Source organism: Epinephelus fuscoguttatus, linkage group LG8 (assembly GCF_011397635.1).
Source record: "Epinephelus fuscoguttatus linkage group LG8, E.fuscoguttatus.final_Chr_v1".
Classification (NCBI taxonomy): domain Eukaryota; kingdom Metazoa; phylum Chordata; class Actinopteri; order Perciformes; family Serranidae; genus Epinephelus; species Epinephelus fuscoguttatus.
In genome coordinates, this window is record NC_064759.1 from 21,436,188 (window position 1) to 21,715,917 (window position 279,730).

General features: G+C 40.3%; 9 protein-coding genes, 2 long non-coding RNA genes and 1 pseudogene across 27 annotated transcripts; 6 read left to right on the forward strand and 6 right to left on the reverse strand.

The window, feature by feature from the left end:
* The first annotated feature begins 2,200 nt into the window (after window positions 1-2,200).
* Window positions 2,201-8,396, forward strand: vsig10l (V-set and immunoglobulin domain containing 10 like). Of its 4 annotated transcripts, none has more exons than XM_049583834.1 (10): window positions 2,201-2,212; window positions 3,216-3,545; window positions 4,928-5,176; window positions 5,291-5,569; window positions 6,451-6,543; window positions 7,148-7,372; window positions 7,572-7,691; window positions 7,795-7,835; window positions 8,020-8,103; window positions 8,182-8,396. In XM_049583834.1, the coding sequence occupies exons 2-10, from the start codon at window positions 3,338-3,340 to the stop codon at window positions 8,254-8,256; spliced, it is 1,374 nt and encodes a 457-aa protein (XP_049439791.1). In that variant the 5' UTR covers window positions 2,201-2,212; window positions 3,216-3,337; the 3' UTR covers window positions 8,257-8,396. The 4 variants fall into 4 exon arrangements, with proteins under 4 accessions (XP_049439791.1, XP_049439790.1, XP_049439788.1 ...); XM_049583833.1 differs by lacking the exon at window positions 2,201-2,212 and adding an exon at window positions 2,664-2,711; XM_049583831.1 differs by lacking the exon at window positions 2,201-2,212 and adding an exon at window positions 2,730-2,968.
* An 8,362-nt stretch (window positions 8,397-16,758) lies between these two features.
* Window positions 16,759-21,511, forward strand: lim2.5 (lens intrinsic membrane protein 2.5). The gene is made up of 5 exons (XM_049583977.1): window positions 16,759-16,963; window positions 18,808-19,020; window positions 20,388-20,537; window positions 20,765-20,899; window positions 21,339-21,511. The coding sequence occupies exons 2-5, from the start codon at window positions 18,843-18,845 to the stop codon at window positions 21,398-21,400; spliced, it is 525 nt and encodes a 174-aa protein (XP_049439934.1). The 5' UTR covers window positions 16,759-16,963; window positions 18,808-18,842; the 3' UTR covers window positions 21,401-21,511.
* si:ch211-231m23.4 (free fatty acid receptor 2) lies at window positions 21,470-34,483 on the reverse strand. Of its 6 annotated transcripts, XM_049583954.1 has the most exons (12): window positions 34,381-34,483; window positions 33,889-34,000; window positions 32,810-33,166; window positions 32,176-32,475; window positions 31,807-32,070; window positions 26,780-27,055; window positions 26,570-26,669; window positions 26,442-26,483; window positions 26,294-26,350; window positions 25,830-25,998; window positions 25,501-25,569; window positions 22,945-23,021 (listed from the first exon to the last, which is right to left on the reverse strand). In XM_049583954.1, exons 2-11 carry the CDS (start codon window positions 33,929-33,931, stop codon window positions 25,531-25,533), a joined length of 1,647 nt encoding a protein of 548 aa, XP_049439911.1. In that variant the 5' UTR covers window positions 33,932-34,000; window positions 34,381-34,483; the 3' UTR covers window positions 22,945-23,021; window positions 25,501-25,530. The 6 variants fall into 6 exon arrangements, with proteins under 6 accessions (XP_049439917.1, XP_049439915.1, XP_049439916.1 ...); XM_049583955.1 differs by lacking the exon at window positions 25,501-25,569 and having other exon boundaries at window positions 22,864-23,021; XM_049583956.1 differs by lacking the exon at window positions 26,442-26,483.
* A 2,836-nt stretch (window positions 34,484-37,319) lies between these two features.
* Window positions 37,320-85,502, reverse strand: LOC125893341 (myelin-associated glycoprotein-like; annotated as a pseudogene).
* LOC125893364 (uncharacterized) lies at window positions 78,574-79,072 on the reverse strand. The gene is made up of 3 exons (XR_007449881.1): window positions 79,035-79,072; window positions 78,762-78,834; window positions 78,574-78,638 (listed from the first exon to the last, which is right to left on the reverse strand). It is a non-coding gene; the product is annotated as an uncharacterized LOC125893364 (long non-coding RNA).
* LOC125893347 (uncharacterized) lies at window positions 82,579-119,804 on the forward strand. The gene is made up of 10 exons (XM_049583947.1): window positions 82,579-82,895; window positions 96,486-96,743; window positions 97,465-97,499; window positions 97,584-97,722; window positions 115,518-115,868; window positions 116,023-116,334; window positions 116,726-117,040; window positions 117,667-117,757; window positions 118,587-118,689; window positions 118,772-119,804. The coding sequence occupies exons 1-10, from the start codon at window positions 82,664-82,666 to the stop codon at window positions 119,087-119,089; spliced, it is 2,154 nt and encodes a 717-aa protein (XP_049439904.1). The 5' UTR covers window positions 82,579-82,663; the 3' UTR covers window positions 119,090-119,804.
* LOC125893359 (myelin-associated glycoprotein-like) lies at window positions 100,486-156,107 on the reverse strand. 8 transcript variants are annotated; one of them, XM_049583969.1, is made up of 8 exons: window positions 156,033-156,107; window positions 155,044-155,121; window positions 154,559-154,906; window positions 154,093-154,404; window positions 142,073-142,388; window positions 126,925-127,015; window positions 125,996-126,098; window positions 100,486-102,328 (listed from the first exon to the last, which is right to left on the reverse strand). In XM_049583969.1, exons 2-5 carry the CDS (start codon window positions 155,087-155,089, stop codon window positions 142,144-142,146), a joined length of 951 nt encoding a protein of 316 aa, XP_049439926.1. In that variant the 5' UTR covers window positions 155,090-155,121; window positions 156,033-156,107; the 3' UTR covers window positions 100,486-102,328; window positions 125,996-126,098; window positions 126,925-127,015; window positions 142,073-142,143. The 8 variants fall into 8 exon arrangements, with proteins under 8 accessions (XP_049439926.1, XP_049439931.1, XP_049439928.1 ...); XM_049583968.1 differs by lacking the exon at window positions 100,486-102,328 and adding an exon at window positions 124,551-125,915; XM_049583971.1 differs by lacking the exons at window positions 100,486-102,328; window positions 125,996-126,098; window positions 126,925-127,015 and adding an exon at window positions 103,340-103,423.
* LOC125893363 (uncharacterized) lies at window positions 105,516-106,652 on the reverse strand. Its single transcript, XR_007449880.1, has 3 exons — window positions 106,628-106,652; window positions 105,650-105,732; window positions 105,516-105,557 (listed from the first exon to the last, which is right to left on the reverse strand). It is a non-coding gene; the product is annotated as an uncharacterized LOC125893363 (long non-coding RNA).
* Window positions 156,108-158,364: 2,257 nt separating the features above from the next.
* On the reverse strand, window positions 158,365-164,007 carry LOC125893340 (NLR family CARD domain-containing protein 3-like). The gene is made up of 8 exons (XM_049583937.1): window positions 163,968-164,007; window positions 163,489-163,830; window positions 162,401-162,478; window positions 162,247-162,297; window positions 160,325-162,131; window positions 159,906-159,992; window positions 159,382-159,549; window positions 158,365-158,897 (listed from the first exon to the last, which is right to left on the reverse strand). Exons 2-8 carry the CDS (start codon window positions 163,814-163,816, stop codon window positions 158,564-158,566), a joined length of 2,853 nt encoding a protein of 950 aa, XP_049439894.1. The 5' UTR covers window positions 163,817-163,830; window positions 163,968-164,007; the 3' UTR covers window positions 158,365-158,563.
* A 940-nt stretch (window positions 164,008-164,947) lies between these two features.
* On the forward strand, window positions 164,948-174,025 carry LOC125893351 (B-cell receptor CD22). 2 transcript variants are annotated; one of them, XM_049583952.1, is made up of 8 exons: window positions 164,948-165,053; window positions 165,871-166,275; window positions 166,982-167,293; window positions 167,373-167,636; window positions 167,843-168,115; window positions 168,554-168,656; window positions 168,749-168,914; window positions 172,263-174,025. In XM_049583952.1, exons 1-8 carry the CDS (start codon window positions 165,011-165,013, stop codon window positions 172,416-172,418), a joined length of 1,722 nt encoding a protein of 573 aa, XP_049439909.1. In that variant the 5' UTR covers window positions 164,948-165,010; the 3' UTR covers window positions 172,419-174,025. The 2 variants fall into 2 exon arrangements, with proteins under 2 accessions (XP_049439909.1, XP_049439910.1); XM_049583953.1 differs by having other exon boundaries at window positions 165,004-165,053; window positions 165,874-166,275.
* A 125-nt stretch (window positions 174,026-174,150) lies between these two features.
* Window positions 174,151-207,877, forward strand: xrcc1 (X-ray repair complementing defective repair in Chinese hamster cells 1). The gene is made up of 17 exons (XM_049583950.1): window positions 174,151-174,618; window positions 174,757-174,849; window positions 176,224-176,331; window positions 176,440-176,598; window positions 176,902-176,979; window positions 179,259-179,382; window positions 179,617-179,726; window positions 183,234-183,396; window positions 183,485-183,719; window positions 186,456-186,572; window positions 194,485-194,566; window positions 194,651-194,750; window positions 198,822-198,870; window positions 202,959-203,098; window positions 203,264-203,354; window positions 203,438-203,513; window positions 206,764-207,877. Exons 1-17 carry the CDS (start codon window positions 174,568-174,570, stop codon window positions 206,869-206,871), a joined length of 1,884 nt encoding a protein of 627 aa, XP_049439907.1. The 5' UTR covers window positions 174,151-174,567; the 3' UTR covers window positions 206,872-207,877.
* Window positions 207,878-212,304: 4,427 nt separating this feature from the next.
* On the forward strand, window positions 212,305-259,763 carry drd2l (dopamine receptor D2 like). Its single transcript, XM_049583961.1, has 9 exons — window positions 212,305-212,372; window positions 213,391-213,647; window positions 235,879-236,277; window positions 242,346-242,455; window positions 245,189-245,325; window positions 251,202-251,419; window positions 253,394-253,477; window positions 253,719-254,073; window positions 258,752-259,763. The coding sequence occupies exons 3-9, from the start codon at window positions 235,906-235,908 to the stop codon at window positions 258,946-258,948; spliced, it is 1,473 nt and encodes a 490-aa protein (XP_049439918.1). The 5' UTR covers window positions 212,305-212,372; window positions 213,391-213,647; window positions 235,879-235,905; the 3' UTR covers window positions 258,949-259,763.
* The last annotated feature ends 19,967 nt before the right edge of the window (window positions 259,764-279,730 follow it).

Genomic DNA, 279,730 nt, shown 5'->3' on the forward strand with positions numbered 1-279,730 from the left:
AACCAAAGCAACAGTCCCTTTTCAGTTTGTTTTATTTGTTAAATCAAACCGTCATTTATAAGAAAATGATGAGAAGTAAAATCATTCTGGGAAATTATGGAAATTTTGAAATAAAAACAGCTGGAATTAATTACAGTCTTATTTCAAAAAGAAATGGCATAAAATGACATTTCATTATAATGAGCTGAGTTTTAAACATTTCCTGGAATATTTCTCAATGTCATGGGTATATTACATACCATATGTGTATTTATCCATGTGGTTATCAATTTCAAAATGTATTATTAAACACTGTGGGTCCCCCACACATTAAGAGAGGATGTTTTGCAGGCAAGGCTTTTCTTTTTATTATACTGCATTAATCCCTGGTAGTTGTAGCCCACAAAGAGAGAATGGATGGTTTATGGATAATAAACACCTGAGTGTAAAAGAGAACATGTGCAGCTCACGGCACAGAATCAGGACTTGTTTACTTTCTCACATTACTGTGTGTCACATGGACTGCTGTGGTGAGGGTACCAGCAAGATGGAGCCTGCATTGCAGATGAGTGAGTCTTCAACTGTTGTGATTTTTGTGGCCCTGTCAGCAAAGAAAAAGAAAAAATGTTGTCCTTAATTATTGTCACACTTGCTTAACACCAAAAGAATAATAAAAATGAATAAAGAACAGATCAGTCATTACTTAAATCCTCCTGAGACCCTGTGTCCTCATATGAGGACATCGCATTTAGGGTTTACTGAGTCTGAGTAAGTAAGTACTAACTTTTGCAGTGTTTGATCTTGCGGGGATGGAGCCATTTTTCTGCCATGGTTCGCGTCCTGTAGGCGATATTTTTGTGGGCGTGTTACACCAAAACCTGTTTCCTCCTGGCAATATTTTTGCAAGCGCACAGTTGCTGTGGCACCGCCCAGAACGATTGTGATTGGTTGAAAGAAATACAAGCAGCCGGGGTGTTTTTTTCTCCAATCTTAAAGTGAGAGTCGGCCCAGCCAGTCTGGTGAGCGAGACTAGGGTTTACTTGACCTTATACTTCATTCTACTTAACTTAGACCTGTTGTCCTCATTCGTGGACACCTTTTTGTGCCATCTAGTGGTAGTAAGAGCACAATACACTAATCCATGAAAAAACAAGATGGCAGCCATCTCTGCCAAGTCAGTCTGCAGCCAATCCCAGCACAAAAGTGAACAAGGTCCAAAACCTGATCAACTTTTTATGGTTGAAACTTGTTTATTTATGATTGATAATGTTTGTAGTGTGATATGGCAAAAAGTTTGGCCTATTCTAGCAGCTGTAACAAGCTAAGACACTGTTTATTAGGAAGTGCTTGTTTGAAGACATTAGGACTTTATTATCATCTCGTTTGAGGATATTGGGACTTTATTATCATTCACAACTTTTAGTTTTTATACTTACATGGTCCTACTGCCATAGCTTGGAGAAAAAAGCATGCCAAACAAAAGTTCAGGTCTCAGGAGGTTATGATGTAAAGTGGCCTTTATTGTGTGGTGTTCGCTATATCTTCTTTGGACATTCAACCCTGCTTAATTTTGAATTTCATATTGATCTAATATTATTTTCAAATACTATTATGACACATAAATATCAATTTTAATGACATGACACACACACACACACACACACACAGACATAATTTTAATGACATGACACACACACACCAAAAAACACCTGTCCCTTTGGGTTATTGTTATTTCCACCACACTGTTCAAAATGTGGCGGCACAGTGGTGTGGTGGTTAGCACTGTCGTCTCACAGGAGGGTTCCTGGTTCAATCCCCGGTGGGGAGTCCTTCCGTGCAGAGTTTGCATGTTCTCCCCATGTCAGCGTGGGTTTTCTCCGGGTACAGTCCAAAGATTGGGGATAGGTTAATTGGTGACTCTAAATTGTCCGTAGGTGTGAATGGTTTTCTGTCTCTACATGTCAGCAATGCAATATTCTGGCGACCTGTCCAGGGTGTACCCCGCCTCTCGCCCAGTGTCAGCTGGGATAGGCTCCAGCCCCCCCCTGCAGCGCTCAAGAGGATAAGCAGCTAGAAAATGGATGGATGTTCAAAATGTAAAAGTTTCAGGAAGTTGTGGGGATTTGTTGAGAGTTTGTATGGGCCTACTTGGTGACCACAGCAATAGTCATGTGACAGGAGGCCCCATGGCTGGAGGACAGTTAGCATAGTGGCAACTGTAATAAGTAGAGAGGTACATTTTTGTTAAATCAAGAATATGTTTCCAAACAGCTTAGATTCATTTTCAGTGTACAAATTGTAAGAAAAACATTTGATATTGTGTATTTTATGTATATTTAATGCTAATGCTAATGCTAAAAAGAACATTAGCAAGCTGACGCATCACCAGGCTAAATGTAATTTCCACAACAGTCATATTTGTCACTTTGTTCATCGTGATGGAAAACTGAAATGACAATGCCAGTGTTATTTTAATGAAATTGTATTGATACATTGTATTAATACATTTCTTTAAATATGTTAGACTTTCTAAAAGTTTCTAAAATCTGATATTTACATTTAGAAAAATAAATCCCCATACAGTTTTCATAATGTGCTATAACGTTAACGGAGACACGTTAAATTGAAATATATTGGCTTGTTAACGGAACAGAAATAAGACAGGCACTGTAATGTGAAACCAGGTGGGGGCGTGGCTTCACGTGCACAATCAAGGTTTTGACTCAGCACAGGTGAGACACTCGCGCGCCCTGCTGACACACACAGAGGATTCAGTCACTGCTGTCCAAGACACCGAGGACATTTCTTCGCCTCTGTTTTATGTTCTGGGCTTTTGACTCAAAAAAACAACATTAAAAAGATTTTCATGTCCTCTTAAATCCGTCACCTACTCCACTGTCGCCCTGTTTTTATAAAATGACGTGGCCGGATGGATTTAGTAGATTAAATGCAGTTTTTCTCGTTATTTTACTGAGCTTTACTTTTCAAGGTAAGATTAAAACTGAATTCCAGGTGTTAGTTTTGTGTTGTGCTTCTTCCTTAAGAGCAGAAAAGGGGCTTTTAATTAATTCTGTTTTGTTTCTGTAATATTAGTGCTTATTTTAGCAGGAACAGACACACAGTGTAAGCATAGGATATTCACTTGCCATCAACATTTACTGCATCATTGTAACAAGGATTTTGAGTATCAATAGATTAATATGTCCTCTGTAAACGGATTACTTCTTCACTGACAGGTGCCTACTTTGAGCTGGTGGTGTCCCCTGTTGGCCCGACTGTTGTGAATGCACCACTTGGCAGCAATGTGACTCTGGCTGTGTCCTTCAGTGGTGCCTCTGACCCAGTGGTTGCCTGGTTTATGGGAAGGTTACCTGTCGCCACATGGGTTATTAACTCCAGTGTTCCTCCAGTCATAGCCGAAAACAATATGGGGGTGCTGGATATTGAGCCAGATGGATCCCTTACCTTTGTGAATGTGACACTTGACTATACCAGTGAGTACACCGTTGAAATGACAAAGTCTGGACTGCCAACATCCTCGACTTCTTTCAGTCTAACAGTATTTGGTGAGTACTTGACTGAGCTCTGATTTCAGAGATGTGCTTGAACCTGTTAATGATATTACTTTCTACATTGCTGATGCTTTCACACATCTTTTGTCTCTGCTTGTTCCTCATTTGATATTGTTGCATGCACTTTTACAAAACTGGGAAACTTCAGATGGATTTGACAACACTGTGATCCTCAATAGATTTATCAAGCAATGTTTGCATTGCACAGACCAGAGGTGTCTCTGGGTTGGATGAAGTTAGTGGTTGGTAGGCCTGTCACAGTAATTACATTATCTGCTTATCAAAGCCAGTAAAAATGATCACGTCCATGTCCATATATCGCGTGATATTATTGCCTCTAGTTCTTTGTTTGCATAAGAATGTCACCAAGACTTTGACTAACAGGATAGCAGAGTAAACACACATACATACACATTCTATGTAGACTTTCATGGTCTTTATACACTGGTAGTTGCCCAGAGGGTCCACAAAGGCAGCTGCCTGCTGTGTCTTATACCGCTGTTTAAAGATACCTCTGTATCTGTGTCTGATGCTGACAGGCCACTAACCAAGTGTTGGTATTTGATGAGTTCGAAGTGAGACTGGGTTGCCCATTTACCACCCTTACCTGCCTCCTAACATGGACTTTTGCTCTTTTTACCACCTCCCTCTGTATCCCAGTCAGCACATTGGTCATGTAATCACAGCCTTCGCAATTACATGTGTTGTGCACAAATTACAGGCTCATGATTACGTGGGTTATATGCGAATTGTGGTACATTACTTTCGTAGGGATATGTACGAACAGTGTGTGAGAACAGCCTGACCTGTTACCACAATTACGGATGACTTTATCAGCTTTGAAAAATATAATCTGTGCAACCACACACACACACACACACACACACACACGTCTGAATGTTTTGAAGAATTGAAAGTTGACTGTTCTTTTCAAGGGTGTGCATGAATCATTATTATGCTGTGAAATTATCTTTGTCAGTGGCACACACTGATAGTAATAATAAAGATAATATTCTTTATCATAGTTATTTGTAGGATGATATATCGTCCACCAAGAAAAGTTATCATGACAGGCCTAGTGGTTTTGGCAAGTTGGGAGGAAATGATTTCCAAAGCTACGGGCTGTGTTCACAAAAACTCCTCTATTTCCTCAAGTGAAAATAAAACTATGCAAATTATGAGCTGCCGTTTTTGTAACTATAAAGATGTGTTGTATAAACATACTGAATAAAAGTAAATTGGGACAGCTTTGACTAGCCCTTGTTTCTCATCTGACATGTCTGTCTAAATTACATATGCACTGTAAATATAGATCCAAACATGAATGAATGCTTGGTTCACTTTAATAATGTCGGATCAATTTTCTCTGTGGACAGAGAGGCCAAAAGGCAGTCCGATGTGCTCTGTGCAGTCAGTGAATAACGTCAACCTGCAGTACCACTGTCGGTGGCTGGGGGGAACCCCACAGGCCCAGTTGTCTTTCCCAGCACTGAGTAACACGAGCAGCGGAGCAGGAAACTTCAACCTGACCGTCACCCCCTTTGATAATCTTGACGGGAAAACTGTCACATGCATTGCATACCACCTATCTGAACAGAATAAACAATACTGCAATATTACTGCAAGTAAGTGTTAGACTTTTAATGGATTATCAAGACAACAATCTGTTGTTCCAAAAATAACACTTTGTGTGTGTGACTTAAGAAGCCAACCCTAAACCAGAACCTTATCTTCCTCAGGTAGTCCAGTGAGGTTCCTGCCATCCATGAGAACCACGGTTGACTCCAGTGGCAAAATAGTGGTCACTATCCAGTGTGTCAGCGAGGCCTCGCCTAAGGCCGTGGTGTCATGGCTTAAAGGAAACGAGACTGTCACCGAAGGGACAACGTACCAGATCAGCAGAGACACCACACAGCTCCAGATTCAGGATAAAAACGTCAACAACTTTGTCCCCCAGAACTACACTTGTACCTGCCACAACCCGCTGGGCAGCCAGAGGAGGGTGACTCAGTTAATAGGTAAAGTGTTGCTGTTCTTGGTTTGTTGGTCGACTGTCAACATTAAGCAGGGGTGTAAAGTAAGTAAGCGAAGCACCCCAGACGTCCCTCTCCTCAGCAACACTTTCCAGCTCCTGGGGGACCCCAAGGCATTCCCAGGCCAGATGAGATATGTAATCCCTCCTCTCCAGCATGTTCTGGGTCTGCCCTGGGGCCCAGGAGACATCCTGATCAGATACCCGAACAATGCAAAGGAGCAGCGGCTCTACTCTGAGCTCCCTCTGGATGTCGGAGCTCCTTACCCTATCTCTAAGTCTGAGTCCAGCCACCCCACGGAGGAAACTCATTTTGGCCACTTGTAGTTAGTAGATAAGCACATTTAGCAAGTAAAATATCAACATTTCTAAAGTGACACAGTAGATAGATAGATAGATAGATAGATAGATAGATAGATAGATAGATAGATTTTCAAACCCTGAACATGGGTGTTTTTTAGTGACCTGCACCAACATTGAGGTATTTTAAGCCACAGCATGATCTTTTCCTAACCTCGGACCATGGTTTTTGTGCCTCAACCTTACCACGTAAACCACAGGATTACTGACACATTAAGTTACAACATATCTGCCACATAATAATGTGCAAATGTAACATATCCGTGGTTTGCAAAAACATACAATGCCAACATTTTTCCGGCACTTGGGTTTTGTCCTTTGCCTCCAATTTCAAGCACTAGCATTACCGGAGGCAAAGGGAACAATGAGCCCTCAGACAGAGAGCTAAGTAATACCTGAGATTGCTCTTTCCCTTGAAACAAAGCTCTCCAGTCTTGGTATCCCCTCACCCCCTCCTCTCCTGCCCTCTCTTGATCTCCCCCTCACTCACAATCCCTCTCTTTCCAGGACCGTCGATCTCAGATTCCAGTTTGTTCCCTAATCCCAATGGAACCATCATCACATTGACCTGGGAGGTCCCGCCCACCTCTGTTGTTACAGGTAAAGCAGTGATTAACTCTAGAAAGGCAGCTCTGCAAAAGCCCCAGCTTAATTTATTTCTCACAAGGCTATCTTTAAACACCACACGCACAAACACGACCGTCTTGTTGGGAATTTGTACATCTCAGCAGAACTCCACGGTGTTGAAAACAGAAACTCAACACAGAAGATAGGGGTGTAAATATTGTGAAATATGTGAGGCTCTAACTGAGCAGTGCTGTGTTTTTGGATATAACATTTTAAAGACAAAAGTATTGAAAAAGCAAATGTCAGTTTTTGTTGTGTCTTCTCTGTTGGTTTGTGTGTACATAGTGACAGCCAGATTTTCCTACTGAAACAGGCCTGTGACAAGGATCTGTGAAATCTTGACATGTGATACCGCTATGTAAGTCATGGCTTAATGGTAACCCTAGATTTGCGAAACTTGTACGACAATGCTGTGGTTACGGACTGGTTAGGTTTGGGTACAGAAAGTTTAGGGAAAGATAGCGGTTTGGGATTATATGATCACTTGAGATGAATCGCGAATCTGAAGTTACCATCTAGACACGATCCACTATGTGCTTTGATTGATTGACACTAGTATATATGTGCTTTTGTAAAGGGTTTGACGTCCAAAAGAAAGGACCAGACCTCCTGAGCAAACATGGTAATGGCATCAACACTAAAGGCAGCTCAAACAAATTTAAAACCATCCAGCAGAAGCCTGGCTCTGCTAGGAGCGCAGACATCTTTGTCCTCGATCCCGACTTGACATACTGGTTTCGGATCATCCCCAGAGCTCTGATGACTGAAGGAGCGCCATCTGAGGTCCACAGAATTGGCCCAGGTACGGCAAATTGTCAGATGGTGTGTGTGTGTGTGTGTGTGTATGTGTATGTGTATGTGTATGTGTATGTGTGTGTGTGTGTGTGTGTGTGTGTGTGTGTGTGTGTGTGTGTGTTAAAGGAGTGTATTTCTTATCACAGGGTCAGTGATGGTGCTGCAGTGGTAATATTGTTGCTTACTGTTTGTCCTGGTGATAATAGGTGTCGGGCTGAGTGGACCTGCCATTGCTGGCATTGCAGCTGGAATCCCCTGCAGTCTTCTCGTTCTAATCCTGCTAATCGTCTTCATCTGCTTCTGTGTCTACTGGAACAAGAACAAAAGTAGGTGTTTGATAAGCAAAGAGTCTGAATCAAGTCCTTTAACACGATGAGTCTTTTTTTAACACTCTGTGGTGAATGTTTTTGACTTTTCTGTGTTTCATAGATCAGCAGGCAAGATATCCAATGTCCAGAGCAGTTGAGAAGGTAAGAAACACTTCACTGGCCATCAGATTAGTTGATATTTACAGTTGATGAGGAGCTTGTAAGTATACAATACATACCATACTCCCCATATCACACATCAGATTCATTCATTAATGTGTTTCACAATGAATTCTGCATCTGTAGTTTTGGCTGGTTGTTATAACGTCTTTCTTTTGACTCACAGGCAATATCAACCCAAACAGAAATAGTGCCTCATAACCTGCTGAAGGCAGGGCGGAAGGCTCCCCCTGATTACAACAAATTTAAGGTGGTAGTCTGTTTGTTAAACACATCTAAGGTTGCTTCTTTTGTTGGTTTAGATATTAACTGTCTTGTTTTCTTTCAGACTCCCTCTGAAAAGTCGGTGCCTCTCCCCACATTTGTCCCTCCACCACCTGTCAGAGTTGCTACAACTGTCTAAACTCCTGTATTTGCTTTATATATTAATTTTGTATAGCATGCCTTATTTTTATGTTTTGTCTTAATGTATGAGATTTTTTCTGTAAACTAAGAATTGGTGTTATAGATTTACTTGTACCACTTTCCTGATCTGCAATGTAAAACTCCATTTTGTAAATTTATTTATTCACAATAAATCAAAGTATAAGCAATGCCTATACATTTAATTAGTTACATATCAAGGAAAGCCTTACTGTTGCAATGGAGCCCTCAGAAATTTTTAATCTGTATGGCCAGATGGGGCAATTGAAAATCCAAAAAGCCGCAATAGAATTTCAGGAATTCTGTTATGGGCGGCACGGTTGTGCATTGGTTAGCATTGTCGCCTCAAAGCAAGAGAGTTCCCGGTTTGAACCTGGGACCCCACTGAAAATTGCCATGCCAGTTGTTTCCTTGTCAAAATTTAGCCTAAAGTTGGAGTAATAATGAACCCCCTTCAGCCATGGTTGGCACCTGTGGAGGCCTTAGGTTGTCTAGTTTCACAGGATACAACTTCCTTAGTGCTAGCTTAAAAATGAGTGCACCACTGCCTGTTAAAGACAATGTACAACTTTTTTCACTAGTGGGGTCCAGCAGTTGTACCAGGGTGGCCATGGCTCCCCTTGGGGGCGCCACTGAGTTGTTTCCTTCAAATTCATTATAACTTTCCAACCATACTGTTGTCCTAGGTCACTCAGTATTCTGTTGGAACATTAGGTTAGTTGCATGAAAGATTATGTTCTGCTTCATGACCAACACATTGATTGATTTGAAGTATCTGTTGGTATATAACAATTTAGGGCTGCAATTAACCTTCATTTTTTAATCAAGTAAAACATTTCATGGTATTTATAAAATGGAATGAACAAAGAAGTGTTTGTATTTGTGCTGCAATTACAACCACCTCCCTGGTATTTGTACTTAATAAGCTTTTACAGTGTTTATATTCTGCCAATTAAACAATTGATTGAAAAGTTGGGAGGCTGTAAAACGTAAATAAAAACAGAATGCATGTAAAGTGTTAGACTGTAAGATTGACTGTTAAGTTACTGTTTAGTTTTAGTTTAGTTGACAGGGACCATGTACAGAACAGGTTCTATACCAGAGTTAGCTGAATAGCTAATTTGCATCTGTGGTCCCTGGGCAGGAAATTAAAAGGACAGTAAAACACATTCTAAACATTACAGACAATATCAAAAACAAAACAACAGCATCAACAACATTACAGAGTAAACATCGTACAAAATACATAATACATTTGGTGTTCTATATACAAAGATCAATGATGGCATGATTGATTCTCTTTTAAATTATATATCAAGCGAGAATGAACGATTTCATTTTCAAAACTTCAACAAACAGTGTCCTCAGTTCCCAAATGCTTTCTGAGTGTTGTTAAAAAAAAAAAGGTGATATAACACAGAGGTCAACATGAATCTGTCCCAATTTATTTGGAACGTGTTGCAGGCATCAAACTCAGAATAAGTGTATATTTACAAAAAACAAAGTTTATTACTTTAACCATTAAATATCGGGTCGTTGTTTTTAATTTAAGTGAAAAAGGATTGCAGATCATTGCATCCTGTTTTTATTTACATTTTACAAAATATCCCAACTTTTTTTGAACCAGGATTTTATATATGTGTTATATTTTGCATGTTTTCAAGGTGTAGTTTTGCCATATGTCAGTTGTCACAATCTGTGTTGGATTATGTATGTATGTTACAATGGGGCATCATACTAATATATATTGTAATTGAAAGACTGCGCCGTACGTACTCAGCATGGTTTCCTAACAGTATAAAGACACTGACAGGGATGACAACTGATTGACATTTCAGTCAACGGTCACATTGATTTCGCCGAGATGTTTCGCTTCCATATATTGAGTTATTATTGTAATGTTCTGATTATTCTTTAATTCAGTCCCTGACAGTTCAGTGCCTGTTGGGAGACACATGAAAGTGTTGAGAGGAGAAACTGCCAAGGTAACCTTATTTTTTATGTTATTATTAAATTATAAATTCAACTGAAAATGTTTGCACTTCAAATACATTACAAAAGTAACCAGTAACCTGTTTATGCTTCTTTCGTAGAGCAGATAATGGCTGTGGGCTTTACACGGATGATCTCTCGTCCTTGTCACTCAAAATTTTTCACTGGTTGCAAAATACAGTGGTGGAAAAAAGTTTTCGGACACCCCATGCATTTGTGAAATATTGCATTAAGAATCACTCTTAGGTCTTCAAGTGCAATTTCTTTTAGTACAGTCACAGCCAAAATACTAAATAAATCCTAAAAAAGCCATTAAAAACTTAAAATTGATTGGTTGAGTATTGGGTCATTTTGGTACCAGTGATGAAGGTCGTTCTTTTTATTAAAAGACACAATTTTTGTTGCCAAGCTTTGTGTCTACATAAAGCCAGCACATTTCAAAGTTCTTCAGACACAAAAATGGCTAAAACAAGGAACCTTATGCAGGAAACACGCCTGAAGATAAAGATTCTCAGCCAGGAAGGGTACAGCTGCCGCCAGATAGCCAGGAAGTGCAGATGCAGTCCTTCAGCAGTTGGATACACTCTGCAGAAATACAGACGAACCAACAGCTTGGAAGACAATCCAAGATCTGGGCGTCCAAGGGTTTCTTCAGCAAGAAATGACCGCATCCTGATCCGCATGTGCAGGCAAAACCGCCGAATGACATCACAGGAGCTTCAGCAGCAGTGGTCAAACCAAACTGGTGTCCAGTGTTCCACCCGCACTTTTAGATCATGGCTTAAGGTCCTACAAGGCTATCAAGAAGCCCCTGATCAATGAGAGACAGAGGTTAGCCCGGCGTCGTTGGGCCCTGGCACACAAGAACTGGACAGCCAGGAATTGGAAGAAGATTTTGTGGTCAGATGAGTCCAGTTTCCAGCTTTATCTTCCTCCTACTAATGTGAGGGTACGCAGAAGGCCAGGTTATCTCCAGCATGTACAGTACCTACTGTCAAGCATGGTGGAGGCAGTATCATGGTTTGGGGATGCATGAGTGCTGCTGGTGTTGGTCATCTCACTGTCTGTGATGGCACATTGAACTCTACCAAGTATTGTACCATTCTCGAAACCCACATGCTCCCTTCTGCGCGTGCACTGTTCCGTCGAGGTAAAAACTGGATGTTTCAACAAGATAATGCCCCTTGCCACACATCCAAGGCTAGGAGAACTTGGCTGCAGGAGCACAGTATCCAGGTCTTAGAGTGGCCAGCTCAATCCCCGGACATGAGCCCCATTGAAAATCTGTGGTGGATTATCAAAAGGTCTGTTTCAAAGCATAAACCAAAGAATTTAGAAGAATTAAAAGCAGTAATTCAAGAAGAATGGGACAAGATTACCCCTCAACAGTGTGAAAGGCTCGTGGGGAACATGCCAGCCAGGATTAGAGCTCTACTACCTGCCAATGGCAGGACTACTAAATATTAATTTGATGATGTGATGGTTTATTTATTTTTTGTTCAGTTTTGAACACATTCTCTGTTATTTGTTGACTTTGATACCGACAATGTTGAGAACTGACATATTGAAACTGTCAAGAATTTAGTTTTGTTAGTTTTTCTTGTAAACAATAAACAAAAAAATATAATTTGTATTTGTTTGTATCTGTCTAATTCAGCCACACCTTTTGAAACACAAAAAAGATTTTTCCACAAATATTTGATGATAATATTTGAGATTGTGTAAAATTTTAAGGGTGTCCGAAAACTTTTTTCCACCACTGTAGTTTCTTAGTAACTACATTATGTTTATATTTGCTGTATTCAACATAGTTTGTGACAGTGATCTGCTGCTGTGCATGCATTCAGTCCTGGCCATTAGTGGATGCATAACAAAGTATTTGTAAGGATGTCAGATCCGTTTTGTTTTCTCCGGGGACGTAATCTGCTGCTGTGCTCATTATAAGCCCCACACTGTGTTTTCTCACCACTCCATCATTCTGTTTCATTTGCTTGCGCTTTCATCAGCTTTCTTTCAGTTTGCAGTGATGGTGTGGGAGGTGTCAAGAGGAGAGTTACTCCGCAGAGCCAGGTACCTGACTGACTTGAGACGGTCTCGGTAGATTACGCCTTGTTCCTTGGTATCTGTATTCCAAGCCACTTCACTACTACTACTCTATTTATCTGCAGCAGCACACAAAATTAGTTGGTTGTACTGAACTGCTCTTTTCAGTTTGAACACCAGTAAGTGCTTGAAATCCTTTTGTTAGTCCTTTACTCTAACGCAGGCTGCATGCATTATAATGATCCTTAAGTATTTTATACAGGAACAACAGCTAAACCAGTGATGCCAGTCAGTCGGGAGCCCACAGAGGGAGGTGCTGTCAGGTTTACCCATTAGATCAAATACTCCTGCTCCTTATCTCCTTCCTCCCGCAGAGTTAAATTCCCACAGAGTGAAAGCAGTGGTGAACAGCACAGCGCAGGTAGATGATAAGTGACACCTCCTCTCAACATCATGTTTGTTGCTGAGGATCATGGAAAGGTGGCAGACTTTAAGGTCAGGTCTCACGCTGAGGAGAGCAGTGCGCCACCCAGGAAACTGTGAGTCAGTGTTGCAGTATGTGTATCACCCTGATGTGTTGTCTGTTTTGAGGAAACACACATTCATATAGCTGTCAGGTGTTTCCATCATGGTAATCTGATGTGTGTCATATTTATATTTGTGCAGCAGATGGTGCTATTGTGCGGTGCTGAAGACATCCCATCACTAGAAGATGTTAAGCTGTTGGCACAATGGAATGTGAAAATACTTTTATATAAATGGTAATAATCACAATTAGAGCTGACGATGTTGCTGCTACTGCCTTTGCCTGCATTTCTATTTTTTGCTTCATTTGTTTTTAATCTAATTGACTTTTATTCATGCTAATATTAGTTCACCACCATAACTGAATGAAAACAAGCTAATAGCCACGTCACTGTAAAGACTAAAACCATGATCCAGATGAAAACACACGACTGGATAGACCTGCTATAACTTCCAAACTGATATGTGTTTTTTTTTTTTTTTTAAGTTTTTCTTTTTTGGGGGCACCTCTGCCCTTAAATGACAGTATAGCGAAAGACGGACAGGAAAGGAGGGAGGATGACATGCAGCAAAGAGCCACAGGTTGGAACCCCAGCCGCTGCAAAGGCCTGAGGCGCACACTCTACCAGTTGGCTAGAGGTCGCCCCAGTTGGTGTCTTTTAATACACAAATTATACAGGAATGAAACCTATTACCAAGAACTAACTGTAAAAAGTTTCAATAGGTTTTGTCTAAAGATGCAGTTAAAAAAGGGTTGTCAGATTTCCATCTTTAGCTGCAAGTGTTAACCTCGATTTGAGGAAGACGAAGCTCTCATCATGATGAAATGAAGAAGGGCTTGTACTAACTGGTCAAAGTGTGACATTTCAGAGGAAGTGTCAGGCCAGCCAGAACGGTTAACCTTGGGTACAAGATCATTTACCTCAGTTGCACTTACGTCCCCCCAATTACATCACCCATGTCTCTTTTTCTCTTTAATTTCAGATTCCCCTTTTCTGCCTTCTTTACGTCTCTCTGGACCAGACAGCGGTTCAGTTTAGTGCAAATGTATTCTTACTCAAGCCTGTAACACTGATGGTAAACCACCTGTCAGCTGCTTCCTGTGGAGCAATTCGAATGGTGGACTTCTCACAGCTCCTACCAGAGTGTACACATCATCATATGGATGATCTGAGATCTCAGTGAAAACATTTTACACTGCATATAAGTCCACGCCCTGGGCAGGGCCAGCAGTGCAGAGTGTGAGTACTCCCTAAATGAAGGTTTTATGTGGTGCTGATTGCCTGTTTCCACATTTAAATACACACCCAAGTGAGTGTAATTCACATGACAAATTAGCTTGTGTTAGTGTTGTAACATAACGGCCATTTTGTGTAGCTCTTTCTATCATGCTGGTCACACAGTTTGAAAGTGCTGTCATCTTTTGGCAGCATGATATGTGAGAGTAGATCAAAATTCCATCATATGTCTCTCATACTATAATAATTTAATTTTTAATTTAATTTTAATTTTATATACTTTATTAATCCCCGAGGGGAAATTCAATTTTTTCACTCTGTTGTCAATTACACACAGGTCCAAACACACACATGCACAAACAGGACCTATACATGCACTAAATGGAGAGATGTCAGAGTGGGGCTGCCCATGACAGGCGCTCCGAGCGGTTGGGGGGTTCGGTGCCTTGCTCAAGGGCACCTCGGCAGTGCCCCAGGAGGTGAACTGGCAATACACCCATGAGGAAGAGCAGCTGATTATGGTGCTAAATCATAGTCAGTTATGAATGCTTTAAACTGAGTGATGCTGTTTCCAAACCCATGACTCCCCTTTATTTGACATGGTACGACGCCAACAACAACATGTTTACACCTAAGAGACACCCCCATCTTCAGTGCCTTCGAGGTTGTTGCACTTCCCAGTTCAGTAAAGGTCATAATATCCTTTTAAAGTAAAGGAATTTCTGGTTTACACACTATAGTGTCCATCTCTTTCTCTCTGTCTTAGATGCCCAGTTATCGTACCATAAACATCATGTCTGTGGCGAGTGAGGTCATCAGGTGAGAGGCCAATGTCATCTGAACATCACTGCACACTCAAGGTAACTGTTAAATTAACCTGGGAGATCATGCCGTTGGTATAAGCATGTATTTGCATCACAGACGGGCAAGTATTGATGATAGTTGTGCCTGAACAGATGATGTACCGATGACACATCAACCACATTTGAGCGTAGCTGTGAGGTAAAAATGCATCATTACTTCAGAACTGTTGTAAATGGCATGTTGATTACATGAATGGGGAAGTCAAGGGGTTCACAGGAGGTGGCTTGTGCCAATACCACATAAGAATGTATGATACTGCTACAGTGTGACTGCAAAATAAACACCCCAACAGCTGTGTGCAGTTTAAATACACAAAATACTGATTTTGTCTAAGTTAAAAAATAACATTTTAGGGTGTGTTTTCATCCCGGCGAGTTGTATATATGTTTATTGTATTGTCAAATGAATCAAATTACTTAGAGAAATCCCATATGTAGAATAATTAGGCAATTAATTACAAAAAGATGATGTTACTACTGCTAGTTTCTATCTAGTTTCAGAGTTATTTGTTCAAAATACAACACACTTTGCATGTTTTCCCTTTATGATATGTATTTATGTAAACCCAGACAATCTCCTTACACTCACACAACAAACAATGATCCTGTTTTATTCACTCTGTTCCAATAAAATTGCAAAGAGGGAGGAGCCGCAGGATAGGGAACTGTGAGTGATGTGGGTTGTGCTGGACCGTTTGAGCCCTGGAACTTGAGGAGTGTATCAGTGACTATGGATAGTGGTCAAAGTGTCCGCAGTCCCTGAATAACTGATTGATTAAAATCAGAGTTTGGTCTCATCTGCCTTTAATGAACAAGAAACGACCGCACCACAAAAGTAGTATATACATCGCAAAATCATTGCACAGTAGTCTGTAATACTAATACTATGATATAAATACTAATAAAAAAATAAAATAAATAAATACTGATAAATAAATATAAATTAGTAAACTAACTGAATAAGATAAAATAAAAATAATTAAATATATTCTAATATAATAAAATATGAATATAGTACTAATGCATTAAATGCTTGATCTTTCTGGATCTACATGATAAAATTAATTAATTTTTTTTTTAGGTACAATAAGTTGTGTCGTTTTCACACCAACTATTCAATTTCAGTATTTTTTTTCAATTTATTTATTTATTTTTCACATTAAATCATATGAATACAATTTAATTTTGTGAGTAGATCAAGCAGGACATTTATCAGTGTTCCCTGGATATTACCACAGACCATTAGCTGCTCATTTCACTTGAATAAGCTTAAATAACCCAGTCACTGTAGCAGATGTGACTGTTTTGAAACACTATGCAGGCCATGTGAATCATGTTGATGCATGCCAATAGCTTTCACTGCTAACACTAATATTGTTAATACTTACAATTTTTCAGTATATGTGTATTAGCAGAATCGGACAGTCTTTTACTGTCAGTGTTTCCACAGTGTCATTACATATTCAGAGTGATCATGTAAAGCGAACTCTGTGTGCGGTGTGTCACTTTTTTTTTTTTTTAAGCAGCTCTTTGGTCATGTGTCTGTTCTAAGCGTGTATGTGTCCCCATAACCACACCCCAGCCACACTGAAAGAAAGTGTGCGCTTCAGCATGTTCCATTGACCACAGCAGTACTGCAAGCCTTTGCACATCCACAGTTCCAGAATGCCTCATAGAACAACAGACAAGGACTGTAGTGTAGCGGCCTCGTATCCCAGACCCTCCCCCATCACCATCCAACGCCATCACCCCTCCCCTGTCCCCTGACCCCCCAAAATACTCCCATGTAGTTCAGTGTAAAGAGTCACGTGGCTTTTGGCCCACCAGCTCAAGTGCATTTGTTCTGTGCTGATTGTTTTAAAGGATTTTGCCTCCATCGACAGAAAAGTGGAGGGGATAACTTTTTGGAATTCAGCCTAGGGCTTCCTCTTTGACGTTTCGCTCACTCCTGGCTTGCACTCTCTCTCACTCTTTCCCTGAGGAAAGACTGATACTTAAGAGGGTTGATTTATCCTGAGGAATTCAGGTAAGATGATGTTGCGTCTTTTGTTAATTGCTGGTGACACTTAGGTAATGACAATTTGGAGTAAAAAAAATCATAAAGACTGCATATAATGCCGTGGCGACCAATGGGTGTATGACTCACAGGTGGGCTTGGAGGGCCTATACATGTGTAGTGACACACTTTCAGGATTTTATCTCATGTCGTTTACATGCAAAATGCCTATTTTGTATAAATATGTGTTACATGTGTTGTTTTGTTCAACATCTATATTATCACAGGACTACCCATGAATTCTTTTTAATTAATACATGATACCTTTCGCAAGGTTTTATGCCAAACTTGGATTCAAGATTTATCTGGTTCCTTTCATATATACAGATACGTCTATGGTGTTTGGACTGTCCACCAAGAGTGTGTATGATGTATGTTGTAACTGATGGCTGAGAGCAAAATGGACCCGGTTGACACAGATGTTTGATATCTGCTGTGAAATACTGACTCCTTTGGCTAATTTGCTGTTTTCATAATTTTAAAAAAGGCAACAAAACACACATCGTGGTTAATTACAGTCTGTGCAGCTGAATAGGGGAACAGGGTTTAACCCATGGGCTGATTATGAGACAATGGGCCCCTGGGCACAGATATGCAAAGGCCCCCACCACCTGTCCGTCACAGAAACAAGGCACACAGGACTTTGTGGTGGTTTGTGTTTATTTATTGTTGTTTTGCATCTTTTTGTGGGTCTGTGTCTCACTGTGGTCACTTTGTGTTTTCTTGTGGTTGTTTTGTGTCTTTGAGATCATTTTTGTGTCTTGTTTTGTCGTTTTGATTCTGTTCCTGGTAGATTTATGTTAATTTGACATTTTAAATTGTGCTAGTGAAGGCCAAGGGGCCCCCTGACACTCTGGGCCCCTGGGCCTGCGCCCAGTAGGTACATGTAGTAATCCATCCATAGTTTACCTGTTTATGTGTCTTTGTGGAGTTGGACTAGTTGGACGTATTTTTGTAAGCTACCGTCATTGTTTTCATTTTAAAACCTTGTTTAACATTTAATTCAAGGCTCTATTTGTATCATCGTCTTTCACAGCATTGTAAGTTATGTGTGACTTGACTGCGGTGCTCTTAGGCTATTTCCTGATTTGGGTTTAATGGGGTCAGTATAGGAGATAAATGTACATATTTGTGGCTAGTTTGACTAAAGTGAGGACTACTAAAAACATGTTCACATGTTGCTATGAGCTATAGTGTGGTTGGTATGATTCCTCTGTCCAGGCCAGCAGCTTTATGACCAGTTCTGTGCTGTGTTGTCACAGCTAACTGTGTGGTCAAGACAAAGAGACATGCATACATAGATAGACTAGCTCTAACATCCTCTGGTTGCCTCAGACAGAATCTTCCTTGAATGAGAAACCGCAAATGTTGCTGCTTGCAGACGGCCCCACATTCATATTACCAAAAAAAAAAAAAAATCAACTTTGTTTGCCCTCTTACCAATAGTCTACAAGAAGGAGTCATTTCTGTCTCTGAGGAAATGCAGTGGGTGTTTTAAGCCCTCAGAGCTGCAGGGTAAATCTAAACAGGAAATGAAAATGAATGTTTTCCCTTTGTTAGAGACTTAAATCATGTCACCCAAACTGTAGCTCAAAGATAAGCCCCCATTTTACCTGTGGCAATGCTGACTTATATCACAGCAGACTGACTGCATTTGGCAGCCTCTAGATGTGTACAGTCTGCATCCATTCCTTCAGGCCATCCCTGTCTCCTGAAACCATTTCCTATTAACATTAATGCTAAAGCTACAAACCCTGTTATATAAAATGACTAACATCATTACTGACTCCCATCTTCTCTCTCTTTTTGCACAGTGCATAAAGCCTTTACCACTGTCATAGTGTCACTCATGATGCACAGCTTCATGGGAGGGGGCCTATTTTGTGCCATCGTGGGGAACATCCTGCTGGTGGTCTCCACAGCCACAGACTATTGGATGCAGTACCGTCTGTCTGGCAGCTTTGCCCATCAGGGCCTGTGGAGGTACTGCATGTCTGGCAAGTGTTACATGCAGACTGACAGCATTGGTAAGTTGGAAAATATCTTCTTGGACCCTTAAATATTCCCTTGGGCCTCCCTGAGGCACAGCAGCTCTCACAAGAGTCAATGTCTACCTATCTGAGCACACTGGTGTCTTAAATCTGTCCTTGCTTTTGAGGTACAGTATGAATTTCTGGAGGTGATGACAGCAACAATAACAATATTATTAAACCTCAATTTGTTTAGCACTTTGTATACAACAAATGCAGCACAGGGCGCTTTACAGTGAGGAAATTACATGCATTGAGAGCTTCACATGAGAAGGACAGAATGAGCATTCAAAAAAGGTAATGAATGCAATAATTTATGCAAAATACAACACCTAATAAACAGGACAATTACACATAAAAGGACTGAGGCTTCTTGTGGTTTCACTTTTAAATTTGAATTCTGAAACCAGAAACTGTGGCGAACTGTGTGCTCTCACTGCCCACATATTATCTCTTTTGTTCTGTCTCTGTCAGTCTGCACTTCTGCATTACTCATAGATAACATACCAGTAACAGAGCTCCAAAATTAATGACCTTAACATTTGCCTAAACAGCAGCCTGTGAGTTCCTCTGTCTGAGCACTTGGTAAACTGTGAACTATGCCACTATTTCCCACATACTGGACTGTCAAACTGTTAAACACTATGAGATTTTGTCTCTCTTAGAGTTTTAAATAAACATTGTGTCGACCTGTAAGTAGTATTTACATTCATAACTTTATCTTCTCTTCTTCTTCTTCCTCCTCGACTATTTCATTCTTCGCAGGAATAAATGTCATGGAATATTGGAGCAAAGAAATACAGAAAACACAGTTTATACAATGCTGTCCCACCGTCTGAAAAGAACATTTCTAAAGAAACTAAAGTTGGCTGCTTGTTGAAATAAGCATATGTATAGTGGTGGGAAGTTCCAGCACTGCATGTACAATCTCACTGGTACAGTAACTGCTGCTGCCAGATAAACATAAGTGATATAAATGGTCAAGAAGTTCAAATGACATGGAAAAATGCATTAAAATAGTCAAAGGAGCTCAAACTGTACTTAAATAAATACACTTCCCTGTGCAATGTGACCAGTTGATGGCAGTTGCTAGACATGATATGACATCAATATGATAGGCATACCATCACTGTTTTATGGTTGCCTGCCCTGGCAGTGTTAATGATTGCTGCTGTGTGAGTCCTGCAGTAAACTGGAACAAGGGCAAAAGTTGTGTGGAATAAAAAGTTTGAGTTCATGTTTAATGGGTGGGTAGAAATGTTAGAAAGTAGATTCATTCCCATTTTCAGTTGATATTGACTGCATTTTAGTATGAAACTGACATTTTTTATGTATCTTTCTGCACATATCTTTCTACTCCTCAGCTTACTGGAATGCCACTCGTGCTTTCATGATCCTCTCTGCCATGTCATGCTTTGCTGGCATCATCGCAGGAATCCTCTCCTTTGCCCACTTCTCCGCTTTCGAGAGGTTCAACCGCTCATTTGCTGCTGGGATCATGTTCTTTGTTTCAAGTGAGTCATGCAGTAACCAAATTATGTCCTACTAATTCTGTTTTTTGACATCACATCGCCATGAATGAGGTTTTTATTTAATAACTTTGCATGTTATGAAAATCTTAGATAAAGTTCACCAGGCCTGCCATGGAAACTAGCCATACCATCATGACTTCCAACAAAGATGACCTTTACTATTACAGATATTAATGTTAATTTGCATCATTCTCTGCCTTCCATGCCAGCTCTCTTTGTTCTGCTTGCAATGGCCATTTACACTGGAGTGACTGTGAACTTCTTGGGCAAGCGCTTTGGTGACTGGCGCTTCTCTTGGTCCTACATACTAGGCTGGGTGGCACTGCTCATGACCTTCTTTGCAGGTTTGTTCAAATAAAAGAGTGCAGCAGAGTTTGGTGTGATAATGTTTTTGCTGATAGTAAACAGAATCAGTTTGAGTCCTTGTATGGATGTTACACAGTTATCACAAACTGAGGAAAACAGCTTACAACAGCTCTGTCAAATCTTGTAAAACATGGACATGAACATTGTAATTTTATTGAAATTTTATTTACAGAAAATCCTTGCAGTCCCATCAGCTTTGCACTCATTAAGATGCCCACTATATATTTTCAGTCTCACACATCAGTAACATTTACACTAGAAAATTTAAAAATATCTCTTACCATCCAAATGCTTTTTTTACTGTATAGGTACAGTAGTTTGTCATTGTGCCATTATCTTGTACTTTACATGTCTGTGTACTACAGAAACAGCCTTTGTGATAATTCAACACCAAAGGACCTGTGTTTTGTTCTGCAGGTATATTCTACATGTGTGCCTACAGGATGCATGAGTGCAGAAGAGTGGCCGGCCCACGTTAAAGTAAGCAGGAAGTAACGTGTCAAGGCTGCACAGGATATCAATTCCCGCTCAAAAATAGAGAATAGAGAACTTACTGTAAAATAATAAAAATTTGGAATTTTGCATATGCATCATACATGTCCTGTGGTTTGTCATATAATGATCTATGGTTGTTTGGTATGAAAAGCAGTTCATAGTCTTTGAGCACGATAAGATCAACAAAAATGTTGTTACTCAGTGACCAGCAAAACCCAGATGTGTGACATTATTTTACAAATGAACTAAACTATTAGATCAGTCTGTACAGCATTACAAATATATCTGATATAATAAGATAAGATAAGGTAAGATACACCTTTACTGATCCCACAACTGAGAAATTTCAGTGTTACAGCAGTAAAGGAGAGAGAGTCAGATTAAAAATTTAAAAATTTAAACTCAAAAAACTTAAAACTAAAAACTAGGCATGCAAAATAAAGTACCAAAATACAATTAATGGCAATAAATAATAATAATAATAATGATGAGAAGTGGATAATAATGAGCAGTGAATAAAAATGAGCACTGGATTAAAGTGAGCACATCTAGTGCAAGTGGCTGTATGTGCAAAAAAAATAATAATAAAAAAAGAAAAAAGAAAAGTTATAGTAATACCTATAATATACATTACAATAATAACATTGATGCTATATATGTACATTTTGTATAGAAAGTGCATTTTACACTTAGCTAGAGCTCGTGGGCTGCTTTTGTAATCCTGGAACAGTGACTACATGCTTCCTGAAAATTGACTTTTTACTATTGCAGTGGAAAGCGGAGGAGGAATAGTAGAAGATAATGGGATCAATACAGGTGTTGAAGGTGCTGAGTAGCAAAGTGTAGTACCTCCATTTTGGGCTCTCATTCATGAAGTAACCCAGTAAATGGGAGAAATTGTATGGCAGCACACAAATGAGAAACACAGCTAGAGTCCCCATGGCCATACCAATGGCCTTCTGTTTCTGCATCCGGGATATCCTGGGGCGACTGTACAAGATCAAGATGCAGTGCATGTAGCAGTAAACACAGATCAGAAGAGGTATGAGGCACAGCACGAAGAAAAACTCTAAACGAACAGGGAGGAGGACCTTCAGCTGTTTCTCAGTGAAGTTCTCATAGCACACACTGGAGTTTTTGCTGGACAGGGATGGGTGGTGCTGAGTAATGAAAGTGATGCTGCAGTGTGCTGCTGAGATCAACCAAATAACAGCACTGGTAACTATTGCATACACAGGTTTGAGCAGCCGGTGATAGGTGATTGGGAAAGCTACCCCGATGTAGCGGACCACACTGACCGCCATCAGCAGCAAGGAGCTGGTGTAGATTGTGGAGAAGAAGGTGAAGGAGGTGATGGAGCACAGGAAGCTGGGCAAGTGCCATTCCATGCCTGATGCTGCCTCGTACATCTTGAGAGGAAGGATGATCAGAAAGAGCAGGTCAGAGACAGTCAGGTTGAGAAGCAGGATGTCTGTTGGCAGGGGCTTGGAGTTGATCTTAATGCTGAAGGCGTACAGAGACAGGAGGTTGGATGGCAGGCCGATGAGGAAGGAAATGATGTAAACCGAGAGAATGACCTCACTCCTCACTGGCTCCATTATTAACCTAAACCAAATGAAGTAAACAAACACCAGTCAGACTTTCCAAAGTCACAGAAACAGGTGGTTGATTTGGTCCAAATAAACACCCAGCTTGTTTCTGATATATAACAGAGAATATGGGAAAATATAGAACATGTTTGAGCAACCACATTATCTTAAAGGGAAATACACCCACTTTAAAATTCATACATGTTATTCCTAAAGTCTGAGACAGCCCCACACTATTGGTAAACACAAACAACTCTTCCCCAAATCCAAAAGCTAGTGTACTAAGTTTTAATGTCATTGGGTACAAAGTCCTGAGCTGCTCCTTCAACAACAAATTGGGAGAGATGTTATAGATGACACTGACTACATTTACATGCATACTAGTATCACAATATTATGACAATATTCTGAATTTGAAAAGGGTCATGTAAACAGCATATTCAGAATGTAGCATTTTCCAACTATGATATGTGAGACACGTCGGTATTACTCAGGTTTTAGGAGCATTCTGTGGACACAGCACATTCAGAATATGCGTCACAAATGATGTGTTTATTGCAGTTTGCAAAACACATCCTGTTGCCTGTTGACAGTCAGCTCTGTGCATTGTCATGGATGCTTTGTACACAAACCAACCAACTCACTAACAGTTTGGAAGATGGTGTAGAAGTGAGTGCCCTAAAGAAACTCCCCCATTTTTGGTCAGAAGAAGAAACGCACCCATATTAAACATTATCAAAGACTTGGATATCAGTAGGGCACATTCATTTGAGAATGCATGGTTGTATGTACACAGTAATATTAGTGGAATAGTCACTTTCATTAACCACGTGAACACCTTAGTAGGAATACTGTCTTTTTCGGAGTAAGGGCAGAAACTGTCATATATTGTGTGTGCAACGGTGGTCACTGAGAGGAACAGGGAGATCTGCCTATATTGGTACATTTCCTGTTTCAGGACTGAGAACACTACAGTAGAATTTTGTGTATGAATGCGTACTCATTTGGATATGAAAAAGAAAACAAACACTCTGTGAGTCCACAGAATCAGGCTCCCATTCATTGACTGTGGAGCAGCTCCAGACTTTGTACCCTATGACATCACAAGTTTGAAACTTAATTCTCTGGTTTCGAGCTTTGAGAGAGAGTAGCAAATGTTCACAAATATTGATAGGCCATGGAAATAACATATTGGAATTCTGAAATTTGGTGGTGTTCCCCTTTAAAGTCCCAGTCACCTAAATGTAAACAGCCCCATCAGCAAAAACACAACAGGGACCTGCTGTCAATCCCAACTGAATGAGAGGTATGAACTGGCAGTGAGTTCTGTAGGTAAAAGTCACTGGTTTAAGGTATCTGGTCAAACACATGACAGATTCTGAAGACGTCAAATCAGCATCTTTACCTTTCTCTTAGTAATCTGTAGATACTGTTAATTTCTCATTTGTTTGCAGCTATCTTTCATATTATGTGCAAATAAATAAAGTTAGTTTGAGAAATGTCTTTTTATGACACAGGATTTCAAAACAAACGAGCCAGACTCCAAACACCAGGTGTGGAATTTCAACAGCAAAAAGGATCTGTAATGTTTGATTAGACAAATAAAAATATTCACTTACCTAAGAGCTGATGTTTTCAGAAAAACAACAACAACAAAAAAAAATATTAGAGCTTCGTGTTGTTTGCCTTCCTGTGCCTTTCAGCAAAGTTCATCACCAGTTTATTACTTGTGAGTTCAAAGATGAGCTGATATAAAATGTCATAAGCCGGAAGTAGAGAGTAAAAAGTGTGACACCCACTCTGTGTGGAGCAATGAGCAGTCAGCAATTGCTTAATATGAACTAAAATGCAAAACTGGAGCTCGTGTTGGCTTTCATATTGGGCATCTAACTGAAGGACCTCCTCCCACTACATCTCTTCAGGAATAAAGTCACATGATAATTAGGTTTGGATTTCATCAACCAATGAGCCTGCATTTATTTGAAGTTACGCCCACGCCACAAGCTCAGAGAACAGGTCATCATTTCGGATAAACAAATTATTGCTCCACATAGACATTCAAGTAAGTACGTGCGCTTTGAGCTCAAGTCCAGTGTGGCGTCAATACTAGAGAGCAGTATCAGGCATCAGCGGTTTCATCAACAGAATAGCTGCACATGTAGTCGAACTCTACAGTAGATCTGTTATCTGTTGCTTGGGAGCAGTTTGAATTTTGAGTTCCTTCCTGTCAGTCTATTCATATTAGCATCAGTTATCACTGCAACAGGAAATAAACATGGACAGCTCAATGTTTGTCGATGTAACAGGCACCACTGTGTTCAAGTTCTTTTGCAAAACTCAAGTCAATACATTAAAGTCTAAATACATGGACATAAGTAGTCATGCTTAAGTCTGACAAACTGTTTAAAAGGAAACACTGCAGTACATAAATGTGGCGGTTGTTTGTTTGCTTTATGCATTGCACATAAGTGGGGAAACTACTGCAAGGAGCCTACTTTGTGAGAGCAGCAGCAGGCGTCCTCTTATCAGCAATTTAGATAGGTATCCTCGCTGCAGTCCAGACTCTGTGGAAAAGATTTGTCAGGGCTTACGCAATAAAAGCAACTGCAGAAAATGGCTTGAAAATGATGCTCAATGTGTAGAGAGAAAACAAACAATGGCACAAAAAGCTATAAATTTAATTTGGAAGTTGGTTCCTTCTGTTAAGGTCTATGCCAGCTCAGTCTGTTATACACATAGTATATCGGTGGGTTTTATACTCAATACAAGTGACGGTCTGTTGTGAAGAACTACTTAATTTTTTCATTAGTTGCATTTACTGCACCTTTGCCTGCAGCTGCATTTCGCCTTGTCTTCGGGGGGCTGTTGCATTGTTCTGGTACTGCTGAGCTCTGGCTGGTCTGATCATATCTTGCACAAAATCATTGTCATAAACACAAGAAAGTCTGTCCACCTCAGGGTTTGTGCCTGATTGTGTGTCTTCATCTTGTGATCTAATAGCAAGAGGAAAAGGAGGAGAAATCAGCAGAGAGACTAATAAACACTTTGTGTATTTCCTGTGACTTAGGCACGCTGACTCTTATTCTATCTTCTGCGGATCGATACAGGTTGACAAAAACGTTTCTTTGACTTTGTATGTTTGAGGGAAGAAAAGACAAAAATAAAACAGGCTACTCACGTGTCATAAATAACAGACGTTTTTCAGTTTCCTCACTAGATACTCAAAATCATGAAGATACAAAAGACAAATATTTGTGCTGATATTGAGAATGAAATAGTTGCATTTACCTCTGAACACTGCTGTATCTTTGTTCTTGTTGTACATTGTCTGATTCATTTTGTGGCCTTAAAAAATAGATGCAAAACTGTGATTTTGAATTCAGCAAATTTGAAATAAAGTATTGTCAGCTATAAACACAAAATTCAGGTTCCACACCTGAAATGGATACCAGTGTTGCACACAAAGCCAGAAGGCGGTCTATGGGTAATATAATAACAATAAAAGGATTAATCATGGCAGCGCAGTCATTATACAGTATATGACAAGTAGTGAGGTCTACCAACCTGTCTGTAAAATATTGTCTGTAAATGAACATCACACATCCAACCAGCAGTGCAACTAAGCCTGGGAGCAGTACAGCTAACCACCACAAAGACAAAGAGGCTGTAATAAGGAGAATAGCATAATTAATAAATATGATACACACAAAAAAATGCTTTTGGGAGTAGATTGGACCAAAAAAAAAAAGAATTCCAGAGTGTAACGTAACTTACATGTCTGTAAGTCTACAGACAGCTGTTTGGTGTCGCTGCCCACTAAGTTTGTGGCGGTGCAAGATATATTAGTCTTGCTTTGAGCTTGGACACGTATTTCCCCAGAGACAACATTTTTCTTATTTGTGGAAACAATGCTGAAAGGGGACAGAAGAGTGTAATTTCCATCAATGGTCAAGTATATTGATGCATTGGGGGACGCCTCAGCCTGGCAGACACACTCTAGAGCTTCCTCTCTCTGGCGGCAGGAGGACTCAGGCAGGATTACTGGGGCATCTAGAAAGACGGAACAAAAATGTTATTTAACAAGTATCAACATCTTGGGTTTACTGTGATTTTCAAAAGTCAAAGATACATTTTCATCAAGCAAGTTCAGAGTGTTCCGCATTGCTCTTTTGCATGTCTAGGTTCATAGTCTCATCTCCGCTTGTAGGCAAAGGTCATCTGCTCTCATTTATTTGGGCGGTGGTGTGGTGGTTAGCACTGTCGCCTCACAGCAAGAGGGTTCCTGGTTCGATCCCAGGAGGGAGCCATTCTGTGCAGAGTTTGCATGTTCTCCCCATGTCAGCATGGGTTTTCTCCGGGTACTCCGGCTTCCTCCCACAGTCCAAAAACATGGAGGTTAATGGGTGAATCTCAATTGTCCGTAGATGTGAGTGTGAATAGTTGTCTGTCTCTATGTGTCAGCCCTGCGATAGTCTGGCGACCTGTCCAGGGTGTACCCCCGCCTCTCACCCGGCCCCTCCACGACCCTCAAGAGTATAAGTGATTGGAAGATGGATGGATGGTTTGTTAGTGGCAGCAGGTGAGGACAACGTGATCAAATTTCTTGTATTATTTCCTTGAAATGTGTCTTTACTGATATTTACCCTCTTAGTTTTGAACATTTGTGATGTGTGTTACTGATTTTTAATTAAAGACAGACTTTAAAAAGAAACTTAAATTTGTATTCCATTCAGTTTTAACTCCTCTTTTTATCTTCTCATATATATATATATTTAAAGGTCCAGCGTGTAGGATTTAGTGGCATCTAGCAGTGAGGTTGCAGAACTGAAACTTCTTCCATGTGCCAAGTGAATAGGCTACTGTAGAACAACATGGCAATATTTGTGGAAGAGAACCTGCTCAAGCCCCCAGGAAGTGCACTGGGCTTGGTCAAAAAGTGAAATTACAACTGCCAGGTTCATCACATGACACCCTGTGGCCCTAAAAGACTTTTCCCCATTGACTTACATGGCAAAAGAGACGTCTGTAAATTCACAACCCCCGGGAAATGACTCATTTCACTATCAGGATTTGATACATTCATTCCAATTACATTTGGAAAGTCTAGAAGAGCTGCATGATTTAATTATTTTATCCCCATTCAGGTTAAAGTTAAAGAGTGCTAAACCGGAAGTAGCCAGCTTGGCCAGCGGAAGTTAACCACTCAGATGCACTTGGCTGCCCTAAGTCTGTAGTGTGCATGTTCGTTGGGCCGCAAAATGCCTTAGTGGTGCCGACTGTCCCCAGATCATCCAGATAATTTTATATAGTATATATTATTTTATATTTTATACAGCAGATGAACCATTTTGACTTCATGCACCACTGAGCAACTCTCATAGGAATAAACATGGCTCTGCGTTTAATGCTGTATGCAGTTCTCTTACATCCATGGACCAGCTCTGTATGCGGATAAAAATGGCTCATTCTAAGATAGCGAAAACATAACAATTCTTAATTTCAGTTATAAACGAATGAAAATATAGTTATGAATGTAGCCTACCATTTCTGCTGATAGATGCCCAACACTGCACCTCCAAATGCAATTCAATTGAACACAAAGAAAACAGTACATAAATCGCCAGAAGCATGTTTCTCATTTAGAGATTATTTTAAAAACCCTGCCCTGAAAAATACAAAAATTCCATTCATATTCGTGATTAAAAATGTGATACTAAAGGGTGAATTTAAAATCTCATGTTTGTGCGGAGAGATCTACGAGCAGTTTAGGGGGAAGGTTCCATTTCTATGAGATATAAAACTGAAATATGTCCATTCTTCGGATGACCGTCCGCCCCTAAACGCAGTCAGCGAAATTCGCTCCTTTAAACACAAATTTTGTGTCCGCGGTAGAGAGGCTCGGTTTATAGCACTTCAGGAAACAGGTAGGGCTGAGGCGTTTGCAACAAAAAAATGCTAACGTCAGTCAACTGTCAACCGAGTTCGGATATCAGTAACGTTAGCTAACACCTTAGCGGCTAGCTCAGGGACCGTTGGCCCGGACCAGAGTTTACCTCTCCTCCGCCCTTCCTACTTGGTAACAGAAACTCTAACTCTCCACTCCAGGCCTCAGCTAATTTTGGGACTTAGAAAACCAAACAAAGTTTACAGTTTCACCTTGTCTGTTTCTTCAAAAGAAGACCCAGCACTGGTTACGGTACCGTTTAAGCTAGGCTAGCTGTGCCCGGGCGTCACCATAGCAACCCCACATCCTTCTAAAGACCCTACGCAGGTGCTCTAACGACGTGAGAGGTAACGGTTTCCTGGGACGATGCAACACCGACATTTCGCACTCAAAATTACTTTAATGGTAAGTTCAGTTTATTCTTTTTAACCATTGTCATTGTTTAGTTTCACACTGTGTCTTTCGGTTGTTTTGCCAACATTAAATATGTACGTGTTTGGATACACACAGTCAGGGGGTCCGTGGCTGTCCGGTGTGTGTTGGTGGTTGATTTGGTTGTATTTCAATGTCAGTGTGCTTTATTGCCAAGTTACCCAGTAACTCCTGTTCCTAAACTTTGTTGCTCATGCTTAACAGCCTCTCTATCATGTTAATCTAGTGGCTGTCCTGAAGATTTCAATTGAATTACACGGTCTTCCTCAGCATGAGTTGCAGAATTGTCATGCAAATATAGGTGTTCATTTATAGTTTGTTAGAACTCTCCTCCATGTTGGTATAAAATTTAAAGTCAATTCTTAAATTTTGAAACAATAACTAGTTAGCCAGGGTAATATTTTCACCACAAGACCCATTTAGGCTTAAGATCCTCCACAGTAGCTGGATATTTGCATGACAGCTTGGCAACTCCATCAGTTAAAATTTATTGTGTGCTGCAAATCAGAGCTCCAGAACAGCTGCTAAATTGGCTTTGTGTTGAGATTGTTTGGTACAGTTTCCAAGAGCTCAACAGGCATTGTAAGTAAGTAAGTAAATAAGTAAAATTTAAGTATAGACCCACTAAGTGTGTGGTGGTGTATTTCTCTGTATAGACTCTGTCCTCTGCCCACATTTTTGTATGTTTTTATTTTCTGTGTTTGGGGCATCGATGGACGTATATAGGGCTGGGCGGTATACCGGTTTGTACTGAAAACCGGTATTTATTTTCGTTATGATATGAATTTTTCATATACCGCAATACCAGTGAATAGCCCAAACAATGTCCGGAACATGCGCGGCAGGAAAGTGTTTCAGCGGGAACCCATTTCACTGCTGCACACTACAGGCACGCTTGAGCGGGTGAGAGTGAGAGCATAGAGAAGTTTAGAGGCGAGAATGGCTGCCGGAGAGAGTCCTGAAAGCAAAGCAACTGTACACGATGACCCAGAAGAACTCATACCAAAAAGAGCAGTGTTTCCCCTATATGCAACTAGCAGCAGTGCACCGCCGTTTACAATTCTCTTCTGCTCTCTGTATCGCGCACGGACAAAGCGCACACACACAGACAAAGCGCATACACACAGGTAAGCACACTAGAGCACGGCTCGGGCCGCATTTTCCTGACGACCCGTCCCAAGTCCGAGACAGTTATGGCCGGGCTCCACCGGGCACGTCACGTCTGCAGCACGAGTCCCGAAGCAGCTCGCCCCCCTGTCAATCAGCGGCTCCACCGGCAACGGGAGCGGTGCGACAACCCCCATCTGTCGCGCGACAACTCTGTATTTTACGCGGCGCTTCTATTATTGTCGCGCTACGCTCCCCTACGCGACCCTCCAGCAGATAAAAACTACATGAAATAGTATGCTAAACGAGCAAAATGTGTTTTTAAATGAATAAACCATTATCACAGGTGATATGTGATGATTTTTTTTCATGCATTTACCCATGTTTATCCGTGACATTGTGTAAATGTCCGTGGCGGAAATTTGAAAGCGAGCAGTTGACAAACTGTACAGTAAACTTATAGATAACTCAAATATATGTAATAACTTAGGTGGAAAATGCTTTAACATTTCATGCAGCCTACATGCAGCCTCCCGGCTCAGCAAACGGTAAACAACCCCACTGGCTTCTCTACGTGTCGCTTCCATACGCAGTCAGTGGAGCCCAAATGAATGGAGTGGAGCGTGTGTTGCGTTCAGGCGTTGTCAGGTAAATAACAAATTCCGGCACTTGAATAGGCCATAGCACAACACCACAGCATGTCAAGTTGGCTGAACCTGAGCAAAATACCATGAAATACCGTGAAACCGATATGATTTTTTCTTAAAACCGTGATATGAAAATTTTGTCATGCCGCCCAGCTCTAGGTGTATACCTCGACAATACGCATGTGAGCTCAGGGCTTTATAATAATGCAGAGATCAGGTGCCAGACTGTAAGCAGCCACCATCCAAGTGACCCAGTGCTATGAGAAACGTAAATATAGTGAGGCGAAATGCCTAACAAGAATGAATCAGGGGTTGGCTTTTACTTTAACTTTCGCTGGCGAGTGTGCTTACAAACAGTAACCAACAATCAAGCGTAGTATACCTTTAAAATGCCCATTCGTATTATGTGTGTAACATCTTTGGAAACCTGCCCCCAAGAATTCTAAATAAAGGTTTGTGAGTTTGAACGATGTTAAGCTGCAGAGCGTGTATTGATTCATCCACATGCAGTTTGCTGCTTGTTAAGTGTTAAATTTCTCTGGTGGTGTTCTTCTGTGGCCAGCAGAGCAACTCCCTGGTGTGAATATCTAGCATTGTATTCCCAAATAAATTAAGATTAAATCAGTAAATTCTGACTCAGTAGAGGAAATCGAATGCATGCTTTTTCTTACATTTAACATCCAGATACAACCAGTCGGACTTCCCCATGCCTATCTCATTGGAAGCGATACAGGAGAAAGAAGTGTCTCGGGTGATGTCGTTGAAGGTCATTTTTCTCTCAGTTGAGTTTATTTCCTTGTTCTGACCCGTCTCCCTTTTGAGCCATATGTAAGCGTGTGGTTGTGGGTTACAGTTAGCAGTACACTCCACGGTAATGCTGCCACTTTCCATTACCATTTTCTTTTCCAGTATCAGGGTCACAGTTACAGGTTCATCTGGGAATAAAGGAAATCATAACACACAATTACAATAGCAACATATCTGGCAAGTAAATGTACTTCAGCCATTTACTGTATTTGAACAGGCACTGTTTCACTTACATAAAATGTTGAGTGGTATTTGTTGACTTTCTGCGTTGAATGCTCTGAACTTCGCAGAACACCACATTTTGCTGTTATGTATTTCATATGTTGCCAGTCCATGAAGTGTCTCTGTGTATGACCATTGTCCCTTTACTTCCTCGTTGAAAGCCATTACAGTGTAGTTTTTTAAAAATGGACTTATGGTCCATTGAAGGGATGGAGGTGAGAAAGGGCAGGAATAACTTACACTGCAGTTAACCCAGAAAATTTCCCCATCCACTATTTTCTTCTGAATGGAGATTATGGGGGGTTTTCTCTCTGGAAGTCAAAATAAAGAAACAATGGAAAAAACATAGAGAAAAATTAATTTTTCTTTTATTTCTAGATTAACAGTTGTATAAATATGATGTGCTACATAACAGAAATGCTGTATGTTAAATTGATAAGGGTGGTAAGATTTCTCCTTTACTTAGACCATAGGTTTTGTAAGGTGTAAAGACTGCTGTGTTTAGGAGGAATTGCTATTTTCTTTTATGGTATGGTAGAGTGTATTTCTGTTAATGAATGTAACCTGTCAGTTGCTAAATTGTGAAATTTTGCATTAAGGCTTGGATTTCCTGAATTTAATTCAGGTTTACAAATGCTTACTTACCAACAATGATCGTTACAGTTTGGTCATAGAATTTCTGATTTGATTTAGAGTCTAGGTCGATCCAAACATAAACCTGCAGGTTGTTGTCTGCGCTCTTCACTTTGTCAATCACCAGGGTGCAGTTGCCCTCTGCAGCTTCACCCGTTACTGAGGTGCGTCCTCTGAACTGGTCTTCCACTGAAGCTGGGTGACGCCCGTCATACACCACAGGATATTTTATGCTATGGTACCGATACCATGTGACCTGAGAATGAGGTTGTGTCTTACATGGCACCACAACACAGCTCCCCTCAACTGCAGTAATTGTTGTGGGTACGTTGATGGTCCAGCTTCTCGTCTGCTGGAGCACAGAGATGCCTTTGTGGGGCAGGAGGAGTTTCATGGTAGACAACATTAGTAGCAGTTCTGTTTTTTGATGTTATTTTTGTGGATAAATGAGAAAATATAATATGTGACAGTCAACTGGAAATTCATTTGCACAGAGAGATATTACTGTGAGAGCTGAATAACCACAAAGCTGAGTTTACTGCAGTATTTATAGCTGTTCACCATACCAGAGTGACCTAAAAAAAAAAACAAAAAAAACCCTGACTTCTCAGAAACAAAGTTAAAATATTGCTGTAAACATACCATATTGAACTCCAAAAATATATAATTATCAGTTTCCTTAAAGAAGAATATATTATTTTACAACATATTTTAGCCTTTTTCCTAAATGCTGATATTGCAAATAGTTCATAAAAATATGTGGTGATACTGCAACATGCATTTCAATGGTTATGACTTTGTTTTAGATTCTGAAAATAAGAAGTACTACAAGCTTCACATAATAATTTAAATAATAATGAAGGGCATCAGTAATCGCTATATTCATTTTTTGTACTTGAGAATTATGCAGTTTGGAAACTGCCTTTTACTTTTTCCCCAATGTAGGCCAAACTCGTAGAAGATCTCTTAGCTATAGTCCTTTTTAAAATGACACAAATATTTGAAATATTAGCTTATTGTGTTATATTTTTATGTTTAACATGTTACCTAGGAAAAAGACAGAGATAAAAACAGATAAATCTCATTATTACCGGTAAACAAGCTTAGCAGTCTAAGCAGATGAGCAGTCGCCATGAAGAAAGTAGTCGCTGTACACCTTTCAGTTTGTCCCCTTTTGACCTCTTAATGTCTGAAACACAGCAGCTGTAACAATATTACAACAATTAGACTATGTTGGCTTTGTGTTGTTTAATCTCTGCACATTACTATGCTCTTTTACACTGTTACACAGGAAACTTAAAAATACTGTGCAGATGTTTCATGGTGAGTCAAATATCAGTCATATATTATTAAGTCACAATGCCACTGCAAATCATCTAGAGGAGTCATTTATTCACGCTTAAAGGCCCCCAAGTGCCTCTAGCTTCGCCAAAGTACAAAAAAGGTTTGCTTAATTTCCAGTTAATACCAGCCACAGACTATTATTCTCTAACATCAAACAAAAAAGTCATACTATTAAGGAAGCTTTAACAATCTGTAAAATAGTCTATGGATTAATCTTTTCTTTGACTGATATGGCTTACCTTGCCTGACGAGCCGCTGCATGAATCTGTCTGCAATGGCCCAGTGATGTGTAACTGTGCGTGCTCAAGTCCACCTTTTTACCACAACCTAATCCCCTCGACAACCCCTCCGTTCTATTCAGTCTTAAACAGGAAACTTGCTGAGGTCATTTAAAGCAGTCAGCCTGAACGGTGAGAAAGCCTGAAGAGAGGCTCTCTTGCTTGTTTCTGAAATCTGATGTACTAAACACCCGACCACTTGTTGTGCAGTAAATGTTTGAAACGGTGTAGCAAAGGTGAGGTGCATTAAAATATAAACTGAATTAAAAAATAGAGATTAAATGAAATGTTCTGGCTTGACCGAATAAGCACATGCATCTCTAGACATAAAGAAGAATAAAGAGACCGTTTTGCAAAAAAAAAATCTTTATTGGTTTCTATTCATGTTTTTATTACAACAGCTGGCTTAGTTTGAACAAAAAGCAAGTGTTAAAATAATAAACATAATATGTCACGCTGCAGAAAATACTAAACAGCACAGCCTCCCTCACTTTTTTATTATTATTTTTCAGTATTTTTAATTGTTATGTATTAGGAACCCGGTCTCATTCCCAGGGCATTAGATGCATCAACATGGTGAGCAGCCCTTGGCTTCTGTTACCAATGCACAAGTTACCCTACAGCATCTGTATTGGACAGCACAGGCTGTCAACTAACTCCAGTGTAATCTAGGGCTGCAACGATTAGTCGACTAATCGATGACTAAATGACTATTAAAATAATCTGTGACTATTTTGGTAGTCGACTAAGTAGTCGGTTGGAGTCATTTTTCATAGAAAAGTACTATAAAAGTACCCCAAAATACTCTTATTGCAGCTTCTTAAGTTCAAATATTGGCAGCTTTACACACTCCCATGACGGTGAACTAAAACCTTTTGGCGTGAGTACGAAACAACACATTAGATGACATAATTTTGGGGTTTGGGAGAGACAGACCGACAATTTACATTTTAACACATTTTTCGATGAAATGATTAGTCGACTAATCGAAGAAATAATCGACAGAGAAGTCGACAATGAAAATAATTGTTAGTTGCAGCCCTAGTGTAATCCCGTCTGCAGCAATAACATACTGTAGTAGAAAGAGCGAAAGAGTCCAAGGGGGGAAAGAAGGAATGGTGGTGGATGGGTCAAACACACACTGGACTTTCACCCAGGGGACTGATGTTTGTTTCCTGTGTGAAACCAAAAATCAACTTTACTTGGGTTTTACTTTACTAAAGTTAGTTGACCAGAAAGGTCATTAGTCAACAAGATTTCATTGGTTGCTTAGTTGCACACACACACACACGCACGCACACACACACACACACACACACACACACACACACACACACACACACACACACACACACACACACAAAGTTAAACTCTGTTAGTAGCTGCACATCATCAAAATAAAACCTTTGTGACTGGACTCTGTGGGAATTTAATTTGAAAGGACAGACATTGTATTTATCTATTTGTATTTATTTTGTTTAATATGCACTGTCGCTCTTCACAGACGAAGTTCCTAACAGAAAAATAAAGTTTATTGAATTGAACTGACAAGGCCACGTTCAGCAGTCAGACAGGAGTCACGTTACAAACCAATCACAGCCGACAGATATCTTTCCCTTCTTCTGTAAATGTCAGGCTGTGATGAACATGAAGATCAGCTCTGCACTCGGGATTTCAGGTAAATAGGCTATGAGACACAACCTGCCACCATGCTCTTGAAAGGTGGCACAAAAAAGGCACAAAAGTGTGCCCAGCGGGTAACTCGGGTATTCCAGGCAGTTGAGGATACCCCTGATTTACAGGGCTGGTACCTGTGGTTATTACACAGGATAGTTAATAACATGTCGGGCAGGAAAATTCTTAGTTGGGGGTGCAGCCCTATTTTGTCCAACCATGTAATGTGACATATCTGTCAAATGACACACTTGTTTAGTGACATTGTTATTTTAAAGGAAATGACCACTTTAGAATGAAAATACAGACAGTACTTACTCACCCTCATGCCGACAAGAAAGTGTAGTTTTTTTAATCCACAAAACTCATTCGGGGTATCGGAGGATAACAGCTTGCCGGATTTTTCCATACACTTGAATGCATGGAACCCACGCCCAAAATCATTTTGAAAATGTAATAAAACTCCACTAATGCATTTCAAAAATGTCAGAACGGCTCGTCCGTCGTAATCCAAGTGCCCTGAAGCCGTGGCATGCAGAATTGACTTGAAAAGACATAATTTACTCCACTTTTATAGCAAAATTTCTCACCCTGGTCAGTTAGCCTGCAGGCGTGCTGTGTTTACATGGCAACTCGCAAGACTCGAGAACATGAATGTCTCTGAACGTTCTCGAGTCTCGCGCGTTCATTTTCAAAATGACTTTGGACGTGGGTTCCATGCACTTCAAGTGTATGGAAAAATCCGGCTAGCTGTTAAAAAACTACGCTGGACTTCTTGTCTGCATGAGGGTGAGTAAGTACTGTCTGTATATTGATTCTAAAGTGGTCATTTCCTTTAACCCAAACAACGATAGTTTTTCTAAACCTAACCAAGTAGGTTTTGTGGGGAAAACATCTTGTTGCCTAAACCCAAAGACGTTTTGGCAGCGATACCTGTGTTTCCGATGAAGACAGAAGTTTATTTTGAAAGACACTGTAGCATGTAATGAGAGGAAATTGACATGGAAACGGAAACGTCTAGAAACGATGCCGGAGGGGTACCTAGAGCGTCATAGTTTGAAGTTGAGGGCCACTGACCAGGTTGCTGAATTTAACAATTCAGGTGGATGTGTTGGCATGAACATTGTAGAAATTGAGAAAAATGTTCATTATTATTATTTTTAATATTATTATGCACTTAAAATGTGATTAAATAATCTGTCAAGCACTTAAAAACTCCCTGAACTTAAAGAAAAGAAACATACTTCCACCAATATAAAGAAAACATATGTACAAGAAAGCAAATAATTTTTCAAAACTTGGCACAGCAATATTGAACTGTGATCTATTCGTGCATAAGACACTTGTCTTTAAATTTAACTTGGGCATATTCACCTTCCACTTCCTTCTCCACATTTCTAGGCTTCACTTTGTCATATAGGCATTCCATCTCCAGTGCATTGCTCACAAAATCTCTGCCCATGCTTCCCACTGTGCACCTCTCCTCCTCCAGATAGGAGCTACCAGGCTGATTCATGTTCAAAGAGTCATCTCCTTTCTTCTTCTTGCTCTTGGTCTTCCAATTCACAGCAGAGTAAATCACATCATTGCCCTCCTCATTTTTCTTCTCTGAACTTTCAGTGGCTCCTTCTGCATTGTTTTGTCCAGAGCTTGGCAAGTTGGTGCTGTTTGGCTCAGAGATAGTTTCCGGCTGGGCCACATCTGCCTGTCTCAGCTCACTGGTGTTAACATAGATGTCCCCCTCTGTTGTGTTGGGTACCTATACAGTTAAAGAGAAAACATCAGTGGTCATATACTGTGCTAATCCAGTTTAATTACATGAAGTAGAAACCTGCTTGGCTCTAAGTCAAAGTACCTGATTGTCCTCTCCACTTGATAGAAGTTGGCTCGTAGTAACTGTGCTGGTGTCACCTCTGCGCTGACTCTTAAGAAGGTTGTAGTGAGTCTTCTGATTCCTGAAAAATACAGTAGAACTTTTAATTTATACGTGTATATTTGATTCATCTTGATTTGTCATTTATTCAGTGTTTTTTTTTTTTTTTTAGTTGTTCCAAATGAGTAGAGGCTAATGGGACTGCATGCAGCTGTCTCTAGTTTGAGTTTGTTCTGATAAGTTTGGTATAAAAAAGTTTGATGTCATGATTGACAGCTGTGTCTGCCAATCAGTGTGCTCATGATCAAAGGTGTTGCTAGCCATTGGTCAGATGGCGGGAACTCAGTATTGCGTAAATCTCTACAGCACAGACTCTGGCTCCAAATGACATCACCAGTGCAGATGGCAGCTGCTGTTTTCAGAATATTTTGGCTCAATATTTTTTACAGTGGAAGAAGTGGAGATGCATTGTCGATCCTTATAAACTGTCCTTGATGGGCATATTCATGTATTTCATGAAGGCTAAACTAACACTCCATCTCTTAAACACTTCCTTGATATTCACACATATATTTTGTTTATTGCCAGACTTTATTTTAGACTCTCTTTTTGATAAGTCCATATTCTTTTTTGGGTAGCTTTGCAGTGTAGACAGCTGTTGTCAGAGCTTCTCCACCATTGAATTAGAGACATTTAATTGAAACGCCCTCTCTCTTTCTCTTCTAAAGCCTGACAACAGAGCTAAGTGGGGGTGCAAAAGTCTAGTTTTCTCCCACTTCCCACTTGAATTACAATATACTGGGCGTTTATTATGGAATTTCTGCCTACTGGTGCCAAAAAAACTGTCTACCCCAGCTTTAAACTCTTCTGTAACTTTCATAACACTGCCAACCATTGAAACTATGTTATCAGAGAATAGTCTTGAAAGTACTTGAATACTTTTCACTAGGGATGGGCAGCACAAGCAAAAACACTATTCGAAAATCATGGAAACTATTCGGCAATTTCTCGAATAATCCCCCCCCCCCCCGGAGCCACGCACACAGGAATCCATTCATCATTAAAGACCCGAACACACTCGGGCGGAACGTATGCGGAACGGACTCCGCGGAGGTCCGCACGGACTCAAAGCGGATGTCCGCAAGCCCTGTGCGCAAAGCTCAGATTTTACATCCGCGCAGACTCCGCTCCGCGCACCAGTGACTGCTCAGCATGTACTTTTCACATCGTGGGGATTTTTCATGGACATTTTTACAGGAAATTACAACGCGGAAGTGTGCTCGACTATGAAAGCCCAAATGACTGCGGACATTCCTTGCGGAGTAGTAGTCTCTGCATGTTTCTCCTGTTTGAAGAAGAGCATCAAACTAGCTGGTAGCCCATCTCACACCGCTGTAGCAATCCTATACTGCCCTCGTGCGGTTAGGAGCTGAATTGCATGTCAATCAAAGACTGCATATAGTGTCAGTATTTGTGCTCACTTACAGAGTTAAAAAAAAAAGTCCAAATAACAATAACTGTTATGTGTTGCATTTTTGTGTCTTGTGCTATTACTCTACCTGATGACAAACAGAAGAGCACATACTATGACTAGTAGTGCGCCAACTATGGTGATGAAGACTGGCAACGTCACTGGGTCTGGAAGTACAAGGGACAATAGAAGATTAGGAATAAGAAGTAATTCAGACAAGAAACAATTCTCTAAAACTTTGGTCATAGTGTAATAAGAATTCTTCTTGCTGAGTCTATACTTCAGGTGCTTTAAACACACAAAAAAGTACTTACTCATTTCAACATGATTATGGTCAAAAAGATAATCACGGAGAAAATAGGGACAAAATATTTCTTAATGCGCTTTAATGTGAAAGTAATCTGAGCACTGCTGTCACCTTCATGTTGTGCTACATTCATACTAATTAACAAATCTGAAAATAAGACAAACTAAGGTTCCTTTCACCTGAATTGAGTGCGTCAGGGATGGGCTACGTGTCTGCCCCTGTATTTTTTCAGAGGATTCAGTAAGGTAACGTCAGCTGCATTATCATAGCAATAGAATGACACTCATTCTATTTCTATGCACAGTGATTTCTGTTTTGCCTGTCTGCAATGGCAACATTTAGGAAAGTTTTTCAAAGGCTGCCACTGCAGGGTGGACATGTAGCGAACAGAGCTTACTCTGATCGCAGCTGATCGTGTTCATTTGATTGTGGCAAGCCAATATCGAGATCATGATTAATATTTGATCAATTGTGCAGCCCTAATTTCTACCTCTTTCTTTTTTTCAAGAAAGGTGTATCTATGAGTAAGAAGTGTGTTAAAGTAAAAAAAAATAAAAGTACAATAAAAATAAAAATCCACGTTTTTTTTTAAACACGTTAGTCATCTCTAATGATTAAATTTGTTTTGAGTCATTTCAAAAGCAACATCATTACATAACAGGAAGTGGGGTGTTTTAATACCTTACAGAGTCACACCAAATATTTCCAGTCTCTCTCTCTCTCGCTCTCTCTCGCTCTCTCTCTCTCTCTCTCTCTCTCTCTCTCTCTCTCACACACACACACACACACACACACACAAAACATCAACACTGCTTTTATAAACCAGTCTTTCCTATTAAGGCCCTCTTATTCTCTCTCTCAAATTTAATCATCTCTAATGATTAAATTTGTTTTGAGTCATTTCAAAAGCAACATCATTACATAACAGGAAGTGGGGTGTTTTAATACCTTACAGAGTCACACCAAATATTTCCAGTCTCTCTCTCGCTCTCTCTCGCTCTCTCTCTCTCTCTCCCTCTCTCACTCTCTCTCTCTCACACACACACACACACACACACACACACACACACACACACACACACACAAAACATCAACACTGCTTTTATAAACCAGTCTTTCCTATTAAGGCCCTCTTATTCTCTCTTTTTTTGCACATCTAGCTCATTTACAGTGCCATTGTTGAGTGAGTGTCATTCTTTTACTAGCTAGCTGCTCTCACCAGTCACATACCCATTTCAAGCTATATACTTTCTAAAAAAAAGAAGAAGAAGAAATGGGTGGCACCACAAACGTTGTTACTAACAAAAGAAGACATTGATGAGAAAGCTGCAGACACAAGCAGTCAATAAGAACATTGAACACTAGTATGGTCAGTTATGCCAAATGACCCTGGCCCTTACCTCTTTACTGAAGCCATTGACTGTTTTATGTATTGTTTTTAATTTTTACAAGAACATGCACCTGTATAGCATTGCTCCAATTAGATGGATGATACCAATACTGGCAGCAATTAGCAACTAGAATTTTTAGAAAGCTTAGCAGCTTTTAGCGAACCAATAACATTTTTTAATCAGTAAAACAGACCTTGACTTTGTGCAGATGTTTGAGGCTCAATGCCGTTGAAGCAAAAGCGTTGACTGGCCGATCCAAGAGAGTTGGAGCTGCGGCAGAGCAGGGTGGAAAGATTTTTCTCCTGTGGTTGATCCACAGTAAGGTTGCTCGTCAGACCTGTGTCACTTAGGTTGCTTATTGCAAAAGAGTGATTGACAGCTGACCCTTCCAAATACCACTGTAAAGTGGGAGAAGGATTTCCCACAGTCCTGCAGGAACATCTGAGCTGGGCTTCAGCTATGGTGCAGTGAGATGAGGGCAGGATCTGTGGGGAAACTGAAACACATGTAGAGAAAACAGACTTTAGAAGGTTAGAGTCAAATAAAGTTAAATTTATTCAAGTTTGCAAAAATTAAATACAAAATGTACTGATGGAAAAATAATTGTTGAAAAGTGATGCAAAGTGAAATGTTCCATTACTACAGGAATAATGAATTCTCTGAGTTAACGAGTAACATATGTATTTATCTGTTCAAGTATTTATAATTTTGTCCCATATTGTCTTCTATACAGATAAGGGACTGTGGAAACATGGACTAAATTTGGCAAATTTATATCAATAAATAGTTAAAAATAAAGAATAAATTATATCACTTAGAAACCGATCACGGCATTGACTGGGAGTCAGAGCCATTGACAAGGACTCAGTTGATGGATGTAGAAAGATCAAGGAGGCCATCCACATCGGACACCAAAGACCATACATGAACAGTCATGGTTTTAATCTTCCTCCATATGCAATTGCATGTTATCACGTGACCAAAGATCCTTGCTGTTTTGTCTCCTCCTTTTGAGGGAAGATCAAATATTAGAAACACCTCTCAGTGTGAAGTTTAACCTCTCTATAAGTGTTTATTTAAAGACGTATGTATAATACAGTGTCACATTAAGTCTTCATAGAGATTGAGTAATAAAATGTCTAAATTAATGCAGTAAATAATAGGGTTGGGAACGATTAACCGATACGACCGGATATCCGGTTTGACAAGCAAGAGATACGGCCATAGACATATATACATAGACGCCGCATCGACTGCCTGAGCGCGTCCTCGCCGGCCGCCATCTTGGATGGGTCTCACTTCGCCTCCACAGTGCATTCACTTCTATTGAGGAAGGAGCTGTATGCACAAGTAAAATAGAATAACTCACTGAATTTTCAACTGATTTTCACGCGGTTTGGTTTGTTACAAAAGGCACACATGTAGTTATGATACAGGATGCTTTTGTACATTAAAAATGCGGGATTTCATGCTTTAATACTTTATGCAGATAGCAACAGCATGTTATTTAGGTCACAACACAGTTATTTTATTCACCTCAACCCCAGAGTGGGATGGATATATATACATATACATATATATAGATATAGATATAGATATAGATATGTACACACACATATATACTGTATAAACACAATATACACAATACAAAACATAGGAGAGCATATTAATAAATTTATTAATATATATAGAAATATATAGAAAAAGCTCTATTGTTGATTGAGTTTATTTCTCACACACACCCACTCTCTTTTATACCCACAGCCATCAGACTTAATAATTCTTTGTTAAATAGATGATCTTACAGACTTCTTTGAAATTTTCTTTTCGGGGATTAGTAAAGTTATTCTTATTACACTGACTGCTGTGATCCCTCAAAAGTAGTAAAAAACATTTTCAGTATTTACATAAACACTGAAATTAATTTTGGTATTGGTATTATAACTATGAAAATGGGACTGTGGTCAAGATAATTTGAAAAAAGATACAGAAGGATGAGCAGCAGGGGATATTTGCAGCACAGCTGGTGGAAAAGTGAATATGTGCACAAAGGTGTGCTAGGCAAGGCAAGGCAAGGCAAGTTTATTTGTATAGCACAATTCAACACAAGATAATTCAAAGTGCTTTACAGAGACATTAAAAGCAACAAGACACAATTTAAAACAATAAAAACAGTCGATTGAAAAGGGAAATAGAAATTGAGAATGATAGTGATAATAATAAAATACAGTAACATAAAATAAAAACAGGCTCAATACATTGAACCGTCAGGATAAGAAAAGAAGTAAAATAATAAAAGGCATAAATCAGCAGTGTGTAGTTAAAAAGTACGGGCAGTAGAATACAGCAGCTAAGTATTTAAGTATTTAAGAGTACGCTTCAGTAAACAATAGTGTTTTTAGCCCTGAATTAAAGGAGCTGACAGTTTGAGCAAACCTCAGATCTACATATTATGCTATACATAATATGCTATACTTTGTTTTGTATTGTGTATATGGTGTTTATACAGTATGTTTATACAGTATATAAATACTGTATATATATATATATATATATATATATATCCCACTCTGGGGTTGAGGTGAATAAAAGCACTGTGTTGTGACCTAAATAACATGCTGTTGCTATCTGCAGAAAGTATTAAAGCATGAAATCCTACATTTTTAATGTATGAAAGCATCCTGTATCATAACTACATGTGTGCCGTTTGTAACAAACCAAATTGCGTGAAAATCAGTTGAAAATTCAGTGAGTTATTCTATTTTACTTGTGCATACAGCTCCTTCCTCAATAGAAGTGAATGCACTGTGGAGGCGAAGTGAGACCCATCCAAGATGGCGGCCGGCGAGGACGTCAGCTCCAATAGGCAGCGGCAGTCAATGCGGCGTCTATGTATATATGTCTATGGATACGGCTACGTCGGTAGCAGCCTCCTCAATCGATATGAATCAGCCATGAATCCTTAGATGAATCGATTGTAGAGTCATGGATTCGGGTATCGCGAGACTAGCAATCGGTTGACTGACTTTAACAGTTTGCATCTCAAAAACAATGCAAGAGCCGGCGGCATGCTCTGAAGCAGGCATTACTGACAACGATAATGGATGTAAACATCAGCACCAGCTTGACCGGTGGGGATGAGGAACAGAAGCTAATGCTGGTTGGATAAACCAGGGAGCAGTCAAGCCGCAGCAGAAACTAATGACGAATCCTGCCGGTTGTGGGTTGAACGCGGGGTCACAGACACAGACAGAAATACGTATTCCTGTCAAATACGGCGGCGCATGATAACGGCTTACCGTTATCATGCGCCGTTTCCACAATTCCACAAACCTCACCGCACTTTAGGGACTCAGTGTTTCCCACAGGATTTTTGGAGACTATGGCGTGGGGTCTGGGGGCGTGCTTTGTTTTTGTATTTTGTATATATTTGATTTAAAGGCATCAGTCTGGTGAATTCTGAGAGCCAAGTTATGATGGCAGAATATGCCAACCGTGTTTACAAAGTTTGAATGAACAAGACGGACGCAAAGTAAACGGAGGCTGCACATTGACCCTTTTGCCCGTGTCTGCAGGGACGCATGATGGAGTCAAACGGATCATGTGCATAATTAACCACAAAACAAGCAAATACTTCATCTTAATGACATATAACACTCATTATGCTTCAGCTGAATCCTCTGAGCAAATGACCATGTTCAATTGAAATTAGTTGATCACGTTAAATGTCCAAAATTGTATGAAATTGCCAATGCCTTAAACCAATCTCTGTGCATAATCACACAGCCTGGTATGCCCTGGCAAACACAGTGGGACTGCTGTACAGACCGTTGGTCTTTCTTCCCCTAACCCTGGTTATTTTCTGAAAGCACAGAGCAAGGAAATGTCTTTTTTTTTTCTCTCCCGGTCTGCTGTCAGCAGGAGCAGCGGCTGCAGCGGGGATTTCAGCACCAGACAGCGCACATATAAAAGACTTGAGTCTTGACAAGCGTCTCCTTTAAATGTGTTTGCTGCTAGAGAAATTATACATAATAAATGAAGACAGTGACATATTTTCAATAAAAAACAATGAGTTGAACGTTCATTTCAAGCTTTTGTAGTAGCCTACAACGAATTTCAGAATTGTGCGAGTGCAGCCGGAGAGCGGGCGGCAGTGTTTGATGCAGGAAACTCAATATGGACTTGAAAACAATTTCGAAGTGGGGGTCGTTCGAAACGGCGGGGTTTCGGAATGGAGGGCTGTCCCCTGTTGGGACATTGTGCACGCACAGCCCTTCACCACCTGGATCCTAAAATAAACACCTGTTTTATTACATAATCATGCTTCCGTGTTGCGCCATTCATTAAGATCTGATATTTCTGTCATTCAAATAACAAGAATTGTGGTTTACTGTGGTACACTGACGGATAAACCACTGATGGATATATGAGAAGTGAATGAGCACATTGATTTTCTAGCCTTGGTACTCTCTTCCAGGGCACGTAGGGTACAACTGAGATTTATTTTAATTTTGGTAACAGCGTAGTGTGTACGTATGGCATATCACCAATCATAGTGGGCCGCCATGGCCAAAAATGCCAGTCCAGCCCTGATTTTTACTGATAAAAACACTAGTGGTATGTTATGGTGAAGGGCTACGCTTAAAATATGGCTAAGGATTAGTGGTTTAACATTTCAGTAATCAAAAGAAAAATGACTAATGTACTGAGCTGCCTCTGCAGGGCTATTTTATGATTTTAAATCATGTGCAGACAAAATATTCTTTTAAAACTCTCTCTCTCACTAACAAACACAGTTACAGATACGCAAAACAATACAAAATACTCAATACGAAAAGAAAACAGAAGGTAAGACTCAAATTAATTACACACAAACAGACACAAATTACTGCTTCCCTCCCTCATGATTTGCACGTACGGCAACCTGAATCAGAGCATTTTACACAGCTTCAAAAAGAAGAATTCAAAAGACCTCTGGTAGTTGAATGCCTCTGGAACAGGCCCATTTATGGCAACCCACTGGATCCGTCGCATGCGCGAGCTGGCCGAGGCGCGGGTGCTGGAGCTAATTCAAGTCAATATAAGCTGCTCCACCAGAAGCGCCGCAGCGCTCCTAACCACAGCCTAGAAGTGGCTTGGTGCTCCACTCCGCTAAAAATACTGACTGGGTCTATTTTTGACAGTGCTCCAGCCGGTGCACTACAGAGTGTTGTTCATTTACCAGAGACATTTTATATCTGGCCGATTTTTGGAGACAATGGCGGGGGAAATTAAACTATAGCGGGCCACCATAGTCTCGTCAATGTATGGGAAGCACTGGGACTGTTCTTTACTTGTCAGAGGAGGAGGGTGGCTGGTTGATTTTTGATTTTATTTTATTTATTTATTTTATTTTGATCCCCCCCTTATGTTAATCACTTATTGATGCTGTTTTTGAAGTATGAATAAGTCAATAAGTATTTTATTCCATTGAAATATCATTGATGTATTATAGAAAAGTGATTTATCTTTTTATAAATGACAAACACAGAGTGTAGAAAACACAGAGAAATAGTCTGACATGCTGTCAGTGATAAGCTGCTAGTCATCACAGTCCATGATATCAGCTAATAACAGGAGATGTCAGATTCTGCCCCTACATTGCATGTTATTATTTTATTCTGCTTTATGTTTATATTGTACAGCGTTATAATAAACTTTATTCCAGACTCAAGTCCATATAAGATACATACAAAAACACAGACAATACCATAAAAACAACACAACAAGTAGGTTTAAAACACTTAAATTTTACTTAAAGTTCACTTCACTTAAAGTTTAAAACTTCTTCTCATTTTTATATTAATCCCATCCAACAAAATGATGTTCATTCAGCAAGACTATTTTTGGTCCATGTCTAAAAATAAATACATTTGACATGTGATTTTGTTGTTGTTTGTCTTTTTATTTTATTTTTGCCAGTGCCATACAGCAACAATGCTTAGGGATGTGGTCTTTTACAAATTTGAAAATACTGTAAGAATGTCACTTTTATAGAATTGGCTTCTTTATTTTATAATGTATGACTAATGTCTACATCAACAAATGTTAACCATAGAATCGTATCGAATTGTATCATTCCTATCGAATCGTATTGAATCGTTGTGTATTAAAAATATATCGTTTTTGAATCGTATCGTAACCCGTGTATCTAGATACGTATCGAATCGTCTATCACAGAGAGATTCCCAACCCTAGTAAATAAGCAGATCAAATTAAGAGCTGTGCGAAAAACTAAATAAAACAGATAGATAAATTAATAACTAAACAGTCAAACTTTTCTGTCAGTTTACTGAAATATTGCTTTACCTAACATAAAACTTATGAAATGTGATACTTACATTGAACATCTATTTGACTGATGTTTGATTGTCCAGCTCCAAGAACATTTTGAGCCTCGCAGAAAAACAGACTATTGTCTTTAGATGCTTTAATGTTTAAAACAGCTCCGCTCCCAATTAAAGTCTCCTGGCCTCCATCAGCTCTGTACCAGGTGTAGGTCTTTACTGGCGGGTTGGCACTGCTGCTGCATGTCAGAGTCACATGTTTGTTCTCTTGTACTGGACCCAGGGGATGGACTGACACCATGGTGTTTTGGGGTGAATCTGAACAATGAGTAATAAAATATAAATATTATTATTATCTTCTAATTGGTGTTGTCAAATATAGAAAACCAATTTCAGAATGACTTTGTGTTAGGTTTAGCTTCAACTGGTAATCAATTTCATTATTGATTAATCTACTAATTTTTCTATTAATTAAGTAAGTGCACTTGATAAAACTAGTCATATATTGGGTATGTAAAACGTTTGATACATACACTGAACATCTATTTGTCTGTTGTCGGATCGTGCAGTTCCAAGATTATTTTGAGCCTTGCAGAAAAACAGACTGTTGTCTTTAGATGCTTTAATGTTTAAAACAGCTCCGCTCTCAATTAAAGTCTCCTGATCTCCATTGGCTCTATACCAGGTGTAGGTCTTTACTGGCGGGTTGGCGCTGCTCCTGCATGTCAGAGTTACATCTCTGCCCTCTGATACTGGACCCGGGGGATGGACTAACAATGTGGTCTTTTGGGGTGAATCTGAAAAATGATGAATAAATAACTTGTATTATTTATAGGTTTAAAAGTAATGTGTTTTTTTTAAGTGAAAGTAGAATATGTTAAATGTGAGTGCTGACACCTTTTGGGTTGTTGTGTTGTTTTTTTTTTGTGAGGGGGATGTTACCAAATCCACTTTGCTGACTCAGCTCAAGTTAAAGCTTGGTGCAGCATCAATGGACAGTGAGTGAGAGCACAGCTCTGCCAAACAAAAAAAATTACAATTTGCCAGAGGCCAATCTCGGAACCCACTAGCTCTCGATCTAATGACAATAACGCCTCTAAAGCCTCTAGGGGCAACATCTAATATTTTGGGGGTTCTGGTTTAGCCAATGGATATTCTGGAGGAGACATAATCTTGCTTGCGCAGGTCATTTCAGTATGTGGATGTGGATACATTTTTAAAAGCCTAAATCGTCATCAATGTTGGTAATGGGTTCCAGTATTGCATTTCAGCCAACGTGTTGTGCCTCTCTTGCTCTCCACATGGACTGTAAAGCTGCCTCTTAAATGTGATTGTGTGTGAACGCAAAAACAGTGGAAGGCAACAGAACAGTTCAGCTATATTGTTAATAATTCTAATGAATTTAAGGACAAATGAACTCACATGAAATGGCAGCTGTTAAACTTGTGCTGACAGCTGACCCAGTGCTCCCATCTTGTTTGTTGTAGGTGGCAGTACAGGAGATTGTCTTTCCATGATGGAGGTGAGAAGCAGTGAAGTTGACAACAGAGGTCTGGACTTTAGTTTTGTCCTGATTCTCCTGCAGTGTCTCCTGACTGTCACCCAGGCCGGGGGTCCATGTCAGAGTTGGAGGATGAGACAGACAGGGAGCTGGAGCAGAGCACGTCAAACTCACTGGGGTTCCCTCCTTCACCTCCAGTGTGGACGGAGTCAGAGTGGGTCTGGGTGGATCAGCTGGTGGGAAGGTACATTTTGACCAGTCACTGAATAAACAATCATTTCTCTCTATTTGTTATGCTATTTGGAATAAACAATAAATGCAAAATAAGATGAAAGCAGTTCTACAAGGGAAGAGAATGAAGTGTAAGTAAATGGATTTTAAAACATACCTCTGACTGAAAAAGAGATTTGTTCGGAAAAATCAAATTTCACGCCGTCGCAGTCCAGTCTGAAGGTATACTTCTTGTTGTTGTCAACAGGTCGTATGTTGTTCAGGGTTGTGGTGCAGTCTTTTTTGGTCAAGTCTCCTGTCAGTTGTCCGTTGTTTCTAGTTGTTTGTGTCTGGCTGCTATCAAACACAGTAACTCTATCTTTTTTCCATAGTGCTTTACATGTGTTATCTAGATTTGATACAAACTGGTCTGTCACGTCAAAGGAGCAGGGGATGGTCACACAGGATCCACTAACAACCTCTATAGTCTGTGGTATTATGACCTTAAACACTCCACACAGGGCACCTGAAACACAAGATAGAAATCTTTGAAGAAGAGCAAGTGAATACTTCAAATGAGGATTTTTTTTTTTTACTGTTTACTGGTTGCCTTAGTGCTATATATTATTATTAGAATAGGTCAGAATTTTAATGTTAATTATAATACATTACAGCAGAGGACAAATGCACTCACATGAAATGTCAGCTGTTAAACTTGTGCTAACAGCTGACTCAGTGCTGCCATCTTGTTTGTTGTAGGTGGCAGTACAGGAGATTGTCTTTCCATGATGGAGGTGAGAAGCAGTGAAGTTGACAACAGAGGTCTGGACTTTAGTTTTGTCCTGATTCTCCTGCAGTGTCTCCTGACTGTCACCCAGGCCGGGGGTCCATGTCAGAGTTGGAGGATGAGACAGACAGGGAGCTGGAGCAGAGCACGTCAAACTCACTGGGGTTCCCTCCTTCACCTCCAGTGTGGACGGAGTCAGAGTGGGTCTGGGTGGATCAGCTGGTGGGAAGGTACATTTTGACCAGTCACTGAATAAACAATCATTTCTCTCCATTTTTGATACTATTTGGAAAAAAACAATAAATGCAAAATATGATCAAAGCAAGTCTACAAGAGAAAGGAGTGAAGTGTAAGTAAATGGATTTTAAAACATACCTTTGACTGAAATAGAGGTTTCATTAAGAAAAGTATATCTCACTCCTCTGCATTCCAGTCTGAAGGAATACTTTTTGTTGTTGTCAACAGGCTGTATGTTGTTCAGGGTTGTGGTGCAGTCTTTTTTGGTCAAGTTTCCTGTCAGTTGTCCGTTTTCTGTAGTTGTTTGTGTCTGGCTGCTATCAAACACAGTAACTCGTTCATTTTTTTTCCATAGTGCTTTACATGTGTTATCTAGCTTTGATACAAACTGGTCTGGCACGTCAAAGGAGCAGGGGATGGTCACACAGGATCCACTAACAACCTCTATAGTCTGTGGTATTATGACCTTAAACTCTCCACACAGGGCACCTGAAACACAAGATACAAATCTTTGAATAAGAACAAGTGAATAATTTTAATGAGGAATTTTTTTTACTGTTTACTGGTTGCCTTAGTGCTATACCTTATTCTTAAAATAAACCAAAATGATGACTGTAATGATTGTGCTTTGTTCCCACAGTAGTTTTTCCCCAGATGTTCAGATTAAAACCTGTCAAATTAAAGTTCCAGGAAAAACCAGCTAGATGCTTTTGTTGCTCACTGTTTTAATTTTCTGCAGTATATATTACAGGTACTGTTGCATTGTGGTGTGAATGCTTGACTTGAATACTTGATTCAAACATGACTAAACCACTCACCTTGCAGCAGACAGCCAATGAGAAGGAGAGTCAGGGCTGCAGCCATCTTTGTGTGTCAGGAGAGGCAGAAACTCTGGAGATTTTACATAGAACAATTCACATTACTGTGTTTAATGTCTAATTATTTCAGGTTTGTAGAGTAGGTTGCTGATGGAGAAATGTTTTGCTGTCTCTTCTTCCTCTTTTACATCAATGTGGAAAAGGCTTAAGGGAAGCCTGTGAGGGATTCTGAGACACTAATACTCAGATGAATAATATCACTGCTTGTGACTTCATTCCTTTATTGATCAATGAAATAACTTGCAAATACCCAATCTGTTATGAAACTTTGCTGATGGACATTTCCAACAAAAGTGTAATGTTGGTTCCATTTTTCTGCTGACTCTGAGAGATTTGCAAAAACAAATTGTATGTCAGACACTTTTTAACGTTCGGCCACAACAACCTGATTTTTAAAGATGCAGAAGACATCATGATAAAAAGGAAAAAGAGGAAGCTAAATGTAAAAGCCAAACGTGACAAACATACTGTGTCTGTTATTTGTCTTTTTGTTTATTTACAAAACTACAATTTGTTTCAGGCAACAAAGATATTCAACAGTAATAATGTCAAAATAGCAGCTCAGAATTTTCAGTTTTGGATAAAAAGTCACCAAGAGTCTTTTTCTGTCTACCTTGAAATTATTTATCAACTTGAAGACAAATGACTAAATGTTTACACTTTTAGAGTTTTGCATCATATTTAAAAGCAATTTTGATGATTTAATATATTTCGTATAAGAAGTTATGACTTACGTTTTCTTCAGGTCTTTCGAGCAGACCGATGAAAGACGTGTGGAGAAATGAAGTTCCTTAAAAGTTGTGCTGCTTTTTAAACAGTATACAATGTTTGAAATGAGGAAGTCACTGAGGTGCATGTGTGAAAAAATGAAATGTACTTTTTTTTTTAAGATATGTGTTATTTTGGGGTGGGGTGGGGGGTGGGGGGGGGTTTGCCTTTAATGGATAGGACAGCCAAGTGTGAAGGGGGGAGAGAGAGAGAGAAGGGGTGACATGCAGCAAAGGGCCACAGGCTGGACTCGAACTCAGGCCGCTGTGGCAACAGCTTTGTACATGGGGCACCTGCTCTATCCACGAAGCCACCGACGCCCCAAATGTACTTTTTTTTAATCAGAAATGGTTTTAAACAGTCCGACATCTGTCCTGATCTTTGCTTTTACTTTATTGAACACAGATATTATTCTTTGATTCAAATATTCAGTCTTTAGATGTACAAATGAAATATAATGTTTATAATAACAACCTGTTCGCAGGAATGTCTGCAATTGATTAAGACAGTACAAAAAAAACTCAATAATTAGCCTTTATTGTTGAAGCAATTTACACAGTTACTATGACAACAATATCCTTGTTAAACAATACTTAAATCCCGCCAGTTTAACTGGAATGTTGTTTCAAATCTACAGACTGACAAATAAATCTGGATTGAAAAGGTGATGACATGCACAGTTAACTCTCCTGTGATCATTTACAGTCTTTTTTTTTTGTTTGTTTATTTTTGGCAACATTTTATTAAAATGTACGAGACAAGTATGGCAACACTGAAATTCTGTAAGCACAGGGAAGTCCAAAGAAATTGCCAAAGGGAAGCAAAAACAGAATCGTTGAACAACAGAAATAGCCGTGACTTAAGTACATTTTTAAATTGCTGCAAAATATTTGTTGTAGTTAAATGAATAATACTTTAATTCAATCGAATTCAAATTCAAATTTAGCACTTTAGTTTCATATGATTTAATGTGACACTAAATGAATACATGCAAACTTAGTTTAAGGAATACTTAACCCACAAAATGACTTTGTAAATGAATCAGTCATGTTGTGTTTTTTCTTGCATGTCTCCATGGAAAATGGCAACATACTGATTTACTGATTAATTGGGGACCACCTTTAATGACTTAAAGACTATATCAAAATCAGTTTACAAACACACACAACTTGTACAGAATAATCCAAGTCTCATTCATACCATCTTTTGCTCAGTACTTCACAAGCACATGCATTTGCAATAGCTGCTTTTTATTTTGCCCACCTACTGCATCAAACAGAGGTTTGGACATGCTGATAATTCTAGTTGGATATTTAAAATAATATTACAACAACTTTTTCAAATCACACAACAAAATCGATTGTTTGTAATAAATGCCCTCTGGAATAACACGTAGTAGCGTCTTAGGATCTGACGCCACTATCACCAGGAAGACATCATCTGTTTGTGCTTTTCAAAACTGTTATTAATAACTGCTGGAAAAATATATTTGTTTTATGACGTGACAAAGCTTTGGTGAAGATTTGGTTAGGATTGGACACAGAAGCGACCAGGTTAGATTCAGTGACAGATTGTGGTTTGGGTTCAAATATGTGCTTCGTTAAGGGTGAAAGGCTTTGTTGTCATGGTTACAATTACATACATGTGGTTGAAGCTGTTGAACGATTGCGGTCATGCTTGAAAACAGTGGTTCCCAACTAGTGGTGGGTCACGGTCCAAAAGTGGATCGTTGGCCCATTCTGACTTGACTGCAAGTGAGTCACAAACATCTCAAGTTTGTAGAAAATACAGTTTATTTTAAATTACAGTGAATTTCCAGAACAGAGCTTTTATTTTGAAGTGCTGATTCCTGCTGTAGAGTTGAGTGACTAACGGACAGCTACTTAACAGAGACAGCAAACTAGCTGGACCACATGGCCAAACGCCAAGTATGACATTGAATGTAAAACTGTGTGGACCTTGAACTAATGACTAAGGAGAAATCTGGACCCCGTGACTGGACCAGCTGGGAACCACTGCTTTAAAAAACATCCACTATTTGGAACAAGAATTGAGCAGTGGTCTTTCATGTCAAATTCAGATGTTTTGTGAACCCATGCATCCACCCCAACCTCATCTCTGACAACAAATACCCTTTTTCAACAGTCATGGGCTGGCTTGGCTTGGCTTGGCTTGGCTTGGTTTAGTTTAGTTCTTGCTGTCAGCCCAGCAGATATATGCATTTCCATTACAACAGGGCTACCTGCTTGAATGTGTGGGCTCTAGTTTCCCGGCGCAGCGCAGGGTGGCGCAGGGTGGCGAACCCCGCGCAGAGCTAGTTTCGAGCAGTGCAACCCGAGGCACGCTCAGTTTGGTAGTTTGGCAGACCGAGGTGTGCTGAGATGGGTGTGGCGGCACAGCAGGGGGAGGTGCAAACAGATCCAGCTTGGCACAGTGACAGTTTTGTGCCAAAAGGCTTCGCCGAAGGTGCGCTAAAAGCTCGCCAGCTGAAACCAGGTCTACTGTCAGCGCAGGCAGAGCACAGCCTGTGTAAGCCTAAGTTTGGCTGACTGGCAGACAGTGCGCACACGTCACCAAAACCTCACAGGCAAGTTTCCAGAATATCAGGCACATTAACGATGCAATAAATACCCCCCCAAAAAAACACTATTCAATGCAACTATCTACAATCAGCACATAAATGTATCTCTATATCGACTGTCCCGTCACATCTGATGTCAGATCAAAGGCGATTGGCACCGTTTGGCACGCATAATGGAAACCCAACCTGATTTGATTAACACAGCTGCTCTCAGCCAACCACAAACAGCCACAGCATCAGATAGGGAGTATATATTCAGCATCTGTCATCTTAGAAAAGTCAAAAGAAAAGAAACAGAGTGAGACTGCGAGAGAGAAAGAGAGACAGCGCACGCACGAGAGAAACGCAACATTGATTTTCAATTGTGGTGACCTCCTCCCAGGCTACCTTTGCATCATCAGCCCGTGGAGGTCTGCTCGCAGTTCCGTATATTCGGACACTGCGAGCAGACCTCCTGGACCAAAACATCAGTTTCCTCCTGGGAGAAGTTTGGCCGTCTAACGCTGCTGCTCTCTTCTGCCATGGCGAATTGAGTAAACTCTCATTACACCTTCGCGCGGTGCATTTAAAGGCGAGGAGAGGGGCTCATTTGATTGGTTTGATGTGTGTAAAACCCACTCCACGCCTTCTCTCCTCCCTCTTTCTGACTTGCACAGGTAGGAGGGACGGAGGTGGGAAAGAGGAGTAGCTGTGCCAGGCGCACGGTGTGCCAAACTTGCAAAATCCGCCTGGCCACACCCAGTTGGCGAAGCGCAGGTGCGCTGCGCCTTCACCTCGCCTGGTCTGCGAAACTAGATCCCTCTGTCTTTAATTGATAACGGCTCTTGAGTGATGATGTTTAAAAGCAGCGGGCTGATCCACAGTTAAAGTCCCCTGTAATTTTTGCTGCATGTGTTTTTCCACAGCAGAGCAGGTAAAAGAAGTTCACCTGTTGGAGGTGAGCTGTTTGCAGAGGTGCAGTAAGAGCCTGGGGCCGTATTCACAGAGCGTCCTAGTACAAAGAGTTGCTCCAAGTGATCTTAGTATTGTGACATTTTCTAAGAATTTCCCCTTAAAGTTAAGACTAGGTCCTTGTAAATATAGAAACAAAACTGGCAGGAGTATGGAGGAGGACTTTTAAGAGTGTCTTCAGCAGGTGGAAGTGGTGGAAAGACAAAGTGGTAGGAGAGAAATATTCTCCAAACGCTGGATGACAGTGAGTAAATGAAATGCAACAGATTAGATTGTGCAGGGATAATGTTTGTGGTCGATCTCATTAGGGATACACACACATTTCCCACCTAACGCTATAACACCAGAAATAAAGTAATCAACACTGAAATATTTGGAAATCTGGAAAAATAAGTGATGACTTGGCTCTATCTAAACCTTCCATCAGCAGAGAGATCACACTAACAATGACATCACTTTGACAGTGTCATATTGTGATGCAGTTCATTTAATTTCCACTGGGTGTCGACACCTTGCAGGTTCACAAAGGGGCATGTCTGTGACAACCAATCACATCTGTTAAAAGAAGGCATCCCACCTAGTCTGGGGCCGTTAGTGGCCGTTTTGGTAAGGAACCGGAACCAGGGCGAGTGAGACAGGATACGGAATTCGATGGATGGGCCTTTCCGTCAAAATAAAAGCACTTTTAATTTAAAGAATATAATATACAAGAAAAGCCCCAATCCATTAAGTTAATCGATTTTACACCCCTCATCATCCCAAATCGATGGTGCTCCAGAATTTAAAGTTTTACTTTGGTGAATTTGGTGAATTCCGCATCCGCTCTCTGGACCGGAACCAGAATCCAGACGTGACGTGAGGCTACATCCCACCTAGCAACGGGGCTAACCACGTCTCCTCACTAAGGTAAAGGTTTGTGTCCCTTCCTTGCTCAGAGTTGCTCTTAGAACTTTCCTAAGTCACTCCTAAGCTAAGACTCCTTACTAAAGGGTTTTAGGCTGAGTTAGGAGCTCTCTGACAGTGTTCTCAGAATGTTTGTGAATACAGCCTCTGTTGTTTGCAGCTCTTAACTAACACCTCACTGTGGCTGTTTCTGCTTTTACTCTTCCTCCCTGTGGTATTATTAGACTTGGCTTTATTATAGAGAGGCTGCTAACAAAGTTCTGTGAATTCAGTTTTTTACACATTTCATCTTACAGAGATTCCTCACAATAAAAGTATTTTGTTATGTAAAAATTTTAATCATGAAGCCGCATAATAAGGAAATGTCGAGTTTTCGAGCAGCAACTTCACACAACTTCTAATTCAGCTGAAAGAGAACATGAAACAGTAAAATAAAGCAGATATCTAAAGTAAAAACAGGAAGCAGGAAACCTAACACCTAGAACCAAACTCCAAAACAGAGACTCAGTCAGAAGCTACAACAGTACTGAGAGCTGAACACACAGAGACTTTTAAAGACACCTTTCTCTCTGGTCTCCTGGAGACAGAGGTGAGTAGAGTCTCGCAACACACACAACTGGTAATGAAAACACAAACTGGTGCAGCATGGCTTCACTCGCCACGGCTAAAAGTGACAGTAGAAGAGGCCCAAAAGTCAGCTTGTCCTTTTCTCCTGTGGTGGCAGTTTCTGCTAGACAAAACACACAGAGTCAGAAACTTGTCTTTCTGTAAGTTTAATTCAGCATCTGCAGATGGACTCACAACAGTTAAGAAGGAGCAGAGTGCAAAGAGTGAGCCCTGAACACAGGAGATGTCAGATACTTATATACAACAGCTGAGGTCAGGGGTCTTTAACAAGCATTGTCAGAGAGGCGACAAAGCAGTTTGGGTCATCTTATCTAGTCATGTCCTCGGACATCAAGTAAAGCACTCACAGCTTGTTACACACTGAGTAAATGTCATGTAAGGCACTTGTGCTTGTGATATCCTGACAAGACATAAAATGTAAAGTTACTTCACATTCTTTCTGCTTAGTGGCACATAGTACAGAAGCCTGAAAGTTTCCATTACATAGGTTAAATAGATTTTACATATTTACATAATTTATATTGTATTGTTGATTACCTTTTTGATTATATGAATAATTTCCATTTCACTCCCATCATAATTACCACAGCCTCTACGAGTGCTGTCATTCTTCTTGGTGGGATGGTCTGAAGTTTGTCCTTTGTCCTCTTAATTTGGCTTCACACTCTTCTGTCAATTCCCATGAAGCCAGTCATGAGAAAGACTCGGACATCTCCTCATTCAAAAAAATTGCTTTTTGTTTCAAATAAAATGTACTGCTCTCGATCAGGAGAGCTTTAATACCAACAGTAGAAAAAAAATCGCCTCAAAAATGACTACGTGACAGTGGTATCAATACCTCTGATTCATTTTAAACCAAAAGGAGCATTACACACTTCATAGAGGAAGTATTTCTGTTACATTGAAAAGTGGTTTTGTGCCCACCCCCTGTAGAAAATGTATTTACAAACACTCACATCACTATTCTTGTTTGCCTCAATATAATAATGACAAGAAATACTTAAGTAAAGTTATCTGATACTTATCAAGATCATCATCAGTGGAAGTGTACATCGTCATTTTGGAGTTGTTTGGGCAATGACATCATATTCTGGAGATATGTCTCTACGATTCATTGACATGTACGTTCTGTCCTCTTCGTTCGGCTTCGCATGCTGTCTGGCTCTCCTTTGAGAAACAAAAGAAAAAGTCAGGATATACATATGCATGTGAATATATTTTATATTGAAGTGCTGCTGTTCATGAGCAGAGCTTTTCAACCAACAAATATCATCCAGTGCAAAAACATACCAAAGCAGCGCTATGCAGACTGTGAAGAAGACGTTCACACAGAGAGATACACCAGCAACAGCCAAGAGAAGAACTGTCATAAGACATAACCAAATAATAATATCAGTCTCATATATATAATAATCTACATCTCAGAGCTCTGTTTGAATGTTGCATTTATGAAACAGTAAAAACATTGTCCACTAAATAAACTAGACCTGTCAGGGTATATACATTATGAAGGTTTGACATTTGATACATAGACTGCACTGTCACTTAATCAGTAAAACAGACCTTGACTTTGTGCAGATGTTTGAGGCTCAATGCCGTTGAAGCAAAAGCGTTGACTGGCAGATCCAAGAGAGTTGGAGCTGCGGCAGAGCAGGGTGGAAAGATTTTTCTCCTGTGGTTGATCCACAGTAAGGTTGCTCGTCAGACCTGTGTCACTTAGGTTGCTTATTGCAAAGAGTGATTGACCGCTGCCCCGTCCAAACACCACTGTAAAGTGCGAGAAGGATTTCCCACAGTCCTGCAGGAACATCTGAGCTGGGCTTCAGCTATGGTGCAATGAGATGAGGGCAGGATCTGTGGGGAAACTGAAACACATGAGAAAACAGACTTCAGAAGGTTAGAGTCAAATAAAGTCACATTTAATCAAGTTTGCAAAAATTAAATACAAAATGTACTGATAGAAAAATAATTGTTGAAAAGTGATGCAAAGCAAAATGTTCAGTTACCACAAGAATAAATGAATTGCTTGTAGCCATTTTAAACCAGGGTTAGGCTAGTGTTACCAGAGTTAACGAGCAACATATGTATTTATTTGTTCAAGTATTTATAATTAAACTTTTATGTAGATATGGACCTGTAGTAATATGAACTAAATTTGGCAAATTTATGTCAATTAGTAGTTATAAAGAATAAATTATATCACTTAGAAACCGATCACGGCATTGACTGGGAGTCAGAGCCATTGACAAGGACTCAGTTGACGGATGTGGAAAGATCAAAGAGGCCACCACATGGGACACCAAAGACCATACATGAACAGTCATGGTTTTAATCTTCCTCCATATGCAATTGCATGTTATCACGTGACCAAAGATCCTTGCTGTTTTGTCTCCTCCTTTTGAGGGAAGATCAAATATTAGAAACACCTCTCAGTGTGAAGTTTAACCTCTCTATAAGTGTTTATTTAAATAAATATGCATAATACAGTGTCACATTAAGTCTTCATAGAGATTGAGTAATAAAATGTCTAAATTAATGCAGTAAATAAGCATATCAAATTAAGAGCTGTACGAAAAACTAAATAAAACAGATAGATAAATTAATAACTAAACAGTCAAACTTTTCTATCAATTTACTGAAATATTGCTTTACCTAACATAAAACTTATGAAATGTGATACTTACATTGAACATCTATTTGGCTGTTGTTTGATCGTCCAGCTCCAAGATCATTTTGAGCCTCGCAGGAAAACAGATTGTCGTCTTTAGATGCTGTAATGTTTAAAACAGCTCCAGCCTCAATTAAAGTCTCCTGATCTCCATCAGCTCTGTACCAGGTGTAGGTCTTTACTGGCGGGTTGGCACTGCTGCTGCATGTCAGAGTCACATTTCTGCCCTCGGGGACTGGACCAGAAGGATGGACTGACACCACTGTGTGTTTGGGGGAGTCTGAAAAATGAGTAATGAAACAAAAATATAATTATCCTCTAATTGGTGTTATCTGATATAGAAAACCAATAATTTACAAAGATTTCAGAATGACTTTGTTTTTGGTTGAGTGTCAACTGAAAACGAATTTCATTATTGCTTAATCTGCTTATTAATTTTTCTATTTATAAATGCATTGACGTTAAATATTTAAATAACAACTGAATGACAAATGATTTCAGTGTACTGCAAAAAGTTGTAGCTATTAGGGTATGCAGAATGTTTAACATTTGATACATTCACTGAACATCTATTTGTCTGTTGTCGGATCGTCCAGTTCCAAGATTATTTTGAGCCTCGCAGAAAAACAGACTGTTGTCTTTAGATGCTTTAATGTTTAAAACAGCTCCGCTCCCAATAAAAGTCTCCTGATCTCCATTGGCTCTATACCAGGTGTAGGTCTTTACTGGCGGGTTGGCGCTGCTCCTGCATGTAAGAGTTACATCTCTGCCCTCTGATACTGGACCCGGGATGGACTAACAATGTGGTCTTTGGGGTGAATCTGAAAATGATGAATAAATAACTTGTATTATTTATAGGTTTAAAAGTAATGTGTTTTTAAGTGAAAGTAGAATATGTTAAATGTGAGTGCTGACACCTTTTGGGTTGTTGTTTTTTTTTTTGTGAGGGGGATGTTACCAAATCCACTTTGCTGACTCAGCTCAAGTTAAAGCTTGGTGCAGCATCAATGGACAGTGAGTGAGAGCACAGCTCTGCCAAACAAAAAAAATTACAATTTGCCAGAGGCCAATCTCGGAACCCACTAGCTCTCGATCTAATGACAATAACGCCTCTAAAGCCTCTAGGGGCAACATCTAATATTTTGGGGGTTCTGGTTTAGCCAATGGATATTCTGGAGGAGACATAATCTTGCTTGCGCAGGTCATTTCAGTATGTGGATGTGGATACATTTTTAAAAGGCTAAATCGTCATCAATGTTGGTGATGGGTTCCAGTATTGCATTTCAGCCAACGTGTTGTGCCTCTCTTGCTCTCCACATGGACTGTAAAGCTGCCTCTTAAATGTGATTGTGTGTGAACGCAAAACAGTAGAAGGCAACAGAACAGTTCAGCTATATTGTTAATAATTCTAATGAATTTAAGGACAAATGAACTCACATGAAATGGCAGCTGTTAAACTTGTGCTAACAGCTGACCCAGTGCTGCCATCTTGTTTGTTGTAGGTGGCAGTACAGGAGATTGTCTTTCCATGATGGAGGTGAGAAGCAGTGGATTCTCCTGCAGTGTCTCCTGACTGTCACCCAGGCCGGGGGTCCATGTCAGAGTTGGAGGATGAGACAGACAGGGAGCTGGAGCAGAGCATGTCAAACTCACTGAGGTTCCCTCCTTCACCTCCAGTGTGGACGGAGTCAGAGTCGGTCTGAGTGGATCAGCTGGTGGGAAGGTACATTTTGACCAGTCACTGAATAAACAATCATTTCTCTCTATTTGTTATGCTATTTGGAATAAACAATAAATGCAAAATATGATGAAAGCAGTTCTACAAGGGAAGAGAATGAAGTGTAAGTAAATGGATTTTAAAACATACCTCTGACTGAAAAAGAGATTTGTTCGGAAAAATCAAATCTCATGCCTCTGCAGTCCAGTCTGAAGGTGTACTTTTTGTTGTTGTCAACAGGTTGTATGTTGTTCAGGGTTGTGGTGCAGTCTTTTTTGGTCAAGTCTCCTGTCAGTTGTCCGTTGTTTGTAGTTGTTTGTGGCTGGCTGCTATCAAACACAGTAACTCCATCTTTTTTCCATAGTGCTTTACATGTGTTATCTAGCTGCGATTCATATTTGTTCTCCATGTCAAAGGAGCAGGGGATGGTCACACAGGATCCACTAACAACCTCTATAGTCTGTGGTATTATGACCTTAAACACTCCACACAGGGCACCTGAAACACAAGATAGAAATCTTTGAAGAAGAGCAAGTGAATACTTCAAATGAGGATTTTTTTTTTTTACTGTTTACTGGTTGCCTTAGTGCTATATATTATTATTAGAATAGGTCAGAATTTTAATGTTAATTATAATACATTACAGCAGAGGACAAATGCACTCACATGAAATGTCAGCTGTTAAACTTGTGCTAACAGCTGACTCAGTGCTGCCATCTTGTTTGTTGTAGGTGGCAGTACAGGAGATTGTCTTTCCATGATGGAGGTGAGAAGCAGTGAAGTTGACAACAGAGGTCTGGACTTTAGTTTTGTCCTGATTCTCCTGCAGTGTCTCCTGACTGTCACCCAGGCCGGGGGTCCATGTCAGAGTTGGAGGATGAGACAGACAGGGAGCTGGAGCAGAGCACGTCAAACTCACTGGGGTTCCCTCCTTCACCTCCAGTGTGGACGGAGTCAGAGTCGGTCTGGGTGGATCAGCTGGTGGGAAGGTACATTTTGACCAGTCACTGAATAAACAATCATTTCTCTCCATTTTTGATACTATTTGGAAAAAACAATAAATGCAAAATATGATTAAAGCAGTTCTACAAGAGAAAGGAGTGAAGTGTAAGTAATTTCAAAACATACCTCTGGCCAAAAAAGAAATTCGTTCAAAAAATTCATATCGTAAGCCGTCGCAGTCCAGTCTGAAGGTATACTTCTTGTTGTTGTCAACAGGTCGTATGTTGTTCAGGGTTGTGGTGCAGTCTTTTTTGGTCAAGTCTCCTGTCAGTTGTCCGTTGTTTGTAGTTGTTTGTGTCTGGCTGCTATCAAACACAGTAACTCCATCTTTTTTCCATAGTGCTTTACATGTGTTATCTAGATTTGATACAAACTGGTCTGTCACGTCAAAGGAGCAGGGGATGGTCACACAGGATCCACTAACAACCTCTATAGTCTGTGGTATTATGACCTTAAACACTCCACACAGGGCACCTGAAATACAAGATACAAATCTTTGAATCAGAACAAGTGAATAATTTTAATAAGGATTTTTTTACTGTTTACTGGTTGCCTTAGCACTATACCTTTTTCTTAAAATAAACCAAAATGGTAACTGTAAAGATTGTGCCTTGTCCCCACAGTAGTTTTTTCCCCAGATGTTCAGATTAAAACCTGTCAAATTAAAGTTCCAGGAAAAACCAGCTGGATGCTGTTGTTGCTCACTGTTTTAATTTTCTGCAGTATATATTACAGGTACTGTTGCATTGTGGTGTGAATGCTTGACTTGAATACTTGATTCAAACATGACTAAACCACTCACCTTGCAGCAGACAGCCAATGAGAAGGAGAGTCAGAGCTGCAGCCATCTTTGTGTGTCAGGAGAGGCAGAAACTCTGGAGATTTTACATAGAACAATTCACATTACTGTGTTTAATGTCTAATTATTTCAGGTTTGCAGAGGTGATGGAGAAATGTTTTGCTGTCTCTTCTTCCTCTTTTACATCAATGTGGAAAAGGCTTAAGGGAAGCCTGTGAGGGATTCTGAGACACTAATACTCAGATGAATAATATCACTGCTTGTAACTTAATTCCTTTATTGATCAATGAAATAACTTGCAAATACCCAATCTGCTATGAAACTTTGCTGATGGACATTTCCAACAAAAGTGTAATGTTGGTTCCATTTTTCTGCTGACTCTGAGAGATTTGCAAAAACAAATTGTATGTCAGACACTTTTTAACGTTCGGCCACAACAACCTGCTTTTTAAAGATGCAGAAGACATCATGATAAAAAGGAAAAAGAGGAAGCTAAATGTAAAAGCCAAACGTGACAAACATACTGTGTCTGTTATTTGTCTTTTTGTTTATTTACAAAACTACAATTTGTTTCAGGCAACAAAGGTATTCAACAGTAATAATGTCAAAATAGCAGCTCAGAATTTTCAGTTTTGGATAAAAAGTTCTCCACCTTTCACCAAGTGTAAATGACCGCTAACTCCTACAGTTATAAGGCCGAAGTTGCCTTCTATTTCTATTTGATTTACATTTGCTGTTTATATACATATATATATTCTTTATTTTTTGGTTGAGAGTTAAATGTTTACGTTTTGAATTGGACAGCTCATCCTGTGTAGGTACCCGCATTTCCCTCAAGGTGGCAAATTTCCCCTTTGCTGCGTAGATTATCCGCCCATGCTAAGTTAACTAGGTGAGCCCGTGTATATTAAATCTACTCACCTGTTGATGTAGTTTGATTTGCCCGGTGTGTTCGGCGGAGACACACACACAGAAGAGTAGAGCAACATTGACGCTATTCATACGGCAAGGAGATTAATCCACAGTCGAGACGACGAGAAACGGTCTGAAATCTTGGGTAACACCCTTGGTGAGCGGAATGAGGTATGTTAAGCGGTCTTAATTGCCTTTACTGCAGGTACCACGGGTTTGAGTTGTCCACTCACATTGTTTGAAACGTTTTTGTTTGTTTGTTTGTTTAGTTAAGGGAAATGTCATTTAGAGTTTGACTGAAGGAGGGGTAATGTATTCATGTATTTCAATGTTTAGGATTGCTTGTTTATTCACTGTGTGTGGTATGAGATTTATATAATGTTTACTCTCGGTATACCTTTGTTAACTGGACATTAGCTCCAAAAGAGAGGCTATTGTCAGTCTAATTTAGTGACTGCCTTTTAATAGTTGTTTAATTCAATTTATTACTTGTGTATTGTATTTTGATATGACTGTAAACTGTGGATCAATGTACATTCTAACTTTGTATTTGTATATTTCTCTATAGTTTTCACGGTGCTTTCATGGTGTAACGAGACGGTGACCCATAAGTACAAATAAACAAACCGTGAAGCATCAGTTTGGGACTCTGCAATTTTGTTCATCCAAGCCAAGGGCTGTTACAGTGAAAACTCAACGCTACGTCGGAGACGTCCAGCCAGCCTGTATCGTCATCAGAGTCAACCCAGTCTACATTCAACTGTCAGGCAAGAACGGAAAATCACGTGTCAAAGGCACACACATCACAGTTGCAGTGAGAGACTTTAACAAGGGACAATAAAGAGATTATATGCATACACATGCAAATTGATGATTCCACTGCACCACTCTCATTAGTTCAAAGGTTGAGATTCATTTGTTTTAAGTGTGCTGTCCTAACAAAAAAAAAAAGGATTCATTTGCTAAAGAGTTTAAAGCAGTATATGTGTGGTTATATGTGTTAATGTTTCATACAGAAATTCTTGGTACCTGTCTTTAACTAAAGGTTATAAAGGGTGAAATAGTTGAGTTGTTGAGCTTTTGTAACACTTCTGCTCATGACGTTTTATTGTGCCTGTTTGTACTAAAAGCTTCTGAGTGTCTAAATGTGTTTTGTAAATGTCTGGTCAGAGTATTATCCCTTATTAGGCTAAAATCAATACTCACAAAGGTTTATTCCAGGCATATTACATATAACACTCAAAGTTCACAGTTAATAGTCAAACTAGCCACACAAACCAAACAAAATGTCACTCTATGCAGAGGGATCAAGCAAATCTCTCGACATGCAACAGGACAGACCAAGCTCTCGTCAAAAAACATTAACTGAGAAGGCTCGAGAGTTACGTGATCAGAATGCCAAAAACACAAAAAGGCTTTTAATAAGGCTTATGACTCTTGGAAACAAACAGCAAGAGAGAGTAGGACAGCTCTGAAATCCTCCTGCTCTCGATGATCTCAACAAAATAGAACAAGAAATCTGCACAAAACGTGATGTAGTACAACGTCAGTATGAGCCCATTTTACGCAATCAGATCACCACTCCAGAGATTGTCGGCAGAATGGACACCTGTGCCACTCTGACTGAAGAGACGCTTGCTCTTGTGAGTCATCGAAAAGAAACTATGGATGAGAACTATAATGAGCGACTTGAGAAAGAGAGAGTGAGAATCGCACTAAACAAGGAACAACATGGGTCCGTTTTTGGTCTCACAAAAACTGAAACTGCAATCTCAGAGACACCACAAGAATCAAGCTACTCAGGTTCACTCTCCAGTAGCTCTGAAACGACTGGATGCAGAAGCGGAACTTGCAGCCAAACAGGAGCAAGTAAAGGTGATGAAAGCCATCCAGACTCAGAAATCACGACTCAATGAACTGGAAAGTGAATTTAAACTGGAAGAGACAAGAATGCTGGCAGACATGGAGCAAAAAAGGGCAGTGAGACGATTAAAACTGGAAGAGGAACGGATAAAGCTGGAGCAGTTACAAGCAGAGAAGGAAGTCCAGGTAGCAGCTGCTCGAGTGAGAGTATATGACAGTGCTGGAAGTGACTATGAGGAAGGGATAAACCCTGAAACCAACACTGCTCACCAGGAGACCAAACCCACAGCTCAGCTGGACCCAAGCGCTCCATCATTCCAACCTCAACCAGCCTTTTCTTGCAGTAACAGCCCCTGAGGAGACTGTCAATCTAGCCCAAGCAATAGCAAGTTCACTAAGCATAAACCGCCTGCCTGTGCCTGAACCTACAACATTTAACGGAGATCCCATGGAATTTGTTGACTGGAAAATGTCCTTTATGACTCTTATCGATCGCAAGCCCTCCCAGCAAGTGAGAAGATGTTTTATTTGAAAACTTACCTCACTGGAGAAGCACGCAAAGCTGTGGAAGGATTCTTTTACAGGAACTCAGAGGATGCATATGTAGGTGCCTGGAAAGTCCTACAAGAGAGGTTTGGGGATCCATTCATTGTGCAGAAAGCTTTCAGAGACAAGCTCACTAGATGGCCCAAGATCGGTGCAACTGACCCTCTAGCACTCAGAGAGTTTGCAGACTTCCTGCAAGGATGTGCAGAAGCAATCCCACACATCAAAGGGTTGGGCATCTTGAATGATTGTGAAGAGAACCACAAATTGCTCAAAAAATTACCAGAGTGGATTGTGCGAAAGTGGAGCCGAATCGTTGTTGATGAATTGGATAAGTCTGGAAATTATCCAGATCTCAAGCAATTCACAGTGTTCCTGAACAAAGAAGCCCGGATAGCCTGCAACCCTATTGCCTCCCCACTCCTGATGACCTCTAAGACTGCAGATGAAAGATTACTCAAGAGAGCCAGAGCCCTCAATACAAGCGCCCAAACAAAGGAACCTAACCGAGACATACAAGAAACATCCAATTATAAGGTAAGACCACCATGCCCAGTTTGCAAGGATGAAACGCATGGCATTGCTACATGCCCCACCTTCTTCCAGGACCATGGAAGATAAAAAGGCATTCATCCATGAAAATCGCCTCTGTTTTGGATGCTTAAGGAAGGGACATACCACCAAAGACTGTAAAAGGCGACATACCTGTAGCACCTGCAGTCGCCGCCATCCAACCTGCTTGCATGAAGAGTGGAGACAAAGGCCAGTGGAAACAAAGAATGACTCAGCTTCTGCAGACACCAGCACAAGTGAAGAAGTTCACAATGTCGTGTCCTATGCTTCGACACAACATGCCCCGGCTACTTCAAGCATAGTTCCAGTCTTGGTGTCCTCAGTACAGGAGCCACAGAAATAAGTTCTTACCTATGCATTACTCGATACGCAGAGCGATTCAACATTCATCCTTGAAGATTTGCTCAAAGATTTGAATGTTGAGTCTCAATCAGTGAAGCTGAAACTCAGTACAATGACAGCTGTCAATACAGTTTTGTCAAGTAAGAGCATTCGTGGTCTACAAGTCCGAGGACTCCATTCTGAAAAACATCTCAAAGTACAGCAAGCTTACACCCGTGGCTTTATCCCAGTGGATAAGTCTTACATCCCAACAGGGAAAACAGCATTACTGTGGCCTCACCTCAAACACCTAGCAGACCAACTACCATCACTTCAAGACTGTGAAGTGGGGCTATTAATTGGATATGACTGCCCATCAGCACTGGCCCCGCTTGAAGTTGTCATAGGCGGTGAAAATGAACCCTTCGCACAGCGAACTGAGCTAGGCTGGAGTATAATAGGCTCATCTAACCCTCATCTGGACAGGCAGGGAAGTCAAAGCTTCGTGCATCGTATCACAGTGAAGGAAATGCCAGCCCCACCCGTCACTGATGTTTTGAAAGCCCTGGAGTCAGACTTCAATGAAAAGACTTGTGAAGGAAGGTATGTATCTCAAGATGATGTTCATTTCATACAGTTCCTCAGTAATAACATCAGACAGGGGGATGGACACTTGGAGATGCCCTTCCTTTCAAGAATAGCAGCCCACCTTTGCTGCCTAATAACAAGAGACTAGCCATCGTTCGCCTTCAGGGTCTGAAAAGGAAGTTGAAGGCCAATAAACAGTATCATGACCACTATAAAACATTCATGGAGGAAATAATCAGCAAAGGTAATGCAGAATTGGCACCTACACCAATTGCTGGAGACTGTCTGGTACCTACCTCATCATGGCGTTTACCACCCCAACAAACCTGATAAACTAAGAGTTGTCTTCGACTGCTCTGCAAAGTTCTGTGGTGTTTCTTTGAACGACACTCTGCTGACTGGACCTGACTTAATCAATCCTTTGGTAGGAGTCCTTTGTCGCTTCAGGAAGGAGGCTGTGGCCATAATTTGTGACATTGAGAGAATGTTCCACCAATTCCTTGTCACTCCTGAATCCCGAAACTATTTAAGGTTCTTATGGTGGGAGCATGGAGAATTAGAAAGGGAACCACAGGACTATCGGATGGCAGTCCACCTCTTCGGAGCTGCCTCGTCTCCTGGATGTGCCAACTTCGGACTGAAGTACTTGGCACGGCAGCATGCAGTTAACCACCCAGCTGCGTCAGCCTTTATCGAGAAAAACTTCTATGTCGATGACGGTTTAGTCAGTGTCGCATCAGTTAAAGAAGCCAAGACATTGATCACTGATGCACAGGAGTTGTGCAAGAGAGGAGGGCTACGCCTCCATAAGTTCAACTCCAATTGGAAAGAAGTCCTTGTTTGCGTGGATCCTTCAGAAAGAGCAGCGACCATTGAACTTCTTGACCTGAAGATGGATGCAGCTCCAACAGAGCATACTCTTGGCATTCAATGGTCAATAGATTATGATACCTTTAGCTTTAATGTTAGACCAAAGGACTTGCCTTCAACCCGCCGAGGTATCTTGTCAGCGGTCGCCTCTCTGTACGATCCACTTGGGTTCATTGCACCGTTTGCTCTAACTGGAAAATCTATACTACAAGAGCTATGCTGCAGAGGCGTTGGATGGGATGATCCGTTGTCAGAGGATTTAAGATTACGTTGGGAGGAGTGGAAAATAGGTCTTCAGGAGTTGAAGGATGTTAAAATTCCAAGATGCTACCACCCACCAGACTTCGGTAACGTGATCAGAATAGAACTGCATCACTTCTCCGATGCCAGCAGCAAGGGGTATGGCACGTGTTCGTACCTTAGGTACAAAAATGACGACAACACAGTTCACTGCAGTCTTGTGATGGCCAAAGCAAGAGTGGCACCACAAAGGTAACAAGCATTCCAAGGCTGGAGCTCTCAGCTGCTGTGATTGCAACTAAAATAAGTGTCATGCTGAAACGTGAACTCGACATGGAAATTGATGAAGAGTTCTTTTGGACAGATTCCCAAGTGGTGCTGGGATACATTAACAATGACGCACGGAGGTTCCATGTGTTTGTTGCAAACCGGGTTCAGCTGATAAGGGAAAACACGGATCCCAGTCAGTGGCATTACATTGATACAGCGCGACCCGGCCGATTATGCTTCCAGAGGCCTTCATGCAGCCCATATCTCTGCTTCCAGTTGGATTTCAGGACCTAAGTTTCTCTGGGAGCAAGAAGTACATCCAAACCCTAACTTCTCAAGGGAGCTGCATGTTGGTGACCCAGAAGTTAAAACAGTTATGGCATCGGCAACTAAAGTCAGTGATTGTGGCAACATCCTCGACCGCCTAAGTCGGTTCTCTTCTTGGACAAAGCTCCTTAAAGTGGTCGCAAGAATTAAGAGATTGAAATCGAAACAGGGACATCACAGTGACCTTGTGACCATTGAAGAGCGGGAAAGAGCTGCTAAAGTGGTAATCAAGCTTGGCCAACAGCAAGCCTTTGCCCAAGAGTTGAAGACTCTTAAAGAAGGAAAGAGGCTTCCGAGCTCAAACCACCTTTTTTGTCTTGACCCTATCTTGCGTGATGGGGTCCTATGTATTGGTGGGAGACTAAAGCAGTCATCTCTCAGTGAGGAACTAAAACATCCAGTAATCCTTCCAAAGGACAGCCACATCACTGTACTGATTCTGGCGCACTATCATAACAAGATTTTTCATCAAGGCCGAACTCAAACCCAAATGGAGCTCAGGGCAAATGGATTCTGGGTCATCGGTGGGAGTAAGCTAGTGGCAAAGCTGATACATGACTGCGTGCAATGTCGGAAACTTCGACGACCTACAGAAGAGCAACAGATGGCTGAACTCCCTAAAGAGCGCGTTGAAGTATCAGCCCCCTTTACATACGGAATTGACTGCTTCGCCCCTTTCTAATCAAGAAAGCGCGCAAGGAATATAAAAGATATGGCTTGATCTTCACCTGCCTCTCTTCTCGAGCAATCCACATTGAAATGCTGGAAGATCTATCGACAGATGCATTCATCAATGCTTTGAGGTGCTTCATCAGCATTAGAGGAGCTGTTCGTCAACTTTACTGTGATCGAGGTACCAACTTCACAGGAGCAAGAAATGAGTTGAGAACAGCACTCAAACAATGTGACACCAAGTTATTGGAAGCATTCCTAACTGACCAACACTGTGAGTTTGTCTTCGCCCCTCTGCTAGCCATACAGGTGGGGTTTGGGAGCGCCAAATACGGACTGTCAAGAATGTGTTAAATGCCACTCTCACACAGTGCTTTGGCAGACTTGACGATGCCTCACTTAGAACATTGTTCTACGGGCCATGTCCATTGTTAACAGTCGCCCACTGACAGTAGATGGAATTAATGATCCTAAGGCACTCGAGCCATTAACACCTAACCATCTCATCATGATGAAGTCCAGAGTTGCTCTACCGCCTCCTGGGAGTTTTGTGAAGGAGGACCTGTATGCCACAAAGAGGTGGCGCAGGGTCCAGTATTTGATCGAGCAATTCTGGAGTCGATGGAAGAAGGAGTATTTGTTGAACATCTCCACTCGACAGAAATGGCATGTACCACGACGCAATCTGAAGGTGAACGATATTGTCATTGTCAGAGATGATAATCTCCCAAGGAACCAGTGGTTACTGGCACGAGTGGTTGAAGTCATTCCAGGCAGTGACGGTCTAGTTCGTCGAGTCAAGATTCAAACAGGGGAGCGGAGAGCAATAAAAGGGCAAGGTTATTCATCCAAACCTTCAGTGATTGAACGACCAATCCAGAAATTGGTGCTCCTCCTCGAGAGTGATTGAGATGGACATGTCACACTTACACTATAGTACATACATTATACACTCAAATGATTCAACTTTGAAGCGGTCAATTTTAGGAGTTGGAAATCCCATATGATTCATTCGTTCTGAGTTTATTTATCATAGAGGGATTTGGTGGGAGTGTAAATGACCGCTAACTCCTACAGTTATAAGGCCGAAGTTGCCTTCTATTTCTATTTGATTTACATTTGCTGTTTATATACATATATATATTCTTTATTTTTTGGTTGAGAGTTAAATGTTTACGTTTTGAATTGGACAGCTCATCCTGTGTAGGTACCCGCATTTCCCTCAAGGTGGCAGATTTCCCCTTTGCTGCGTAGATTATCCGCCCATGCTAAGTTAACTAGGTGAGCCCGTGTATATTAAATCTACTCACCTGTTGATGTAGTTTGATTTGCCCGGTGTGTTCGGCGGAGACACACACACAGAAGAGTAGAGCAACATTGACGCTATTCATACGGCAAGGAGATTAATCCACAGTCGAGACGAGAAACGGTCTGAAATCTTGGGTAACACCCTTGGTGAGCGGAATGAGGTATGTTAAGCGGTCTTAATTGCCTTTACTGCAGGTACCACGGGTTTGAGTTGTCCACTCACATTGTTTGAAACGTTTTTGTTTGTTTGTTTGTTTAGTTAAGGGAAATGTCATTTAGAGTTTGACTGAAGGAGGGGTAATGTATTCATGTATTTCAATGTTTAGGATTGCTTGTTTATTCACTGTGTGTGGTATGAGATTTATATAATGTTTACTCTCGGTATACCTTTGTTAACTGGACATTAGCTCCAAAAGAGAGGCTATTGTCAGTCTAATTTAGTGACTGCCTTTTAATAGTTGTTTAATTCAATTTATTACTTGTGTATTGTATTTTGATATGACTGTAAACTGTGGATCAATGTACATTCTAACTTTGTATTTGTATATTTCTCTATAGTTTTCACGGTGCTTTCATGGTGTAACGAGACGGTGACCCATAAGTACAAATAAACAAACCGTGAAGCATCAGTTTGGGACTCTGCAATTTTGTTCATCCAAGCCAAGGGCTGTTACACCAAGAGTCTTTTTCTGTCTACCTTGAAATTATTTATCAACTTGAAGACAAATTACTAAATGTTTACACTTTTAGAGTTTTGCATCATATTTAAAAGCAATTTTGATGATTTAATATATTTCGTATAAGAAGTTATGACTTACGTTTTCTTCAGGTCTTTCGAGCAGACCGATGAAAGACGTGTGGAGAAATGAAGTTCCTTAAAAGTTGTGCTGCTTTTTAAACAGTATGCAACGTTTGAAATGAGGAAGTCACTGAGGTGCATGTGTGAAAAAATGAAATGTACTTTTTTTTTTTTTTTTAAGATATGTGTTATTTTTGGGGGGGGGGGGGGTTTGCCTTTAATGGATAGGACAGCCAAGTGTGAAGGGGGGAGAGAGAGAGAAGGGGTGACATGCAGCAAAGGGCCACAGGCTGGACTCAAACTCAGGCCGCTGCGGCAACAGCTTTGTACATGGGGCACCAGCTCTATCCACGAAGCCACCAACGCCCCAAATGTACTTTTTTTAATCAGAAATGGTTTTAAACAGTCCGACATCTGTCCTGATCTTTGCTTTTACTTTATTGAACACAGATATTATTCTTTGATTCAAATATTCAGTCTTTAGATGTACAAATGTACAAATGAAATATAATGTTTATAATAACAACCTGTTCACAGGAATGTCTGCAATTGATCAAGACAGTACAAAAAAAACTCAATAATTAGCCTTTATTGTTGAAGCAATTTACACAGTTACTATGACAACAATAACCTTGTTAAACAATACTTAAATCCCGCCAGTTTAACTGGAATGTTGTTTCAAATCTACAGACTGACAAATAAATCTGGATTGAAAAGGTGATGACATGCTCAGTTAACTCTCCTGTGATCATTTACAGTCTTTTTTTTTTGTTTGTTTGCTTTTGGCAACATTCTATTAAAATGTACGAGACAAGTATGGCAACACTGAAATTCTGTAAGTACAGGGAAGTCCAAAGAAATTGCCAAAGGGAAGCAAAAACAGAATCGTTGAACAACAGAAATAGCCGCGACTTAAGTACATTTTTAAACTGCTGCAAAATATTTGTTGTAGTTAAATGAATAATACTTTAATTCAATCAAATTCAAAATCAAATTTAGCACTTTAGTCTCATATGATTTAATGTGACACTAAATGAATACATGCACACTTAGTTTAAGGAATACTTTATCCACAAAATGACTTTGTAGATGAATCAGTCATGCTGTGTTTTTTCTTGCATGTCTCCATGGAAAATGGCAACATACTGATTTACTGATTAATTGGGGACCACCTTTAATGACTTAAAGACTATATCAAAACATCAGTTTACAAACACACACAACTTGTGCAGAATAATCCAAGTCTCATTCATACCGTCTTTTGCTCAGTACTTCACAAGCACATGCATTTGCAATAGCTGCTTTTTATTTTGCCCACCTACTGCATCAAACAGAGGTTTGGACATGCTGATAATTCTATTTGGATATTTAAAATAATATTACAACAAGTTTTTCAAATCACACAACAAAATCGATTGTTTGTAATAAATGCCCTCTGGAATAACACGTAGTAGCGTCTTAGGATCTGACGCCACTATCAACAGGAAGACATCATCTGTTTGTGCTTTTCAAAACTGTTATTAATAACTGCTGGAAAAATATATTTGTTTTATGACGTGACAAAGCTTTGGTGAAGATTTGGTTAGGATTGGACACAGAAGCGACCAGGTTAGATTCAGTGACAGATTGTGGTTTGGGTTCAAATATGTGCTTCGTTAAGGGTGAAGGGCTTTGTTGTCATGGTTACAATTACATACATGTAGTTGAAGCTGTTGAACGATTGCGGTCATGCTTGAAAACAGTGGTTCCCAACTAGTGGTGGGTCGCGGTCCAAAAGTGGATCGTTGGCCCATTCTGACTTGACTGCAAGTGAGTCACAAACATCTCAAGTTTGTAGAAAATACAGTTTATTTTAAATTACAGTGAATTTCCAGAACAGAGCTTTTATTTTGAAGTGTTGATTCCTGCTGTAGAGTTGAGTGACTAACGGACAGCTACTTAACAGAGACAGCAAACTAGCTGGACCACATGGCCAAACACCAAGTATGACATTGAATGTAAAACTGTGTGGACCTTGAACTAATGACTAAGGAGAAATCTGGACCCCGTGGCTGGACCAGCTGGGAACCACTGCTTTAAAAAACATCCACTATTTGGAACAAGAATTGAGCAGTGGTCTTTCATGTCAAATTCAGATGTTTTGTGAACCCATGCATCCACCCCAACCTCATCTCTGACAACAAATACCCTTTTTCAACAGTCATGGGCTGGCTTGGCTTGGCTTGGCTTGGCTTGGTTTAGTTTAGTTCTTGCTATCAGCCCAGCAGATATATGCATTTTCATTACAACAGGGCTACCTGCTTGAATGTGTGGGCTCTAGTTTCCCAGCGCAGCGCAGGGTGGTGCAGGGTGGCGAACCCCGCGCAGAGCTAGTTTCGAGCTGTGCAACCCGAGGCACGCTCAGTTTGGTAGTTTGGCAGACCGAGGTGCGCTGAGATGGGTGTGGCGGCACAGCAGGGGGAGGTGCCAACAGATCCAGCTTGGCACAGTGACAGTTTTGTGCCAAAAGGCTTCGCCGAAGGTGCGCTAAAAGCTCGCCAGCTGAAACCAGGTCTACTGTCAACGCAGGCAGAGTGCAGCCTGTGTAAGCCTAAGTTTGGCTGACTGGCAGACAGTGCGCACACGTCACCAAAACCTCACAGGCAGGTTTCCAGAATATCAGGCACATTAACGATGCAATAAATACGCCCCCAAAAAAACACTATTCAATGCAACTATCTATAATCAGCACATAAATGTATCTCTGTATTGACTGTCCCGTCACATCTGATGTCAGATCAAAGGCGATTGGCACCGTTTGGCACGCATAATGGAAACCCAACCTGATTTGATTAACACAGCTGCTCTCAGCCAACCACAAACAGCCACAGCATCAGATAGGGAGTATATATTCAGCATCTGTCATCTTAGAAAAGTCAAAAGAAAAGAAACAGAGTGAGACTGCGAGAGAGAAAGAGAGACAGCGCACGCACGAGAGAAACGCAACATTGATTTTCAATTGTGGTGACCTCCTCCCAGGCTACCTTTGCATCATCAGCCCGTGGAGGTCTGCTCGCAGTTCCGTATATTCGGACACTGCAAGCAGACCTCCTGGACCAAAACATCAGTTTCCTCCTGGGAGAAGTTTGGCCGTCTGACGCTGCTGCTCTCTTCTGCCATGGTGAATTGAGTAAACTCTCATTACGCCTTCGCGCATTTAAAGGCGAGGAGAGGGGCTCATTTAATTGGTGTGATGTATGTAAAACCCACTCCACGCCTTCTCTCCTCCCTCTTTCCGACTTGCACAGGTAGGAGGGACGGAGGTGGGAAAGAGGAGTAGCTGCGCCAGGCGCACGGTGTGTCAAACTTGCAAAATCCGCCTGGCCACACCCAGTTGGCGAAGCGCAGGTGCGCTTGCGCCTCCACCTCGCCCGGTCTGCGAAACTAGAGCTCTCTGTCTTTAATTGATAACGGCTCTTGAGTGATGATGTTTAAAAGCAGCGGGCTGATCCACAGTTAAAGTCCCCTGTAATTTTTGCTGCATGTGTTTTTCCACAGCAGAGCAGGTAAAAGAAGTTCACCTGTTGGAGGTGAGCTGTTTGCAGAGGTGCAGTAAGAGCCTGGGGCCGTATTCACAGAGCGTCCTAGTACAAAGAGTTGCTCCAAGTGATCTTAGTATTGTGACATTTTCTAAGAATTTCCCCTTAAAGTTAAGACTAGGTCCTTGTAAATATAGAAACAAAACTGGCAGGAGTATGGAGGAGGACTTTTAAGAGTGTCTTCAGCAGGTGGAAGTGGTGGAAAGACAAAGTGGTAGGAGAAGAAATATTCTCCAAACGCTGGATGACAGTGAGTAAATGAAATGCTACAGATTAGATTGTGCAGGGATAATGTTTGTGGTCCATCTCATTAGGGATACACACACATTTCCCACCTAACGCTATAACACCAGAAATAAAGTAAGCTAATCAACACTGAAATATTTGGAAATCTGGAAAAATAAGTGATGACTTGGCTCTATCTAAACCTTCCATCAGCACAGAGATCACACTAACAATGACATCACTTTGACAGTGTCATATTGTGATGCAGTTCATTTAATTTCCACTGGGTGTCGACACCTTGCAGGCTCACAAAGGGGCATGTCTGTGACAACCAATCACATCTGTTAAAAGAAGGCATCCCACCTAGTCTGGTAAGGAACCGGAACCAGGGCGAGTGAGACAGGATACGGAATTCGATGGATGGGCCTTTCCGTCAAAATAAAAGCACTTTTAATTTAAAGAATATAATATACAAGAAAAGCCCCAATCCATTAAGTTAATCGATTTTACACCCCTCATCACCCCAAATCGATGGTGCTCCAGAATTTAAAGTTTTACTTTGGTGAATTTGGTGAATTCCGCATCCGCTCTCTGGACCGGAACCAGAATCCAGACGTGACGTGAGGCTGCATCCCACCTAGCAACGGGGCTAACCACGCCTCCTCACTAAGGTAAAGGTTTGTGTCCCTTCCTTGCTCAGAGTTGCTCTTAGAACTTTCCTAAGTCACTCCTAAGCTAAGACTCCTTACTGAAGGGTTTTAGGCTGAGTTAGGAGCTCTCTGACAGTGTTCTCAGAATGTTTGTGAATACAGCCTCTGTTGTTTTCAGCTCTTAACTAACACCTCACTGTGGCTGTTTCTGCTTTTACTCTTCCTCCCTGTGGTATTATTAGACTTGGCTTTATTATAGAGAGGCTGCTAACAAAGTTCTGTGAATTCAGTTTTTTACACATTTCATCTTACAGAGATTCCTCACAATAAAAGTATTTTGTTATGTAAAAATTTTAATCATGAAGCTGCATAATAAGGAAATGTCGAGTTTTCGAGCAGCAACCTCACACAACTTCTAATTCAGCTGAAAGAGAACATGAAACAGTAAAATAAAGCAGATATCTAAAGTAAAAACAAGAAGCAGGAAACCTAACACCTAGAACCAAACCCAACTCCAAAACAGAGACTCAGTCAGAAGCTACAACAGTACTGAGAGCTGAACACACAGAGACTTTTAAAGACACCTTTCTCTCTGGTCTCCTGGAGACAGAGGTGAGTAGAGTCTCGCAACACACACAACTGGTAATGAAAACACAAACTGGCGCAGCATGGCTTCACTCGCCGCGGCTAAAAGTGACAGTAGAAAAGGCCCAAAAGTCAGCTTGTCCTTTTCTCCTGTGGTGGCAGTTTCTGCTAGACAAAACACACAGAGTCAGAAACTTGCCTTTCTGTAAGTTTAATTCAGCATCTGCAGATGGACTCACAACAGTTAAGAAGGAGCAGAGTGCAAAGAGTGAGCCCTGAACACAGGAGATGTCAGATACTTATATACAACAGCTGAGGTCAGGGTCTTTAACAAGCATCGTCAGAGAGGCGACAAAGCAGTTTGGGTCATCTTATCTAGTCATGTCCTCGGACATCAAGTAAAGCACTCACAGCTTGTTACACACTGACAAAGAGTAAATGTCATGTAAGGCACTTGTGCTTGTGATATCCTGACAAGACATAAAATGTAAAGTTACTTCACATTCTTTCTGCTTAGTGGCACATAGTACAGAAGCCTGAAAGTTTCCATTACATAGGTTAAATAGATTTTACATATTTACATAATTTATATTGTATTGTTGATTACCTTTTTGATTATATGAATAATTTCCATTTCACTCCCATCATAATTACCACAGCCTCTACGAGTGCTGTCATTCTTCTTGGTGGGATGGTCTGAAGTTTGTCCTCCGTCCTCTTAATTTGGCTTCACACCCATGAAGCCAGTCATGAGAAAGACTCTGACATCTCCTCATTCAAAAAAATTGCTTTTTGTTTCAAATAAAATGTACTGCTCTCGATCAGGAGAGCTTTAATACCAACAGTAGAAAAAAAATCGCCTCAAAAATGACTACGTGACAGTGGTATCAATACCTCTGATTCATTTTAAACCAAAAGGAGCATTACACACTTCATAGAGGAAGTATTTCTGTTACATTGAAAAGTGGTTTTGTGCCCACCCTGTAGAAAATGTATTTACAAACACTCACATCACTATTCTTGTTTGCCTCAATATAATAATGACAAGAAATACTTAAGTAAAGTTATCTGATACTTATCAAGATCATCATCAGTGGAAGTGTACATCGTCATTTTGGAGTTGTTTGGGCAATGACATCATATTCTGGAGATATGTCTCTACGATTCATTGACATGTACGTTCTGTCCTCTTCTTTCGGCTTCGCATGCTGTCTGGCTCTCCTTTGGGGAACAAAAGAAAAAGTCAGGATATACATATCCATGTGAATATATTTTATATTGAAGTGCTGCTGTTCATGAGCAGAGCTTTTCAACCAACAAATATCATCCAGTGCAAAAACATACCAAAGCAGCGCTATGCAGACTGTGAAGAAGACGTTCACACAGAGAGATACACCAGCAACAGCCAAGAGAAGAACTGTCATAAGACATAACCAAATAATAATATCAGTCTCATATATATAATAATCTACATCTCAGAGCTCTGTTTGAATGTTGCATTTATGAAACAGTAAAAACATTGTCCACTAAATAAACTAGACCTGTCAGGGTATATACATTATGAAGGTTTGACATTTGATACATAGACTGCACTGTCACTTAATCAGTAAAACAGACCTTGACTTTGTGCAGATGTTTGAGGCTCAATGCCGTTGAAGCAAAGCGTTGACTGGGATCCAAGAGAGTTGGAGCTGCGGCAGAGCAGGGTGGAAAGATTTTTCTCCTGTGGTTGATCCACAGTAAGGTTGCTCGTCAGACCTGTGTCACTTAGGTTGCTTATTGCAAAAGAGTGATTGACAGCTGACCCGTCCAAATACCACTGTAAAGTGGGAGAAGGATTTCCCACAGTCCTGCAGGAACATCTGAGCTGGGCTTCAGCTATGGTGCAATGAGATGAGGGCAGGATCTGTGGGGAAACTGAAACACATGTAGAGAAAACAGACTTCAGAAGGTTAGAGTCAAATAAAGTCACATTTAATCAAGTTTGCAAAAATTAAATACAAAATGTACTGATGGAAAAATAATTGTTGAAAAGTGATGCAAAGCAAAATGTTCAGTTACCACAAGAATAAATGAATTGCTTGTAGCCATTTTAAACCAGGGTTAGGCTAGTTTTACCAGAGTTAACGAGCAACATATGTATTTATTTGTTCAAGTATTTATAATTAAACTTTTATGTAGATATGGACCTGTAGTAATATGAACTAAATTTGGCAAATTTATGTCAATTAGTAGTTATAAAGAATAAATTATATCACTTAGAAACCGATCACAGCATTGACTGGGAGTCAGAGCCATTGACAAGGACTCAGTTGACGGATGTGGAAAGATCAAAGAGGCCATCCACATGGGACACCAAAGACCATACATGAACAGTCATGGTTTTAATCTTCCTCCATATGCAATTGCATGTTATCACGTGACCAAAGATCCTTGCTGTTTTGTCTCCTCGTTTTGAGGGAAGATCAAATATTAGAAACACCTCTCAGTGTGAAGTTTAACCTCTCTATAAGTGTTTATTTAAATAAATATGCATAATACAGTGTCACATTAAGTCTTCATAGAGATTGAGTAATAAAATGTCTAAATTAATGCAGTAAATAAGCAGATCAAATTAAGAGCTACGAAAAACTAAATAAAACAGATAGATAAATTAATAACTAAACAGTCAAACTTTTCTATCAATTTACTGAAATATTGCTTTACCTAACATAAAACTTATGAAATGTGATACTTACATTGAACATCTATTTGGCTGTTGTTTGATCGTCCAGCTCCAAGATCATTTTGAGCCTCGCAGGAAAACAGATTGTCGTCTTTAGATGCTGTAATGTTTAAAACAGCTCCAGCCTCAATTAAAGTCTCCTGATCTCCATCAGCTCTGTACCAGGTGTAGGTCTTTACTGGCGGGTTGGCACTGCTGCTGCATGTCAGAGTCACATTTCTGCCCTCGGGGACTGGACCAGAAGGATGGACTGACACCACTGTGTGTTTGGGGGAGTCTGAAAAATGAGTAATGAAACAAAAATATAATTATCCTCTAATTGGTGTTATCTGATATAGAAAACCAATAATTTACAAAGATTTCAGAATGACTTTGTTTTTGGTTGAGTGTCAACTGAAAACGAATTTCATTATTGCTTAATCTGCTTATTAATTTTTCTATTTATAAATGCATTGACGTTAAATATTTAAATAACAACTGAATGACAAATGATTTCAGTGTACTGCAAAAAGTTGTAGCTATTAGGGTATGCAGAATGTTTAACATTTGATACATTCACTGAACATCTATTTGTCTGTTGTCGGATCGTCCAGTTCCAAGATTATTTTGAGCCTTGCAGAAAAACAGACTGTTGTCTTTAGATGCTTTAATGTTTAAAACAGCTCCGCTCCCAATTAAAGTCTCCTGATCTCCATTGGCTCTATACCAGGTGTAGGTCTTTACTGGCGGGTTGGCGCTGCTCCTGCATGTAAGAGTTACATCTCTGCCCTCTGATACTGGACCCGGGGGATGGACTAACAATGTGGTCTTTTGGGGTGAATCTGAAAAATGATGAATAAATAACTTGTATTATTTATAGGTTTAAAAGTAATGTGTTTTTTTAAGTGAAAGTAGAATATGTTAAATGTGAGTGCTGACACCTTTTGGGTTGTTGTGTTGTTTTTTTTTTTTTTTGTGAGGGGGATGTTACCAAATCCACTTTGCTGACTCAGCTCAAGTTAAAGCTTGGTGCAGCATCAATGGACAGTGAGTGAGAGCACAGCTCTGCCAAACAAAAAAAATTACAATTTGCCAGAGGCCAATCTCGAACCCACTAGCTCTCGATCTAATGACAATAACGCCTCTAAAGCCTCTAGGGGCAACATCTAATATTTTGGGGTTCTGGTTTAGCCAATGGATATTCTGGAGGAGACATATCTTGCTATGCAGGTCATTTCAGTATGTGGATGTGGATACATTTTTAAAAGGCTAAATCGTCATCAATGTTGGTGATGGGTTCCAGTATTGCATTTCAGCCAACGTGTTGTGCCTCTCTTGCTCTCCACATGGACTGTAAAGCTGCCTCTTAAATGTGATTGTGTGTGAACGCAAAAACAGTAGAAGGCAACAGAACAGTTCAGCTATATTGTTAATAATTCTAATGAATTTAAGGACAAATGAACTCACATGAAATGGCAGCTGTTAAACTTGTGCTAACAGCTGACCCAGTGCTGCCATCTTGTTTGTTGTAGGTGGCAGTACAGGAGATTGTCTTTCCATGATGGAGGTGAGAAGCAGTGAAGCTGACAACAGAGGTCTGGACTTTAGTTTTGACCTGATTCTCCTGCAGTGTCTCCTGACTGTCACCCAGGCCGGGGGTCCATGTCAGAGTTGGAGGATGAGACAGACAGGGAGCTGGAGCAGAGCATGTCAAACTCACTGAGGTTCCCTCCTTCACCTCCAGTGTGGACGGAGTCAGAGTCGGTCTGAGTGGATCAGCTGGTGGGAAGGTACATTTTGACCAGTCACTGAATAAACAATCATTTCTCTCTATTTGTTATGCTATTTGGAATAAACAATAAATGCAAAATATGATGAAAGCAGTTCTACAAGGGAAGAGAATGAAGTGTAAGTAAATGGATTTTAAAACATACCTCTGACTGAAAAAGAGATTTGTTCGGAAAAATCAAATCTCATGCCTCTGCAGTCCAGTCTGAAGGTGTACTTTTTGTTGTTGTCAACAGGTTGTATGTTGTTCAGGGTTGTGGTGCAGTCTTTTTTGGTCAAGTCTCCTGTCAGTTGTCCGTTGTTTGTAGTTGTTTGTGGCTGGCTGCTATCAAACACAGTAACTCCATCTTTTTTCCATAGTGCTTTACATGTGTTATCTAGCTGCGATTCATATTTGTTCTCCACGTCAAAGGAGCAGGGGATGGTCACACAGGATCCACTAACAACCTCTATAGTCTGTGGTATTATGACCTTAAACACTCCACACAGGGCACCTGAAACACAAGATAGAAATCTTTGAAGAAGAGCAAGTGAATACTTCAAATGAGGATTTTTTTTTTTTTACTGTTTACTGGTTGCCTTAGTGCTATACATTATTATTAGAATAGGTCAGAATTTTAATGTTAATTATAATACATTACAGCAGAGGACAAATGCACTCACATGAAATGTCAGCTGTTAAACTTGTGCTAACAGCTGACTCAGTGCTGCCATCTTGTTTGTTGTAGGTGGCAGTACAGGAGATTGTCTTTCCATGATGGAGGTGAGAAGCAGTGAAGTTGACAACAGAGGTCTGGACTTTAGTTTTGTCCTGATTCTCCTGCAGTGTCTCCTGACTGTCACCCAGGCCGGGGGTCCATGTCAGAGTTGGAGGATGAGACAGACAGGGAGCTGGAGCAGAGCACGTCAAACTCACTGGGGTTCCCTCCTTCACCTCCAGTGTGGACGGAGTCAGAGTGGGTCTGGGTGGATCAGCTGGTGGGAAGGTACATTTTGACCAGTCACTGAATAAACAATCATTTCTCTCCATTTTTGATACTATTTGGAAAAAACAATAAATGCAAAATATGATTAAAGCAGTTCTACAAGAGAAAGGAGTGAAGTGTAAGTAATTTCAAAACATACCTCTGGCCAAAAAAGAAATTCGTTCAAAAAATTCATATTGTAAGCCGTCGCAGTCCAGTCTGAAGGAATATTTTTTGTTGTTGTCAACAGGTTGTATGTTGTTCAGGGTTGTGGTGCAGTCTTTTTTGGTCAAGTCTCCTGTCAGTTGTCCGTTGTTTGTAGTTGTTTGTGGCTGGCTGCTATCAAACACATTAACTCCATCTTTTTTCCATAGTGCTTTACATGTGTTATCTAGCTGCGATTTATATTTATTCTCCACATCAAAGGAGCAGAGGATGGTCACACAGGATCCACTAACAACCTCTATAGTCTGTGGTATTATGACCTTAAACACTCCACACAGGGCACCTGAAACACAAGATAGAAATCTTTGAAGAAGAGCAAGTGAATACTTCAAATGAGGATTTTTTTTTTTTTACTGTTTACTGGTTGCCTTAGTGCTATACATTATTATTAGAATAGGTCAGAATTTTAATGTTAATTATAATACATTACAGCAGAGGACAAATGCACTCACATGAAATGTCAGCTGTTAAACTTGTGCTAACAGCTGACTCAGTGCTGCCATCTTGTTTGTTGTAGGTGGCAGTACAGGAGATTGTCTTTCCATGATGGAGGTGAGAAGCAGTGAAGCTGACAACAGAGGTCTGGACTTTAGTTTTGTCCTGATTCTCCTGCAGTGTCTCCTGACTGTCACCCAGGCCGGGGGTCCATGTCAGAGTTGGAGGATGAGACAGACAGGGAGCTGGAGCAGAGCACGTCAAACTCACTGGGGTTCCCTCCTTCACCTCCAGTGTGGACGGAGTCAGAGTGGGTCTGAGTGGATCAGCTGGTGGGAAGGTACATTTTGACCAGTCACTGAATAAACAATCATTTCTCTCCATTTTTGATACTATTTGGAAAAAAACAATAAATGCAAAATATGATCAAAGCAAGTCTACAAGAGAAAGGAGTGAAGTGTAAGTAAATGGATTTTAAAACATACCTTTGACTGAAATAGAGGTTTCATTAAGAAAAGTATATCTCACTCCTCTGCATTCCAGTCTGAAGGTGTACTTTTTGTTGTTGTCAACAGGCTGTATGTTGTTCAGGGTTGTGGTGCAGTCTTTTTTGGTCAAGTCTCCTGTCAGTTGTCCGTTGTTTCTAGTTGTTTGTGTCTGGCTGCTATCAAACACAGTAACTCCACCTTTTCTCCATAGTGCTTTACATGTGTTATCTAGCTTTGATACAAACTGGTCTGTCACGTCAAAGGAGCAGGGGATGGTCACACAGGATCCACTAACAACCTCTATAGTCTGTGGTATTATGACCTTAAACTCTCCACACAGGGCACCTGAAACACAAGATACAAATCTTTGAATAAGAACAAGTGAATAATTTTAATGAGGAATTTTTTTTACTGTTTACTGGTTGCCTTAGTGCTATACCTTATTCTTAAAATAAACCAAAATGATGACTGTAATGATTGTGCTTTGTTCCCACAGTAGTTTTTCCCCAGATGTTCAGATTAAAACCTGTCACAGTCCAGGAAAAACCAGCTAGATGCTTTTGTTGCTCACTGTTTTAATTTTCTGCAGTATATATTACAGGTACTGTTGCATTGTGGTGTGAATGCTTGACTTGAATACTTGATTCAAACATGACTAAACCACTCACCTTGCAGCAGACAGCCAATGAGAAGGAGAGTCAGAGCTGCAGCCATCTTTGTGTGTCAGGAGAGGCAGAAACTCTGGAGATTTTACATAGAACAATTCACATTACTGTGTTTAATGTCTAATTATTTCAGGTTTGCAGAGTAGGTTGGTGATGGAGAAATGTTTTGCTGTCTCTTCTTCCTCTTTTACATCAATGTGGAAAAGGCTTAAGGGAAGCCTGTGAGGGATTCTGAGACACTAATACTCAGATGAATAATATCACTGCTTGTAACTTAATTCCTTTATTGATCAATGAAATAACTTGCAAATACCTATTATCTATTGTGAAACTTTGGTGATGGACATTTCCAACAGAAATACTGAACCAACTAATGTTGGTTCTGTATTTCTGCTGACTCTGAGAGATTTGCAAAAAACAAATAATTGTATGTCACACACTTTTTAACATAACACATCAGCCTGCTTTTTAAAGGACATAGAAAACGAAATGCTAAAAATGACAAACAGGAAGCTAAATGCAAAGTGACAAACATACAGTGTCTGTTATTTATTTATTTATAAGATATTTAACAGTAATAATGTCAAAATAGCAGCTCAGAATTTTCAGTTTTGGATAAAAAGTTCTCCACCTTTCACCAAGAGTCTTTTTCTGTCTACCTTGAAATTATTTATCAACTTGAAGACAAATGACTAAATGTTTACGCTTTTAGAGTTTTGCATCATATTTAAAAGCAATTTTGATGATTTAATATATTTAACATAATAAGTTATGACTTACGTTTTCTTCAGGTTTTTCGAGCAGACCGATGAAAGACGTGTGGAGAAATGAAGTTCCTTAAAAGTTGTGCTGCTTTTTAAACAGTCTGCAACGCTTGAAAGGAGGAAGTCACTGAGGTGAGAAAATGAAATGTACTTTTTCTTTTTTTAAAGATATGTTTTGGGGGGGAGGCATTTTGCCTTTAATGGATAGGACAGCCAAGTATGAAAGGGGACAGAGAGAGAGGGGGGATGACATGCAGCAAAGGGCCACAGGCTGGACTCCTTGTACATGGGGCGCCTGGCCTGCTCTATCCACTAAGCCACTGATGCCCCAAATGTACTTTTTTTTAAATCAGAAATGGCTTTAAACAGTCTGGCATCTGTCCTGGTCTTTGCTTTTACCTTATTGATCACAGATATTATTCTTTGATTCAAATATTCAGTCTTTAGATGTAGAAATGAAATATAATGTTTATAATAACAACCTGTTCACAGGAATGTCTGCAATTGATCAAGACAGCACAAAAAAATCAATAATTAGCCTTTATTGTTGAAGCAATTTACACAGTTACTATAACAACAATAACTTTGTTAAACTTTATACTTAAATCCCGCCAATTTAACTAAAATGAGAGTCAGAGCTGCAGCCATCTTTGTGTGTCAGGAAATAGCCGCACTTAAGTACATTTTCAAATTGCTGCAAAATATTTGCTGTAGTTTTATTAATTTTTTTTAACCTTTATTTAACCAGGCAAGTCATTAAGAACAAATTCTTATTTACAATGGCGGCCTGGCAAAAGCGAGAGCCTCTTGAGGAGAAGGGGACAGGGATTAGAGGGGTATCAAAAGATAAAAGAAACAGCAACACATACAATGTGCACCACATAAGGGACAAACAGCATAAAGTGGCTAACAGAGAGCAGCATCACGCAGCACAGCAACAACAAAAATAGCGCACACACGCAGCAGGACGGACAATGCAACATCAGCAAAAAACAAAACAAGCAATGCAACAAACAACAACAAACATACAAACAGACAAACAACAAATAGCAAGACAGACTGGCAGAGCAATAACAATAGCAGCAGGAACAAGAAGCATACAATGAGCAAACAGAAGGCAGCCGACAGACAGAAGTTCCAGAAAGAAATACTACTGGGTCAAGAGCAGCTGCATGTTTCAGTGAGAATGTCCAAAACTGTGACCTTGAAAATTGACTTGGGAATGAAGTTTTCCAGCTTTAGCATTTTTTGCAGGTCATTCCAGTCCTTGGCTGCAGCAGCCTGGAAAGACAACTGTCCAAGTACACTATTTGTTTTGGGGATTTTCAACAGAATATGGTGAGCAGAACGAGTGTTATAGGCAGCAGATGTGGTTTGCAACAACCGACACAAATAAAGAGGAGACAGACCAAGGAGAGTTTTATATATAAGCATAAACTAGTGAATATTACGCCGGGTGTGTAGGGATGGCCAGTTTACAGAGGAGTAAAGAGTGCAGTGATGTGTTTTAAATGGTGCATTTGTAGCAAACCGGATAGCAGAGTGATAGAGAACATCTGGTTTCTGGAGCAAGCCCTTGCAAGCTGACCTGTAAATGACGTCACCATAATCTAACATGGGAAGGATGGTCGTTTGAACAAGAGTTAACTTTGCAGAGGCAGTGAAAGTAGAACGCATTCTGTATAAAAAACCTAACTTAGATTTGACCCTAGACTGTAACTTGCTAATGTGGTGTGAGAAAGACAAAGTGCTGTCAAGCCAGATACCCAGATATTTATATTCAGTGACTTGGTCTAGAATAGTTCCGTCAAGAGTAGTAATATTTAGTACTTAAAGAAATAGTACTTTAATTCAGTCGAATTCAAATTCAAATTTAGCACTTTAGTCTCATATGATTTAATGTGACACTAAATGAATACATGCAAACTTAGTTTAAAGAATACTTAATCCACAAAATGACTTTGTAAATGAATCAGTCATGCTGTGTTACCTTGAATTCATGAAGAAAACTTTTTTCTTGCATGTCTCCATGGAAAATGGCAACATACTGATTTACTAGTGTAAATAGGTTCATTTTGTCTACTCAAATTAGATTCAGTGTAGAAAGTTTATTTTTTTCAGACAATGAGTTTTTGGGTCCATGTCATTGGTTCAACAGCCCATTGGTTCGACATCCCATTAGTCCGACTGTCTAAGGTGCTGAACGGCTCGCGGCGGGCGTATGGTGCACCGCGACCGGCTTGAGGCGGAGCAGGCTCACGGCTTATGTGTTTGTCACTTTGTTTTTCATTTTAACCCACACCATGATCTTTTCCACACCAGACTTAACAGGACCCTAACCAAGTGGTTTTTGTGCATAAACCTAACTAGACCTTAACCACAGGGCATCATGATGATTTTGGAACAATGGGACTTAGGAACAATGAGTTTAATATGGTCGGAACAATGGGATGTCGAACCAATGGGCTGTCAAACCAATGGGCAGTTCCCGAGTTTTTAAGGAGATGTAGTTTACCTAGACATGTTTCGACTGTCACTGCAGTCTTCTGCAGAAGCATCATCTGACATGCGTCATGACGTGTCTTTATCAGTTGGTAGTATCCCGGTGGCGTGACCAGCCTGGCAAATCAGATTGCCAGGCTTCTGAAGAAGACTGCAGTGACAGTCGAAACATGTCAAGGTAAACTTCATCTCCCAAAAAACTCTTTGTCTGAAAAAAAGAAACTTTCTACACTGAATCTAATTTGAGTAGACAAAATGAAGCTATTTACACTATTACGTGGAAGTTTTGGACAAGACTGTGTCAAAGCTTTCCGCCGGCTGGAGAGACTCGAAAGAACACGGGCACGCCACAAAAACCACCTCAGATTCAACCTCCGTTGCAGAGACGAGGATATTACACCAGCAAGCCTCAACATCAAAAACCCGATCCATACCAACAACGCGGAAAAAATCATCAACAAAGCAAGACAGGATCTTATGAGAGAAAGGATAAGAGGAACAGTCAACAAGATCGAAAAAATTAACAGGGAACTAGAAGAGGAAAGAAAAACGTTCAAGAAACACTTTCCAACTGGAAGAAAAAATGGAAAATGAAATAAACGCACACCTAAAACATGAATATGAGCAGGAATTTTCCACAACCAAAAAAAGACAAATCAAAAAACTAGAAAAACTCATTGAAAGAAAAAATAGCCTAACAGAAAGACGCAGGGAAAAATAAATGAGAAATGGGTATGTAACCCATCAAAGTGCACACTTTCCGAAACAGAAAAAAGAGTACTAGCTCGAGGTTTAAACTTTGCCGTCACTCCAAAAAACATCCCACATGAAGATTTCATATCAGCAACAGAACTAGCATGCCAAAAGATACATGATCAAAGACAAAAAGCAGAACTACGCAACGCCGTCGCAGGGATTTTAAAAACAGCAAAGTTACCACAAAGCAACGTCCCAAAAGAAGTAGAGAAGGCAATACACGCACCAAAAACAGACAAGACTATCACTATATTACCGGCAGACAAAGGCAGGACAACAGTGGTCATGGACACGAAAACCTACATAACCCAGATGGAAACCATGTTAGGGAACAATAACACATATGAAACGCTCAAAAAAAGACCCCACAGAAGAAAAGAAAAGACAGTTAAAAGCACTACTAAAACCTCTGTTAGAACAAAAGAAAATAACACAGGACATGTAGGATCATTTATTACCGACAGCTAGCATCATCCCCCGGATCTACGGCACACCAAAAGTACATAAAAAGGACACTCCACTACGCCCCATAGTAGACAGCATTGGTTCCGTTACATACAACTTATCAAAAGCGCTGGTTGAAATCATCCTCGGACTCACAGATCAACACTGCAAAAACTCAAAACAACTGGCACAAGAACTCAAAAACACAAATATAGAAACGGGCGAGATCTTCATTTCACATGATGTCGTATCACTATTCACCAAAACCCCTGTTGACGTCACACTACAAATTGTACAGGGACGCCTCAGGAATGACAGGACCTTCAGGAAACGCACAAACCTCACAGCTGAAGGCACATCCCGCCTCTTACATTTCGTTGCAAAATCTTCCAGCTGATAAAGACACATCATGACGCACGTCAGATGACGCTTCTGAAGAAGACTGCAGTGACAGTCGAAACATGTCAAGGTAAACTACATCTCCTTAAAAACTCATTGTCTGAAAAAAATAAACTTTCTACACCGAATACTGATTTACTGATTAATTGGGGACCACCTTTGATGACTAAAGACTATATCAAAACATCAGTTTACAAACACACACAACTTGTGCAGGATAATCCAAGTCTCATTCATACCATCTTTTGCTCAGTACTTCACAAGCACATGCATTTGCAATAGCTGCTTTTTATTTTGCCCACCTACTGCATCAAACAGAGGTTTGGACATGCCGATAATTCTAGTTGGATATTTAAAATAATATTACAACAAGTTTTTCAAATCACGCAACAAAATCGATTGTTTGTAATAAATGCCCTCTGGAATAACACGTAGTAGCGTCTTAGGATCTGACGCCACTATCAACAGGAAGACATCATCTGTTTGTGCTTTTCAAAACTGTTATTAATAACTGCTGGAAAAATATATCTGTTTTATTACGTGACAAAGCTTTGGTGAAGATTTGGTTAGGATTGGACACAGAAGCGACCTGGGGCCTGTATCACGAAGCAGGATTAATGTCTTAGCGAGGTAACTTCAGGGTTAACCCTGGGTTTTCGGTCTCACGAAGCCAGTTCAGTTCTTATCGGGGTAGATCACCATGGTAACTTACTCTGAACAGCTATCCTGCTCCGGAGCAGGGTAAGTTCAGGGTTGAATCTGATCCTATAAAAAGCACCACCCACTGGCCAATCAGCTGTTCGGAAAAAATGACTCCGCTGACAGAAATGCAGCCCAGTCATGACGGGAAGTTTAAATCATTTGATTGATTTTGATTTGAAAGTTTATTTTGAACATTAAAAAAGAAAAGAAAGCAACAACAACAGACAATGAAAAGATTGTTCAAAAAGGAGTGGAAAGAAGTCGAAATGTCATAGGAAAGTAACTGATCATTTGCGGACACTTAATAGCACCATTAATTAGTGCCAACATTTTGTTTGTTGGAGGAAATGATCCCTGTTAAAGATAATGGGCCTAATTGTCAGCTTTGCTGCTGGAAATGTGGAAAGTAGCCTATCATGTCTACACTTCATGGTGTTTGAGGGATTTTCCTTTTTGTTTTTTAAAGAGGGAGACTAGGTATATTTTTGCACATGCAGCTGTTAATTTCTAACACAGCTCAATTTCAGGATGATTTTATTCAGACTATCAGTTTGGTGTTGATATGATTTAACTGTGGCGTCAGCTTTATGCTTTACTGTAGCATATATAACGTTATGACAAAGAAGACCAATTTATCAGACGCAATGATATTAGAGGATGACGCAACGCTTCTCTCATGATTGTGATTGGTCCGCTGCATACACGTTCACAGCTCTTGATAAAGCAACACTGGGTTGAGTTACCAAGTTGATATCCAGCGTCGTGATACCGATTATCCTGATTGCCATTGTTAGGGTTAGTCAACCCAGGATAGTTCTGGGTAACCCAGGAAAGGTTGATCTCGCTTCGTGATACAGGCCCCAGGTTAGATTCAGTGACAGATTGTGGTTTGGGTTAAAATATGTGCTTCGTTAAGGGTGAAGGTCTTTGTTGTCATGGTTACAATTACATACATGTGGTTGAGGCTGTTGAACGATTGTGGTCATGCTTGAAAACAGTGGTTCCCAACTAGTGGTGGGTCGCGGTCCAAAAGTGGATCGTTGGCCCATTCTGACTTGACTGCAAGTGAGTCACAAACATCTCAAGTTTGTAGAAAATACAGTTTATTTTAAATTACAGTGAATTTCAAGAACAGAGCTTTTATTTTGAAGTGTTGATTCCTGCTGTAGAGTGAGTGACTAACGGACAGCTACTTAACAGAGACAGTAAACGAGCTGGACCACATGGCCAAACGCCAAGTATGACACTGAATGTAAAACTGTGTGGACCTTGAACTAATGACTAAGGAGAAATCTGGACCCCGTGACTGGACCAGCTGGGAACCACTGCTTTAAAAAACATCCACTATTTGGAACAAGAATTGAGCAGTGGTCTTTCATGTCAAATTCAGATGTTTTGTGAACCCATGCATCCACCCCGACCTCATCTCCGACAACAAATACCCTTTTTCAACAGTCATGGGCTGGCTTGGCTTGGCTTGGCTTGGCTTGGTTTAGTTTAGTTCTTGCTATCAGCCCAGCAGATATATGCATTTCCATTACAACAGGGCTACCTGCTTGAAGGTGTGTCATTAACTGATAACGGTTTGTCTTGAGTGATGATGTTTAAAAGCAGCAGGCTGATCCACAGTTAAAGTCCCCTGTAATTTTTGCTGCATGTGTTTTTCCACAGCAGAGCAGGTAAAAGAAGTTCACCTGTTGGAGGTGAGCTGTTTGCAGAGGTGCAGTAAGAGCCTGGGGCCGTATTCACAGAGCGTCCTAGTACAAAGAGTTGCTCCAAGTGATCTTAGTATTGTGACATTTTCTAAGAATTTCCCCTTAAAGTTAAGACTAGGTCCTTGTAAATATAGAAACAAAACTGGCAGGAGTATGGAGGAGGACTTTTAAGAGTGTCTTCAGCAGGTGGAAGTGGTGGAAAGACAAAGTGGTAGGAGAGAAATATGCTCCAAACGCTGGATGACAGTGAGTAAATGAAATGCAACAGATTAGATTGTGTAGGGATAATGTTTGTGGTCGATCTCATTCGGGATACACACACATTTCCCACCTAACGCTATAACACCAGAAATAAAGTAATCAACACTGAAATATTTGGAAAACTGGAAAAATGAGTGATGACTTGGCTCTATCTAAACCTTCCATCAGCACAGAGATCACACTAACAATGACAACTCTTTCACATTGTCATATTGTGATGCAGTTCATTTAATTTCCACTGGGTGTCGACACCTTGCAGGCTCACAAAGGGGCATGTCTGTGACAACCAATCACATCTGTTAAAAGAATGCATCCTACCTAGCAACGGGGCTAACCACGCCTCCTCACTAAGGTAAAGGTTTGTGTCCCTTCCTTGCTCAGAGTTGCACTTAGAACTTTCCTAAGTCACTCCTAAGCTAAGACTCCTTACTGAAGGGTTTTAGGCTGAGTTAGGAGCTCTCTGACAGTGTTCTCAGAATGTTTGTGAATACAGCCTCTGTTGTTTGCAGCTCTTTATCTGACATCTCACTGTGGTTGTTTCTGCTTTTCCTCTTCCTCCCTGTGGTATTAGACTTGGCTTTATTATAGAGAGGCTGCTAACAAAGTTCTATGAACTCAGTTTTTTACACATTTCATCATACACAGATTCCTCACAATAAAAATCCTCTTATATTTTGTTATGTAAAAACTTTTATTATGAAGCCGCATAATAAGGAAATGTCGAGTTTTCGAGCAGCAACTTCACACAACTTCTAATTCAGCTGAAAGAGAACATGAAACAGTAAAATAAAGCAGATATCTAAAGTAAAAACAGGAAGCAGGAAACCTAACACCTAGAACCAAACCCAACTCCAAAACAGAGACTCAGTCAGAAGCTACAACAGTACTGAGAGCTGAACACACAGAGACTTTTAAAGACACCTTTCTCTCTGGTCTCCTGGAGACAGAGGTGAGTAGAGTCTCGCAACACACACAACTGGTAATGAAAACACAAACTGGCGCAGCATGGCTTCGCGCCAAGCTAAAAGTGACAGTAGAAGAGGCCCAAAAGTCAGCTTGTCCTTTTCTCCTGTGGTGGCAGTTTCTGCTAGACAAAACACACAGAGTCAGAAACTTGCCTTTCTGTAAGTTTAATTCAGCATCTGCAGATGGACTCACAACAGTTAAGAAGGAGCAGAGTGCAAAGAGTGAGCCCTGAACACAGGAGATGTCAGATACTTATATACAACAGCTGAGGTCAGGGGTCTTTAACAAGCATCGTCAGAGAGGCGACAAAGCAGTTTGGGTCATCTTATCTAGTCATGTCCTCGGACATCAAGTAAAGCACTCACAGCTTGTTACACACTGACAAAGAGTAAATGTCATGTAAGGCACTTGTGCTTGTGATATCCGGACAAGACATAAAATGTAAAGTTACTTCACATTCTTTCTGCTTAGTGGCACATAGTACAGAGGCCTGAAAGTTTCCATTACACAGGTTAAATAGATTTTACATATTTACATAATTTATATTGTATTGTTGATTACCTTTTTGATTATATGAATAATTTCCATTTCACTCCCACCATAATTACCACAGCCTCTACGAGTGCTGTTCTTAGTCTTGGCAGCATGGTCTGAAGTTTGTCCTTTGTCCTCTTAATTTGGCTTCACACTCTTCTGTCACTTCCCATGAAGCCAGTCATGAGAAAGACTCGGACATCTCCTCATTCAAAAAAATTGCTTTTTGTTTCAAATAAAATGTACTGCTCTCGATCAGGAGAGCTTTAACATCAACAAAAGTAAAACAAACAAACAAAAAAAAATCACCTCTGATGAACTTTGAACCCAAAAGCATCATTACACACTTCATAGAGGAAGTATTTCTGTTACATTGAAAAGTGGTTTTGTGCCCACCCCCTGTAGAAAATGTATTTACAAACACTCACATCACTATTCTTGTTTGCCTCAATATAATAATGACAAGAAATACTTAAGTAAAGTTATCTGATACTTATCAAGATCATCATCAGTGGAAGTGTACATCGTCATTTTGGAGTTGTTTGGGCAATGACATCATATTCTGGAGATATGTCTCACGATTCATTGACATGTACGTTCTGTCCTCTTCTTTCGCCGCATGCTGTCTGGCTCTCCTTTGGGAACAAAAGAAAAGTCAGGATATACATATCCATGTGAATATATTTTATATTGAAGTGCTGATGTTCATGAGCAGAGCTTTTCAACCAACAAATATCATCCAGTGCAAAAACATACCAAAGCAGCGCTATGCAGACTGTGAAGAAGACGTTCACACAGAGAGATACACCAGCAACAGCCAAGAGAAGAACTGTCATAAGACATAACCAAATAATAATATCAGTCTCATATATATAATAATCTACATCTCAGAGCTCTGTTTGAATGTTGCATTTATGAAACAGTAAAAACATTGTCCACTAAATAAACTAGACCTGTCAGGGTATATACATTATGAAGGTTTGACATTTGATACATAGACTGCACTGTCACTTAATCAGTAAAACAGACCTTGACTTTGTGCAGATGTTTGAGGCTCAATGCCGTTGAAGCAAAAGCGTTGACTGGCCGATCCAAGAGAGTTGGAGCTGCGGCAGAGCAGGGTGGAAAGATTTTTCTCCTGTGGTTGATCCACAGTAAGGTTGCTCGTCAGACCTGTGTCACTTAGGTTGCTTATTGCAAAAGAGTGATTGACAGCTGACCCGTCCAAATACCACTGTAAAGTGGGAGAAGGATTTCCCACAGTCCTGCAGGAACATCTGAGCTGGGCTTCAGCTATGGTGCAATGAGATGAGGGCAGGATCTGTGGGGAAACTGAAACACATGTAGAGAAAACAGACTTCAGAAGGTTAGAGTCAAATAAAGTCACATTTAATCAAGTTTGCAAAAATTAAATACAAAATGTACTGATAGAAAAATAATTGTTGAAAAGTGATGCAAAGCAAAATGTTCAGTTACCACAAGAATAAATGAATTGCTTGTAGCCATTTTAAACCAGGGTTAGGCTAGTTTTACCAGAGTTAACGAGCAACATATGTATTTATTTGTTCAAGTATTTATAATTAAACTTTTATGTAGATATGGACCTGTAGTAATATGAACTAAATTTGGCAAATTTATGTCAATTAGTAGTTATAAAGAATAAATTATATCACTTAGAAACCGATCACAGCATTGACTGGGAGTCAGAGCCATTGACAAGGACTCAGTTGACAGATGTGGAAAGATCAAAGAGGCCACCACATGGGACACCAAAGACCATACATGAACAGTCATGGTTTTAATCTTCCTCCATATGCAATTGCATGTTATCACGTGACCAAAGATCCTCACTGTTTTGTCTTCTCCTTTTGAGGGAAGATCAAATATTAGAAACACTTCTCAGTGTGAAGTTTTTTCATTTTTAAATAAACATGTAATGAATACAATGTCACATTATGTCTTCAGTAAGTTATAAATAAGCAGATCAAATTAAGATTTTTATGAAAACTAAATAAAACATTAGTTAGATAAAATAACTAAACAGTAAAACGTTAGTGACAGTCTACTGAAATATTGCTTTACCTAACGGAAAACTTTTGAAATGTCAAAAACTGATGTTTGATCGTCCAGCTCCAAGATCATTTTGAGCCTCGCAGAAAAAAGAACTGTTGTCTTTAGATGCTGTAATGTTTAAAACAGCTCCAGCCTCAATAAAAGTCTCCTGATCTCCATAAGCTCTGTGCCAGGTGTAGGTCTTTACTGGTGATTAAAATGTTCTGTTTCTTCACTTTTGTGAGGGGAGTCCTACCAAATCCACTTAAATTAATTAAAATCAAATTTAAAAAACCATATCCAAGAGGAACTTGAGGAGACAGTTCTTCAGTTGAGTTTTGATCCTAGAGCATATTTGCACATAGGTTGCTGTTTCCCAAAGTGATAGATTTGACATTTAAACTGGAACTGCAACTAATGATTGTTTTCATTATCAGTGAATCTGTCAATTACTTTTACGATTAGTAATTTTGTCTGTGACATGTTGGAAAACTGGTAAAAAATAGCCGTCACAGTTTGCCAGAGGCATCTAATTGTTTTGCCCCTAATTCAGACTAAGACAAGAAAACTAAGAGACAACAGAACAATTCAGCCATAATGTTAATAATTGTAATTAATTTAAGGACAAATGCACTCACATGAAATGTCAGCTGTTAAACTTGTGCTAACAGCTGACTCAGTGCTGCCATCTTGTTTGTTGTAGGTGGCAGTACAGGAGATTGTCTTTCCATGATGGAGGTGAGAAGCAGTGAAGCTGACAACAGAGGTCTGGACTTTAGTTTTGTCCTGATTCTCCTGCAGTGTCTCCTGACTGTCACCCAGGCCGGGGGTCCATGTCAGAGTTGGAGGGTGAGACAGACAGGGAGCTGGAGCAGAGCACGTCAAACTCACTGGGGTTCCCTCCTTCACCTCCAGTGTGGACGGAGTCAGAGTCGGTCTGGGTGGATCAGCTGGTGGGAAGGTACATTTTGACCAGTCACTGAATAAACAATCATTTCTCTATATTTGTTATGCTATTTGGAAAAAACAATAAATGCAAAATATGATGAAAGCAGTTCTACAAGAGAAAGGAGTGAAGTGTAAGTAAATGGATTTTAAAACATACCTCTGACTGAAAAAGAGATTTGTTCGGAAAAATCAAATCTCATGCCTCTGCATTCCAGTCTGAAGGTGTACTTTTTGTTGTTGTCAACAGGTTGTATGTTGTTCAGGGTTGTGGTGCAGTCTTTTTTGGTCAAGTCTCCTGTCAGTTGTCCGTTGTTTGTAGTTGTTTGTGGCTGGCTGCTATCAAACACAGTAACTCCACCTTTTCTCCATAGTGCTTTACATGTCTTATCTAGCTGCGATTTATATTTGTTCTCCACGTCAAAGGAGCAGGGGATGGTCACACAGGATCCACTAACAACCTCTATAGTCTGTGGTATTATGACCTTAAACACTCCACACAGGGCACCTGAAACACAAGATAGAAATCTTTGAAGAAGAGCAAGTGAATACTTCAAATGAGGATTTTTTTTACTGTTTACTGGTTGCCTTAGTGCTATACATTATTATTAGAATAGGTCAGAATTTTAATGTTAATTATAATACATTACAGCAGAGGACAAATGAACTCACATGAAATGTCAGCTGTTAAACTTGTGCTAACAGCTGACCCAGTGCTGCCATCTTGTTTGTTGTAGGTGGCAGTACAGGAGATTGTCTTTCCATGATGGAGGTGAGAAGCAGTGAAGCTGACAACAGAGGTCTGGACTTTAGTTTTGTCCTGATTCTCCTGCAGTGTCTCCTGACTGTCACCCAGGCCGGGGGTCCATGTCAGAGTTGGAGGATGAGACAGACAGGGAGCTGGAGCAGAGCACGTCAAATTCACTGGGGTTCCCTCCTTCACCTCCAGTGTGGACGGAGTCAGAGTCGGTCTGAGTGGATCAGCTGGTGGGAAGGTACATTTTGACCAGTCACTGAATAAACAATCATTTTTCTATATTTGTTAAACTGTTTGCTAAAACAATAAATGCAAAATATGATCAAAGCAGTTCTACAAGGGAAGAGAATGAAGTGTAAGTAAATGGATTTTAAAACATACCCCTGACTGAAAAAGAGATTTGTTCTGAAAAATCATATCTCATGCCTCTGCATTCCAGCCTGAAGGAATATTTTTTGTTGTTGTCAACAGGTTGTATGTTGTTCAGGGTTGTGGTGCAGTCTTTTTTGGTCAAGTCTCCTGTCAGTTGTCCGTTGTTTCTAGTTGTTTGTGTCTGGCTGCTATCAAACACAGTAACTCCATCTTTTTTCCATAGTGCTTTACATGTGTTATCTAGCTTTGATACAAACTGGTCTGGCACGTCAAAGGAGCAGGGGATGGTCACACAGGATCCACTAACAACCTCTATAGTCTGTGGTATTATGACCTTAAACTCTCCACACAGGGCACCTGAAACACAAGATAGAAATCTTTGAAGAAGAACAAGTGAATAATAGGATTTTTTTTACTGTTTACTGGTTGCCTTAGCGCTATACCTTTTTCTTAGAATAAACCAAAATGGTAACTGTAAAGATTGTGCCTTGTCCCCACAGTGGTTTTTTTCCCCAGATCTTCAGATTAAAACCCGTCATATTAAAGTTCCAGGAAAAACCAGCTGGATGCTTTTGTTGCTCACTGTTTTAATTTTCTGCAGTATATATTACAGGTACTGTTGCATTGTGGTGTGAATGCTTGACTTGAATACTTGATTCAAACATGACTAAACGACTCACCTTGCAGCAGACAGCCAATGAGAAGGAGAGTCAGAGCTGCAGCCATCTTTGTGTGTCAGGAGAGGCAGAAACTCTGGAGATTTTACATAGAACAATTCACATTACTGTGTTTAATGTCTAATTATTTCAGGTTTGCAGAGTAGGTTGGTGATGGAGAAATGTTTTGCTGTCTCTTCTTCCTCTTTTACATCAATGCGGAAAAGGCTCAACTTCTGAGCCACTTAAACTCAATCAAGCCCTTCATTGATCAAATAAATAACTCATTCATAATTTAAATACACTTCTTGCAAATTTTCCAATCTTTTATGAAACATTTCCAACAAAGACTAAGTCCAGTTTGGTGTTTCTGCTTACTCTGAGAGATTTGCAAAAACAAATAATTGTATGTCACACACTTTGTAATATTTAGTTTAACATTGCCACAACAACCTGCTTTTTAAAGACACAGATGATGAAATGATAAAAAGGAAAAACAGGAAGCTATATGTGAAAGGCAAAAGTCACAAACAACCAGTGTTAATTACTTATTTTCTATTTATTTACAAAGCTGTAATTTGTTTTAGGCAACTAAGATATTCAACAGTAACATGTCCAAATGACAGCTTAAAGGTTTTAAATACAAAGTTTTTCATCTTTCACAAAATGTATTTTTTTAAGTCAAGTGACCAAATGTTTACGTTAGAGTTTTTCATCGTATTCAAAGATCAGTTCAAATAATCTGATATGTGTCATTTAACAAGTTTCCATTACTTACATTTTCCTCAGGTGTTTCAGACAGACAGATGAAAGATGTGTGGACAAGTGAAGTTCCTCAGAAGTTGTGCAACTTTTTCAGTCTGCAAGACTTAAAAATGAGGAAGTCACGTGTGAGAAAGTGGTATGCCCTATTTGAGAAATGATTTTAGACAGTGCCACATCTCTCCTCATTTGCACTGTTGCTACAATATATAAACAATAATAATGTTAAACTTAATATTAGAATTTCACAAATTTAACTTTAATGTTTCAAATGCACAGGCTGACCAATAAATCTGGATTAGTAAGGTGATGATATATACTCAATTAACTTCCCTATGATAAATATACATTCATTAAACAATAAAACCATAAACATAGAAATATCAGGCAGCAGTGTAAATAATTAAATTGCTGATGCCATAATTATAGAAACAGCACGTTCATTCTCAGTCAAATTCAGTTCAGCACTCAAGTCTTGTCATCTCTTACACTGAATAAAAGCCTGTAAACTTAGTGAAGGTACGTTCATGAGAACACCGTCATGCAACAACAGTGATAATACAGGACTGTTATTATTGCCATTGTTACATTATGTGAGTTCAAGAGTAATATGTGCACATACATTTTATTATAATTTAAGTCTGGCTGACATCACCAATCCTTGCCCTTACTCCCCTGTGTTCAATCTCAAGTAAAGTAGAAGACAGTGGGGTCATTTTGGGACATTTTGCATCAGGTTATATCAATAACCTCCATTAATCACAGACTACTCAAACAGTTATGAAAATAAATTGACCCTTGAAGAGATACAGACAACTTATCAAGTTTTTTAACACCCAAATCAACCACAAAAGGCACAATTTTGCAAAATATACATGTGCATTTTCACCAAATTGTGCCTCCCCAGAGCAGCTGGGACAGTGGAGCATCAGTTGGGACACCTTGTTGTGGGCAAAACTATCATTTTAATTGTAAATGAAAATGCAGTATAAATTTCAGCACCTTATATTTACAATGTCACTTGTTCAGACGTGTCTTCGAGACAAAGAAAACATTTGTAAAATTCAGCTGGTGCTGGTGCTGGATTTATTCATTTCATGAAGGCAAAACTCAAATCTAAGTGGACCAGTGGTAGCAACATGAAAGTTACAGTTAAAAAAAAGGTGTCTGGATGGTTTTAGTTACTGTTAAAGACCATTCTTAAAATTTATACAAGAATTGAAACTTTATTTTTGCAGCTACTACAATTCATGTATTTGGTTTTGGCAGTAGCAGATTGTTTCTGTAAGCGGGGTTGCGTATGCCGCGCAGAAAAAAAAGCTGCATAACTTGTGGTGATTTTTCTCCAATCAGATCTGTGGACGACTGAGCCAACTCTCACTATGTCTGCAGCTTCTTCACTTCCAGTCTCCTTCCTGTACCTCTCCTGGCACTGACTGCACAAAGTTTGCAGTAATCCAGAGACCTGTTTGACCCCCCTGTGAGATCATTTCCTAGTGTGTTGACAAAGGAAGAAATGATCAGTAACTTACACTAGATGGCAGCCTGTTCATAGGTTGCAACACTGAGCAGGCGATTGTTTATCCACGTCGTCGGTCAGTAACTTCAGAGAGGTGTCTTTGCTGAGGCAACTGTGTTTCCTTTCCCTCTCTGTGGAGGCAGTAACCTCTCAAAGGAGTGTCAGGTGAGGTTACTTGGCGAGTGATTTTCATTTTCGTTTAAAGGTCCAGTCTGCAGAGTTTAGGATGATATATTGACAAAAATGGAAAACTACATAGACTCAAAACTGGGAATGGCAGCCATTCCCAGTTTTGTGTCAGCCACTGCAGTTAGCAGTCATTCTGCGACGAAAAAGGAAAAACACAAATCTTTTTTTAATGTGAAAGCATTTTATTAAATGTTTTGAGCAGTTTAAATCACACTGTTTTTTGAGAGCAAGAGACCTCTGGATAATTTGGCTCCTGGTAAAACCTCCTGAACATATAGATCTTTAGTTATCAGAGAAAAAGTTGGTCAATCCCTTGTGAGCCGAACAGCATCAGAGAAACACTGATTTGTAACATGAAACTTCTTTATTCAATGTGTTTACTGGTTTAAATCACCAGGTCCATTTGTATTGGACAAGAGGAGACCTCTGTGCACAACTCGATTCACAGTAAAAACCTCCTGAACATCTGGATCACAAATAAGGTGAGCACACATTAAGTTATCAGAGAAAAACGGGGACACTGAACACACATTAGCAGGTGCTGGGCGAGCAGCCCATCTGCAATATGCCGCCCATTGCTGGAGAAACACTGATTTGTCACATGAAACTGTTTTAGTCAGGGTTTTAATCGATTTAAATCACCTGGACCGATTGTTTTGGAGAGGAAGAGACCTCTCCGGATAATTTGGCTCCTTGTAAAAACCTCCTGAACAATTAAAATTAAAAATAAATAACCAGGAGAAATTTCAGCTGGTTGCAAGGTGCAATCTTCACCACTAGATGCTACTAAATCCCTTTTTTATCTAACACACTGTTCCTTTAACTGACAACTCTTTAAACTGGCTAAATCTGCATTGAGAAGATAATACTACTGCATGATAAACTTCTACTGAATAAATAATAGCCAATAATATAAAATACAATGTAGCAATGCCGCAGTAAAAACAGCTGTAGTAATGGCACATGCATTACATCACATTTGTGTCTCTAAAATGAACCTGGGCATATTCACTATACACAGCCTCCTTTACATCTTTTCTAGTGTTGTCATATAGACTCTCCATCTCCACTGCATTGCTCACATAATTTGTGCGCATGCCTCCCTCCATGCACCTCTCCTCTTCCAGATATGAGCTACCAGACGGGCCCGTGCCTCCAGAGCATTCTCCCTTCTTCTCCTTGCTCTTCCAGATCACACTAGAGTAAACCACATCGCTGTTTGCCTCATTCGTCTTGTCTGAGCTTTTACTGGCAACCTGTTGATGTGCTAGATGAGCGTTTGGCATATCTGACTTTTTCATCATATTGGTGTTGGCATAAATATCCTCTTCTGATGTGCAGGACACCTGAAAGTAAAAAAAGAAAACACAAGTGGTAAAGATGTTCTGTCAGATTATTGTTTCCCAAATTAGGAAATGGTCCGTACCTTATTTCCATTTTCAGTTGTCAGGCCTTGACTCATCACAGCTGGGCTGGTGTCACCTGTGCTCTGACTCTTTTAGAGTACGGCAGCCAGTCCCCGAGCTCTACAAAATAATAAAATCCTTGGTGTATTGCAAGGTAAATGTCCAGTGAAACAAATTCAGCCAATAAATGATGATGTACAGTCACGATGTATCGTCATTGCATTGGCCACTGAAAGCTGTCTTTGTTAGCTTCTAACATGCTTATGCACAGAGGTCTGTTACCAGAACTCTTCCAAGAGCACAGAGCTGTAATATTAGTTGTTCAAAACTCTATTTCTATTGGCTGGTGTGTTCTCAGTTATTAAATCCATGGTCTTCCTCAGTTCAAGGATTGACTGCCCCTCTTTTAATGACGTCTCAATGAACTAACTCCCAATGTTGACATAACAGAAGTGGATGGAAAAGAACGACATTTACATTTTCTTTTGCTGATTTTCTGAAAATTTGGTTAAAATTTGCACTACATTTGGATGGAAACCCAACCTTGACAAGGCTGGCTGCTAGTGCTGACATCAGAGGCTCTGCAAGCTCAGGCCTCAGGCTTCGCCGCTAAATGCTTTGTGTTGAGGTGATATTTCAGGCTTGCAGTTCTCTGGTAGTACAAATATTCCAACAGTGCTCCTAGCAACAGTTCCATCTGGGTGTTTTTAAAATATAAATGTTCTATTCATGCCAAGCAGCATCGTCTAGTCTGCCTCCATCATGTGACAAAGCCACTGTAGCCGTCAATGATGCACCGGCTCAAAGGGCACCACGAAATGTGATTAATTGGCGTTCATTTTTTGACCGCATTATTTTTTCTGTGATTAATTAATCGAAATTAACGCATTATTTTTGCCAGCCCTATTAGTAGTACATACATGTTGTCCCAAGCTGTTACCTACCTGATAGCAAACAGAAGAGCACAGAATAACGCTGCTGATAAAACACCAACAGTGATGATGAAGACTGGAAACGTAACTCCACCTGGACATTCTGTATGAGAGAGAACAGAAGAGTATGGTGGTCAGTCAGAAGCATAAATATATATTTTTCATTTCAATGACGTATATGCTTGGACATACATGAAGAATGAGTTGTATTTATAGGCATATTAAACACAAGTCTTAAATTATAATGTATAACATCACATATTGGTACAGTATATAAAAGTATTACAGAAGATGAATAAAATGCTCTATCAGTAGTTTAAACATGGGCCTTTATTTTATCTCTTTAATTCATCATTATGTAGTCTTAGGAGTAGTAGTGCAGGTTGAAACAAGACTGTGATTATCTTATAAATGTTAATGTTATTTGTAATCAATATGTTTAGTTTGGGTTTGTAAGTTTGACAAACCCACCAAAGCATGAGGGATGAAGCTAGAAGCTGAAACCAAGCTTGTAACTAACCGACACATCCCTTGCATGCATTTCCACTACAGTATGCAAAACTGTTGGGAGCCTAGTCTGGAAACTGAAAAACAAAAACACTAAACAGATATACTGTGCAGAAACAGAAGTGTGTTGATGTCTTCCAGATCAAGTCCATCAGTATTTCAAGAGATGGTGACAGTTTACAACTAATCAATAAAACTTGTGTTTGGCACAAAAACAGACCTTGACGTTCCGCAGATGATTGAGGCTGGAGGCAGTAGGCACAAAAGTGGTGAGTAGCAGATCCCAGAGAGGTGCGGCAGAGCAAAGTGGAAAGATCCCTCTCCTGTGGTTGGTTCACAGTGATGATGCTCCTCAGGCCCGTGTCATTTGGAGGCTCATAGGTGATGGTCAAATTGTCTGAGTTATTGACAGGTGACCCGTCCAAATACCACATTAAAGTGGGAGAAGGGTTTCCCACAGTCTCACAGGAACAGTTAAGCTGGGCTCCAGCTTTGGTGCAGTTAGAAGAGGGCAGGATCTCTGGAGCAACTGTGAAGAGTGGACACCAAAGAGAAGAGTTGAGTTGTGTTCGGGAAGGTAAGTTTGCAGTAATATAGGAAAAGATGTCTCGCTATAAAAAATGGTAAACATTTAATGGAAGTTAAATTTTTTATGTTAAAATTTGTTTACATCCTATTGCTATTGTAAAGGTGGTTTGATAGTAAAATGTATAGGCGCTTGTAAATACATTTTGTTTCATTGCTTTTGTTTGTTTTATTTCCTAATATACGCCCGGTCATGGCCTCCCTGTAAATGGCTTTTTGGTTTTGGTGTGCCACCCCAAGATTTTCACTTGCCCCGTCTGGCTAAAATTCACTCGTGTCTAAATTTTATGATGCTACAGATCAATGTTAATGTGGCAAATTAACTCACCTGAAATATTAGCTGTCAAACTTGTGCTAACAGCTGACTCAGTGCTGCCATCTTGTTTGTTGTAGGTGGCAGTACAGGAGATTGTCTTTCCATGATGGAGGTGAGAAGCAGTGAATTTGACAACAGAGGTCTGGACTTTAGTTTTGACCTGATTCTCCTGCAGTGTCTCCTGACTGTCACCCAGGCCGGGGGTCCATGTCAGAGTTGGAGGATGAGACAGACAGGGAGCTGGAGCAGAGCACGTCAAACTCACTGGGGTTCCCTCCTTCACCTCCAGTGTGGACGGAGTCAGAGTGGGTCTGGGTGGATCAGCTGGTGGGAAGGTACATTTTGACCAGTCACTGAATAAACAATCATTTCTCTATATTTTTATACTATTTGCAAAAACAAACAATGCAAAATATGATTAAAGCAGTTCTACAAGGGAAGGGGAGTTAAGTGTAAGTAAATGGATTTTAAAACATACCTCTGACTGAAAAAGAGGTTGCATTGGGAAAACTATATTTCAGGTCACTGTTGCATTCCAGCCTGAAGGAATACTTTTTGTTGTTGTCAACAGGTTGTATGTTGTTCAGGGTTGTGGTGCAGTCTTTTTTGGTCAAGTTTCCTGTCAGTTGTCCGTTGTTTCTAGTTGTTTGTGTCTGGCTGCTATCAAACACAAAAACTCCATCTTTTCTCCATAGTGCTTTACATGTGTTATCTAGCTTTGATAGAAACTCGTCTGGCACGTCAAAGGAGCAGGGGATGGTCACACAGGATCCACTAACAACCTCTATAGTCTGTGGTATTATGACCTTAAACTCTCCACACAGGGCACCTGAAACACAAGATACAAATCTTTGAATCAGAACAAGTGAATAATTTTAATGAGGATTTTTATACTGTTTACTGGTTGCCTTAGCGCTATACCTTTTTCTTAGAATAAGTCAAAATGATGACTGTAAAGATTGCGTCTTGTCCCCACAGTAGTTTTTTCCCCAGATGTTCAAAACCTGTCATATTAAAGTAAAAATAAAACCAGCTGGACGCTTTTGTTACTCACTTATCGTTAATTTTCTGCAGTATATATTACAGGTACTGTTGCATTGTGGTGTGAATGTTTGACTTGAATACTTGATTCAAACATGTGTCACAGTCCCTGTCTCTCATTCCCCTCCTGTCACTCTGCTGCAGTGATTTTCCACTCTCCCTCCCTCTGCTCCACTCTACCTGCCAGCCACGCCCACCTTATCAGCCCAACTCTGCTCACCTGCCTACACAGCTGCAGCTCATCATAATCAGCCCTGCATATAAGCCTCTCCAGCACTCTCACTCGTTGCCAGATTGTTCTTCAGCGTCATGCGAGACTTTCCAGCATTCATCTCCTGTCTGATCTCCTGGTGCCGACTCTGCCTGTTCCCGACCTGCTCTCCTCGTCTGCCTCCCGGTAAACTCACCTGCCTTCTGTCCCTGACCTCGTGCTCTGCCTCAGCGTTTCTGGCATCTGACTGCTCGGCTGGTAACGACTCCTCCGCCTGGCCTCGTCTATCCTCCTGCCTGCTCCCCATCGGTGCCTCTGCCTTCGCGGACTGCTCATCTGGCTACGACCCCCCCACCTGCCTCCGACCACTCCTCTGCTCTCTCCCCGTTGGCACCTCTGTACGTGCAGACGGCTCTTCGGGCCACGGAGCTTCCTCCTTGTCGTCATCGGCTGAAGTAAGCTACTTCTGTTCCCCTCACACCAAAAGAGAACTGAACTGTTTGGAGCCGGGGGCTAAGGAGCTTCCCCTCGGTTCCACGGCCGACTCCGGCCGCGTCTCTTCCCCTCGTCTGAGCCCCAGAGACTGTGTGAGGGCTTTCAGCCCAAAGAACGAACTTTATTCTGTGTTTATTCTATCTGCTCCGTACCTTGTTTGCTGTGGTGAAAATAAAGGCCATTACCAACTGTTCCTGAGCGCCTGTGTACTGCATTTGGGTCCATACCACACCCGTTTCAACATGACTAAACGACTCACCTTGCAGCAGACAGCCAATGAGAAGGAGAGTCAGAGCTGCAGCCATCTTTGTGTGTCAGGAGAGGCAGAAACTCTGGAGATTTTACATAGAACAATTCACATTACTGTGTTTAATGTCTAATTATTTCAGGTTTGCAGAGTAGGTTGCAGATGGAGAAATGTTTTGCTGTCTCTTCCTCTTTTACATCAATGCGGAAAAGGCTCAACTTCTGAGCCACTTAAACTCAATCAAGCCCTTCATTGATCAAATAAATAACTCATTCATAATTTAAATACACTTCTTGCAAATTTTCCAATCTTTTATGAAACATTTCCAACAAAGTGTAAGTCCAGTTTGGTGTTACTGCTTACTCTGAGAGATTTGCAAAAACAAATAATTGCATGTCACACACTTTGTAATATTTAGTTTAACATTGCCACAACAACCTGCTTTTTAAAGACACAGAGGATGAAATGATAAAAAGGAAAAACAGGAAGCTATATGTGAAAGGCAAAGGTTGGAAACATCCAGTGTTATTTCCTTATTTTCTATTTATTGCAAAGCTGTAATTTGTTTTAGGCAACTAAGATATTCAACAGTAGCATGTCCAAATGACAGCTTAAACCTTTTAAATACAAAGTTTTTCATCTTTCACAAAATGTATTTTTTTAAGTCAAGTGACCAAATGTTTACATTAGAGTTTTTCATCGTATTCAAAGATCAGTTTAAATAATCTGATATGTGTCATTTAACAAGTTTCCATTACTTACATTTTCCTCAGGTGTTTCAAACAGACAGATGAAAGATGTGTGGACAAGTGAAGTTCCTCAGAAGTTGTGCGGCTTTTTCAGTCTGCAAGACTTAAAAATGAGGAAGTCACGTGTGAGAAAATGGTATGCCCTATTTGAGAAATGATTTTAGACAGTGCCACATCTCTCCTCATTTGTACTGTTGCTACAATATATAAACAATAATAATGTTAAACTTAATATTAGAATTTCACAAATTTAACTTTAATGTTTCAAATGCACAGACTGACCAATAAATCTGGATTAAGAAGGTGATGATATATACTCAATTAACTTTCTTATGATAAATATACATTCATTAAACAATAAAACCATAAACATAGAAATATCAGGCAGCAGTGTAAATAATTAAATTGCTGATGCCATAATTATAGAAACAGCACGTTCATTCTCAGTCAAATTCAGTTCAGCACTCAAGTCTTGTCATCTCTTGCGACACTGAATAAAAGCCTGTAAACTTAGTGAAGGTACATTCATGAGGCATGCAACAACAATGATAATACAGGACTGTTTTATTATTACCATTGTTACATTATGTGAGTTCAACAGTAATATGTGCACATACCTGAAGCAACTCATAATCGCTCATAATGTAATAACAGAAATGTAATAACAGCTCATAATGTAATAATGGCTCATAATGTGAGAAAAAGTGTTGCATTATCATCATTTTTAGGTCAAAACTGCACACACTGACAACAAGAGTGCACTTAAGGGCAGAGATCTGTGTTTGTGTTTGACTATGATTTGTTTATAGATGGTGCGACAGTAACCAACTCAAAAGCCAGCTGGAGAAGAGGGTGGATTAGGGAAGAAGGAGGGGGACTGTAGTTCATGTAGTTTAAAAGAGCATTTCCTTTGTTTACTATTGCTACAATAAATGCAGGACACAATAACTTCTACAATAAAAACACATTTAAGATTGGTCTTTTCAAATAAGTAAGTGAACACTCTCTCCTTCCATACAACCTAGTGAAGACCTCCCAGTCAAATGTTACTGTTATTTTAATGTTGGTCTTAATGCCAATTTAATAAAGACTTTTAATAAGCATTGTTTTCCTACTACTTATGTTAAATACATGACAGCAGCGTAACATATTCATTCAATTTACTTTATTTTGGAACTTGTGCAAGAATGAGAAGAGTATTTTAGAACCATGTAATAACAATGGACCGGCTCAGAAGTTCTTAAAACGTAAACACAGCCTGTCAGGACACCCAAGTAAAAACATAAGTCCAAATAAATTGAACTAAACAATATGCATAAATAATACATAACAATAAATCATATTTGCCAACAAAAATCAGGTCCAGGGGGCTCCATTTGTCAGTGACTGTGTCAGTGTTCACTCAGATCAAGGCTTAACGAGGTTTGTTTTTTTTAAAAAAAGAAAACTTTACTTCTTCCATTGAATGTCTTTAATATGGACCCATCCAAAGGATATGTGTTTAGTCACGATCTAGGCTGTAATCCACCTGGCATTTTGGCTGAAGAGCTGCCTGATATTGGACGCAAGGCCACTATTGCGTCTAGCCACTCTGTATAACCTACTAATACTTATGCAGCAGTCTTCATCCGTCATAATATTTAAACTTTCCACCAACTGCTTACCTGCAACAATCAGACAGTGGAAATGAGCATGACATTCTCAAAGGCCCAAAATGCCTAACACGGGTGCCACCTAGTGGCTCAACTTTATACATCTTTTTATTACATTATGAGGCATTATTACATTATGAATTCTGTTATTACATTTAAGTTACATTATGAGCTATTATGACTTTATTACTGTTATTAAGTTATTACATTATGAGCCATTATTACATTATGAACTGTTATTACATTATGAGCCATTATTACATTATGAACTGTTATTACATTATGAGCCATTATTACATTATGAACTGTTATTACATTATGAGCTGTTATTACATTATGAGCTGTTATTACATCATGAGCTGTTATTACATTATGAGCTGTTATTACATTATGAGCCATTATTACATTAAGTTACATTATTACATTATGAGCCATTATTACATTATGAGCTGTTATTACATTATGAACTGTTATTACATCATGAGCTGTTATTACATTATGAGCTGTTATTACATTATGAACTGTTATTACATTATGAGCTGTTATTACATTATGAGCTGTTATTACATTATGAGCTGTTATTACATTATGAACTGTTATTACATTATGAACTGTTATTACATCATGAGCTGTTATTACATTATGAACTGTTATTACATTATGAGCCATTATTACATTATGAACTGTTATTACATTATGAGCCATTATTACATTATGAGCCATTATTACATTATGAACTGTTATTACATTATGAGCCATTATTACATTATGAACTGTTATTACATTATGAACTGTTATTACATTATGAGCCATTATTACATTATGAACTGTTATTACATTATGAGCCATTATTACATTATGAACTGTTATTACATTATGAACTGTTATTACATTATGAGCTGTTATTACATTATGAGCCATTATTACATTATGAACTGTTATTACATTATGAACTGTTATTACATTATGAGCCATTATTACATTATGAACTGTTATTACATTATGAGCCATTATTACATTATTAGCCATTATTACATTATGAACTGTTATTACATTATGAGCCATTATTACATTATGAACTGTTGTTACATTATGAACTGTTATTACATTATGAACTGTTATTACATTATGAGCTGTTGTTACATTATGAACTGTTATTACATTATGAACTGTCATTACATTGACTGTGTTTACAAGGTCTTTCGTATCCCGGTTTTGAGGCTTATCCCGGCTTTGGGCATATCCGGGATATGATGTTTACATGGAACACAGAGAAACCCAGTTAATCATATCCCTGTATACATGATAAATACCAGTAACCCGTTTTCTGATCACAGCATCCTATCTGCGCAGGCGTGTGTTATGTGTTTTACGTCTTTTGTTTACAACAGATTGAGCGGGAAATGTGATGTATTTATTAATTATATTTAATTATTAATTCTTATTATTATAAATATTAATATTTTCCACCGCGACCTAAATTGTTCAACGGTGCGAGGTGGAAAACCAGCGTCACGTAGCTTGTCCGCAACAGACTTGAATAGGTCAGCATTTCTGTGTCTTCTGCCGTCTAAACACGTAGTTATGTTGAGTTCTTTCATCATTTTCAGGCAAAATTCAGTCTTTTCATCGCTCCAAAAATGGGAAGCTCTCGTTGCCGCCATGTTGCTTGTATATCTGGTGCGTCACTCTGGCACCTGCGCACACAGCGGGCAGCCGTCAGAGACTGGGATAAGGTGTATACATGCTCCAGTATCCCGGCTTCTATCAGAGTACTCCAGGTGGCAAAACCGGGTTTCTTGAAACCGGGAAAAGGGCATAACCCAGTTTCTGAATTCAGGATATGGTGTTTACATGCACAAACACAAAAACGGGATACTTAAAAATCCCAATCAAAACCGGGATACTAAAGACCTTGTAAACACACTCATTATGAGCGACGCCAGTAAGGCTCATAATGTAATAGGTTATTACATTATTACATTATGTGCAAAGCCGTTATTACGTTACGTGCTCATGATTTTATTACATTATGAGCCGATTATTACATTATGAACTGTTATTACATTTAAGTTATTACATTATGAGTTGCAACACGTACCCTCTGAGTGGGAAAGCACACACAGCCCTGTGGTGGCGAGTTGTGTTTTGCCTCCAGCTAACAAACAGACGTCATTGTGACTTCGGCCCTAAAAGGGTCTATGTAGTTTTCCATTTTTGCCAATATATCCTCCTAAACTCTACAGACTGGACCTTTAAACAAACTAGATTTACGATTAAACCGCATTTCTAAAATGTGTAAATCTAAATTGAAATTATGTCTAACTGTGATTGCAATTGCAATGTATTTCATTGTAGGTACACAGATACTATGAAAATGATTTATGCTTGGAGTCATGTGGATTCTCTCTAATTACACTTTTGAATGTTTTTATGTTTAACTTATGTGAGTCTATTAAACTTATGATGGTTTTGATAGTTTGTTAAATATTAGTCCTCAAAGTGAATTTCTGGGATGATTATCAGACGACCTCAATGAAGAAATTCATGTTTGTTTGTTTTTTATACTGAGGAAACAGTGCATTTGACACTTGAAATCACTCGCCAAGTAACCTCACCTGACACTCCTTTGAGAGGTTACTGCCTCCACAGAGAGGGAAAGGAAACACAGTTGCCTCAGCAAAGACACCTCTCTGAAGTTACTGACCGACGAGGTGGATAAACAGTCTCCTGCTCAGTGTTGCTATGGCAAGCCGTTTTAACATTTAATCGATAGGCTGGATATTCATTACTGATATCTGCAACATAATTTTGCCTAGTCAAAACTCTTATTCAAGATATCCCTAATTAGATTTTGCCTAGTCAAAACTCTAATTACAGATATCTGTAATTCAGTTTTGACTAGTAAGATTCAAACTATTTCTGCCATTCATGTGTATGGGGTTTGTCATTATAGATATCTCCAATGTAGTTGCGGATATCTGCAATTGTTATAGCGGATATCTGCAACTGAATTGTGGATATCTGTAATTCCAGTTTCAGATATCTACAATTTAATTTTGACTAGTCATAATTCAAGTTCAAGATATCTTTAATTATCATCAATTGAAGATATCTACATGGTCCTTTCTAGATATCTTGAATTGAGTTTCAGATAGTCAGAATGACGTTGTAGATATCTTGAATTTGAATTATGACTAGTCAAAATGACGTTGTAGATATCCGCAACTGAATTATGACTAGTCAAAATGACGTTGTAGATATCTCAAACTGGAATTATAGATAGTCATAATGTAATTGTAGATATCTATAATGACAAACCCCATACACATGAATGGCAAAAATAGTTTGAATCTTGCTAGTCAAAACTGAATTACAGATATCTGTAACTGTAGTTTTGACTAGTCAGAATGACGTTACAGATATCTTAAATTAAAATTCATACTAGTCACAATGACATTACTACTAGTCAAAATGACGTTATAGATATCTATAATGGTAATTCCGGATAGTCGGACTTAGTGATTAAATGTTAAAACGGCTTGCCATAGTGTTGCAACCTATGAACAGGCTGCCATCTAGTGTAAGTTACTGATCATTTCTTCCTTTGTCAACACACTAGGAAATGATCTCACAGGGGGGTCAAACAGGTCTCTGAATTGCTGCAAACTTTGTGGAAGGGCTTCAGGCCTACCTGGACTGGACAGAGAGGATTCATGCTGAGTGGGACCACATAGACCCAGTGAAGAATGCATATGCCCTGCAGTCAGTGGCAGGAGAGGTACAGGAAGGAGACTGGAAGTGAAGTAGCTGCAGACATAGTGAGAGTTGGCTCAGTCGTCCACGGATAAGTTATGCAGCTTTTGTTCTGTGCGGCATACGCAACCCCGCTTACAGAAACAATCTGCTACTGCCAAAACCAAATACATGAATTGTAGTAGCTGCAAAAATAAAGTTTCAATTCTTGTATATATTTTAAAAATGGTCTTTAACAGTAACTAAAACCACCCAGACACGTTTTTTTTAACTGTAACTTTCATGTTGCTACCACTGGTCCACTTAGATTTGAGTTTTGCCTTTATGAAATGAATAAATCCAGCACCAGCACCAGCTGAATTTTACAAATGTTTTCTTTGTCTCAAAGACACATCTGAACAAGTGATATTGTAAATATAAGGTGCTGAAATTTAGACTGCATTTTCATTTACAATTAAAATGATAGTTTTGCCCACAACAAGGTGTCCCAACTGATGCTCCACTGTCCCAGCTGCTCTGGGGAGGCACAATTTGGAGAAAATGCACATGTATATTTTGCAAAATTGTGCCTTTTGTGGTTGATTTGGGCGTTAAAAAACTTGATAAGTTGTCTGTATCTCTTCAAGGGTCAATTTATTTTTTATGACTGTTTGAGTAGTCTGTGATTAATGGAGGGTTATTGATATAACCTGATGCAAAAATGTCCCCACTGTCTTCTACTTTACTTGAGATTGAACACAGGGGAGTCAGGGCAAGGATTGGTGATGTCGGCCAGACTTAAATTATAATAAAATGTATGTGCACATATTACTCTTGAACTCACATAATGTAACAATGGCAATAATAACAGTCCTGTATTATCACTGTTGTTGCATGACGGTGTTCTCATGAACGTACCTTCACTAAGTTTACAGGCTTTTATTCAGTGTCGCAAGAGATGACAAGACTTGAGTGCTGAACTGAATTTGACTGAAGACTTGAGTGCTGAACTGAACTGCTGCCTGATATTTCTATGTTTATGGTTTTATTGTTTAATGAATTTATATTTATCATAGGGAAGTTAATTGAGTATATATCATCACCTTACTAATCCAGATTTATTGGTCAGCCTGTGCATTTGAAACACTGACGTTGTCAGTGTGTGCAGTTTTGACCTAAAAATGATGATAATGCAACACTTTTTCTCACAATGTGAGCCATTATTACATTATGAGCCGTTATTACATTATGAACTGTTATTATAGTTAATTGAGTATATATCATCACCCTCTTAATCCAGATTTATTGGTGAGTCTGTGCATTTGAAACATTAAAGTTAAATTTGTGAAATTCTAATATTAAGCTTAACATTATTATTGTTTATATATTGTAGCAACAGTGCAAATGAGGAGAGATGTGGCACTGTCTAAAATCATTTCTCAAATAGGGCATACCATTTTCTCACACGTGACTTCCTCATTTTTAAGTCTTGCAGACTGAAAAAGTTGCACAACTTCTGAGGAACTTCACTTGTCCACACATCTTTCATCTGTCTGTCTGAAACACCTGAGGAAAATGTAAGTAATGGAAACTTGTTAAATGACACATATCAGATTATTTAAACTGATCTTTGAATACGATGAAAAACTCTAACGTAAACATTTGGTCACTTGACTTAAAAAATACACTTTGTGAAAGATGAAAAACTTTGTATTTAAAACCTTTAAGCTGTCATTTGGACATGCTACTGTTGAATATCTTAGTTGCCTAAAACAAATTACAGCTTTGCAATAAATAGAAAATAAGGAAATAACACTGGATGTTTCCAACCTTTGCCTTTCACATATAGCTTCCTGTTTTTCCTTTTTATCATTTCATCCTCTGTGTCTTTAAAAAGCAGGTTGTTGTGGCAATGTTAAACTAAATATTACAAAGTGTGTGACATGCAATTATTTGTTTTTGCAAATCTCTCAGAGTAAGCAGAAATACCAAACTGGATTTACACTTTGTTGGAAATATTTCATAAAAGATTGGAAAATTTGCAAGAAGTGTATTTAAATTATGAATGAGTTATTTATTTGATCAATGAAGGGCTTGATTGAGTTTAAGTGGCTCAGAAGTTGAGCCTTTTCCGCATTGATGTAAAAGAGGAAGAAGAGACAGCAAAACATTTCTCCATCTGCAACCTACTCTGCAAACCTGAAATAATTCGAGATTAAACACAGTAATGTGAATTGTTCTATGTAAAATCTCCAGAGTTTCTGCCTCTCCTGACACACAAAGATGGCTGCAGCTCTGACTCTCCTTCTCATTGGCTGTCTGCTGCAAGGTGAGTCGTTTAGTCATGTTTGAATCAAGTATTGAAGTCAAACATTCACACCACAATGCAACAGTACCTGTAATATATACTGCAGAAAATTAAAACAGTGAGCAACAAAAGCATCTAGCTGGTTTTTCCTGGAACTTTAATATGACAGGTTTTAATCTGAACATCTGGGGAAAAAACTACTGTGGGGACAAGGCACAATCATTACAGTCATCATTTTGGTTTATTTTAAGAAAAAGGTATAGCGCTAAGGCAACCAGTAAACAGTAAAAAAAAATCCTCATTAAAATTATTCACTTGTTCTTATTCAAAGATTTGTATCTTGTGTTTCAGGTGCCCTGTGTGGAGTGTTTAAGGTCATAATACCACAGACTATAGAGGTTGTTAGTGGATCCTGTGTGACCATCCCCTGCTCCTTTGACGTGACAGACCAGTTTGTATCAAAGCTAGATAAGACATGTAAAGCACTATGGAAAAAAGATGGAGTTACTGTGTTTGATAGCAGCCAGACACAAACAACTACAAACAACGGACAACTGACAGGAGACTTGACCAAAAAAGACTGCACCACAACCCTGAACAACATACAACCTGTTGACAACAACAAGAAGTATACCTTCAGGCTGGAATGCAACAGTGACCTGAAATATAATTTTCCCAATGAAACCTCTTTTTCAGTCACAGGTAGGTTTTAAAATCCATTTACTTACACTTAACTCCCCTTCCCTTGTGGACCTGCTTTAATCATATTTTGCATTGTTTGTTTTTGCAAATAGTATAAAAATATAGAGAAATGATTGTTTATTCAGTGACTGGTCAAAATGTACCTTCCCACCAGCTGATCCACCCAGACCGACTCTGACTCCGTCCACACTGGAGGTGAAGGAGGGAACCCCAGTGAGTTTGACGTGCTCTGCTCCAGCTCCCTGTCTGTCTCATCCTCCAACTCTGACATGGACCCCCGGCCTGGGTGACAGTCAGGAGACACTGCAGGAGAATCAGGTCAAAACTAAAGTCCAGACCTCTGTTGTCAAATTCACTGCTTCTCACCTCCATCATGGAAAGACAATCTCTTGTACTGCCACCTACAACAAACAAGATGGCAGCGCTGAGTCAGCTGTTAGCACAAGTTTGACAGCTAATATTTCAGGTGAGTTCATTTGCCACATTAACATTGATCTGTACCATCATAAAATTTAGATACAAGTGAATTTTAGCCAGACGGGGCAAGTGAAAATCTTGGGGTGGCACACCAAAACCAAAAAGCCATTTACAGGGAGGCCATGACCGGACGTATATTAGGAAATAAAACAAACAAAAGCAATGAAACAAAATGTATTTACAAGCGCAAACCCTATACATTTTACTATCAAACCACCTTTACAATAGCAATAGGATGTAAACAAATTTTAACATAAAAAATTTAACTTCCATTAAATGTTTACCATTTTTTTTATAGCGAGACATCTTTTCCTATATTACTGCAAACTTACCTTCCCGAACACAACTCGACTCTTCTCTTTGGTGTCCACTCTTCACAGTTGCTCCAGAGATCCTGCCCTCTTCTAACTGCACCAAAGCTGGAGCCCAGCTTAACTGTTCCTGTGAGACTGTGGGAAACCCTTCTCCCACTTTAATGTGGTATTTGGACGGGTCACCTGTCAATAACTCAGACAATTTGACCATCACCTATGAGCCTCCAAATGACACGGGCCTGAGGAGCATCATCACTGTGAACCAACCACAGGAGAGGGATCTTTCCACTTTGCTCTGCCGCACCTCTAACTCTCTGGGATCTGCTACTCACCACTTTTGTGCCTACTGCCTCCAGCCTCAATCATCTGCGGAACGTCAAGGTCTGTTTTTGTGCCAAACACAAGTTTTATTGATTAGTTGTAAACTGTCACCATCTCTTGAAACACTGAGGGACTTGATCTGGAAGACATCACCACACTTCTATTTCTGCACAGTATATCTGTTTAGTGTTTTTGTTTTTCAGTTTCCAGACTAGGCTCCCAACAGTTTTGCATACTGTAGTGGAAATGCATGCAAGGGATGTGTCGGTTAGTTACAAGCTTGGTTTCAGCTTCTAGCTTCATCCCTCATGCTTTGGTGGGTTTGTCAAACTTACAAACCCAAACTAAACATATTGATTACTAATAACATTAACATTTATAAGATAATCACAGTCTTGTTGTTTCAACCTGCACTACTACTCCTAAGACTACATAATGATGAATTAAATAGATAAAATAAAGGCCCATGTTTAAACTACTGATAGAGCATTTTATTCATCTTCTGTAATACTTTTATATACTGTACCAATCTGTGATGTAATACATTATAATTTAAGACTTATAATATACCTATAAATACAACTCATTCTTCATGTATGTCCAAGCATATACGTCATTGAAATGAAAAACCCAATATATTTATGCTTCTGACTGACCACCATACTCTTCTGTTCTCTCTCATACAGAATGTCCAGGTGGAGTTACGTTTCCAGTCTTCATCATCACTGTTGGTGTTTTATCAGCAGCACTATTCTGTGCTCTTCTGTTTGCTATCAGGTAGGTAACAGCTTGGGACAACATGTATGTATTACTAATAGGGCTGGCAAAAATAATGCGTTAATATGGATTAATTAATCACAGAAAAAATAATGCGGTCAAAAAATGAACGCCAATTAATCACATTTCGTGGTGCCCTTTGAGCCGGTGCATCATTGATAGCCACAGTGGCTTTGTCACATGATGGAGGCAGACTAGACGATGCTGCTTGGCCCCATGAATAGAACATTTATATTTTAAAAACACCCAGATGGAACTGTTGCTAGGAGCACTGTTGGAATATTTGTACTACCAGAGAACTGCAAGCCTGAAATATCACCTCAACACAAAGCATTTAGCGGCGAAGCCTGAGGCCTGAGCTTGCAGAGCCTCTGATGTCAGCACTAGCAGCCAGCCTTGTCAAGGTTGGGTTTCCATCCAAATGTAGTGCAAATTTTAACCAAATTTTCAGAAAATCAGCAAAAGAAAATGTAAATGTACGTTCTTTTCCATCCACTTCTGTTATGTCAATATTGGGAGTTAGTTCATTGAGACGTCATTAAAAGAGGGGCAGTCAATCCTTGAACTGAGGAAGACCATGGATTTAATAACTGAGAACACACCAGCCAATAGAAATAGAGTTTTGAACAACTAATATTACAGCTCTGTGCTCTTGGAAGAGTTCTGGTAACAGACCTCTGTGCATAAGCATGTTAGAAGCTAACAAAGACAGCTTTCAGTGGCCAATGCAATGACGATACATCGTGACTGTACATCATCATTTATTGGCTGAATTTGTTTCCACTGGACATTTACCTTGCAATACACCAAGGATTTTATTATTTTGTAGAGCTCGGGGGACTGGCTGCCGTACTCCTAAAAAGAGTCAGAGCACAGGTGACACCAGCCCAGCTGTGATGAGTCAAGGCCTGACAACTGAAAATGGAAATAAGGTACGGACCATTTCCTAATTTGGGAAACAATAATCTAACAGAACATCTTTACCACTTGTGTTTTCTTTTTGTTTAATTTCAGGTGTCCGGCACATCAGAAGAGGATATTTATGCCAACACCAATATGATGAAAAAGTCAGATATGCCAAACAGCGATGTGGTTTACTCTAGTGTGATCTGGAAGAGCAAGGAGAAGAAGGGAGAATGCTCTGGAGGCACGGGCCCGTCTGGTAGCTCATATCTGGAAGAGGAGAGGTGCATGGAGGGAGGCATGCGCACAAATTATGTGAGCAATGCAGTGGAGATGGAGAGTCTATATGACAACACTAGAAAAGATGTAAAGGAGGCTGTGTATAGTGAATATGCCCAGGTTCATTTTAGAGACACAAATGTGATGTAATGCATGTGCCATTACTACAGCTGTTTTACTGCGGCATTGCTACATTGTATTTGATATTATTGGCTATTATTTATTCAGTAGAAGTTTATCATGCAGTAGTATTATCTTCTCAATGCAGATTTAGCCAGTTTAAAGAGTTTTCAGTTAAAGGAACAGTGTGTAAGATTAAGGGGGATTTAGTAGCATCTAGTGGTGAAGATTGCACCTTGCAACCAGCTGAAACTTCTCCTGGTTATTTATTTTTAGTTTTAATTGTTCAGGAGGTTTTTACAAGGAGCCAAATTATCCGGAGAGGTCTCTTCCTCTCCAAAACAATCGGTCCAGGTGATTTAAATCGATTAAAACCCTGACTAAAACAGTTTCATGTGACAAATCAGTGTTTCTCCAGCAATGGGCGGCATATTGCAGATGGGCTGCTCGCCCAGCACCTGCTAATGTGTGTTCAGTGTCCCCGTTTTTCTCTGATAACTTAATGTGTGCTCACCTTATTTGTGATCCAGATGTTCAGGAGGTTTTTACTGTGAATCGAGTTGTGCACAGAGGTCTCCTCTTGTCCAATACAAATGGACCTGGTGATTTAAACCAGTAAACACATTGAATAAAGAAGTTTCATGTTACAAATCAGTGTTTCTCTGATGCTGTTCGGCTCATAAGGGATGGACCAACTTTTTCTCTGATAACTAAAGATCTATATGTTCAGGAGGTTTTACCAGGAGCCAAATTATCCAGAGGTCTCTTGCTCTCAAAAAACAGTGTGATTTAAACTGCTCAAAACATTTAATAAAATGCTTTCACATTAAAAAAAACATTTGTGTTTTTCCTTTTTCATCGCAGAATGACTGCTAACTGCAGTGGCTGACACAAAACTGGGAATGGCTTTATATAGAGCCAGTGTTTGGTTTGTCTGTCCTGGGCTTCTGTACAAACATGGCGGTGCAACATGGCAATTTCTGTGGACAGGTACCCACTTCCTATGTATATATAAAAAGCTGATTCTAAGGTAACAACGCAATGATTCTTGTGCGAGTGGTACATTCAGGAACACTCATTCCCAGTGCCGGAGCGCACTCTTGCACAAACTTGACCTTTCATAAATGTGGAGTGTTGTCAGAATGTACCGTTCAGTTAAATGTAATAACAGCTCATAATGTAATAATGGCTCACATTGTGAGAAAAAGTGTTGCATTATCATCATTTTTAGGTCAAAACTTCACACACTGACAACGAGAGTGCACTTAAGGGCAGAGATCTAAGTTTTATTTTAAGTTTTAAGTTTTATTGTACTTTATTAATCCCCCTGAGGGGAAATTCAATGTTTCCACATTGCTTGTCAATTACACACAGGTCTGGAAGACACACACATGCACAAACAGGACTTATACATGCACAAAGTGGAGAGATGTCAGAGTGAGGGAGCTGCCCTTTGGTCAGGCACCCTGAGCGGTTGGGGGGTTCAATGCCTTGCTCAAGGCCTTTCTCAAGGGCACCTCGGCAGTGCCCAGGAGGTGAACTGGCACCTCTCCAGCCACCAGTCCACGCTCCATATTTTGGTCCGGATGGGGACTTGAACAGGCGACCCTCCGGTTCCCAACCCAAGTCCGTATGGACTGAGCTACTGCCATCTGTGTTTGTGTTTGACTATGATTTCTTTAAAGATGGCGCGACAGTAACCAACTCAAAAGCCAGCTGGAGAAGAGGGTGGATTAGGGAAGAAGGAGGGGGACTGTAGTTCATGTAGTTTAAAAGAGCATTTCCTTTGTTTACTATTGCTACAATAAATGCAGGACACAATAACTTCTACAATAAAAACACATTTAAGATTGGTCTTTTCAAATAAGTAAGTGAACACTCTCTCCTTCCATACAACCTAGTGAAGACCTCCCAGTCAAATGTTACTGTTATTTTATTGTTGGTCTTAATGCCAATTTAATAAAGACTTTTAATAAGCATTGTTTTCCTTGTTTTAGGCAACTAAGATATTCAACAGTAGCATGTCCAAATGACAGCTTAAACCTTTTAAATACAAAGTTTTTCATCTTTCACAAAGTGTATTTTTTTAAGTCAAGTGACCAAATGTTTACGTTAGAGTTTTTCATCGTATTCAAAGATCAGTTTAAATAATCTGATATGTGTCATTTAACAAGTTTCCATTACTTACATTTTCCTCAGGTGTTTCAGACAGACAGATGAAAGATGTGTGGACAAGTGAAGTTCCTCAGAAGTTGTGCGGCTTTTTCAGTCTGCAAGACTTAAAAATGAGGAAGTCACGTGTGAGAAAATGGTATGCCCTATTTGAGAAATGATTTTAGACAGTGCCACATCTCTCCTCATTTGCACTGTTGCTACAATATATAAACAATAATAATGTTAAACTTAATATTAGAATTTCACAAATTTAACTTTAATGTTTCAAATGCACAGGCTGACCAATAAATCTGGATTAGTAAGGTGATGATATATACTCAATTAACTTCCCTATGATAAATATACATTCATTAAACAATAAAACCATAAACATAGAAATATCAGGCAGCAGTGTAAATAATTAAATTGCTGATGCCATAATTATAGAAACAGCACGTTCATTCTCAGTCAAATTCAGTTCAGCACTCAAGTCTTGTCATCTCTTGCGACACTGAATAAAAGCCTGTAAACTTAGTGAAGGTACGTTCATGAGAACACCGTCATGCAACAACAGTGATAATACAGGACTGTTATTATTGCCATTGTTACATTATGTGAGTTCAAGAGTAATATGTGCACATACATTTTATTATAATTTAAGTCTGGCTGACATCACCAATCCTTGCCCTGACTCCCCTGTGTTCAATCTCAAGTAAAGTAGAAGACAGTGGGGTCATTTTGGGACATTTTTGCATCAGGTTATATCAATAACCCTCCATTAATCACAGACTACTCAAACAGTTATGAAAATAAATTGACCCTTGAAGAGATACAGACAACTTATCAAGTTTTTTAACACCCAAATCAACCACAAAGGGCACAATTTTGCAAAATATACATGTGCATTTTCTCCAAATTGTGCCTCCCCAGAGCAGCTGGGACAGTGGAGCATCAGTTGGGACACCTTGTTGTGGGCAAAACTATCATTTTAATTGTAAATGAAAATACAGTATAAATATCAGCACCTTATATTTACAATGTCACTTGTTCAGACGTGTCTTTGAGACAAAGAAAACATTTGTAAAATTCAGCTGGTGCTGGTGCTGGATTTATTCATTTCATAAAGGCAAAACTCAAATCTAAGTGGACCAGTGGTAGCAACATGAAAGTTACAGTTAAAAAAAACGTGTCTGGATGGTTTTAGTTACTGTTAAAGACCATTTTTAAAATATATACAAGAATTGAAACTTTATTTTTGCAGCTACTACAATTCATGTATTTGGTTTTGGCAGTAGCAGATTGTTTCTGTAAGCGGGGTTGCGTATGCCGCACAGAACAAAAGCTGCATAACTTATCCGTGGACGACTGAGCCAACTCTCACTATGTCTGCAGCTACTTCACTTCCAGTCTCCTTCCTGTACCTCTCCTGCCACTGACTGCAGGGCATATGCATTCTTCACTGGGTCTATGTGGTCCCACTCAGCATGAATCCTCTCTGTCCAGTCCAGGTAGGCCTGAAGCCCTTCCACAAAGTTTGCAGCAATTCAGAGACCTGTTTGACCCCCCTGTGAGATCATTTCCTAGTGTGTTGACAAAGGAAGAAATGATCAGTAACTTACACTAGATGGCAGCCTGTTCATAGGTTGCAACACTATGGCAAGCCGTTTTAACATTTAATCACTAAGTCCGACTATCCGGAATTACCATTATAGATATCTATAACGTCATTTTGACTAGTAGTAATGTCATTGTGACTAGTATGAATTTTAATTTAAGATATCTGTAACGTCATTCTGACTAGTCAAAACTGAATTACAGATATCTATAATGTCATTCTGACTAGTCAAAACTGAATTACAGATATCTATAATGTCATTCTGACTAGTCAAAACTACAGTTACAGATATCTGTAATTCAGTTTTGACTAGCAAGATTCAAACTATTTTTGCCATTCATGTGTATGGGGTTTGTCATTATAGATATCTACAATTACATTATGACTATCTATAATTCCAGTTTGAGATATCTACAACGTCATTTTGACTAGTCATAATTCAGTTGCGGATATCTACAACATCATTTTGACTAGTCATAATTCAAATTCAAGATATCTACAACGTCATTCTGACTATCTGAAACTCAATTCAAGATATCTAGAAAGGACCATGTAGATATCTTCAATTGATGATAATTAAAGATATCTTGAACTTGAATTATGACTAGTCAAAATTAAATTGTAGATATCTGAAACTGGAATTACAGATATCCACAATTCAGTTGCAGATATCCGCAACTACATTGGAGATATCTATAATGACAAACCCCATACACATGAATGGCAGAAATAGTTTGAATCTTACTAGTCAAAACTGAATTACAGATATCTGTAATTAGAGTTTTGACTAGGCAAAATCTAATTAGGGATATCTTGAATAAGAGTTTTGACTAGGCAAAATTATGTTGCAGATATCAGTAATGAATATCCAGCCTATCGATTAAATGTTAAAACGGCTTGCCATAGCAACACTGAGCAGGAGACTGTTTATCCACCTCGTCGGTCAGTAACTTCAGAGAGGTGTCTTTGCTGAGGCAACTGTGTTTCCTTTCCCTCTCTGTGGAGGCAGTAACCTCTCAAAGGAGTGTCAGGTGAGGTTACTTGGCGAGTGATTTCAAGTGTCAAATGCACTGTTTCCTCAGTATAAAAATTGTAAAATTCAGCTGGTGCTGGTGCTGGATTTATTCATTTCATAAAGGCAAAACTCAAATCTAAGTGGACCAGTGGTAGCAACATGAAAGTTACAGTTAAAAAAAGGTGTCTGGATGGTTTTAGTTACTGTTAAAGACCATTCTTAAAATTTATACAAGAATTGAAACTTTATTTTTGCAGCTACTACAATTCATGTATTTGGTTTTGGCAGTAGCAGATTGTTTCTGTAAGTGGGGTTGCGTATGCCGCGCAGAAAAAAAAGCTGCATAACTTGTGGTGATTTTTCTCCAATCAGATCTGTGGACGACTGAGCCAACTCTCACTATGTCTGCAGCTTCTTCACTTCCAGTCTCCTTCCTGTACCTCTCCTGGCACTGACTGCACAAAGTTTGCAGTAATCCAGAGACCTGTTTGACCCCCCTGTGAGATCATTTCCTAGTGTGTTGACAAAGGAAGAAATGATCAGTAACTTACACTAGATGGCAGCCTGTTCATAGGTTGCAACACTGAGCAGGCGATTGTTTATCCACGTCGTGTCAGTAACTTCAGAGAGGTGTCTTTGCTGAGGCAACTGTGTTTCCTTTCCCTCTCTGTGGAGGCAGTAACCTCTCAAAGGAGTGTCAGGTGAGGTTACTTGGCGAGTGATTTTCATTTTCGTTTAAAGGTCCAGTCTGCAGAGTTTAGGATGATATATTGACAAAAATGGAAAACTACATAGACTCAAAACTGGGAATGGCAGCCATTCCCAGTTTTGTGTCAGCCACTGCAGTTAGCAGTCATTCTGCGACGAAAAAGGAAAAACACAAATCTTTTTTTAATGTGAAAGCATTTTATTAAATGTTTTGAGCAGTTTAAATCACACTGTTTTTTGAGAGCAAGAGACCTCTGGATAATTTGGCTCCTGGTAAAACTTCCTGAATATATAGATCTTTAGTTATCAGAGAAAAAGTTGGTCCATCCCTTATGAGCCGAACAGCATCAGAGAAACACTGATTTGTAACATGAAACTTCTTTATTCAATGTGTTTACTGGTTTAAATCACCAGGTCCATTTGTATTGGACAAGAGGAGACCTCTGTGCACAACTCGATTCACAGTAAAAACCTCCTGAACATCTGGATCACAAATAAGGTGAGCACACATTAAGTTATCAGAGAAAAACGGGGACACTGAACACACATTAGCAGGTGCTGGGCGAGCAGCCCATCTGCAATATGCCGCCCATTGCTGGAGAAACACTGATTTGTCACATGAAACTGTTTTAGTCAGGGTTTTAATCGATTTAAATCACCTGGACCGATTGTTTTGGAGAGGAAGAGACCTCTCCGGATAATTTGGCTCCTTGTAAAAACCTCCTGAACAATTAAAATTAAAAATAAATAACCAGGAGAAATTTCAGCTGGTTGCAAGGTGCAATCTTCACCACTAGATGCTACTAAATCCCTTTTTTATCTAACACACTGTTCCTTTAACTGAAAACTCTTTAAACTGGCTACATCTGCATTGAGAAGATAATACTACTGCATGATAAACTTCTACTGAATAAATAATAGCCAATAATATCAAATACAATGTAGCAATGCCGCAGTAAAAACAGCTGTAGTAATGGCACATGCATTACATCACATTTGTGTCTCTAAAAATGAACCTGGGCATATTCACTATACACAGCCTCCTTTACATCTTTTCTAGTGTTGTCATATAGACTCTCCATCTCCACTGCATTGCTCACATAATTTGTGCGCATGCCTCCCTCCATGCACCTCTCCTCTTCCAGATATGAGCTACCAGACGGGCCCGTGCCTCCAGAGCATTCTCCCTTCTTCTCCTTGCTCTTCCAGATCACACTAGAGTAAACCACATCGCTGTTTGCCTCATTCGTCTTGTCTGAGCTTTTACTGGCAACCTGTTGATGTGCTAGATGAGCGTTTGGCATATCTGACTTTTTCATCATATCGGTATTGACATAAATATCCTCTTCTGATGTGCCGGACACCTGAAAGTAAAAAAAGAAAACACAAGTGGTAAAGATGTTCTGTTAGATTATTGTTTCCCAAATTAGGAAATGGTCCGTACCTTATTTCCATTTTCAGTTGTCAGGCCTTGACTCATCACAGCTGGGCTGGTGTCACCTGTGCTCTGACTCTTTTTAGGAGTACGGCAGCCAGTCCCCCGAGCTCTACAAAATAATAAAATCCTTGGTGTATTGCAAGGTAAATGTCCAGTGGAAACAAATTCAGCCAATAAATGATGATGTACAGTCACGATGTATCGTCATTGCATTGGCCACTGAAAGCTGTCTTTGTTAGCTTCTAACATGCTTATGCACAGAGGTCTGTTACCAGAACTCTTCCAAGAGCACAGAGCTGTAATATTAGTTGTTCAAAACTCTATTTCTATTGGCTGGTGTGTTCTCAGTTATTAAATCCATGGTCTTCCTCAGTTCAAGGATTGACTGCCCCTCTTTTAATGACGTCTCAATGAACTAACTCCCAATGTTGACATAACAGAAGTGGATGGAAAAGAACGTACATTTACATTTTCTTTTGCTGATTTTCTGAAAATTTGGTTAAAATTTGCACTACATTTGGATGGCAACCCAACCTTGACAAGGCTGGCTGCTAGTGCTGACATCAGAGGCTCTGCAAGCTCAGGCCTCAGGCTTCGCGCTAAATGCTTTGTGTTGAGGTGATATTTCAGGCTTGCAGTTCTCTGGTAGTACAAATATTCCAACAGTGCTCCTAGCAACAGTTCCATCTGGGTGTTTTTAAAATATAAATGTTCTATTCATGGGGCCAAGCAGCATCGTCTAGTCTGCCTCCATCATGTGACAAAGCCACTGTAGCCGTCAATGATGCACCGGGTCAAAGGGCACCACGAAATGTGATTAATTGGCGTTCATTTTTTGACCGCATTATTTTTTCTGATTAATTAATCGAAATTAACGCATTATTTTTGCCAGCCCTATTAGTAATACATACATGTTGTCCCAAGCTGTTACCTACCTGATAGCAAACAGAAGAGCACAGAATAGCGCTGCTGATAAAACACCAACAGCGATGATGAAGACTGGAAACGTAACTCCACCTGGACATTCTGTATGAGAGAGAACAGAAGAGTATGGTGGTCAGTCAGAAGCATAAATATATTGGGTTTTTCATTTCAATGACGTATATGCTTGGACATACATGAAGAATGAGTTGTATTTATAGGCATATTAAACACAAGTCTTAAATTATAATGTATTACATCACATATTGGTACAGTATATAAAAGTATTACAGAAGATGAATAAAATGCTCTATCAGTAGTTTAAACATGGGCCTTTATTTTATCTCTTTAATTCATCATTATGTAGTCTTAGGAGTAGTAGTGCAGGTTGAAACAACAAGACTGTGATTGTCTTGTAAATGTTAATGTTATTAGTAATCAATATGTTTGCTTTGGGTTTGTAAGTTTGACAAACCCACCAAAGCATGAGGGATGAAGCTAGAAGCTGAAACCAAGCTTGTTACTAACCGACACTATGGGGTGCTGTTTGTAAAGTGTCTCACGCTGAAAACAATATCAACATTTTGCCACATTTAGCTTCAAACAATGTTTAAAAAAGTATTGTGAATTTTTTAACATCACCTTTTACCACATTTACAGCAATATTTGTTAAAGGGCCAGTGTGTAATATTTGGCATGGTTTATTGTCAAATCTGAATCTGAATCTGAATATTCTACCCATTAATATGCTTATATAAGTGTATAATCGCTATAAAATAAAATTCGTTTGGTTTTCGTAGCCTTATAATTATGCTTTTATATACAGTACAGGCCAAAAGTTTGGACACACCTTCTCATTCAATGCGTTTTCTTTATTTTCATGACTATTTACATTGTAGATTCTCACTGAAGGCATCAAAACTATGAATGAACATGTGGAGTTATGTACTTAACAAAAAAAGGTGAAATAACTGAAAACATGTTTTATATTCTAGTTTCTTCAAAATAGCCACCCTTTGCTCTGATTACTGCTTTGCACACTCTTGGCATTCTCTCCATGAGCTTCAAGAGGTAGTCACCTGAAATGGTTTCCACTTTGCAGGTGTGCCTTATCAGGGTTAATTAGTGGAATTTCTTGCTTTATCAATGGGGTTGGGACCATCAGTTGTGTTGTGCAGAAGTCAGGTTAATACACAGCCGACAGCCCTATTGGACAACTGTTAAAATTCATATTATGGCAAGAACCAATCAGCTAACTAAAGAAAAACGAGTGGCCATCATTACTTTAAGAAATGAAGGTCAGTCAGTCCGGAAAATTGCAAAACTTTAAATGTGTCCCCAAGTGGAGTAAAAACCATCAAGCGCTACAACAAAACTGGCACACATGAGGACCGACCCAGGAAAGGAAGACCAAGAGTCACCTCTGCTTCTGAGGATAAGTTCATCCGAGTCACCAGCCTCAGAAATCGCAAGTTAACAGCAGCTCAGATCAGAGACCAGATGAATGCCACACAGAGTTCTAGCAGCAGACCCATCTCTAGAACAACTGTTAAGAGGAGACTGTGCGAATCAGGCCTTCATGGTCAAATAGCTGCTAGGAAACCACTGCTAAGGAGAGGCAACAAGCAGAAGAGATTTGTTTGGGCCAAGAAACACAAGGAATGGACATTAGACCAGTGGAAATCTGTGCTTTGGTCTGATGAGTCCAAATTTGAGATCTTTGGTTCCAACCGCCGTGTCTTTGTGAGACGCAGAAAAGGTGAACGGATGGATTCCACATGCCTGGTTCCCACTGTGAAGCATGGAGGAGGAGGTGTGATGGTGTGGGGGTGTTTTGCTGGTGACACTGTTGGGGATTTATTCAAAATTGAAGGCACACTAAACCAGCATGGCTACCACAGCATCCTGCAGCGACATGCCATCCCATCCGGTTTGCATTTAGTTGGACGATCATTTATTTTTCAACAGGACAATGACCCCAAACACACCTCCAGGCTGTGTAAGGGCTATTTGACCAAGAAGGAGAGTGATGGAGTGCTGCGGCAGATGACCTGGCCTCCACAGTCACCGGACCTGAACCCAATCGAGATGGTTTGGGGTGAGCTGGACCGCAGAGTGAAGGCAAAGGGCCAACAAGTGCTAAACACCTCTGGGAACTCCTTCAAGACTGTTGGAAAACCATTTCAGGTGACTACCTCTTGAAGCTCATGGAGAGAATGCCAAGAGTGTGCAAAGCAGTAATCAGAGCAAAGGGTGGCTATTTTGAAGAAACTAGAATATAAAACATGTTTTCAGTTATTTCACCTGTTTTTGTTAAGTACATAACTCCACATGTGTTCATTCATAGTTTTGATGCCTTCAGTGAGAATCTACAATGTAAATAGTCATGAAAATAAAGAAAACGCATTGAATGAGAAGGTGTGTCCAAACTTTTGGCCTGTACTGTATATATATATATATATATATATATATATATATATATATATATAGCAAGGGCCTTGCTTTAGAGAGGTCGCCATCTTGCGCCGCCATGTATGTATGGCAGACGGAGTGGACAATCCAGCCAGCCAGAGAACGCCTTTCGCGTGTATAAATAAACCAACGAAGACAGCGGAAGGAAGGAAGAAGGAGGAGGAAACAGCAGAGAGTGTTAGTAGTTCATCGACAGAGAGTATCAATCAATCAATCAATCAATTTTATTTATAAAGCCCAATATCACAAATCACAATTTGCCTCACAGGGCTTTACAGCATACGACATCCCTCTGTCCTTATGACCCTCGCAGCGGATAAGGAAAAACTCCCCCCCAAAAAAATCCCTTTAACGGGGGAAAAAAACGGTAGAAACCTCAGGAAGAGCAACTGAGGAGGGATCCCTCTTCCAGGACGGACAGACGTGCAATAGATGTCGTACAGAACAGATCAGCATAACAAATTAACAGTAATCCATACGACACAATGAGACACACACAGAGAGAGAGAGAGAGAGAGAGAGAGAGAGAGAGAGAGAGAGAGAGACACATGAGCATGAAGATGAGCATGAACATGAGCTCCTGAATATTTTTGCTTTTTTGGATGTTTTAAAGTGAGATAAACTACTATTCTTCTAAGAGCTGGAAGAAAACAGAAGAGAAAACCGTTGTTTTTAAAAAAAAATCTACCAAGAAGGAAAAAAAAACCCAGCAAAAACCTCAGAAAACAGTGATAGACTGGAAAACAACAGAACCAACTGCCAAACTGACAGTTAGCCTAACTGTCCAACCAGCAACAAAAAAAAGGTCAAGCAAAGAGGAGGAAAACAGCTGAAGATGCAAGTGAGTGAAACCATCAGAAAGAAAATATACCATTTAAAAAGAGGAAACAAAAAATTGCTGAACACTAAATAAACTTAAGCTAGCATAACACAGCTAGCTGTAAACAAGACCCTTAGCAACTGTTGCCAAGGAATTTAAATAGCAGCAGTTCAACAGCAGCAGAGCCTGATGGAGTCCACCAAAGGCTGCACAGAGGCTGTTCCTCTCCTCTATCCTCCTGATGTAACCAATGAGACTGCCAGGAAGGCATTTAAACAAAAACTGCTAAAAGAAAGACCAGAAACCCTGTTTTCTGATCTTTACAAGACCGGGAGGTCAGCAACCTGATCCTCTTCACAGACCAGCCGCTAGCATGGCACTCTGCCATCAGTGCCCACTACCCTCTGTCAAAAAAGAGGGATCTGTAACGGCTGGAAAATAAAAATAAAAGAAGCAGAGGATTCAGATACTTTCATGATGACAGTAAACTTATACAAGAATGGGACTATCATAGTGCAGGGGAACCTCAAACTGTTTGAGATAGACTTCCTCCTTATAAAGGAAAGAGCCCAGCAGGAGAGATCTAGCTCCACTGACAGTTCCCAGGTCCCAGCTCCCAGCTGCCTAACTACTGAGCAGCCCCCTGAAGAGAAGGAGCCCACCAGCCCAGAGCAGGTCCAGGACCCCCAGCTGAACCACACCATCACCGAACTGAAGGTGAAATTCACAGAGCTGGAGAGAGAACTTGTACAACTGAGAGAGCTGATCAGCCAACAGCCATGCCAGCCCACCACAGCTCAGCCTGATCCCTGTACCATCAGCACAGAGCTGGGCATGCTGAGGGACAGGGACAGCTGCAGGAGAGAGCTGAGCCTGCTCAGGACTGAGATCAGAGAGCTGCATCAGGACAGAGAGCAGCGTCTAGCAGCACTGACAGCTCTGACAGAGGAGGTGAAGGAGCTCAAAGGAGAGAGAGAGGAGCACAGGAGAGAACTTACCTCTCTGTCAAAGGAGGTGAAGGAGCTCAGAGGAGAGAGAGAGAGGAGCACAGCAGAGTACTCACCACTCTGTCAGAACAGCCTCAGGAGAGAGGTGGAGCTACACAGGACCTGGATGAAAAACTAGACCACAACCAGGACCCTGTGAGCAGCCAGGACCCACCAATCCAAGAACCTACCTCCACCCCAGCTCCACATCCAGCCCACAGACCAGCACCTCCCCTCATTTCACCAGACCAGCACAACAGAGAGAGAAGACAGACATTGTCCTCCTCATCGACTCCAATGGAAAATTCCTAAATGAAAAGAAACTTTTCCCCACCCACAAAGTGGCTGGTGTCCAAACACCCACCAAGCCATAGACCTGCTGTCAGAGGAGCGGCTTGGATCTCCGAGTCACATCATCATCCACACTGGCACCAATGATCTGCGGAGCCAGCAGGAGAGGGTGTCAGAGTCACTCAAGAGAGTGACAGAGAAAGCCTCCACCACCTTCCCCAACAGCAGAGTGGTCATATCCACTCTGCTCCCAAGAAAGACTTCCACCCTGACACCATCCACAGGATCAACAGCAGCCTGTCAGAGACTGTGCACAGAGACCCAATGTCCACCTAGCCCACCACCCCACCCTGGACATCAGCTGTCTCTACGACCACGTCCATCTGTTTAAAAGCACAGTCCCCATCTTCGCCCAAACACTGAAAAGCGTCGCTCTCAACAGAGAAAAATCCACGGCCCGCAGAAGGAGCACATCAGCCCACAACCCCCACAGAACACCAAGACATCCTCAACCAACATCCAGACCAACACAATGGAGACAAGACCACCCTCAGCCCCACCCACATCATGTCCAAATCAGACCCCGCAAAGGCAACCATGATCCCCCTCAAGCCAGACCACAGTCACTCCTGTCCCTAGGGGCCCCACCCCAACCACAGCGACAAGAGCCACACCCTGGCCCACTGAGTTATGCCCAGGTGATCCGGAGAGCAGCAGAACCAACCTTAACCACCCCCCCACACAATGAACTGAGGGACATTCAGCAGATGCTCAGCCTGCTTTGCTCTCATCTGATTGGACAGGTACCACAATAGACACTGTATGAATTATTATTAGAGTATTTCTTGTGCTCATACAGTTTAAAAAAAAAGGACATTTACATTGTACATAAGTATTGATTATTTAATATACCAGTTATTGATTTGTTACCTTTTATAATATGTCATGTAGATACTCTTAAATTATTTTCTTTGACTTAGTAGTTTATCTCATTTTGATCACCAAATGCAGCTTTTGAGTTTTAAATGAAATCTAAATCTTTTGTCATCTCTTGTTTGAATGTTCAGGGTCTGAGATCTTCTGCTCTTGGCCTTAAGAGCAGGACCTCAGACTTTATTAGAGAGTTAGAAAATGCAGATGTGTTTATATTGCAAGAGACTTGGTGTAGAGGAGATGTCTCCACTGGTTGTCCCTCAGGCTACATGGAGATAATGTCCCGTCCACCAAACTAAAGGAGTAACACAAGGAAGGGATTCAGGGGAATGCTGATCTGGTATAAGGCAAACCTTGTACAATACATTGAATTAATCAAAAGGAGAATTTTCAATTTGGCTCAAAATCAAAAAGACCTTATCACCACAGATAACGATGTATTCCTGTGTGCAGCATATATCCCCCCATCACAATCCCCTTATTTTAATGAAGACAGTTTCTCCATTCTCGAAGATGAGATTAGTTACTTCCAGGCCCAGGGAAGTGTACTGATCTGTGGAGACCTGAATGCCAGGACTGGTACAGAACCAGACTTTATCAGCACACAGGGAGACAAACATATACCTGGTCAAGTCAGCATCCCCCTCCCTTCACAACCCTGCAGAAACAACTTTGACAAAACTGTCAGTAAAAGTGGGCAGCAACTGTTACAGCTCTGCCGAACATTGGGTCTGTACATGGTTAACGGTCGGCTTCGAGGGGACTCATTCGGTCTTTACACTCATAGCTCTCCTCTTGGCAACAGCACAGTAGACTATGGCATCACCGACCTAGACCCCTTCTACCTGAGAGCATTTACAGTCAGCCCCTTAACCCCCTTATCAGACCATAGTAAAATCACACTCTACATTAAAACGACAACAAACGACCCTCACACAGTAGAACCCTGCAATCTGACCTACAGAAAACAACCTTATAAATGGACAAACAAAAGCAAAGACGAATACCAGACAGCAATCAAAAATCCAGTCTTTCAATCCCATTTAGACTGTTTTCTTTCCACCTCGTATCCCCTCAATCAGGACGGCCTCAGACAGGCTGTACAGGACATCTACAACATATTTGACCATGTGGCAGACTTATCCAGTCTGAAAAAGCGCCAGCACCACAGACCAAAAGACCCGACCAATGACAAGTGGTTTGGGAAACACTGAGAGTATACAGAAAAACACTCAGAACTAAAAAAGAACAGCATGTGAGGCATCAGTTACAAATAATTGAAGAGTCCATTGACTCTAGTGACTTCTGGAAGAAATGGCACTCTTTCAGCAAACCACAAAAAGAAGAATTGGCTATTCAAAATGGTGACATCTGGAAAAATCACTTTGAAAGTCTGTATACTGCTGTTCCCCTGAATTCGGCCCAAAACAATCTCCTCAACAAATTACAAATTTTAGAATCAGTCATTAAAGACAACCATAACCCCCTAGACTACCAAATTACTGAAGCAGAGCTGCTGGCTAAAATCCAGGCACTGCAGCCAAAGAAAGCCAGCGGTCCTGATGGCATTTTAAATGAAATGCTAAAATTTGATGACCATAAATTTAACATTGCCATATTAAAATTATTTAACCTTATTCTGGGTGTCGGACATTTCCCTGACCTCTGGAGTGAAGGAATCATCACACCAATCTTTAAAAGTGGAAACAAATTCGACCCAAACAATTACCGAGGCATCTGTGTCAGCAGCAACCTGGGGAAGTTGTTCTGCAGCATCCTAAACAGCCGACTGCAAGACTTCCTCAGAGAACATGATGTCCTAAGCAAGAGCCAGATAGGATTCACACCCAAACATAGAACAACAGACCATATCTACACCCTTCACACCCTCATTAATAAAGACGTTCACCAAAACAAGAGGAAAATCTTCTCTTGTTTTGTAGACTTCAAAAAAGCATTCGACTCAATTTGGCATGATGGACTGTTCTTAAAATTAATTGAGAAGGGTGTAGGGGGGAAGGTCTATGACATCATCAAAACCATGTACAGGCATATGAAATGTGCTGTTAAAATTAACAACATGGAAACAGATGTCTTCCCCCAGAGTAGAGGAGTAAAACAGGGCTGCAGTCTCAGTCCCACCCTCTTCAACATTTATATCGATGAATTGGCCAAATCACTAGAACTATCTGACATCCCTGGTCTCACTCTGTCTGACACACAGATTAAATGCCTACTGTTTGCAGATGATCTCATATTGCTGGCTCCATCAAATGAAGCACTACAACAGCAACTGGATCACCTGCAAACCTTCTGTCAGACCTGGGCCCTGACAGTTAATCTGGACAAAACCAAAATTATGATATTCCAGAAACGACCCAGGGGTCAGGGAGACCAAACCAGGTTTTTCCTGGACTCTCATGAGGTGGAGCACACACACGACTACACATACTTAGGACTACACATCACGTCCACGGGAAACTTTAACCTGGCTGTTGATGATCTCAGAGAGAAGGGAAGAAGGGCTTTCTATGCTATAAAGAAATCTTCAAACATTAATATGCCCATTAGAATCTGGCTCAAAATATTCAAATCTATAATTGAACCAATTATTCTGTATGGTAGTGAGGTGTGGGTCCTCTTGCAAATCAAGATTTTGAAAAATGGGACAAACACCCCATCGAAATCCTGCATACAGAGATTTGCAAGAGCATCCTCAGAGTGCACAGGAACACCCCCAACAATGGGTGCCGAGCTGAGCTAGGCCAATTCTCCCTTTTAATTAGAATTCAAAAAAGAGCCATCAAATTTTATAAACACCTTAAAACAAGTGACCCCAACTCCTACCACTACAAAGCTCTGCAATGCCAAGAGGAGAGCATGGAGAAGAGCCCCCTCAGCCAGCTGGTCCTGAGGCTCAGCTCCTCTAACAACACAAGACCTCAGCACAGCCCTCACACAATCTGGACCCACCAAATTATAGAGAAACAAAAAGAACATTACATTAACTATTGGACATCGACCACAAAAACGCAAAGCAAACTTCAGTGTTATTTGGCTCTGAACAGACAGTACACAGTGGCAGAATATCTGAGCACCGTGACTGATGAGAAACTGAGGAAGACTTTGACCATGTACAGACTCAGTGACCACAGCTTGGCCATAGAGACGGGCAGACACAGGCAGACCTGGCTGCCCAGAGAAGACAGGTTGTGTGAGCTCTGTCCACACAGACAAGTGGAGACAGAGACACACTTCCTGTTGCACTGCAGCAAGTATGAACACATCAGAGCCGACTTTCTCTCAAAAATAAAACATAAAGTCACTGACTTTGATTCTCTGCCTGATCAAACTAAAATGCAACACATCCTTGGAGAGAACAGAGTCAGCAGCTTAGCAGCAGCAACATATGTCAGGTTATGCCACAGCCTGAGGGACAACCATCACAACACCTGACACACCTGTCTATATTTACAGTCCTTGTAACTCACAATCTACATTTTTTTTTCTATATTATATATTGGTGTATTGTATTGTAGATTGGTGTATTTTGTATTATATATCATATATTTAATCTTTTTTTTTATAGTTTTCTGACTTACTTTTATTATTGTACTTTATTTGTAAATTTTAATGTCTTTGGCAATATTGTTAATCTACAGTCATGCCAATAAAGCTTATTGAATTGAGAATTGAGAGAGAGAGAGAGAGAGAGAGAGAGAGAGAGAGAGAGAGAGATGCAGGTAATGACAGTAGCTTACAACAACATTGTTGAAAGTAATAATATTATAGTTATAGTTCTGGCTACTGTGGTACAATATGTTGAAAGTATGTATTAATATCTGGCAGTATACATGTGTGACAATAGTCATATGTGTATAACAACAGTAGAAGTATGACTAATGACTAATGATGGCAGCAGCAGCAGGAGGCATCTGGCAGGACCACGGCAGCAGCACAACCACACACGTCATGCTGTCCAGGCACCGCTGTGATATGAGTTAATCTGAGAGACAGTGGAGCACAAAGGCTCCGGAGAAGAAGCCGAGTTAGTGACATCCAGAATGGCCGAGTTAGGAAGATGCAATAATAGAATACGAGAGAGAGAGAGAGAGAGAGAGAAGGAGAGAAGGTGCCCGGTGTATTATAGGGGAGTCCTCCGGCAGACTAGGCCTAAGTCAGCCTAACTAGGGGCTGGTACAGGGCAAGCCTGAGCCAGCCCTAACTATAAGCTTTATCAAAGAGGAAAGTCTTAAGTCTAGTCTTAAATGTGGAGACGGTGTCTGCCTCCCGGACCGTAACAGGAAGATGATTCCACAGGAGAGGAGCCTGAAGAGCCAGAGCCTTAGCTGAAGGCTCTGGCTCCTGATCTACTTTTGGAGACTTTAGGGACCACGAGTAACCCTGCGTTCTCAGAGCGCAGTGTTCTGGTGGGATAATATGACACTATGAGCTCTCTAAGATATGACGGAGCTTGACCATTTAGAGCTTTATAAGTTAACAGATTTTAAATTCAATTCTGGATTTTACAGGGAGCCAGTGCAGAGAAGCTAAAACAGGAGAAATATGATCACGTTTCTTAGTTCCTGTTAGTACACGTGCTGCTGCATTCTGAATTAGCTGGAGAGTTTTTAAGGACTTACTAGAGCTACCTGATAATAGAGAGTTACAGTAATCCAGCCTTGAGGTAACGCGTAAAAGCGTGGACCAATTTTTCTGCATCTTTTCGGTCAGGATAGGCCTAATTTTCGCAATATTACGCAGATGAAAAAATGCAGTCCGTGAGGTTTGTTTTAAATGAGAATTAAAAGACAAATCTTGATCAAATATCACTCCGAGGTTTCTTATGGTAGTGCTAGAGGCCAGAGCAATGCCATCAAGGGAAACTATGTCATCAGATAAAGAGTCTCTGAGTTGTTTGGGGCCAAGAACAATAACTTCAGTTTTGTCTGAATTTAACATCAGGAAATTGGTGTTCATCCAGGTTTTTATGTCTTTAAGGCAGTTATGGAGTTTAGTTAATTGATTAGTTTCTTCTGGCTTCATCGATAAATACAACTGAGTATCATCCGCATAACAACGGAAATTTATAGAGTGATTTCTAATGATGTTACCTAAAGGAAGCACATATAGAGTAAATAGGATTGGTCCGAGCACAGAACCTTGTGGAACTCCAAAACAAACTTTGGTACGTGAGGATGATTCATTATGAACGTCAACAAACTGAAAACGATCAGATAAATAAGATTTAAACCAGCTTAGTGCAGAACGTTTTAGGCCAATTAAGTGTTCCAGCCTCAGCAGTAGAATTTGATGGTCAATAGTGTCAAACGCTGCACTAAGATCTAATAAAACAAGTACAGAGACAAGTCCTTTGTCTGAAGCAATGAGAAGGTCATTTGTAATTTTGACTAGTGCTGTCTCAGTGCTATGATGCACTCTAAATCCTGACTGAAATTCCTCAAATAAATTATTATCATGGAGAAAATCACACAGCTGGTCTGCGACTACTTTCTCAAGGATCTTTGACATAAAGGGAAGATTAGATATTGGTCTATAGTAGTTAACACCTCTGGATCCAGGGTGGGCTTTTTTAGTAGAGGTTTAATTACAGCTACCTTAAAAGACTGTAGTACATAGCCTGTTAATAAGGATATGTTGATCATATCTAATATATGAGTGTTAACTAAAGGAAAGACCTCCTTAAGTAGCCTAGTTGGGATGGGGTCTAAGAGACACATTGATGATTTAGATGAAGAAATCACTGTGGTCAATTCTTGAAGAGAAATTGGGGAGAAGCAATCTAAATATATATTAGGTTTTACAGCTGTGTTTGAGGTTAGATAGGTACTATCTGAGGACAGGAGGTCATGAATTTTGCCTCTAATAGTTAGAATTTTGTCGTTAAAAAAGCTCATAAAATCATTACTGCTAAGGGCTAAGGGAATACAAGGCTCAATAGAGCTCTGACTCTCAGTCAGCCTGGCTACAGTGCTGAAAAGAAACCTGGGGTTGTTCTTATTGTCTTCTATTAATGCTGAGTAATAGTTTGCTCTGGCAATGCGGAGGCCCCTCATATAAGTTTTGAGACTGTCTGTCCAGATTAAACGAGATTCGTCCAGTTTGGTTAATCGCCAATTCCTTTCAAATTTTCGCGATATTTGTTTTAATTTACGGGTTTGAGAGTTATACCAAGGAGCGAACTTTCTTTGCTTTTTTAACTTCTTTTTAAGAGGAGCGACTGTCACGGGTTGTTCGCAGCGAGCCTACGGCGCTATCGACAAAATGATCAAAGTCGGTACGGGAAACCTCTGTTACTGAGGGACTTGATATTGAATTTAACGACGGAGTAATCTTTTCCTTAAATTTTGCGACAGCACTATCTGATAAACATTTAGTATAGTAACTGTTGCTGAGTGGCGTGTAATTGAGTAAAAAGAAATCAAAAGTAATCAGATAATGATCCAATAGCGAGGGATTCTGTGGAAAGGCTTTTAGGTTATCAATTTCAATTCCATACGTGAGAACTAGATCGAGGGTATGGTTAAAACAAGTAAAGAGTAGTGAAAAGTTTTTTTAGTTATAAAATTGGGAATGGACCACACCACGTAACAGGAGAGAATAAATCCGAACTGTCATCTGCGAGGAAAAGAGGACGCAATTTCACTTCTTGTGATGCACTCTCTGCAGTGCTTTTCCTCCTGATGATATATCTCCCCAACAATGGTAGCAGTTGCACCGAATCCCATTCTGTGCAGCCAAATGGGAGCGGAGGATTCAGCCTCTCATCTCGCCCGCTCAGCATCCAAGTTCCTCATCTGTATGCTCCGGCTCAAACAGGTATGGCTCTGGGTCTGTGTCCGCTACAAGAAACTCTTCAAAATCGCGTTCAAAGTCATCCATTGCAGCTACTGTAGTCCAGAGATATTGCTAGGCTAAATAAACAGCTGAGCTCTGTTTACCGGCTACGCTGTCAGTCAGTGTGCGGGCTGGAGGTTGGTGGAGCAGAGGGGGGAGGGGGTACCCGCTTGGTATTGTAAACGAGAATGTGTGTATGGAGTGTGTGTGTTACGCTAGAAGAGTCAGAGTTTGGGACGGAGTCTTTTACCCCCTGGAGTGTTACCGGAGTTTTTGGAGTGCTCAAATAAACGGGCCTTTTTCCCGAACGCTACTCTGGTCTCCTGCTCGTGAGGGAGCCTCACCTCGTCGCTAGATAGACCTACTCCTGAAAAACTGCTGTCTGCACAAGGCTTTTTGTCCCTACGAGGCCACCGTCATTTACCCGACGGGAGGGGTGAGCGAGTGAGCCCTGCAATCTAGAATTTGACCACTGATGTCACTGTTTTCAATGGTTTTCAACACATTTTACACAGTGGCCCTTTAACTTAGAAATATATTAAATAGTTAAATCTAAATATTAAATCTAAATGCTAAATCTAAATCTAAATGTTAAATCTAAATGCTAAATATAAATTTAAATCTAAATATTAAATATAAATATAAATGTTAAATCTAAATATTAAATCTAAATCTAAATGTTAAATCTAAATGCTAAATCAAAATGTTAAATCTAAATGTTCTGGGTGAAACTAAATATTTAGCTCATATGCAAATTCACACTGCCGGTCACCGGAAGTACCAAAATAAAAGCTCGAGATGGTCAGACTGTGTTTATAGAATCAAATAACGAATTAAAACCAACTTATCGGGGGAAACGGACACTTGAACATACATTAGCGTGATAATAACTACCTAAAATAACAAGAAACGTGTTTGGAGAAATTTTATTTGATGTGTACTTTGAGTTGTTAGTGTCCTTTCAGAGGGACTAACAACCTAAGCTAAGCTAACAACCGTTAGCTCTTAGCACCGTTAGCAGTGTCTGTAATGACTCATTAACTCTTAAACGGTCCGTGAAAAAAAAAAAAATTTCCAGCAGATGTCTTAGTTACAATATGATTGAGCTAGCAAAGCTGTTTTGTGTTGCGATGTGCGGTATTTATTCAGTTTTGGGAAATCACAATGTCTAGAAAGCATCAGTGGCTGCAGCAGCAGCAAAGCTAACATCAGGACGTCATCTGTTAAAAGCCTCCTGTTGTTGGATACAACATGAAACTACTCCAGTTAGCTCAATCATGTTGTAACTAAGACATCCGCTGGAAAAAAAATATTTTTTTTCACGGCCTGTTTAGAGTTAATAAGTCATTACAGACACCGTTAACGGGGCTAACAGCTAACGGTTAGCCCCGCTAATCTACGATAATCATGTTTTTAATTTCAGAACGTGATAGTAATGTTTGTTCAGTCATTGTGTTTATAGACTTTAGTCTAAACGGTGATATAGTCACGTGAAAAATGTGAGATATGCATATGTAGCTAAACTCTGCTGGTTTTCTACCCGGAAGTATTTATATACAACAAGGTGATTCCCTCCGAAGGGACACTAACAACTCAAAGTATACATCAAATAAAATTCCTCCAAACACGTTTCTTGTTCTTTTAGGTAGTTATTATCAAGCTAATGTATGTTCAAGTGTCCATTTCTCCCGATAAGTTGGTTTTAATTCGTTATTTAGTTCTATAAACACAGTCTGACCATCTCGAGCTTTTATTTTGGTACTTCCGGTGACCGGCAGTGTGAATTTGCATATTAGCTAAATATTTAGTTTCACCCAGAACATTTAGATTTAACATTTAACATTTAGATTTAGATTTAGCATTTAGATTTAACATTTATCTTTATATTTATATTTAATATTTAGATTTATATTTAGCATTTAGATTTAACATTTATATTTATATTTATAGGGCGGCACGGTGGTGTGGTGGTTAGCACTCTCGCCTCACAGCAAGAGGGTTGCCGGTTCAATCCCGGGCGTGGGAGTCCTTCTGTGCGGAGTTTGCATGTTCTCCCCGTGTCAGCGTGGGTTCTTTCCCACAGTCCAAAGACATGCAGACTGGGGACTAGGTTAATTGGTAACTCTAAATTGTCCATAGGTGTGAATGTGAGCGTGAATGGTTGTGTGTCTCTATGTGTCAGCCCTGCGATAGTCTGGCGACCAGGGTATACCCTGCCTCTTGCTCGATGTCAGCTGGGATAGGCTCCAGCCCCCCCCGCGACCCTCAAGAGGATGAAGCGGTTAGAAGATGAAGATTTATATTTATATTTAGCATTTAGATTTAACATTTAGATTTATATTTATATTTAATATTTAGATTTAACATTTTGATTTAGATTTAATATTTAGATTTACATTTAACATTTAGGTGCTACATTTAATATTTAGATTTAACTATTTAATATATTTCTAAGTTAACAAATATTGCTGTAAATGTGGTAAAAGGTGACATTAAAAAAATTCACAATACTTTTTTAAACATTTTTTGAAGCTAAATGTGGCAAAATGTTGATATTATTTTCAGCATGAGCCACTTTACAAACGGCACCCCATACAACACATCCCTTGCATGCATTTCCACTACAGTATGCAAAACTGTTGGGAGCCTAGTCTGGAAACTGAAAAACAAAAACACTAAACAGATATACTGTGCAGAAATAGAAGTGTGGTGATGTCTTCCAGATCAAGTCCCTCAGTGTTTCAAGAGATGGTGACAGTTTACAACTAATCAATAAAACTTGTGTTTGGCACAAAAACAGACCTTGACGTTCCGCAGATGATTGAGGCTTGAGGCAGTAGGCACAAAAGTGGTGAGTAGCAGATCCCAGAGAGTTAGAGGTGCGGCAGAGCAAAGTGGAAAGATCCTCTCTTCTGTGGTTGGTTCACAGTGATGATGCTCCTCAGGCCCGTGTCATTTGGAGGCTCATAGGTGATGGTCAAATTGTCTGAGTTATTGACAGGTGACCCGTCCAAATACCACATTAAAGTGGGAGAAGGGTTTCCCACAGTCTCACAGGAACAGTTAAGCTGGGCTCCAGCTTTGGTGCAGTTAGAAGAGGGCAGGATCTCTGGAGCAACTGTGAAGAGTGGACACCAAAGAGAAGAGTTGAGTTGTGTTCGGGAAGGTAAGTTTGTATTAATGAAGGTAAAAAGGTCAAGGTTTTTGTGTCTACATTTGTTTACATTCAGTGTGTAAAGTTTGTGCTTGCAAATGCATTTTGTTCAATGGTTCTTGTTTGTTTTCTATCCTAATAGAGGTGCCCTCAAGGGGGGAGTTCAAGCATGGCCTCTCTGTAATAGGTGCTGGTCCCCTTGGTGAAAATATTTGGAAGCCAATATTATTTTCTTCAAGAGGCTGTGGTGGCCTTATTCTTTAAGCCAGAGCGAAGGTAGTGGTATCTTGTGAAACTAGACATTATAAGGCATCCATTGTTACCATCCATTAATGCCAGCCATGTTGGCAAAGGGAAGGGGGCTAAATAACACTCTAAAGTTGGGCTTAATTTTTGCGAGGGAACATCAGGCATGACCATTTTCAAAGGGCTCCCTTAAACTCTCCCCTCAAGATATTTGAATGAAAATGGGGTTCTGTACCCACAAGTGTCCCCTAAAATTGAAAAGACTTGTTCTTGGTAAATTTTTTGTTCCTACGATCAATATAATCCGTCAAATTGAAGCTGTTTATTTCTCTTTTGTAAGAAAAAGCCAGCAAGCCTACTTGAAGAATAATCAGTTGCCTAACAAGTACAGACACACGATACATTAAAACAGGAGTGTTGTGAAACTGAAAATGTGAACTGTGCTGGTTTTGCTCTATGCACTTCTGATCATTTGTTTTATTTACTGTAAAATAAGAAACCAATATCACTGTGATTCCTCAGCTCTCCATATTGGTTCAGTTTTCAGCCAGCCTGTAGCTACAGTATGCTACAACAACATGAGGTGAATTCCTGAAATTCAGTTATGGCTTTTGGTTTTGGTGTGCCACTCCAAGATTTTCACTTGCCACCCTGGCTAACCCGGGGAAAAATTCACTTAAGTCTAAATTTGACGATGCTACAGAATGTTAATGTGACAAATGAACTCACATGAAATGTCAGCTGTTAAACTTGTGCTAACAGCTGACCCAGTGCTGCCATCTTGTTTGTTGTAGGTGGCAGTACAGGAGATTGTCTTTCCATGATGGAGGTGAGAAGCAGTGAAGTTTGGACTTTAGTTTTGTCCTGATTCTCCTGCAGTGTCTCCTGACTGTCACCCAGGCCGCGGGTCCATGTCAGATTTGGAGAATGACACAGACAGGGAGCTGGAGCAGAGCACGTCAAACTCACTGAGGTTCCCTCCTTCACCTCCAGTGTGGACGGAGTCAGAGTCGGTCTGTTAGTACACGTGCTGCTGCATTCTGAATTAGCTGGAGAGTTTTTAAGGACTTACTAGAGCTACCTGATAATAGAGAGTTACAGTAATCCAGCCTTGAGGTAACAAAAGCGTGGACCAATTTTTCTGCATCTTTTCGGGTCAGGATAGACCTAATTTTCGCAATATTACGCAGATGAAAAAATGCAGTCCGTGAGGTTTGTTTTAAATGAGAATTAAAAGACAAATCTTGATCAAATATCACTCCGAGGTTTCTTATGGTAGTGCTAGAGGCCAGAGCAATGCCATCAAGAGAAACTATGTCATCAGATAAAGAGTCTCTGAGTTGTTTGGGGCCAAGAACAATAACTTCAGTTTTGTCTGAATTTAACATCAGGAAATTGGTGTTCATCCAGGTTTTTATGTCTTTAAGGCAGTTATGGAGTTTAGTTAATTGATTAGTTTCTTCTGGCTTCATCGATAAATACAACTGAGTATCATCCATAACAATGGAAATTTATAGAGTGATTTCTAATGATGTTACCTAAAGGAAGCACATATAGAGTAAATAGGATTGGTCCGAGCACAGAACCTTGTGGAACTCCAAAACAAACTTTGGTACGTGAGGATGATTCATTATGAACATCAACAAACTGAAAACGATCAGATAAATAAGATTTAAACCAGCTCAGTGCAGAACGTTTTAGGCCAATTAAGTGTTCCAGCCTCAGCAGTAGAATTTGATGGTCAATAGTGTCAAACGCTGCACTAAGATCTAATAAAACAAGTACAGAGACAAGTCCTTTGTCTGAAGCAATGAGAAAGTCATTTGTAATTTTGACTAGTGCTGTCTCAGTGCTATGATGCACTCTAAATCCTGACTGAAATTCCTCAAATAAATTATTATCATGGAGAAAATCACACAGCTGGTCTGCAACTACTTTCTCAAGGATCTTTGACATAAAGGGAAGATTAGATATTGGTCTATAGTTGGCTAACACCTCTGGATCCAGGGTGGGCTTTTTTAGTAGAGGTTTAATTACAGCTACCTTAAAAGACTGTAGTACATAGCCTGTTAATAAGGATATGTTGATCATATCTAATATATGAGTGTTAACTAAAGGAAAGACCTCCTTAAGTAGCCTAGTTGGGATGGGGTCTAAGAGACACGTTGATGATTTAGATGAAGAAATCACTGCGGTCAATTCTTGAAGAGAAATTGGGGAGAAGCAATCTAAATATATATTAGGTTTTACAGCTGTGTTTGAGGTTAGATAGGTACTATCTGAGCACAGGAGGTCATGAATTTTGCCTCTAATAGTTAGAATTTTGTCGTTAAAAAAGCTCATAAAATCATTACTGCTAAGGGCTAAGGGAATACAAGGCTCAATAGAGCTCTGACTCTCAGTCAGCCTGGCTACAGTGCTGAAAAGAAACCTGGGGTTGTTCTTATTGTCTTCTATTAATGCTGAGTAATAGTTTGCTCTGGCAATGGAGGCCCCTCATATAAGTTTTGAGACTGTCTGTCCAGATTACGAGATTCGTCAGTTTGGTTGTCGCCAATTCCTTTCAAATTTTCGCGATATTTGTTTTAATTTACGGGTTTGAGAGTTATACCAAGGAGCGAACTTTCTTTGCTTTTTTAACTTCTTTTTAAGAGGAGCTACAGTCAAGTGTTGTTCGCAGCGAGCCTACGGCGCTATCGACAAAATGATCAAAGTCGGTACGGGAAACCTCTGTTACTGAGGGACTTGATATTGAATTTAATGACGGAGTAATCTTTTCCTTAAATTTTGCGACAGCACTATCTGATAAACATTTAGTATAGTAACTGTTGCTGAGTGGCGTGTAATCAAGTAAAAAGAAATCAAAAGTAGTCAGATAATGATCCGATAGCGAGGGATTCTGTGGAAAGGCTTTTAGGTTATCCATTTCAATTCCATACGTGAGAACTAGATCGAGGGTATGGTTAAAACAAGTAAAGAGTAGTGAAAAGTTTTTTTAGTTATAAAGTTTGGGAATGGACCACACCACGTAACAGGAGAGAATGAACCCGAACTGTCATCTGCGAGGAAAAGAGGACGCAATTTCACTTCTTGTGATGCACTCTCTGCAGTGCTTTTCCTCCTGATGATATATCTCCCCAACAATGGTAGCAGTAGCACTGAATCCCATTCTGTGCAGCCAAATGGGAGCGGAGGATTCAGCCTCTCATCTCGCCCGCTCAGCATCCAAGTTCTTCATCTGTATGCTCCGGCTCAAACAGGTATGGCTCTGGGTTTGTGTCCGCTACAAGAAACTCTTCAAAATCGCGTTCAAAGTCGTCCATTGCAGCTACTGTAGTCCGGAGATATTGCTAGGCTAAATAAACAGCTGAGCTCTGTTTACCGGCTATGCTGTCAGTCAGTGTGCGGGCTGGAGGTTGGTGGAGCAGAGGGGGGAGGGGGTACCCGCTTGGTATTGTAAACGAGAATGTGTGTATGGAGTGTGTGTGTTACGCTAGAAGAGTCAGAGTTTGGGACGGAGTCTTTTACCCCCTGGAGTGTTACCGGAGTTTTTGGAGTGCTCAAATAAACGGGCCTTTTTCCCGAACGCTACTCTGGTCTCCTGCTCGTGAGGGATTCATTACAATATCGTAACATGGTTTAGATTTCTAATTAAACAGTCACCTCGTCGCTAGATAGACCTACTCCTGAAAAACAGTGTGAATTTGCATATTAGCTAAATATTTAGTTTCACCCAGAACATTTAGATTTAACATTTAACATTTAGATTTAGATTTAGCATTTAGATTTAACATTTATCTTTATATTTATATTTAATATTTAGATTTATATTTAGCATTTAGATTTAGATTTAACATTTATATTTATATTTATAGGCGGTGATGCGGTGGTGTGGTGGTTAGCACTCTTGCCTCACAGCAAGAGGGTTGCAGTTCAATCCTGGGCGTGGGAGCCCTTCTGTGCGGAGTTTGCATGTTCTCCCCGTGTCAGCGTGGGTTCTCTCCGGGCACTCCGGCTTCCTCCCACAGTCCAAAGACATGCAGATTGGGGACTAGGTTATTTGGTAACTCTAAATTGTCCATAGGTGTGAATGTGAGCGTGAATGGTTGTCTGTCTCTATGTGTCAGCCCTGCAATAGTCTGGCGACCTGTCCAGGGTGTACCCTACCTCTCGCCCGATGTCAGCTGAGATAGGCTCCAGCCCCCCCGCGACCCTCAAGAGGATGAAGCGGTTAGAAGATGAGGATTTATATTTAGATTTATATTTATATTTAATATTTAGATTTAACATTTATATTTAGATTTAATATTTAGATTTAACATTTATATTTATATTTAATATTTAGATTTAACATTTATATTTAGATTTAATATTTAGATTTAACATTTAACATTTAGGTGCTACATTTAATATTTAGATTTAACTATTTAATATATTTCTAAGTTAACAAATATTGCTGTAAATGTGGTAAAAGGTGACATTAAAAAAATTCACAATACTTTTTTAAACATTTTTTGAAGCTAAATGTGGCAAAATGTTGATATTATTTTCAGCATGAGCCACTTTACAAACGGCACCCCATACAACACATCCCTTGCATGCATTTCCACTACAGTATGCAAAACTGTTGGGAGCCTAGTCTGGAAACTGAAAAACAAAAACACTAAACAGATATACTGTGCAGAAATAGAAGTGTGGTGATGTCTTCCAGATCAAGTCCCTCAGTGTTTCAAGAGATGGTGACAGTTTACAACTAATCAATAAAACTTGTGTTTGACACAAAAACAGACCTTGACGTTCCGCAGATGATTGAGGCTTGAGGCAGTAGGCACAAAAGTGGTGAGTAGCAGATCCCAGAGAGTTAGAGGTGCGGCAGAGCAAAGTGGAAAGATCCCTCTTCTGTGGTTGGTTCACAGTGATGATGCTCCTCAGGCCCGTGTCATTTGGAGGCTCATAGGTGATGGTCAAATTGTCTGAGTTATTGACAGGTGACCCGTCCAAATACCACATTAAAGTGGGAGAAGGGTTTCCACAGTCTCACAGGAACAGTTAAGCTGGGCTCCAGCTTTGGTGCAGTTAGAAGAGGGCAGGATCTCTGGAGCAACTGTGAAGAGTGGACACCAAAGAGAAGAGTTGAGTTGTGTTCGGGAAGGTAAGTTTGTATTAATGAAGGTAAAAAGGTCAAGGTTTTTGTGTCTACATTTGTTTACATTCAGTGTGTAAAGTTTGTGCTTGCAAATGCATTTTGTTCAATGGTTCTTGTTTGTTTTCTATCCTAATAGAGGTGCCCTCAAGGGGGGAGTTCGAGCATGGCCTCTCTGTAATAGGTGCTGGTCCCCTTGGTGAAAATATTTGGAAGCCAATATTATTTTCTTCAAGAGGCTGTGGTGGCCTTATTCTTTAAGCCAGAGCGAAGGTAGTGGTATCTTGTGAAACTAGACATTATAAGGCATCCATTGTTACCATCCATTAATGCCAGCCATGTTGGCAAAGGGAAAAATAACACTCTAAAGTTGGGCTTAATTTTTGCGAGGGAACATCAGGCATGACCATTTTCAAAGGGCTCCCTTAAACTCTCCCCTCAAGATATTTGAATGAAAATGGGGTTCTGTACCCACAAGTGTCCCCTAAAATTGAAAAGACTTGTTCTTGGTAAATTTTTTGTTCCTACGATCAATATAATCCGTCAAATTGAAGCTGTTTATTTCTCTTTTGTAAGAAAAAGCCAGCAAGCCTACTTGAAGAATAATCAGTTGCCTAACAAGTACAGACACACGATACATTAAAACAGGAGTGTTGTGAAACTGAAAATGTGAACTGTGCTGGTTTTGCTCTATGCACTTCTGATCATTTGTTTTATTTACTGTAAAATAAGAAACCAATATCACTGTGATTCCTCAGCTCTCCATATTGGTTCAGTTTTCAGCCAGCCTGTAGCTACAGTATGCTACAACAACATGAGGTGAATTCCTGAAATTCAGTTATGGCTTTTTGGTTTTGGTGTGCCACTCCAAGATTTTCACTTGCCACCCTGGCTAACCCGGGGAAAAATTCACTTAAGTCTAAATTTGACGATGCTACAGAATGTTAATGTGACAAATGAACTCACATGAAATGTCAGCTGTTAAACTTGTGCTAACAGCTGACCCAGTGCTGCCATCTTGTTTGTTGTAGGTGGCAGTACAGGAGATTGTCTTTCCATGATGGAGGTGAGAAGCAGTGAAGTTGACAACAGAGGTCTGGACTTTAGTTTTGTCCTGATTCTCCTGCAGTGTCTCCTGACTGTCACCCAGGCCGCGGGTCCATGTCAGATTTGGAGAATGACACAGACAGGGAGCTGGAGCAGAGCACGTCAAACTCACTGAGGTTCCCTCCTTCACCTCCAGTGTGGACGGAGTCAGAGTCGGTCTGTTAGTACACGTGCTGCTGCATTCTGAATTAGCTGGAGAGTTTTTAAGGACTTACTAGAGCTACCTGATAATAGAGAGTTACAGTAATCCAGCCTTGAGGTAACAAAAGCGTGGACCAATTTTTCTGCATCTTTTCGGTCAGGATAGGCCTAATTTTCGCAATATTACGCAGATGAAAAAATGCAGTCCGTGAGGTTTGTTTTAAATGAGAATTAAAAGACAAATCTTGATCAAATATCACTCCGAGGTTTCTTATGGTAGTGCTAGAGGCCAGAGCAATGCCATCAAGAGAAACTATGTCATCAGATAAAGAGTCTCTGAGTTGTTTGGGGCCAAGAACAATAACTTCAGTTTTGTCTGAATTTAACATCAGGAAATTGGTGTTCATCCAGGTTTTTATGTCTTTAAGGCAGTTATGGAGTTTAGTTAATTGATTAGTTTCTTCTGGCTTCATCGATAAATACAACTGAGTATCATCCGCATAACAATGGAAATTTATAGAGTGATTTCTAATGATGTTACCTAAAGGAAGCACATATAGAGTAAATAGGATTGGTCCGAGCACAGAACCTTGTGGAACTCCAAAACAAACTTTGGTACGTGAGGATGATTCATTATGAACATCAACAAACTGAAAACGATCAGATAAATAAGATTTAAACCAGCTCAGTGCAGAACGTTTTAGGCCAATTAAGTGTTCCAGCCTCAGCAGTAGAATTCGATGGTCAATAGTGTCAAACACTGCACTAAGATCTAATAAAACAAGTACAGAGACAAGTCCTTTGTCTGAAGCAATGAGAAGGTCATTTGTAATTTTGACTAGTGCTGTCTCAGTGCTATGATGCACTCTAAATCCTGACTGAAATTCCTCAAATAAATTATTATCATGGAGAAAATCACACAGCTGGTCTGCTACTTTCTCAAGGATCTTTGACATAAAGGGAAGATTAGATATTGGTCTATAGTTGGCTAACACCTCTGGATCCAGGGTGGGCTTTTTTAGTAGAGGTTTAATTACAGCTACCTTAAAAGACTGTAGTACATAGCCTGTTAATAAGGATATGTTGATCATATCTAATATATGAGTGTTAACTAAAGGAAAGACCTCCTTAAGTAGCCTAGTTGGGATGGGGTCTAAGAGACACGTTGATGATTTAGATGAAGAAATCACTGCGGTCAATTCTTGAAGAGAAATTGGGGAGAAGCAATCTAAATATATATTAGGTTTTACAGCTGTGTTTGAGGTTAGATAGGTACTATCTGAGGACAGGAGGTCATGAATTTTGCCTCTAATAGTTAGAATTTTGTCGTTAAAAAAGCTCATAAAATCATTACTGCTAAGGGCTAAGGGAATACAAGGCTCAATAGAGCTCTGACTCTCAGTCAGCCTGGCTACAGTGCTGAAAAGAAACCTGGGGTTGTTCTTATTGTCTTCTATTAATGCTGAGTAATAGTTTGCTCTGGCAATGCGGAGGCCCCTCATATAAGTTTTGAGACTGTCTGTCCAGATTAAACGAGATTCGTCCAGTTTGGTTAATCACCAATTCCTTTCAAATTTTCGCGATATTTGTTTTAATTTACGGGTTTGAGAGTTATACCAAGGAGCGAACTTTCTTTGCTTTTTTAACTTCTTTTTAAGAGGAGCTACAGTCAAGTGTTGTTCGCAGCGAGCCTACGGCGCTATCGACAAAATGATCAAAGTCGGTACGGGAAACCTCTGTTACTGAGGGACTTGATATTGAATTTAACGACGGAGTAATCTTTTCCTTAAATTTTGCGACAGCACTATCTGATAAACATTTAGTATAGTAACTGTTGCTGAGTGGCGTGTAATCAAGTAAAAGAAAGTAATCAGATAATGATCCGATAGCGAGGATTCTGTGGAAAGGCTTTTAGGTTATCCATTTCAATTCCATACGTGAGAACTAGATCGAGGTATGGTTAAAACAAGTAAAGAGTAGTGAAAAGTTTTTTTAGTTATAAAGTTTGGGAATGGACCACACCACGTAACAGGAGAGAATGAACCCGAACTGTCATCTGCGAGGAAAAGAGGACGCAATTTCACTTCTTGTGATGCACTCTCTGCAGTGCTTTTCCTCCTGATGATATATCTCCCCAACAATGGTAGCAGTTGCATCGAATCCCATTCTGTGCAGCCAAATGGGAGCGGAGGATTCAGCCTCTCATCTCGCCCCGCCAGCATCCAAGTTCTTCATCTGTATGCTCCGGCTCAAACAGGTATGGCTCTGGGTTTGTGTCCGCTACAAGAAACTCTTCAAAATCGCGTTCAAAGTCGTCCATTGCAGCTACTGTAGTCCGGAGATATTGCTAGGCTAAATAAACAGCTGAGCTCTGTTTACCGGCTATGCTGTCAGTCAGTGTGCGGGCTGGAGGTTGGTGGAGCAGAGGGGGGAGGGGGTACCCGCTTGGTATTGTAAACGAGAATGTGTGTATGGAGTGTGTGTGTTACGCTAGAAGAGTCAGAGTTTGGGACGGAGTCTTTTACCCCCTGGAGTGTTACCGGAGTTTTTGGAGTGCTCAAATAAACGGGCCTTTTTCCCGAACGCTACTCTGGTCTCCTGCTCGTGAGGGATTCATTACAATATCGTAACATGGTTTAGATTTCTAATTAAACAGTCACCTCGCTAGATAGACCTACTCCTGAAAAACAGTGTGAATTTGCATATTAGCTAAATATTTAGTTTCACCCAGAACATTTAGATTTAACATTTAACATTTAGATTTAGATTTAGCATTTAGATTTAACATTTATCTTTATATTTATATTTAATATTTAGATTTATATTTAGCATTTAGATTTAACATTTATATTTATATTTATATTTATAGGGCGGTACGGTGGTGTGGTGGTTAGCACTCTTGCCTCACAGCAAGAGGGTTGCCGGTTCAATCCTGGGCGTGGGAGCCCTTCTGTGCGGAGTTTGCATGTTCTCCCCGTGTCAGCGTGGGTTCTCTCCGGGCACTCCGGCTTCCTCCCACAGTCCAAAGACATGCAGATTGGGGACTAGGTTATTTGGTAACTCTAAATTGTCCATAGGTGTGAATGTGAGCGTGAATGGTTGTCTGTCTCTATGTGTCAGCCCTGCAATAGTCTGGCGACCTGTCCAGGGTGTACCCTGCCTCTCGCCTGATGTCAGCTGGGATAGGCTCCAGCCCCCCCGCGACCCTCAAGAGGATGAAGCGGTTAGAAGATGAAGATTTATATTTAGATTTATATTTATATTTAATATTTAGATTTAACATTTATATTTAGATTTAATATTTAGATTTAACATTTAACATTTAGGTGCTACATTTAATATTTAGATTTAACTATTTAATATATTTCTAAGTTAACAAATATTGCTGTAAATGTGGTAAAAGGTGACATTAAAAAAATTCACAATACTTTTTTAAACATTTTTTGAAGCTAAATGTGGCAAAATGTTGATATTATTTTCAGCATGAGCCACTTTACAAACGGCACCCCATACAACACATCCCTTGCATGCATTTCCACTACAGTATGCAAAACTGTTGGGAGCCTAGTCTGGAAAATGAAAAACAAAAACACTAAACAGATATACTGTGCAGAAACAGAAGTGTGGTGATGTCTTCCAGATCAAGTCCCTTAGTGTTTCAAGAGATGGTGACAGTTTACAACTAATCAATAAAACTTGTGTTTGACACAAAAACAGACCTTGACGTTCCGCAGATGATTGAGGCTGGAGGCAGTAGGCACAAAAGTGGTGAGTAGCAGATCCCAGAGAGTTAGAGGTGCGGCAGCAAAGTGGAAAGATCCCTCTTCTGTGGTTGGTTCACAGTGATGATGCTCCTCAGGCCCGTGTCATTTGGAGGCTCATAGGTGATGGTCAAATTGTCTGAGTTATTGACAGGTGACCCGTCCAAATACCACATTAAAGTGGGAGAAGGGTTTCCCACAGTCTCACAGGAACAGTTAAGCTGGGCTCCAGCTTTGGTGCAGTTAGAAGAGGGCAGGATCTCTGGAGCAACTGTGAAGAGTGGACACCAAAGAGAAGAGTTGAGTTGTGTTCGGGAAGGTAAGTTTGTATTAATAAAGGTAAAAAGGTCAAGGTTTTTGTGTCTACATTTGTTTACATTCAGTGTGTAAAGTTTGTGCTTGCAAATGCATTTTGTTCAATGGTTCTTGTTTGTTTTCTATCCTAATAGAGGTGCCCTCAAGGGGGGAGTTCAAGCATGGCCTCTCTGTAATAGGTGCTGGTCCCCTTGGTGAAAATATTTGGAAGCCAATATTATTTTCTTCAAGAGGCTGTGGTGGCCTTATTCTTTAAGCCAGAGCGAAGGTAGTGGTATCTTGTGAAACTAGACATTATAAGGCATCCATTGTTACCATCCATTAATGCCAGCCATGTTGGCACAGGAAGGGCTAAATAACACTCTAAAGTTGGGCTTAATTTTTGAGGAACATCAGGCATGACCATTTTCAAAGGGCTCCTTAAACTCTCCTCAAGATATTTGAATGAAAATGGGGTTCTGTACCCACAAGTGTCCCCTAAAATTGAAAAGACTTGTTCTTGGTAAATTTTTGTTCCTACGATCAATATAATCCGTCAAATTGAAGCTGTTTATTTCTCTTTAAGAAAAAGCCAGCAAGCCTACTTGAAGAATAATCAGTTGCCTAACAAGTACAGACACACGATACATTAAAACAGGAGTGTTGTGAAACTGAAAATGTGAACTGTGCTGGTTTTGCTCTATGCACTTCTGATCATTTGTTTTATTTACTGTAAAATAAGAAACCAATATCACTGTGATTCCTCAGCTCTCCATATTGGTTCAGTTTTCAGCCAGCCTGTAGCTACAGTATGCTACAACAACATGAGGTGAATTCCTGAAATTCAGTTATGGCTTTTTGGTTTTGGTGTGCCACTCCAAGATTTTCACTTGCCACCCTGGCTAACCCGGTGAAAAATTCACTTAAGTCTAAATTTGATGATGCTACAGAATGTTAATGTGACAAATGAACTCACATGAAATGTCAGCTGTTAAACTTGTGCTAACAGCTGACCCAGTGCTGCCATCTTGTTTGTTGTAGGTGGCAGTACAGGAGATTGTCTTTCCATGATGGAGGTGAGAAGCAGTGAAGTTGACAACAGAGGTCTGGACTTTAGTTTTGTCCTGATTCTCCTGCAGTGTCTCCTGACTGTCACCCAGGCCGGGGGTCCATGTCAGATTTGGAGGATGACACAGACAGGGAGCTGGAGCAGAGCACGTCAAACTCACTGGGGTTCCCTCCTTCACCTCCAGTGTGGACGGAGTCAGAGTCGGTCTGGGTGGATCAGCTGGTGGGAAGGTACATTTTGACCAGTCACTGAATAAACAATCATTTCTCTCTATTTGTTCAACTGTTTGCCAAAACAATAAATGCAAAATAAGATCAAAGCAGTTCTACAAGGGAAGAGAATGAAGTGTAATTAAATGGATTTTAAAACCTACCTCTGACTGAAAAAGAGATTTGTTCTGAAAATTCATATCTCAGGCCTCTGCATTCCAGCCTGAAGGTATATTTTTTGTTGTTGTCAACAGGTTGTATGTTGTTCAGGGTTGTGGTGCAGTCTTTTTTGGTCAAGTCTCCTGTCAGTTGTCCGTTGTTTGTAGTTGTTTGTGTCTGGCTGCTATCAAACACAGTAACTCCACCTTTTTTCCATAGTGCTTTACATGTCTTATCTAGCTTTGATACACACTGGTCTGTCACGTCAAAGGAGCAGGGGATGGTCACACAGGATCCACTAACAACCTCTATAGTCTGTGGTATTATGACCTTAAACTCTCCACACAGGGCACCTGAAACACAAGATACAAATCTTGAGGGAGGATAGTTTACAATAGTGAAGTAATTTTACTGCTGTTATATTATTTTTTGCACCTTTTGTTATTTTCGTACAGGAGTCATTGATCCATATAGATAAACTCTAACTCACCTTGCAGCAAACAGGCAATGACAAGGATATTCAGAATTCCCACCATCTTTGTTTGTCAGGAGATGCAGAAACTCGAGTCTAAAATAGTCAGGAGATTACAGATGAAACAGTTCATGTGTTTGATTCATTTCATCTCTAAAGCAAAATGATCTTTTGAGCATGATTTATTTGAAGGCCAGTGCCAAATGTGACATTTAGGTTCTCAGATCGACATTACTTTATGTTGAACCTGCACATTTTTTAATCATTATCCTGGTGGAAAAGTGAGCCCCTTAAAATTTTTAACTAAATCCTATCCAATTTTGGGTTGTATGTGATGTGTCAGCAGCTCTAGGATTCAGTGCACTTATTTATCACACTAAGGACAAAAAGTAATAGATTACGACATTGAAAATAGTTTCTTGCTAAACCAAATTTGAACAATTAAATTAATAACAAAACAATTCTAGCGGATTCGACAGACCTTTTATTAAAGTTTGATCAGTGTGTGTGTTTACTGTACTGTAGAGATAAAAAATGTGGTTCTTTCTAAAATGGGGAAGAAACATTCGCTGATTAATTCAAGATAGCTGTTTGTTACACATTTCATAAATGTGACAACACCCTGTCTGTATCTAACAGAATGCAGAACATGAAATATGTTAAAAAAAAAAAAAAGGAAAAACAGGAAATGAATTTCTTTAACAAACACCAACAAAGATTTGATGAACTTGTTTGCGGTTTTATTTTTAATGATTTTGAATTAACTAATGACTGTAGAGCAATGTCAAAAACACATTTAACTACCTTTGTTAATGATTTAAAAGAATTCTCCCTCTCCATCACCATCTGTTGATCTGTTTTCAATTTCCTGTCAAAATTTTCAAATATATAGTGATCGATGTAAAGCCCAGTGAGACAAGTGTTAACCCTTATCAAATAAATCTTGCTGTTTTATTCTTAATATTTGACTTATCCATGTGTTTCTTATGGAAGTTAAAATTACTTACATGTTCATCAGGTCTGTTTTGCAGATAGATAGTTGAGCTGGAGTCAAGCTCTTAAGAAGTGATGTTACATTTTCAGAGAGCTTAGCAAATGAGGAACTTGCACAAGTGGAAGTGCATGAGTGATCTCTGCCGCACATTTCCCACTAAAGAGCCACACAGGTTTTACATAATGTGACAATGTCAACATTTGTCTCCCAGCAGTAGTGTTCTCTATGATGTGAAAACCAACATGATGGCCAATAGAAGTCAGTATTCAGAAGAGTCTGTAGCTGAGTGCTGTTGAATGTCTGGAAATAACATCCTATACTGTTCACCTCTGGTGGTCTCTCAAAGTACCATGTTAGGTGTGTTTAAGTCACTCTGTCATTTACTTCCTTATTGTTTTGGATCAAACAAACCCCACCACTGTATGTATAAAAAAATAATAACATTAATAACTGCTAAATCAATTTCCTTCAAATAGTAAGTCCAGTCACCAGAATAAAAGGAGGATTGTGGATGGTTTTACACCTTGGGTAAATGGCTGCCAAGCATTAGACAGCAGCAGACCACTCCTCAAGACCATGAATTATATTTGATTTTTTTTAATGACAGGTTGGAACATTTCCAGTTGTGTTTGTAGCTGTAGTGTTTGCATTAGTCAAAACATGATGTTTTCCAAACCAAATGGTTTTTGTGCCTAAACCTAACCACACATTAATCACAGCACTGTTACAACATAAACTGAAATGTTAAGTTTCAACATATCCACTACATATGAAACATACAATGCCAACATTTATTCTAGCAGTTTTATTCATGTTTGAAATGTAATATGGGCTTTGTAGAACAAATATGTACATAATACATTTGTTTGACAAAATTAACAATATGTAATTCTATGTGGTTTGTTATAGTTTTGGTTAAAATAAATCACAGAGAGCTCTACCTCTCTATATATCTGAAAACACTTATTTGGGATCTGGGAGCTATAGTGCTGCATGCGAAGTACTTTGAACAGCAATCACAAATATAGATTATATATATAGACAATTCTGAGCAACAAGCAGAAGAATTGGAAGACATTTAAGAATTTAGCAACACAATCTGCCTTTTGCATCAGCTGAGGCTTGAACTCACAACCTCTGAGACTAAGACTCAAGTTCTATCTCACTAAGCTAATTAGTCAGTGACAATTCATGTGTAGCTTCGCAAACTGACTAAGCCAGATGTGCAGGTTTAGCAGCCGTCAATGCAAGGAAAAGCAGATTTCAAACCACTGTAAAAAATCTGAAAATACACATATTGCATCTAGACAGCATGGAGATGTTGTTAATTTGTTTGTAACAATGATTGATTTGCTCTGTAAGTGAAAAACTGATGTTTAAAATTGCCATTTTTACATTGACTCCAATTGTTCACATTAGAGCAAAATTCAAAATGCTGTCAAAAATTCAGTTTTTGAGATAAAATTCTGAAATTTGCCACACATCATCTACCATGACTCTAGAGTTTTGTCTTTTTTTCATGAACATTGAAGATTTATTTAGCAAGAATTTGCATGTATATGTTTACAGTACCGTTTACAGTCAAACATTTTGATGCACTGTCGGCTCAATTTTTGATACATCAAAAATCTAAGAAGTGTAGTTTTTGTAGGACAGTCTGAAGATGCTCTGTAGCAAGTTTGGTGTCAATTGAGCAAAAATTGAGGGAGGAGATAGGTTTAAGAAGTTTTACAGTTTTTGAAAAAAAACAGTGATGAACTTCATAATTTTTAAAAGGTTTAAGTGTACAAACATTTCTTCAGTATTGGGGCTATTTGATGAAAGTTGTGAAGTTGTAGCACATATGGTTGATTTGTTATGAATTTTCAGTTTTGAACTTTAGACACTTGCTGTAGCGCCACCATCAGGACTACTGGCTTGAGTTTACAGCTGAGGATATCTGGCATGAGACTGGACCTTTGTGCAAAGTTTGGTGAGTTTTCACCCATGGGAAGTAGGATTTCCTCGGAAGAAGAAAGAAGAAAGAAGAAGAAGAAGAATACCTAACCATGTTTTACAGCTGAACACAAAATGATTTCATCATTTTCTGTATGCTTCATTATCTTCAGTCTTGGGCGTTCCACAGCTCCAACCCTGTTTTGGACCCAGGTTATTGCCACACAGACTTTATGTAATTAGAAACACAGAATGAAAAAAAAAGAGGAATTGTGCCATAGTAAAGTATAGATTGTGTATAACAATTCATGTCAAGGGCTAGTCAGAAGCTGGAGTCTCTGGGAGCAGAAACAGAATGTAGATTACATTTGAAACATGTCATAGGTTTAAAATCATGTGTGTTAGCAGTTGTAATCAGATTTGAAGTCATAAAGAATCAAGCTGATTAAACAATTCTGACTGTGTTTTTGGTGTCGTTAAAGAGGGCTCGGGTCAGCACAAGTACAGCATAAGGATTAAAATGAATTTTCTTTACAGACTGAAGTCAGAATGTAAATTGACTCATGGTGGGTGCTGCAAATAGAGCCAGCAACCATTGCACATAAATTGCTACGTAACCTGTCTTCCTCCAGCCAGATTTTTAGAAGACTTCAGAAGCTCCAGAATATTTGTCCGGAGCTCCTTGGCTTTTTCTGCATTCTCTCCTTTCTCCACCTGTTCTCCTGCCACCTGGAGCCCCTTCAGCACCGACTGCAGGGCGTCTGCATTCTTCACCGAGTCCATCTGGTCTCTGTCTGCTCGGATCTCCTCCACCCAGTCCAGGTAGGCCTGAAGTAATCCAAGGTCTTCCACGAAGTTTGCAATAATCCGAAGTCCTGGTCGACATTGCTGCAGCTTCTTCAGCCTCCTTCTTCCCACCTCTCCGATGTCATTCCCAACAATGCTGATTAAGGAAGAAATAAACAGGTAAGAGTTTTCTTTGTGCTGTGGTGTCTAAAAGCACTACTGTTAGGGGCCCAGGGTCAAGAAGTATATATGGTCAGGGTCAAGAAGGTATTTATGGCCCAGGTGAAGGACTGGTAAAGTCCAACTAGGGTGTCTCTCTGTCGTCTGTTTTACTTTGTCTCACATTTCACAAACACAACTAATCTATATAAGCAGGGTTTTTGGGGCTGTTTTTCAGAGCAGTTCATATTGGCTTCAAACACTCTCCAGGCAATCTAGATGCTTGATTTGATGCTGTACTTCTTGTAATAAACCTTTCCTGTATACAAGCCAGACGGTGTCAGCGGAGTCTCCTTCATCACCTTCACATCATCGCTATTTAATAAACAACAGTGCCAAGGCCTTAGTTCACACAAGGTAGCAGTGTTTCCATACACTGTAACATTGAGAACCCAAAGCACAAGTCAATGTGTGTGTCTTACGTCAGTGTCTTCAGAGAGGTGTTTTTGCTGAGGCAGTTGACAATGTTTTCTGTTCCTCTCTCTGTGATGCCAGTGATGTCCAAATAGAGTTCCTCCACAGTGGTGTTGTGCTCCAGAGCGTTCCACAGCTCCAAAACCCCCTCTGGACCCAGGTTATTGCCACACATACTGTACACACGAGAAGAATATAAGCATTAAAACACACTGAATTTTCAGTTCTCTTTAAGAAAGACCTTAGAATGTACAAAAAGGTCTTGAATTTTCTGTAGACGGTTGGTATAAAAAGAAGGTATAACTTTTTAAATGTGGGCTGTTGGGAGATGATACATCCAGGTCACATTAATGAGTTAATTATATTACCAGGAATTATTGTTACATACAGCTGGGAGGCACTGACAAATGTGATAGAAATGTAAATAAATTCACACCCTAAATAAATACTACTTGTAGGCCTTAGTGTCCAAGCTGTTTTTCAGTAATTCTTCTTGTTATGAAATTGCATTTTATATGGCATTAAAACTTACAAGAGCTTCTTCACTTGGCACTCATTCGATTTCAGAACTGCAGATTCTAAAATAGCTGCTTGCCTATCCAGGCAGTTGTATCTCAAACTGAAAAAAAGAAAAACATTAGGTCAGTATTATTTTTGGCAGTCCATTGACCCTTTTTCAAAAGCGCCGTCATGCTCAGGCTCTTGTAGTAGGGCGGAATCAATCCCAGCATGTATTAGACAAAAGGCTCGGAGTACTAGGAGTACACCCAGGTTGCCAGTCTATCACTGAGCTAACATTAAGAAAGACAAACATGCAGATACATAGAGAAGATGCACACTCTGCACAGAAAGGCATCAGCCAGTCAGGAAATTCAAACCCAGACTTGTTTTCATTGCCCAGTGCTCAAATGGCAGTTCTATTTAACTGATTTATATAAATCCGATACTCACTAGAGAGATTCACAGCGGTGTAGGATTGGCCCCAGTCTGTTTAGTCCTCTGTTTCCAATGTTGGAATAGCCCAAGTTGAGCTCCTGCAGCTTGTGTGGAGAGAACTGCAGCACATAGTGCATGGCTGCACAGTCCACAACACTCAGCTTCATTTTAAACAGGTTGAGTTTCTTGATCTCTGGTGCGGCCATGCTGGTGGCTTCCTTCATGTGGAACTCCATCAGGCAGTGGAGAAGATTGAGGGCAGCCTGGTTCTGGAGCTCCCTACCCTTAAACTGGTCTTGAAACCACAGACCCAGCCTGGCAGGGATGCTGTCCAGTTGCTCCATGGGGGAAAGAACAAGGCCATCCAACTGACCTGCGAGCCGAGCTCGGAGCATCCCCATAAAGAAGCGTGTGAACATCTGGAGGCTCTCCAGCTTGTCCATGCTGAGGTCTGTGTTTTGCAGGGGTGCAGCTCGGGAGGATGGTGGATGTACCCCAAAGCACCAGAAGTCCAGAGCTTGGATTATGTCCTCCTGGCTGAAGAGATTGATTGCACAGTAGAGGGCAGCCAAATGTTCTTGAACAGTCAGGTGGAAGAAAGAAAACATCTCCACTGTTTCCTCTTTGAGAGGCTGGAGGATGTGGCAGAGAAAGGTGCTCTGAAGATCAGCAGGTGTAACACCATACTTCTCCAAATCTGCTCTGTTGAACATGATCTTTTTCTGTAAAAGGTTTTCATAAGCCAGTTTTCCCAGGTCTGTCAGTTGTTGCTTTGCTAATGAGAGAACCTCAGATCTTGGGGTGCTTCTGTCTGCACTCCCCTTCAGCGCATGGTGCTTGATTGCTGTAAAGAGGTAGCAGAAGTAAACCTCGCTGACTGTTCGGGGTGGGTTTAGCTCCAGAGACTTTGATTCAGCAACATCTTGATTTCCTGAGAAGAACTCAGCCATAGCAGTGCAGATGATGTAGCAATAAAGAGGGATGAAGGACAGCACAAAAAGGTTGTCATTGTGCAAGATGTAATCATAGACTTTTTCAGCAACTTCTTTGTCTTTGTAGAACTTTGTGGTGTATTCCTTCACCTGGTCCTCCTCAAAGCCCAACACCACACAACATCTCTGGAAGAAACGCTTGGGAGCTTCAGTGGATGGTCTGGTCGTGAGGATGACTGATGCTTCTGGGAGCAGGCTTCCCTTGATCAAAGCCACCATTAGCTCTGACACTGGCACCTCCGAGTGAATGTCAATGTTTTTGTCAGGACTGTTCCAGTCCAAGGGAAATTTGAACTCATCTAATCCATCTAAGATGAAGAGCAAAGAGCTTGGTGAGGCAAAAAGATCAGGTAGAGCTGCCTTCAGGTACCGGAAACGTTCTCCAAGAAGCTCCAGCAGGCTCAGTGGTGCTTCAATCAGATTGAGCTCTCTGAAGCGCAGGTCAAAAATGCAGGTGAATTCACGCATGTTCTTCCCAATCGCCCACTCAAAGACTAGTCTCTGCACTGCTACGCTCTTTCCGATACCAGCAATACCCTTCACTTTAACCCTTTTTGGGGGCCGCCCCGACGTACCTTGGGGTTCCAAGAGATGGCACGGCCGAATGCGCTGGCAAGCCTGATGGACATAGATGCGAGCTCGTCTGCTTGCCAGGTCAAAGTACTCATGTTGGCTGCTTTCAACTGAGTCATCATCCTCTGTCACAAAAAGGTCGGTGTAGCGGATCTCGATGTGAGAAGCTGAGTTCGAGGTCACTCCCTCACCCTCTGAGTAACACTTCAACTGCTCTGTGCGCTTCAGAAGAGTTGTTTTGTGGGCAGAAATGGGAACTACAGTGAAAGACAGCAAGATGAAATACATTGTCAACAAACTTAAATTATTCTTCAGTTTTCTAGAAAATATACATTTTGACGAATCTTCAGTTCACCAATCATATTGACGTACCTCGGATGTTGGCCAGCTTTACATTCCTGCTAGGTTTCAGTTCTTCTTTAGCTGCATAATGAAGATCATTTTACTTCATATTCAAAACATGTGAACAATTTAAGTGATATGTAAGTAATATCCAAAATCAATTTAAAAGATAAATAATCCATACCTTGAACCTCAGTAGCCAGGGTAAATCCCTTACTCTTTCCTTTGAACAGTTTAGCAATGGGGCCTTTAGGCTTCTTCTCTGTGTATAATACAGAATTCATATGGTTAATAACACATTTGATACATATGATATTACATGATTGCCGAGGTCCAGACCTTTGAATTCGCCCAATACACTGAGTTCCAGTTGGCTGATTTGTCTAGCGTCATAACATGAAACAGCGGGTTTTCGGTAAAAATAACAAATGATCAAAATGACTACAGCAGGGGGACTAACGATTCGCCAGTAAGTGCTATGGCTAGGACTAACTCCGTTGTCAAGCTGTTGTTGAGCTCAGAACCAATGAGGAGCAATAACAATGGCCAGTGCCATAGACAAGATAGTGACTGGTATCAAGGCTGTTCTAAAGTGACATGTCCTCTCAATATCGCCAGTCATTATACATTGTGTATAACTTGACTCCACTTCAACTTAAAAACTTAAGCAAAACAAGTATGCTGGTATGATTATGCATCAGTGTGGACTTAAAATTAGGTCAGATTCAGGCGGATACGTTGGTCTCTAGTGATTGGTAAGGGACAGTTGGATCCACCTCCCTCACAGAAATCAGAGTGGACACAATGCAAAGATGGAAACGGAGTGTTATGAATTATCAGTTTCTTCGTTGCTCACTTCAGAGCACACTGAGCTGCATATATGCTCCATATTTTAAACCAATCAAAGTTCCAATGTGAGAGGCATGGCTGTTCCAAAATTGCATTTTTGGTGTTAATTACAGCACCACCATGTGTTGGATTGGAGTTATATTTCTTGGTAAGCATTTGCACGTTTGAACCCTAATTACTTGGCAAGACATCACAGTTTATTGTAGCCTTTTAGTAATCTTATCACACCTGTTGTTTAGACAGTAAAACTCTAGTCCCGGTCTGCCTGTCCCCCTTTTTCTTGAACTTTTGTACATACTTAACCCTGTTTTAGGTTTTCTTGTGCTCACATTCAAACGAGTGTAGACAATTTTCTAAATGTTTAATAGACCTGTTAAATAAATAATTAATACAGTCATCACCATCATATTTAAGCAACCTTACCTTCAACTTTTACAGGTGCAGACACTGGCTTACTGATGGCATCTTTCCTGCAGTGTCTCTCCACCCACGCCTGCAGATCTTCGCAGTAATAATCCTGCACCTCTCTCAGCACCTGCAGGAACTTTTGGCTGCTCTCCTCAGTGGCACACACCATCTCAAGAGCTTGGGCCATGGCATTGGAAGGTGACCTCTCCAGCAGAGACAGGTAGTGGGCAGGGGAAAGCACCTCAGCATCACGCAGCCAACGCAGCAACGGTGCTGGGTGGTCTAGAGTCCAGTTCAGCAGCAAGTCTCTCTGAGACCGGAGCAGTTGCTGAGCTGAGCTCATGGCTTCATAAAATACTGTCACAGGGAATAAAATAAGCACGTTACAAGATGTCATGCTAATAACTTACATTTAGAGAACTCCAGTATAGAGAAGTGCAGTACAGTAAGGAAGTTGAACAAATACTCCCATGCTCAATGATTGAAATGCTTACCTTAAAGAAATATTTTATTGTTACGTTCTCTGTCACTTTCCCTCTCGTCTATTTCGCCATTGCAGTTGTTATGAGTGTTTGCAGGAGAGCCGTTTGTTTTCCATCTTAAGGTGCGGGCAGACAGAGTGCAATGACTTAGGCAGCAATTTAAACAACCATTCAAAGGGTCCAGAGTTCAAAGTATTCAAGTCTTTGTCCCTGCCTCTGATTCATTGCTGTTGTTTGATCTTGCAGAAACATGCCAATCCCCTAAAGTGACCTGGGAGTAACACACAGTGTGGAAAAATATCAAACTGTTCAACTTTTCAAATCCAATGTAATGCTGAAAAATGAACATTTTTGCATATTAAAACATATTTTTGTGTAATAAACAGATTGACCAGCAGTCTGAACAGTTAAAATACAAAAGTTGTTGCTTGACATGTTTCACATTTTGCCTCCAACTTTGTTTATAACTTCGCTGACCTACTTGTATTGACTGGTATTTATTGTTAACATGACAATTATAAATCCCCATCTGGCAAAACAGTTAATCATTAATCAGTTTTATTTGACTTTCTATTGATCTTTATCGCTATCACTTTTATCACACTTTGAGATATGGTTAGAACAGTCGATGTAGACAGAGGGAATCAGAAATTAACACATGTAGCTGTTGGAGCCTTTGAGGAAATGGCCAACAGCATGAGAGTGACTCACCCATTGTCATGTGTTGTCTCACACAGACTTGCTGAGGTCTCTCTTTCCAAACAATTCCTGCTTCCAGCAACTAAATCTGTATTTAAATCTTTTGACATGATTAAATAAGTGTGAAGTCTTAACTCTACCATTGCTGATTGTAAAATTAGTTCAGTGGTTTGTAATGAATGAATGAATGAATGAATGTAATAAGCATAAATGATATTGAAGATATTGAAAGAGTAAGAGGGGCCATCGAAGTGAAGTCACAGCATCAGGAGCACAATGAAACACTCCAACTTCCCCCTCTTTGCTCCTTTGTTCATCCTTCCCTTTGTCTGTGCTGGCACAGCAGGGTTGCAGACATGCATGTGGACACTGTCTTTCTTGTGTGTCCTCTGATTTTTGGTGAGTAATTTAATCATATATTATTTTCTCTAAGGAATGCATTAGCTTTAAATTAATTAATTTAATTCATCATTTATCTGTGTTGTTAACCTCATTAAATGATCTCCTGATATCTCTGTCATTAACATAATTATTACACCAAGAGATGGAGAAACCGTTAATTTTTCTGTCTGTGAATGTGTCCTGCAGAATATACCATAGCGCATGATTACATTATATTCACAGATGAGGATTGTTTCTGTATCTTAATAGTTAAATGCTAATTTCTCTTCTCTGTGAAGTTGATGACAATATGAAAATGTATATGCAAATAATTCCTGAAATAATCAAGGTAATATGGATTTTTAAGTATTTACTTCAATTTCCCACCGAGTATAATACTTGAGTGTAGTACATTTTCCAGAGCCACAAGTGCTGTTGCTCTCTTCCTTTTTCTAAATATACATCTGTTGCGAAATTGTTCTAGGTCATAAAATGCATTTGCAGACAGTGCAGCTAAATACAGCAGCTCTAACCTCGTGTTAGTTCAAGTTTATTCTTTATGATGACCTTTCGAGAAGATCTCATGGGAGTTAAATCAGTTAGGGTTGTGAGTGTTGTAGTTTGGATTAGAAACGTTTTAAATGGCCATGTACTATGGGAACTGTCTTTAGCTTCTCAGTGGTCAAGTTTAAAGTAAAATTCAAGCACACAAGACATGAACATCACAACTATGGGGCACAGCTGACTGGCTGCTGTCCCCCGGGATTTAATCTTGAACCTGGCATCGTTACATCAGACCCTGTGTGTTGTTAAATTATTCTGCTCTCTATCACAGCAGCCACACTGTGGAAGAGAGTCCAGGCTGTCTCTCCTGTGCCCTCAGTCCCTGACCGTGTCCAAGCACTGGTGGGCTCCTGTGTGGTGATCCCCTGCTCCTTCACTCCTCTAGCTCCTCACCCTCCCAGGGGGAGGAAGGAGAGGGTGGATGTCCGGCTGAGGTTCAGAGGTGGCGGTCACTTGTTCCCTCTTCGCAGCACCGCTTTTAACAGCGAGGACAGAGATCAAGTGAGCCGGGATTTCCAAGGCCGGACGTCGCTCTTCGGGCGAGTCGCAGATGGAGACTGCTCGGTGAAGATCGAAAGGATCAGCCAGGATGACTCACGGGTGTTTGAGATCGCTCTGAAGAGAGGTGACAGCTTACTGTGGGGGAAGCCAAGGAGCTTCAATCTGGATGTTGTGGGTGAGTGGGGGAGTCACTGTACTGGCTCTTTCTTCTCTTATAAAAGTACTTGATTGGTGGATATTTAACAACCAAAAAATGTCTGTGTATCCAGAGCAAAGAAAATATATTATAGTGTAGGAACAGAAATCCAGTATATTCATGCAAACACACAGTACAGAACTCCAACAATTGAGTTACGTAGTGAGCTCACACTGCACAGTATGTTAATTTTGTGTAGGCCTACTTGAGAAATGCCAGGACTGTGAGAGGTGAGCTTACTGGACAAACTGCCCAACAATGCAGTTTTTGAGCCAGGCAAAAAGCTATTTATCTGTCAAATGATTGATTTTTAACATTTTTCAGGTGAGAAAGTAACTATCGACTCCCAGTATGTGTCACTTTATCCAATTAATGCCTGTTTAGAAATTCACTGTAACGTTTTCAGAGATGTGAGAGCTGCTGGCTGGATCAGATCGGCTGTCACGACTGTCTTGCTTGAGCATTCAGTCAGCTGGTAATGGCATACTAATCTTTCTTTTAGTAGGCCGTAAATACATGTGGCTGATGGGTTAAATAGTTCCTATACCTACATGAAAATGAATGTCTGGGGACAGAAATACCACAATAATGGCCTTGCTGGTTTTTGGAATTATTTTGTTTGTCTCTAAGAAAATACACATCAGTATTAAAACACTGTTATGATGGAGCGTTTCCTCACTGACAGACACTCCTGAGGCTCCTGTCATCAGCGGCATGTTGTCTGCCACAGAGGGACAGCTGGTCACCCTGAACTGCTCCGTCAGCTATCACTGCCCCTCCAGACCTCCGGCCCTACAGTGGAGCTGGGAGAGAGGAGCCCAGCTGAACAGCACGGAGCCTGGGGAGGTACAGACACTTCACCCAGAGCCCCACAGGCCGATGTTACTGGCCTCTTTGTCCTTCACTGTGTCACATCAGGTGAAACCCCGGCTCAAATGTGAAGTCAGCTACCCAGGAGCCAAAGCGTTGGCCATTTCAAAGGATCTGCATGTGACATGTAAGCATAGTTTTAACTATTATCTTTGTGTCTCCTGGCTCATTTACACGCTAACCTTGTTTTTATCTTTGCTTTATAGTCTCACCAAAAGATGTAAAGGTTCAGGTCCAGTCCTTGATAGTGCAGGAGGGGGGCAGCGCCTTGTTGGTCTGCTCGTGTAAAGCTGACCCGCCGGTGTCTGAGTATCGCTGGTCCTACAGTCAGCACGGCCGTACAGTGCACCTCGACCAGCGCACACACACAGTCCGGGTGCACAACGTGACACGAGACATGAGGGTCCGCTGCTCAGCAAAGAACCTGATCGGTCGAGGAGAGTCCCGGCCCACGTCGCTAAACATACAATGTAATCCTACTTCCTGTAGGCCTACCTCTGATGGCCATGCACACATATATTAGGATTATTTGACAAGAAGCTTAACCTATATGTGTTTGGTTTACAAGGCTGTCAAACAGTAACCGTAACAACAGGTAGTTTGTTACACCTCTAACTGATCGGTTGTGGTCATAGTTGTTCTGATGACGTTTAAATGTGCCCCTTCTCTCCTACAGATAAACCAGCCATCCTCCGGCTCTCCTCCACCTGTGTTGTGGACGATTCAGAGTTGCTGTGTCGCTGTTCGGTCGACTCCAACCCCAAACCAGCAGTCACCTGGAGCGTGAATGATACCGTTCCACCTGGCAATTACAACGTTTCCGTAACATCTGAGCGCAACACGCTAACAGCCACACTGAAGGGCCACATGGACAAACCTCAGACTGTGATCTGCTTTGCTTTCAATGCGCTAGGAAATGACTCGCTGATGTTGCTGCAGGGAGGAGAAGGTTTGTTCAAAGCAATGTTCTCCCACACTTACAGGGACGACAGCTCTGCCTCTTGTTTATTCGCTCTGATGTAGGGGTGGTGGTGCTCAAACATCTGTGCAACGTGCCTGCAGCTCGGAAGCATAAGTAGATGGGAAGAAAGTGAATACCTCAAAGAAAACCTTATGTTGTTGTACCATTATTGAGCCTTCCTGTTGCTGCAGTCCATTTTATATGTCCTTATACTGCAGTGCTCAGTCTGTTGCAATTTAAAAGCTTACTTATGGTGGAATGTCTAAGTGAAGTCGTTACATTAAGCTTGAACGAGCAATATGTCTGAAAGGCCTAGAGTTCAAATAAAATCCATGTTGTTCCACCCATGGTGACGAGAGAAAACTCTAATTAATATATTATTGTTTCACATCATATTCTGATCCATCTCTTTCTGTCCATAAACAGAGACAGCACCTTTGTTGTGGATGTTGATACCCGCTGCGTCCATCTGCCTGCTCATATTCCTTCTGTCTCTTTGTTTCTACTGCTGCCGAAAGAGAGCTGGAAAGTACGTGAGGCAAATCTGCCCTTTAAATGTTTACTTAACTTTGTCACACTTGCACAATTTGAGGTTTCACGTACCTGTTCTGCCTCTCACAGAAATGTCCTGAGTCGACGCCCGGCTGTGTACCCTGGAGGACTGGGAATTTACCAGGACCGAATGCCCCTCTATATAAACTGCACAGAAGTGACTCATATCTACACCAACGGCAGCTACCAACTTGTATACCAGAACTGCACACCACTTTTTGTCCACACTAAGCAGGTATTTGATTAATGTTATCTTTAAAGCAGTTGTTAAAGTGTGTTCCTCTGCCTCTGCAGAGGAACACACTGCACATGAATGAAAACAACCAATCAGAGTCGAGGTGTCTTTAATGCAGCTGTCAGTCATGTTAGTCACTGCTCGTTAACTGCGGTTAAACTGTCAAACTAGGCAGCGCTGTTCATATCTGAATCAAGATTCTGTTGTCAAAGGCTTTCAAAAACATATTTTAGTGTACTGTTTAGCTGTAAAATGAGAATGTTTGTGACTCAGTTGAGCCAAAACCAAGCACCGCCCATCGGCCCAACTTCCTCATTTTACAGCTAAACAGCACACTAACATAAATTTTTGAAACCATTTGAGGTGAGAAAAGGCAGTGCAGTAACAGAATCTTGATTCATCATTGATGAGCGCTGCCTAGTATGATAGTTTGACTGCAGTTCAAGAGCAGTGATGGATATGATTGACAGTTGCACTGAAGACGCCTTGGCTCTGATTGGTTGTTTTCATCCAACTGTGGTATTTTCTAGAGAATGCCATTAGAAGCACTATGAGGAGGCAGAGGAACATGATTTTTTTTCACAGATTAACTATCTTACATACTACTGTAAAGATACTGTGATAGTTTCAGCAAATATGACAAAGGTTTTATCTATCCACCTTATTTTTCACGGAAACACGGAGGCAAAACAGAACGCAGCCAGCTTCCGTTTTTTTGTACGACACTTCCGGTCCAGCATTCTTACCACTGTGTAAATGGGAATCGCCTTGTTGTTTGCCTTGCTGAGTTTAGCTATATATATGTATATATCACATTTTTCACGTCACTATATCACCGTTTAGACTAATCTGATGTTTGTAAAGTCTATAAACACAATGACTGAAGAAACATTAGTATTTTCTCTGTGTATAATTAATAACATGGTTATCGTAGATTAGCTGTGCTAACCGTTAGCTGTTAGCCGTTAGCCGTGTCTGTAATAACTCACTAAACTCACAAAGTGGCCCGTGAAAAAAAATTTCTCCAGCGGATGTCTTAGTTACAACATGATTGAGCTAATTGGAGTAGTTTCATGTCGTATCCGACAACGGGGGACTTTTAATGGATGGCGATCCTGATGTTAGCTTTGCTGCTGGTGTTAACGTTAGCTGTCCCTGTCAGCTGCAGCCACTGATGCTTTCTAGACATCGTGATTTCCCAAAACTGAATAAATATCACACATAGCAACACAAAACTGCTTTGCTAGCTCAATCATGTTGTAACGGCTGGATGGCTGATGCGTACATGCTGATTCAGGTGCTATCAGAGCCGATCCGCGCATCACTATGGCTTAATGATCAACTCAGTCAATTAAAACAACCCGTCCTGTGTTAGGAGTGTATGTCGCTGACAGAAAGAAAGAAATGAAGAAAGAAAAGGGAAAAAAAAGATAGAAAAGCAGCGTACACCTCACATATTTATTTCTCACAGTTGCGCGCACGTTTGGCTGGCATGCAGAAGCACCGTCTGTGTGTCGAGGGTGCGAGCCGCAGCTTCAGCTGCTCAGGTAGAGAGGCTTAGCCCGGTGTGTTTTTTCGCTGATTCAGTTCTGCAGGTTCTCTGCTGGTACACTGGAAACGGGGATCAAGCAGTTTGTCTCACTCGGGATAGATTGTGCTTTTTTGGTTAATAGTTTATGATTGACGTGTGATTTATTCGCATTTAGAGGGAATAAATTTCCGTTATAACGCAAATGTGGACACAGTTATCTATACAAAATACACAGACTAACTAACTAACTGATTGACGAACATAAACAACTAAAAATTGAAAAAAAAAACATAGCTTGCACCGTTAGCTCCGGTAAGGGAAAGCATGAGGGAAAGCGGCTGACCGGAAGTCACGCACAAAAAAACGGAAGTTGATCACTATTTACTTCCGTGTTTGAAAATAAGGTGGATAGAGGGTTAACAACCACAGATTTGCGTGAAGGTTATGTTCTTCGTAATCTTACTAGAAAATGGCAAATTCCACGTTTTTCTCCTCACTAACTTGGTCAATCCATGTGAAATTTGGCACAGTGGTAGAGGGTCATGGGAGGATGTGAATGAAGCAGTATTACATCAATTGGCCAAAGGGGGACGCTATAGCAACCGATTGAAATTGCAAACTTTGAATGGGCATATCTCATGCCCCGTATGTCGTAGAGACATGAAATATTGCACAGAGATGCCTCTCCTCATGAGGAGCAAATTTACCTCAAGAACCCATAACTTCCGATTATACAGATTTTCCGCCATTTTGAATTTTTTGAAAAACACTTAAAATTGATCTCTTCCTAGGAAGTTTGACCGATCTGCATGAAACTCGGTGAACATAATCTAGGGACCAATATCTAAAGTTCCCTCTTGGGAAAAGTTGGAAAACTTACTAAAACTGAGCTTCTATAAGGTAATGAATATTGCAGAGGGCGTGGCTCATCACATAAAGGTGTATAACATCTCAAGGGTTTCACCGATCACCACGCAATTTTGTAGGCATATGACCACACATAATCTGAGGGGACCCCTCCATTATTGACCCCATCAAACAAAATGGGGGCGCTAGAGAGCTAATTTCTTATCTAGGCCTAACCGACATATTAATTTTTTACTAAACTTGGTAGATATGTAGAACAGGACACCTCAAGGTGACTGGAGAAATTTAACTCTAATTGGCAACTGGGTGGGGCTATAACAACAGAAAAATGCTTAAAAATGGCTAAAGTGCGACCGATCGCTGTGGCTCCCCCCGAATGCTGTTTGTTTTTTTTTTCTTTCTAATTTTTGGTATGACTAAGTCATGGTATGGTATGCTGTACATAATCACGGAAACTGTCAGTGTGTCATTCTGTCAGTCAGTCATTCTGTCTGTCCCACGTTTTTCTACTCACTGATGTGGTCAGTCTATGTGAAACTGCACATAGGCATTGAGGATTGGCATAGGTAGAAGGTGACAAAGCTACCAGTGGGTATGGACTAGTCTCTATAAACAGGCATCTGCATATGAATGCAAAATCTGTAGGCAATGGAAGAGACAGAACACATCAGCTGAAATGCAATCTCAAAAGCCATCAACTGTGGTTTGACAATGATTTAGCATATATTAGCTTTTTAAGCTTTTAGATTTTTATCTCTTTAGAGATTAGCCACAATGACCAGCATATGGATGAGGAAGTCTTGGCCCAGATATCTACTGGCTACACCAGATCTCCTAAAGTATTGGCTGTCACCCTCAGAGGCTTACAGTTGTCAGGCCAATAGCTGATGGGTTCTGATATTCTGTTATCAGCAACAGCAGGCATTGCATACATCTGTTCCTTTTTTCAGATGCGTCCGATGGCCCGAAGAGGAGGAGAGAGAAGAAGAGGAGGAGAAGTTGGAGGAACAGACAGACGAGTGGGTCTGGGGGTGAGAGGCACAAGAGAGGTGCAGGGCACTGCTGCGGCTGATGCAGAGACAGCCATCTATTTGGAGATCCTCTGAGCTCACTGTGAGAGTGACATGATTCACCTGCTACATTAAACTCACATTAGACTTCAGATTCAATCTCACACTGGCGGTAATGCATAGCTTATGTAACATTCAGTTATTTGTATATATTGTTAATCCATATTGAACTCTTTGAGTGTTTGCCTGTGACATGCCTGTGTGCTGTTCTTTGTTTTTTATGAAATATGAAACGGATTGATAAGAGTTTTTTATTATTATCATTTCATCCTGTGTCTATTCTACACACACACACGCGAGCGCACATAAGCATTCAGATTTGATTTGGTCTTACCACCTACTGCTCCAATTGCATTTGTAACAGGAGCTGCAGCATGGTTAACACAAAGTGATCCTCAGGTGGTGATTTAAATTTCAATTAAATGTATCTGTTACATGAAATCATACAAGGTACAACCCCAGTGAAATGTAACCCCGTCAGCTCCTTCAACTTCTGAATGGCAGTGTAGTGTGCAGCTCAACCTATAATGCAGTTTGTAATATTTATTAAACAAGTGAGGAAGTGTGTCAGTGTGCTCATGAGAGAACAGAAGTGTCATTGCAGGAAGAGCTCGGGTGCAGTTGATAACACTAATACTTTCTTTGTTCTACTAAGCATCCCAGTTAGTTTTACCAGTGAAGCCATTTTGCGGCCAACTTCTCATTAGTTTTTCACAGCATTCACACAAAAGCATGAGCATTGTGTTTAAAGAACTGCCATTTACTGTAACTGCAAAGTACAAAAAACATTGCAACATTTACAAAAAAAGACAACAAAAGAAGAAATACAGGAGAATTCACCCACAAAGTCCTGTCCAACCATTCATCCATTCATCAAAATACACACTATTATCAATACATAATTCATGCCAGGCTGAAATAGAACTCGTCAGCTCGTGTTAATGACATTAAAAGTTGTGAACATGAACTTGTGAACTCTGAGCTCTCAGAAACTTTCCACTTGCAAGGTTGTGATTATGCAACATCCACTTTACATATAGAATCTATCTTTTTTTAGCAGATGTCTTAATGTTTTGGTGTTTAGAGTGTTAAATAACATTTGAGTGGAAAGTAGACTTTTGGCTGAAGTCCTTTTTGTTGCAAATATACCACATCAGTGCACATAAAGCACATGTATGTAAACTATAATTTCTACACATGTAGATGTACTTTTCCTAATTGCTTTGTTTGTATCCTTTCTTTGTCTTTATCTTATTTGGTCTGGCAATATCCCCCTAGGGATCAACAATGTTATCTGATTTCTAGAACTGGAAGACTAGGAAACAAGGATGCCTATTGTTTCTTTTTTTTTTCTTTTTTTTTCTTACAGTTGCAGTTAAATCAGGAATGCCAGAACTTGAGCTGTTATTAATGAAAACTGCATCTGTAATTTTCCTATTGTGAGATTTCAAAATGTGTGCCATGAAAAAAGGTTTATGAAAAGGTTTCTTGGTAACAAAAGAAGAGATGAGTGTCCACAACAAGGTAAATGTCATATTGTATATATTATATAAACATAAAGTGTATGTTTCTTAGAGGAAAGGAAGAAAAAAGTACATACAATACTTAGTTTATAATTAAATGTATGTGTTTGATTTGAGGACATTTCTGTGCATATTCTGAACGATTGGTGGCGATAAAGCTGATGATGCCATTTAAACTGCAGAAGAAGAAGTAGAACGCTCCCATTGGATGAAAAATGCCATTAGGCGGAAGTTACGTCACAGCACAACAGCCATCGGGCTTTTGGTGGGAATATGAGTTCGCTTCCACGCACCTTTAACTTAAAATTAAAAGCATTTCTATATGTTTGCTGATATTTAACGTAATGCCAAAGTTAGCGGCTATGTGTCACGCACATAACAGTTTCAAAGGTTCGTGCTAACAGCACTTAGTGTGTGTTTAAATCATCAGGCTAATCAGGAAAAGTTCACTCTATTGTTTGCTAGCATGCTATCACGTTAGCAGGCACAGTAGCTGATTTACAGCAAGGCGCATTTACTAAAGTTTTCGAGGCTTAATTTAACGCCACTGAAAGGACAATTTGTGTGTTTTATATTTGTTGTTAACTGGTTGAGACAGCGCTTAGGGTTTCCCCTTCATACTGGATAATTAATTTACCCTCAACCTGTCAAGATTCAACAACATGCCAGAAATCAAACTCAAACACGTCGTGTCTTGCAGCACCGAGGACAATGTAAGTTCACTTCTCACTTACATTGAACCGTAACAATGTTCCCGTTTGTCCCCTGACACAAAGTTTGTAGATATATGCTTTTTATTTAGCCAAATGCGAGCCTCACTTTCACTCACCTCTTGTCCTAATGCACAACAGACTCACAAGGCAGACAACCTGCTGAGCTCTGATACCTACAGGAAGTGGAAAGCAGCAAGAGCTGGGGAGAAGCAGACATCAGTCATTCTGCAGGTATGTTCTTGACCCCCTGTGTAACTTACTCCCACATGTGTCACCCAGCAGCAGTTACATAACATGTTGTTCTGTCATTATTGATGTGAAATTTACTTATGTCATGAAGTAGACTTATATAACCTGGTGATAAAGTTCATTTGAACCAGATCAAACACTGCTGCTCAGATCTAACTTGCTGAGTATCACAGAACTTTTTTATCTAAATACGAGATCGTTTTTTTTATGTCCCAAATTCACTTACCCTTCCTTCCCTGGCTGTTTATCCACGAAAGGAAAGCTTTTAATCCAACTTGGTATTTGTTATTGTCATGTAATAATGGTTGGGCACTCACTTTTGTTATCTGTAACTTCTGAAATGTGAAGCTGTTTCCAAACGTTATATTTATTTAATTGACACTTTTAGCCAAAGCAGCTTTCAAAAATATATTCAACCATGTGGATGCAACAGTAAAATTGCAAAAATCAAGCAAGAACATTAACTTCATCAAGTGCTATAATTAGAGACAAGAAGAGATAAAGTTTTTTCCCATTCCTTTTTAAATTTTGTTTTATTTTGTGAGGCAAGATGCCACCTGAACAGATGAGTTTCCAGTCTTCAACAGAATCTGTGTTGAACATTTCACCGATTGAAAATGTTGACTTCTACTCCCACGTCTCCTTTGTTGATGTATTTGTGCCATTGTGGGATTCCCCTTGTCTGCATTGTCTTACAGACACTCTTGCAGGGCAGTGGTTCCCATCTGTCGAACCACAGGGTCTAGATTTCTCCCTAGTCATTAGTTCAAGGTCAACTCAGTACACACGTTCGGCCACGTCATCGAACTAGTTTGCTGTCTCTGTTAAGTAGCTGTCTGTTAGTCACTCACTCTACAGCAGGAAACGGCACTTCAAAGTAAAAACTCTGTCTCAGAATTTTCCTGCATTTCAAAATAAAGTGTTTTTTGACAAACTTAACACTTGCAATCCATTCAGAATGGACCCCTTTTAGACTTCAACCCATCAATTGGGAACCACTGGTTTAGGGATTAGGCAGAAGCAAATTTCCTGTCTTATTTAGAATGCTGCTTGTAAAGTGTGGAAGACAAGAACATACTGTGCTCATCTTTGTCTAGATTACAGGATTTACAGAATATGTTAAAGGCACTTGAGGCACACTGAAATTTTCATTAGGAGAGTGTATATTATTGCAAATTACTGTATCAGTAGGGGACAGTCTGTGTCCAAAAAGGTATACATGTATTTTCTTGGCATAAATGTGTTAAACGTAGGACAAGTAAAAGACTTTGTCTTCTTAAATCCATTCTTTTAGCTCTTCCAGCTTTGTTTCTTGTGTATGCTCTGTTGACATGTGCTTTTTCACTTTCCTCTCAGTTCGAGAAGGAGGAGCAGGTGCACAGCATTGATATTGGAAATGAAGGGTCGGCTTTCATCGAGGTGCTGGTGGGGAACTCTTCAGCTGTCAGAGACCAGGATTATGAGGTATTATCTCAAACCCAACCAAGTACAAAGCATATCACGTCCTTATCAATGGAATTACTCCACATTTTTTTGTCCAAATTCTTTGATGTCAATCTTTCACTCTTTTAGGTTCTTTTGGTTATGTCTTCCTTCATGTCCCCCACGGAGAGCCGAAATGGCACCAACATGAACCGGGTGCGATTCTTTGGGCCCAACCAGCTGCAGAAGAGCACAGCACAGGAGAAGTGGGACAGAGTGAAAATTGTGTGTAGCCAGCCATACAGCAAGGTAAGGCCCAGACACTTAAAATAACAGAGTGCAAACTAAGATTTCCATCTGACTCTTAAACGTAAAACATTTGCATTTTCCAGATTTAACAAAAAATGCAGATCATTGCTTTACACACACGGCGCAGTAGGGGTCTTCTTGTACTGAAGCCGCTTGGCTGCACCTGTTGATGTTGTGTGTTGAAGTCCTGTGAACTATTGAATTAAAGTTTACTTGTGTGAACAAAGGTGTGTACTAATACACATGTATCTGCTGCCACTTGTGAAATAAATTCTAAGATGACTTTGTGGGTGTGTTTTGCAGAACATAGCATACGGACTGGCCTTTGTTAAGTTTCATTCACCACCTGACAAAAATGATCCTCCTCCAACAAACTCCCCGGTAAGTCATGCCACATCTTGTTCTCAAAACTCCAGGGTACAGATGTCTCTTCTCTTTTAATATTGTCACTGAGACCTGAGAGCAGTGTTGACAAAGGCTGTGTATTAGAAGCTGCTGACAGGACTCCTGAGTTTCAGTGCTTACACCAAAACAATGCTTCTTCAGTGTCTCACTTTAAAAAAAACATTTTTCTACAAAACATTTCTTTTATTTCACAAAGGAAAAGAAACTTCTGAAATGATAAAAGTTGTCACAGCACAAGAAGTCATATGGGAACATTGCCTAAATGAAATAGTCAGGAATTGGCAAAGTTATTATCTGAATAAGAAAACTGTCTGATATAAAAGCCACATGACGAGGTGCTGAGCGCTGCAGAAGGCTGCAAATAGGTTCAGCTTCCGTCAAAACACTGCACTCGTCACTTTCACTTTTTACCCAGCCATCCAGTCACAGTGGAGACAAATACCAAAAAGACTCATGTACAAGGACAAAATAATATTGAACCTACCTTGACCGGCAGATCCATCCTCTTCTCCTGCACACTCTTACCTACCCTTCATCCGCTCTTTTCTTGTGTCGACATTTTCACTTTCGCAGATATTCTGTATCATAGCAACCAAAGTGTCTCAGCTGAAAAGCACTTAAGAGTTGGCAGCTGGACACTTTCAGAAGAGTGCCTGGTGTTTCAGCTGAAAAAAAAAAGCTTTGGTGGAAACACAGCCTTATGTTAAAGGATAACTTCGGTATTTTTCAACCTGGGCCCCATTTCCCCATGTGTATGTGTGTGTATGATTCATAGGTACAATTCGTTTTAAAATTGTTCAGTATTGAGGGAGGCGGATACAGCCGGCAACCGCAAGGTAGATATGGGGGCAAATGCGTCCTGTATAAGTTTGCGCATTAAAAGTGCTTTTTTTTCGCCACTGACCGGTTCAGATAGCCAGTGTTATCTCTGTAAATAGCATACTAAGCGTTTCCCTTACCCTTCACCTCCTCCTGGCTGTGACGTCATCTCGCGAGAGATGTTATCCTTTATTATACAACAGTTAGTTCCGGCCCTGCAATCTGATTGGTCGAGAGACAGTAAAACCGTGACGATATTGGAGTACAACATCACAGTTATTTCACTGTGTATGTATCACTCCACCTCACAGCTGATTGCAATCAACAATCAAATCAAAACTGACGGTTAGTGTCAGTTAGGTCAGCAGTTGCGTTGTAGGCTAATAAATTCATCCACTGTCAAACAGTCAAAAATATGCATTTATTTCCTAAAATAAGTTTTGAATTGAACTATGAATGGTCATCAGAGGAAGATGAGGGAGAGGAGAAGCTGAATCCATCTGAGCACACATCCAGGTTTGTCAGTGTTTCATCAGCGGAGCTCAATGACTTGGAGCAAAGCAACATACTGTCAGATCAGAAGGCAGAGTCGGCTGTGCCTGTGAAGTGACAGTCCACCATGCAGTCACCACAGACTTATTTCACCGGCTGCACAATTAATGGAAACGTGCAGATAAATGTGTATAAAGAGTAAGTGCCTGGTGCACCATGTCTGCGTTACATGGCAACGGTGACAGCAGAGTCCTGAGGGAACTATTTTTGTTGGCGGAAGACAAATAAAATGCTTAAATTATCTATTTTGTCCTCATTTTTCAACATTTCTTAATTAGCCTTGCTTATTTAACTGTTGAACTGTTGTATAAAAGCAATATCACACGAGAGGGAGTGATGTGATGACAACATCACGAGCTCGAGTGTGATATTGCTTAAATAACACCAGAGGTTGTCCGACCAATGAGAATTTGTTCAGACGAAAGCATATCGACCAACCGATTGTGCAACTGACCAGATGGTGTCAGCCCCAGAAACCACACACATGAGAGAGACCAGCACTGAACAAATAAGCTATCTTGTAAGTGTTGGCGTGAGATTCAGTGTCATCAGAGGACAGTCTTTATAAGCATGTAAATCTAGAGTGAAATGTGCGACCGCACTGTTATCAGCAGTGCTTTAGTTCAGCATGAACATGATGTAGTATAATACATCTTGCTTTTATTGATGCTCTGGTAGGAGTCCAGCACTAAGACGTGGCGGAGTATCTCACTGCAGTGTGTAAAGCATCTAAAGCATCTAACTTATCCTGTGAACCACATAACTTCATGAACTAATGAAATCATTTGTCAAGTTGAAACTTGTTTGCTATATCAAGAGAAAATACACTCCAGTCACTGCCTCCACTTTCTCTTTTGGCGCTAAACTTCCTTCTCTCCCATCAGAAACTGACGAAGCTGGGGCAGTTCAGGGTGAAGGATGAGTCTTCTACACCTGGTCCCAGCCTTCAGCCAGGCAGTCTCTTCTTCAATCGCGACAATGCGGCAAAGTCCAGTACTTCACTTAAAGGTAAATCCACTCATTTAAATTAACCACCTGCTGAAGCCCAATTAAACTCTTTCATGTCCTTGTAACAGTAAAGTGCTGATCAGGTTGAATAATTAAAAAAATGTCAAGAGAGCGCTCATTAGGCTTAATTTAAAGCTTTTTAAGTGTTCCAGGAGACAAAAGGGAGGAGATGTTTCAAAGGCATTCTTTATTATCAGGCTACTTTTTATCTCACCAGCACTTCTCTGTCTTTAGTGTCTCCTCAGAGTGAGAAGTTGAGTTACGCCGCTGCTGCCCTGCAGGCTGGTGGCAGCTCGTCCCACTCGTCAGGTCAAGCTTCCTCCTCCAGCTCTGCCTCACCACAGGTACTAAACATCACCATCATTTCCTCCACTGAAGGACAGCCAGCAAACAGCGATTCCCTTAACATTCCCTTTTTTTTGGCTTTATTTAGACAACAGGAAAGCTGAGAGGTACACAGCAGAGGATGAAGCAGAGGCAATTAAGTTTGTGTCAGAATGGGCCCTTTAGTTATTGAGAGTTTTAACGACCACATCATTTCTGGGAAAGTTTATTTGATTTAAAACCACATGGGGTCTGAAAAACAAGCTTTTGGCCTAATAACTAAAGTGAATTTAAACCAGAAAAGAAACTATAATTTAAGATGTTTTGTTTTTGTTTTGTCTTTCTTTAATCAGCATCATAGTTTCTGACATCAGCTTTGTCTTAATCAAATTCAGCTTTCAAATAATCGTCTCTATGAGTACAGGAATATCTCAAGCACAGGTGAACAAATATCTGACATACTGAACAGCTGTTTTGCCCACAATGGTCTGCATTTTAATGATACATAATGTATGTGCTTTTGTGTTTTTCACCTAGTAATAGAATAACAATAGAACAGACATTCTCATTCAAATCAACATAGCAGGATGGTCAGAGTGCTGGTGATTTTTATGTGTAACTTTCATATGTACAAACTGACTTGTAGGCACAAAGGCACAAACTTGCTGCGATGAGGTCTTGCGATAACGACCAAACCAGCATTGGAGTAGTACTTTCCAAATACGTGAGCTGTTACTTTAAAAATATCACCATTACTGTTATTTCCTTGTTTCGTCTGTTGCGCTTAAGTGCATGTTTGTTGAAACATGATGTAGCGTGACTGTAGCTGCCTCCAAAGAACGAGTGAGAGTTGCTGCTCAGTGGACAGCTGAGAGGATATGAGAGACTGTGAGGATACACATACACATTTTAGATATATTGAATTACGGGTTTTTGTAGGGCTGGGTGATATAGCGACTATGTATGATATATCGATAAATTCTCAAGCAAGATATGAATGTAGACAACACTGTTTATATGGATATAGGGTCAAGTTGCGTTACAGATTGCATACCAGTGTTCATCTCTCCTCTCACACTCCCCGCACAGCTCCACCCCACTCACTCACTCACAAGTTCTCCAGCAACCCTAAGAGAGACACAGAGCTGCTCCTCTGTTTAATCTGTCTGTTATTTAGTCTACAGTGTGACATTGGTTTGTATGTTGCACGAGCTATGCCAAATCAGTCTGTGAGGTGAATGAAATTATCGCTGAAGCATAAGTGCAATCCAGCATTGTTGTTCTTCTTGGTAATTGTAGTCTATTTTGTGACATAGAGACAGCACCTGGATGCAGGCGACAGGTGTGTTTTAAAAAAAAAAAAGCAGCCACAACACAGACGTTTCATATACAAGACGTATATAATGCAGACAAAATGTCTCTCGCGACTTCCCTCCCTCTGCCTCTATGTTGATGTTCTGTGCATAAATAAGATTAATAACCTAAATAAATGAAAAGATTTAAATCATTTTCCAGCACTACATCCATCTGAAAGACCATGGAAAACAACTTTTTAATCCCCTCCACAAAGATTTTTAATTGTTTCAAACTACAGTGGATTAATGCCTACTTGATACTTTTATACTCATGTTATAGTTTTGTGTCCTGTGCTGCAAACCTTTAAACCTCTGTAGCTCCAGTGCTGTGTGCAAAAACGTTAACGTACAGCCCAGCTATTTATTACCTCCGCCAAGGAGGTTATGTTTTCGCCGGCATTGGTCTGTTTGATGAAATTTTCAGGAAAGGTGGATAATGGGACAAGGAACAGATGATAAAATTTGGGTGGTGATTGGTTGAAGCAAAGTGGATAAAATAATAAATAAAGTCTATCGTCTGACAGCCTCAGCAGCAATTCCAATTTCTAAAGACGGTGAAAATAGCGCCATCTGGTGGCCGGAAAGCACGTCTTGTTCTACTTGCTAAATATTGTAATTCTAAAGTTGAAATTAATGTTCTGTGTTGGAAAAAAATAAAGTGAAAAATACAAAAAAAAACCCATTATATTTTGTGTTGGTACAAAATTAAAACGAAATAAATGCACCTCAGTGTCTCCACAGTGAAGGCATATAACCTAATAATGATAGTGATGCAAATAACCTAATTGTGATGCAGGCTGCAAAATCTGATGCAGAGGGGGAGGGAATATCACCTACTTGGCGGAGGTCTGCACTCACTGAGTGCTTTTCTAGTTTTGTATAGTTTTTCTTTTCCACATTGTTCAGCTGCATATTTTTAAAACAGGAGAAAAAATCCTTGTCTGTGCATTTTATTTTGATCACTGTCTGTTTTTTATAAAAGTGCTTGTGACATCTCAAATGTGGCTTTGACCTGCAACTGAAAACATGTAGCCCATTTTGTAGAAAATACCGAGATATATATCGTGTATTACCATTCAGCCTGTAAATACTGAGATATGATTTTTGTTCATATCACCCGGCCCTAGTTTCTTGTGACCAAACTAGAGTTGGTGATTGTTGGAACTGTGGACAAAGTAACATGACTAATAAGACTAACTCAGACCCATTTCTTGATTTTTATTTTGTTTCTGTCTAAATTTGGATACAGTGTGTTATACAATGTGTTACCAAGCTAACATTAGTCTTAGTTGGGTGAAAGAGAGAAACTTGGATTGGTGTCTGTTGCATTTTTCTGTTAAATAAGAAAAAGAGATGCAAGAGTAGGCCAAAACAACGTTCTCAAATTAGTGTGACACAGTTGTATCTATCTCACTACGTCACCACAAACTAAAAGTCCTAGGATGTGTATGAAAAATGTATTAATACATTACAGTATTTGAAAAAATAACAAGCATTGTTCGTCAGATTCTTTAATCTTACAGCAGATATCTCACATTGTATTTGCAAATTCTGCTCATTATATTCTGTTTCTCTTGTTGGTAAAATCCAATTTATTGAATGATTTTGTTAACGTGTGCAGCAGCTTAAAGTGAAGCTTTTATCGACTTAAAAAATCCCAGCTTGAAGTAATGCATCACCTGGCTCCATTATGCATCACTGTACTCTTCCCACTCAGAGGGTGAAAAGAGGATGATGAGGGAGACTCTGTCAATATCAGCTACAGGTCACTTTGACTTTTGAAAAAGAAAAATTAAATACAGACAGATTGAGAGCTGCACAAGTGTGTGTCTCTGCATCAGAAAGTAGTCTAAAAATGATATGTGAGTAACTGCAGAACCTTTGTTTTTACATCTTGAAGGGAAGTTTTATTTCAAATGTTCACCCCGACAATAGAAAAAATTGTCTGCTACACTTGTGTAAGGTTTATTAAATGTACAGTTTTTGTCTGATGACCTTGTTCTGGTGGCAAATGAAGTGGAAGTGTGGACAGTTTGTGGGAGTCTACTTTATTCCACCCATCATCCACCAGTTTTTCCTTACGCATCTCTCTTAAACAGGCATGTGCACATTATTTTTCCATTCTAAAAGCTTCCATTTGTTTACTGACCTACATCCATTGTGTCATCGTAGCCACCAGCCAAAAGAAAATTTGAGTTCAGCAAAGAGCGGCAGTCTGCCTCCGGCCCTCCTCCCTCCAAGAAAATAAGCCCAGCTGGCTCGCCTGAGGGCAAAGCTGCGACCCCCAAACACAAGCCGAGCCCAGCCAGCACGCCGAGCCCCAGCACAGCAAAAGGTATCACATACATCAGTGTCTGAATTTTAGCATACAGATGATTTCTTCACCTGGAAAACTTCCTTGACTTTTGCTATTATCTCTTCAGCTTCCCCGGCACAGAAGCCTCCTGACAAGAAGCGGGAGAGCCAGTCCAAACCTGAACCCAAACCCAAGCAGCAGAAAGCAAGCGCGCAGCAGGTCCCATTCCAGCGGATGATGGAGGGGGTGGTGTTTGTCCTCAGCGGCTTCCAAAACCCCTTCAGAGGGGAGCTGAGGGAAAAGGCTCTGGACATGGGAGCTAAATACCGACCTGACTGGACGCCCGACTCCACACATCTCATGTGAGTATCAGACAGGGGGCGAGGGAGTGTGAGGAAAGCTGAAACACTTAAAACCATTCATGAATACATTACTTACTCTTTCCTCTCGATTTAATATACAGCTTATTATTGGGGTATTTTGCAGCGTTGAAACAGAGAATAGAGCACTGCAGAGCCGTCAGTGCCTGTATCTGTATTCAGATAAAATGCTAGAAGTTGTCGTGGTTTGTACTGGATGTTACGTTAAAGGGAAATTTCGGTTTATTTCAACCTGTCTCCTATGGTCCTAAATTTGTTTCAAGTGACTAGTGACATAAAAATAATAGTTAGCATGTTAGCCGTTAGCATAGATACAGCCGGGGCGCATAGTAGCATCAGACCTGTTAAAAGGTAAGTGAAGAGAGAGAGAGAGAGAGAGAGAGAGAGAGAGAGAGAGAGAGAGAGAGAGGGGCGCAACAGGTAGAGGACGAGAGAGGAGGAATGGCTGCTGCAAGGCTGCGTAGCTCTGGAGATTGGTGGTGTACCTGTGAATGCTGTGCCCCAATGCCCACAGAAGAGGAATGCCTCTGTTGCAAGGAATGGGACTGGTTGCAGCCTTATTTTCAAGGTCTGGATGTGACCGAGGACGAGACACCTCCACCTGGAGTAGTATCCAGCTGGGCTTTATCTAGAGCTCGCGAGATTTCAGGTACGGTATGAGATCGTTGCTTGTTCTCGCGATATTTCGGCCGCGCTTTGGAAAGCAGAGCTAGATGGTAAACAAACATGGCAGCACACCGGTAAAGTAAGACAACATGTTTACATGTCGTTTTCTATATGTTCTCGGACATTTATTCTAACGATATGAGGCGGTCTTTGTGGAAAAAAAGCTTGTTTAATGGACTAACTTTGCACTTGAAGGTTGACCGTTCAATTACGTTTTAACAGGTCTGACACTACTATGCGCCCCGGCTGTATCTAGGCTAACAGCTAACATGCTAACTATTATTTTTATGTCACTAGTCACTTGAAACAAATTTAGGACCATAGGAGACAGGTTGAAATAAACCGAAATTTCCCTTTAAATGAGGCAGTGTTATATTCATTGACAATGCATTTTTTTTGCCCTTTAAACATCAAATTGATTTAATATTGGCATATAATTGTGAAATATATTTCCACGTCCTCATACTGCCATATTTGTGCACTTTTATTCTCTCTCTCTATCTTTTCTCTTGATTTTTAACAAAACTCAATTTTATGAATGGTCTATATGCCCATGAAATAAATCCTGAAATAAATTTTAAAAAATCGGATAATAATAGGATAATAAATATATAAATAAATATAAAAATGTAAATTAGTCAATATAGTTTAATAAATAAATAAATAAATGGGTTTTTAATTTGTATTTTTTTATTACTTTTATTTATTTTAGGGGACTTTTATGTCATAATTTCCCATTTATTTATTTATTTATTTATTTCAGGTGACTCTTATTTCCTCATGTCACATTTATTTTCCAGCTGTTTTTATTTCCAAATCAAAATTTTATATCAAAATGCCTCTGATTGATACACACAGCGTACAAATCTTAGACTGATAAATATTGACTGGAATACAAGGTGAATTTTTTTTCCACTATTTTGACTGAGTTGTTTAGAAGGAAGGTAACACATACAGCCAAAAAACTTTTGAGCTTGATTTTAAAGTATAGTTTGCAGGGGATTGAAAGGAATGCAGCTGCTACTGTACACCTAACCATTGTACCACTAGCACACTTCAGCACATGATGCTGCCTCCTCCTAATGCACTCTCAGCCCGCTGTGCACTGACTTAGCGGGGGCGAGCAGAATATCATCACTTAGTAGTAAATGAAATTACTACTAAGTGAAGCCCTTGCATTTTTATCTTGTGGCCATCCACAATGATTTAAACGTCAATTTTTTTTGCCCCCAATAATTACAAGCAACTTCAGGTAGATTACATATGTTCCAAGAATAGAAGCTACTATTTTATGGTACATGTATTTTTAATGAACAGTGCAGCTTGTGTAGTCGTGAAGTAACCCACACACAGTAGTCTGACTTGTTTGTGTCAGTGGAGTTTAATTGACAGTGTTGTTTAGTGCACTTGACAGTCTGTATTTATTGATTTATTTGCCAGTTTTTACAGAAAAACACATCAACAAAATCAGATTTTTATATTCACAACACATCAAAAAGTTGTTGCTGTGAGGGAAAAAATGAACCAAATCCTCAGGTGGCAGAAAACAGCTCAGAAATATTTCTCTATAATGAGAAAGTGAAGACATAAATAGGGAGCATATGCAAAAAAAGCTACAGAAAAGCCAAACGTTGGCAGACAATCAGCTGAAAACATGATGAACAGAATAAAGACCTTATTGTCAAAACTGATTTATCACAGTTTCTTTTTGTAGGAAATTGTAAAATCATAATTGTTTTATTGCTGTACTCAGTGTATTACAAATTATTTTAAAATTACATATCATGGCAACATGACAGATGTAAACAATTTTCAAATGACTGTCTCATGGGAGATTTTTAACTGTAGTTGACTTTTATCATTGCAACAGATTGCCTGATTGTATAACAGCGCTGTTAGCACTCTCAGTAATTCACTTTGATTGCATCTTGATCTCTGCTGTCAGAGCGCACTATTGCCCTTGTCAGCTTCTCTTTAGTGATGTAACCATATGTGTCTGTCTGTGTGCGTGTATGTGCCCATGCACGTCTGTTTCGTCCCATTAATCTCCAGCTGTGCCTTCGCCAACACTCCTAAGTACAGCCAGGTGAAATCAGCAGGGGGCATCATCGTACGGAAGGAATGGGTACTTGACTGCCATAAGAGGAAACAGAAGATCTCCTATAAACGGTAAGAGAGTGTGAAATCCAAAACAAATTATTGAAAACAGATCTGTTGATAGTGATAATAAAATGAATTTGGCCAGGTTTGGCCACAGGAGCAGCTGGGTGCATTCAGTGTCTATTTAAAGGGTGCTTCCACAGGGCAACAGCCTGTTTTTAGTGCGGTGCATGTGTTCAATGTATGAAACCTCATCAGATTAATACTTTCTCTTAAGCCACGTCTGTACCTCTACATTGTACAATCTGTGCACACCACTCACACTGATTGAAGCGGCCCAAAATACACCCCTCACAGCAGTGATGTCCACTTGCTACAAAGAACATTGTAACCTTGAGCAGCTGATGCCTGCTGTGATCGCAGATTCAACCCAGGCAGCTCGAGCTCTCTAATTATATGCCTCATTACAGGGGGAGCTTTCAGAATGTCTTCTGTCATCATCCCACGTGAATCTGTCGCTACTGAATAATGTAGACCAGATTACTCATCCTAGGCAGTGGACATCCAGATAAATTTGAAAAAATGTGTTGCACTGTCTGAAGCTTTGCTTTATCATTTAAGGAATTCATTCATACTTGTTTTACTGTGGGGATTGTGTTTGGCTTGAAGAAGAATCGCTTTAAAACGAGGCTCCCTCACTTCAAGGTTAGCTAAGAGTATTGAAGTCATTAGTTTTAGGCTTCTGTTGCATTTAAATGTAGGATAAGAAATATGCAGAGCTAGTGTTGTGGTATATGGAATGTCAAAGTATCACCTCTAATGATAAAGTCCGACTTTCAGCCATTTATATTTTTATTTAACCACTTCCAGTCAAATTGCTGATTTCTACATATGTGCCTGTATACCAGTTTTACTACTTACCACAGTGAAACACATTTCTGAGATCAGCACAGCACAGCCAGGCATTTCTTTTATCATGACCACCGCCGTTTTCAGGGACCTTCAGGAACACAGCGCCAGTTTAATTTTGATCGTCCACACAAGGTCTGCAATTAACGATTATTTTCTTCATTGATTAAAGCTGGGTAGGCAGTTTAATTTTGGCATCATTGGTCAAAGAATTCCATACTATACTTTGAGCATATTGTAACTCAAAGCAGTCTGAGAGAATGCTAGACTTCTTCCCCTTCCCCCTGGAACCTGTTTTCAGGCTTAGAAAATTTAACCTGTGACAGGAGACTTTGGCCAATCACAAGTCATTTCTAGAGAGAATATGTTCCTTTTGGCTGTTCTGCAAATGCAAATTCCCTTTTGGGGAAAGCCTGATTCAATGGCGAAGAATCTTACAGAGAAAGTTGCTATTCCTATTTTTCAAATAGAGTCTGACAGTAAATGAAATAAAGCATGTGTCAGTCAGGGCATTTCAGAGATGGATGGACAGACAATTTTGCTAATAGTTTAGCCTTCTGCTAACTGGAGCCAAAGTTTCTTTGACATGTTTATGTAGCTACGGTTAGCGAGAGCCTCGAATCACAATGGGTCCTTTGCCTCACACCCCGCTGATACAGACCACCTGTGGTGTTTGCACTTAAAACAGTAGTGTATCTATTCATATGGCAATAAGATTAAATTAATTATATTCCCAGGAAGAGTGAAAATATTATTGTGAAATATTATTTGATTACAGTGTGTACCATGGACCCCATACATCTGTGCTGCCAGTACCTAGGGGAACTCTAAAGTCATTTTTCCTTCTCACCTTGGTGATTTAGAGAGTAATAACATCAAGGAAGAGAAGTGCCCCCAGTTCTCTCACAGGCTGCGTCAGTGATGGATTTGAAAACTTATCTTGTAGTTGACTGATTGTGTATCTGCATGGATGATTGACGATGATCATCAGCCCTGCAGGGAAGGACTCACCGCGCCTCGAAAAAGTTAAACCCTGTAGAAACCTTACATCAAATTTCTCATCAGCTTCATGGTCTGCTGGATGGATTGATGGACGTTTTCACTGCCTAGCAGTCCAGAGGTGCCAATACATAAGTTCAAATGCACTTAACATTTGTCCTTTTAATCCCTACGTTTGTGCTGTAAGAGATTTTGTCATTTGTTTATCAGAGGACATAGTTAAATTAGAAAAACGGCAATAACGGCATTCTGTTTAGACTTCAGCTGTGCAGGGAGCATTACAGAAATATTTCTAGGTCCAATCCCGTCAGATGCCAGTGTGACTTTTACAGACAAACTGAATGGGTCTTTTTCTTGAACCACAAATTAGCTGCTCATTTTCAGAAAGAAGTGCAAAAGGGGCTTGTAGTGGTGGTGTTGTTCTCTCAAATATATCTTATTACTCTGTAGCATGAAACAATTGAATTGGGAGCTTAAGCAGTTGGTTGGTTAGTTGATCAATAGAAATTAACTGTGCAACTATTTTAAGAATTGATCAGTCTTTCATTATCTTTCAAACATTTGCTGATGTCATGCTTCAAAATGTGACGATTTGCTGCTTTTCTTCAGTGAAAATACAGTGAGATACCTTTAAACAGAATATATTCAGGATTTAGACAGTTGCAACGTCACCCTTTTTTTGCAATTTGTTTTTTCATTTCACAAACAAAGCAAATCAAATCAACAAGTCAGTAATTGGCAGATTAATTGATTATAATAAAAAATCTCAGGTCGCGGCCACAATGGGTGCTGTCACAGACTTGTTATTGATTTGCTCTCATGTAGCTATAATAACTTCTTTCGATGTGACATTTCAAAGACATTTTTGTCCCCCCAGTTCCAGCATGATAAATCTGGTGATAAGAGCGGGTGCACAGAAATCAATTTTTACTTATGTTTGTCTGCAAAGCCGGAAATGAAAGAGGTCAGAGTTGTGTTTTTGATGGGATTATCCTGGATAGCCACGTTGTGTGTATGTGTTGTGTAAAGAGTCTGAGAGAGTAATGTGGAAAGCTTATAAATGCTGAACATTAGTTAAGCACAAGACTTTGGTGTTATTAAATCTGTTCATCACCAAAAAGTGCACTGAAATGAGAAGTTTGCTGCAGCCTGTGTCGTCATCCTCCCTCATGCTCGCTTTCAGATTGTGTGGAAGATCCCTCACCCCCGCACTCCACCCTCCACCCTCTCTTGTTGCCAGCATAACCCATTCCCCTGCCCAGCACTGCTATTGTGCGGTGCATGGAGTGCGCAGCTTTGATGATGTATCCTTTATTTAAAAGCTGCATCTGCTATGGGTAATTAAAGGGACCACTTACTTTGATGATAACAAGTGCCCAAACAAATATGCACACTCTCAAACTGTTGCTCCATCACACACACAAACACTTTGTCCCTGAGCATCTGTAGGCAAATGCACAGCTTCAGCTCCTGCCACGCCTACGTATGCTGTAGTGCAGCTAAGCACCCCAGAAAGGCATTCTCCATACTCATTATCCAATCAGTGAGGGTCTAGTGATGGACAAAAAGAGAGGAGAGCAGAAAACACTCAAGCAGCTCTACATCATCCCATCACAATACAGCTGAATGAGTAAACAAATTTCTCATTAAAAATAAGGCTCAGTTTCAACATCTCAGGAGGAATTGGAAAGTAGTTTGCTTCGCAGAGCCAAAATATCAGCACAGTTGTACGATGATCAAAGTACAGAAAATGCAATTTAATCACATACAGAAACTCATCACCTAAAAGCACATCCAAAAGTGTCAGTTTGCAATGATATAAAATGAAAAGAAGTATCAGTATCAAGTGTCAGAATTGTCGCTGATTACCTTTCTCAAGTCATCATCAGTAGTTAACAGAGCATCTACATTTGTATTTGATGAGCCGAGAGACTGATGGCAGTGAATTTTTGTTTAAGAAATTACTTCAAAGAGGAAGCATTGGGTAGCGAACTTGTTATTTTTAAGGGTACTGACTGAATAACAAAGCTCAGAGGCTGGCAACGGAGCTCTGTGGCCGGCTTCCTGGTACTTACGGAGCAACCTGGTTCAACTTCAGATAGGAGGCAGAAGTGCCCCAAAGCTGGAAAGCCGGCCACAGAACCCTGTTGGCCGTTCTGTTGGCCGCTTCCTTGGCTTCCCACCAAGCCAAAACTTTGGGCGTCTGTATTTTTTTCTATATTATATTAGTAATAGCCTTCTATTACTGAAGAGCAGGCACACACAAACACATACACAGGGAGAGTCAGAGACAGAGGCTTAGCTCTATGTGTGATCAGAAAAGATCAGAGAAACAGAATTGCATGTTTAGTCTACTATCTCTGCAGCTTGTTTAAAAAATAAAAGTACCAGTGTGGGTTTTAATGTGAACCATACCTGACCCTGATCAGAAGTTTCAGCTCTTGCATAGCTTGGTTTTTTTACCTGCTCTAAAAAACCCAAGTGTTTCCAGTTGTCCTTAAACAGAGCATATCGAGCTTTCTGGTCTGTTTTCACGGTAACAACACTTACTGCCATGAGCAACAGTTACTGTATTACTCCCCTCGCCCACAGTGTCGTTTTTCATTTTCCAATTTCCTGGACACTGAGTTTTATGAAACAAGTAAGCATAGGTCAGTAAAATGTCTCCTCAGTAAAATGCCTCTCCTGAGCGGAAATAATTACACCTCAACAGTGATACTTCGACTCTTTGCACTTTGTCTGCACTCTTTGAAGCTAATAATGTCCAGGTGACTTCATAGTGGCTTGAGGGAATGTATGGAGAGGGTGGGGAGAAATGTCACATCCTCACTGAACCCTCTCTCACACATCTGGAACACTTGGCTTTTTATATCTTCTCACACTCTCGTAACCTTTTCAGAGATCATTACAGATGGCGTCACTGCCTGTCTCTGATAACAGCACGCTCCCTTCATCTTTTGTGGATTTGTTTCTGCTTCTTTCGTCTTTTTTCTCATGCTTTACTTGATTGTCTAATTATCTGCCAAAGACGCTGGTGTTTGCAGTCTGGATTTTTGTTTATCAGTTTCACAAGAATTTGAATAGATTTCAGCTACATTTTGTGTGACATTATACCAGAGAACAAGTGATTAGTTTTCGATCTTTACCCAGTAATTGTGTCCAACTCATTTGGATGGATTTTGGATGTAATTACACATATTTACAGTCACATGGAGCATTAATAATATTAGCAATGAAGTACCTGCTTTGCCCTTTAAAATGTCCAATGTTGTACTGGACTTTACTGACACTTGAAGTCCGCTGTCATTAAAAAAATTAAAGCCACAGTGTGTAGGAATTTCTCCCATCTAACGCTGAAATCGTATATATTGCATTCAAACGGATAGCGCACTCTAGCGCCTCACTGTTTCAAATGCGTATTGCAACAACGGTAGCCGCTGTGTACCAAAAAGCTATGATAACATTGATGAAACCATGTCATCCAATACTTCATGAAATATTCATTCAGGCTCCTACACAGACACACGCGACGCGAGTTGACAATGTGTTTACAACGTAGGACTTTTGGCGCGGGTATAAATCGAAACAAACCAATCATGTCTTGTCTTTTGACACACACACCTCATCGCTCTCCTCACATCACTCACATGGCCTGTGATTGCATTACCTTTCTCCTTTAGCAGCTCTTTCCACCTGGGAAAGGCTACCCCGATGTTGACCCTCGTTTTTTTGAATTTGCCGGTCACGTTGCCTTTTTGATTCCCTTTTGCACTTTCTTGCAGTAGTGCCAGGGTAGTAACGAAGTGCCTCGTGCTCCTCTCCTTCGGCTTTTCAGTCATGCAGCGCTGGCCTGGCTCTCAACAAAAACGCCAAAGGCAGGGCTGTATGTCCCTTGCTGGCGGATGTATTTTCAAGATGGCGAAACGTTATGGAATCCCCCAGACGATTTGCCCGCACAATGTACAAACAAACCTCAAATTCTCCTTTTACGAGAGTCAGATTATTGTTGGAGGTAATAGTACACCAATGATGACATATTTATGAATGCAGACATCGATTTTTACCAATAAATAACTGAAAATGTTACACAGTGTCCCTTTAAGGTGTAGTCCACACATGCACAGGTATCTTTGAAAACTGGATTCTTGCACCCTTAGTTCTCAAAAAGAATCCCGTCCACACAAAAGCAGTGTTAGAAAAAAATCTCAGTGCAAATAAAAACACAAGCAAAGTGATGTTAAGAGCATGCCATACCAACAAGTGGCAATATAACGGGACCTACGGGACACTAAAACACGGTAGTTCACCCAGATGGGCGTGATTTTGCAGGACTCAGCAATGCACACTTTGATGAGCTCTGTGACCCTCTTTGCCTGTGCGCTGAGTACACACTCATACTTTATATGATAACCTGCGTGATCCTCTGTGAGAATGCTGAACAAGATCCTGAATTATTTCGGTCTGATGAAAACTGATAAAAACTGAACTACTCGAATTGTTCTGAGAATATTGACCCATAGAAATATAGAAATTGAAATCAGCACAATTGAACGAATTCCTCAATAATATTGAAGAAAAACCTTGTAAGCTATTCAGGGTTAGTGAGTTAGCCTTGCTATCTAGGTAGGCTATGCTAACAAGTAAGTTTTGAATAGGCTATAAAAAGGAGGGAAAATGTATTAATCACAGGTATGTGCAACTGAAAAATGATATTATCCACACTCTTCAGCAGTGAACGATATGCTAGCCTATTGGCATGCTTACTCATTAGGATAGCCTTCCTAGTTATCAAGCTAACTCGCTAATATTCTAGCCTGTTGGCAAGCTTACTTGTTAGTTTGTCCTACTTACTTAGCAAGCTAACGTACTAACCCCCCAGTTGCCTTTAAGGTTTTTGTTTAATGGTACTGAGGATTTTGTTCAATTTTACTTACTTCATTTAGCAACCTTAGCTCTGAAAAAGCACAAAGGAATTCTGAAAGAAGCACAGGAGCTGGTTGAATGCAATGTTGGCCCAGGAGGGTGATGTGGGATGCTGATCCAGGAGCATATCCTACTTGACAAAATCATGTTGTGCGGTCGCATGGTTAGTGATTGGATTTAGGACCACCATAGATTGTAAAAAATAATGGACATAGCTGCTGTTAAGTCTCACATTTGTTTTGTGAGCTCCTGTTTTGAAGCCTTGGGTTCGGTATTATGGCCATCGCCATCTTGGTTTTCTTTGCAGCCAGAAGTGACCATATTTGGATGAGAGGTTGGGGCTGTGAAGGAGCAATGGGTGGATCTGACTGAGAAGCCGAGACTATTGGCAGACGTCATTTCACTGAAAGCAACCCTCCCTTAATTATGTGTAACTGTAAGCCTTGATAAAAAGTAAATGGGTGAGTTCAATTAAATTGGACCCCCGGTGTAGTGGTCATGAGATCAGAGCCAGTTTTTTTTTTTATCAGGCTGTGAACATGATTATTTCTGCTGTAAAGAATTTTAACATGGGTGTCTATGAGGACTGACTTGACTAGCTTCCGGAGACAGCCTCAAGTGGTTATTCAAAGAACTGCAGTTTTTGCCACCTCTGTCTTGGCTTCATTTTTCAAACATTGAGGTTGCCGCTTGAGGACAACATGAAAGCGGCGCAGATCTGATTGGGAAAAGATCAGATTTATGACTGCTGGCCATCGTAGCATTCTCTTAACCGAGAGTGACTGTGAAACAAGAAAAGGCTGTTGAGGGCATTCTGGGTGAAGCCTAATTTGTGACCGGGTTGTTCTTACATTTGGTTTCATCCTCCTGCAGTAGATTCGTCTTGTCTCCCAGCAGGCAAACTTCAAAGTATTTAAGACACAGGCAGCAGTAATGTATTAAACATCAAGAAACTGAATGTCTGGTGAAAAAAAATTACCTTCAGTCTGAACCTTCGTTCCACTTTTGCCCGATGATGGCCCACTGTCGTTTTGAAACATTGAAAAAGTAAGACTGATTGGTAGCAAGATATGTTGTGCAGGTGTTCTTTTTCCTCTGGCCTTTAATCATCGTGACACATTTTGTTCATCCGTTCTTTGTCTTCCTCTAGGTATTTGATGGATGGAGCAGAGTCGAGTTCGGAGAGCGAGATGGAAGATGACGACCAGAGTGAAGAGGAAATTAACACAAAGGTGAGTTTGTTGTTTTAAGTGAGCCTATAAATGATCCAGTTTTTAACAGTCAGTTTTAATGCTTTCTCCACGCTGTCCTGGCAGACTCCACTGAAGCAGAGGAAACAAGTGACCCCCAAAAAGACACCAGAGAAGAGGAATGATGATGATGAGTATGCTGGCTCCACTGATGTGGATGAACCAGGTTTGAATCTTACTACTTTAATCGAAAGTCCTGCTGTGAAAAGATGTAATGGAACTACCTGATGATCCGAGATTCAGTCAACGTCAGCATTGCCTCTTCAATGACTCCACACTTTTCTCTTTATTTCTTTGCGCACTACAGAAACTGTTGTTGGGATAAAAGAGAAAACACCTAGTTGTTCTGACAAGTGGCTACAACAGTCTGAAACTGTTTTTCTATGGACGAAGTTAACCTGAGACAGGCAGACAGACAGGGTGTAATGCTGGGGGAAGGAGTGGGCAGTCAGCCCGTTGAAAAGGTGAAATAGAGAAAATGGAAGAGTGACAGTCAAGACCAAAGAGGCACTTACGGTTTGGATAGAGTTTGACTGGAAAGTAAACAAAAAAATATGCACAAAGTAAAATTCCCTAACTGTTGAAGGTTAAAACATACATTTTCTTGTGAGTCATGTGGGCCAACTTATTTCTTTTAGTGTACCTGAAAGTGATGTTGAACTGCTCACCACACCACTTTGAGTTTCTTCTACATCTGTTCTCTTTGACTGATAATGTCTGATAACAATTGTTGGACAGATTTCTTAAGAATTTTGTTCAGAAATGTATGGTTTCCAAACAATACGAGGTAGGTGATCTTGACTTTTCACATTTTATGGGTGCAAAGTGGTGGTGATGTCATTTGGTACAGACATTTATGTCCCCACAAATTAAAGACTTCCCCCTCACTTTGCTTAAAGCTCCATTAGGAGGTCAAAATTCAAACTTTGGTGTGTGACCAATAGTCGCATTCCCATCAACCTCAGCTGCACTTTGCGTTCAGTGCCTATCAAAGAAAGTTAGCATACGAGTTTTCAACTCTATGACTCAGGAAAGGAAGAGGACACATTTGGTCAGATGCTGAATCTGTGACACTATTCTTGGATGCCCCCCCTTGGAGCTGTGATGAGTGTAAATATCTTCTGTGCTGCCGGGCAGGGAGAGTTGTGTGTGAAGCATCTGTGTTTTCACAGACATGGATATAAACTGTAAATGCAACTTAATGGGTTTGTGGCGACGTACAGCTGCAAGGCATAATTCTAGTTTTTGTTTTTTGTCAGTGGACAGCATACTTGTGGGGTATATTTGGTCCCCAGACGTAGCTGTGCAGTACAGCAGCGAGGGTCCCAGACCTAGGGTGAATCTGAGTGAGAGGAAGGCAGCTGCCTGGACGAAGAGAGGCTTTTCTCATTAATGCTCCGAGATAAAATTATCTTCTGCCCTCTCCTTAGAAGCTGTGAATTTACAGCTCACAGTAACTTAATATGATACAGTGTGTGGCTTTTGTTTTATATCTAGTGTCACCCAAAAAAGTTGTTGCACATTTCCAATCTGTCATTAGCGTAGTTAGCACACATTAGCTTGGTGGACTAGCTTGGCTTGTGTACTATAGTACCTACATGTTACTGTTACTCTGAGTGTTCCACCAAACCTCATTCAGACCCTCAAACCCTACATGGGAGAAAAGGAACGAGTAGATGAATGTCTGTATTACACAGCCAAATCAGATTCGACTGGCATAACTCTGAGTAGGGTACAACCCAAGCAACATTATACCAGCTTAAAACTAGAATCCTAATGTTGTCATTGTGAGCATGTTAGCATGTCTATCTTAGCATTTGGTTTAATGCACCACTGCGCCAAAGTTCAACCTTGCAGAGCTGCTAGCATGGCTGAGAACACCTAAACTCTACAGTTCCTCAGGGTCAACCACTACAAATAAACTGCAATGAATTAGAAGATACAGGAAAACACCATTTGTTTGTCACAGGGGTGAAAACAACAAACCAAAAAGTTCACAGCCACAGCCTGGTGAGTGAAGCAGAAATTAAGTTATTTATATATATATATATATATATATGTTAAGGCTGCCCCCAACAAAAAGTTTTCCTAGTCAACCAATAGTCGTCATTTAGGGCCATCACTTGACTAGTGTCCCGCATGTTTACAATATTAATGTGATATTAAATGATACATTTTGGGCGGGGCAACACAATGGTTGGAGTTGAAGGTGTGAGAAAGAATAGTATCAGTAACATTGTTAACACTGTGCTACATTACAGAGAAATACAAAACCGTACTAATGAACCTTCATTAATATAGGCCTATATTTTATCTACAAGTGCACGTCACACACTGAGTGAGCCGCCTGTTAATGACACTGTCGGCAAAGCAGTAATGATTGTGCTAAGTGGCTAATGGGCATGTAGCTACTTCCATGTTTCAGATGATACGTCGTGTTTGTAGGTGATGAATGATAGACAAATGTTTGCCTGCAGAGTTTACATATCACCTTGGGTAACTTGGCTGTGGAATAACTGCAGGTACCAGCCCTGGGAATAAAGGGCTGTACAGATGTCACATCCAGTTTACAAGAGGGCAGTGGCAGGTTGTGTCTGAGGTTGCTAAGCAACCATAACAAGCATGGTATAGCCCATTTACCTGAAAGCCTGAGTGCAAAGCTGATCTTCTCCCAGGAGCTGTTAGAAAGTTTGTAGGTCTATTGTCAGTGGGACAGATGTAAAACTCTGGGTAGCCCTGCACTAACATGAACAACTTTTCCGTATTTATCAGGCTGAATATTTACGAAAGAAGGGAAATATGTCTGTCGACTGTGATTGGTTTGTGACTCCTGTCTGACTGCTGAGCGCTGCCTTTTCCTGCGTCTGTCCTTTCAAATTATATTCCCACGTGGTCCAGTAATATAGGTTTTGATTTATTTCGACTCCTAATAGAGTTTCACTTTCTTCTATGCGAATAAGCGAACAATGAATTCTTGCCGACTAATGACCTTTTATTTGGTCGACTTTTATGGAGCAGCCCTAATAAATATATACATATATATTTATACGAAGATCCAAGAACTGAAGTGTAAGTGTCTGTGACTCACGGGAAGTGACTTATTCTAACTAACGAGGGAGAGGAGAGGGTAGCACTGGAGCTGAAGAGGACTGAATGAATTGAGAGGGGCAAGGGGACAATGTGAGGGCCGAAGGTTTAGACAGAAGGATCACCTGTACAAAGCACTTGGAGATGGATGAGTTGATAACACCACCGTGAAAAGAACAAGAACAATATAGGTACTGTGGATTCTGTCTGAGGGGGAAGCAAGCATAGAGGAGAGATGCAATCACCGTGAAGGGACTTGTGCATGATTCTCATTTCTATGTTAATGCGAGGCCAGAAGTAAAGTGCCGTGGTGCATCAGTGAGGCGACACAGCAAGCCCTGACCCAACAAACACACACAAGGGGAGACGGCATTTTAATTAGACCTGCTTCTCTTTTGCCCCTCAACAGCACAGGATTGTACAATAATGCAAAGTGCTGCCAACAAAGTTTTATTCTTTGAACTGATGATATGTGTGTCACAGAAAAATGGATTCATCTGGTATGTTTCTCTTTCTGCTGTGCATCATGAAAATTTAAGGTCCATTCCATTTTACTGGTATTTTTAGAAAGATCTTTAGTTTTAAGATTAAGGGACAATTGAAAATCAATTATACATATTTTTCCTCTGCCCTGTTGTGCTATTTATCAATCCTGATTGTTTTGGTGTGTGTTGCAGAATGTTGGAGATATATCCTTCTTTGCTGTGATACTGTTGGCGGGTGTAGTTTGGTAGAAAGATAACAGTTCCAACATGAAACTGCTCACAACAAGGTCTGTGGATTATCTTGAGTAACCGGATCATGATTTCTGGGAAGGGACATTGCTGTTGATCAATTATCTTTGAGAGAAGGCAGACATCTCTACAGCCAATCTCGCCAACACTCTGCAACTCACACCAAAACAATTTAGATTGATAAATAGCACTACAGATATGAGAACTTTACTCACTTTAAGGCTGGAGTGCAGTAATGGAAATCAAAGCTACAGGCATGTAGCAACAACCTTGGATTGATATAGTAAACTATAAATATATATAACATATCACAAACTTTTCTGCAAGGCCTTCTCTAGCATGAAAATAAACCAGACACGTCAGCTCTTTAGGTTAATCTTTTTACCATATTGACTAATAAACGCTTAATTTCACAGGAGGTGGTGATGAGGACTCTGCCGTGGACACCGAGGATGAGCTGCAGAGGTAAACAAAACAAATGATGTCATTGATGCTGATAGTAATTGATGTGGATGGGTTTGTTCTTCCATGTAATTAAAGGTTGTACACTTGAATTGAGCTCTCTTGTTGGCCCACTTGTAAAATAACCATCAGTTATTTTTACAGTCAGTAATTGTACTTCAACTTGAAGTGACTTTTGATTTATAATGACACAATAATTACACAATATGTAGCTTATAGTTTAGTATTATATTTTCTTGTAGTATATTGCAGAATTGCAGAGTCAAGTTTATTTTCATATACGTCAAAAAGTACAATTTTACATTCAGATGCAATCCAAGGCATCTGCCCTGGCTCTCTATGTCTTTACAACTATGTATAAATAAGAATAAATGAAACCCAACAACAATATTAAGAGGATTAGCTCTGGCGCCTCACAGACAGAGGGTTTTGGGTTTGAACCCACTGGCTGGGGCCCTTCTGTGTGGAGTTTGCAGGTTCTTTTAGGTCTTCTCTTGTTTTTCTGGGTTCTCTTGTGTCCTCCTTGCTGTGTATCCTGTGCGTCCTGTAACACTAGCCCTATTTAAATAGGAATTGTGCAAATTTGCAGGAAAGCCCAATCAGTCTTTTTTCAGGATTGGCAGTATAAAAACAAAATCGGGGAGTGCAGCAAAATGCCACCTACCTACTTTTGTGTATACAGAATGCTCCTTTTTCAGGGCAATGGGGGGTGTGAGCAAGTAACAAAATGTGTAGCTCAGTGTGTGACGTAAACAGTGACGTACTCCAAGGGAAGCCGCGGCTGGTCAGTCCTTCGGCGATTCTCTCGTAAGTTGGCCCGTTCTTCACCGCCCTTCAGTTGCTCATCTTTACTGTAGTGTCTGTCAGGTTTGCATTTCCCTCTTGCTACTAGCTGCTCATTCCTGCTATCAGCTGTTTCCTGTTTATCCACCGCCAGTGGTCTGTGGCGGAAGGGCGCCACGTTCTTTTTAAACCAAAAAGGATCCGCCAATATGATTGGGCGCCTCGGATCAACTCGCCAATCCGACTCTGTGTGTGTGTGCCTGTCCTTTCAAACACACTCAGACACAATTTACAGCAAAGCACTACAGCGCCTCCATCTTCTCAGGAAACTGAGAAACTTCAATGTCAGTAAAATGATCTTAATGATGGTCTACCGGTCACTCATAGAATCCATTCTCACCTTTAATATCACCTCCTGGTACAACTTTCTCACCAACAAACAGAAAACAAAACTGTCACTGATCACAGATCAACCCAGCAAAATAATCGGTTCACCACAAACTCCACTGTTCCATCTGTATGAGCACTCTGTGCCACCCTGATCACAGAAGAACCCTCTCATCCCCTCCATCACTCATTCAGTCTCCTCCCATCAGGCAGGAGATACAAAGTCCCACTGGCCAGAAAAACAATTTACAAAAAATCATTCATTCCAACTGCAATAACAGCCCTCAACAGCAGAGGAGTTACAGTGCCTTGATAATGACTTGCTGCCGGTCCTTTTCTTTTTTTTTTAAGTGTCAATATTTTGTACATGTATCTTTTTTTCGTGTTTTTTAGATCCTGTAAATGTCTTGGATGTGTTTTAAATGTCTTCTGTGTGTGTGTAAACCTGGTGTTGAGCCCTGTCAAAGACAAATTTCTGTTGCCTTTTGGTTCCAGACAATAAAGTTTTCTATTCTATTCTAAAAAATTCTAAACACTCGCAGCTTGCCAGCAAAACGGCCCAACATTCGCCGAAAATCTAGCAGTGTAAAAGGGGCCACTGTGAGTTTTTAAAGTGTTTTCTATTCAGTAATCTAACTCTATAGGTGTTTGCAACCAGAGGAACTTTTTCATAGTTCTCAGAATCCCTCGTTTTGCTGTGTTTGCACTGTAAGAACTAGGAATGATTGCAGTTCTTAGACAGCCTTTTTTTTTATCTCCTATATCAAAGTAGGTACTCTCTCAACACAAGAGAAACCATGAGTAACCAAAGTGTTTGTTGATTGGTCAAACACAGCCAATGCCACACTGGCAACTGCCATTTAAAAAAAAAAAAAAGACCCATCAGCCACAACAGGAAACACAAATTACAGCATGTAGTGAAAAATGGAAAAAAACATGGACAAGTGGACCGACAGTGGAGTCCAGGCTTTACTGAGTGAATTGTATATGGCAATGCAATGGGATTTTGATTCGTCAAAGCAGAAGTGACGGTGCTATACTAACCGCTGCCCGGCTTACAGTACTTTACGTCACTTCAGTGTTTCTGTTGGCGGTGCGAATGCAAACAGAAAAAAGCTCTCAAAGGTATTTAGTTCTTTGGGGGAGCTCCCCAGTGGGCAGTTCTCTCAGGGCACCCTCAGAAAACACCTTTTGAGACAGCTGGTACGAGTTCTGATGCTCCACAGGCGTTAACCTGAGGGAAGGAATGAGAACTGACCATGTGTTGTATGGCCCGTGTGCTCCATTATACTTACGTCCTTTCTTAAAAATCCTGAATATGTAGCAGTGATGTTCCCCAGCTGTTTGTGGTGTTCAGTCATGTTGCCAAACCACACCAGTATGTGACCAGTAAGGATGCTGTCTTAAGTAGCCCAGTTGACCAGGTTTTTTAGAGACATTCAATTTTTTTAAGGCATTGCAGAAGGTAGTGTTCGTTGTGCCTTCATCTTGACACAGCTGGTGTTTAGAGACCTGAGGAGGGAGTCTGAGATCTGAGCCAAAGCCAAAGAATCTGACGCTATTCACAATTTCAGCAGGGACACTGTTGATGTTAACTGGTAGCTGAAGATGTTAGTTGGCTTGAGGGTGGTGCTCATAGTGATAGATGGCACTGAGGAAGTGACAGAAGTCTTTGAAAATGCCTTTTTTGTGCTGTTACCTTAAAGCAACTTAAACCCATAGATTATTATCACCAGTCTCTGCAGTCATCCTCAGTTCTATGGGGCATTTTAGCATCTGTCAGTTTTGGTTTTAGGACCTACAGCTTATTGACTCAGTCTCACTGCTCCAATCAGCATTGTTTCCAGTAAAAAATGGTCTGAAATCTCACTGTACTCTAACTGCCCAGCACCGAACAGCAGACAGACAAAGTAACCAACTAGCTGGTGGACTTCCTGAAACATTTACAGTATCAGTGAAGGAGCCATATATTTCCTTCTGGAGTTGGTGGAGATTAATGTTGCTCTTTGTCTGCTTGACCTCTAATTTGCACCATTAAGACATGTGCCCACAGTGTTTCTACACAGTTAACAACAAACTTAAACTCTGTGTCCAGGCAGCCTGCTACGATCTGCTGTGTGATAGTTTCTAACTGACATGCCATACAGCTCAGGATAGAGAGTGCAAGATTGGCAGTGACGATACCAACACCTTTATAATAAGTTAATAGATTTTCAGCTTGAAGTGCTAAGAGCAGCCACAGAAAAAGCCAAGCACTCAGAACAAGGATGCTGGGCACAGTGCCTTTTCTGTAGGCAGCTGCAATTGCTCTCCTCTCATTAGGAACAATTTGAAAAACACACTGGCACTCAGAAAAAAACACTATGTGGACACGCACCCTTACATGTCTGTTTTGTGTTTACAACTTGTTCCACTGCCCCAAGTGACTAAAAGTTGTTTTGAACTGGTTTTCCTTTCAAGATTATCTCGGATAAGAGCTCACTTTTCCAAAATGACGAAATTGCTGGTAGACTGGTGGTTAAGTGTGTATTTATACCAAAATACAGAACTAAAGAACAAACGGTAATCTTTAAAAGAACTACTTTTGTACTTGTACTTGTCACTGTATTTAACTGTAACTTAAATTTCTATGGATATGGTTGAATTTAGTCCACTAACTACTCTGATGGCCTATATGGAGTGATTACAAAAGTGCAATATTAACCTTAAATCTTCCCTTAACAGAGATTCAACAGCTCCATAAATACGACATCTGTACTGCCCTGCCAATGTAACTGCGACCACCATTAGAAGGAGTGATCAGACGAGACAAAAAAAAACAAAAGCGACAAACAGAAAGGTTTCTTCTTCTGACAGCCAGGCAGGCGTGGAGCCATGTGGCATAAAAGATACAACAGATTCTTTACCTGTCCTCGTTACAGGGTGGAGAACGAGAGCAGACAGAAGAAAGCAGCAGCAGCAGAGGGGAAGACAGTGAACCAGGAGGATCCGTATGGGGGGTCGACAGATGAAAACACAGACGCTGAGGCTGAAGAGGATCACCCCATCCCTGAGCTACCAGGTACGTCTCTCTTTGTTCATGTCTCCGTGTCCTCCTGTCTCTCTGGTGCTTTGCTCCTTTCTCACCTTTTTCAAAGAGCACCTATAATTACTCCTCCTACATATTGTGGAGTCATCAGTTGCACTCCTCTGCTTCTTTCACTTCCTATTTTCTCATTTCTTCCAGACTTCCTGAAAGGAAAGCACTTTTTCCTCTACGGTAAATTCCCTAACAACGAGAGGCGTCTACTGTTGAGATACATCGTTGCCTTTAACGGGTGAGAAAGAGTTCTACAAGTAACCCATTACGATTTTCATGTTGCAAATGTTCTTATAAAAACATAATGTTGTCTTGCTCCAGACTGATTGAGGACTACATGACAGAGAAGGTGCAGTTTGTGGTGACCAGTGAAGGGTGGCACGACTCCTTTGAAGACGTGAGTTGAGTCCTCGCTTGTTTATCCCTAATAATGATGTCTAACACAAGCTTAAGAACATGAACGTCTCTGTGTATGTTGGTTTTAGCATGTGTGCAAGCATGCTTTTACATTTGATTTGATTAGATGAACATAATAGCTTCAGGAAACTTAAAGGCCCTGACACACCAAGCTGGCGGTTGAACAGGTCGTGAGTGTCTGTTGCCTTAGTTTTTGCAGTGCTGTCCTCACTGTTGGCGCTAGTCGGCCCTTGTTAGATTTATTTTCAGCATGTTAGAACGGTGTCAGAGACAGCAGGGCCTGTTGGAGAATAAAAACACTCTGATTGGCAGTTAAGCTCAGTGTACGCAAAGAGGAAGGGAAGTAAGGAAAGCAAACAGATGTTTAAAATAAAGAGGGTGGGATTGTCCACTAGCTCCACCCCCTTGCTAGTCGGTACCAGCAATATTAGTCGGTTAACCCTATGGGCCCGAACGACGCGTAGTGCGTCCAAATTCACACCTGTTGTTCTCTATGGATTTTCTCCACAACCGTGCATCATAGTGAGAAGCCACGTATATCATGTGAAACAGCGGAATCATAGCTTTTCGACAAGACCAAGCACTTGCCAGTAGTCCACTGTTTTCACAGCAGAAAAAATGATAAAGTTACACTAAAATTATGTATAACAGAGCTTTCATACAGCTTTGCACACACATTACTCTTGGATGGATTACTCGTGAATGCAGGCTCGCACAGAAATACCACGCATATCACATGAAAGCGCAGGACCAGAGCTTTCCAATAATACCACACACACCATTGTGCTGTCATCCCATCACGCTATAAATTCAGATTCATTGTCTCCAAAATAAAACCTGACGAAATTCTTTACAATCCACATTTGTCCACATTTGTAGCCCAGCTTTCAAGATGCAAATATCTCCATATTGTCCAGTTGACACTCCATCAAACTTTGTATGACAAGACCAGCCTCTTCACCTTTGCGCACCCAGACAACTGTAGCCTAATTATGCATGCTGACAGGGCCGTAGTTACCATATACATTGAGGGGGACACCAATGCCCAAAATGTTTCCCCAATATATAACTGCAACTAAAAAACAAATATTATCTTGGAGGATAGCATTGCACTTGGTTGACTATTTTTCTATGATCTTAGATGTAAATATTGCATGTTTCTTTCAGATAAAACACATTTTTGACTTGTGAATGAGTCAATGGAATTTCTTGCAATAATGAAAAAATACTGGCAATCATGTCCACCTGGCACAAACCACATGTTTTGGACAACTGTGAAGTGACAGAACGTCCCACCATCATGGTTCTTATAATGCCAGATTCCAGAGAGTCTCCCCTCCTCAGATATGGCAGAATATGTCAACTTCCAACTTGCTATGGTGAGATACATGTAAAAATGTAAGAATTTAGTCACGCGGATTTGTTTTTTTCCATTGATATAAAAATTAATATAAAATACAGGCACATAGAAGGACATGAAATGATGGCAAATCTGGTTATCCCACATTGTCCTGAAAAAAAAATAAGATATAGCGTGTGTATGTAGCCTTTATAATGACTGATATGAGCTTAAAAGTAAAGGCAGTAAAAATACCCCAAAAACGCCTAGGGCCCATAGGGTTAAACCAGTTAGTGTTTCATTCATGTACAAGGCCGCTTAACTGTCATGCGGCCAACCGCCACTAGTGGGGGCTACAGAACCGTCAGACAGCAGTCCCCCTCCCCCGTGGTAATGCTCAAGTAGACTGGAGTTTTTAAACAGCACGGTGGGGAATAAGAGCGATGACCTCTCGCAAAACCATCGTGGTTTGGCAGTACTTTGGTCCAGATCATGAAAAACAAGGTAGTGTGTCGGCGGTGTCAGAAAAAACTAGCATATAATCACTCGACTGGAGCAATGCTCAGCCACGTTCAACTCAAGCATTTGGATGTTAGCCTGCTGCTGCTAGCGGTGCTAGCCACATAGCCCAACTTGACATCGTTCACCCGGAGACACTGTGATCCCGCCCAGTCTGAGGAGATAATGCAGCTCATCACAACAATGACCGCCCAAGATATGCTTCCACTTAACTTTGCTAAAGTTAAGGCTTCAGGAAGTTAATGGAATATGTTGAGCCTGAATACATAGTGCCAGGACGCAAAAAGGTAACCTCCAGGCTGAAGCACATTCACCATTAAATGAGTTTTTTCCTTTTTTTTAGACTGGTCGACTAGTCTTAAAATTTTCGTTTAGTTGCCAGGATCATCCCTAGGTGTTACAACAGCGGCCGAGGGCTTGATTCCAACCTATGGCCCCTTGCTGCATGCCTCCCTGTCTGTCTCCACTTTTACTCTGGATCTGTCCTGTCTGAGAAAGGCAAAAATGCAGAAAAAATAATCTTTACCAAAAAGATAAAAAATTCAAGAGGGAGTGAGACCAAAACAAACTTGTTATATTAGGAAGAATTCCTTTTTTGAGCCATTGATCTCGTTAGCAAAAACAGGTCCTAATATTTGTGTACCTGTTTGCTACAGTGCACAGCCAGTATCCTTTGTTCTTTCTACATTGGTTGGGTTGTTAATGTGCTAACTAGCGTCTTGAATCCACCCTGCCGGTCTCCTGGTTTCCCTTTTTGAATGACTCACACAGACCATCGCTGCTCACTGATATGGAGAGTTATTTCCTCTCACGCAGGCCTGAAGGTACGTGCTAGTCTGCTGTTGGCTCTGCATTGTCTTCAAATTAACTTCCTGGCCGAGACACAGGTGACATGAGGCGATGGAACAGTCAGTCTTTAATACCACCACTTCCTTTATGTCAGTTTGGTGTGTCCGGGACTTAATGCACGGTTATACAAAGTACGCTGCTGAAAAGCTCTTTTTAAAAAGTCCAAAGAGGGGAAAAAAATACAGAGGCTTCTAAGACATTTTCTTTCAAGCAGCAAGCACTTATTTGCTAAGGTATAATCAAATAAAAGCATCAGAGCAAATTGGGAACCTGAGTATTTCAGCTCTGCCAGGGAAAATGTAGCAGTTTTCGGACCAAGTGGCTTTTAAATCTGTTTGAATTTATGAGTCAGAATTGGTTTTCAGTCATTTGAGGGCTTTGCTAGCACCTGAAGTAGAAGTTTCAGTTTAACAATCAGAGTTGAGTTCTTCATTGGCTAATATACCTCTGTGCATTTGTAATTCAATAAGAACACTTCATGACCTCTCTGTTCCTCTTGCTTTCACTCTCACTTCCATCACAGGCACTGATGGAGAACAGCAATCTGAACTTTGTCAAGCCTGCGTGGATTTACTCAATTAATGAACGACAAAAGCTGCTGCCCTATCAGCCCTACTCTGTCGTCCCCTGAACACTGCGCTGTATGTACACACAAAGGTGTGACTCACTTACACTTCATATCCAGACCAACAGGGAAAGCCATACATACATTTTTTTTTACTTTTTCAGATTCACTGCTTCACCTACATAAAAGCAAAAAAAAACATTACTGTTTCATTAATGCATTTCCACTGACTTTATACTTGCTATTCATGAAATGTCTTCGGTCCTCAGGTGTTTTCAACACAGATGTTCTCACCTTTCAGCCAAGATGAGGTCTTTTATAAGGGTGTCTGTTGAAGTAAATGTTAGGATAAGGTTTAGATTTATTATTAGCTTTTTATTTGAATGTTGTTAGGTTTAGCTTTGCAAGAAAGTAACGTCTTCATCGTCAGTGTGCTGCTCAGGCACTTTGAGCAAAGCACACTCTCTGATTCAGGACTTGCTTGAATTCTTTGGACCCTGTGCTGCAGTTTGCTGCGGCTCACCTTGGCTACCTCAGGCTCTGTCTGGAAATGAGTTATCATCCTGTCCTGACTGCCAGCGGCACTGATAAGACTCTGACGTGTGTAAGCGGGAAGACCATTATGAGACCAGCCCAAAGTCGGGTGAAAGGTGCCATTTATTTAAGGCTGCAGCCACCAAATGCAAAAAACCGGGACAACTAACCCTACAAATGAATATAAATTCTGGGGAACTGTTTCTTTTTCTCCTTCTATTTTATTAAATGCCAGGAGTGGGGAAAGTGATGGATTTGTTGGTGTTAAAGTTTGATGAATCTCAGTTTGTGGTTTGGTTTTATTCATGTTTGCTGAATAAATATTACAAGAGATGGACTTGCTCAACAGATGTGAGGACGTAAAACGCACGTCAGCGTTTTGCGTCACTCGAGATTTCCCAAAATGCTTCTTAAGACACGAGGAGGCGACACGAGGCTTGCTCGTCCAAAGCAGCTTGTTTAAGTCTCTTGTCTCAAACTTTTTTTGTTCTTAACTTACTACTTAATTATTTTGTCTAAATAAAAAATAGATTTTTAATTGAATGTGTTGTGCTCATTTTTATTCATTGAACTGTCTTTGCCCTCAGCTGCTCTCATCCCTTTTATGCCTTCTTCTCTGTGTATGCAGCTGAAGAGGCACTCGCTTCCTTTTCATTCCTTCTCTCATCTCGAGCGCCTTTCTGCTCTCTCTAATTTACTTCTCGTCCTGTTTCGCGCCCCAGAGCCACTGGGTCCTCTGCTCTTCAGTCAAGGGGATTAGAAAGCAAGAATGTAGATGTGAGACAAGGAGAGGGGGGTTGTGGTGGTTACAGGGGGGAGAGAGGCTGCAGGAACGATGGAGAGGTTTGAACGTGTGTTTTTAAGTTGCCAACAATCAGACTAGTATTGCTCATTTTGTGTAAGGTGAATTCACACATACCAGCAAGTGTGAAACATGTTAGTACCGACTGCTGAAGGCCGTTACCAGGGGCTGATTTGCTTTTTATAAATGGGAGAGTGCAAGGTCAAACCCATTCAGGCGTGGAAGCAGGAAAATTTACAGCAGCTAACGGTGTCATCCTGATACAATGTCATATTTCATCTAAATGCATATCTGTTGTGGAGATGGCAGAGAGGATGAGCTGCTTTCAAATTGTCCAATTTGACAGGTCGACTTTGTTCAAACAGCAGAGTTTCCACCTTATTCTTGTCACCTTGATCTCTTCTAGTCAGATTTATTCTTCGCTCTTTGCATTTTTATGTCTCCCATGAATCTTAGCAATGACCTTGACTGACTGTTAGATAGCCAAACATTGTTTGACTCTGTAGTTGTGACGCTCGTTATCATTGGCACCTGGTGTTGGGTGTCTTCGACTGATTGATGTTTTTTTTTTTTTTAATTGCTGCAAGATTTCAGTTTTTTATTCTTGTTTTCCTTCCATCTTGTCATCATGCTGGTTTTCCTGCAGTGACTCAAAGTGGGTGAATACTTTTGGAAAATGTAATTTGTGTTTTATAGTTCTAATTTAGATAATTTTTATCGAGATTATTTCACTTTGACCTTCAAGGATTTTTTCTGTCGGCCATTAAATGTACTGTTATTCAATGAGAAAACATTTCTGAAAGGGCTGGATACTTTTTATAGACACTGCACATCAGGTGAAGGACTGAAGCTAAATGCAACTTATTTCCTCAACACAACCACTTTCTGTCTAACCCATTGAGGTTTGGATGAGCTATTCAGTACTTTGGGGTCAAATTAACTTTTGTGCTAGAGCTATATTTCCAAGTGTATGACATTTTTCAGTCAGAAGAAAGCCGAAAAATGATTTTCCCTTCACCTTGTCTGTCAGCTAGCATTATCATGCAGGTAGTGTATGATGTAAGAGAGAAAGTGAAAGGTTATTCACACTGAATTTTAATTTAAGCGTATTGATGAACAGACTGACCTCATGCATTACCTGGATTACTAAGCCCAGTTCAATCAATGGTTCAATTGATGTATTGTGCCCCTGAGAGCAGAAATATTTTCAGATGCTCCCACAAATTCAAACGAGGGCTACCTGATGGCCCGAGGTGTTTTAAGGGTGAGCAAGATCAAATGCTGCAAACCTGTCTGGATGGAAGGAGTCTGGCTGCTTTTCAAAGGTCCAGATTGTGCCAAGTTGGCTAGAGTGGAGGACGGATGGGGAGTTTAAAATGATGGTTCGTGAAAACAATCAAAACTTAAAACAAAATTGTACAATGCACATTGAACAGCTTTGATAAATTTAAAGACAAACGTGCATTCCCATTTTGATGTAAAGTAGATTTGTAAGGATTGTTTGCCTTGGTCCCTCAGGTCAGCTGACCTGGGGCTCCTGGCTGTCCCACACTCCACAAACTGTGGAACAGCACCCCCTCCAAATCAGATTTGCCCCCATTGACGCATTTAAGTCCAGACTCAAAACTTGCTTTTCTTCATTAGTGTTCGCATCCCCCTGATGGGCCTTTCCCTGATGCATGCCTGTGTGTGTTGTGTCTCTAAATGTGTGAGCTGTGACCTGACAGTTGTGTTGCCTCTCATGTATGTGTTTTTAGCATTTTCTCTTCTTTTGCACAGCACTTTGGTCAAGGTGAGATTTTTTTAAATGTGCTATAAATAAATTAGAGTTGAGTTGAGAATAAAAGTAGAGGCCATACATTCAAACTTACGCAATGTACAAAAGTATTAGCACCAAAATATATTAAGTGCCAAAGGTAAAGGGACTCATTATGCAGAACTGCCCATTTCAGTAAAATATGTAAGCTGTTATCATCATTGATGCATGGATGTGTTTATTATTCTAATGCTGTATAGCTGGTGAAGTTGGGGATACATTTAACTACTTTATTACTACCTGGTAGTTTCATCTTCAATAACACATACATTATTTGTTGCTTGTATTATTAATAATCTGAATCTGTGTAGTAAGGTAACTAAAGCCTTAAAATAAGTGTAGTGGAATAAAAAGTACAATATTTGAAGAAACAAAATGGTGTTACTCAAGATAATTATTTGTACAGCACTTATCTAAACAAGGTCACAAAGTGCTTCACAAAGTGCATGATAATAAAATTACAGCATTTAAAAAAAATGTTAAGAGCCAAGAAGAATAGTGTGTACAGAGGCAAAAATCGAACAGGGGAATAAAACACACAGCCTACAAAATGGCATTAAAATGAAAACTTTTCCATAAGAAAATGTTTTAAGCAATGATTATAATGTAATGTAATATAATATAATATAATATATAATCTCCTCAGGCAGAGAATTCCAGAGCCTCGGGGTCTTGATGGCAACAGCTCAGTCACCTTTAGTTACCAAACTTGATCTAGGGATGACTAGCAAGGGTAGGCTGGAGGATATCATGTCACGATGTGGAGCCTAGGGAGTCAGAAGCCCAGCAATATAACGGGGCTAATTCTGAAGTAAAGTACAAGAACCTCAAAAGTATGCTTACAAGTACAGTGTTTGAGTAAATAGCTACTTGCTTGTTTTACCATCACTCTTACTGTCACATTTGTTTCATCAGGATGTGTCAATCAAACTGGCATTAATGACATTGTATTCATCAGTGAACGTGTTGATGTGTTGTCCGGCTGACTTTTCATTCACCTGTCCACTCAGGTTTTCCCTTTGGCCCCGGCTATGATAATAATATGACCAGCCTGAAGGACGGTGACACTGAGGTTTCTTTTTATGATTCATTGTTAAATATGACAGCTCTGACAGTTGCCCTGAGTGACGTCTTAAAATCAGTTTTGCCATATGGACTCATTTATTTCTGTTCAGCTCCAAATAACATAACATCTCTGGAGCTTTTTTTTCCCCTAGTCGCCATTAAAGGTAATCCATCAAGCTAAATGAAAAGCTGACAGCACACTGCCAAAAAGTTTCATCAGAGCATTAATGTCAGACAGGAATTGTACATTTTGGACATGTGTTGCATACTGCTTCATATTATAGTCAACTTGTTTAAGAAATTGAATCAAACTTATGTTGTTTATGAAGAGCAGTTTTATAAAATAAAGTTTTGTTTATTTTTGAGGTAAAAAAAAAATGCCTGTTCACTTCTTAACTGAAACTAAATTGTAAGTGTAAGCTACTAATTTAACACTATTTCTGTAAATTGCACTGTGGACTATGTTCATACAGAGCTTAGAGGCTCTACAAAGCTAAGGGACTGTTCTTCACCTATCAGAGGAGGGGGTGGCTTTATTTCTTTATTTATTTTATAATGTTGATCCTCCCTGAAGCTACTGTTGTTATTCCTTGAGCCTCCTCGAGTAACTGGCAGATTATGCATGACCCTCACTCCACCATAAATTTGTGCCAGTTATTAGATTTTTAAAGCTTACCCTTTAATGTTTGAAAGTTAAAAGTTGAAGACGAAAGCCTGGGGTTTTTCACTCTTGCCGTGCATGGTGGTTAGTTAGTGCAAATAATTTGGTTATTCATTTTAAATTAGACAAAGAATAAAGTGATTTTGATGACATATCACTATTTTAAGATCAGATTTGAAGTTTTTTTTTTTGATGGAAGAGTTTGTTGCACATGATGTGTCCAAGGACCGTTGGAAATTTCAAAATCCAATGATCCTTTTTGGCCATGATAAATATATAATGCCTTCCAAACCTGCCTGGGCATGATTTCATTAAGAATTACTGGTAAAATAAATACAAAATACAACCATTTAACTTTTTATGCTCCTCCCCTAAGACTAAAAAAACAAAACAAAACCCTGGTACTAAAAAACATTAATCGACATGCCGCCCCTATTTTGTACCACCCCCATCCACCTTCATAAGTAATGAACAGTCTCTAACTGCTCACCAGGCAAGCTGTTTCTCCCTGTTTCCAGTATTTGTGTTAAGCTAAGCTAACTAGTTGTTTGCCTGATGCAGACAAGTATGAGACTGTTATTGACCTCCTGCTTCCTGCCAAACAGCAAACAAGTGTAGGGGCGACTGAGGACAGCTGTGTTTGCCACGATTTTTATGTCAGAACATCAAGGAACACAACTGACCACTCTGTGAGTTTCATGGCTTTGAAAACGAACGTTTAGGGTGGGTTTAAGACAGGTTCACACACGGCCATAGGCAGCAGTGTTAAGCCAGGCAGGGGAAAGCCAAATTCTCCGAAAATGAGCAATCGTCACTATTTTGGTCTTAGCCACTCTGTTTCATCATAAACAACCCAGAAATGGGGCTCAAAGTGCAAAATACCGGACTTCTCCTTCAATACATTTCCATCCTTTAACTGTTATGCAGCCTTTAAAACCAGGGAAAAACACCATTTATGCCATATCACAATACAAGGATATCTAATCTAAGACGATATATAGTCTCTTATCTCTATAACGATATAATATCTTCATATTGCGCAGCACTAATGTAGTCATGTTTAAATGGTATGGTTAAATAGCCGACACATGTAGGCTACGTTTACTTTGTAAAAAATTTGGTTAGCGAAGTCTAAATAAACCAAGCACAAAAAGTCAGGAAATTTGTGTTTGGTAGATTATTTCTTTGTTGCAACAATGCTTCTTGGCAATAAATCTTAGCTGTTTGGCATCGGCAGAGAAGATTTGGCACATTTTTCATGGGTGCGACCCACATACTCAGCTCTGCTGCTCATCCCACAAATGCATGTTCCTTACAAATGTGGCACCATTTAAAGGGGAAATAAACAGGCTTTCCAACGGTGTAAGATTTATTGCCAACAAGCATTTTTATAACAAAGAAATAATCTACCAAGCTCCAATGTCCTTACTTTTTGTGCTTAGTTTAGTTTCCCAGTAACTGAGAGAAATCCAAAACGTGTTACAACCGTCCCTGGTCTCCCGTATTTCTTAGACCCGTTCCTTTTACGCACAAACTGTGGCTCCATCTCAGCCAATAGCATGACAGCATTTCCAGCGCCTTGACAGCAGCTCTGCCCTCATGATTTTTTTTTCCTTTTACTGTAAACAACTGAAACTCTGCATGAAACCTCCTCGTTCTCATTTCCTCTCCATCTATCTACCTCCTCCACCTCTTCCTCCGCCGCAGCTCTGTTGCGTCCCGCCGCGCTGACCCCCGGCTCCACCGACACGACCGCGGAGGGAACTATATGACTGAGGAGCGGGGGCTTAACCGCTGTGTGTGTGTGTGTGTGTGTGTGTGGACCGCGCACCGGCTGACTGACCGAGGTCAAGGTGGGAGGTTCGGCCGTAAACAGTTGGGGGGATGCTGCAGCCTGACAGCCAATTTACCGCCCGGTGTTGTTCCTGAGAGGACCTGAGTGTGAGCAGCTCTGCCGGCACAGGGTAAGTGATTTATCTGCTTTAAGAGAGGTTACAGAAAAACCTCCGGGTTTTATTGCTGTGTGTCGATTCACATTAAACTCTAATCTTATTTATTCTCTCTGTGGGGAACTTGCTGCTGTGACTTATAAACGCTTTAATGAGGGGATTGCACTTTTTTCCCTGGTGGTGTGCTTCTGTGGAGGGACTGGCAAGTTTCTGCAGGAGGAAAACAAAAACTGGTAACTAATGGCTTTCTCGTCATACGATTTTTGGGAGTACAATGACATATTTTAGATCAAAAACAGGTCGTATGGAGGTGAATATACACAATTTACAGCTTATAGAAGATGTCACTGACATATAGTGGGCTAGGGAGCAGGAAAAATATACAATATACAGTGTATGAAAGATGTAAATGAAATATTATACATAGTTATAAGATTGCCAAAACATGAAAAATAAATAGCCATATATATAAAAAACATCCCTATCTTCCAAAATAAAACTGTTAAAAGAACAATGTAAACATTAACATGGACCATAAACTTAAATAAACACATTTATACAGTATAAAATACAATAGAAATCCTTTATTGTCATTGTACCAGCACAATAAAATGTAAAAGCTGCAACTGTACACAGTGCAACAAGAAGCAGATATTGATATTGCACTTAACAGACTGGAAATGATAATTAGGACAGTATGTGCAGTATAGGGTTAGAGTTCTAATGGCCCAGGGAAAGAAAGTGTTTGTAAAATTGAGTACTGCGTATTATTTTACAGCTGGGCATGTGTATATGTCACTCCAAACGGTCATAAAGTTTGTTATCAGACCCATGAAACTAACCCTATAGGTAAATGAGCTCCCCTTTGTCCTTTAGATTACTGGAAAGTTTGAATTTTAGTACTCACCTTGATCTGATTATGCTCCACTGCGGATGCTCATTACTCCTTGAATGGTTTTTCATATTGTGTTTTTATTTTGGGGATGCATTAAGTAGTTGTCCGCTGAGGCTCCAACATAAATGATGCCCTGGTGAAATAAAATCTTTCCTCCATCTGGGTGAAAGAAGCAGACATTATGATACTTTTATATGAAGTTGTCATTTGTGAGACCCTCTGGTGGATGCAAAGTGTCATTATGTTTGTTTTGGAGGCATTGACTCAAGATAATGAAGCTCAGTGAGAGGAGACATAACAAAACTCCCTGCATAGATGGAGATGTGAGCTGTAAAAGGGCAAAATGAGCTTATTCTGCTGTAAGACATGTGGTTAAGTGTCTTAAGAGGAAGCAGCCAACACTAATTACACTGACGTTGTAAATATTTCTACCATCTGTGACAAATTCTGTCTTGAGATACTCGTTTTGAATCTGCTCGAAGTCTCCTTTGCTGTTGTGTTTTTGTTAACACACACACACACACACACACACACACACACACACACACACCACACTGATGAGCTTCTCCCTCAACAGTCGGCGGAGGTGTGATTGTTAGTTTATTTCGTGTGGTGGATTAATTTCAAGGCGCACATCACTCAGAGCTGGCTTCCAAAGCTGCAGTCCCTCATTTTAAATAAAAGATGGAGTGGATGCAAAAATCGCATCTTGAATAAAAGATGCTTGTGGTTGGTTCGGAGCATCGCCCCCGGGTGGAGGGGTCTCATCATGTTCCTGCGTTCTGTTAATCAGTCGATCATGAAGAGATTCTGCTGTTATAAGAGGAGAAAACGTTTATGTTTTCACAGAGCAGATCCTGGATCCCTCTCCGCGTTCCTCTGTGCCCACTTTCATCTCTTTGATCATTTCTTTGGCAGCTTACAAATGGCAGGAGAGGTCTGGATGGAGCTAATCTTTTATTGATTATTGTCTGTCTACCATATCTCACCTCACATGGGTAGATGAAGCACACCTTCGCTGGGTTTTCACTGTTATTGATACCTTGTGACTAATGATGTGATGTGAGGGTTTGCTTTCTGTCTTCCACTTCTCACTCACCATGAGACAGGAAATCAAGTTGTGTAGGTGCATTACGAGGTGTCACAAGTCGCACCATTGGTAAGTGGTGCCATGTCTGCGCGGGCTGATGATTAAGTGTATATTACCACATGGGGGATGTGCAGTTTAAGAGCAGCACAGAGAGAAGAAGCACATAATGAAGCAGCTGCAGTTCTGAATAGCTGCTCGTAATCCAAATTCCTGTCTTGCTCTTACAAGAGAAAAATGATCAGCCATGTCGCTTTTCTTTCATTGCTTGATTGATTTCTCAACGAAACAGGTGCATTCTCGTCTGGTGGGACAAAAACTTGTGATCACTTGTGGAATTTCCTGTGTTGTATAACTAAAAATACGGCCTTGCGTTTATGTTCCTTTTCCAAAATTCACTGGCTGCTTATTAAAAACTGGCGAAAAGGGGAAAATGAGGAGTTCAGGGAGTGATTGAGAGCAGAAATGGAGGTTGAGGAGTGCGAGACAACAGTGAATAAATTCTGCCCCAAACTCAGCAGAGAGCTGATTATACTGCAGCTGAACATCCACACCGTTCCCAGTGGCATCGACTCGTTCCTGCTTCTCAGTGAAAGAAATGAAAGATTTATCGCAGGCCAGCTCATAGCCGTAGAGGAGCTGGGGCAAAATTTGAAGGAGTCTTGTGTTGTTCCTTTTTTTTTCCTTTTGCAGTGGTGTTTAGGGGTCATACGAGGCCAAGGATGTAATAGACCTGTCAAGTGTCTCCGGGGAGGAGCTCCAGAGGAGGAGAAACAGGAGATTAGACAGGGCTGAGAAGGAGATAAGAGGAAAAGACAGAGGGATGAAGGCTGGTGGATGTTATTAGAGTGAGATTTAGGACACAAAGGGTATCAGACAACAGTGGATTGAAAGAGTGAGAGGTCACCTCATAGTAAAATAAAAATGTGACAGGAAACTAATGGAATTACTCAAAATGAGACGACAAGAGATTACTACTTTTTGACATTAAAAAAACATAGCACTGTTACGTGTTAGTTCAGAGAAGGACCCAAAATGCAGGTCACCAGACAGGTGGAAGTTTTTGACAAAAGGCGAGCTTTAATGTAGCTGGTCCAGGACATCCAAAAAAGGAAGGCAACTCAAAATCCAAATTAAAGCAGAACAAAAACCAACAGGGAAAAAACACGATGAACAGGAATGGATGCAGGATGAACACAGGACGAACAGAAGGTACGCAGACTGACTGACCCACGATGAAAAAAACACGATCAACACAGATGAACTGACAAAGGACAAAGGGAAACACACAGGTATATATACATAGAAAACTAATCACCAGAGGGGTATTCCAGGTAGGAGGTTCAACAAACTCTGAGTCTAACCCTGAACTCTGAGTTGATTTACCCTGAGATGGGAAACTCTGAGTTACCGGTTCCAGAACAGCTGATCTGACTTAGTTCAGTCAACTCTGAGTATGTTCACTCTGAGTTAAGCCGACAATAAAAAGCCATCATCAATTGAGCTCCGACTCCATGATTCACCATGGCAACAGGTAAATAAAAGACAGCGCCTCCATTTTAATCCAGTGGATGTAGAGATATTAATGCATGTGTAGCAGATGGTGCACGTTTATCTTTAAGGAAATGTAAGTCTGATAAATGATGAATAAACGGATAACACTGAATAAAACTTTTTTATTAACTTTATGGTTAACTTATTTACACTTTCCTCGCTCTGACTCACGCTCTTCTTTTAATGAAGATAAAGTGGCTGTGTATCAGGCTGTAGATACATTACATTATATTAATATATTTGTTCAGATTTAATCTGATGGGGAAAAACACAGGAGGCAGCAACTGAAAAATAGGAAGATTTAAAACATATAGGCTAGGCTATAGATCAAAGACATAAAGACATGACTGTAAACTCACAGTGTGACCCAGTAATAATATGTTTGGTGATTTGCACTTGAAAAGACGTTGAGGTTAAAATACAGTATATTTTAAAATGTTGCACATCTATTTGTATCTTGACTCAACAGATTTCAGTGACTTTATTTCAGCTACAAATGTAGTAAATTTAAAGACACTGAAATGCTGCACCATTGCTCACTCAGAAATATTAACATATAATCCCCAATATTAGGCTATAGGAATTATGTTCCATCAGTGCGACCAATGACATCAGTGATAGAGATCATGAGTCATTTATACTACGTGTCTAAAGCTTCATACTGATTTTTAAAATTTAAATAATTAGACCTACACATTATGTGCAATAAACATTTGGGAGCTGCTCTAACAGACTGACAGTCTGATCCTTGTGTGTGTTATAAAAAATAATAAATATAAAAAGGACAGAGGTTTGATTCTGAGCTGAGGGTGAATTCTTGCTGTGAAGTATTTGAATGTAAAGACAAAAACCGATGTCCAAAGAAATGATTGATGTGCATAAATTCAGTAACTTAAGACAGTCCTGAGTAACAAACTAATATCCAGCAGGATTTAGACTGTGACAGACGGTAAATATCCGCTAATTAATGCGGTTCGATACAAGCTTTGACACGGACTGAATGAATGAGGAAATGAAACAGCGTGTAACAGGGAGGAGACAGAGAAAAACTCAGGGTTTATTGAAGAAAACCTGTCAGAGAGCAGGTTAGGATCACAGACTCAGTTGCCATGGTGATTGACTCAGAGTTTCAGTTACCTCTCTTTCTGGAACTGAAAACCCAGAGTTTCCCTCATCTCAGGGTTAACTTACTCAGAGTTTTCACTAAACCCACTTTCTGGAATACCCCTCAGGACGAGACACAGCTAGAGAAGGAAGACACGAGCAAGAGGAGTGAAACACGGATTGGTTGACAACAAGGGTGGAGCAGACAAAAATAATACAAAACAGGTGTGAAGGGAGGACTCAGGGAACAGGCGAGGACTAACGAGACAGGTGTGACAGAAAACAGGCGGGAAAACACACGACAGGAAGTAAAACCAGACACGACACGAGGAGAGAATCTACAAAATAAATCAGGAAGCAGATTAAATATGAGTTGAACAACATGAAACAAGGAACACAAACAGAATACTCCAAAACAGAGTGCACAAGATAACAGAATATGAAACCAAAACCCAGGATCATGACAAGCACATTACATCAACTTCAAGGGATAGTGCACCCAAAAATGAAAATTCAGCCAGAGATCCAAGGGGAGAGGAGGAAGCAACACAACTCCACCTAATGCAGGCTGGGTGCCCCAGATTTAAACGTCCAAAAAACACATAATTGAAACCATAAAGTATCTCCATACTGCTCGTCCGTAGTGATCCAAGTGTCCTGAAGTCCCAACATAAAAAGTTGTTTGGAAAAACGTCATTTAAACTCTGTTTTTAGCCTCCCTCGTCATATGGGTGAGTAGATAATGGCTGAATTTTCATTTTTGGGTGCACTATCCCTTTAAAATTCCAGCGGCAAAAATACAAGTGTAATCTTTTAAATTAAGGCCAGTGTGCACAGCATTCTTTTGTTTTAAATTTCAGTGTACATACCCATTCTTTTTTCCTTTGCAGACCTATCTGTTTTGGTAAAACATTTTCCCAGCAATGATCACACATGTTTCATTATGCATTTTATCTCATGCATTTTTAAATTTGTGGGCCAGAATAAAAAATGACGGCCCAGAGGCACAGCCTGAGGCAGCCGTGGGGGCAGATGAAGTGAAGATGGTAAACTGACCCTTGAATCAGCTCTTTCTTTGAAGGCAAAGTCAAAATTTAAACCGCAAAATGACTTATTAAAACACAAGTAGTATATTCCCCATGTAACATTTAGAGTTAAAATGCTGCAGTAATGCTCGAAAAATGAAATACAGACTGAGAGATTTATCACTTAGAGAAATTTTTATGCCTCTGCATCAGCGACAGGCATAAAATATCGCGATACAGCGTAGTATGTAAATATTTTGCGTGGCGATATTGTATCAATACACGGACGCAGAGTATAGCTCTTTCGTCATATACATTATTTATTTTTGCAAATACACATCTTAATACAACTTCTGGCACTAGAACAATAAAATCATTTGCTTTTTTGGTCCACTAGATGATGCTTTTTTTTCTCGGGGTTAGGTCAGCAGAGGTCTCACTCGGCAGCATTCGGCAAGAAGTTGATCAAAACAAAGATGGAGGCACTGGAGAAAGAAATTAGAATTGCACCGTCAGCGTTTAAATCAAATGTCTGGACTTATTTCGGATTTCTTAACACGGAAGGAAATGAGGACTTGGATATGACACATGAGTCACGCAGTGTCATATGAGAATACTGTAGGAATACACGAGGGCTCACCTCGCTGACTCCACCATCGAGAGATAGCGTCAGCTGCTGACAGCCAAGCTAACGCTAAACCAACAAAGTTTTCCTTTGGGGAAATAATTTGCAGTTGGCAAAAAGTTAATAAATCGCAATATATTTTATTGCAATACTCAGCATATTGAAATAATATTATATCACAACCTAAGTATCGTGATAATATGGTATCACGGGTAGTCTTGCTATTCCCACCCCTGTTGTCTGTCCATCCATACTTACGTACATATGTCACAGTCTTGTGAACATGATATCTCAAGTAGGTGTTGAGGGACATTCCTAAAATTTGGCACAAACCTCCACCTCCAAAAACACTTTTGTTGTCATAATTCAACTCTGTGACTCAGGAACAGAGGAGGAGACATTTGGTCAGAATTGGTGACACTAATCTTGAAACTGTGCTGATTGTATGGATCATTGGTGGCCAAACTGTGACTCACTGCCTGTTGTAAACATTTAAAAATAAACTTGAATATGGCTTAAACATATTTCTAATAAATTGTACTGTGTGTACGAGGGGTGGGCAATAGGGCCCTAAAATAATATCACCATATTTCTGGGTGTTTTTGCGATAACGATATTCATGACGATTTGACAAATTAGATAAAAATAAATTACTATTAAGAAACTGGAATTGCAACAAAATAAGTAATACAGTTTTACAAGTTAACCTAACAGTTTGCCTCCAGATATTCAGTTTAAACTGAACAAGGATGATCTCCCATGTCTTTAGATTTTAAACAACAACAGTAACACAGAGTGAGATTCAGATTCTGTCTCTGGCAAGAGAGGAGAGGGAAATACGCTGTGCTGCTGCCGAGGGAGCCGCTGAATGAGTTCCATCTGAGCGGTAAGTCGCTAAAAGAGTCTGAGAAGTCCGGGGCTGTTCATAACATAACATTAAGAACACCTAGGGGTGGGAATCACCAGAGAATCCACCATAAGATATTATCCTGATACTTAATACAATACAATACAATATTATTTTGATTTTAAATATGTTGCAATATGCAGAGTATTGTAATAAAATATATTGCGATCTATTATCTTTTTTCAACTGTAAATGATGTTCGTAGAGGAAAACTTTGTCAATATCTGTTTTACCGAATAAGATTAAGTTTTCAGTCTGTTCATCTCACTTCAGCCTTTTTGCAGCAGCAGCAGCAAAATGTATCTAGTGGACTAAAAAAGCAACTGCTTATATTAATTCTAGTAGGCTACCTAAAGATTAATTTGTATTTGTAACTAATGATTTATACAATAAAAAAAATCATTATTTGGCACTGTGTGATGATACAATGTTGTCATACAAAAATATTGCGATACTAAGCTGTATCGATTTCTTCCCCCACCCCTAAGGACACCAAGGTCTAACGACAGCACACTTTATTTAACACTGCCGAAGCTGCTCCTCTTTTTGAAACCACCACGGAGTCGGTAATAATTTCACTTGTGGCCATGGTTATTGTTGCCGAGGGTAACAGTATTATACAAGTCGAAATATCGCGAGTATCACGATATGAATTTTTCATATGATATTAAAAATTACACTGTCATTATCGCGAAAGAGACGATATGGCACAGCCCTAGTATGTACTGTATGTAGATGTCACTTCTTCACCTACACTGATTGATTACAAGTTGATAAATAAATATTTACCTCAGTAAACACACCTGAGAATATAAAAAGAAACTTTTTGTTATATGTGGGCACACTAATAAACTACTGTAATGTCAGATGTAAACTGTTTAGTAGTGTTGCGTCGTAATTTTGATTAAAAAATGAATTTTCTATGGCAAATGGGGGATCTGGTTGAGAAACCCAAATTTTTTGTGACTGGTTAAAAACTAAGCATTTACTATTTTTTTGGCCAGTGACTCCGTATATTTTTTTGTGTATGGCCTATAATCAAAAAAAGTTCGGCCACTTCTGGTATAGATCTCCTGTGCTGCCAGGTTGAAGATGTGAACCATCCACGTTTTAGAGCATGTAGCTTCTTAGCAGTAACATCCACATTAAAAGCATTTTCCACTGTCATGGCTACATGTGAGTCTGGACAGACGTAAATTTAAACTGCAACTTGACTGGTTGGTGGAGGCGTACAACCATAAGGCGGTAATTCTGGTTTTAAATTAAAAATGAGAGGAAAAGTATTTGTTTAATTAAACAGCTGTCTTTCTTAGTTTGCATGTTTGTATCCTCACACCTCTTTTTTATCTCCACACACGTCATCTCTTCTGGTTTATTCTGACGATACAAAGTACAACCTTGCTCCTGCACGCAACCTTGTTTTCTCACTACATTTTATATCTCCCCCCATGAAATCCTGAGAGATATTGTGGCTTTCTGTGGCTCGAATTAGACTTTGCTCTCTTCATAATGAATGTGAATCTGCACAAAGTAAATTAAGGTTCTAATGAGCAACAGTGCCAGAGGAGCTGCATCAGGATGGCAACTTTAATCGGGGTGCAATCAGAAATCATCTGAGCTGTGTCTCACTTTGTTGCCTGCGGTTTGGCAGAAACAGTCCCACAAAATTGATAAAAGAGCTCAGACTCTGAAATGCAGATGAAAAAGACACAAAGCACAAACCAGATATTTCATTGTAGCTGCTCCTTCATTGCTGTTTGATAATTAAGTTTAAATAAATTTGGTCAGGGTTGTGAAACTTGTGCTTGGATTGAAGTTAGTCATGTAAAAAAAATATTTTATCAAACAAAAACCTAATTGGACAATTTTCCAGCCTGGCCACCGCCATCCTCTGACTTTCCACCACATTACCTCACTAGTAATAGCTTTGTTTTTGTACATTTACATTCTGACACAATGGGCTCATTCCACAAAACTCTGGGAGACTTGGCACTGCTTCGGAGCATTGCTCGTCCACATTTATCACAAACTTTAATTTCCTTAATCATGCATCTGTGGAAATAAGTGACATTTATAGTGAGTGAATGTATAAAAGGCAATCCAAAAAAACCTACACAGCACAGGGAGAAAATAAGTGTTCAAAAGGTACACTTGTTGAAGTCACAAAATTATACGTATTACACATCAGAGCCTAAAAATAGTCATGAGTTTGTGCAGATGCAGTAAAGCAGCTCCTTCAGCAGTGTTCTCAAGCAAAGCGTGTCCTTACAGAAACTGACCTTAAGATTTATGTCATTAGAAAATCAAATGACATTTGTAGCCTTCACGCACAGTTTAAGGCTGTGTACATGTAATTGGGCTGCTTTACTTTGGTGGCCTTGTGTGAAATTAAATTGACCCCTCAGAGCAAGGATCATTGCCCCCTGTTTTGAAAGGAAACCAATACACTGATGTAAATGAACGCCTTCCCCTTACAATCAATAAAAATGGTGTCACTGTAGTTGTGTTGCACGGCGAACAGCAAGTGCTGGTCAGAGTCAGACAGGGTGACCTGGTTATAAATTGAACCTCTTAAAATTCTTACTCTCCATTTGGCTTGCATTTTGCTTTCAGTGGAAATGATTTGTTGGGTGATGCATGGAATTCTGTGAAAATATTTACATCATCTTTGACATCACAGCTGCTGTTTGCCCTTTTTATTTGAAGGTGAAGTGAAGCTTTGGTGTTGAAACGCTTAATCAAAATGTTTCTTTTAGTAGAAGTGCAGGAAGCAGTTCTGTCATTCAGATGAAGATTGCTTTTACTGAGTCTAAAATTGTTTTAATTGCACTGAGATGCTTCAAAATGGACCAGCAAGTCCTCACACTGTACAAACAACAAAACAGGTAATTTGGTAGTGCTTCATAAAACAAACTGACAACAGGCAGAACAAGAACAGTTCTTTTGACCATTTTCTGATCTGCCAGTTTTATGTTAAAATGTTTGATTCAGTTTACATTAGCCAGCTTTTTACCAGTTTCCCGTGGAAATATCAACGGCCAAAATGTCTGATGGGGAAATATGCCAAGTAAATAAATAAAAGTATTAATAGCATATTAAATAGCCTAATATTGTATGACCATGAGTTATGTTGAAAGACAAGTTAAACATAAACTTATATTATGCAGATCAGATTTTAGGATTTTATTTACTTAATCCATCAAAGCTGTAGTCATGGTGTAGTTGGTGACGGCATCATGGATCACGTTCTCCAGGAAGACTGTTGGAGGGGCGTCTTGGGTGGGCTGGAGCCTATTCCAGCTGACATTTAGCAAGAGTACACCCTGGACCCCTGTACGGTACAGTTCAGTTCAGTACGCATTATTCCGTTTCCACAGTGAAAGGTTGTGGATGGTACCAATGGAACCGCTCTATACCGTCCCCATTTTTGGTCACCCCTCTATCGGGGTACCTAGCACACAGATCTGGAACTAAAAGGTGGAGCTGTGAACACGGGTTTGGTCAAAATAAACCCTTAATTCACAGAGCTTTTAAATGTGAAAATATGCAGTGTTTTTTCCAGTGGTCTGTGCCATTGCCTGCTGGATGTTTACAGTCCTGTAACGTTATCCCTACCACTGACAGTCGCCATGTTTCTCAGCTCAGCTGCCTGTTCCCCTGGTAGCGACTGACCTCTGGTCTGGCACGTGATGTGTACTACATACAATTTGTCCTCAAGACAGCCTCTCCACGAGTTCATTAGAAAGAGGAGGGTTGGAGTGTCAGTATCTTAGTGGATAGTACCGGCGCCCCATGGAGGTGATGCCTCGCTGCAGCGGTCGCAAGTTCGACTCCAGTTTGCAACCCTTTGCTGCATGTCGTCCCCCCACTCTCTCTCTCTCCGCATTTCACACTGTCCTGTCCATTAAAGGCAAAAAAGCCCAAAAAATAGTCTTAAAAAAAAAAAAAAGGAAAGGAAGGGTCTTTCTTCTTGACTGTATTGAAAATCATACCGTCTGGATTTCTAAATATCCTGGTGTACCTTAATACTGTGATACCCCAATAACCTGTACAGGCATCTGGTATTCTGTACCAGGTATTTCAGGTTGAGGGTGGACACGTTCACTGAAAACACTTTAGATTCCACTTCTGTGAAGTATCAGATAAAATGCAAACTACAAAGAATTTTGTTGGGTTACTGTAGTAAAGCTTTTAAACAGTCTTTTATGACACACTATCATTATTAAGCTGATGGCAACTAATATTTTCAACCATAGTTTTACTTCTGGCAACCAGAAGCTGATGCCTGGTTTCTGGCCTGGCAACCACTTTTAAAGTTAGTGTTGAGCCCTGTTAGGCAACTAAAACTAGCTAGCTATCTCCCCTTCAGACATGTTCGAAGGTGTGAATATATTTTGCTTTAAATAATAATGTTGTGTGTTTATTTCATCATGAAACTCTGTCTCTGGCAGTTTCTGGTGTGCGGAGCTATTTTTGTATTTTTGTATTTGTGCATCTGTCCAGCACCCAGTATTTATCATTTTTGGAGGTGCATGCTGTTTTTTGAGTCTTGAGTTGCTTAATGGACCATGATTGGCTTCCATGAACACATCCTTGTACATACACACATTAAATGTGACCAGATGAATGTGCAAACAGTCTTCTTTTATCAGACTCTGCACACACATCATTCTGCATAGTAAAGGCCAAAGATCCACGTGAAGGATCAATATGCAGAACACAGTTTTGAGTGTAGGGTGATTTTAAGGTCAGGGAAATATTATTGTCATGGTTAAAAGAAGCAAAATTTGAGCAGTGGTAGGCTTGGGCGCCGAAAAGGGGGGGGGGGGATGATTCTAGGGGCCCATGATTAAGAGGGGCCCAGAGAGGCCCCTAATAAAATTATAATACTGACAAAAAATAATATGACACTAAGTTATTAATTAACTTATGATCACAAATATATTTTATTTACAATGTACTGGTAACAATAACTTTATTTGTTTTGGAAATATTAACGTTCTCCCTCTCTATTTACATAAAATGGTTCAGTCCGATTGGATCAGATGCAGTGCGCCTAATTTGTCACAGACAGCGGGTAAGGAGGCGGAGATGGCAATATGCCTCAAAAATCAGGTAGCCAAAAACAGAAAGAAAGGATGCTAAGAGAGAAGAAAGAAGCAAAGGATCGACAGTATGTCACCCAGTATTTCAAAAAGCAAGGTGGGTTTGTTAGTGGTTCATGTGGTGGAAAGTTATGGAATATTAACTTTGACAAAGTTAATATTCAGAAGAAGGTGATCATTTTAGTTAGGGATGAGCAAGCAAACAACTTTTTTTTTCTTTTTTTTTTTTTTTCGCTGAGGTTAAACTAACTAATAACTTACAAATTATGGCAAAAAGGTAGTTAGATAAAAATATTCACAAACGAAAAAACACTTCTGGTTGCTGATAAGTAGTGTTTAACTTTTGATTTAAAACTAAAAATTAAAACCTTCTGCGCGCACTGCAGCGCAATCAGACAAATGCGCGACTCAGAGCAGCATGTGTCACTGACATCAGACTCAGAGTGCAGCGGACCGGTGGAAAATGTCACCATCAGCATATTATTTTACATCAATAAAATCTGTTTTATCATTATTTTGAGTCACATTGTTGAAAGAATTTAGTTGTCTGTGTTCAAGCAGGATAATAGGTCTCCATTCATTGTTCATTGGGCTTTCTATTTCCTTTTCGGAGATGGTGTTGCATTCAAGCTCCCCCCAAAAAATGGGAGAAAAAAAAGGCTGAATATTCGATTTTTTTTTTTTTTCACAATCAAATCCCGTGCCATCAAATTTTTTGGGTCAGCTCTATAACGTACACTCTACAGAGCCAGGTCCAGGATCCTCTTCAAGTTTGTCAGGGAGGAATGTGGAAGTGGAGGAAGAGATTGTTCTTTTTTCACAAATGTGGGAATGATAGTCAAAAATACCATCAAAATGCATAGTTTTATGTAAAATAGCATCAAAAATTTTCGGCAGCCTCCCGGCCAGCTGTGTATAGAGCTCAGTAAAAATTCTTTTCATGGGGCCCAAAATCCCTGGCGGCGCCCCTGGTGGTAGGAGACGGGATGCAATCTGCTGTCTCACAGTTTACAGATGCGCCTTCAGTGATCTGGTATCAAGTAAATCAATTTAAAAAACACTATCGCTGAATTTAAGTCAGACAGGCTCTACAGAGTGGTATTATTTTGTTCAACAAATTTAATGTAGTTTAGAGGACTTGTTGCAGTCATGTCAAGAGATTTAACAAACAATAGCAGCCTTTTTTCATATGTGATGACAGATGAAAAAGAAAAATTAGCACAATAGCCATTATACGCCCAATAATTTACTGAAGGACACTTGCCTTCACGGAGGCTTGAACGAGCTTCTCCAGATGAATGCCGGCCCTCCCCTTCACTCCAGCACACTACTGCCTCCTGCAATGATCGGCCTGACCTCTACCACAATAATAATGTCTGGACAAGTCCTCCAAAGAATGAAATCATTATCTTACCATGTGAAATCAATGCATATGCCAAAAAGAAAAATGTCAGTTGCTGTGGCCAGTGGTGCGAGCTCAATATGTGGGAATGGATTATTGATTTGTTGGGCTCAACCCATCTTGGATGTGTGTTGATTAGCAAGTCCGATCACAGCTCAGGTCAGAGAAACACAGCTGGTACGTAGCCTACTATAATTATGTGAGAGGATGAGGGTGATAAAGGGACAGTTCAACCCAAAATAAAAAAAAAAAAACATATTTGTCTTACCTGTAGTGCTATTAATCAGTCTGTTTAGGTTTGAGTTGCCAAGTGTTGGAGATATCGGCCATAGAGATGTCTGTCTTCTCTCCAGTATAATGGAACTAGATGGCACTACATACATTTGAAAAACTCAACAGCAATGTCTCTTTCCAACATAATCCACAGACCTTGTTGTGAACAGTTTCATGTGGAAACTATTTTCTTTCTGCTTAACTACACCCACCAACAATAACATCAGACAGAAGGAAGCATACATCTTATCATGGAGAGGTTCCTGATGTACACATTAACAGCGTCCTCCTCTGCTGAGCTGTAGCATTAGCTAGCTCAGTGGTGCCAGGTGAGCTAGCAGTAGATGCACACTTCCTTCTGTGCAATGATACAGTTGGTGGGTGTAGTTTGGTAGAAAGAAAATAGCTCCTAGATGAAACTGCTCACAACAAAGTCTGTGGATTATCTTGAGTACCCAGATCATTATTTCTGGAAGGAGACATTGTCGGCACTATTGAGTTTTTCAAGTGATTTTTTTGGGCACTTTGAGCACCACAAGCTGAGTATTATCTAGGTCCATTATCTTGGAGAGAAGGCAGACATCTCTATGGCTGATATGTCCAACACTTGTACACTCACACCAAAACAATCTAGACAGATAAATAGCACTGTAGGTAAGAGGAAGGATGTGTATTCATGATTCTGGGGTGGACTGTCCCTTTGGTGGAATAATTCTCACTACATTTATTCATGACCTCGAGACAGACAGGAAAGTTCACACAGGAGAGATAGGTTACTGCAAGTCAGATGTCTGTTTCAACTTCTTGTCACTGATAATATATTGTATGCTATTTTTGCAGGCTGTTATACAGCCTGGTTTAATGACACACTTGAAACACACTTGAAGGACTTTTTTTTTTTTTTTAAATCATGTCACTGCCACTACTGTTGGGGGTTTAATTCACCAGTTTCATCACAATATGATAATACATTAATAAATATAAATATAAATATAAATAATACATTATATCAATTCTTTGGACAAGGATAGGATATTTGAGGATGTTACAAAGACTGCTGCAATTCAATGTCGATTCAATGCAATTTAGGGGCCTGTGATTCACATGAGATGATATTATCAGCCCATATAACATAGTTGGTTCCAGAACAAGCTGCCAACCCTTTCTTTTTTGCTTTTAGCCATAAAAGACAAAAACAACACATGATTAACAAGTTTAATGAAGTTTACTTTAAACTGATTTCGCTAACACAGAAACAGCACATTGGACAAGTTAACCCTCAAGGCTTTCTGCCTGAAATCCTTCTCTGGAAGAAATCTTTTCATTTGAATCCAAACCATCATCTTTTTCATAAAATTTCAGGTCTGTCTGGGTTAAAGCCCTGAAGGCAAACTTCTCCCAACAGCCATCAAAAATGGATTGACAAGATCATTATACAACAGTATCAAACTCAGCTCGATAATAACGTCAACGTTCATGGACAAAACAGTTGTTCTTTGCTAGCAACTCATTATTAGCTTTAGCATGTTTATATTCCATGAATTCGGCTAGCAGCTCGGGGGCTTTTTTCCTCTTCTCATAGCTTAACAAATTACATGTAATGTTTTTATTTTTCTAACCCACTGTTGGTTTAGGTCACTGCATCTCTTGACAGGACAGCACCGTTGAATTTCAGCCTGCATGCATGCTTTATTAGCGAACATTGTTGAAACAGAGCAGCTGGTGATACAGTGAGAGGTTGACAGAGTGAGATGCCTGACCAGACAAATACGTTGTGTTTTATCTTGTTATGGCATATTTTACTTACGGCATGTTCTTTGTCTGTTGACCTCTATGTTCTCCAAAATCCCAAATATTTCCACACTGCTGATTTATTCCTGAGTAAATAACATTATCCTGGACATCTTTCTCTTGGCTGCTAGCCGTCTGCCTGCTGCTGATTGACGGTGACACAAGCCCCTTTTACACTGCCAGATTTTCCGCAAATGTCGGGCCGTTTTGCCGGCCAGCTGCTCGCGTTTAGACACACAGAGCCGGATTGGTGAGTTGATCCGAGGTGCCCAATTTTCTGCCCCATAGGGTAGTCATATTGGCAGAGCCCTTTTAGTTTAAACAGACTGAGGCGGCCTTCCGCTACGGGAGGGGCTGTTGAGGAATTGTGGGAGGAGCTGTTGATGACGCTGCACGTGCGACCCACTGGCGGTGGATAAACAGGAAACAGCTGATAGCAGGAATTAGCGAGCAGCTAGTAGCAAGAGGGAAACGCAAACCTGAAAGACACTGTAAAGATGAGCAACTGGGGAGACAAAGAATTGCGCGCCGTCCTTGCCCTCGCAAACGAAGAGGCCATTAACCGTCAGATGACAGAGACGGTGAAGAACGGGCCGACTTACGAGAGAATCGCCGAAGGACTGACTAGCCACGGCTTCCCTCTAACGTCACTGTTTAGCATTGTTACTTGCTCACGCCCCCCATTGCCCCGAAAAAGGCACATTCTGTATAAACAAAAGTAGGTAGGCGGCATTTTGCTGCACTCCCCGATTTTGTTTTTATACTGCCAATGCTGAAAGAAGACTGATTGGGCTTTCCTACAAATTTGCACAATTCCTCGATGCCAAATTTACGATGCCAACATCTATTCTGGCAGCTGGGTTGCAGCAGCCAGAATAGATGTTGGCATCGTAAATTTCTATAAACCACCTATACTTTACTTGATTTGATTTGCAGCTGGGTAGAAAAACAACCGTTTTCAGTGGCACTGTCCCCGCTGGAAACAGAGTGAGGAGTCGTTAAAAAAACACCCACATTTCTTGGCTGAAAAGCTGCTGGAAATGCTGCGACTTCTTACTTAAAGGGCCAGTGTGTAAAATGGGTTGAAAACAGTGACATCAGTGGTCAAATTCTAGATTGCGGGGCTCACTCGCTCACCCCTCCCATCGGGTAAATGACGGTGGCCTCATAGGGACAAAAAGCCTTGCGCACAAGTTTTTCAGGAGTAGGTCTATCTAGTGACGAGGTGAATATTTATTTAGAAATCTAAACCATGTTACGATACTGTAATGAGTCTGGGCAGGAGACCAGAGGAGCGTTCGGGAAAAAGGGCAGTTTATTTGAGCACTCCAAAAACTCTGGTAACACTCCAGGGGGTAAAAGACTCCGTCCCAAACTCTGACTCTTAACACACACTTCATACACACATACTCGTTTACCATACTGAGTGGGGACCCCCTCCCCTCTCTGCTCCGCCAACCTCCAGCCCGCACACTGACTGACAGCGTAGCTGGTAAACAGTGCTCAGCTGTTTATTTAGCCTAGCAATATCTCCGGACTATAGCAGCTGCAATGGACGACTTTGAACGCGATTTTGAAGAGTTTCTTGTAGCGGACACAGACCCAGAGCCATACCTGTTTGAGCCGGAGCATACAGATGAGGAACTCCACGTGTTTGATGCTGAGCGGGCGAGAAGAGAGGCTGAATGCACAGAATGGGATTCGGTGCTACTGCTACCATTGTTGGGGAGATATATCATCAGGAGGAAAAGCGCCGCAGAGAGTGCATCACAAGGAGTGAAGTTGCGTCTTCTTTTCCTCGAAGATGACGGTTCGGGTTCATTCTCTCCTGTTGCGTGGTAAGTGTGGTCCATTCGCAAACTTTATAACTAAAAAAACTTTTCACTACTCTCTATCGATGAACTACTAACACTCTCTGCTGTTTCCTCCTCCTTCTTCCTTCCTTCCGCTGTCTTCATTGGTTTATTTATACACGCGAAACGCGTTCTGTGGCTGGCTGGATTGTCCGCTCGGTCTGCCGTACATATATGTCAGCGCAAGATGGCGACCTCTCTACAGCAAGGCCCTTGCTATATATATATATATATATATAAAAGCATAATTATAAGGCTACGAAAATCAAAAGAATTTTATTTTATAGCGATTATACACTTGTATAACCATATTAATGGGTAGAATATTCAGATTCAGATTCAGATTGACAATAAACCATGCCAAATATTACACACTGGCCCTTTAAAGACAACCAGTTTTGTTGTTTGTTGGTCTGCTGTTTGGCTGGCGTCTCGCCCAGGTGACATGCCATTCACCATCCCCACCACCTCTTGTTGACAAAGTCATGTGAAATTTGCAAATAAAATGAGTCTTTGGCAGAAACATACAGTGCAAACATTTTCTTTTGGGGATTGGGCTGCTGACAATCACAAACGCAGTGGAAGACAGCTGGTGCTCTGTATCATTCTGCTTCCTCTTCAGTCTTTGGACTTTGCAGTTTGGTTTCTATGTTTGGTTCCAAAGAAAGACATTACTTTAGTGACAAAGTCTGTTCAGTAGCTGGCACTTTTTTGTGTTTGTTTACTGGTTTATTTGGTTTATAGAGCTTCTGTGTTGCACTCACATTGGCAGTTACAAAATATTAGCTACAAATTTATTTTATTTTTTTTCTTTGTTAGTCGTTATTTAAAAACCATTTAATTTTAATGGGAAGAAACCATGAGCTTTTCTGTGCAAAGCATCCCCCACTGCTGTTTGAAGACTTTGTCTTTGACTCTGCTGATTACTTTGACCCTTAGCTTTATTGAAGCACAATGCTACAGTCTGTTATCAGCTAACAGTTTTTCCTGGTCTGTCACTCTGTCTTTGGCTGGAAGAAAGTTGTTTAAGCTTATTTTTTAAGCCAGTAGATCATAGGTCTTTGCTGTTTGTTTGTTTGCCTCATTGTTTTTGAGCATGATATTTAAAAAATGACAGAACATGGTGACAAAATTTGTTTGAAAGTTCTTCCAAAAACCCCAATAAGTTAATTCTATTTAATTATGCACTTTTAATTTAATAATTTTGTTGATAAAATAGAAAAGAAGTCGTTTCCAAATGTCTCTGTTTGTGCTACCAACAGTGAAGAACCAAAAGATATGTTATATATGTTTACTATCATGAGACAATAAAAAATGACTCAAACTAATGTATTATCAAATGCTTTCTGCCAACCAACCAGGTTATAATCAGCTGATCATTTCAGCTGTGATTCAGTTTTGGGGCAGATATTAGTAATGTCTTTTTTTGACATTACAATATTTTTGCTATTTATTCATGTTTTCGTATTTCCATCGAGGACTGTAGTTAGTAGCCTCTCCATAATAAGCAGTGTTGTAGAAATGCTGATTTGTAACATGAAACTGCTTTGTTTCGTGTTTTCACTGGTTTTTGTTTCAATTTATTGTCATTTATAAAACGGTGCATAGCGTCCATACTTAAAATGTATGTACAGACAAAAGCCAAATATGGTGTTTGCCAAAAAATATTTGACAGTTTCATCAATTAGGCTTCCACCTCACTATCTGCATTGCCAATATCACATCTCCAAAATGTTCATAAACATGGGTCAAAGTTCAGGCCAGAGTATTTACAAATGAGACCCCTGGTCCGTTTGTTTGAGGCTCCTGGTAAAAACCTCCTAAACATCTGTATTGTAAATAATAAGAGAAAAAAAGATGAGCACACATTAGCAGATGAGGGGCTAGCAGATCGTCTGCAACAAGCTAGCAAGTTTTTACTGATTTCAGTCACCTGGTTTGTTTGTTTTGTAGAGGAAGAAACCTCTGCCGATTATTCAGCTCCTGGTAAAAACCTCCTAAACAATGAACACTGAAGGAATTCTCACCAGGAGAAGATTCAGCTGGTTGCAATCTGCAATCCTTACTGCTAGATGCCACTAAATCCCCCTAAATCTTACATGCTGGACCTTTGAGCGGCTAACTTTAGCAATTTGCCACCCAAAAATTGACTGAAGGCCACTTGCCTTCACGGAGGCTTTCTCCAGATGAAAGCCGGCCCTCCCCTTCCCTCCAGCACACTGCTGCTTCCCACAGCGATTGGACTGACCTCTGCCACAATAATAAGTTCTCCAGTCGATATCTAACCATGTGGAATCAATGCATGTGTGTGCCAGTGGTGTGAGCTCAATCAGTGGAGATGGATTATTGATTTCTTTGGCTGAACTCATCTTTGAAACGTGTTGATGAGCAACGAAGATCGCAGGTTGGCGTCAAACACAGACAGGTGATGCACCTGTAACTGTGTGAGAAACATGATGATGAGAAGATGACGTGAGTGGGTGGTGTCAAGGTGGTGAGGTACTCACTGAGTTTAGTTATGACCTCAGGACTGACAGGAAAGGAGAGATACTGCAAGTCAGTTGTCTGTTTCAGCTTCCTGTTGGTGATAAATATTGGATGCAGCTTTTTGCATGTTATTATACAGCCTGGCTGTTGGAGTGTGTCAGAGCCAGAGCAGAGGGATGGAGAGATAAGAGAGGGGGAGAGAAGTTCTCATATATTGTCATCATGTCTCTCCTCTGCCGAAACACACAAACCTTCAGTAGGGAGTTACTCATGATGAGTTTTAAGCACAAGTTGCCATTTTCCTGCAAGATTCATTATAACTGATGGATTAAGATGTTTCTCCATGTTTATCCTCTGTGCCTCCTTCTCTTGTCCTCAGTTGCTCCGTTACTGCGAAAATCTGTCTTGTTATGTAAATGCTGCAGCACAAAGTGAGCCCATATATTTTGCTTTACTTGTGGTCTGACAAAGTTCAATAGGTATGTATGCTTGGGACAGGATCAGGCTATGCGATGTAAACTTTACTGTCCATCAGAAGCATCCTCAGTCTTTGGTTTTTCACTTATATTTGCAGAGAAAGTTTCAAAACATAAAAAAAAAAAATGTTAAATTGTTCTGCAGGATTATCCATTTCTCAACCGTCAGTCTGTATTCTCATTCATTTCTTTCTCAATTTCCATGCATAATCCTGTCCTGAGACAGTTTGCATGTTAGAGCACATCCATCCATCCATCCATCCATGCTTTCCAGCTCCTCCTGGGGGACCCCAAGGCGTTCCCAGGCCAGATGAGATATGTAATCTATCCAGCGTGTTCTGGGTCTGCCCCAGGGCCTCCTACCAGTGGGACATGCCTGGAACACCTCCAACGGGAGGCTCCCAGGAGGCGTATCCCGGAGTCTTGTTCACCAGTGACAGTAGAATGGAGTGTGACATGGATTGGTGGTTTGGTGCGGCTTCTGCAGTGATGCTGGCGCTGCGCTGGACCGTTGTGGTGAAGAAGGAGCTGAGTCTGAAGGCGAAGCTTCCGATTTACTGGTCCATCTACGTCCCAACCCTCACCTATGGTCATGAGCTCTGAGTAGTGACGGAAAGAATGAGACAATGAGACAGATACAAGCGGCCGAAATGAGTTTCTTCCGTGGGTTGGCAGGGCCCACCCTTAGAGATAAGGAGCTCGGACATCCAGAGGGAGCTTGGAGTAGAGCCACTGCTCCTTTGCATCGAAAGGGGTCAGTTGAGGTGGTTCGGGCATCTGACCAGGATGTCTCCTGGGCACCTCCCATTGGAGGTGTTTCAGGCATGTCCCACTGGTAGGAGGCCCTGGGTTAGACCCAGGACGTGCTGGAGGGATTACATATCTCATCTGGCCTGGAAACGCGTTGGGGTCCCCCAGGAGGAGCTGGAAAGCGTTGCTGGGGAGAGGGACGTCTGGGGTGCTTTGCTGAATAAGCAGATGAAAATGGATGGATAAAAAAATGACTTTGCAGATATTTTATGTGGAAGGACATTAGTTGATTGTTGAAGATTGAAAACCTCACTGTTGCTATCACTTCATTTTCACCAAAGCCATTTAGAAAAAGCAGCAAGAAGACGACAGACAACAGGTGGAAACATAACATCTTGCTGGAACTTTATTTTTTGAAACAAACTTATAAAATCTGTTGACGTAGGCCCTTCAGAACTTTATTTAAGTTAAAGTGATTTTATTTGCACCAAAACAGCAGACTGAATTTCTCCTTTTCATCAACCTTTTGGAGCCCCAGAGGCCAAAAATAACCTTTAGAGATCTAAGAGAGCTTTTATCACTGTTTCAGTCAGATTTTTCGACAACATCATGTGACCTTGACTGTGTATGCTGGCTATGTTTGTGTGTACACAGGTGAGTTGCGGCCTTGTTTGTATGCATGTCCTGTGTGGTGTCTTGCTAACTTGTCTCTCTCTCTCTCTCTGAGGTGAGACCAAAGACACACTTTAGGCCCTGGTGCCACAATAACCTTTTCTTTACATTCCCCTGTTGTCAGACTGAGAAGCCAATCTTCTGATCTATTGTGGAATGCTGAATCGGGTACACTGCGGGCAGTAAAAGGTCCCAGGCTCATTATTTTTCTTCTTCTCTCTTTGTGTCATCAATTTTCAGCCTGACCATGTCCACTGGAGCAAGATCATGACTTCTCTCAACGAGTCAGACGAGACCCCCCTCCCTTCCTTCCCTCTCTCCTCCCTTGAGCACAATTTCTCCGTCTTTGTCACCCATGACCCTTCATACTCCCCCATATCCTTCCCCACCTCCTCCCCCTCCTCGCTGACGTCCTCTAACTGCACCAGCTCTCCGCCAGCCTCCTCTCCTCCGTACAACTTCTACGCGGTGCTGCTGGTGCTCCTCATCTTCTGCGTGGTGTTCGGTAACGTGCTGGTGTGCGTGGCGGTGTCGCGGGAGCGCGCTCTGCAGACCACCACCAACTACCTCATCGTCTCGCTGGCTGTGTCCGACCTGCTGCTGGCCACACTGGTCATGCCCTGGGGCGTCTACCTGGAGGTGTGTGTGCATTTTGTGTACTTTGTGTGTGCTTTGTATAATTCATTATATTTCTGTATCTCAGCAGGAAGCAGTGGGACCTAAAAGTGGATAAAAATGTTTTGGATAGTGTGCTTGTTCCTCATAAACTTTATCGTACATTGTAGCACGTGCAAAACAGAAACAGAAACATCAAACATCAGAGCAGCAGTTACAGATTTATATGAGGTAATTCAATTTAATATAACTGCTGTTTAAACAAACCAGGGCTGCAACTCTAATTATTTTTATTATAGGTATATAGTATATTTTCAGATTATTTTGATAATATCATTATTTGAATTTTATAAGCACACAAGATGTGATTAAAAACAAGTATTTAAAAAGTGAACGTGATAGGAATTATGCAGGAAACTTACGAAACCTGAAGGGGCTTATGGTGAAAATAATCATAAATGAGACAGACACATACACATAACACATAAACATAACTAATACATTAACTATGGCACAGGTGTTTTTGTTTTTTTTTTCATATTAGATTTAAATGAGAGTAATGATGGACAGGTCTTAGTGAAGTGAGGACTGCTGTTCCAGAGTAATGGTCTTCTGTATTTCAAAGCATATTGTCCAAGTGTTGTGCAGTTACAGGGAAGATAAATATCCTCTGCTTGTCTTGTTGGATATGAGCGAACATCAGAATTCATAAAGAGAAAGCTGTGAAATACATCTGGTAAGCTGTGTTTCTGAAACATACATTTATACATTAAAATTTTTTGTCTGATAAACGTTAATATTAAAAATGGACAGCAGATTTAATTTCTTGAACAGAGGAGCCAATAATTCCCAATGATTTGCTGCTGATGTATTTAATTTGAATTAGAAGTCTTTTTTACAGGGAAGAAGCATATGTACTGGCCCAAACGATGTGACAGTATGATATGTATGGATACAATAAACTATAGTAGCCTGTCATCAGACAGGATTGATTCACTATTGAGCTAAGTTTTCTAATGATGCCAAAAAACTTCATAGTTTCTTTACACACCACCTCACTGTGGCCTTTCCAGGGCAGTTGTTCATCTACTAATACACAATACTAATACACACAAGAATTTGAAAGTAGTAACTTCATTGATTTCAATATTACTAATGTATGGTTTAGCATCTTCCTTTGAATAACTTTTATTTTTATTTCTGAAAATTATGAAATTAGATTTTTTGACATTTAGAGAACTTTTGTTTATGCTGAACCATTTTCCAGTATGATAGGGTATGATTGGCATCTCTGATCAAGGCAAAGAGGATGGGTAAAGCTGTTATAGAGCTGTAATGACTAATTGAGTTATCAATTAGTCAATCCACAGAAAATTAACTTGCACCTATTTTAATTATTGATTTATCAACTGTCATTTTTCAAGTAGGAATGTCAAACACCCTCTGGTTACAGCCTCTCAAATGTGAACATTTGCTGCTTTTCTTTTCTTTGTCATATACCGTATGATAGTAAACTGAATATTTAGGCATTAGACTACAATACATCTTCTTGGGCAGTGGGAAAGAGACATGTTTCACTCTTTTCTGACATAAATAAAAATATTAAAGGGGTACTTTGCCTATTTTAAACCAGGTCTATGTCTCCTCTGTGTGGGGAATGTGTGCAGCTGAATGGTGCTAGCAGTGTCGGGAACTTCCCGCCAGTCACCAGCAAAACATGTCTTTTTGCATCAACTGATGGATCTCTGCTGGTGAACAGGTGGGGAGCTCTGGGAACTGATGGCGCGCGGGGTGCATTGATAACATTCAGGGCTGAAAATTAACACCCGCCAAGCGCCAAATGCGGGAAATTTTTCCATTTGGCGACTAAATCTCGGAAGGCTATCCGCCATATTGGCGGGTAAATGTTTGTACCAAAATAGTCATGTAATAAATTATATATATAATAGCTATCTGACGGTGGCTAATAGCAGACCGGCGCTGTGTTTGTTGTGTGTCGCACTTAAATTGCTCCTCGCTGCATGAAGGAACCTGTAGGCCTACTCATAGGCATATCGCGTGCCTAGATCCATGATCTGCTGTTAGTAGCAAGCAAGCTACTACTGTCGGCATCATGTGGCGACATTTACCAGGTGTAAGTAAACCATCGACAAAATGAAAAACACCAATGAGAAGGAAGCTGAAGCTGTAACGTTACAGAAAAAAAGAAAGTTTTGTGAGAAATGGAGGTTCGGCGATAACAGTGTTTCAAGAGGCTGGCTACACAACCATGCTGAGGGTGCAGTAATGAGCTGTAATTTATGAAGCTGCATGATTAAGAGTGGGCAGTCTAAGGAGGTTTAAGTTACATGATTACTAAGTGTCTGAAAGGTTTCCAAAAAAACTATTTACTGTTATGTTTACTGTAAATTACTGTTATGTTTGAAGTACAAATGTTTGAAGTACAAAGTGGAATTTTGAGCTTAAAACTTTGCTTCAAATTTCACTCTGGCTTCCCCTTTAAGCTTGTATTCAACATAATACTGTATTATCTCAATGAAAAGTACTGAAACAAATGTATATATGACAGGAAAAGGCAATTCATTATTTTGGCTGGTAAAAAATATCCTTGGCCGGCGGATTTTTTCATCTACCATTTTCAGCCCCGTCAACATTCATCTATACACATTCCCCACACTGAGGAGACACAGAGCTCGTTGAAAGTCAGTAAAGTATCTTTTGTAAAGGAAACTAAACTATTTTTACAATTCATACATGTTATTCCTGTGGTTTAAGGCAGTCCAAAAACATTAGTGAACATGAACAACTCTCACAAATAGGTGGAGAGCTAAAACTCATTTTGTTTTATATCATGAGGGAATAAAGTCTGGAGCTGCTCCATAGACAGTGAATAAGGAAAGATGTTGCAAATGACACTGAAAGCAGCTGGGGGAAATGTTCTGAGTATATGGGTACATTTTCTGGTTCATAACAGATATAATACAATAAATCTCATCTGGGATTAAAAAGAAAACAGACATTCTGTGGGTGCAGAGGATCTGACTCTCGTTCATTGTTTATGGAGCAGCTCTAGACTTTGCACTTGATGTCATCACAAGTTTGAGACTTACTTCTCTGGTCTCTGGCTTTGAGAGAGCGTAACTCATGTTCACAAATACTGATTGGACGTTCCTGGACCATGGGAATATCCTGTTGGTGACATATTAGTCAACTTAAGTTTATTTATTGACCATATTTAAAATCAACAAATGTTGACCAAAGAGATTAAATAAAACAGGGATTTATCAAATGAAAAAAGCAGACATAAACAAGGCCAGTGCTCTGACTATAGTGCAGAGCTCCCTGCGCTGACCACGGCCACTCTAGACAATTCTTTTGATTCCAGCAGACACGCCACAGCGTGTTGCAGAAGCTAATGAAATACATGACTTGTCTATTTTTGACGGAGCTGTGGAGCGTTGCACAGAACACATTTCTCCTGCCAGCAGGCACTTTATGTGAAATATACACTGATCAGCCACAGCATTAAAAGCACCGATGGGTGAAGTTGATAAAATTGATCATCTCGTTACAATGCAATGTTCTGCTGGGAAACCTTGGCTCCTTGCATTGATATGGATGCCACCTGACAGGCTCCAGCAACCCAAGTACACCCCCCTCATGGCAACAGCACTCCCCGATGGCAGTGACACCACAAAAATGCTCAGGAATGGTCCAAGGATTGTGACAAAGAGCTTAAGGTGTCAACCTGGCTTCCAAATCCCCAGATCCCAATCTGAACGAGTATCCATGGGATGCATCAGTACCCAAGAGTCTAGTCCAATCCACAGTGGGCCTCCTTGGATCACACTTGGTTCTCACCTGTTCTCACCAACACAGGACCTCTTCGTGGAATCCTGTGGTGTCTGGCACCAGAGCGTTTGCGGCTGAACATTTGAGTCCTGTGTTGCAAAGTTGGGTAAAGGTGCGTCCCATATGCTAAATCGTGTTCTGATCTTATGATTTGGAGGCCAGATCAACACCTTGAGCTCTTTGTCACAGTCCTCAGGCCATTCTTCAGCCTTTTTTTCCAGGTGTGGCATGGTGCATTGTCCTGCTGGGGGGGCCACTGCCTTCAGGGAGCACTATTGCCATGAGGGGATGCACTTGGTCTGTAATGGTGTTTAGGTGGCTGGAGCGTGTCAAGTCGTATCCATATGAATGCCAGGACCTGAGGTTTCTCAACAGATCAATGCATTGAAACAAGATGATTAATGTTATTTACTCCACCTGTCAGTGGTGGACGTGACACCATGTGACACAATGTACTTAAAGTGGATGATGTATTTTTCATGACTAAAACGCAGCCACAAATCTTTGATCAACGTCATTCAAAACTGCCAGCTTTCTGGCTGCATTATATTGAAACTTTCCTGTGCCTGCAACATTTGTGTTGCACCCTGCATGATTCCAATCCTGTTGCATTCTTCTACAGTACAGTATCTACCGCCATGACATGACATGACATGACATGACATGACATGATCATGGACCACAACCATTAAGAGTCAGGCAGTAGAAATTGTGCAATCATTTAAGTACCTTGGGACTATTTTAGACTGTAAATTAAATGTTGACACAAACTGTGAGACTATGTGTAAAAAAGGACACCAGCGTTTGTTCTGTTTAAGACAGCTGTCGTCTTTTAACATCGACAAAACCATTATGACATTGTTTTGTCGGTCTTTTATTGAGTCAGTTTTAACTTTTTCCTTGATGTCATGGTATGACTTTTTATCTGTGAAGCAAAGGAACAAACTGATGCAAATTGTGAGATGGTCAGGGAAGCTGATTGGCGAATCACAGCTCAGTACATCAGGCAGCTACAGAGGATAACTAAGTCCGTCCTCAGTGACCACTCTCATCCCTTACATGAAGAGTTTCAGCTTCTCCCCTCTGGTCGGAGGTTTGCAGTCCCAAAATGTACAACAAAGCGCTACAGAAACAGCTTTGTTCCAGCTGCTTTTGTTCAGGTGAACAAGACATAGCAAACTTTGCACAGCTTTATTTTTTTGATTGGAACATCTATTTATTTATTGAAGTGCTCTTAGGTTTTTAATGGAGTTGTTGTATCTTTATTTTAAACTCCTTCTGTGAGCGACTTTATGTAACTTTCACCTACTGTTTAAGGATGTATTGTTTGCTTTTTTTTAAGGTTTTCTCTTTATGGGTTTTCAGGGTTCCTGTGGTTGTGTAGCCTGAAGCACTCGATTGTTGCTGTTTTGTGTTATGTAAATATTGTCAATGCTGCCTGTCTGTCTGTCCTGAGTATCTGCATTTAATTAGTTAAGTTGGATGCCTGCGCTCCAAAAACTGCAAAACAAATCTAGAGCCTGAGGGGACATACTCAGATCACTCATTTTGCCCAACCAACAGACCAAACCCCAAAAATAACTATCTTACTCAAAGGAAAGCAGCAAATTGTCACCTTTAAGACGGTGGAATCAGAAGATGTTTCATGTGTTTGCATAAGAAATGACTCAAACAATTAATTTATTTTCAGAAATGTTGCAGATTGATTTCCTGTGGATGACTAATTTAAGTATTTAGTACAAATTAGTTGTAATTAGTAATGCTGATTGTTTCAGCTCTGGGCTGTTCCATTAATACCAATTAACCAGTTCTGAATACAAAAACCTCAAGTCAGTCTTTAAATAACTGCGATTTAAAAATAATGTCTCACAGACTATGAATATTTAATGTGTGAGTGCAAAAAACGAATGACTACATTCAATATTTTTCTGTGTAACTGTAAACACATCATCTTTTATTTATTGTGATATTGGAGAAAAATAAAAAACTTTTAAATTCTTTGTGGGTAAACTGGATTACTTTAGAAACAAATCATGGTGGCCTAAAGGAAAGACAAAAATGGAATTAAATATTAAGTACCTCTGAGTGATACAGTCACATTAATATTAACACTGCCGCACCAGTATTACGACACACTGTATCGGCCAAAATGAGTGGAGAAATTAAAATCCTTGAAAGTACATGAGGTAAAAATTATCCTGAGGGGAAAAGTGTATTAATGTCAGTGTGTTTCGTTGAAGGTGGTGGGAGAGTGGCACTTCAGCCTCATCCACTGTGACATCCTGCTCACCCTCGACGTCATGATGTGCACCGCCAGCATCCTCAACCTCTGCGCCATCAGCATCGACAGGTGGAGTCTTCCTTTAACTTAACTCTTAGTTTACTCTCTTTACTGGATGAACGTCTCTTTGCTTTTATTCTTTTCTTTTATTTATTGAACTTATAACACATGCACTCTCATCATCTTTGTCTCCACTCTTACAATTTGAGAAAAAGAAGAAGATAGTTGATGATAAATAATTGACACAGGGATTGTTATTCCAGAGACCAGAATAACAAAGATGACAGTGAATCAATAATATGTCTTTACTTTTTACTCTCCTCTAACCTTGATCTTGATTGGTGAAGGTTGAGCTAAGCAAAGGGCATGCAACACATGTGTTCAATAAAAAAAAAAAAAAAAAAAAAAACCCTCAAACGTCCAGTATAAACTTTAGAGATGCATCCATCATCCGGCTGTCACAGATCAGCAGGACAGAAGCCACATGCTGTAGTCATCTGTTTATCTTTTAGCAGGAAATGACAGGTTTCCACTGTGTCTTTCACGATGCCCTCTGCCGTCATTAAAGTTTGTTCTTCGTGGATCAAGGAGACTGCTTTCGATGATTCCACCTGATGCCCTCTTCATGGGTCCAGGGGGAGGTGACCAGACGCCCAGCAGGCAGGTTGTCTGCAGCTGCGCCCTAATTACTCTGACAAAGTGACACATTGAGGCTGGACCGGTTTAGACTTGTGTAATTTGGTGCAGTGATTAAGGATAAAGTCTAATTGGTTTGTCAAACTGTGGACGATGAAATATACACTACAGTTAGAAACTTGTCTCGGCTTCGTGCCCTTGCAGTTTAAAATAAAACATTGACTACAAGGTGAAGGTGCTGACATCTTAATGTGAGGGTGCTTATGTCCACATCAGACCATCAGTGTAGAAATTGGAGCCTTTTTCATACCCAGCCCACCAAATTAGAAAGTTAATGGATGAATTAGCATTAACCCAAAAAAAAAAGACACCAGTCTGGCCAATCATAGTGTAGCATAGGGCCGGTTCAGACCAGGGTCCAACAACAACACAGCTGTGCTCCATTGACTCTAATGCAACCATTTCAGATTTCCTTCATTTTCAGGCTGGTTTTGTGGATTTGGAGCTAAATGTTGTGCCTGGGGCACATCGTGTATTAATGATACTCGTTACCTGGAGAGGTCTATAGTTCGGCTTTAGCTTCTAACTATCTTTGTCTTTGTCTTTTTACGAATCTTGAAATCTAAAACTTAACCTTATATTGTCTTTTTACTTTATACTTGAATTTACCTGTTTGCAAAATGTAGATTAACCAAACTCACTGTTATATCCATATTCCTACACAAAACCTATTTAAAACCTGAGAGCACACTTTGCTGTCGGAATCTTCTCCATTTAAGAAGAAGACAAAGAAGAAGTTATACTTCATTAATCCCAGAGGGGATTTTTTTTCATTCTGTTGTCATACACACACATGCACAAACAGGACCTATAGATGCATTAAACGGAGAGATGTCAGAATGATAAGATAAGATAAGATAAGATAAGATAAGATAAGATAAGATAAGATACACCTTTATTGATCCCATAATTGAGAAATTCCAGTGTTACAGCAGTCAAGGAAAAAGAGTCAGATTAAAGATTTCAAAATTAGACTTAAAAAACTTAAATAACTAGGCATGCAAATAAGTATAAAAATCCAAGAGTCGGCGACAAATAACAATAACAATAATAATAATAATGAAAATAATAGGAAGTGGATAATAATGAGCAGCAGTGAATGAAAATGAGCAGTGGATAAAGGGAGCACATCTAGTGCAAGTGATTGTATGTGCAAAACAGCAGACAGGGGGGACATGAGGGGGCTGCCTTGGAGGTGCCCCAAGCAGATGGGGGTTCAGTGCCTTGCGGTGAACTGGCACCTCTCCAACTACCAGTCCACGCTCCATATTTGGTCCATACAGGGACTTGAACAGTTACCCTCCGGTTCCCGAGCCAAGTCCCTTGGCTTGTCCCTTGTGTCCTGCTCAATGCCTGCACAATTCCTACAGGACGTCTTCACGGCTAATATATTCCTGAGGTAGAAAAACTAATGTGGTTGTCTCCAATATTCTTATTCAGTTCAATTCAGTTAGACTGCTTGTTGCAGGTTTTGAATCCTGAAACAACAAAGACTTCCTGGAAATTGAATCTATTGAAAGCTGACTTTCATCCGTAGAGTCTCGGGTAACTGTGTTTGGGTCCGTGACTTTGTGCTCACAGTCGGGATTACAGCAGTGTGCTGAAGGAGACTGCACACATCTGCCCTTAAAGCAGACGACTCTTAATTGGTTTTGACACATGCTGACAGGTGTGTGTGTGTGTGTGTGTGTGTGTGTGTGTATCTGTGTGAGTGTTTTGTGTCCTTGTGGCTGTGAGACAGGCAGTGACAGCTTCTGTCTGTTTGAGGGGAAACTGGGAATTTGTCAGTGTTCTGTATAAAGTTTACTTTAAATATGTGTGAAAATTATTTCAGTGGGATAATAAAGTTTGAAGACACATCAATGTGTTTACTCTGTACCACCATGAGTGAGTGTGTGAGAGGCATGCCAATGTGTGTCCTATGTGCTTTATGCATATTTGTTTCTATCGATGCAACCCAGTCACCAAAATGAATGCTTGCATTGTAGGTTTCTGCAAACCACAGATATGTTACATTTGTATATTATGTAGCAGATATGCTGAAACGCTAAACGCCAACATCTTCTTCTTGTGACTGGGCTGATGTGTGTCTGTGTGCTATTACAGATACACAGCAGTGGCCATGCCGATGCTCTACAACACCAGATACAGTTCCAGGAGGAGGGTGGCGGTGATGATTGCTGTGGTGTGGTTCCTCTCTTTTGCCATCTCCTGTCCTTTGCTGTTTGGACTCAACAACACAGGTAACACCTAAATCTGATCCCTCCTCTCATCTTCCTGCCCACCTATTAGTTGCTGTTTTTTCAGTTAGCTCCACTTATAAAGTCTTAGTGCTTGGTCACTCCACAAAGTGGCACAGCAGGAATTCATTAACGTCCTCATGTTTGCTTTGCCTTCACCAGCAATCCACTGATCGTAGCGATTCCACTTAAAGGTATGCTCTGAAGGATTGTTGGTTGCTGTTTGTGAACAACCTCACCAGCGAAACCCTCCCTTTGGTTTTCACCTCACTATATTTGCCTTTTTCTCAGCACTGTGTCTTTTGGATGTCTGCTGCTTACAGCTTGGCACCTGGTGGCCATCTTGTTACTAAGCCCCAGCCTTACCTGAGTGCTGTGGGGCTGCATGTCCACAAACATCCAAACACAGAAAATAAGGAGAAAATAAGAAAATACAGGCTGAGGGCAGAGTCTTTGCAGAATAATACACCACCACACACTTATAGTGGGTCAGAAGTGATGACTGGGAGGGATTACTTCTGTGTAAGTCTCTAGAATGCATAAGATCCTGCATAGTAGACCTTTAAATGAACTGATTTGGTTCCAAAATTTCTGGTCCAACTGGCCCCTAGTTTGAGTTTTCCTAGCGACTGCATCTTGAGCCATTGCTCCCAACCTGAGAGTTAGGATCCCCAAATGAGTCCTGTTAAGAATCTGAGGGGTCCTCAGTTGATAACAAAAATAAAAAATACATAAATAAATTAGGGCTGTCAACCGATTTTAAAAATTAATCTAATTAAGTACACGCTCTGTGATTAATCAGTCAAGTCAAGAAGAAGAATCACTCTCTGTTGAACACCTTACAGCTCGTGTCCACACTGAGCCTATAACCTGTGATGACGGCTTCATTTTGAGTGGTCACAAGCCAAAAAGGTGGGGAACCACTGAGTTAGAGGAACTATAAACTTTGCACAGGCACTGCAGCGCTCGTCTGTGTTGACTGCAGCATTAATGAGAAGAGGGCACAGTTCATCCTGTGTAGAGACTTTCCATTATGCCGTCAAAGTGACAGTTTGATTTAAAAAACAGTTTAATAAAATGCTACAGAGAAGTTTAAATAGTCAGGTCCTTGACCTCCTTTGAAGGAACAAAACTATTAATTGCCCTCTAGCCACACATTAAGGCTTGACTCTTTTTTTAGGGGGAAAATGATTTTGTATTTCAAGGAAGAATTTTGGGATCCTTCATTTCACTTCCATTGAATTGATTGCAGTGCAGTGTCTACTGTAGAAACCACTACACGAACTTTGGCTTCAGCATGTATTCATGATGGTTGCTGTTTGGGGCCCATGGCCTGTTTTACACCAATGCAGGTTAAGGCACAAAAAGTCTCTTCCTTTAATGTATGCTAATTAGGAACTGGAAGATTGGGTCCTTCATGGCTAGTTTAGTCTGCAGCTGTTAAGAGATGTTGTCTTATCGTAGCAGTATTCTGCTAAACATCATCATTCTCTGAGGTGTAATTTCACTCACTGACAGAGCAGCATACACACTTTCTCATGCACACACAGACTCTGCAATATTCCAATCCATCTGTCCTGGAATTTGTTTATCAGTCTTTGATGACATATGGTAAACAAATCCAATGCATGTGCTCAGTCAACAGACCTTAACACTCAGTCAGCAGCCTTTATACTTAAATATCCATTAGCACAAATAAACAGGCGGCTCAGTAATCCTCCCCTGAATGTTCTCTTTGAGGGAATGACAGCTGACGTCTGCCCCGCACACAAGTGGGCACACATAATCCTCCATTTGTTTGTTGTCTCACATAAAGAGCAGAAGGGTATTCCAGAAAGCAGGTTATGTGAAAACTCAGAGTAAGTTAACCCTGAGATGAGGGAAACTCTGAGTTATCCGTTCCAGAAAGAGAGGTAACTGAAACTCTGAGTCAGTCACCGTGGTAACAGACTCTGTGAACATAACCTGCTCGCTGACAGGTTTTCTTCAGTAAACCCTGAGTTTTTCTCTGTCTCCTCCCTCTTACACGCTGTTTCATTTCCTCATTCATTCAGTCCGTGTCAAAGCTTGTATTGAAGCGCATTAATTAGCGGAGATTTACCGTCTGTCACAGTCTAAATCCTGACTGTCTTAAGTTACCGAATTTATGCACATCAATCAATTCTTTGGACATCGGTTTTCGTCTTAACATTCAAATACTACACAGCGAGAATTCACCCTCAGCTCAGAATCAAACCTCTGTCCTTTTTATATTTATTATTTTTTATAACACTGTGCACAAGGATCAGACTGTCAGTCTGTTAGAGCAGCTCCCAAATGTTTATTGCACATAATGTGTAGGTCTAATTATTTAAATTTTAAAAATTGGTATGAAGCTTTAGACACGTAGTATCAATGACTAATGATCTCTATCACTGATGTCATTGGTCGCACTGATGGAACATAATTCCTATAGCCTAATATTGGGGATTATATGTTAATATTTCTGAGTGAGCAATGGTGCAGCATTTCAGTGTCTTTAAATTTACTACATTTGTAGCTGAAATAAAGTCACTGAATGCTGTTGAGTCAAGATACAAATAGATGTGCAACATTTTAAAATATACTGTATTTTAACCTCAACGTCTTTTCAAGTGCAAATCACCAAACATATTATTACTGGGTCAGACTGTGAGTTTACAGTCAGGTCTTTATGTCTTTGATCTATAGCCTAGCCTATATGTTTTAAATCTTCCTATTTTTCAGTTGCTGCCTCCTGTGTTTTTCCCCATCAGATTAAATCTGAACAAATATATTATTGTATATAATTAATATAATGTAGCCTAATGTATCTACAGCTTGATACACAGTCAGATTCCACCACTTTATCTTCATTAAGGAAATGTAAGTCTGATAAATGAATATATATGATAAATGATAAATAAACGGACAACACTGAATAAAACTTTTTTATTAACTTTATGGTTAACTTATTTACACTTTCCTCACTCTGACTCACGCTCTTCTTTTAAAGATAAGCATGCACCATCTGCTACATATGCATTAATATCTCTACATCCACTGGATTAAAATGGAGGCCTGTCTCTTATTTACCTGTTGCCATGGTGAATCGTGGAGTCGGAGCTCCACTGATGATGGCTTTTTATTGTTGGTTTAACTCAGAGTGAACATACTCAGAGTTGACTGAACTAAGTCAGATCAGCTGTTCTGGAACCGGATACTCAGAGTTTCTCATCTCAGAGAAGTCAACTCAGAGTTCAGGGATAGACTCAGAGTTTGTTGAACCTCCTACCAGGAATACTGCTGAGCTGATAACCTCTGCCTTAATGAAGGCAGCTGTGAGGAGAGATGTAATGTAATGTGAATGTGCTCTCATTGAACTGGAGGCAAACAGCTTGAGTGGGAAATAAGAAGTTGTGAGTGAGCTGGCAGCCTCAGTTGTGAGTTCAGTACTTTCTGTCTCCTCAGAAAAAGGCTGCTCATAGATTACAACACAAGAAAGGTACTTGTTGTGTATATTGCCGTTCAGTTCCTGGGTCATGACAATTAGGTGAACTCCATTTTCTGGTGAAGATCATGTGATACGTTGTAAAGCTCCATAAAAGCTACTTAATTGACGTTGTGGTGTGATTGTTTTGTAAGCTGCTGTTTTCAAGGTCAACAAGGAATGTTAAAGCTTAGTTTTTTGGGTGGTCTTGTTTTTGTAATTCAAGAAAATACTTTGATATTTTGGGAAGAGTTAATGTGAAAATAGAGACCTCTCTTATATGTGCTGTAACAACTGGTGAATCAGGTGAGGGTGGACTCCAATGCACCACTCTGGAGACAGTTGGGGTAAAATAACACAGTCTTAACTGGTTAAAAGGTAGGTGGAGGCAAAGAAATCCAATAGGGATGAGGCAGAGGCAGAGGCAATCAACAGACTAAATCCAAAAAACAAAGAAAAGGACCCAGGGAAACAAAAGACAGACAAGGAGCTAAGAGGAACTGACACACTAAATACTCTGGTGAGGGTTAGGCTAATGAGACGTAGGTGAGGCTAATCAGGGCTCAATGGACAATTAGACACGGGTGAAGTGGGAGGGAAAACACTGGGGCAGGAAGTGAAGTGATGTGAAACGAGAAGAGACACGAGTTGCAAAGTATAACAGGAAACAGTTTAGCTTATTAGTGTAAAGACTGGAAGCAGCGGGAAATGGATAGCACCTCTAAAGCTAGCAAGCTAATTACATGTCGTATCTTATTTGTGTATTAAACCAAAAACAAAAGTGTAAATGTTAAAAACTTCCAATGTTATTGCTAAACTAAACTAACATCCCCTGGTTGGATGTGTAACAGAGAGTGAGAGAATGGTATTGAACTCCTCAAATAAGCGAAAACAAGTGTATTACCAAAAATGTCAAACAAACCTTTAAAACAGGGGTGTCAAACATATGGCCCGTGGGCTAGAACTGGCCCATTAAAGGGTCCAATCTGGCCCACTAGATGACTAGACTAAGAGGTGCCAGGTCTCAGGAGCAAGTTAAACAGTGTGTTGCCTACTTTATATAAAATTCTGCTTCAGAGGCTTTCCACCCTGAGCAGGATACAGTTCTCTGATATAACATTGAATACTTATTGTGACCATGTTTAAAGATAATGGACAATTTGTAAAATATTTTCAATCAGCAGTTTCACTTTAAAAGAATCTGTATCAGGACATGTGTGGATAAATGCACATGTAATGACAGTGAGACGTGGAAGAGCTGAGACATAGTGCTGAAATTGCGCTTATTTTTCTTAAGACATCTCAGGCTGTTTATCTGTTTCATAAAAGGATGAACGTCTACAGAATGTGCTGGTAATTCTTTACACAAAAAAAGGGGAAAATATTGGAGCTGATGGTACTTTAGGTTATTGTGCGATGGTTTTATTGGTCCGGCCCATCTAAGATCAAATCGAGCTATATATGGCCCATGAACTAGAATGAATTTGACACCCCTGCTTTAAAGGGATAGTTCTGATTTTTTGAAGTGGAGTTACTTAAGGTACTTATCCATAGTCAGTGTATTACCAGCAGTAGATGGCGGTCTACATGCCCCAAGTTTGGAGAAGAAAACAGGAGTGCAGACACCAAAGCTCAGCAGTGTACTGCTGTGGATGTGGGGGCATCAGCAAAACGTATTTTAGCCACTTAAAAAAAGGCCCATCTAAAAACATTATAGCAGTCTACGTGGATGCTCTATTTAACTTTCATATTCCTACACATAAGCGCAACTGTGCCAAGCACTGTATTTCACTGCAGATCAGCTGATCAGACTTTCAGTGGTTTATGGAGGAGACAACAGATACAAGAAAAGAAAAAAAAAAGTAATTATGACAGCGATGACAAAGTGGCATTTACTGTAGAGACAAGAGGATTTCTTTATGAGCCAGAGCATACAGAAAAGAACTTTTGCAGATGGTGGACAGGGCGTTCTGACGGCAAGGGAAAGGGGTGAAAATATTCTCAATATTGTGCACACTTAAACTGATATTATTTTTTAGGTGGGCCTTTTTTTAGTGACTGAGATACATTTTGTTGCTGACCCCTCCACAGTAAAACATTGCTTCGCTTCTGTTGAGGTACTCCTGTCTGCTTCATGAAACTGATGTTGGATGCCTACCAGCATCTACTGTGGGTAATACACTGACTATAGATAAGTACCTCATACAACCCCAATTCAAAAACTCTGAACTATCCCTTAAACATACGTATTTTAGATTAAAACAAGCTCTTTAATCATAAAAAAGCGTTAACTGACAAAATTAAAAAGAACAGTGAAATTGTGTAACAGACTCATAAAGTTTGTAGACCATATTTATTCTTTGCATTCTCCTCTTCTTCTTCTCTGCATTAGCCAGCCGGGAGGGAACCACATGCAGCTTTGCCGATCCGGCCTTTGTGGTGTACTCATCTGTGGCCTCCTTCTACGTTCCCTTCATCGTAACGTTGCTGGTGTATGCGCAGATCTGTGTGGTGCTGCGCAAACGAGGCAGACGCACCGCCCCACCGCGCAGACACAGCTTGCACGCACAGAGCGTGGCTGAGGGGGGAGAGGGTCATCGACACAGGAAGGTAGGGTCACAGATTTGGACATCGATCGATCATCAGCTGTTTGGATGATTCTGTGTGTTGTCCCCTTTCTCTTCCAGCAAATTTTGGCATTGATAGATGTCGACCCACAGGCCTGCACCATCATAGAGTGTATCACCAAAGAAAGTTGAGATGAAGTCCGTAACTTTCATGTTTGAAAATATCACTTCGGAAGTTTCCAAATTTGCTTTTAATTGAGTGTTTGCTCTTCCATCATCCATATTTTAAAACCTCTGACACACTCATCAAGTATTCTGTATCAGCTTGCTTCAGCATTTCGATGAAGCTATAGGATGTTTACAGTGAATGAAATATTCACCCTCAAGACTCTGCACCATTCTATCAAACAGAAACAGTCTAGATGAAATAAGATACACCTTTATTAGTCCCACAGCGGGGACATTTGCATTATTACAGCAGCAAAGGGGAAAGTGCAAAACAAGAAGCATCTGAAAAGAAATGGAAATAGTCTGGATGTCTTGTGTTGTTGTGTTCTTAGCGTAGGTAAACACCCTGCAAATCCCGATAACAGACCATGAGATCACAGGCTCGTGTGCACACAGAAACTGAAGAAGAAGTTGAGAGAATTAAGAATGCACAGCTGAAAGTCCAGACAGGGCAGAGCACCGGACTCCAACCTACAACCCAAAACCTCCTGTTGTGAAGTGGAGGTGCTTCTGGAAATAGTGAACACAAAACAAGCTGTCATATTTGGTAGCGTCAGCAGTGGACATAGAATATCTAAAAAAGATGTACGGGATGCTAAAAATACACTTTAATTAACCACCCGACCTGCAAACTGTACACTGTATGCATTACAGTGACGCAGTTGTCAAGCCTGAGGACGCACTTTAAGGAGGGGTGAGTGTGTGTGTTTAGAGACAGACAGAGAGAGGGGGAGAGAGGATATGAGGCTTGACTATTTCACGCAGCGTTTGCAAAGCAAGTTATTAATAACTCACTCGAAATGCTGCTTTGCCACTTTTGTCCCGCCCACGCAAACTGCCAGTGATCAACCACTAATTATTAGATGGCATGGTTGCAATTATCATAACTAATGTAAGTGTAGTGTAGAAAAAGTATCCTAGAATAGTATACAACTGTAGCATTGAAGAAAGCACAATAACCAATGTTTCATGTCAACATGTCAGTGGAAAATGTTCTCAGGTGTGTGTAGATTCTGTTCTTACTTAACAAATAAGAAAGCAGTGGTGAATCTCAGAATCTTCAAAAGTTGGTTTCAAGTAGAAATCTCTTCTTGAGAATGGTAGGTGAATGAGGACCATAGTTATTAATAATGTGGCGTGTTGGGGACGGAATGGGTAAAGTTTCCCAGCATGCTGTGAGACAATGTGTTTAAGGCCATAAGCTGAAGGAAACTTAACTGTTTTAAATCACTCTCGTTACCTATTACACAGTGATTAAAGTTCATGCATTTTGCAGTGGCTGTAATGGGTTACAGTTAATGTTGTGACATATTGCACCATAAGTTAGGTTGTGTGTCAGGGACCTAGCACCTGTGTTGCTGTCAGAGAGTTGAATGAGAAGATGTGCTATGGTTAAGTAAAGAGCATTTCCTGGTTCAGAGTTCATCTATCTGCTGCAAGAAGCCCCAACTTGCTACAATATCAAATATATTTTCATCAGTATATACCCCTAAATCCCAAACGCTGGACCTTTAACCCTTACTGAGGCTTCACTCATTAGGCCAGTAAGAACAAGACCAGTATTACACCGATATCTCTTAAATAGTCTTGTAAATGCTGTCATCTTCTACTAGAATAATCCCTGATCAGTACATTGGCATGCTCACTATATTAGCAGATTTACAGTCAGTGCGTTTTAATTGCTTTCTTTTCTTTTCTTTGAATATCAATATCAACTTCAAAAATCCTGAACTGGTTTGGCTTTTTTTACTTAAGAATATATTTTACATTCTGCCCCCTCCTCTTTCAGAATAAGTGTACACAACCAGAGGATGTGAAGCTGTGCACCCTGATCCTGAGGCCCACCACAGCAGGCCCACAGCGCAAGAAAGTGGTGAGTCTCTCAGCAACACAAATAGCCTCTCTCTCGTCGCTGTCACCTTCCTGTCTTCTCATACGATCTGTTGCCACTACAGTGATGCTCTGCTTCCTGTCATCCCCTCTCCTTCTTACATCCACAAATGTCCTGCTTCCTTCGCCTTTGTTTCGTCTTTACAACCAAGCATCCACGCCTGTGTTTGTCCCCCAGTGCTTACCTCCCTCACCACCCTCCTTCCCCCCTCTCTGTGTGTCAGACCCTGGTGAAGGAGGCGGTGGTTCACCCCCTCGGAGTGGAGCCGGGTCAGTTCCTGCCCCAGACCGAGCAGAGCCTGGCTCCTCCTCCTGCTCCCCAAACCTCCTCCCACTCAGGACGGGCCAGGATCTCCCTGGCCATCTCAGTTGGACCTGCCCCGGTTCTTCCCTCCACCGTGACGAAATCGGCCCTGATGCCTCGCCCGCCCACCCTCGAGGACGGCATGAGGGGCCGCGAGGGATGGAGGGAGCGCAGCGGAGGGAGAGAGAAATGGGGGATCACCAAGGAGAGGGTGAGAGGGAGGCTGTCGCAGCAGAAGGAGCGGAAGGCGACACAAATGCTCGCTATTGTGCTTGGTGAGTGGACACATACTCAATGCACTCATAGCCTGTTTCACCGTGTGTGTGTGTGTGTGTGTGTGTGTGTGTGTGTGTGTGTGAGCACTTTTATTCACACAAACTCATCTACATAATTATGTAAGCATACTACAAAATGTTTTTGTAATATTCTATAGCATCTGTCTGATATTATCTGGGGATGTTGCACATTATTCTGTGTTAATTCTAACTCACATTACATTTCATATTTGGGGCGTGATTGTGTTCATGTCTCCATGTCTTCATAGAGATGTAGAGTTATTATTTAAAGTTTTTATTTAAAGAACAAACAACAAAAACAAAGCAAATGTAAATCTGATTGTATAATACCTTTTCGTACGGGGCTCAGAAAGTAGAGCGCGTCATGTAGTGATCACAGTAGGACAAAAAAGTGGTGACTCCCTGACTTTGAAGCAGTCTTGATGCCCAAATATGTGTCCATTCTGCAGTTATCGATATTTCTTTAGTCAGTAAGGGTCCAACAATGAAAAGAATCAAAGGGGGGTTTCATAAAATGAAGCTAAGGTGTGAATATTGGTGGGCTTAATATCCATCTTTCCTCCGCTCCACCGCCAGCTCATTGGTGCTGCTGCTCAGTGCCTTTTTTTCCACCTTACCTTCACCCTGATACGAAATCAGCCTAATCATTACCTAAGTTAAACACATAACGCATATGCATTTCTCTCATGGTCAGCTCTGATCACGGGTCTTCTCAGATCCACTTGCTTATTACATGTAATGATAAACAGACCTGGGACAAGTGGTAATAGAATGGGACCTAACACACATTTGATAGCAGGGTTGGTGGTAGGGGTGGGCGATATGGCCCTAAAATAATATTACGATACTCCAGGGTATTTTTGCAATAATTATATTCTTGACAATTTGACAAATTAGTAAAAATATTATTATTCATTGAAGACAGTAAAATAAGTGACATAGTTTTACATGTAAACAGTTTGCCCTCAAATATTCAGTACAAACTAAACAAAAATCATCTCTCACTTCTTTAGTTTGTGAACAACAACAGTAGCTCAGAGTGAAATTGAGATTCTGTATACAATATTAATAGTTCAACAAAATAAAACTTACCACAAATTACATTTAAACAGCTCCTAAATACAAAAACAGTAATGTATAGTCTGGTTTCCATCCACCTATTTTTATTCACATTTTCAACAATTGCGAAAAAAAACTTGAATGGAAACGCCAGAAATTCTAAAAAAAAAGGCCAAAATATCACAAATAAGTTTTTACGCTTGGAGGGGGTGGAAAAGTCAGCGTATCGATATTAGGAAAATGCGACTTTTGGCAATGGAAACAGATTTAGCAAATAAACGATGACGTAGGCTACTGAATCCTACTTCTACTTCACACACACACACCTGTGTGAACTTAGAGAGAGGTAATCACTCCAGTGTCAGGTGAGTGTATTTCACAAATTACCTGAATAGACTGGATGTGTTGAATACCGCTGCATCATGTGCGCTGCCTGGTGTACCAACACAGACATCACGGCATTATGTAGGCTACGCTGATAACGCTGGTATGAGTGTGATGAGAGCTCTCGCAATAGCCAAGAAGTTCCCAAGGAATCTCTCCATCTCGTCGTAGTCATGGATGTGCCGGTAAAAACAGTTGTGGACTTGAGACGCTCTCAATGACGTCATCTCATGGCGCCCTCTTCTTCTACGGGTGTTCTTTTGCTTTTTTATTTTTCATGCGAAGGGCCACCTTCTGCTCGACCTGTTGACTCCCAATACTCGCAAAACAATAATGAATGGAAACGTGCATAAATTTGCATTTTCTTTTGCACATTTTCACAAAATTCGCTTAAAATTTGCGATACATTTGGATGGAAACCCAGTTTATGACGCTGTGCTGCTGCCGGAGGAGCCGCTGAATGAGTTCCCTCTGAACGCTGAAAACATGTCTGTAATAATTCCGCTTTCAGCCATGCTTGTTGTTGCCGTGGGTGACAGTATGACGTCAATATGTCAACAAGTCGAAATATCGCAAGTATCACGATATGAATTTTTCACATGATATTAAAAATTATACCCGTATTATCATGAACGAGATGATATGGCTCAGCCCTAGTTGGTGCTTTAATCCCAACCTCCTTCAATCCACATGTGAAACTCCAAACATCTCTCCATGCTCAGGCTGCCTCTAGTTTCTGTGGATAAAAGCGCTATATAAGATGAAACAGTGATTACAATGAAGCCAGGTAAACTCACTCTCTATTGCCTGAGGCATTGTGTAAGATGTGCACATTACAAGAGCATCTCCTTTATTGCCTCGGTCTGTATTCTTGTAGCAGGAAGAACAACCTCTGACTTAAAGAGGACAGAAAATCAACCTGAAAGTCTGTTTAAAATGATTTTGTTTTTCAGTGACAACAATGAGCCTATTCCAGATGGAAGGTTTTGAATGTATATTTGGAAAGTTTTACTTGTTTTAGTAAGAGACACACTGGTGAGTAGAAGACAACATGTACACCACGTGTTTTGCCTCCTGCAGAGAATCAGTTCCAAAGAAAAAGTCAATCCCTGTACACACTCAACACCTCTGCCTGAGAAAGGTCCCTGAGACCAAAACATCGACTCTTTCTAAATGTATGCAGGCAGGGGCATTAAGTGTGTGCTGAAATTGACTTTTTTATGACTCTTTACTTGATTGTATTTTGTGGTCTGCCTCATCTGTTTTGTGATTAATGTGACTTGGCTGCTGTAACACTGATTGGGACTGATGAAGCTCTCTGTTTATCTATTTATGTTATTTCAGCAGTTTTGTGATTCTTTGCAAAATACAAATGCAGAGGTTGGCGGGATATTGTATTTGTGATGTCTCTGCACGTTTTGTGCCACAACAACCCAAATGCCCGAAAAAATGCTGGCATTGTACGTTTCTGCAAACCCCAGATGTATTGCATTTGTGTGTGATTATATAACAAATACATTGAAACTATGTTAAAACTTATCAGCAGTGCTATATGTTTATGTTTATGGTTATGTTTAGGCACAAAAAAGATGATGTTTTGTCTCTAAATACCCAGTTTTGGTTCCGTCAAAAATATCCCCAAAGATCCAAGGGTGATTCTCCTCGGAGCGATCCCTTAAGGATTAGAGGGGAGGGCAAAAATGTATCTATTACAAATCCTCTTGTGGACTGCAGTTAAATGTATCACAGTGAGATGGTTGAATCCTGAACCTCCAGTGTACAACATCTGGATTAAAAAAAATATGGGAACTGTATGAGATGGAACAAATCACATATGCACTGACGATGCAAAGACCAAAATAATTTTTGTTCTCTTTTTACTCATGAGTGTACATGTAGTCAATCAGGTATGTTTGTATGTAGACATATACACATTTATTTAGTTATCATTATGAATTGTATATTATTTTCTTTCTTCTTCCTTGCACGTTTGAATCTCAGGTACATCTTATCACACTTGAACACACTTCAACAGATGTCACGGCAGCTGAAAACTTTGCACAATGATCAAAGTACTGTACTATATGAGCTATGTAAAAACTGTATTAGGTCAAAAAAAAAAGAAAAGAAAGAAAAATCCCAGTTTTGGTGGCACAGTCCCGACAGGAAATGCAGAGTTGTCTCGGTACAAAAACAACCGCTTTTTGTGGCACTATCCTGACAGGAGACGCAGCAATAGGCCCGTTTCCACCGCAGGAACTTCGTGGTAATTTTACGGGGCCGGGGCCATTGGTGCGTGTCTCCACCGCAGGAACCAGCCCCAAAGGACAGAGTTCTGGAACTTTTACGGGGGCTAAACAAGTCCCTGCCTCGGAGTAGGTACTCAGAATGCCCCCGAAAGACTCCTGGCTGGGGCTTGGGATTTACTTGGTGCTGATTGGATATACTCAAGGAGGGATGTGATGTCAACAGAAAGCAACAAAAGAGCCGGCATATTTAAAACTCAGCAGACAAGGGTTAGCTCGTTCATATAGCTTCCGCTGCCATGTAAAAAAAACTCACTAAATGGCCCGTGAAAAAAATATTTTTTCCAGCGGATATCTTAGTTACAACATGATTGAGCTAGCAAAGCAGTTTTGTGTTGATATGTGTGGCATGTATTCAGTTTTGGGAAATCACGATGTCTAGAAAGCATCTCGGTATAAACATGGGCCCATCCCGGCAGTAAAGGCAGAGATGTCTCTGTAACAAAAAAACAGTTGTTTTCCGTTGCACTTTTCCAGCAGGAAATTCAGCGGTGTCGGTAATAAAACCAACTGATTTTTGTGGCACTATCCCGGCAGAATATGCAGCTATCTCCCCGTAAAAACAACCGCTTTTTGTGGCACTATCCCTGGTGGCAAAACAGCAATGGGTCCCTGAAAACTAGCAGTTTGTTGTTTGCTGGTCTTAAACAGTGGTCTGCAGCTGTCTTGCCTAGATATCACGCCATTGATCATCCCCTCTCCCTCCACTTGACAAAGTCAGCTCATATGCTACATGACTTAAGAAACATTGATATGATATATGAAATATACAAATGTACTGTATTCGTGGTTTGCACAAACGTACAATGCCAACATTTTCGTTTTGGTGACTGGGCTGGTCACACACAAGCAAAAAAAAAACATGCATACACTCATTGTCTAATTCCCTTCCTGTCCCTGTTTCTAAGGTGTGTTCATCATCTGCTGGCTGCCTTTCTTCCTAACCCATGTGCTGAAGGCCCACTGCAGGAGCTGCTGTATCTCGCCCTCACTGTACAGCGCCGTCACCTGGCTTGGATACCTCAACAGCGCTGTCAACCCTGTCATCTACACCACTTTCAACATCGAGTTTCGCAAAGCCTTCATCAAGATCCTGCACTGCTGAGAGCTGGAGAAATGAGAGGCAGCAACTGTCAAGGAAAAAAAAAAAAAAAGCCAGATGTTGGTTTGAGATGCGAGGTGAGAAAAACAAGGAGAGAAGAAGTAGTTGTCAGTTTTGGTACACAGGAAGGAGGGACAGTGGGGCAATAGATTGGATGAGTGATGAGTTAGTGGTAAAAGCTTCCTGGGAAATTAAAGACGAGAGAAATGTAACCAGCAGTCTAGACGAGACTGAAGACAGCAAACATGGTATACACAGGGAATAAAGACAGGCTAAGACAGAACCAGACAATCACAACGAGAGAGTGTGTGACAAGTAAAAGACAGCTGTGAGCACAGAACCAAGACTGGAGACATTTATGGAAGACACCCACTGTGTTGTACATACAGTCTGAGAGGGGAATATATGTGAGGACTGATCTCTCCGCACCATCCAGACTGACAGACTCCCTAAGACGTGACTGTTTTTCCAATACTTGCTGTGTCAGACTACTGCTGTTGTATTTTACTGTATTTTACTGTGATCTCCGCAAACAGCATCTTGTTATTTGTTCGCATGTGCTCGTCTTTCTCAGAGGACTGGAACAGCTCTCATAGCCACGGCTCAATCCTTTTTCACACTCTTTGAAAACCTGAAGTTGTATAAAGAAAGAATTATTGATTTGGTTATTAAGCGAACATACAGCATCAGCAGACAGTGACGAGAGTGCTAATTTCATTTAATGTGTCCACTTTTTGCTTTCAATAAGTGTGCATACATGTGGAATTTGGTGTTGTAAATAATTTTACAGACTGAGAGGAGGCATCACAAGTATTGTACAAACCACTAATAATAATAAACATTTTCTTTCATTGCTTATTTTGTTAATTTTGCTCATTTTATTTATCCATATAATGTTTTTTTCTTTACCCATGGTGCTTAGTATACTCTGTGTTTTTAGTGAAATAAAATTAAATAAGTAGAATAGAACAAATGTAATGCATGAATCAACGTCTGGAGCTGATTCTGTGGACATTGTCCAAGGACTTGTGTAAAGTTAGTATTCAGACAGGAACACTCAGCATCTCAGATAAGACTTGCTTTAAAGCCTTCATCATCCCGGCTATCAATACGATAAAAATTTTGCCATGGGCTTTTTCCCTGTTTTTGATAATCTTCTAAGACTAGTCCATACCCACTGGTAGCTTTGTCACCTTCTACCTATGCCAATCCTCAATGCCTATTTGCAGTTTCACATAGACTGACCATGTCAGTGAGTAGAAAAACGTGGGACAGGGGCGTCGGTGACTTAGTGGTAGAACAGGCGCCCCATGTACAATGCTGTTGCCGCAGCGCCCCGGGTTCGACTCCAGCCTGTGGCCCTTTGCTGCATGTCCTTCCCTCTCTCTCTCCCCCCTTCACGCTTAAGCTGTCCTATCAATGAAAGGCTAACACGCCCAAAAAATATCTTAAAAAGAAAAACGTGGGACAGACAGAATAACTGACTGACAGTGTTTTTCAAAAAATTCAAAATGGCAGAAAATCTATAAACCGGAAGTTATGGGTTCTTGACGCAAATTTGATCCTCGTGAGGAGAGGCATCACTGTGCAAAGTTTCATGTCTCTACAACATACGGGGCATGAGATATGCCCATTCAAAGTTTGCAATTTCAGTCGGTTGCTATAGCGCCCCTGTTGGCCAATTGATGTAATATCGCTTCATTCGCATCCTCCCATGACCCTCTACCACTGTGCCAAATTTCACATGGATTGACCAAGTCAGTGAGGAGAAAAACGTGGAACAGACACACAGACACAGCCACAGACAGAGTTTTCGTCATTATATAGTAAGATGGAGTGTCAGTAGGTGTGTGTGTGTGTGTGTGTGTGTGTGTTGACCTATCATTTCAATAATTTCTAGAAGATTTAAGCAAGTTGTGTTGAATATTTAAAACATTCTTTGGCCTCTGAAGTATCTTGTTTTGTCTTATTTATTGAACACCCTGACACTGAACACTGGTGCAAAGTTGGTTTATTGCCAGAGTCTACAATGTTTTTAGGCCAAGGACCCGTTAGCTGAAAGACAGTCGGTGCAGGGATCCCTTGCTACATACACTGTATAAAACCAAATTGCACTTGAGATGATTCTCTGAATATTTTTGAGTCTTCTCTCATTTACCAGGGTGTCTACAGGTCCTTAAAAAGTCTTATAATATTTTAAATTCAGTGTTACAACAGTAAGGCTTTAAAAGTCATTAAACAGTCTTAAATTTGTGAGGTCTTAACTACAACGTTTTATCTAATTTAATTTATCCATTTTTTTATATCCTTTTGTGAAAATGAGTGAAGCCTTTCTTTGTAAAAGTCCACATTTATAATATTACAAATTAAAAAAAAAAAAAACTAAACTAAAAATGCCAAAAATGAGAAAAAAAATCTCAAAATATGGAATACATTTATAAAAAAGGGGGTTACACTTGGAGGTTGTATTAAGTAACGTTACAGTCATGATGTACCATCATTGCGTCATAAATGCATAAAGAGAACTAAATACAGTGCTGAATATGAGGCCCAGCTCATACCTATAAAATTTGCATAGTGGCACATGAGGCCAAAAAAATTCAACCGCCACATATAAAATCACCCAGATGATCAGCAATACTTCTGCACTGTGTGGCTCATAGAGCAGGCGCACTAGAGACTTGGCCAGCTGAGGCGACTACCTCCAGTTCATCGCTTTGCTAACTTGAATAAGGATGGGGCTTCTCTAGACTTTTCACGTTATTGGACGAACTGGATCAAATTCTGATCGTGAAAGTCATTTCTCGAAGGTTGTGATGCTCAAAAAATGCATCCATCGATTTACAGGCATCTCTTTCACCATGTAAGTGAAAGGGAAAATGTTGGTGGCATTCTGTGACAGATGTTATTACAGTGTTTACATGAGAGTTTGACTATCACAGGATGTAAAAGTGTAGTTTACTGTGAGTAACAGCAGCTTCCTGTCAGTAACTCTGCTGTCCTGTCAGTAAATCCCACTGAAGTGTCTGTCTCCACAGAATAAAACAAATGCTATTAAGCAGCAAGTGCCGCAGCTCCTCAGGGGCTGCTGTGAAAACCCTGAGCGAGGGGCTCCTCTCCCAGCTGATACCACAGAGAGGGGAAACTGGCAGAGCTGTGTATCTGAGGAGTTCAGATTGATGCGGGTTGCCAGTCAGCCTGATTGGAGTAAACAAGGACCCTGACACCAATATGTGAGCAAATGAAGCCTGCACGCTTTATTTATTTATTCATTCAGTCAGTCAGTGTCATGTGCAGCTGGGGAGGGTGCAACTCTGTGCTCATGTTATAAACAAGTCAGCTATACCCACACATTTTAAGCACGTTTGTGTAGCTATATTATAGATGTAGCCCTGTACTGCACAAAAAATAAGTAAAAACACAGTTGAGTAAATAACAAAAATAACACAACAGCAGCTCAGGAGAAGGTTTAGTACAGGGTGAAAACACTGTGCCTTTGAGAAAATAGAAAACTAATAAGATTTTACACGGCTAAATAAAACCTGAACATTTCATAAAAACACATTTCTGAAACAGAAAACAATAAACATCTCACAAGAGAAGACTAGTCTGTATCTACTATTTCCAGGTGGTGAAATGTTGGTTTGTTGTGAGTTTAATTTTTACGCCTGTGGCATAACTCTGTGGCTGGCAATGTCAGTGTTTCACTTGATTAGTCCACCAATATTTTTCCAGACTGAAATATACTAATGTTCCCCTCAGGATGAATCCTACTGACTGTGGTGTTTCCCTGACTTTTCCGTGATTGTTGATTTTTTATTTTGACTGAAATGTCTCGACAATCATTGGATGGATTGCCATGGCGTTAGCCCAAGGCGTTCCCAGGCCAGATGAGATTTGTAATGCCTCCAGTGTGTTCTGGGTCTGCCCCGGGGCTTCCTACCAGTGGGATGTGCCCTCTAACAGGAGGCACCCAGCAGGCATCCTGATCAGATGCCTGAACCACTTCAACTGACCCCTTTCAATGTGAAGGAGCAGCGGCTCTACTCTGAGCTTCCTCTGTATGTCCAAGCTCCTCACCCTATCTCTAAGGCTGAGCCCAGCCACCCCACGGAGGAAACTCATTTCAGCCGCCTGTATCCATGATCTCATTCTTGCGGTCACTACCCAGAGCTCATGACCATAGGTGAGGGCTGGGACATAGATGGACCAGTAAATCAAAAGCTTTGCCTTCTGGCTCAGCTCCCTCTTCACCACAACAGTCCGGCACTGTGCCCACATCACTGCAGAAGCCGCACCAAAGTGCTGATCCATCTCATGCTCCATTCTACCCTCACTCGTGAACAAGACCACAAGATACTTGAATTCCCACGCTTGAGGCATTAACTTTCTCCAAACCCAGAGGGGGCAATCCATTGGTTTCAAGCAGAGAGCCCTGGCCTCAGATTTGGAGGTGCTGATTCTCATCCTGACTGCTTCACACCTGGCTACAAACCACCCCAGTGTTTGCTGGAGGTCATGGTGTGATGAAACCAACAGAACCACTTCATCTGCAAAAAGCAGCAATGCAATTTGGAGGTCACCAAAAGTAAAGTTTAAAGGTTTTCTATCAAATGATTTCAGAGATATTCATATAATTAAAAGCCTGACTGTTTTTTTTGTTTGTTTTAATTATTTGTTTCACCTATTTTATTGTAGTTTTAGGAAACGATTAGGGTTTTTTGGGGGGGTGTTTTTTGGCTTATTAATTTCATGGGTCACCTGCAGTTCATTCATTCATTCATTCATTCATCTTCTAACCGCTTCATCCTCTTGAGGATCGCAGGAGGGCTGGAGCCTTTCCCAGCTGACATCGGGCGAGAGGCAGGGTACACCCTGGACAGGTCGCCAGACTATCACAGGGCTGACACATAGAGACAAACAACCATTCACGCTCACATTCACACCTACGGACAATTTAGAGTTACCAATTAACCTAGTCCCCAATCTGCATGTCTTTGGACTGTGGGAGGAAGCCCGAGAGAACCCACGCTGACACAGGGAGAACATGCAAACTCCGCACAGAAGGGCTCCCACGCCCGGGATCGAAACGGCAACCCTCTTGCTGAGAGGCGACAGTGCTAACCACCACACCACCGTGCCGCCCCTGCAGTTAATTCTTGTTTATTTATTTATTTTTAAAAATGTTCAATCAATCAATCAATCAATTTTATTTATAAAGCCCAGTATCACAAATCACAATTTGCCTCACAGGGCTTTACAGCATACGACATCCCTCTGTCCTTATGACCCTCGCAGCGGATAAGGAAAAACTCCCCCAAAAAAACCCCTTTAACAGGGAAAAAAAACAGTAGAAACCTCAGGAAGAGCAACTGAGGAGGGATCCCTCTTCCAGGACGGACAGACGTGCAGTAGATGTCGTACAGAACAGATCAGCATAACAAATTAACAGTAATCCGCATGACACAATGAGAGAGAGAGAGAGAGAGAGAGAGAGAGAGAGAGAGAGAGAGAGAGAGATGCAGGTAATGACAGTAGCTTACAACAACATTAATGAAAGTAATATTATAGTTATAGTTCTGGCTACTGTGGTACAATATGTTGGAAGTATATATTAATATCTGGCAGTATACATGTGTGACAATAGTCATCCAGGCACCGCTACGAAATGTTGTCAGTTTGTTTTGTAAAATGTGTTTTGCACCATGTTTACCCTGCTGCAGACTCTCTGACATATCTTCCCTCAGGTGATGGAGTCACGTCTCCTTCCCCATGTTCTCTCTGAAGTGAACTTGCAGTGTAACCTAGAAGATGCTGAGTAACACCCCAACTGGGGCTCCTCATTGCGGCCAGCACCTCGCACTGTCTGAGGCAGTAACATGATAGGATGAACAAAATACCTTTGAGAAGATTGGACACGCACACACACACAGAAACACACACACACAGAAACACACTACGCCTTTTCAGATTCATAATAGCAGTATGATTATTGGATACATATCTTTCAACTATGAGAAATTCAACTCCTTGACTGTGTGAATGTGTGTTTGTCCGTGCTGCCATTATGTTCCTCAGTACTTGTGAGTGGGAGCAAGTCATTGGTGTGGTGTACATTACCCTCTGTTGTTAAACTCTGACCCAAGCTCACAATTATCCCCATGCATATTTCATAGACGCCCGATGACAAGAGTGCATGTATCCGTTACTGACCTGACTGCTGCAGCCGCGCCTGTTCTGACCAGAGGAGAAAGATTAAGTTGGAGAGGGAAGAAGAGCAGAATGGAAGGAGGAGGAAGATGAAGAAGGGGGCGACACAATGAAAGGATTAAGTGGTAACTGAAGAGAGGAGGAGGACAACGGTAGAATCATAAGAGAAGAGGGTGACAAACTGCAGAAACGTTTGCCATCTGAAGATGGTGGATCCACAGTAATGGAGTGCATGTCTTTGGATTAAAGATGCTGCAGAGTAGGCGGGCGCCACCCGTGTCTTATCACTGACAGTGTGGCAGTGATGCTTTCTTTCCCCACAGTGGTACAGAGCTGCTTTAATAAGTGGAGGAGACGCACTCGGATGAATAACCCCCCGCATACAAATGAGGCTGACAAGTGTAAATCTGTTCGGCTGACATTCAGGTGAGAGCACATGAAAACATGTTTACAGAACACTGTTATGATGAGATGTGAAGATGTGAGCCGGTCATGGAGTGCTGTATGTTGAACAAACAATGGGTCTCATTCACCAACTGTTCCTCGGAAGACACTTCTTCAAACCTACTTACACTGTTTTCACAAAGATTCTCATATTCACTGTTTTTGTATTTGATCTTAGGGGAGAACTGAATAGATGCACTTCCAAAAAAGGGTGTGTTTTTCTTCAGTTCTACAATTGTATAATATTATAGGATTTGATTTACAGGAATAAATAAATAGACACTATACTTTAACACAAAAACTTTGCATCAGTTATGGTAAAGAGGAACCATAAAATCCAATAATCAATTTTTTTTTTTACATCATAATTTGATTTTTTGCCTTTATTTGCCAGGGTGGTTTTGGGTGTTGGGGAGTGGGATGGCAGGGGGCCACAGGCTGGAATTGTGCCTATGGCTGCTGTGGCAAGGACATTGCCTTTGTATATGGGAAGCCTGCTCTACCTACTAAGCCACCAGTTGCCAGCAATTATTGATGATTGATTGCGCTATTTATAAGCCCAGAGTAGGCCTATGTCTGCACCCTAGGTCTGCTCACACAACGGCATATTTACTGTTGATGCAACACGCTGCAGATCATGCTCAGAGGAGGAAACGCATCCTTCACTAGTATGTAGATTTATTTGAGAGTGATGAGAGCAAGCCTTCAGTGGTCCGCATCACTCGTCTGTGTTTGGCAATATTTTAATTGGGCTCAGATTTGAGATCGAATCTTCCCTTTTTTTCTGCATGTTATTTTACATCCACCACTGATGCTTCTAAACATGACAGCTTGTTTGATGGTTTCTTCCTGCAGAAGTGCCTCCACTTTAAAGCTATTGAGGGATTTTTTTTCATTTGGATTCTGGTGCTCCATCCTTGTTAGATTTTTGTTTGGGCATTCCTGATTAATATTCTTACCTTTTCTTTTCGGTTTGCGTGTGAGCACACGTCCCTGCCTACAGTCTAATGCTCTTTTGTGTGTGGATATGCAGGGTGTTTACTTGCGCTAATTAGGATCGACTAGCATGTGCTCTCAGTTTACAAGGACAAGGGGATTCAACATTTTAAGAACATAGGTGTGTCATTTATGAACACGTCATGAATCTGACATAGTATTCGTAGGACCTTTGTCAAGAAAAAAAATTAAGAAAAACTTGGGAAGATACTGGTGAATGAGGCCCAATGTGTGCCATCACATTTGTGCTTTTTTCAATTTAGTTATCGATAAAGCAGCTTGAGCAATTTAATCAGTATTCTTCTAAGAGTGCTTTTTGTGAACTTATTTTGTGTTTGCTCATGAGTTTCATTTTTTCATCAGTATTTTATGCAGAGCAAGCTTTTTCTCTGAAATGTTATCCAAGCCAGACTTTCAGTTTCCTTTGGGAAAACCATCTTAATGCTGTCTTATAATTCCAGCAAGTTTAATTAACAAGATCCAATCTGATATTTGCTACAGAAGAAGCAATTCATAGAAATCTTTTTTGAGTAATGTGAGATAATCAAGTGCACGAATTTTTGTTCCAAGCTCATAATCTATTGTTGCTTTTGTTTCTTTTGCAGGACTCTCTTGAGGTTTCAGGGTTTCCTTCCATGTCTATGTCTCTCCTCTTAGCTCAGCCATGTCTGACATCCAGCAGATCTTATCCAGACCAAAACACGTATGCTGCTAATGAGACCCCGTAAGCCTCACACTATCAAGCCAAAGAGCATGAACTTTTAAACATACATTGTATTTAATGACAGCCACCAGCGATTTTACAAGTATGGATTTGCAGGTCCAGACAGGCAGCACTGGTGCCTCTGATGCACAGCGGCTAGTTGTTGCGTCAATCTATCCATCCCTTGAACACTGGTCATCAACATCTTTTCAAAGTCCAGTCAGTCGTGAAGTATTGAGCGTATCGTCTCTGGTCCCTTCTACAGTGCTCACACTTGTGCCTCATTATAAACCACCAGCCAATGGAAAATTATACCCAGAGCCTCCATCTTTTTATGAAGTAACATCAGAGCCTCAACTTCCAGGAACTTCCTCTTCTCCCTCTGGTTCCTCAGAGGCCCAGGATCAAAAAAACCCAACTTCATCACTTCCTCGTGACGATAATCCCCATGAAGTTCAGCAGAGGAAACCATCAGATGGAGGCCTGCTGGAGGAGGGATCAGTAGGTCTTATGTTACCCAAAGATCTCCCAGACGAAGAGCCAGGTATGGTAATAATTCCGGGTGTTGATTTGATGTAGAGGTTTCATTGGGTCTGATATGAACTCTGCTTTAAACCAACACCAAGCATGACTGAAACACACTGTACACATGAGTGACACCATATCCATATAATATCCAATATCAGGCAAGTATTTCATAGATGGAGAGGAAATTTTGCTGATAGTTAAGCCTTCTGCTATCCGGAGCTAAAGGCTTCAAGTCCACGTTAATGTTGCTAACATGAGCGTGAACCTCAGCTTCACTCCCTGCTGCTACAGACCAGCTTTTCAGGAGAAGGGCTGGCAGCAGCTTCAGAGACAGACACGCAGTCAGCAACTGTAGCAGCACAAATCCAGCCAGCACAGAAAACCCCAACTCGTGGGGAGTGGACAACAGCCGTACTCTCCACTGAATCAGCAAACTTTCTGTTGCTGCCTTTACACAGTTTGGGCCAGGTGCTGCTGTTGACCACCAGCCCACTGTGACACCTGGCACTGAGGGGTTGCGCTGGTCGAATCTGAGCCACTACAGCTGCCGACTGAAGGTCTGTCTCCCAAGCTGCTGCTAGCTCTCTTCATAAGGACACAGTCCACAGCGGTAGATAGTGAGACGGTAGATTTCAGCCATCCCCAGCTTTAATCAAGTGACAATTTTTGAACCGTGTTTGTACACCACACCTTTCCACAAACACTATTGTTGAACACATTTGGTTTTGCAGCTTACTTCTAATTAAAATAATTCTTGAAGGAAATGTTTGACATTTTAGGAAATACACTTACTTAGATAGTTAGATGAGAAGATTGAAAACATTCTCATTTGTGGAGGTCCGGGCTCTGTGCAGGTCAGTAGTTCTTCCACACCTAACTGGGAAAAGCATTTCTTTATGGAGGTGACTGGCTGGAGCTTAATCCTACTGACTGTAGTGATCCTTGGACTTTTCCTCTTGTGCCACCATCAGGTTGGCATTTATGATTTCAAATGAAATGTCTCGACATCTGTCGGATCAAAATTGGCAAAGACATGCTCCCCTCAGGATGAATAAATTATGATCTCCTGACTTTTTATAGAGTGCCATTGTCAGGTTAAAATTTTAATTTCTCGTGCGTAGATTTATGTCCAAATATCTGCAAAACTAATAAAATCACAGCTGTTGTTTATCTTTAGTGCTAATTAGCACATGCTAACGTGCTAAACTCAGATGCCCTTGCCTTACAGCTTTGTTGTAGACCCTTTGTCATATCAATGTTACCTTTACATCAAAATAATAACCTCCATCTCCATCTGTAATACTCAGATATCTGCTCACTTCTTTAGCCATGTAACCAAATGAAAGCAGTCACATTATTGATTTACACTCCGCTGAAAATCTGATCTATGCCACATATAATGAATCCCTTTGAATAAATTATTCAATGTATATCTTAAAACAAAAAAAACCCCAGCAGATTCAAAGCCAGGAGCCTGGGTATGGAATAGATCAGAAAGTAAAAGACATGAGGTGACTATGTTGCTGAGGAGATGAACATTAAACACACTCCCAGGTTCTTCATCTGCACAGAAAGGCCCTTAAAATCCACTCTTGTATTTTTAAGTGATGACGTACAAGGTGTTTGCATCCTCTGTGGTCACATTAATAAACAGCAAAGATTTGGCCCAAGATTTCACCTCATGCAGTGATTATCTGCTCTGCCAGTTCTTCAAAGGTGTTAAAGACACTTCCACTCCATCTCCTGTCAAGGTCTTGCTGATACAATGTCCAATACAAGCTTCACTTGAAACACTAGACACACAAGTGTCTTACCAGCATTTTCACTTAAAGATATAAATCATGTTCCCTGTAGGATTGTTTCTATTACGCAATGTTCTCTCCCCCGTTTGGAAATGTCTATGATTTCTCCATATGAGCTATTTCTCAGCCTCTCCCTAGACAGCAGCGTTGACCCATTACAGAGCCACCCGTATGTTCCTGACTCCTATTCCCCCGTCTATCAAAGCAGTTTCTTATCAGCTCTCAGGCGAGATAGATACAATAACAGAGTTTCGCCAAAGTGCTGAGGAAGTTGTTCACAGCTCCAGTAATAACACTATAATGCAGGAGAGTGCTGGTGTGCAATCTATTTCATTGCTATCTGACCTCAGACTGGCCTTTGATGCTATTGGCCACAGCATCTTTTAAAGGATTCTTGGTGATAGATTTCTCACACCGTCCTATGGATTGCAACTAACAGATTGATTGTCTATTGAATAAAGTGATGAAACATTTTCCCAGAGGTCTATTCTTTGACCTATTATATTAATTACCCTCAGGCGTATCATATGTCACTTTAACTGTGCTTTTTACCAATGCTATGTCAGCCACATGGACAGTTTTACCTATAATCAGAGAAGCATGCAGCATGTTAGGCAGTTCTTAGCTTATTCCTTTTCCTTCAAACTCTGCCCTAATCCGATCTGTTTGTATCCTCATGATTTAAAGAACGATAAATAATTAAATGCTCCACCTTGTTGGCACAGGGAGGGTAAACCCAGCTTATCAGCTTATCCTCCATTTTCATTTAACGAGTAATGTTTATCACACTTTCTTTTTTTAGTTTGGTACATTGTTACAGCATATACTCATAGTATACAATATGTCACACTGGCATCAAACAGATATAAGTTATACAAGGAAAAGACCTCTTAGGCGATAAAGTAATGAATTGCCTCCCAGAGGTTACGTTTGACTCGCTTTAACATTTACCACAACATCACCGTCGGTCCCAGCACTGCTGCAGAAGCCTGCCACGAGGCTTTTTATCAGAAACTACTGAGAGACTCGACGTTACACCAGCGTTCATCCGCCTCAGGTGGCTGTCAGTCAACCATAAAATTGATTTTAACATTACAAGGCATTGCATGCAGCTCATGCTTTTCCTCATATTATGGATGTGTTCTGCCCTCAATTCACTCAGGTCCTCTGAACGGAGACTTTTGATGATGAAGCTTTTAACAGCCGGCTCAGAGAACCTTGGGAAGCATGCCTCTAAAAACTAGACTGACCAGCTCGGTCTCTTGTTTTGAGAAATTGCTTACAACACCTTTTCTTTCAGGCGTTCTTTTGCTCTGTGTTGCGTGTTGTTAATACATTTTGTGCTTTGTATTTATTGTTGTTTTATAGTGTATTTGTGCTTGTATGTGCTATACAAATATTTTTTACTTACTCACATGAATATAAAGTTTTATTCTCATAGTCATATTCATATTAGCATGAGCAATTCCAGATTATTAAGTATTTAGCTATAACCAATATTTTACACTAACAGTCACTAACAGAGCTTTATAGTGAATCTCAGGTCATTGTTCAGCTGTAAAGCGGCTCATGGATGTATTACTTTGGTTCACTCTCGCCATGTTTCAGCTACAGGAGGCTGTTTGCAGCAAAAGAGGTTAAAAACAAACTAACACTGTACACTACCTGCTCGGCACCAAAAAGCAGCCAGTCACAGATTGCATATATACCAATCCTCACTCAAAAAAGCATGTCTGAGTGTCATTCAGACCGTGCAGACTGATAAAGGAGGAGAAACAATGAGTGCTGGACAGAGCAGCGACAACAGTCCCCACCCACTGTTTGCAGTGGAAACACTAGGGTCTAGCTACCATGTCTGAAGGGTTACTTTTGCTTTCAGAGGTACCATACTGAAAGTGTTTGATGGAAACGGGGCTTTAGTAACTAGCTGGTGAACATAGTGAAGCATTCAGCAGCTAAAATACAGTTTATTTCTTTAAAAGGTTATGATATGTTTATTTCGTGTTTACAACTTGTTTCCACTGCCCCCAAGTGGCCAAAAAAAGCAGTTACTGCAGGTTCAACACTAGTGCACGTTTTGGCAGTTGTGAGTGTAACTTTACATTTAATGCTGAAGCTGTACATTTGGAGCTGTTTGGAAATTCAAACGTAATGTTGTTGTAAAGTTAAGTGTTTGATACTGTAAGTAGTTATCACTAAATATTTACCAAGTAATCAGATTTTTTTGACACATTCTACACTAAATTTGTATTAACCGGTTAACTCTTCAAAACACACATATTTTCCACATAAAAATAGGCTGTATAAATAAGACAAAATAATGCTCTAAATGGATTTACAAACAGCTGGTGCATCCCAGTCCTGGACCTGAAAATTAGGACAGATGATTAACTCAGTCTTGGTATTTGTGGTTTAAAGATTTGTTTACTGGTTTATTTATATTTGTAGATTCAGGACCTAAATCATGTTCATCTCGGGAGTTGCTACTGATCGTGAGCATCCCCGTCATCCTCAAACTGGTCATCACGTCTACTCTTCTAGGTAACGTACTGATCATCATTTTAATTGTTCTCTCTGATGCTTTCTCCTGAATCTTGCATGAATTTAAATGATTTATCAGGAAAAACACAGATGGTTTAACCGTCTTTGGAACATTTTGGGGGGTCAAAATAATTTGCTGAGGTTCAAATCTGTGTCCCTGGTCATTTTAAAAATGTAGACAGGGAATCTGTTTTGGGAATTTTGATCATTTGAATTCTGTGACAATTTTGTGATTTAATTATTTACTATTCAAGCCAGCGTGTCATGTCACTGTTTTTCTTCTCTTTTGAAATCAGTCAAGTACCTGGTATTCCCCTCTGAGTTAGGTGAATCGCCTCCTCCTCTCTGTGCTGTGAAGGGGAACTGCAGTGTCCCGACTCAGCAGCCTCTTCTGTCGAAGAATCCAGTGAACCAGACAGACAACATCACTGCAGGTAGAAAAAAAAAAAACTCTCTCTATATATATATATGTATTAAGGACTGTGGGGATTAAAATATTAATATCATTTTTATTGTCTGCTTATTGATCTTGGACAGCAGATTATTATACATCCATCAACTGTCTGGCAGTAACGGCCTTCATTTTAATAGTTAATAGCCTTATGATGGAATATTTATAACTGGAATATTATCATGGGCATTTATTATATCAAGCTGCTCATATACTTCTACTGACTTTAGCTCTCCTTGTATCTTGAGTATATCCTCTGTCTTTGGCTCTTTTCACTTTGCATACATCCCATCTTATTCATCTTCTCGCATCCAGACTGCCCCGCTCTGATTAGTGATGGTCGGCGTATTGTTGGGGGGACCTTTGCGACTAAGGACAAGTGGGGCTGGCAGGTCAGCATGCACTGGAGAGGGAAACACGTCTGTGGCGGTGCCATCATCTCTCCTCGCTGGGTCATCACTGCAGCTCACTGCTTTGTTGAGTAAGAGGTGGACATGGGGAATGAAAGTAAGACAGATGAGGAAGCTCAGAGTTAGATACAAATGGGCAGTGCTACCAAACCACAGTCCTCAGTGGGGAGGGCTGTACTCAAGACCGTATTGGTCAAGTCTGAGTTAATTCTGCTAGAGCAGTGCTATTTAAAATGGTCCTGTTGAGAACAGGGCCATTGTTTGGCCTCCAGAATTAAGCCAACAGTTACTTTAAAAATCCTGACAGAGATTTGGATCATTTGAATTCTGTGACTCTTAAAACCAGTCAAGTACCTATATTCCCCTCTGAGTTAGGTGAATCACCCCTTCCTCTCTGTGTTGTGGAGGGGAACTGTAGTATCCCAACTCTCAAGAAGTTATGGCCATTAGTTTAATCGTCTCATCATGAAAGAGGCATCACTGTGTTTAGTTTAGTTTAGTTTAGGTTAGTTTAGGTTAGTTTAATTTAGTTAGTTGAGATTAGTTTAGTTAATTTAGTTGCGATTAGTTTAGTTTAATTTAGTTTAGTTGAGATTAGTTAAGTTTAGTTTAGTTGAGATAATCTAATTTAGTTGAGATTAGTTTAGTTTAGTTTAGAATAGTTTAGTTTAGTTGAGATTAGTTTAGTTTATTTTACTTTAGTTGATATTAATTTAATTTAGTTTAGTTGAGATTAGTTTATTTTAGTTTAGCTTAGTTTAGTTTAGTTGAGATTAGTTTAGTTTAGTTTAATGTAGTTTAGTTTAGAATAGTTGAGATTAGTTTATTTTAGTTTAGTTAAGATTAGTTTAGTTTAATTTGGTTTAGTTGAGATTAGTTTAGTTTAATGTAGTTTAGTTCAGAATAGTTTAGTTTAGTTGCACATATACATGTAGAGAAAATACAGGGAAAAATGGCTAATGAAGATACCCTCTCTATTAAATAACAACAATCATACATAAAAAGAAAATGATAAAAACAAAGATTGCACAATTGAATAAAAGTTCCAAACTAAGAAGTATTTCAATATTGTTAAAGATGTACAATTTTACACACAAAAAAACACACAAACAAATTAGAAATAAATCAATGAAGTGTTATGAGTCTTTGCAAATAAGAGTCCTTTTCAGATGTTTTTTGAATAACGATAATGTAGATGATGATTGTAGAGATGGAAGAAAGTTACCCCAAAGAAATGGTCTTCTGTATTTAAATGAATATTGATTAAGAGAAGTCCAACAAACCATTATCATTCACTATATTAAGCTGCTAATATACTGTCACTCAGCTCAGCTATCGTAACTCTTGTGTCTTTGGCAGTTTCCCTTTACAAATATCCCATCTTATCTATCTTCTCCCAAGAAAAGCTCCTCCAAACAATTTCACACTCGACACTGCGCTTCCTTGAGTCCAGAGCAATGCACCTGCCATAACATACTTCCTAGAGTTCCTAGTAATGCCAGAGTATATGTGTTATTTGAGTGCAAAAGTTCACACAATCATTTATGGCCTCATCAAAGTCAGGACAGGAGATCTCCAAACGTAGCTACTGCTGACGGCTAGCTGTTTGGGACCAGGGTGTTCTGAGGACAAAAGTGTTCATTTCTAAAGTTCAGCACTGATGCCTGAAATGTTTGAGTTTTTGCTTTGGTGTCTCTTTTGTCATCTGTTCTTAAAAGTACTGCAGCAGGCTGGATCGGATGAATGGTTGATGAGGAAATTGAAGGACAACCATAAAGACAGACAGACTCCTCAGTTAGATGTTCTCATCTAATCAAATCAAGGGCAGGAACAAGAGAAAGTGAGGGTAGTTCACTTCCCAAGTCATTGCATTGGGCACATTTAGAACATCACGTCTGTCTGTAAGACCTGTTTACTACTCTTTAACATACAGTTCGGATTTTGGGTCATCAAACCAAAGACATTCTGAGCCCAAACTTCAAACTAAGCAGCTCGGAAAATCACGTTGACTAAAGCTGTGTGCAGTTTGGGTATGAATGGACAGTGAGCTTTACTTGTGTTTATTAAGCATATATATGTAAAATAAGTGCAATGACTTTGTGTTAGTATAATAATATGTTGCAGTAATATTATAAAGTAACATATTTAGAATTATTAGTGTCATTTTCTTTCTCTTAGAAACTGTGTTAATGCTGTGTTTTGATTTATCATATCTGTCAAAGAGCTAGTTTAGGCTGGAAATAATTAATTTTTTTTCTTATCTAATACAGCAGAACTTTTAAAGCTTGGCAGACATTAATGACAACTACATTTTTTTTCTTTTGTACTCAGCACCGGGCAAAAAAGATGTCTTTGTGTGTGTGTCGCACACTAATTTATAATATACACTAATCTACTAATTCCGTAGTGATTTATGTCAGTAACACAAACCATAAAAAAGGGGTTTATTTTAATAATTTTATTGGCCCACTGCAGTTCTTGTTTGACACTGAGCAGTATGACACCAGACAACATCAGAGGAAAAGCAGCATCAGCATCATAAACAGTCTCAGTAAGATAAAGACAGCATTGATCTGTGCACACTGGGGCCACTTAACTCAGACCACAAACATCTGTGTGTGTGTGTGTGTGTGTGTGTGTGTGTGTGCTGTTTCTGCAGAAACAACATGCTTGAAGTGGCTGACTGGCTGGTGGTGGTGGACACAGTCAGCATCGCAGACAGCTCTCTGGGGACACGTTACAGAGCACTGCAGGTCCTCTACCACCCTCGCTTCAACAGATACAACAATGACTATGACGTGGGCCTGCTGCGCACCATCACTGACATGGACATGAACGGTAAAAGGAAAGGGGGCCATCTGTCGGTAGGGCTGGGAAATAACACATAATCTATTATGTTACATTTCATAAGTTGTGTCTTCACATGTCTGCCTAACAAAGGCTAACCACATTAACTGCAACTTAACCTTTGGATATCTTTTCTATCTTGTGACAAGAATTCCTAGTTCAGTCTTGTAGAGAAAATAGTGTGGATGCAGGATATTGGATTCTTTGCCGATATCCAGTATGCCGATATATAACAACTTATTCGGCTGATAAACAATTCCAGTATCGATACATTCATTTTTTAAAGCCAATGTCAGCTGATACCAATGATGTACCAATATCATCCCTAGGAAACAGGGCATAAAATCCAACCAAAACCCAAGACAAACCGCAGTTAATGTGGATTTGGGATTCACTGATGCCAGTGACAAAATAATTGATAATGTGACAATAGCAAGATCAATCAGTGACGAAGATGATGATGATGTCAAGTTATCCTAATTTAATTCAAACTTGATGAAGTGAATATTACAACAGAATCATACTTGAGGGTTGCCTCAGATTTTCTTTTACTACTTTTAAAACAGATAAATGACACCAGCACAAATTAAATTTGGTAGGAAATGATAACAGTTTTCCAGCATATGGAAAAAGATTAAAACATCACAACTGTAGTAACTGCACTTTGCCCTTACCTTTATAGCTATTTAAGGTGAAACAAATGCAGTACATTTTTGGGGTCACAGGTCAAATCACTGATCATGGCTTTTTGGCAGAAGAAATACTTTCTGATACCTATTTAATTAGTGCATTACCACATTTCTACCAAAACACATTTGGCTGGAGAGTCAAAAAACTGGAGCCATTTTTCTCATTTTCAGTGTTTGCATAGTTACTGTGGTTAGCCTTTGTAGGGCAGATGAATAGAATTACAAAATAACTGGCATCACTGGCAAGAAATGTTTTAATCAGAATTATCTTGTGTTTTGAGTTACTATTGCATACTATTACAGCTAAAATCCATGCTTCCAACTTGTTACTTGTTACTTGTTATCTGTCAAGTGTGCTTCACTGGCTCTTGCTGTTAATTAATGTTTTCTCTGTGTTATGATTGTGAAATAAAAATAATTGTATCCCTGTCTTGGAAAAAAAAATCACAGTACAGTGTTATTGTCAAAACTAAATGACACAGTGCCTGGTCAAATACCTGCAGCTGATGCCAAGTAAGCATTCAGCTTCCAAATTTTTCACACCATAAACTGGGCTGGGCCTGAAAATTTAAACATCCCATTGGTGTTGAAACACGTGCTTACATCATTGTACGCGCTATCAGCCCAGTATTGCGCAAATAAACACTTAATTTTCTAGAAATATGACATATTGTGGATTTTTTTGAAATATGAATTTGTGGGGAAGTACCTTGATACAAATTAAACTACATCTAAGTTCTAGCAAACGTTTATACAGCCGAGTATTTAGTTTTACTGTAAATATACAGTCCTACTATCAATATTTCTCTCTTCTTGCACATTTCTTCACAAACTAGCACTTCTATAAACTGCACAGCTCTTTCATTTTAATTTAGTTATTTGTAAATATTTTTTAGAGTATTGTTTTATATTTTTATTGTTTTTTATTGTCAATGTTTCTTGTTATCGTTTTAATACTTGCTAATTATTTTTAATTCTATTTTCTCTTATTATGTTTATGTTATGTCCAAATACACCAAAGCAAATTCCTGTATGTGAAAACCTAATTGTCAGTAAACAAGATTCTTCTACCTCTATGTATAACACTTCTAAAAGCCTAATTAAAAAACAAAAAGACAAATTCCTCTATATGAATGTTAGATGCTTGTAAGCAAAGCAAGAGAACTGGCCAACATTTTATGAGTATGCCGAGGAACCTGGCTCAGAAAAAAGATGAGCATATGCAGTCTCATATCATACGTGTGATAACCTTTATGTCTTTATTACTTTGCTTATCAATCTAAGATTATGTTACAATCTGATTACTGTGTGTTGTTTGCAGGTGGGGTGCGACCCGTCTGTTTACCCAGTCCGAGGGAGTCCTTTCTTCCTGGAGCAGCCTGTTGGATCACAGGCTGGGGATATATTCATGAAGGAGGTGTGTTACACTGACACAAACCTTCTGACTGTGCTCTCTGTTTCCCTTTTCACTGTAATAATTTACCCCTATTATCAAATTAGGAGTGCAAAAGTAAGTTCTCAAATACATCCTACGCTCCTCAAGGCTGACTCAAACCCTTTGAGGATCTAAAAATAATTTGACCCAACCTGCCACTCTTAACAATTTCAAATAATTTCAAATGTGTAATGATTTATACACTCACATCCAAATACCTGCCTAGTCTTTATTTACTCCTTTCTCTTCTGTCCTCTCAGGCTTTGTGTCAGATGAGCTCAGGCAGGCTCAGGTCAGGGTCATTGCTCAACCTGTCTGCTCCCACCCGAGCGTCTACGGAATCCACCTAACTCCTCGAATGATTTGTGCAGGCACCATGGAGGGAGGAGTGGACTCCTGCCAGGTACACACCCAAAGATATACAATCTCTATAAACCTGGATGATAAAGGTTTATGAACATAATCTTTTAACTTTACAAAGATCACCCGGGTCATACCCGCACCACCTCAATCACCATTAAGTGTGCAAGCATTGTTTAAAACCTGGTGTATAATGTTGGCTAAATGATTTGGTCCTGTTTTAAAGGGAGACAGTGGTGGACCCCTGGTGTGTGAGACAGCCGGTGGGGACTGGAGGCTGGCGGGGGTGGTGAGCTGGGGAGAGGGCTGTGGACGGCGCAATAAACCAGGCGTCTACAGCAGAGTAACCCAAATGATCCACTGGGTTGAAAGATATTTAGAGGTACTGTATAAAGTGTATGAATGTGTCATGATCAGTCAGTCGAGCTTTGTTTCGTGATTTTGTTGTTAAGTTACAGCTGTGCCAAATACAATTGTTTATGTGCTGCTCTCAAATTGTAAATGCAAATTATATCAACATGGAAAACAATGAGCTGTGCCCAAAATGTATTGTTTTGATCACGAGCCATGAACTTGCGAGGGAGAGCAACTTGACTTTCTTTGAGGACATCCCATAAAGCAGGCTATAGGGGTGAAATTGGAACGCCTCATAATAACTCTTGGGATTGTCATATAACCTAAAAGTGCCATCTTCCCTGCTCATCCCTCCCTTTTTATATCTTGATGGATTTTTTATTGTCAGAAGGCACACAGCACATTTACTCACATTTCTTTCTTGAAAATATATAAAACTATACTTTAGGTTGATGCTGGCATTTTCCCTTTTGTTTTTTGCTGCAGGGCAAACCAGGGGACTTGGAGGAGACCACGACAGCTGTGACTGACACTCCACAAGAACCTGACACTCATAACTGAGACAGTTGACAATAAAGAAGCAAATCACCTGTATCTGCTTGTTTGCCATAAAACTGACAAAAACATTATGATATGATGGTAAACGGCTTAGAAAGTGTTCTTCTTATCTTTGTCACAGTAAATAACAAATTTAAGGGATTCTGTTAAAAATGTCCATCTATGTCATTATGACAAAACAAACTAAACAATAGCATGCTTATGTACAATGATTAGTTTCAGTTATCAGATTCTTAAATTTCAATATTGGTATCAGCCATGTTGGGAAAACTACACTAAAACTGTAGTTTACCAAACGTTTATTTACTTTACAATGAAAAATAATTAAACTTCATCTTAACTCCTCAAAAAATTGTAGTTTGTGAGCATAATACTAGTTTCAAAAGATAGTTCAGCTACAACTGGAAACTCATACAGTTTCATGGACGTATAACTGAACCAACACAGCACAATGTAG

What these genes read in the sequence shown, in the direction of transcription:
- vsig10l (XM_049583831.1), top strand. Translation starts at nt 2,896, where the DNA reads ATGACGTGGCCGGATGGATTTAGTAGATTAAATGCAGTTTTTCTCGTT. An exon ending in ACTGAGCTTTACTTTTCAAG is followed by an intron (nt 2,969 to 3,215) that starts GTAAGATTAAAA and finishes CTTCACTGACAG; the next exon opens with GTGCCTACTTTGAGCTGGTG. An exon ending in TTTCAGTCTAACAGTATTTG is followed by an intron (nt 3,546 to 4,927) that starts GTGAGTACTTGA and finishes CTCTGTGGACAG; the next exon opens with AGAGGCCAAAAGGCAGTCCG.
- lim2.5 (XM_049583977.1), top strand. Translation starts at nt 18,843, where the DNA reads ATGATGCACAGCTTCATGGGAGGGGGCCTATTTTGTGCCATCGTGGGG. An exon ending in GATCATGTTCTTTGTTTCAA is followed by an intron (nt 20,538 to 20,764) that starts GTGAGTCATGCA and finishes CTTCCATGCCAG; the next exon opens with CTCTCTTTGTTCTGCTTGCA. An exon ending in GCTCATGACCTTCTTTGCAG is followed by an intron (nt 20,900 to 21,338) that starts GTTTGTTCAAAT and finishes TTTGTTCTGCAG; the next exon opens with GTATATTCTACATGTGTGCC.
- si:ch211-231m23.4 (XM_049583954.1), bottom strand. Translation starts at nt 33,931, where the DNA reads ATGGCGACTGCTCATCTGCTTAGACTGCTAAGCTTGTTTACCG. An exon ending in AACTGTAACGATCATTGTTG is followed by an intron (nt 32,476 to 32,809) that starts GTAAGTAAGCAT and finishes TTTGACTTCCAG; the next exon opens with AGAGAAAACCCCCCATAATC. An exon ending in GTCTGTAGACTTACAGACAT is followed by an intron (nt 26,670 to 26,779) that starts GTAAGTTACGTT and finishes TCCTTATTACAG; the next exon opens with CCTCTTTGTCTTTGTGGTGG.
- LOC125893347 (XM_049583947.1), top strand. Translation starts at nt 82,664, where the DNA reads ATGATGGAGGTGAGAAGCAGTGAAGTTGACAACAGAGGTCTGGACTTT. An exon ending in ATTGTCTTTCCATGATGGAG is followed by an intron (nt 97,500 to 97,583) that starts GTGAGAAGCAGT and finishes ACTGTCACCCAG; the next exon opens with GCCGGGGGTCCATGTCAGAG. An exon ending in ATCATCTGCGGAACGTCAAG is followed by an intron (nt 117,041 to 117,666) that starts GTCTGTTTTTGT and finishes TCTCTCATACAG; the next exon opens with AATGTCCAGGTGGAGTTACG.
- LOC125893359 (XM_049583969.1), bottom strand. Translation starts at nt 155,089, where the DNA reads ATGGTGGGAATTCTGAATATCCTTGTCATTGCCTGTTTGCTGCAAG. An exon ending in CATTGCCTGTTTGCTGCAAG is followed by an intron (nt 154,907 to 155,043) that starts GTGAGTTAGAGT and finishes CTTGTGTTTCAG; the next exon opens with GTGCCCTGTGTGGAGAGTTT. An exon ending in TTTAACAGCTGACATTTCAT is followed by an intron (nt 142,389 to 154,092) that starts GTGAGTTCATTT and finishes CACTCTTCACAG; the next exon opens with TTGCTCCAGAGATCCTGCCC.
- LOC125893340 (XM_049583937.1), bottom strand. Translation starts at nt 163,816, where the DNA reads ATGAGCTCAGCTCAGCAACTGCTCCGGTCTCAGAGAGACTTGCTGCTG. An exon ending in TGCACCTGTAAAAGTTGAAG is followed by an intron (nt 162,479 to 163,488) that starts GTAAGGTTGCTT and finishes TATTATACACAG; the next exon opens with AGAAGAAGCCTAAAGGCCCC. An exon ending in CACCGCTGTGAATCTCTCTA is followed by an intron (nt 159,993 to 160,324) that starts GTGAGTATCGGA and finishes TCTTTTTTTCAG; the next exon opens with TTTGAGATACAACTGCCTGG.
- LOC125893351 (XM_049583952.1), top strand. Translation starts at nt 165,011, where the DNA reads ATGCATGTGGACACTGTCTTTCTTGTGTGTCCTCTGATTTTTG. An exon ending in AAAGGATCTGCATGTGACAT is followed by an intron (nt 167,294 to 167,372) that starts GTAAGCATAGTT and finishes TTTGCTTTATAG; the next exon opens with TCTCACCAAAAGATGTAAAG. An exon ending in TGCCGAAAGAGAGCTGGAAA is followed by an intron (nt 168,657 to 168,748) that starts GTACGTGAGGCA and finishes TGCCTCTCACAG; the next exon opens with AAATGTCCTGAGTCGACGCC.
- xrcc1 (XM_049583950.1), top strand. Translation starts at nt 174,568, where the DNA reads ATGCCAGAAATCAAACTCAAACACGTCGTGTCTTGCAGCACCGAGGAC. An exon ending in CAGAAGATCTCCTATAAACG is followed by an intron (nt 186,573 to 194,484) that starts GTAAGAGAGTGT and finishes GTCTTCCTCTAG; the next exon opens with GTATTTGATGGATGGAGCAG. An exon ending in AAGAGGAAATTAACACAAAG is followed by an intron (nt 194,567 to 194,650) that starts GTGAGTTTGTTG and finishes CTGTCCTGGCAG; the next exon opens with ACTCCACTGAAGCAGAGGAA.
- drd2l (XM_049583961.1), top strand. Translation starts at nt 235,906, where the DNA reads ATGACTTCTCTCAACGAGTCAGACGAGACCCCCCTCCCTTCCTTCCCT. An exon ending in GTTTGGACTCAACAACACAG is followed by an intron (nt 245,326 to 251,201) that starts GTAACACCTAAA and finishes TCTCTGCATTAG; the next exon opens with CCAGCCGGGAGGGAACCACA. An exon ending in AGGGTCATCGACACAGGAAG is followed by an intron (nt 251,420 to 253,393) that starts GTAGGGTCACAG and finishes CTCCTCTTTCAG; the next exon opens with AATAAGTGTACACAACCAGA.